At 37.3% G+C, this 288,358-nt stretch overlaps 5 protein-coding genes across 11 annotated transcripts in view; 2 read left to right on the forward strand and 3 right to left on the reverse strand.

The window, feature by feature from the left end:
* The window catches only part of c1qtnf6b (C1q and TNF related 6b), a 15,356-nt gene extending 11,394 nt beyond the window's left edge, over window positions 1–3,962 (forward strand). For all 3 annotated transcript variants that reach the window (XM_028452068.1, XM_028452074.1, XM_028452084.1), the window contains exon 3: window positions 2,242–3,962. In XM_028452068.1, the coding sequence (XP_028307869.1) occupies window positions 2,242–2,789 (548 nt within the window). In that variant the 3' untranslated portion in view covers window positions 2,790–3,962. The remainder of the gene's footprint in view (window positions 1–2,241) is intronic.
* A 41,846-nt stretch (window positions 3,963–45,808) lies between these two features.
* Window positions 45,809–175,083, reverse strand: mgat3b (beta-1,4-mannosyl-glycoprotein 4-beta-N-acetylglucosaminyltransferase b). 3 transcript variants are annotated; one of them, XM_028447054.1, is made up of 6 exons: window positions 174,998–175,083; window positions 126,221–126,297; window positions 68,956–69,403; window positions 57,241–57,881; window positions 53,863–54,145; window positions 45,809–48,689 (listed from the first exon to the last, which is right to left on the reverse strand). In XM_028447054.1, the coding sequence occupies exons 3-6, from the start codon at window positions 69,400–69,402 to the stop codon at window positions 48,192–48,194; spliced, it is 1,869 nt and encodes a 622-aa protein (XP_028302855.1). In that variant the 5' UTR covers window position 69,403; window positions 126,221–126,297; window positions 174,998–175,083; the 3' UTR covers window positions 45,809–48,191. The 3 variants fall into 3 exon arrangements, with proteins under 3 accessions (XP_028302855.1, XP_028302845.1, XP_028302864.1); XM_028447044.1 differs by lacking the exon at window positions 174,998–175,083 and adding an exon at window positions 166,177–166,605; XM_028447063.1 differs by lacking the exons at window positions 126,221–126,297; window positions 174,998–175,083 and adding an exon at window positions 76,656–76,729.
* A 7,141-nt stretch (window positions 175,084–182,224) lies between these two features.
* Window positions 182,225–211,388, reverse strand: tab1 (TGF-beta activated kinase 1/MAP3K7 binding protein 1). The gene is made up of 11 exons (XM_028457273.1): window positions 211,328–211,388; window positions 208,530–208,660; window positions 206,782–206,935; window positions 204,440–204,535; window positions 202,543–202,681; window positions 194,650–194,766; window positions 193,570–193,681; window positions 192,201–192,345; window positions 190,887–191,100; window positions 188,455–188,608; window positions 182,225–182,708 (listed from the first exon to the last, which is right to left on the reverse strand). The coding sequence occupies exons 1-11, from the start codon at window positions 211,358–211,360 to the stop codon at window positions 182,483–182,485; spliced, it is 1,521 nt and encodes a 506-aa protein (XP_028313074.1). The 5' UTR covers window positions 211,361–211,388; the 3' UTR covers window positions 182,225–182,482.
* Window positions 211,389–222,626: 11,238 nt separating this feature from the next.
* On the reverse strand, window positions 222,627–251,456 carry syngr1b (synaptogyrin 1b). 2 transcript variants are annotated; one of them, XM_028460323.1, is made up of 4 exons: window positions 251,355–251,456; window positions 228,154–228,391; window positions 226,805–226,950; window positions 222,627–223,633 (listed from the first exon to the last, which is right to left on the reverse strand). In XM_028460323.1, exons 1-4 carry the CDS (start codon window positions 251,454–251,456, stop codon window positions 223,421–223,423), a joined length of 699 nt encoding a protein of 232 aa, XP_028316124.1. In that variant the 3' UTR covers window positions 222,627–223,420. The 2 variants fall into 2 exon arrangements, with proteins under 2 accessions (XP_028316124.1, XP_028316131.1); XM_028460330.1 differs by lacking the exon at window positions 222,627–223,633 and adding an exon at window positions 224,716–225,827.
* Window positions 251,457–257,853: 6,397 nt separating this feature from the next.
* On the forward strand, window positions 257,854–274,093 carry ift27 (intraflagellar transport 27 homolog (Chlamydomonas)). 2 transcript variants are annotated; one of them, XM_028460345.1, is made up of 7 exons: window positions 257,854–258,056; window positions 258,426–258,505; window positions 268,754–268,813; window positions 270,843–270,902; window positions 272,288–272,405; window positions 273,040–273,149; window positions 273,836–274,093. In XM_028460345.1, exons 2-7 carry the CDS (start codon window positions 258,503–258,505, stop codon window positions 273,932–273,934), a joined length of 450 nt encoding a protein of 149 aa, XP_028316146.1. In that variant the 5' UTR covers window positions 257,854–258,056; window positions 258,426–258,502; the 3' UTR covers window positions 273,935–274,093. The 2 variants fall into 2 exon arrangements, with proteins under 2 accessions (XP_028316146.1, XP_028316142.1); XM_028460341.1 differs by having other exon boundaries at window positions 257,854–258,045.
* Window positions 274,094–288,358: the final 14,265 nt, after the last annotated feature.

Genomic DNA, 288,358 nt, shown 5'->3' on the forward strand with positions numbered 1-288,358 from the left:
TTGTGTGTTTTTGTGTTAACTTTGCATGTTTTTTGGAGTCATGTTGTGTGATGAACTGCATCAAAGAAGTAATGTTTTCACCGACATTTGTCTGTCCGTCCGTCTGTTAATGTGGATGTTTGTAAGCAGAATATCTCAAAAAGTTCTGAACAGTTCTGAAGTAAATTTGGTGAGCTGATAGACAATGCCAAAAGGAAGAACGAGTTCTGCTTTGGAGATATTGTGGTATAAGTTTTTATGACTTGGCACCTCTAAACTTGGCAGTGCTCTTGTTTTTGAAAATATTTGTGTATTTCAGTTAGTGTTTCATATATTATTCTGTTATTTTTTGTGGTTTAGCAGCATTTTTGTGCATTTTTGCTGTTGTTTGGTGTATGTTTGTCATCTTGTACGTCTGTTATAGATGTTTAACTCATACAGTATGTTTTGTCTTGTGGGAGACTAGAGGGGTTCCCTCTGATAGATGGAATTGGCTCCAGCATGACATTTTAATATGGGCCTGATTTCAAAATGAACTGAAACTATGGGTTGAACATTTTCCACACTTTTTAAGCCAAAACTAAAACCAAATGCAGTGGAAAAAAAGTGACAAATATCTACAAAATAGATGAAAACCAAAATGTGCAAAGCAGCATGTTAAGGACTGATTTCGTTTGATAGTGGAACGTTGGAGAGTGAAACGGTATAAAATAAAAAACACTGTCTGTGTGTGTTTAGCTTGTTTAGTTACAGTATGTCCTGCTTTGCTCCCAGTTTAACTCCCATTACTAGGCTTTTTATGTGAGTCTAACATGACTTTACTGGTTGGCTCCCTTTTATTGGGCTGTAAGAATTCATTAAGTGTGAAAGTGTTCGTCTGATTTAAAGAACCTTTTTGTTTCCATCTTGACCTTTAGTTGCATTGATGACTTTGTCTTTGGTACCAGCCTGACTACAGTTTTTCTGCTTCTACTGAAATGTACTCGTGTCTGACAGTTTAGTGAAAACATTTGGTCCAACGGTCTTTATTCAGCTCATTATCTAGATAAAAGCACATGATTACTTTTATACCTCTGGGTTTATTGGAAGGATTGGGGGGGTCAGAACCAAAAGCCATGTTGGAGGTTTCTGCCACTTTTGATTCATGGACGATATTAGTTCATTTAGATAGAACGATTCGATCCAGTACAGGTGAGGTTTCCTAGAGTCCTGTTGTTTCTTTTAAGGGAATCATCCATAAATTTATTATGAACATAAACAAACAACATTTAATGACAAATATATTCACATCTTATTGGAATAAAGTCCAACCAACACTTCAGTTTTAATTAACAGGATGTTAACTTTTCTGCTCTCATTTTAAATACTCAATACGTTTTCAATAACAATACATATTAGGTTTACCCAACCCTTCTGCTTTGTTTTTTCAACATAAAAATAATACGATATAAAATGAAGTGCAACCAACATCTGTCCAGGTTAAATGAGCTGTGGTTAAACCTGATACTTTTCCTTTTAACATGATGGTTATCATGTGGCTTCTGCAGAGCTAATGCTATCGAGCTAACGCTACATGTGCTGCTGCAGTGAACGCTGTCAGAAGGTCGTGGTGGTGGGCGGTGGACACAGTGAGCGACTGCTCTAGAATATCTACATCTGTGTTAAAGTGTTTCCACACACTGGATCACAAAGGTGGTTCCATCCATTTCTCAATCAACGTCTCTAATATTAAAAGAGCTTTTAAAACACAATAATATAAAGTCTGCTGTGCTTAAATCCAATGTGTTATTTCCTTGTATCCATACAATCAATTGATTACCTTTTTAAATGATTTCAGATCGATTAATGTCATCAGGAAGGACAACTTGCAGAGCACAGATCGATGTAGTTGGATCGTAGGAATATGAATCGATTCGTTGATCTAATGCAGGGGTCCCCAATCCTGGTCCTCAAGAGCCACTATCCAGCATGTTATAGATGTTTCCCTCTTCCAACTGATTCAACTGATGACCTCATCATCAAGCTCTGCAGAAGCCTGATAACGATCCTGGTCATTTCAATCAGGTGTGTTGGAAGAGGGAAATATCTAAAACATGCTGGATAGTGGCTCTTGAGGACCAGGATTGGTCACCCCTGATCTAATGGATGAATTGTTACAGCCTTACTGAAGAAACTTTTGCTATTTAAATGGTAAAGTGGGTGTGAAGAATACATTTCTTTTATGACCATTCACCTACTGTACATTGCATATTCTCCCTCCAGGTGATAAAGGCGACAGAGGAGATATGGGGACGCCAGGAAAGCCAGGACTTCTAGGCCCTCCTGGTGACAGAGGTCCTCTGGGTCTTAAAGGCAGCAAAGGCCAGGCCGGCGCCCCCGGAGACCCCTGCAAGATCCCCCAATCCTCCTTCTCGGTCGGACGTCGTAAATCTCTTCACAGTCTGGAATACTACCAGGCTCTGGTGTTCGACACGGTGTTCGTCAACCCCTTTGAACACTTCAACATGTTCAAAGGGAAGTTCTACTGCTACGTACCAGGGATCTACTTCTTTAACATGAACATCCACACCTGGAACTTCAAGGAAACCTACCTCCACCTGATGCACAACGACAAGGAGCAAGTGATCCTGTATGCTCAGCCCAGCGAGAGGTCCATCATGCAGAGCCAGAGCGTCATGCTCAACCTGGCTCTGAACGACGAGGTGTGGGTGCGGCTTTACAAGAGGGAGAGGGAGAACGCCATCTATAGTGACAACGTGGATGTTTACATTACCTTCAATGGATACCTGGTGTCTCCCACTGTCACCTGAAGACGTTTACAAGAGTTGCAGGATTGGACTGAGAGTGGGACAAACTGTGGATCTGGTGCTCGTCAAATATTCTTTTGCTTTGTAATAAAAATCCAGGGTAACATAAATGTTTAGAATAAAGGAACATAAGCATGTCCAACATGGAGAAAAGCTTCCATTGGGTTATTTAGGGGTTTTTTTTTGCACTACAATTATAATCGTCCAACACTTCTGTTAAAGATTCACATACAGTGAGTTTAAATCAAAGTAATTATTAATTTCTTCTGCTTTTTATATCGATTGTATGTCAGAGTGAATTTTATTTCCACAGCTTATTTTAGCTGACGTCATGTTGAAGTGTAAGTACACACCCAGGTTTTTGCTCATCTATCACTGGGGAAAATTTAAAAAAAAGCTGTGATTATGGGAGTGGCTCCTAGAGTAGTTAAGACACACCCAGTCACAGCAGCCCCGCCCCCACAGCGCTGCACAGTTCCACATGGAGCTGTCAATCAATGCTCACTGAGGCCTGTGAGAGGACAAAACCTAGTCCCGTATCCCATCTTTTATAAAAGGGGCGGGGTCAACAGTGATGGTTAGTGACGTTACTGATCTAATATCAGCCAATAACCAAATTAAATTGTAATGACAGCGTTTAACCTATAGAGGGCAGTCGCTGACATTTTACAACTGAAAACACTAAATTTAAATACTTTGACTAAAATGTGAAAAGTGGGATTAGGATCAATGAACTACATTACTTCATACTTAATCATATATGTATTGGGTGTACCATACTTAGATTTTAACAGCAACATTTGAACTAACATGCCCAAAATATATTGATATATTATTAATGTTGAAGATTAAAGACGATCTACAGAGAAGTGTGTCGGTGACAGTGATAGCTCAAACATTACAAGTACTAATACATTCACTTTGAAATCCAATGTTCTATTATTAAATCAGGAGCTTGTGAGTAATTTGGTTGTAAAGTATGATTATTGGTTCTCATGTGATATTTGGACTGGATGTAAAGACTTAGGCTGTGCTGGAAATGTCACACTCTGTACTACACACTACAAACTCAATGAGTATATACTATCTACTATTTACTATGAGTATGATTAGGATGGTAAGCATTCCCACTGAAATATACTTCCAAGTTTCCCCAAGATGCATTTGGAACCAACAAAGACAACACCCTGAATCACACTGAGAAAAAATATATCTGTTGATTTTCCACCTTTGAAAGTGACGAAGTAGAATATCAACATGTGCTCATTTCATCCATAAAACTCATGTAAACACATTTCACGGCGACATTTTGGAGATTTCCGGTGTGCTACTGGCAAAACTTCTGCTTAACTTCAAAACAAGAGCTCTATTTACAAAAGAGTTAAAAACTAATGGAAGAAAGGAAGAGATGCTTTTATTTTGAAAAGGGGATGTTTGATTTTTAGTTTGAAGCCAGTCCCAGGACAATTTGACAGTACGCTCACAATGCATCATGGGGCGGTTGAGTATGACTAGTGTGCCCACCATGCATACTTAAAAATGTCTCCATAAAGTATACATCCAGGTATATTCATTTTAATGTCAGACTTAGTATAAGGTGTACGTTAGTATGACAGCCATAGTTCAGCTTAGTCTCTAAAATTGTTTAACTTTTGATTTTAGAAAACAAGTATATTTGAAATGCTAATGCTAATGCTAAAAGGAAAACAAAAAGTGCAGAAACCTTTTTTTCGAATTTTTATTTTTCAAACGAGACCAAAGAGCCTTTCCCTACAGTTTGGAAGCTCGACTTTAAAGCCCGTGTTTCTGCTGTTGGTGAACGGACTGTATGATTTAACAAGGTGCTTTATTATCCAGTGCAGGGATGCATCAGGGTTTACCAGTTCTTTATTATTTCACACAGACATGGGACTGCAGAGCAGTTCATGTAAAGTGCTGGTTCTCATACGCTTCATCCTGTACTGTAAACTGTGTATAAATGTATGTATGTATCTGTTAATCAGAAAGAACATTTCCTTCACCACTAATCATGTTTTTCATCCTGGGAAATGAAACATGTGAAAAGGAGGAAATTAAAATGTTTTACTGAATGCAAAGTTCTCTGTGTGCCATTAATATGCAAAACATTTTCCAACAGATTCCTGCAGTAAAACCTCACACAATAAACTATCTGGCTCCCTATTATGTCACTGAACCCAGGGAGGGACCGTTTGTATTATTTTGCTCTAAAAACGAGCCAGCTCTCCAAAATAAACCAAGAAGCAAACATAAAGCTGTCCCAAACAGATGAGAGCGCAGCATGCCAGCTCCATCTGCTCTACCATATCCCTCCCATTAGCTGTGAGACCTCAGGCAGGCTTTACTGGAGGAAAAGCAGACTGTAGCACAGCAAATACTTTAAGCCTTCAGTGGAGATCTGAAAAGCTCTGCTGGAAAACCAAACAGGCCAGCGTTCACTCTTCATCAGCCCACAATAATTGATGCATGCAACACACAGAGTCGACAAGCTGTTGGTTAAACTGAGCAATTTAGATGTATTACTAAATCTAATGCGTGTTTGCTAACTTGGTTTTACTCCTAAGGTTACACAAAAATAGATTCTTAGATTTAGTTTTAGAACACTCATGAAATTTAATGTTTACATTACAAAAAGTGAGAAAAAAACAAGAAAAATACCATCAATGTTGCAGAAAAAGAGATCAATAGTAACTATTGGAGAAATGTATCCTTTAAAATGGAGCTTCAATGATAACTACCAGGTAATAAACCTTCAAAAATATCATAGCAACAAATCAACATGTTTTCTTCTGTTTGAATTCTTTAAAGCCTGATAACGTCAAGGAACGTACGTAGTGAAATGCGTATGATCACTTGTGTCTGTGTGTGTTAGCTAGCAGTCTGTGTGTTAGCATGTGGATACATGTAGATACTGTATGTCTCTGTGTCCTTTTGCAATAAATGCATCATTGTGCAGGGACAGATATCAAATGACTTAGTTTTGTAACATTAACCTCACTATGATTTAAGATGATACAACGATCCATATACTGTAGATTAGTATATAGTTACCAAATTATATGCTTCTGACAAACGGATCATACCATAACCGAATGTCATGGCCAAAACTCTAAAGCTGTATTCACACCAAACGCAACTTCAGCAACTACAGATCCTTTCCAAAAAATTTGAATATCATGGAAAAGTTGTTTAATTTCCATAATTCCATTCAAAAAGTTAAACTTTCTTAGATTATAGATTCAGGGCCCACAATGTAAATGATTTCAAGTATTTTAGGTAGGTATAGTTGTTTAAATCGCATGTGATGAGTCGCTTGAACATAGTCGTGCTTTTTGCTCGCTTTATCTACCCCGCTAATTTCAAAGCCATTTCCAGCTCAATTTTCAGTTTCACATTAAACATGGCTGATCCTACCACGATGTGTTTGTACAAAATTAACCAATGCCAGAAGGCTAGGTGCGATATTCTATTTTAGCGGTACCAGTATAAAGGAGCACTGGTGTTGTACGAGACGGAGTCGCCGCATATTGCCATGATGACTCTCTCCTCCATGTTTCTCCAGTGACGTGACGTCCGGGGAAGTGACGTAGGGAGAAACTCATCGCTAAATTGATGTCGCAACACAGCTTCACTCAAAGTCGCTTGAAAAGTTCAACATTTTCAACAAGTTCCAGTGACATAGATTACGCGACTGAGTCCGTGGAATTGCGTGAATCACGTCACTTGAAGGGAGGTTGCTTGACGTTGCGTCATTTACAGTGATTTGTAATGTAGAGTTGCTTTTGTTGTGAATGCACCTTAGCTCTAACCCCAACTAAACAGGATTGGGCTTCTGACAGGCTAGTAAGTAGGCCTTTGAGCACAATAAGCTAACTTCCTGTTTGCAAATGAAGCTAACGTGCTCAACTACTGGTCAGCGTGTTTAGATCTAGTTAAAACAGACAGATTGTAGACTTGAAACTCTTTAACACTTAAAAACACAGCTTCAGCTCCACTCTAAACCATGTAGTTGTTAATAAAAGTGTAATTTCTGACTGGTAAATCATTGCGTTAACATATTTTACAACAGGTCTTAAGTAACAGCCAAAGAACAGATGAATCAGACTTTTTCCACAGACAGATTGCCCCAATAATAGCTGCCTGTAAAGCAGGTGGATGTTTAAAAAATCATTGCATAACCTCTGATCCACTCCAATGACCCCTAACTGACTGGTTCATAAAGTTTACCTGTAAAAGTTATTGAGCAGATTTACAGCTCAGTGGATACAGCCTACTGTAGCAGTTACAGTATGCATTGAGTGGCGGTCAACAATCCACCATGTTTCTTTCTTTTTTTATGTAACATAAAAGGAAAAGTCCTGCGTGTAGCTGAGATGGTGGGGAGAAGCTAGGCTACCATAAATGGCATGAAGGCAGTTTCTCCTGTTGTGATGTTTGGAGGCTAAGAATTAAAGCGTAGAGTAAACTAAAGCCTGTTGTCTGGATGCAAACAGAAAAAAAAGAGTCGAGTACTGCAGCAGTGCTCATTGATTTACAACTACATGAACTTTGACCTCACTCACTCATCTGTCAGAGAGATAGAGTAGTGCAGAAGCAGCAAAGCAAGTTATTTTACTTTAGCTTCTGGAATGAGAAAATACTAAAGGTAGGATGATACATTGTATGACAAGATATCACAGGGTAGTAACGCGTTAAATTTACTTTGTTATTTTTCTGATAAACTGTACTTTTAGAAGGGGTTATTTTTGCAGAATACTTTTACTTACTAAAAAAAAAAATCACTGCTGCAACGGCTGCTTCACACGGTGCAGTGGAGTTCCGCATTGGGGCTGTCAATCTATGCTCATAGAGGGCTGTGATTGGAGGAAACCCTCCTCCCTCCTCTCAGCTTTTATAGGAGAGGCGGGGCTAACAGTGAAAATTGGTGATGCGGGATAATCCGTCTCAGCCAATAGCAAAATTAAATTGTAATAACCACCGTTCAACCCATAGAGGGCAGTGACTCTGACATTTTACAACTAAATACGCAAAATTAAAATACTTTTACTAAAATGTTAAGAGTGGGACTAGGATTAATAAACAGCACTACTTAATACCCAAATACATATGTATTCAGCAGAAAAAAGTGAGTTTGGAGTTTAGTTACTCTTTGAATATGTATTATTCTTTTTCAAAATAAAATGCCACACAATCTCAAACAACTGTATTCTATTTTACATTCTCTAATATGAATATAGTTTAAACAAAAAACAGTATGAAAAATAACTGAGCTGGCACATATTGTCACTTTGTGCACTAATCCTTACTACTCTATATGTGTAACATAGTAAAACAAACATAATCAAAACACTAATTTTAGAGACATTTTCTGGGGACACCAGAAATTTGTGAAATGCCCTGAAAAAGGTTGGAAACCACTGATATACAGACTTTATTATGTTGATTCTGTTTTTTTATGCAGGCTACAGTTTTTTAATGAATGTATCCAAGCCTCTCATTCAGGGAGTGATGTTTGTTACTTAATTTTATAAGAACTTTTATTTCTACTTGAGTAATTATATTGTGGCAGCCATGGGGAGGAAGCCGGCTGCAAGGGATTGTGGGAAGTGCACAGTGGTGTTCGGTTTAGCACTTTAAAGGTACAGTCTGTAACTCTTATAAAAGTTACTTTTTGTCATATTTACTAAAGCTGTCACTATGTAAGGACAGATTTACATCAAACTAGTAGTTTGTGTGAAAAAAACAGGCTCATTGAGCCCCACCCCCTGCTGCTCCTGTAGTCTTTGGCAGATTGTCAGAATGCACCGTGACCGAGCAAAAAGAACCAATCAGAGCCAGGATTGTGTTTGATGAACTATCTGACAGCTGTTGATCACAGGCCCCGCCCCTTTCCCGGAGCTAGAGCGCCATCTTTTTTACAGTGTATGGTCTGGAGGAGTAGAAAATGGAATTACTGCTGCTTGATTTACATTATGTTTGACTTGTAATTGTTACACTAGAACTCTGTAGTGCATGTGTTATTCATGTGAGCGCAGCAGCCTCTGTGTGGGCTGCTGTAAGTGACACTGTGTTGTTGCTGCTGTTGCTAGGATCTGGTGTGTGCACATTGAGAGAGAGAAGCGCTGCAGTAATATGCTTTTAACAGTGCATGTTATATTACTGTGATGTTGCTGTCAGACTAACGTTAGCTTGTTAGCTCCTCTGAGGGAGGGACTTTGAGAGTTTGGAGGCAGGGCAAGAGAGCAGCGGGGAGGGAGGGGGAGAGAGGGATCTAAGAGTTGCGGACTGCACCTTTAAAATGGAATAGTACACTTTGTTAGCCCATGTTCTGAAGTGGCTGTTAAATATAAGTTGTGACTTCATTTTGTGTAATGAAAAAGGTAAAGATAGGTGTGTTATGTTTGCACCGTGAGTCAGGTCTGTGTGCGCAGCAGTGACACATGTGCGCTGTGCATGTGAAGGGCAGTTATTAAAAATAGCACCACCTACAGTCTTGGGTGTGTTTGAAAAGTCTCCAGTCCTCATTGCCTCGTGCTTCCGAATCAATCGCCAAAATATTATGAAGTAACAGTACTTTTACTTGTGTACCGTTGTTTACTCTACCCACCACTGCTAAAACATCACAAGCTCTATCGTACCAATTGGTTTAGCAAAAGTAAGGTACATCTGTCTTCTATAGAGGCTATAGATAAACAGCCTCTCTCGCTGTTTATCTATAGCGAGAGAGGCTTTCCAACTGAAGGAGACATAGTCAATCACTGCCAAAAAATGTGGACGTGCTAATATTGTTGAAAAAGAACATGTTCATATATCTGAAAAACTGGGCTGTGTCAACTTTTCTAGTTTAATGTTTTAAAAAAATACTTTTTTTAGGAATACTTAACATTTAAAATATGCTTTACCTCCGATTTTGAATGATTTTTTTTTTTTTTTTTTTGCAACTTTTTTGTGTCTTACTGCCTTCTTAGGCCATTTTAAGTATGTACATTATATTTGCAGTAGTTTTTAGGGTATAATGATGGTCTTAACTCAATTTTTATGTTTTGAAAATGATGCCTTACCTCTAATTTGGGTGTTTGTCACTTTGTTCTCATTTTTCATGCCTTACTGCATTTTTACCCCAGTTTAAGTGTGCTCATCCTTTTTGCACTAGTTTATAGGGTATTGTGATACAACGCAGCCTGGGGCTGGAGATGACGGTACTGCCCCTTGTCCTGCCCCGGAGACACGACAAACCCAACACTAAATGTTTTTAATTGACAGGAAATAGTGGGATCGAGCAGATCCACATGGTATTCCATCCCACCGTTCCACTTTATCCCCAGATGACGGAAGGCTATGTTTACACTGTGGGCAGGTTCCCACTAGTCTCCAAAAGCTGCTGCTGACTGACAGCTCTACACACGCTGTAAGTGCAGGGTAGTTGTCGCCCCAGGGGCAGAAATGTGCATCGTTTCCTGCTGAACTCACATGACCTGGATGAGATGTTAGAAAGAGCAGGAGGAGAAACCCATGCATCAAAAATGTCTCCTCTCACAATAACAACAAACAACAGATGAACGAATAAACACTCCACAGTCAGCTTTAAACATGGTGCTCGTGACCACTTTTGATTGGACGAAAAGTTCAGCGTTTGTCCAATTAGACATCAACTTTGTAACACTCGGGCGGCTTCAAAAATATTAACTAGAGATACACGATATTGGTCTTTTGGCTGATGTCCAATATGCTGATATTTTTACAACTAATTTGACCAATAACCGATACCAATATTTTCCTTTCAAACCTAATTACAGACATCGTCTACTTGCTGTAGTGGAATTAAATTACATTTTTGCAAAAAAATCTGTTTGTAAATGGGTAAATTAAGTGAATAATTGTACTTTGAGATTGTTAAGTGTCTCTGGTTGTGTTGTAAATGTCCCACTAATGTACTATACACTACAAACTCAATGAGTATACTCTCTACTATATACTATGAATGATTAGAATGATGAGCGCTCCCACTGAAGTATACACTTTAAAGTTTCCCAAGATGCATTTGGAACCTACAATGACAAAAACCTGAATCACACTGAGGCTAAATATCTCTGATTCTCCACCTTTGAAAGTTCTGAAAACATTTGAAGTGAGAAAGTGACATGTGCTCATTTGATCCATAAAACTCACGTAAACACGTTTCATTCACACATTTCGAGATTCCATATTGTCTGCTATTATACTACTGACACAACGTAGTCCTTTTGGCCTCATCTGACCAGATTATATCGTCCCAGTATTTCACAAGCTTGTACAAAAGTTGTGCAGCAAACTTTAACCTTCCTATTATCCTCTAATAATACTCACACATTTCACTGTTGGGGTCAATCTGACCCCAGGGATATTTACCTCCAGAAAATGATTTTCAGAAAATTGTTGACTAAGTTTTAGTGTCAGGCACTTTATTTGTTGAATACATAAATACGTCCTTGATAATGAAACCTTAACCTGTTCTCCAGAGAAACCTTAAAGTTAAAATCAGGGTCCTTAACACAATCCTCTGTCTCACACACATCTTCCTCTATGTTACTTTCACTGTGAAAGAGCTGTTCCAAAACCTCATTGACTGTAAACTAATTACTAAAGGTCTTACTAAAGGACATTTTCAGGAGATAGAGAAAAAACGTGCAGATCGCAATACACACAGAGCACAATGAGGAATGATTTAGGTGCAGGTGTGGGGATGTAAGGCCACACATGGGTCACACAGACAAGTTTGACACTGCAAAAACAGCGGGGGGGTCAATTTGACCGCAGAGGAACACCAATGCGTGCAATATGTGTTCAGCACATTGAAAAAATATGATAATTTTGTGCTAAATCAATTGTACCCATCAAATTAGGAAAATTTGTGAAATATGAAGCAAAAACAAACAAATAAACTATTATTTTTTTAATGATAAACATTGAATGGGGTCAAATTGATCCGAGGGATAATAGGAGGGTTAAATGAGCTTTTTCTTCACCAATGGGGTCTTGCATGGGGTTAAGGAAAGGTGTTCGGAGAGGAGTTAGGAAAAAGCCATCACGTTTGTTTTGACAGACGCACTTCCACCAGGTGATGTAATAATCCAACAGCGGCAAAGGTTAGTGACGTTAAAAAACTACACATTTCCAAAAATTAACAAATAAAAGCTCATTTATAACACTATCCGCTGATGTAATATGAAATATCACATGGTTTGAAAGTAAAACAAAGTAAAAGAGGCTACCAAGCTACGAGCAACAAAAGTGAAACTAAAAGAACGTCACATTGAGAATGTTTGTTCACACTCACCTTCCACTCACTAATGTCTGTTTTATGTTAGTTATAATCTGATTATATGGTTTACATATATTAAAATATGAGTTTTTGTATATTCTATAGTGGTTCATAATAGCATTGGTAATTTACATCATCTCCGTCCCTTGTCAGTCATCGTGAGTTTCCGTAATCGCTCGGGTGTACGTGTCCCTTTAAATGTTGTCGCCGCAAGGAATTGTGGGTCAGCATCATCTCGTCTTCTTTGGTAAAGGATGCATCAGTGTTTCCTAGGTTAAAGGAGGTTATAAAGGAAGCATTCTTTTCCTTAGCTTTTAGAGAATTTGAACACAAATAATGGCCGCCACTTAATCACTTCCGGGGGTTAAGGAACAGTGAATAGGAAAGGAGATAGGAGGGAGTATTCGGACACAGCCCAGGTGTTTCTGATTCTCTCCACAAGTGTTCCTTGGTTCTTGGACAAAAACTCTTCTGATCATTATTTTCACTCTTCTGTCAGAAATCCTGTGAGGAGCACCTGGTCATGACCAGTTTATGGTTTATGGTCCCAACAGTGAACATTCAGAAGTTTAGACATCCTTCTGTAACCAATGCCATCAGTATGATCTGCAACAATAATGTTGTGAAGGTCTTGTGAGCTCTTTTCTGAGTCACCTTCTTATAGACATGAGTTGGGTCTGAACCACCTGATATGAATCTACACTGATTAGGACCAGGATAGCTTCGTATTTACTGGTTGGTTTCAGCTGCTGTCTTGGCTTTTCATGCTTTTTTTCACGTCCCTTTCTTCATGTGTTAAAAACTTTTTCCCTGTTTTATTTTATATTGTTACACAACTTAATTGATGGACATCTATGATTTGGTTTCTTTGCATATGTGGATTACATGGGCTGTTACCAACATCTGGTGAAACTTTTATGTCAATAGAACCTTTAGAAATATATTTACTGAGGAAAAAAAATGGTACTTATTATTATGTAACAGCACTGTTTCAACAAATTAATGTCATTGACATTTAAAAAAAATGATGTATGATGAATTCTTTTTTAGAGATATTGCTTAAAATGTAAAAGCTAAACAATTTAGAATAAAACAAATAATAATATCATACATACGTGTATTTGCAATAACTAACAAAGTATTTTACATTATGGTATTAAGAGGTTTTTTTCTCCCCAATAGTTTGAGTGCAGTAGTTTTAAATAAATGGGTGTGGTTTTCCAACAATGGAAAAAAACAGACAGTCAAGATCTGCGTGGCCCCAAAAGTAAATGCACAAAATGACTCCAAAATTGAAAAAAAATAAATAAATAAATACACAAAAACTATCCACAAAAAAAATGCATTTTAAAAAAGGCAAAAAAAAATACACAATATACACAAAATAACTGATTTTTTCTTTTTTTTTTTAATCCTCAACAAAATTACACAAAATTGGAGAAAAATAAACAAAAGTAAAAAAAAAAAAATGTGTACAAAATGACAAAAAAAATCAGAAAGGAAATAACAGAAAAATACAGAAAAACAGTAAAGAAGTCAGCTTTCAACGAGACAGTTGGATTTTGCCCACGTTGGCAGGTGACGTCACCTAACACGCCTCCTAGAATGTGAGCTCCTCCCTCTCCAACTATCTAACAGCTAAAACAAACACTGCTGTTTAATATAGAATAGACTGTATATTATACTTTATTGCCTTATATATATAAATACAAACTGCACTACTTTTTCTGCTGCAGATCGTGTTGGGAGTCACTGCTTGGAGCCACGCCCATTGTTTACACACATCAGCTGTTAGCGCTCCGTGCTAATGCTACACTTATGCAGCGAGACACGACATCGCTTGTGAACTGAGGAGGAAACGATGAGGATGTTTACGGATTTGTGGCTCACATCGCGAACAACGAACGACGGTAAGTGGTAAGGAGAGAGTCTGGCTGCGGTTGTGTGTGAAAAGGAAGAGCTGCTGCTGCTGGTTCTGCAGCAACGCACACACACTTTTCTGACTCAAAATCACTGCACGTTGTTTGATTGCGTCATTGCGTCACACGCTACTATTTGGTCTTGCTTTTAACCATAATAATAATGCATCGATTTTATATAGCGCTTTCTCATAGACACACAAAGTCGCTTTACAGAATTTAGGAATTATTCTTTCACTCCACACTTAGTGGTGGTAAACTACTACTGTAGCCACAGCAGCCCTTGGGCAGACTGACGGAAGCGAGGCTGCTATAGTGCGCCATCGGCCCCTTTGACCACCACCCTCACACACTACATTCATACTAGGCAATGTGGGTGAAGTGCCTTGCCCAAGGACACAATGACAGATACCACTGAGGTGACTGTGACGCCACTGTGACACCTGGAATTCTCAGTGGTCTCCATCCACCGACTAACCAGGCCCAGACCTGCTTATCTTCACAGATCTAACGGGATCAGGCAATGGTTATGGCCACACTAAACCGAAGGCCAAATGTGGCTTTTTTTTTTTTTTACAATATTTGGCCGAATATATTCGGTTACCGAATAGTTGGTGCATCCCAACCGAAAACCCAAACTGTACTAAATTGAAATGTTTTTATTTCATATTGTGAAACACTAAACGTGGGCTGTCGGTCAGCTGTTCAGGTCACAGCTTTAAAGTAGTTAGTCCAAGCTGTAGCAAAGTGACTAATTACCATTCTGCCCCAATAAATAACTAACTCTGGAGTTTTTATTTTCTATTTTTCTTATTTTTATTTTAGTTTTGCAACATACACAACAAATACGGAGACAATAACAGTACGATGCACTGACAGGGTACTCAAAGCGATATTTATGAACAACAATAGACAGTATGTTGTCTGTGTGTAGAATCTATATGGCTGATCACATTCCACCCACAGTCAGAAGTATGAGTTAAATTCCAAACCATTCCAGGAACAGGTCTCAACAGGTGTTTACCTGTATGTTCACATTACAGCATTTCATTTCATAATGTGTTTCTCCTCATAGCTCAGAGCTACAGCCACAGCAGCACATCTCACCACAACGATGTTTCATCTACATTCTGACATTATAATCCAAAATGATTCTGTATGTGTGTCTTTGTTTGTGGGATATTTGTCCACCAGACAGTTTGACCACTGGACATTTATTCATCACAGAATTTAAATAACCAACAATTACCCAGCGTTAAGAATATACCAAAATATTTACTAGACTTGACTCTAACCCTAAACTAAGTAGGGTTAGGTTTAGTAAAGTCAAATTTGGATTTGACTTTGAAAATTTAAAATATATTGTTTGTTTGTTTTTTCTTTTTGCATGAGTAATACCGTGTTTACAGTTCACTGTTTAAGGTTGTAACAACATAAAGTAGTGTTTTTCAACCTTGGGGTCGTGACCCAATGTGGGGTTGCCTGAAATTTAATTGGGGCTCACCTAGAATGTGCTAAAATATCATTACTGAGTAAAAATTTATTTAAAATTTTTTTTTTAATACAAAATCTGAAACAACTGTATTCTATACTTTCACTTTCTCAAATATAAATCTAGTTTAAATAAAAGGCAGTATAAAAAAATAAATGAAAAACTTAAGAAAGAGAAAAAGTAAGAAAAAAGAAAAAAAAATCAGTGTACAAATATCTGAGCTGGTGATCTGTATTTCTTAAACACTAACAAATATGATCAAATAAAAAAAATATATATTTGTGATTAAAAATGGGGTCACCACCAAACAGGGCTGGACTGGGAACAAAAAATGGCCCTGGCATTTTTGTCCATAGTGGCCCACCACCATATAATATGCAAAAGCACACAACATATGAGAAGATACAGTATATCTGCACATTGTATTGTTTCAAGAATGAAAACAAGTTGTAGCAGCCTATGGAAGAGAGTAACCAATTAAACGTTTCATATGCTGTTTCAATTCTTTAAAGATGCTTATCTTGGTAGAGCTGATCATCTTAAATATAAAGTGGATGTCAAAGGAACACTGCTGGAGATGTCCTTTTAGTGTTTAATAAAATATACTGTTTATTCAAACACACAATTGTGCCCACAGTAAGACATTATACATGTAAAATAATAATGTAATATATAGATATATTTAATTATATCACACACACACACACACACACACGCACAATGGTGACCACCTCCAAACTAGCAAAAAACTCTATAGACTCATTATTATGCATGTACTGAATTTGACTGAATACAATGAGTCTCGTTACAATATAAATCTGAATGTTTAATCTAAATGTTAAATCGAAATGTCACGGGTGAAACTAAATATTTAGCTAATATGCAAATTAACTGGAAGTACCAACATAATAGATTTAAAGCTGCTATCCAGAGTTTCTGAGAGAACTTCTCGATGTCCCGCCCTCAATAGCTCTACTTCCTCCCCTGCCTCTGCTAATCTACCAGAAGCTACATTTCTACGTTTGTGCACGCATATTGCAAAACAAAACAAAGTCGCATAACTACAAATTTTTTTGATTAAAAAATAAAAAATAAAACAAAAAAAAACATGGTTTGTTGCTAAATGTCGCCAAAAGTTGCTGTTTATTTTAGCATGTTTAACTTTACAATCCATCCATCCATCCATCTTCATACCCGCTTATTCCCGTTTAACAGGATCGCCGGGGTCTGCTGGTGCCAATCTCCGGCTCTCATAGGGCGCTGGGCGGGGGTACACCCTGGACAGGGCGACTTTACAATCCCAGTCCCGTAAAACTGGTCTGGATTTGAGACTTTGGAGGAGAAACGATGTGAGGGAAGTGAGTTTCATAAAGCTGATGTTTGCAGCTGGTTTATGAGTTTACATTTTTAAGTTCATGTCAAATATAGAACTGAGGCTTAACCACACACACACACACACACACACACACACACACACACACACACACACACACAATAGAGGAGCGATACAACACCATTCAGCCCAAGGCTTTCTGTTATCAGTGACATTATTAAGCTTTTTATGGGTTATCATTATCATCATCATCATCGTCATCTTTTCGGATGGTTACTGCCAACCTGCCAGACTTAGTGCCCTGCAGAAAGTACTCTGTGTAACTAATAAAAGATCTGAGAGGCACATTTGATGAAGTGTTACCAATGCTGAGACAAAAATCACTGCACAATTTTTGAGCCAATTTTTCACTTGTGCGTCTATTTTGAGGATCGAGCTGAGTCTCAGGTAAATCGTGTGTCGTGCATCATGTAGTACACATGGTGCAGTATACATGGTGTAGTACACATGGTGTAGTACACATGGTGCAGTATACATGGTGTAGTACACATGGTGCAGTACACATGGTGTAGTACACATGGTGCAGTATACATGGTGTAGTATACATGGTGCAGTATACATGGTGTAGTACACATGGTGCAGTATACATGTGTAGTACAAATGGTGTAGTACACATGGTGTAGTATACCCCTATACTTCCGGCAGCTGAGCTGACAGCAGCAAAAGAGCAGAGCGGAGCTCACAGAGGAATTTATTTACTAAACATGAACTTTTTCTTCTTAGAAATGATACAATACCTCAACATCAAACTCTATCATTTGCCATATGACTCTGAGGTAAAAATCTACTGCTTTTTTATTTGCTGGCTCAACTGGAAAGCTAAGTAGCACGCTAGCTAGCTACAAGTAGCAAGCTAGCTAGCAGAAGAATGGCTCTTTCCACAACATAATACAGCATGCTGAACCAGATTACTGAACCAGTTCAGTAATCTTTTGGAGAAGACTGCTGTATTATGTCTAGACTACAGTGCGAGGAATACAAGTAAACATTGAGGTTAATGGACACTGTGGAGATGATAATGATACGACTGTGCCACTGTTTCTAAACAGCATAGTGGATAAAGCTAACTCGCCACCAGCCCGTGCTAACAATGCTATCAGAGCTAGGGAGCATCCTGTTCCCATTGATAAGCCAACAGGTGTGAGTCCTCCCTGGAATACTCTGGGATCTAAGCCTAAGAAAAAGTCATATCCACTTCAAAGGCTAACGGGCCGAGCAAAGCGCCCTGATATCAATAATGAGAAGGACTGGCCTGCACTCCCTTCTCAGACTGCAGCCTCAACATCAACTCCCTTGTCTGCCCAGGCACAAAAGTGGACATCTGCTAAAGGCAGGAGTATCACCAAGTCACAAACCCAGTTTCATGTAGAACTGGGTAATCGATTCGCCCCACTGCTGAATGACCTAGGATCTGCTCTAATGAGGTCAACACACAACCTTCTGGAACTGCAAAGACTGAAAGTGCTTCAGGAAAACAAAAGCGACATGGTAGGCCAAAGCAACAACCTCACACACTGATAGTGGGAGACGTTTCTGTTAAAGATGCTCAGAAGATGTTTAGCAGCAACGTGAAAGTGATCTGTTTACCTAATGACACAGTATCAGACCTGGCTGACAAAATATTGCATATTGTTGCAGATTACCCACATTTGAAAAATGTTGTGATTCATTTTGGATTAAATGATTTAGCCAAGGAGGAGTCTGAGGTGTTAAAGCAGGATTTCACCCATCTGCTAAAAACTGTGAGCTGTATACAGCCTAAAGTGTTCATCAGTGGCCCGATACCTCCAGTCTACAAAGGAGATCTGAAATTCTCAATGATTTACTCACTGAATACGTTTTTTGTCTTAGGCTTGTGCTGCCCTTTCACTAAATTTTATTAAAAAATTCAAATTTTTTGGGAACATCGTCATCTTTTTAGAGCAGATGGACTGTGTCTAAACAAGGCTGGAGTAAAACTCTTCACATCCAACTTATTTTACTTCACCAGTCACACTGCTATCAGTTCTGATAAAGACAAAGGACAACATGTACCATCAGAGAACAAAACAACAAGGAAAGAACATGGAGTCGATGAGGTTCCAGCAAGAAATAAAAATCGCCAAAATGAGGTCAACCCACCCCCCAAATCTCAGGACCCACCTGCTTCACCCCAAAATTCACCTACTTCCACCTCATCCAGGTTCTCTCCTACCCCTGCCTTCTTGGATTTAACTTCATGAAAAGACTCGACAAATTTATAGAAGACAATAATATACTACATGAAGGACAATATGGATTTAGAAAAGGACGTTCAACAGCAATGGCTATAATTGACATCACGGAGAATATAAGAGAAGCATTAGAAAAGAAACTATTTGTATTCGGAATTTTTCTGGACCTAAAAAAAGCCTTTGACACAATTAATCATGATATTCTAGAAGAAAAACTTCAAAATTACGGAATAAAGCAAAACGCCTTAAAATGGATTAAAGCTATATGACAAATAGGAGACAATATGTTGACTTTGAAGAACACACATCAAAATGCCAAACCATACAATGTGGTGTTCCACAGGGTTCAATTTTAGGGCCAAAACTGTTCATTTTATACATAAACGACATTTTCAAAGTCTCAAATTGCCTCAAACTAACGTTGTTTGCAGACGATACAACCATCCTATGCTCAGGCAAAGACATTAAAACTCTAATAGAGTCAACAAATGACAGAACTATCAAAAATTCAGACATGGTTAGATGTAAATAAACTAGCCCTAAACGTCAGTAAAACAAAATTCATCAATTTCGGAAAGAGAAAAATAACAGGAGACATAACACTTAAACTAAACATGGAAATAATAGAACAAGTAAAAGAATATAGGGTACTAGGAGTGTGGATGGACGACAAGCTGACCTGGAAAAAACATATACAAATAGTTAAAAACAAAGTTGCCAAAAGCAGTTACATCCTATGGAAGCTTCAACAAATCCTACATACCAAATCACTTAAAACAATCTATTCCTCACTCATAGCATCGCACTTAAATTACTGCTCCGAAATATGGGGTAATAACTACAAAATGTATCTTGAACCACTATTTAAACTACAAAAAAAGCTATAAGAATTTTACATAAAGCACCACACAACGCACACACAAACGAATTATTCGAGAAGGCAAAATACCTAAAACTGCAAGAAATAATACACTACAACACACAAATACACGCATTTAGGGCTTCATCTAAAAAACTACCACATCAAATACAAAAACGTTTCACATACAATCAAAATTCCTACGACTTCAGACATAATAATGTGTTCAGACCAAACAGGGTCAAATCGAACATTGGCAAACATAGCACTGTGTATAGAGCCATGAACCTCTGGAATAGCCTTGACGCAGAGACACAACAATCCGTAAATCTGAAAGGATTTAAGGAGAAAACACGGAGGATATTTCGACACGCATACAGGTCTCAAGTCAACTCTTCATCGAACTCTACAGTGACGACATGGAACTCATCAACTGGTCATTGAGCGCCATCGACAAAATCTTCACGACGAGGCAATTACTACAGCACGAACCAGCGTGTCCAAAGGACACATACCCAAGTGGATATGTCATGGATGCACGAGGGAGAAGCCAGATGCTCTGTCTCTCCCCGCTGACAGTGGAAGATGTGGAGGACATCTATCTGCTAGGGGTCATGATCTTTGGCCTGCTAATGATGGGGGTATGTGTATGTGCATGTGCCTTTCTGATGCATCGTATGCTGAGGTGACTTTCCGAGGATATGAAGGTACTCCGAAAGAAGAAGAACTTTTCGTTTGGAGAGTTGGAGGAATGTAAACAACGACTGGAAAAGAAAGCCCGAGGAGATACGGAGAAAAAGGACAGTGAGGAGGAGTAACAACAGGAACAATGACTGCAGACGAAAACACATCACATAAAAAAGGACAAAAAAAAAAAAAAAAAAAAAAAAAAGAGACGTTAATGAAAAGATGAAATTATGAAGAAGATGAGAATGTTTGACTAGGGAAGAAACGAGGTTTGATGTAAAATTATCTGTGTTCAAATCAGGGGACAGATCTGGATAAGCAAAATGCTTTTTTCCGTCGCCCTTTCCGGCATGCAAAAGGACAAAAAAAAAAAAAAACAATTATGTGATTTTGCTCTGAATGTCAAAGTGAATTTCTGTGATTGCAACCATGTCGGAAATGAACTGAATAAATAAATAAAAATAAAATAAATAAATAAATAACTGCCCAGATGAACGAGCTGGTTCTGGCTGGCACAAGACTGACACCCCACCCTTTACCCCACCACAGTCCCATCTTATCTCCCCTAAAGAACCAATCTGCACCACCCATCCCTCCTCAACGATACCAGGCCCAGGATCACTCTTCTCCTCAGGCCAGCTGTGTTCAACTTAGAGCGACACAGGTCTGATGTGTGCTGGGTCTGGACTGCAATAGCTCTATTTTTAGGAACAACCAGAAAAAGTCAGGGCCCTATGGAGTTAATGCAGCTTCTTTAATTGCTGTGGTGACAGGTAACACAGGTAAAATTGTGAAATTAAAGAAAAGCAAAAAGCTTAATAGAGATAAAAATGTGACTACTATAACATATCATCAAAAAAGTCCAACAGTGTCTCCAGTAAAGTCTTTAAAATTAGCTCTTCTTAATGTTAGATCTCTTGTTAACAAGTCACTACTAATTAATTATATTATTTTGACACATCACTTGGACTTTTTATTTCTTAATTAAACGTGATTGAATGATGGTATCAGTAATACTATTCTCAATGAAAGTTCACCACAAGACTTCATTTATTTAAATAAGTGTCGTACTTGCAGGAAAGGTGGTGGAGTTGCTGCCATCTTTAAATCAATATTTCAGTGCAAAGAAATAACATTTGGGGATTTTATCTCCTTTGAATATATGTCATTCTTACTGAAGGGTGATTCAAGAGTTCTGTTTTTAGTCATTTATAGACCCCCAAAATATTCTGGAGAATTCATGGATGAGTTTGCTGAACTGCTGTCAGTTGTATGCACTGAATACAACTTTTTAATAATAACACGTGACTTAAATATTCATGTAGACAATAACATGGACAATACTGCTAAAGAACTGTATGCTTTAATGGACACTTTTGGTCTTACACAACATGTGACTGGTCCGACACACACTCAAGGTCACACTTTGGATCTGATTATCTCTAAAGGTGTTGATATCTCTGCTGTTGATGTAAGAGACTTAGCTCTATCTGATCATTTCTGTGTCTTTTTTGACCTAGAGACTGTAACATCTGTTCCCCCTAGTTATGTGTGTTTAAAGAAAAGGTACATAAATGACAACACAAGTGCACAGTTTATGGAAGCCATAGCAATGACACCAACATTGAGTGCTGAGACAGTTGATGATCTTTTGGATGAGTTTAATACAAAAGTCTGTAATGTCATAGATGTGGTGGCTTCAATCAAAACTAAGAGAAAACCAAACACACAGAAAACACCTTGGAGGAGGATTGTGTCATGCCCTCTACCTCTGGCATCTCCTGAATTGGTCCATTGGCACCATCTGGTGGTCTCCATGCCTCACTGTCCGGACTACTCACCTCTAATCTTCAGGATTGCCTCCAGCTGCGGCGGGGAGTGGCCTCCCCACCTGCAAGTATTCACACCACTACTTAAGACACCGGCAGACCACAAACCGACGCCAAACCGTAAACACTGCTTACTCTGACCCTCTCTGTGATTCTTCCTGCCTCCTTCCCACCTGGAACCACCATCACCTCTGGAATCCCTCAGCTTACTCCACCCTTCAGCCGGTTCTTCCCCACTCCTGTGCCAGGCTCCTTCGTTCGTCAGTAGTTTCCTGAACGTTTTTTTTTAATAAATCTTAGTATTAGGTCTCCCTCAGTTTGTTTAGCACTTCCTTAGTTTCTCCACCACCCCACTTAGGGCGCTGGTAGGTTTTCTGTTAAATTCTGTTTTATGGAATAAATCAGTTAATTGTATTTGTGCCTCTTGTTGTGCTGTCTGTGCTTGAGCCTCAGTTCCATCTTGTGACAGACTGAGATAATGCAGAAATTGAAATCTGACTGTAGAAGAGCTGAGCGTAAATGGAGATCAACAAAACTCCAAATTCATCTAGAACTATACAAAATAAGTCTGTGAAAATTCAATGATGGCTTGTTCAAAGCAAGGCAGCAGTACTTTTCTGAAATTATTGCCAAAAATGTCAACAACTCTCGCACATTGTTTTCTGTAATTGAAAAGCTCACAACCCCACCAGATCAGATAGCCCCTGAGTTATGTCAGCTGGAAAATGCAATGAATTTTCTGTATATTTCAATGAAAAAATACAATCAATAAGGTCAAACATCAGAACAAAACAGCAAAATAACAAAAAGCTTGAACAGCTTCAACCACTGAGGGATGAGTCAACTACAATGTTAGTGTTTATTACAGTGAACCCAAAAACAATAGAATCAGCAGCTGAATCCATCAACGTGTTGCCTTGACACAATACCCTCAAACTTCTTTAAAACTGTTGTAAAGTCAATTGTCACTGATTTGTGTCAAATAATTAACTGCTCATTCCAATCAGGCACCGTACCAAAATCCCTGAAAGTAGCTGCTGTGAAACCTCTGTTAAAAAAGAGAACACTGGATGCCTCTATACTGGCTAACTATAGACCAATCAGCAACCTTCCATATTTTATAAATTTCAGTCTGGTTTTGGTTCTCATCACAGCACAGAAACTGATCTGATCAAAGTGATCAATGACATAAGGTTGAACACTGATTCCGGAAAAGTATCTGTTCTCATTCTATTGGATCTAAGTGCTGTATTTGACACTGTAGATCATACAATTTTGTTGCACAGATTGTAAACATGGGTTGGACTAATTGGAAAATTAATGCAATGGTTTAAGTCCTACTTTGAGGATCAAAGTTATTTTGTAAGCATTGGAAACTTTGAATCTGACAGATTACCAATGTCCTGTGGGGTTCCTCAGGGCTCTGTTCTTGGACCTCTTCTGTTTAGCCTGTAAGGTTGATTATCAGAGCTACGCAGATGACACACAACTATATCTATCACTGAACCCAGATGACTATGGTCCCATAGAGGTGTTGTGTGTCTGCTTAGAAAAAGTAAACTGCTGGATGAGTGAAAACGTCCTTCAACTAAACCATGACAAGATGGAGGTGATTGTCTTTGGTAACAAGGAAAAGAGGACTGCTATCAGCAATTATCTGAGTCTGGATCTTTAAAAGCTAAAATTCTAGCTGATTCAGATCTGACATTCAGCATCAGATCAAATCTATCACAAAAACATCTTCTACCACCTAAAGAACATCTCCAGAGTGAAAGGTTTAATGACTCAGAAAGACCAGGAGAAACTGGTCCATGCTTTTATCTCCAGCAGACTGGACTATTGTAATGGTCTTCTGACAGGAATCCCCCAAAAAAGCATCAAACAGCTACAGCTGGTTCAGAACGCTGCAGCTCAGGTCTGAACCAGAACAAAGAGGTCAGAGCACATTACTCCAGTTTTAAAGTCTTTATCCTGGCTCCCAGTCAGCCTCAGAATAGACTGTAAAGTTCTGCTGCTGATTATAAATCTGTGAATGGGTTTGGTCCAGAATACATCAGTGAGATGTTAGTCAGGTATGAACCCAGCAGGTCTCTGGAGCCCAGAGCTCACAGTAAACATGGTGATGCTGCTTTTAGTTGTTATGCTGCAAAGAAGTGGAACAAACTGCAGCAGAGCTGAAGTCAGCATCCAATGTGAACATTTTTAAATCAAAGTTAAAGGAACTTTTTTTCTCTACTGCGTATGATTGAGAGAGAGATTTATGGTGTATGAAATGCGCTTTACAAATAAATTTGCCTTGCCTTGCCTTACATGGTGTAGTACACATGGTGTAGTATACATGGGTGTAGTAAAGTATACATGGTGTAGTGTACATGGGTGTAGTAAAGTATACATGGTGTAGTGTACATGGGTGTAGTAAAGTATACATGGTGTAGTGTACATGGGTGTAGTAAAGTATACATGGTGTAGTGTACATGGGTGTAGTAAAGTATACATGGTGTAGTGTACATGGGTGTAGTAAAGTATACATGGTGTAGTGTACATGGGTGTAGTAAAGTATACATGGTGTAGTGTACATGGGTGTAGTAAAGTATACATGGTGTAGTGTACATGGGTCTAGTAAAGTATACATGGTGTAGTGTACATGGGTGTAGTAAAGTATACATGGTGTAGTGTACATGGGTCTAGTAAAGTATACATGGTGTAGTGTACATGGGTCTAGTAAAGTATACATGGTGTAGTTTACATGGGTCTAGTAAAGTATACATGGTGTAGTTTACATGGGTCTAGTAAAGTATACATGGTGTAGTGTACATGGGTGTAGTAAAGTATACATGGTGTAGTGTACATGGGTGTAGTAAAGTATACATGGTGTAGTGTACATGGGTGTAGTAAAGTATACATGGTGTAGTGTACATGGGTGTAGTAAAGTATACATGGTGTAGTGTACATGGGTGTAGTAAAGTATACATGGTGTAGTGTACATGGGTCTAGTAAAGTATACATGGTGTAGTGTACATGGGTCTAGTAAAGTATACATGGTGTAGTGTACATGGGTGTAGTAAAGTATACATGGTGTAGTGTACATGGGTCTAGTAAAGTATACATGGTGTAGTGTACATGGGTGTAGTAAAGTATACATGGTGTAGTGTACATGGGTCTAGTAAAGTATACATGGTGTAGTGTACATGGGTGTAGTAAAGTATACATCGTGTAGTAAAAGTAACGGAGTTAGTAACTGAATTACTCTATAATAAAAGTAACTATTTGTGTTACAAAAAAAAAGTTGCTATATGTCAAAGAATTCAGATTCTTTAGATGCGTGTGTTGTTGTGAGGTGCTTCATTAAATTTGAGTTGCTTACAACAGATGTCGACAAAGTCTTCACTCCTGGATATAATGAACACTTCACATGTACGTTCTTGTCTTTGACCACAATTAATTTAAAGTAGTGTTTGTATCATCACCTTAAAAATTACAACTTTTCGTCAGACTGCTCCACGCTCACCATCTCTGCTGAGTCATCAAATCTGTAGTGTGTGTGTGTGTGTGTGTGTGTGTGTTGTGTTCAAGACCACACTATCCGAGACCAAGACTTGCCCAAGACTTTCGGGAGCCGAGACCGAGTCAAGACCAAAACCGAGACAAGCCGAGACCGAGACCATAAACATTTTTTTTTAAATTTAAAAAAATATATAAATAAATAAAATTATGACAAGGTTCGACAGTTAAATAACATTCTCTCTTTAGTTTTAGTTTCTTTTAAATACATTTGACGGAGAAAAAAGGTGCCTGCAAAAAATTAACTAAAATATTAAAACTACTACTGATAAATTCACAATTTTTGTACATATTTTTAAACAAGATTTTTATGTCAGCTGAAAGTACATTAATTAGTAACATGGTGAAACTAAATAAAACAAACTCAAACCCTGGAACAGTCATGTGACAAATCAATCAACAGTTCTTGTTGAGAAAGATTATTATTATTCTGGATACAGTGGAAACAGAAACTATAAAAAAATAGTTATATTGTGAACCTGTTTATATTGTGGGGAACATATTATATACAAATATGTAATTAGAGTCTAAAGCCACAAAAAACACCACTTTAAAAAGAAAATAGACTAATATAAGACCTGTTTACAGTTATTTGAGTCATTCTGCGCTTGTGCGACTTGCGGTGATGACGCGCTGATGACGACACAATCCAAGATGGCGGCGGCCCGGACTACAGCTGATACTATGTAATAAGAGCCTTAAAAGACATGGATATAATGAAAAGAGTGGATGGACAGAGGCATAAACATGCAGACTTTCACACGGACACATGTCGCGTGTGCTGGCACACGTGTAAAAACACTGGCTCTGATTGGCTACCATGAAACGTGACCCCGCCTTAGCCAATCATAATCGCTCACCTCGTTTTGAACACACCTCCTCACTACAGCTGTGTAAGAAGCCAGGGATGCTTTTGGATCACAGTTTATTCAATAAATACTGTACATGTAACACACCGCATTTAGAATCAGAATCAGAATCAACTTTATTGACCAAGAGTGTATGAATACACATGAGGAATTTGTTTTGGTGACCTGTGCTCTCTCAGATAGTGTAACATTAAATAATAACAATCAACTAGAATAAAGAAAAATAAATAAAAAATGAAGTATAAACATAAATATAAGAGTAGTTAGACTAATATGTGCAAACTAAATAAAATAACAAGATAATAATAATAATAGTAATAATAACAATAATAATAATAATAATAATAATAATAATAATAATAATAACAAAATAAAATAAAAATACAATAATAATAATAATAAGATAATAGCATTCAGTAATGTAATTTTAAACGCCGTTATTCCAAACACTGGTTTTAAAGGGGTTTATTTGTGGGTGCAAAGTCAAATAGCGTGTGATTTCCCTGGTTTAATTCTATGGGACATGTGCATGATATATAGATAAAGGTTGCACCAATGTTTGCTGGACTTAGGTACTGTAAATGGATCATAAATGTACCAGAGCATCCCATCTTTAGACCCTACCTGGGCAAGGAAAAACACAAATTTAATTACACGTAAACATGTCATGTACGTTCAACATACGACCATGGAGACGAGACACAGAAAAGTGGTGGGTTTTACAGTAAAGGTGCCCCTCTCCATTTATCCAGGCTTGGGACTGGCACACAGGAACACACTGAGTGTGTCCCACCACCACACCATGTTAGAGGTTAGTTTGTTAGTTCTTAGTCGTAATAATACGTAGTATCAGTGGGCGTGTCGCTCAGACGCTCCTCCCTCTCATGTCTCATTTGGTTTAATTTGTGTTGATTTCAAAATCAAAATCAGCGTTTTGAAACGTAATTTCTAAAGAAGTTAAAAATAAGAATCTAGTAACTATAATATGATAAAAAAAAATATAATATTAATAAACAATATTAAATCATGATAAAGTAATATAATGATAATATAGAAATACTAATACAATGAGAATACCATTAACTATAATATGAAATAATAAAAAAGAATATGATAATATAATGGTAATTATAAGAATAGCAATGACATACAGTAATACAGTAGTAGTACAATTAAACAATAATAATGATAATAATATTAGCAATAACAAAACATGACAATCCAGTAACTATAATGCAATAATAAACAACATTGTATTTTTGTGCATTTTTTTGTATAATTATAGTTTTTTGTTGCCATTGTAGTGTGATTCTGGAGTCATTTTGTGTATTTTAGTGTCTTTTAGTGTCGTTTTGTGCATTTCTGATGTCATTTTAGTGTATAAATATTTAGTTTTGTGTATTTTGAGTCATTTTTATATGTGTGTGTGTGTGTGTGTGTGGGCGGGGGGGGGAGGGGTGAATCCATTCTATGCAGCACCGTCTATGTAACATGTAAACACTTCTGATCTGATTCAGAGCGTAACACTGCAGTCACTACCACGCTATGGACAGGTGTCGTGACACAGACTGTAACCGGACTAAATGGTGGTCCGTTATACACACAACACTCACACCTGCTCATATGTCACGTAGACGGTGATCAATAGTGAAGCGCACCTGTTCGACGTGTGTGTGTGTGTGTGTGTGTGTGTGTGTGTGTGTGTGTGTGTGTGTGTGTGTGTGTGTGTGTGTGTGACTCTACCTGGGACTCTAATCTCCTCCGTTGGTTCTCACACACGCGCTGCAGAGAAATGTGTAGCTTTCAACACAGCAGCCATTGTAGTCAATCACTTCCGTGTGAGGTCTGTCCGGTCTAAATAGTGTACGGTCAAACGGGAATAATATTAAATAACCATGAAATATTAACTTAAATGACTTTTAGCGGTACAAAAACATTTTTAATATTTTTTTTTAACCCAAACAAACTGCGACACGGTGACGTCATGGAATCGGAATCGACGTGCTCAATACCGCGCTCTTACCGAGGTAGCCGTAATTATAAAAGTAACATTTTGACTGTTTTGCGACACCAAATCACTCCAAAATAACAGATGCACACACTCGGGGTATTTGGAACCCGTTGACTAAGTTTCAGGTCGAACTCATAACGTGTCGGGGAGATATTTGCTCCACACACACGCACACAGACATTCCTTGCTTTTATAGGTAGATAGCAGGGTTTCAACCTTTTAAATAGTATAAACTGCTGTAAAATAGGTGGACTGGATGTAGACGGGTTTCATGCATGTGTTGGAAGGATCTGAAAGAATCTGAGGGTCACATTATTAACATTCATGTCAGTATTTAAAATAATGACAGGAAACAACAACAGGTGCGTGTGTTTTTGGAGTAATTTAGTATATTTGTTTCCCATTTTATGTGTGATGTGATGTGTAATTTTGTGTATTTTGTTGTCTTGTTAGTTTTTAGAGTCATTTTTATGTGTTTTTGTTGACGTTTCTTAAATGTTTCCATTATTTTGTGTATTTTTCTGTGGAGTTGTACATTTTTGGAGTAGTTTTGTGTATTTTTCCTGTCATTTACTTTGCTTTTACTTTCAGGGGTCACACTAAATTAGATCGGGGTTAATCGTCCTTAGTATGAGAGTTTTTATTTCACCTGAACACAGACTGACATTTCCTTTTCACAGGTTTTTAAATGATAAACACTATATTTTTGAAAGGGTTGTCACACATTGTAACACTGTTTGGAAGTAAAGACAGGAATGATTGATCTTTGTGTTCCTGCTGAGCTTATTCAGCCTCTTCACAGCCATAGTTCCATTAATCATTACACGGCATTTAATCATATTTCTCTGTTTGTCAGGCACACTTTGATTGCTGTAATTTTGTGGAAAAGCGTTTTTATTGAAGAATCATTAGTAGCTGAAACATTAGTGATCAGAGCAAAAACAAAGACTTTGGTTAGATTGATGTTGTCTTTAAGGAGGTATGCTACAAAGCTACATTTCCTCTTATCGCGTTAACTTCCGGGATTTAATCAGTGTGTGCTGGACTACAAAGCTTACGGAGTTAAATCACCATGGTTACTCGTGTCGGCACGTGGGTGGCCTCCGTGGGGAGGGGGGGCTCTGCTGGCGGCACTTGGTGTGGGGTGGGGTCACCCCCTGGACTGCTGGGGAGTGTGGCTGGTGCCGGGCCGCGCCTGGGGGGTGGGGGTGCCTCCGTGCTCCGTTGGGCCGGCATGGTTTGGGTGGGTCTCCGGCCGTGCTGCTCGGCACGTCCCTGGGTTCCGCTGTGCCGCGTTGCTGGGGGCTCTCTTTCGCGGGGTCTCTCCGGGCGGTGTCGGCCCAGCAGGCGTGGGGGTGCCTCTTCCCTATGGATGTGGCTTGGTGCTTGTCTCGTCTCCTGGTTGCCTTGGGGGCTGTCTTCGGTGTGTGCGGGCCCGGGGCCGCCTGCCTCGCCGGTGTGGGGGGGGTGGGCGCGCTGGGGCCGCCGGTCGCTCGCACGCTGGTGGGTGGCATTGCCTTGGGGCTTGCACTGTCCGGTGGGCGGGGGGGCCTGGGCTGCTGTCCTTGCGTCGTCTGGGGCTGTGCGGCCCTGCTGGACTGTGGCCGGTTCGCGGGCTGGGGGGCGCTCCCCGGGGAGCTCACCCTTGGGGGTTCCCGGTCCTGGGGGGGTGCTCTTGGGGACCGGCGAGCTTGGCCGGTCCTGGCGGGGGTCTTCTGGGGCTTCCTCCCACAATCCAAAAACATGACTGTAAGGTTGTTTGGCCATAGGAGTGAATGAGAGTGAATGGTTGTTTGTCTGTGTTGCCCTGCGATGGACTGGCGCCCTGTCCAGGGTGTACCCCCGCCCAGTGCCCAATGAGAGCCAGAGATTGGCACCGGCAGACCCCCGCGACCCTGTTGAACGGGAAATAAGCGGGTAAGAAAATGGATGGATGGATGGATGGATGTTTTAGGATTTCCTTTGGAAAACATAAGAGAAACCAAATATAAGACTTGACGGCGCGACTGTCAGTAGTGACAGGGCAGCACCACATCGTCACGGCATTGGACGTTGAAGTATTCTTTTTATAAATAAATAATAAACCGTTTTGCCTGCGTAACGTAGTTCAGAAAGTTTGGTGTGCTTGGCAAACAGAATGTGTGAAAGCAGATTGGAGCAAATTAAAATGCAACAATGTTGCAGATTCACCAAGTCCACCGGACTATGTTTGTGAAAACACCCTTAGCGAGCGCTAAAGCCCCGCCTCCTAACCAATCAGATCTCTTAGAAAACGACCTGCCCATTGTTAGATCTGACAGCAGTATTTAGGAAAGATGAATTAATCCTTTCATTTACCGATAACATCATTAAGGAAAGATATAGATTTATATCTGATGGACTGATCTACAGTCACTGAGTGTGTGTGTCCATATGCACGGATGGGTAATTGATTCATACGCTACAGTAAGGCTGACAGCATCAGCAGGAACATACTACAGTAAAACAATGTTCTCTCATCCCCGTGTGTGATAAATAAAGGTCTACTTTAATAGAAAAATACGTGTTGTAAAGGAAAGTGATCAGAACGCTGTTCGTTTATCATTACGCACAGGCTGCTGCAATTGCAGAACTTCGTTGTTGTTTTTTCTATGAGCTGTTTTTGATCCAGTACGTTGTTTTAGGTCCGGGATGTGCATGTTTCCTCACCAGTTTTGCTTTTTGTTTATCATCCCATCCAGTGGATTAATATCATAAATAATCTCACGCTTATACACATTCACAGAGTCAACGATTCGCTGCCAGCCTTCCTTCCTGGTGTGCGCTGCACTAACACTGTTGCTTTTCGCTGTCATTATGGATTTAAATCCATTCGTTTAAGATGATTATCTGTTCCTCCTGTGAAGACGTCGCTCTGCCAGGTTTCTCCATTGTAGTGATTGGTCAGACGCTGTAATCTCCACCCCTTTTATGTGTACGTGCACGTACCGAGGCTGAAATCACAAATTAGTGTGTTGTTATCGACCATCATAGGACAGCTTCTCTCTGACAGGGAATGTTTGGTTAGGTGAAGCGGAGATTAATCCAGGACATAATGATCTAGATTAGTAGCAAAGGGCCTAAAGAATGGGAATAATTCCAGCAAGTTAAGAAATAAAAAAAATATATATTTTTTTGTTACTTTAAAATTGCATGTTATTGTTTATTCATTATTGTTTGTTATTTACCAACATGTTGTAAGACTCTATGTAGCACCACAAGAACTTTAGACTAGTTTAAATGCTAAGGTGTTTCTGTGGGACATGTGGTCAGAAGTGACAGATATACATATATATATATATATATATATAAATATATATACATACATATATATATATATATATATTAGGGATGTGACAATTCACTCAACTCCCGATACTATTCGATTCACGATACGATTCTCTCACGATTTATTTTACAAAATGAGACTGTAGACAAATTTTTTTTTGGGGAAAAAAACTAGAAAATACTGTATTATTTTCCTTTTATTTTTCATTGTCAAAGGAATCCCTTGATAAACTATTCAAAACAATGCAATTTAACTAAAAATAAACCTTGAATGAAATAAACAAAGGAATAGTACAAATGAAAATGAAGCCTATTAATTTAAATTCTGGTTCTATAATAAACAATGCAAAAACTGCATAATAGTTATTTTTCTTTTTAAAAGTGCAACTGAAAATGTATTTTGTGCCTTAACAATTGGACTTTTAAAAAAAAAATTACGTCATATTTGTTTGGACCAGCAGAGGGCGCTGGTAACACAGTGGTCGGCTGGCATACAGATATCTTGCAGTGAAGAAGAGAAGCTATGCTAGCAGACAGAGCTAATAGAAAAACTTGACTTTTACAGATATTCAAGTAATATTACAGATATTCTTTCGGTGTTAAAGGGGTAATGAATCATTTATTAACATATTTAAGAGTAGAAGGCGGCCAGAAAGAAAGAATTAGCAGACTCCGCCCGCCGCCTACACTTGTGGATAGCGCCCTCTGCTGGTTAAAAAAAGTACTGCGATTCAATTTTCAGAAAATCGATATCAACCCTGATACATATGAATCGATTTTTAACTGCCTTACGATTAATCGTTACATCCCTAATATATATATATATATATAAAAAAAAAACAAATATCGTAAAAACACAACTCGTATTTTATTTTTTTACATAATTTGAACAAATTTTGGTGATTTTTCTTATTCAAATTGCTGAATTTTGGCATTTTTCATTCAAATCTATTCAATCTGTCTAGTACAGCAAATAAATCCTGGAAGTTAGCGCGATAAGAGGAAATTCAGATTGGTAGTACAGGCCCCAAAATGAGTAAATAATTATTTTTTGTTTTAAAATGATCAACAAACGTTGTGAAACCACAAACAAATGAAATGATCAGAAAACAATCAAATGCATCACATCATAGCCGACCAATCAGATTAAACGTAATGTACGGCACCAAAACAGCTTTAAATGGAGGTTATTTTCTCCGTTTCATTAATGTAGTTATACTTAGAACATGATTAAAAAAATATTTACTTTGAATTGAATCCATTGGTGTTAATAATTATAATTGTACATTTTGACAAACCTTTTATTTTATACAGATGCTTTTGTGGTGGAAAATAAATGAAGTTTCTACATGAGATGTTTACTGGTCACTCTACCATACAGGCCTGATTGATGGAGTGCTGCAGCGATGGTTGTCCTGCTGGAAGGTTCTCCTCTCTCCACAGAGGAACCCTGGAGCTCTGTCAGAGTGACCATCAGGTTGTTCGTCACCTCCCTCACTAAAGCCCTTCTTCAGAGTTACATCCAGCTCTAGGAGGAGTCCTGGTGGTTCCAAACTTCTTCCATTTATGGATGATGGAGGTCACTGTGATCATTGAGACCTTTAAAGTACCAGAAATGTTTCTGTACCCTTCTCCAGACCTGTGCCTTCAGACAATCCTGTCTCAGAGGTTTGTTTTGTGGTCTGACAAACACTGTTAACTATGGGACCTTCTATAGACAGGTGTGTGCCTTGTCCAATCCTCTGAATCTACCACAGGTGGACTTAGAAACATCTCAAGGATGATCAGTGGAAACAGAATGAACCTCAGCTCAATGTTGAGCTTGATCTCAAAGGCTGTGAATACTTACGTACAAGTGATTTCTTTGTTTTTTATTTTTAATACATTTGCCAAAATTCTCAAACAGACGTTTTTAAGTTGTCATTATGGGGAATTATGTGTAGGAAAAAAGTTAATTTAATCCCGTTTGGAAAAAGGCTGTAACATGATGAAATGTGGGTGTGAATACTTTCTGTATGCACTGTACATAAATGACAGAAAAATAAAACATAAAATAACTCAGTAAAGAAAATAAAAATAAAACTGGAAAAAAAACAAAAAGACTCCAAAAACACAAACTCGTTGTTTCTTGTATTTCTGCTCAGATTGTTCATTATTCTCAGTGTGAACATGAATGTGACACACACACACACACACACACACACACACACACACACACACACACACACACACACACACACACACACACACACACACACACACACACACACACACACACACACACACACACACACACACACACACACACACACACACACACACACACACACACACACACACACAAAATACAGATTTCAATATTAATTTATTATAGGTCTTTGTCATAGAAGTCATTTGTTTTTGTTTATGATTAAAATACAGCCGTTCATCAGACATCAAAGGAACCGTTTTCATTCATCATCTTCATTGAACTTATTAATAATGTACATTTCTGTGAGGCCAGATGACACAGCACATCTCATCTTCTCATTAACCTTCATCTTCATCAGCCGTGGACCAAACAAAAACAAACACCTTCCCTTCTCTCAAACATGCACACCTGAAACTACACACACACACCCACACACACACGTCCCATAGTTACCCTTCAGAATAAAAGCACATTATTAAAAAACGAGAAAAATCCCAGAAAAAAACAAAACAAAGATATAAAAAAAATAAAACTATGGAACCATTTACAATCATTTTCAGTGTATGTGGACAGAAGGAAGGAAGGAAGGGGGCGGGGCCTAAGGTTGTGTAACTCATTGTACAATAACAGGTGTGTGAAGAAAATAATAAAAGCTGGGGGGGGTTCTACTATTCCAGGGGCGTCAAACTCATTTTAGTTCAGGGGCCAAATACGGAGCATTGTTTGATCTCACATTTTATGCTGGAAAATTAGTCATTTCAACATTATTGTTCCCTAGTTTATACTTTTACATGTACATATCCAAGCAATAAGTGACAGATATCAGTCTTATCTAAATTTCCTAGATTTCTTGACAAATGTCTATTTCATTAAGGAAAATGTGTCATAATTTGAGGAAAATTCAAGGATTATGTAAGAACTTTGAATTTTTTCAACAATTTAACATTAAAATTTACTGCAATCATGCGATAAAAGCATCAAACTGAGAAAACCCTGAAAATATTATTGAGTTTCTTTTCCACAATAATTCATTTTTTCTCCTGTGGGCTGAATTGGATGCTCCAATGGGCCGGATTTGGCCCCCGAGCCACGAGTTTGACAGGTATACTAGTCTCTCCTCAGCCCATAGGAACACATGATGAAAGAAAGGGTGATGTTGTCATGACGATGCTTCACTCAGCAGCATCAGACACTTTATAAGTCGGATAATGAGCTACAGTTTAACTCTAGGTTTGCATAAAAACAGAAAAAGGATTTGATAAATATATTGAAAATATGTATATATATAATATATGGTTCAGTCCTTGATTTTTACAGCTGTTGTTTATCCTGATATTAACATTTATAGCTGCTGGGCAGCAATGGTCAGGGCCAGGCAATTTTAGGTTAGATTACGTGTAGACAATTCTGAGCAATAAACGAGTATGAAACAGGAGGCATTTTAATGACATTTATTTAGTTTTTGTGCATTGTTTGTTTCTTTTGTGTTAAGTATAGATTATTTAATTTCAACTGTTTCCATTTGTAATTTACTGTGTGGCCGTTCTGAGAGTTTTAGTCCTGTTTGGTGCTTTATTTTATTAGTAATAGTTTGTTAATTTTCATACTTGTTCTTTGTTGTTATGTTGTATTTTCTGTATTTTAATACTTTTTATAGTTAAGGTTGCCTTTTAAAATCTGACCAGATGAAAACTAGCCTCTTTTGGCTCAATGTCTGTTTATGAATGTGCATTGTCCCTTTTTAATAATCAATAAATGAAATAAATAAAAAATAATGTGAGTTTTACATCAGCTGAGGCTTGAACTCACAATTTATGGCAAAAAAGACGACATTTTCTGTCTACGTTAAAGCACATAGAAATATCAATAATTTAACTAATCCAGTCACTTGTGTGAAAGACAGCAGCTGTTAGCGTTTAAAGGCAGATTCCAAACAGCTGGCAAAAATTCAGTTATTAAGACAAAAATCCACAAATGACATCTAGACAGCATGGAGATGTTGGTCATTCAGTTTGTTTTTTAAACAATGATTTTTTTGGCTCCATCAGTGAAAAAGTGATTTTTGCATCAACTCCAATTGTTCTGTAAAAATAGGTAAAAAATTCAGTTTTTGAGATAAAAATTTGATATTTTCCAAACGTCTTCTACAATAACTCCAAAATTTTATATATATTTTTTCATGAACATTAAAGATGTATTTAGCAAGAATTTGCAGGTAAATGTTTACAGTCAAACATGTTGCTGCACTGTAGGATCAGTTATTAATAAATCATAAATGTGTGTGGATGGTTTGTGTAGAACAGTCTGAAGATGAGCTGCAGACAGTTTGGTGTTAATTAAGCAAAAAGCTGTGGGAGGAGCTAGGTTTAATATATTTGACAGTTTTGGTTAAAAACACAGTGATGGACTTGATAAATTACAATAAGTTTAAATGGACAAAAGTTTCTTCAGTTTCGAAGCGACTTTTTGGTGTAAGTTGTAAATCTGTAGCACATCTGGTTGATTTGTTGTGAATTTTCAAAACTCGCTGTAGCGCCACCTTTAGGACGATTGGCCGACGTCAAACCTGGAGCTTTGTGCAAAACACACTGTAAAATATCATGATAAACGTGCACTTTGACCGGTTTCTTGTCATTTATGGTCTTATTCTGATGCAGTTCAGTGAAACAGTCCAACAACAACACACACACACACACACCCTACAGTAATTACATGAACACACACCGACAGTTACATCGTTTTATCAAAATTACAAAAAAAAGCAAATAGTTTACATCCCACATTGATAAACTCATACATTTATTCAAAGCAATGAAAAAAAAACACCACGTTCTGCAATAAGGTGCAATCCAACGTCTACAGGCAAACAAACCCTCAGCGTGTGACGTCATAATAAGGAAGTGATGGCGATAAAAGAAACTATAGCTTCTTTGTTTGTTTGCTGGGCTGCTCTCAGCTTTCAATGGGCTGAGTAATGATTCTAAAAAAAAGAAGAAGAGTTTTGTGTTGGTACAATGGTGAGCCTTCATAGACACACATACCAGAGAGGGATTCAAACAGAGCGTCTACAGTCTGAGTGTTTAAGCAGCAGAAAATCATCAGCCGCAGACGAGGACACTTTCTGTCATTATTCACACACCATCAATGCTTAGAATGTCTTTCAAAATATATAAATATGACAACAGAAATAAAAACAAAGCAGTTTGAGATGATTTAAAGCAGTGGTTCTCAACCTTTTCAGCCAGAGACCCCTAAAATAAATAAATAAAAAGTTCCAGAGAAGGTTAAAAGTGACAAATAGTTCAAAGTTGCAAATTAAATTAGACAAAAACAGACAGAAAAAAGTTTAAAGGGTAAATATTGGCCTAAAAGTGGCAGAAATGGGGGTAAAGTAGGAACAATAAGTTTATATTGGAAAATAATGGCCGTGATAATTCCAGCAAGTTCATTTTGTCTTCTTTTTTTAAATTAATATGTTATGGTTTCATTTATTCAGACAACTTTTTTCATCAAATTTACATTGATTTTTGAAACTTTGAAAAACATGAGGTATAAATGAAATCATAACATTAATAATAAGCATGACAAACCTTGAATTTGGTTAAATTGGCAAAAATGAGCATTAAATTTGTTAAGTGACCAAAAATAACCACATAAATTGGTTAAAATTTGCTAATTAGATTGGGCAAAAACAGACAGAACAAAGGGTAAAAAAAGTTTAAAGGGTCAATATTGGCGTAAAAGTGGCAGAAATGGGGGTAAATGTAATTTAAAAAGCAGGAACAATTAGTTTAAAATGGCAAATAATTGACATGACAATTCCAGCAAGTTCAATTTGTTAAGGCTTAATTTTTTCAGACAACGTTTTTCAGGAAATTTACTTTGATCTTTGAAAATCAGGAGATCAAAGTACATTTCCTGACAAACGTTATATAAATAAAACCATAACATAATAATGGGCATGACAAGTCATGAATGTGGGTAAATTAGCAAAAATAAGCATGAAATATGTTGAAAAAAGTTTGACAATATTGGGTCAACATACAGTATATGACAATAGGTGAAAAAGTGGTGGAAAAGGTTTAGAAGTCCTGAAAATGTGCAGAAAAAAAAAAAAAAACTGATGCAGAAGTGTCAGAAATGGGAGTAATGTAGAAAAATGTACTAAAAGGAGCAAAAATATGGCAAGAAAAGGTGATGAAAATAGGTTAAAATAAGCAAAAATTGGCTCAAATTGTTAAATAAATATTCGTAGTTTCTTGAAGGCATCTGGTGAACCCAAGGTTGAGAACCTCTGCTTTTTAGAAGACATGAAATAATAATAATAAAAAAAAAACCTGTGTGTAATTAAACAACGACACAACCACAGTGCGACATCCCTGTGTGGGAGCGAAGGAGGTAAAAAACTAAAATCACTGAGGTGGAGGAAAAGCTCAATGTTGCAGTAGGTCAAGACAGTTCTGATCAGTTTTAACACACACACACACACGCACGCACACACACACACAGCCTTTAAAGACGTTAAATAACAAGCTGCCAAGTGTAAGAATTAAAAAAAAAAGTACAAAAATAAAGTTAAATAGATCAACAGAACCACAGAATTATTAATATTTTTACCCACAATCAACAACAAAAAACAAAAACAAACTTTCTAAAGCAACGATGGACTTCACATAAAATCATAAGTGCAAACCAAAGCAGTGACGGTAGTAGAGAGGACGATGCAACAGTGTCCATAAAGCAAACAAAACGATAAGAGTTCAACCTTCAACAACTGCGTGGAAGAAGATGCTGCCATCGCTACAGTGCACTATGCTAGCACAATGATGCTGGTGTCAAATTACAAACAACGGAGGGTTGAAAAAGTGGAAAACGCTTCTCAGAACGGGCGCTTAGGACTTCAGCGAACATTAAAGTGGACGGATCTCATAAAAATCATAGAAAATATGAACCGTTTGTGACGAGAAACGATAGAAAAAACCCGCAAAACTCAACACCTGAATGCACTGTGATGTATTAGGAGATTTACGGTAATTTAATAACAGTATTGGATCATTCTGTCATTTCAGGACATTTTTAGGACATCACACACACTTCAAATTGTTCCGTGATTAATCAATATACACACTGTAAATGTTTAGTTTAATTGGATGAACACTCATTGAAATATGGACAATTTAATGAAGGGGGGGGGGGGGGGGGGGGGGGGGCTACAGCTCATAGGACACTAAAGCTCCGCCTACTCTCTCAGAATACAATAATAATAATGATACATTTTATTTATATAGCACTTTTACAAACATGTTACAAAGTGCTTTCCAAAGGCAACGAAACATAGAAATTAAAAGATTTTTGGTCGGAGATTAAAACAGTTTAAAAAGCAGAAACATAAAAACTGATGCAAAGGTTATTAAATGTTTTATGTTACGAGCGAAAAACTAATAAATAAATGATTATTAGACACAAAGGGAAGCTATAATGGCCTCATGTAAAGTGAAATATCCCAAAGTTAAAGATTATAATAAAAATGAAAAAGTCACATCAAGAAAAATGTGTTTTATATCCCAAAAGAAACACTATAAATTAAAACAGATTTATTAAAATGACATAGAATGACTATTATTATATTTCTTTATGAGCTGCTCATTTATCCCTATAATAAAACAATAAAAGCCACCGCAGCATTAAGATCCAATCATTAAAAAAAAAAAACAGTATAGGTCTAACTATGCAGGTCAACTCAGTTTCTAACAGATATTAAAAATGTAGAATATCATTAGAGATGCTGATGATTCTAATGTGTTAAAGAATATTTTGTTGTTGTGACTCTTTAAAAGCTTGTGTGTGAAACTCAAGGCCCGGGGGCCAAATCGGGCCCTTCAGAGCAGGAAAACATTAAAAATGAAAAAAATTAATTATTATACACAAATTCAGTTAAACTGCACAATATTTGCAGGGATCACATTTTCCAAAGGCTTATCTCACATGACGGCTTTAGTTTTAAGTGTTCCCATCATTCAGCTGTTGTTGTAAAGTCTGTGAAATAAAGCTTTGTCCTGAAGTCGATGTATTTCCCAGACGACAAACGAAGCCATGAGGCAGAAAGAAAAGAAAGAACGTGAGCGTAAAGACCCTCCTCTTCCTGGTTCCTGGCCTGTTTCCTGCTAAGGCTTCTAGGAAAACATCAATGAGTGGAAGCCAGAGGACTGGGGGGTGGGTGGGGGGTTCCAGAGCTGTGAAGGCATGCGTGCCCTGCAGGCAGGCAGACTGACAGCCACTATGGAACCAAAACAAGAATTTAAGCCATTCCTCTTTTTTTTCAACCGTAGCAAACAATGCAGTTCTTTAACCCAGTGGTTCTCAACCTTTTCAGCCCGTGACCCCCAAAATAAAGGTTCCAGAGAGCAGGGACCCCCACTGTAGCTGAAGGTGGTTGAACACAGACATGAACATTGAAGAACAGTCATGTGGAGACAGGACCATCTATAAGGGGGAATAAAGGGGAGAGATTTTTGGGGTCCATCCATAAAGTCAGTAAATGATGGTTTATTGTTCTATGAATCTGTGATAACCACATTTATTTATTCATCTGAATAATATCCACTGTTATCCAGGAACGTTTATTATAATTATTATAGTCATCTTAAAGATGGAAATCATGGTTTTAATCAGAAATAAAATGGGTTCAAATTGACCAAAAATGGTGGTAAATGTGGACTTAAAAAAGAACACCACATAAATTGGTTAAAAGTAGCAAATTAGAGTGGTAAAAAAAAAGAGTCAATGTTGGCTTAAAAGTGGTAAAAATAGGGGGGGGGGGGGGGGGGGGGGGGGGGGGGAACGTTGGGGTAATGTAATTAAAAAAGTGACAATTCAGTTTATCTCCTGTCAATGATCAAAGTGAATTTCAAAGTGATTTTCCTGAAAAAAGTTGTTGTCTGAATAAATGAAACCTATTAATAATGGGTGTGACAAATTGTGAATGTGAGTCAGCAAAAAATAATCATGAAATATGGTCAAAATTGGTTAAAAGTGACAATGGGTCAACATATGTGACATTAGGTGGAAAAAGTGGTGGAAAGGGTTTATAAGTGTTGAAAAGTGTCTTAAAAGTTCAAAATATTTGCAGAAAAGTATTGAAATATGATAAAGTGGCAGAAATGGGAGTAATGTAGCAAAAAAGCATTAAAAGGAGCAAAATAATGGCAAGAAAAAGTGATTAAAAAGGGTAAAAATGACCTAAAATGGGCTTAAATTGTTTAAAAATAGAAAATATCTGTCGTTTCTTGAAGGCATCTGGAAACCCCTCCTAGTTTCTCACGACCCCAAGGTTGAGAACCACTGCTGTAACCAAGGGCGACGCCTCCCTCCAATAACTATAATAATAATCAAAAACTGTGTGAAAGGTTCCAGAGTTGGAGTAAAGCTCATACATCTTCCATTAGGGAGTGTGACACCAGAAGACAACAGCCACCCTCAAAGCTTTGAGGAAGATAAATGGAAGTGACGCGCTCCTAAAGAGTGTAATATGCTGATAATTTGCTTTAGCTGGCACAGATCCAATATGAAGCGACGCTGTGAGTGCTTCGTATCTTTAACGCATACAAAAAACACCCTTTGGCGCCACTTTACATCCCCACTCACGCTTCTAAAGGGATTATTCCCTCTAATCGCTAACTGAAGTCAGAAGAAATGAGGAAAACATGCAGCTGCTTGTTTCCATAGCAACAGCAGAACTACTCAGTAGCAGCAGCATCACTCTGACTACTTTACATTTCAGTCCTAATCGACTCCAGCACACGTCTTTGATTATTGCCAGGGTTAAGGTCAATTAGAATTGTGAATAATCACAATTACGACGTAATTGTAATCGCAATTGAAAAAATTGTATTCATAATTTAATTGTAATTGAGTCCATTTAATTTACTGTAATGGTAATTCTCATGAAAATTCTATAAAAACTGTAATTTACAATTTCATTAATGTCAAACCAGGGGAACCACATTAGACAAATACATAGTCAGGGGTGGACTGGCCATCTGGTATACCGGGCATCGTCCCGATGGGCCGTCGCCCCAAAGTGGGCCGATCCGATCTGGTCCGCTACATGTTTTTGCTTTTTTTGACGAACGAGTGGAGGCACACATGATAACAGGTGGACAAACATGGTTCAAAAGTGGCAAAAACGTAGCAAGAAAAGGGTGAAAAGTGACTAAAATGGGCCAAAAGAAGTCGAGAGTGACCAAAAAATTGACAAATAAAGAGAAACCAGATGATATGTAATGGGAAAGGGGAGCTTAAATAGGCAAAATGTGGCAAACAATAGTAAAAAAGGGTAAAAATGTGAAATTTAGTGTTATTTATTGGGGGAAAAGTAACTTATTTGGATGAAAAGTAGCCAAAAAATTGAAGAAAGGGCAAACATTCCAATAAAGTGTCAAAAATGGGAAAAAAAACTGATATTTATGGGCAAACGGAGCTGAAGTCTGAAAAAGGTTTGGAAAAGGGGCAAAAATGGGACAAAGAAGTTAAAAAATGGCCAAAGGAAATAAGTAAAAAGGTTTTAAAGTTTCCCTATTTTAAGGTTTTCTGGGTAAATAATAATTACAGGCATAAAGAACCACATGTTGAGAATCACTGACTTAATAACAGCTTGTACATGCTGTTTAATAGGCTGGTCTGGATAGAAAATGCATATAATATACTGTATATGTACAATATATATAAATCTAGGGCCATACTGACAGAAAAAAGGCTCAGACGCCCACACCAAAAATATGAATACCTATATTATCGTGGATAATGAAGCCTAATAACGTAAACAATAGACGAGAAAACAAATCATATTTTTAGTGCATTTTACAGATGATTTAAGACATTGGTCAAAACTGACCTGTTATCATCAGACATGCTAACAGAAAGCTAACATGAGAGCAAGGTTACTGTGTTCATTAAAGGCTCAGTAATTGTTATTTTAATGCAACTTTAATAATGAAGAACATAATTGTAATTGACTGTCAGCGGGGGGAATTAATAAATGTAATTTTAATTGTAATTGGGAAAAATGCTGGTTAACGTAATCCTAATTGAGTTGTAATTGAACATTGATAGTTGAAGACGTAATTGTAATTTAAAAATGTAATGGACCCCAACCCTCATATTGCAGATTATTGCAACTGATGGGGCAACAATGAGCTACCAGTGAACCAATTAAACAAGCTGCTGGTGCAGATGGAGAGATGCATGCTGGGATGTCGTCTCCACCTCCAGTAAAACCAGTGAATGGGGGATGAGAGAAACTCCTCAATTATAGATGAGCCCAGTAAAATACAGGCACCTCTGTCCTATTTCTCTGTTTTCTCACTCTTATACACACACACACACACACCACACACACACACACCACACACACACACACACCACACACACCACACACACACACACACACACACACACCACACAACACAACACACACACACACACACACACACACACACACACACACACACACACACACACACACACACACACAACACACACACACACACACACACACACACACACACACACACACACACACACACTTCCTGTGAACAAGCTTCATCATCACTGCCTTCAGGTACCAGCGGACGTCATCTTTACGTCTTTGAGATAACGTTCAAATTATCTTCAAAGGATTCCATTACTTTGATGTCGTTGATGTCTTTGTGTCTTTGTTGGTAATTGTGGGACAGACGCACAATGTTTGGTAATGGTTGTGTTCTAAAGAGGAGACGCAGGTATGTGAGAATGTGACGTTAGCTAAAGCTAAAGCTAATGGAGGCTTTCTGCTTCTGTGAGAGGTTTTCATTCCATTTGTAGAAAAACATCTCTAAGTGTACTTACAGTGAAGTGGCTCCTTTAGAGTGTGTGTGTGTGTGTGTGTGTGTGCTGTATTCACAGTAGCTCAAAGTAATGCCGAGGTTAATGCTTCTGCAAAGGGAAAAATCTAGAGTGAAGTTTGACAGTTTTCAGGCATAAATGACCAGCGTTCAGGAGATAAACATAAACGTTCTCTACAGATGTGGGGGATGGATTATTGTTTCTAGTCTGACTCTCCATGTCTACGTCTAAGTAATTAAATGTAGTGTTTTTAGTAGTAGAGTGACTGCCCTCTATGGGTTGAGCGCTGCTATTACAATTTAATTTTGCTATTGGCTGACATTAGATCAGTGATGTCACTAATTGTCACTATTAGCCCCACCCCTCCTATAAAAGATGGGGGGAGGGACTAGTTTTCCTCGGTGAACATTGATTGTGGAACTGTGATCCATTGAGTGTGTGCGTGTCCAAGGCGGGGTATGAAGTGAGTTGTTGGTGCACACACACTTTCAATATGGATCCATCCTACGCTGTGTTTCATAAATGAGGTAAAAACCTTAAATGTTCTGAATGAGAAGATTGAAAATAAAGAAGCGTCTAAAAACTGGAGAAGTCACAATCACAACGAACCAAACACCTCCAGAATCCACTTGGTTTTGAAAGCACCACAGTCTGTTTTCTGATCAGTCGAGCTCTGCACACAAAGCACAGCTGCCAACTCTTCACTTGTTTCCCATCAAACTCTATTTAAAGTGTGTTTCTCTGCAGCCTCTACTGGCTTTGGAGGAAACATCCAACATCTGAACAGCATAGATCAGAACTCATAAATCTAGTGGTCGACTAGCGCCTTGCATGGCAGTCCTGTCCCACTGGTGTGAGAATGTGAGAGTGATTGGGTGAATGAGCTGATGTGTAAAGCGCTTTGAGACTGTTTCAGTGGTGATAAAGCTCTATATAAATCAAGTCCATTTACCATTTAAATACATCACGTTTGGAGGTTGGGTTCAATTACAAATGTAATCATTGAATTTGTTGTAATCATAATTGAATCGTCATTGAGTTCAGAGGTGTTGTTGTGTAATGGTAATTTGCATGAAAATGATATAAAAACTGTTTATCACATTTCAATTAAATGCAAACCTCGGGAACCATAGTTACAGTTCTATGGCTTAAAAATACATAGTTACCAATTATTAAAATATGTTTCATATCTAGTTTACCCATTAGGTCTCTTGAGGATCATACATCTAGGACTATACTGACACAAAAAATATTAATACCAATATTTTTATTAATTAGGAAGCCTAACAAGGTAACCAAGAGATGAAGAACAAATTTGATGATAGGTAATATTTTTTGTGCATTTTACAGCTGATTTAAGACATGGGTCAAAACCAACCCGTTATCATTAACGACGCTAACAGAAAGCTAACAGAACAAAGTTACGTTCTATGGGATTTTTTTTATTAAAGACTCAGTCATTTTGATTAATTTCATTTGAACTTTAGTGATTGAGAATGTAATTGTAATTGACTTTCAGGAAAAAATAAATAAAAATTTGTAATTTTAATAAAAATTAGAAAAAACACCGGTCAACGTAATCGTGACCGAGTTGTAATTGAAGACGTCATTGTAATTTAAAAATGTAATTGACCCCAACCCTGCCATCATGTGATAAAAGCATGGGAAAATGTTGAGTTTGATTAAAAGATCCTGGAGAAGGTAGAGAGAGAAAAAAGCCTTCAGAGTGTCTGTGCAGAGGTCTGACAGATGTGCAGAGGTCTGACAGATGTGCAGAGGTCTGACAGATGTGCAGAGGTCTGACAGATGTGCAGCTAAAGGAAAAATCAATGCGTTTGTTGTTCTTTGATCACTGCTTGTCCTGTCCATTTATAGCTCATCTAACTGCTCTGCAGCGCCGTGAATAGCCCACGTATGATGTCAAGACTGCAGTCTGCCCTCACACACACGGACACACACACGGACACACACACGGACACACACACTAGCTCTCACTACATCTCCTCACAGACAAACAGCTACACTTGCCAAATCGTCTCCTGCTACACGAGCAGCTTCTGCCAAACCATCCACGGATGGAATTCCGGCCTCTCGCCAAAACTGACAGCTGTCAATGGCAGGAGAGGAGACGACGTGAACGTTTAGATGATTGTGATCGGTGGCCAAAAGGGGGAAAGGCGTCTCCATGGCAACCGCAGCGCAGAGAGGGCGAGAAAATGAGGCGAAGAGAAGATGGATAGAGACCGCTTACTGAGAGGGGAATTCTGCTGAGGATTAGCACGAAAAGATACTGTACACGCCAAGAACAAACGTAGAAGAAATAAATAATGAGTTGAGATATGATGAGATAAAAACTCTCAGTGACACTGTGCGACTGGCAGCGTGGATTCAACACTGCAGCAAAACCTCCTCCAATCTAAGATAATCACATCCTATCCATCAATACACAAATAAAAGAAGGTACGGTTAACATTTTAGGATGTCCTCAGGCATCAGACCAAAGGTGATGTACGATATAAATCTTAATATTTTTAGCTCAATAAATTCTGAGCAGAAAGACAATTCTAGGTTAAATTTGCTGATGAAATATGCCACACAAGCACATTTATTAACAAACAGCTGCACAACATGTCCAACTTTTGCCTTTTTCTCCTCTAAGGGACAGCACGTGTGAGTGAGTTCTGTGGTGTGGCTTATTTAGGGGAAGGTTTGGTGCACTGACTCCTAAAGCGAGTATTTTAATACAAAATAAGCTATAAAATAAAAATGTAATTTTCTGTATCGCCAAAATAGAAAACTCAATATATCTCGATGTATTACCTCGGCCTATGATGACGTCACGTGTATTTACAGTTTCTTCAAATTACATCATGTCGTGTTTTTTGTCCTGAGGCCGTTGAGTCTGACAACTTTTATTTTGAAGCCTGAGGCCGTGTCATTTGACAGAGGTTTTGCTGAGTCATGAGTCAGTTTGGTCTGACCAATGGCAGAGGTTTTCCTGATACCTGATACCTCACTCTGATACCTGAGGATGTCCTAAAATCTACACCGTCATTTTAATCTAACCATCACAAACAAATTAGCACTATATGCTGCTAGCATTCTTTCTTCCATACACACACACACTGGCACACACACATCGTTGCAGTAATTGTTACGCGTCATCTTTCCATCGCCGTGTTCTTCCTCCATCGTCATCATCATCCTCCTCTCAGTTTCTGATCATCTTCCTTCCGACAAACAGACGGACTCACACGTAAACGAGTCTAAGGTGCACGTAGATGAGTGTGAGTGAGCGAGTGTACATCCTGATGCAGTCGTTACGTTTGGTGTCGGATGCGCCAGCAAAGAGGGGGCGAGGGGAAGGGAAGGGTGGGGGGAGGGAGTACTAAAATCTACAGACATTTCCACCACTTGTGCGTGGGTGAGTATTGAAGTGAGGTCACAGAGTATGACAGGAAGACGTTTGAAGATGGAGAACGTGGGGACGTCGGCTGGTTTGTAAACGTGGAGCAGAAAGCAGACAGGATCCACACACACACACATAGGACTGGAGGAAGGGGTGAGGAAGGGGGGGGGCAGAGACAATCGACCCCTCCCCCCGACAAGCAGGAAGGAAGAAGTGTAACACGTGGTTGGTCCAGTGGTTCATCTCTCCGTATATTGTATTCCTCATGCTTGTGATAAAGTGTTTCCCTTTTTTCTGGTCAAAATACATTTTTTGAGCCTCTTGGTTTCATGGAGGATGTAAAAACAGTGGAGATTCATGATGTGGTTCATCAGTACCATTTCATCCCCTCACCCACAATGTGGGGGCTCCAGACCCCTCAGAGTTAATTCCATGTTCTGGTCTGTATCCGAAGAAGAAGACCTCCTAGCGGTCGCTCAGTCTGGATGCTTTGTTGTACGGGTTCTCCAGGAGGTAGCGGTAGCGCTCGTAATGCTGCAGCATGTACTTTGGTGCGTACATGTGCTCTTTGGGGTCCGAAGGAGGGTACTCCTGCAGGGAGCCGTCAAACCAGCCCCCGGTCCGGACCAGGTCCCGAATGTAGTTGAGGTCTCGTTTGTCCTCGTAGTCGCCCCAGCGAGGAAAGTCTCCATTCTGCGCCGACACCAGCTTAAAGTAGATCCCCTCGGGCGTAAAGCACCAGGAGCAGTGCCAGCCGGCGAAGTGGAAGGGGCTGCCCACGGACCACTGCACCAGGATGTGGCCCGTGTCGTTCTCGTACTTGCGGAAGCCGGGCATGGTGTAATACTCACGGCGACGCAGTTTGATCCCGTCGCCGTCGTACACGTCTCGTAGCATCCCCAGAGTGCAGCCGGAAACTACCTCCAGAGAACCAAACTGCTTCCAGAAAAATCCGTAGAGAGACTGAAACAAAGACAGAGACACGTCCAGATAACGCACGTTAGATCAGGATTATTAGGATCACAACAAGAACTCAGACTAAAACGATCGTGGAAAACAAAAATCACTTCCTGAAAGGTCAGTGTGTGTTTTAGACATTTGATTTTCCATTCATAAATGCATCCGAAAATGATTATTTTATTTTCATTTTAAAATTTAAGACATTTTTTTTCTTTATCAGAGTCAAGAAAATTTGTATTTTCATTTTCTGCGCTCAGAAATAAGCATACGTTTTTTTTTTTAAATTGAAATTTTTAATGAAATAAGATTTTTTCATGTGTTTTTAAAGAGATACTCCACTGTTTTTACAAATGTGGCCTAAAATCTTTGAAATGTACTGATTAGTAGATCTATGCCTAATAAAACACATCATTATGCACCATATTTGTTTCATTAACTTTTATAAATGGAACTATTTTATAGTTTTAGAACATGTGATCCTCAATCACGTGATTGATGATGTCACACGGCCCCACTGCCTGTAAACATCCCATTGTTTTCTATTGGAGTGAAACATTCTATGGAGGACAAGGAGTGCAACAATTAAATAAATCAATACACAATTCATTAATTAATTAAATGTGTCAATAATTAATTAAATGTGTCAATAATTAATTAAATCCATTTTACATTTCATTTTCATTCTGAAAAGTATGAAATATAAATATTTCAATATTAATTTATTTCATGGTCTGGTGTTGCAGCACTTCATGAATTAATTGGAGGATGTGTATTAACTTTCCAGGGAGTTCATGAGAGAGATTTAGACCTCACAGGGAATGTAGAAGCAGGAACAGTGACGTGCAGTCAGGGTAGGCAAGGTAGGCTGTGCCTACCCAAGGGTGAATTGATATTTTGATTATTTGTTTAAATTATAATATAAATATAAATTATTTTTTTTTTTTTAAATTTCCAATAGCCTACAGTACCTATAAGTTTGAAAGTGTCAGCATTTTGTGCGTTTCATAGCCCAAATGACTAAACAGCGCTATTTCCTGCACAGTCTCACTTCGCTGTAAGGCAGAAGGAGGCCACGCCCCCTCTCAAAAGCACATTGCTGTTCTGCCTCTGTTCCCATAGCGTGGTGTTATGTGTTTGTGCATGTGCAGTCAGTTCCCCAAGATGAAAACCATTTACGTAAAAAGGCAGCTCTCCACACTGCCTTTAGACGTAACTGCGCTATGCTAAATGCTATACGTAAGTTCACAGTACATTAGTGAATTGATATCACGTGACCGCTGCTGCTACGTTTTCTAGCTAGTGGGCGGGATAACGCTACAGTCAGGATGACAGCGCTAGAGACAATAGAGAAACTTTTTTTTGAGGAAAAATGACAGCTTTTAAAAGATGGAGACCAACACCTGAGCTACCAGACCTTCAGCTAAGATAAGGTCAGAACATTGTTGGTACTTTCTACAGTGAATGTAGGATTGGGTTTGTGGATGATCCTCACTGAGGCTGTTCTGAGTTGTTGTTATTTTCTCTGTGTTTCCAACACAAACAACGGATGCTCTGTCGTGTCATGAGATATATCTTGTTGGGAGAGTATGGAGGCTATATTAAATAATTGTTTATGTTTCTTTAATGGTGCTTATGAAGTTGATTTTGTTATATTAACACTTACCTGCAGAAACATATGAAATTATCACTGGTGTCAACATTGGTGGTCTCGATTTGCAACGCCCTGCCTACCCAACCCTAGTGCTCACGGTACGTCACTGAGTAGAAATAGAGAAGAAAACCAACGAACAGATTGTGTAGAACCACCCAGTGTATGAGAATAATGTTCAGGGATCGATTTAGCTTGACTTGATGAGCAGGTAACCAATCAAGTGTTAGGAAACCGCCCCCACAGACTTTGACGAGCGAGTTTGACAGATAAAATTGATTCATGAAGTGTTGCAACATCAGACCATGAAATAAATAAATAGATAAATAGTATAATATCTATACTTCATACTTTTCAGAATGAAAATTACATATAAAATGGATTTAATTAATCATTGACACATTTATTGACACTTTTAATCAATTAATTAATGGTGTATTTATTTATTTAACTCCTCGTCCTGCATAACATTCAGCCTGCTTTTTAGAACATTTACACTAATATTACCAGTGAATGGAGCGTGACGGTTTCCACTTTACCTGTGTTCAACCATCTTAAATGCTCCAGTTTTCCATAAAATTTCCCTAAATAATTAGCCTTTTCAGAGTTCATCTATTTCCATGTCATTTCCATTTTGTTTCCCTTTCCTTGTCTTTCCCCAAGCAGACGTCATTACAGGCTCTTAGACTTTCTGAAATCGTGCCAAGTAGACTTAACCTTACCATACTATCACTAAAATGAGTAACACCATCACTGACACAGTGACACCGTCACTAACGCAGCAGTGACACCGTCACAAAGTAACACCGTCACTAACGCAGTGAAACCGTCACTAATGCAGTGACACCGTCACAAAGTGACGCCGTCACTAACGCAGTGAAACCGTCACTAATGCAGTGACACCGTCACTAAGTAACACCGTCACTAAGTAACACCGTCACTAACGCAGTGAAACCGTCACTAATGCAGTGAAACCGTCACTAACGCAGAAACACCGTCACTAAGGCAGTAACACCGTCACTAAGGCAGTAACACCATCACTAAGTAACACCATCACTTACTTAGTGATGGTGTTACTTAGTGATGGTGTCACTGCCTTAGTGATGGTGTCACTGCCTTAGTGATGGTGTCACTGCGTTAGTAGCACACTAGAACTGTAAATTGTCGTGTTTTGCCAAATTTTGATATATATTATATAATATACTTTTTAATGGGTAAAAATCCCCCTGCGTTAGTGATGGTGTCACTGCCTTAGTGATGGTGTTACTTAGTGATGGTGTCACTGCGTTAGTGATGGTGTTACTTAGTGATGGTGTCACTGCCTTAGTGATGGTGTTACTTAGTGATGGTGTCACTGCCTTAGTGATGGTGTTACTTAGTGATGGTGTCACTGCGTTAGTGATACTTAGTGATGGTGTCACTGCCTTAGTGATGGTGTCACTGCGTTAGTGATGGTGTCACTGCGTTAGTGATACTTAGTGATGGTGTCACTGCCTTAGTGATGGTGTCACTGCCTTAGTGATGGTGTCACTGCCTTAGTGATGGTGTCACTGCCTTAGTGATGGTGTCACTGCCTTAGTGATGGTGTCACTGCGTTAGTGATGGTGTCACTGCGTTAGTGATGGTGTCACTGCGTTAGTGATACTTAGTGATGGTGTCACTGCCTTAGTGATGGTGTCACTGCCTTAGTGATGGTGTCACTGCCTTAGTGATGGTGTCACTGCCTTAGTGATACTTAGTGATGGTGTCACTGCGTTAGTGATGGTGTCACTGCCTTAGTGATACTTAGTGATGGTGTCACTGCATTAGTGATGGTGTCACTGCGTTAGTGATACTTAGTGATGGTGTCACTGCCTTAGTGATGGTGTTACTTAGTGATGGTGTCAGTGCCTTACTGCGTTAGTGACGGTGTTACTGCGTTAGTGACGGTGTTACTGCGTTAGTGACGGTGTTACTGCGTTAGTGACGGTGTTACTGCGTTAGTGACGGTGTTACTGCGTTAGTGACGGTGTTACTGCGTTAGTGACGGTTTCACTGCGTTAGTGACGGTGTCACTGCGTTAGTGACGGTGTCACTGCGTTAGTGACGGTGTCACTGCGTTAGTGTCACTGCTGCGTTAGTGACGGTGTCACTGTGTCAGTGATGGTGTTACTCATTTTAGTGATAGTATGGTAAGGTTAAGTCTGCTTGGCCCAATTTCAGAAAGTCTAAGAGCCTGTAATGATGTCTGCTTGGGGAAAGACAAGGAAAGGGAAACAAAATGGAAATGACATGGAAATAGATGAACTCTGAAAAGGCTAATTATTTAGGGAAATTTTATGGAAAACTGGAGCATTTAACATGGTTGAACACAGGTAAAGTGGAAACCATCACGCGCCATACACTGGTAATATTAGTGCTGAGCCATTCCATATCATTTCAACACATTTTCATGACACCCCTCACACTTCAGTCTAAAAAAAAAAAAAAAATCTAAATTTTTTACCAATTGTTTAATAATTAAATTAGACAGGAAGCTGTTAACCTACATTCTGCTGCGCGTGCGTACGATTCCTCACCAACTGTCCACGTTTCACCGGCATTACTCTGCCTTTTGACTGGAGAAGTGCCGACAACGGACGCTGTGAGCGTGCATTAGTGATGCGCGGGCCAGGATTTTTCCAACCCGTGGGGCCCCGCATGTACGGCAAAATCTTACCCGCACCACCCGCCCCGAGCTGCTGCCTCTACTTTCAGAACACACCCCAACCAAACGGCGTCACGCTTTACATCCAACGTAGAGTTAAAAAAAACATGTATTATGCCAGCTCCTCAAAACTGGAAATAAGTTTGTTGGGGTTTCGGGCTGGAACATGTAAACAGCCTTAAACAACTTTACAAATTGCTCCAAAGTTGGGGTCTGAAATAAAAAAGTTGCATAAAGAATAATTGTTTTACATCCCAATAAATAACAACCTTTATACTCTAAATTAAAACAGATCAGATTTATTTTTTCTTACATTCTCAAATGCAGTTATGAGCCAATGAAAATAGTTAAAAAAAAAAGTTTTGTTTCAGATTTCCAGAGTGTGTCACTCTAGAACTAGTGCATATATGTGACTAATCATCAGTGATGTGAACAGTCTATGTTCATAGCTCTAAGCTGATCTAATTACAGGGAGCATATTAAGACTCAAACATGTTCCAGACCCAAACACACGCACACACTTTTTTACCAATTTGAGGGGCTGTCATGTAAACCAGAAAGGATATATAGCAGATGTTTTTATATATTCTAAGAGAGTAGGTGGAGCTGTATTAATATATCTAATTTCAGTTTCCTATATGAAGTAGTTTCTGAGATATGAGAAGTTGAAGATGGAAAAAAAATGAACCGATACACCGCTCACTAAATTGTAAAATTTTAGTTTGATCAGATGAAGACTTTTTGAGATATGGACAGTGTGCATATTGAATAATCATGGAACAGTTGGTTTTAGACCAAAGTGTGTGGAGCATTTGTGAAATGACATGGACAGACCCCCCTACCTTTCTCATGTGGATGGCGAATGGTTCGGTCCAGCCGTCGAACAGTTTGATGAAGAGGAGTCCTTCGTGCGCTGGGATCTCATCGGCGTCGTTGATGACGAACACGTCGTCCGACCTCGCTCCCACCACCCTCGACATGCCGTTCCGTGTCAGGAAGGTTCGCAGGTAGTCGTCTGCGATCCAGCCGTCCTGGTGACCCCCGTCTGGGAAGTGGTCCAGGAACACGTACAGGATCTTGTGGCGGATGTAGTCGTAGGTTCCATTAAGGAGGAGCCGCAGGAAACTGAGGAGACAAGCAGCTTTTTTATTTTCTTTGTTTCAATAAAGTGACTTAATTATTCATTTACGAATCACGTCATTACGCTTCACAACAGGGAGCTTCATTTCTGAGTGGCTTTAAAGCAACTCATTTTAGTTCAGGGGCCAAACACAGACCAGTTTTATGTGGACCTCAGATTTTAGGTGGGGAGAAAAAAGAGCAATTTTAACATTATTGTGCTCTAGTTTCCAATATCAGTCCCTTCACTTCAAAAATTCTTGATTTTATAACCAATTTTTGAGGAACTGTGTGGAACTTTGTGTGAGAAAGATTTTTTTGGAGAAAAATTGCCATTTCTTTCCATAATTTGTGATAAGAAATGAATGCATTCATGTGATATAAGCGTGGGAAAACTTTGAGCCCCTAAAAATATTGTGGAGCTTTATTGAATTTGTGAATTCGATATTTGTACAACTGATTTATTTGGTAAATTACACAATAATTCATGTTTTCTCTATCATTTTTACTGTCTTCTGTGGGCCAAGCTGGATGCTCTAAGTAGTGATTCTCAATCTCTTTAGGCTCAAATCCCCCTTTCTCCTTCTTTTAAATGCAAGCACCCCGTTATTTCCGGCTACTACATTTTGCTCAGAATTCTGTGATAACACACATCTGAAATAATCTCATTTTGTAAATAAGTGAAATAAAACAGTATTTAGTGCCTCCTGAATAGATTTAATTTTATAGTTTTTATCATTTACAGTCATTCCTTCCTGATATGGTTACTTGTTTTATCAGTTCATGTTCTAATTCCTGTCTGTTCTTTTTATTATATTTTTCTCTTATTTTGTGTTTCTTATATCGTTTTGTATGTTTCTGTTATTTTGGTGCATTTCATAGTGGTGTTGTGTTTTTTTCTCTCATTTAGTGTGTCTTTGTTGTAGCTTTGTGTGTTGCTGGTAATAGTAAGTATTTTGATGACGGATGACAAGGTAAGGAGAGCGTCTGGCTGTGTTTGTGTGTGAAAAGGAGGAGCTGCTGCTGCTGCTACTGGTTCTGCAGCAATGCGCACACACTTTTCTGACTCTAAAAATCTGCACACACTACTATTCGGTCTTGATTTTAACTTACCAAACCGAAGGACGAATGTGGCTTTTTTTGCAATATTTGGCCGAATACATTCGGTGGCCAAATATTCGGTGCATCCCGAGTATTTTGTTGTTGTTTCTGTTCTTTGTATAATCAGTATATTTTTCTCTTATTTTGTGTTTTTGTTGTCGTTTTGTGAGTTGCTGATAATATTCAGTGCTATTTTTCCACTCTGTCTCCCTCTCTTCAGCACCCCCTGTAGTGTCATCACGTACCCCCATTTGAGAAACACCGCTCTAAAGGGCCGGATTTGGCCCCCAAGTCTGACACGTGCTTGAACACAACAAAACTAAGAGTAGCAAAACTGATGCTAATGCTAATAGCTAATGATGACACTAAAGCTGGTCTAGATTACTGATTAATTTACCCTTAATTATTAAAGTAATTCATACTCTGATCATTCTGGCTTTGGGACTTCACGTAACCCCTAAAAACAATATTTTAGCTGCTCTAAATGTATTTTACAAAAATATGTCATTTGTCCATGAAATCATAATAAAATTCATTGTCAGGAAACATTAAAAAGTGCTAGAAGAGTAAATATTATCTTTTAAAATAAATTAGGTATGTTTAAATCTAAAAGTATATTCACACATTACTATCTCCTTTTAGCACAACTTTTTGTTGTGTGTTGACCTCAAGTGAGTTCACCCGTTTCTTTACTCGCTTCACTCCCCACATCCTCACTGTCTCACGTAAACAAGACGACGACAAACATACACCAAAACACAGAAGACAAAAATACACAAAATGACAACATCTAAAATCTACTCCAAATATACAGACAATGACTGCAAAAATCCACAATAGTTACACAAAAAAATTACAAAATGACAACAAACACAAAATGACTTCAAAAACACCCAAAACGACAATAAATATACAAAAATATACACAAAACAACATATAGATTACAAATAAAACATAACAAATATACACAAAATGACCAAATAATATATAAAATACCAACTAAAATACATGGAATTATTGGAAAGATATGCAAGACGGATAAATAAAAATACATAACGCGATAAACACAAAAAATTACTCCAAAAACACACAAAACGACAAACACATATACACAAACCCATTGAGGTTTCCTGTGTTAATGCTCAGATTGGTCTTTATTCTAAATGCTAACATGAATGTTGATCATGTGACCCTCAGATCAGCATTTAACGGCATGTCAGGTTGTTGTCATAGGAGCCCAATAGTTTCAGTAATAAAACACACAAGAGTAACAGGTTTAGTGTAACAGCGAGAAGTGTGCAGACTAATGTGTCCAGTTAAAGTAACACTTTTTTTAAACTTCCTATTTACATTAACTATTATACCATTGTTTGATTTAGTGGCTGTTATTGATAACCTGGGTGAATAAATAGTAGCACAGTCAGGGCTGAGGACATGGGTTAGAAGAAATTATGAAGATTTGTTCATCTAAAGACATACATTGGCAACTGGAGGCCCGGGGGCCACATCCGGCCCTTAGTCTAATTTAGAGGGGACCTAAAAGTAAATGCACAAGATGACCAAAAAAAAAAAAAAAAGACAAAATGACTGCAAAATATATGCAAATTTAATGTTAATGCTAATGCATGCTAGGCTAATGCGAGGCAAATGCAATTGATAGGCTAATGCTAATGCTTGGTTAATGCTAATGCTAGGTTAATGTTATTGATAGGCTAATGCTAGGTTAATGCTAATGTTAAGTTAATGCTATTGCTCGGCTAATGTTAATGCTATGCTAATGCTATGCTAATGCTATGCTAATGCTATGCTAATGCTATGTTATTGACTCCAAAAAGCATACAAGATGACAGAAGAATACACAAAATGAGGATAAGTAAATCCCGCTAACAGACAGATATCCACGGTTTATTTATCCAGCCTCGTAGGACAGGCCCAGGATGTTCTCGGTCTTCACTAAACTAATAAACTTTGGAATCTGTGGAGAGGAAGTGACACCTTACCTTAACGGGCGTTTCTCTCCATAAGCAGTGAAGTTGGATTCACAAACGAGGAACAAATCCACGGCTTGGGCCAGTTCATGGAATCGTGCGTGTAGCAGGTCAAACTCGTGGTTGACGTTGATGGCGTTGATGACCCGTCGAGGCATTTCTCGGGGCGTCAGTCGCTCCTTAGTGGGCAGACTGGAGTGGTACACCATGGTGGGGACCCCACAGTACGGCCCGTGCCACCCCGGTCTACACACACACTTCACCAGCCGCTTCCCACTGCCTCGAGACCTCACTTTGGCTTTGGGGGGTGTGGAGGGCTGCTGATGGAGCGCCAGAAGTGTTCTCTGCTTCCCCGCTCCTATTCGCTCTCCTTCCACTGCTTTTCCCGGAAACTCCTTGGGAATAGCGACCTCCGTCCCCTGCCTGAAGCAAAGGGCCCCGGCTTTGGTTCGAGCAAAGTAAGGTGTCTTATCGTCCTGGAGCTGGTGAGTGCGGGTATGGAGGTCCCCCATTGATTCCACAGAGTCCAGGAGAAGATCTTTGGGTAGGACCACCTGGTGTTGCTTCTCCACCATCGCCTTCGGAGGATGCACCATGAGAGGCTGGTCCACGTGGTTGGCATCCGGCAGAATCAAGCGCTCCTCAGCTTTCCTCTGGAAAAGTTCACAAAAATAAAGAATATGAACTCAGAGTCATGTCTTTACTGAGGGTGTGTGACATCATAACTATTGTTTTACATTTAGTGTGATTGTACCAACCAGGGTTCCCCAGCTACAGATTTATTGTCTGGTGTGTTTTGTACGTTTAACGGTTATTCACTAATTGGAAAAATAAATTCTAAAATTACCCTCTCAAACCTATTGGAACACTGACGTCATACTGGTTCCGAGGGTATACTGTGGCTTATACTGACTTCCAGGGGAAATTCTGACTCCTAGGGTGGAAACAGTGAATCCGAGGGGTTAGAGCAATACTTTTCAACCTGGGGGTTGTGATCCCATGTGGGGTCACCTGAAATGTCTAGTAATTGATAAAAAAAAAAATACTGCAAAAAAAAATTAGTTGAGTTTTTTTTTTTTTTAAATGAATATTATCACCAGTGACGTGCCATCAGGGTAGGCAAGGTATGATTTATTTTTCCCTTTCCAATAGCCTACAGTACCTATAAGTTTGAAAGTGTCCGTATTTTGTGCGTTTCATAGCCCAAATTACTAAACAGCTGCACAATCTTTTTTTTTTTTTCTTCACTCTGCTGTAAGGCAGAGGGAGGCCACGCCCCCTCCCAAAGGCACGTTGCTCTTCAGCCTTCGCTCCCATTGTGTGTTTTTACGTGTTTGCGCATTCACAGTCAGGTCCCCAATATGACAACCATTTACGTCCAAAGGCAGCGTAAAGAGCTACCTTTGGACGTAACCGCGCTATACTAAATGCAGTCAGAATGACAGCGCTCGAGACGATAAAGAAACTTTTTTTTGAGGAAAAACGACAGCTTTTAAAAGATGGAAACCAACACCTGAGTTACCAGACGTTCAGCAAAGGTAAGGTCAGAACATGTTTCATACTTTCTACAGTGAATGGAACAAAAGGAAGGATTGACTTTGTGGATGCTCCTCACTGAGGCTGTTCTGAGTTGTTGTTGTTGTCATTTTCTCCATGTTTCTGTGTTTCCAACACAAACAACAGATGTGCTGCCATGTCATGAGATATTTCTGTTTGGGAGAGTATGGAGGTTATATTAAATAATTTCTTTAATGGTGTTTATGATGTTGATTTCGTTAGATGGCTAAATGCTTGTTCATGTGGATCTTGTTGGGTTTTTTCTTTCTTATTATGAATTTTATATTTTGATAAGCGCATTGAGATGACTGTTGTAAATTGCTTTATACAAATAAAATTGATTTGAATTGAATTAACACTTGCCAGCAGAAACATATGATTTGCAACGTGCCTACCCAACCCTAGTGGTCACGGCACGTCACTGATTATCACACACAATCTGAAACAAATGTATACTTTCACTTTCTCAAATATAAATCTTATTAAAACAAAATGCAGTATATAGAAATAATAACAAACATCATCAAAACCTAATTCTGGAGAAAAAATGTCTCTGGGTCACCAGAAATTTGTTATATAAAAATGGGGTCACGACCCAAAAAAGGTTGCGAACCACTGGGTTATAGTGACTCTGAGGTGAATAAGCCTGTGACATCCAAGGAATCCATCCATCCTCACTTGTATTTTCTTCAGGAAATGCAGTGTGTCTACATTCATTTACAGTCAAATTGAAAAGAAATTAATACACGTTTCAAAGACAAAAAATAAAATAAAAAAAAACTTACCTTTTAAAGAGAAGAAAATTATTTGCACAAAATGTTTACCTTCAATATGAACAAAATGATATAAACACCTTAAATGCACTAAATGTAAACATACATGAATGCAATCAAATGGAGCTCTCAAAACTAAAGAGCAGACATGGGAAACTGGTGGCTCGGGGGCCACATATGGCCCTTGGTCTAATTTTGTGCAGCAGACAAAGTAAATGCACAAAATGACTCCAAAAACACACATTATGACTGAAAAATACACAAAGACAACAAAAATACACAACCATTACTTCAATAACACATTAAATGACAACACACATTGAAAAAAAAAAAAACAACAGAAATACACGAAACAAAAAATACAGTAACAAAATAACAATTGACTATTAACAGTAAACACCAACCACAACACACAAAATGACAGAAAAATATTAAACACACAAAACTACAACAAAATGAAACAGGAAATAAACAACAAACTGTGTAAATGCTCAGATTGGTCATTATTCTAAAGGCTGACATGAATGTTGATAATGTGACCCTCAGATCAGATATAATCACCTTACTGTAATATAAAAAATAAACAAAAGGAGAAAAAAAAACACACAGCGACCACCAAAACACAGGAAAATAACTCCAGAACGACACAAACCTTTGTTCTCTCCTGTATGAATGCTTAGATACGTCATTATTCTAAATGCTGACATGAATGTTGATAGTTTCAGGTTACATTGCGTATTTGTCAGCTTTTTTTTGCAAAGTTATGGTAAAGTGAATTTAACTGTAAACTCCATTAAATATCATATTCTAAAGGTTTAGGTCTAAAGTGTTTTTTTCTGCAGCAGGAGGAGGAAAACGCTGCTCATGGCTGTTATAACGCCTCATGTCCGTCATAGGGGTTGTGACAACATCTGTGAAAGGTGGCATTGTTTGTCAATGTCAGGATGCAACAGTTCAGTGCACAAGAACGTTTGAGTCATGCTGTCCTTTCAAACCTATCCAAACAACTAAACCTGTAGAGTTAAAATGTCAACTGTTACCAGTTTAAATAAACACAACAAATCCCTGTCACATGACGTTAAAAATTACCTTTGAGGCTTTTATCTATCTATAAATACAAGGAATGTCTGTGTGTGTGTGTGTGTGTGTGTGTGTGTGGAGCGCATATCTCCCTGTGGTTATAACCTAACGCGCACTTTGAATGTACATGCCGCACACACACAGAGCCGTTTAGAAAGAGAGTTGCGACAATGGAGGATCGATATAGACTCAAAAAGTTCCCAGAAGTTATTGGCGGGCAATGGCAGCGGCTGTGCTCAAAGCGAATCATGCACATGACATTATAAACGCTGATATTTTCACCACGTGTTAATAATCTAATGCTGCGTATTTGCTTTAGAGGGCAGCAGCATGACTCGGCAGTTACGGTGCTTGACTTTAATGGAAACCTATCAGCTGTGTTGCTGTTTCGCAGAAGTTACGCATTCCAGTGGAAATCCAGGGTGACAGAGAATATTATCGCCCGTACATACCGCGGTCAGAACCCCTTAGCGGCCAAACACAACGGAGAAAAAAAACAATAGCTGCCCGTCTAGATGCCTGAATAAAACCACCGGAACACAAATGAAACATAAGAAATGTATAATAATCGCAAAAAATTCAATAAAAAAAACAAATACATTATGGCTGATTATTGTTTCTGTCAATCCACTCCTTGTATTTTTCAGCGTAACAGGCACAATAAATTGAACAATAGGATCAAATGATACGGCCAGTTTAATTTGCTAGTTACAGATAGCATTTTGGGTTCATTAATTTTGAATGTTGGATCAAAGCATTTCATGTAATTCAAATAAAGTTAGCCTGAATAAAAAGCGTGAAAGTGGATGTTTTTTTTTTTTTTTTTTTTACACATCATTGGGTAGATCTTGTCGTCAACAAGGTGGAGGTCAAGGATCTTAGGCTTGAAAAGGTTGAAGAGTACAGAGTATGTACACCACTTTGTACATCCGACCTTCAAACGCATACTCATTTGCCCATAATTGACAACTCCACTTAAGCTCCTCCCACTATATGACTACATACTTCTGATGGGCACTGTACTAGTTATGTAAAATCAGCAGAGGTGGAAAAAGTACTAGTCTTCAGTAGTCAAGTAAAAGTATAGATATTTGAACAAAAAATAACTCCCGCAAATGTAAAAGTCTTGAAGTTGGTCCCTTACTTGACTAAAAGTAAAAAAGTACATACTACTAGTAAAAACAAATGTTTCTTCATTAATAAGACAGGGTTTTGAAACCAGCAAATTCCACATAATTTCTTTTTTAAGAACTTGTAGAAAACTAGTACATTTGAACACCTAGAGAATTTAGCACTGACAATAAATACAACTCGTAAATAAAGAAAAAAAGTGCATATGTTGAATAAAAGCCAGAGCAGCTTTGAGTTGAACATTTATAAGAACTTGTAAAAAACTGGTACCTGAAAATAAAATAAATCTGTTCCCCTTTATGAACAATTTATGGAGAACTCATTTTAGATCAAATATATTTGTAAATAAAATGTTTTAAGAAAAAAAATGCAAATGTTCAATTAAATGCTTTTATGGTTTTAAAACTTTAAAACCATAAAACTAAAAGACCTGGCAAACCTACCAAAGTTCTGTGGCTTTTTACGCTGTGATGTCATCTTCAAAGGTCTTAAAAGTAACAAGCTAATTTTTTAAATGTGACGAATAGGTTCAGTGTATGTTTTGTCATCACATCTTCTGTTAATTTTCAAATTGGAAAAATTAAATTGGAATTTAAGGCATATTTCTTTATCAGGGTCAAGAAGGGATGAACAAACATTTAAAAATTGATTGATTTTCAATTTTTGTATACCAGAGGACGAAAAAACAAACAAAACAAAAACGCCCATTTTTCATCATCATGACACCACAAGTTGTTCTTTTCAAAATAAAAGCACTTGACCCTGATAAAAAAAAAAAAAAATATGCCTTAAATTTCATTGTTAGTTTTTATCAATTTGAAAACGAAAATCCATAACCACTAGTTTCTAGTTTTTTCAATTTTCTTTTCTGAACTGAAAATTCAATGATCAAAACATTCACTGAGGAAGTACAGATATTTGTTTTGAAAAGTAGGGGGTAAAAGTAAAAAATAATTACTCAAGTAAAGTACAGATACCAGAAAAAACTACGGTACTTAAGTACAGTAACAAAGTATTTGTCACCTCTGAAAATCAGCTGCTACTGTTCCATTTTAAAGAGGACCTTTGTGAATAAGGAGTGTGTGTATGTGCTTAGAAAACAGCTGAAATGTTACCGATTGTTGTCACTCATCATAACACATTGTTACAAGTGGTTAGCTTAGCATGACCTCACATGTACTTCTGAGTCAACGAGTCAAAGCCACTTTAGTCATCACTGTGTGCTTAACACACATGATTTTAAAGGACAACATTACATATGCATTTATTAAATAATGTGAAATATTATTATTATATTAATATTATGAGCCTTAATTGTCAAATACGTACATTTACATACACAAAATTACCTGTAGTGAAACATAAAATGTGTTTAATGTACTACCAATAAATAAAATGTCCACATTTATCAAAAAAATAAAATTGAATTTTTTCAAGTACTGTTAACACAATTTTATACCTGAAAGGGGAAGTGAAATACTTTGAAAAAGGCATATATTATCTTTATAGTTGTTCATAAAAGCATTAATGCTTCATTAGCTGGGTTTTCATTACCCTTAGAAAAGCGTAAAATCTAAATAGCGCAACATGGAAACGCCTGGATTTTGAAAAAACACTCAAATATCGCTAAAAAGTTTTGACATTTTCATGGGGAGGTTTTTCAGATGTTTCGATATTGAAATGTGTCGCAAAAGCTCAATGAAAACACTTTTTCCACAAATACACGTCACAGAACTTGACGTAACTGGTCACATGACCACTGCTCTCCGAAAAAACATGATGCGGTGTGTATAAACAGAATTGGAGACAAAGACATTTCTTAGCATTATACTTACTGCCACATTAGACGTGAAACAACAAAGGAACAGTGTTATAAGGAGGTTTGGAGCGTCCGTCTTGCTGCAGCGACGCCTCCCGGGATGAGATTTCACGGGAGTTACGAGGCTCCAAAACAACGTTCAATAGAAACACGTTCAAAGCGCATTACACTTTGTCGACATTTAGAAATATCGCTTTTATTTTGCAGAAATCTATAATGGAAACCCAGCTGGTGTTAGGTTTGTGTAATACAAGCCTTTTAAAAGTCTCGTTTTTTTCGCTTGTAATTCACATGTTTTGTGTGTGACGTCAAAGGAGACGTGAATACATCACATTCGCCTAATGTCCAATCAGAATCCTTCCCAACCCCCTAACCTAAAGCGGAATTAAAGGCAAGGCAAATTTATTTGTATAGCGCAATTCATACTCAAGGCAACTCAATGTGCTTTACATGATAAAACATTCAATTGTTTAAAATCAATAAGAACATTTAAAATCATCAGTAAAATCATCAACAAACACATGACATCAACAACATGACCATAAATCTCTCTCTCAATCATATGCAGTAGAGAAAAAAAGTGCGTTTAACTTTGATTTAAAAATGTTCACATTGGATGCTGACTTCAGCTCCGCTGGCAGTTTGTTCCACTTCTTTGCAGCATAACAACTAAACACAGCATCACCACGTTTACTGTGAGCTCTGGTCTCCACTATCTGACCTGTGTCCATAGATCTGAGAGACCTGCTGGGTTCATACCTGACTAACATGTCACTGATGTATTCTGGACCAAACCCATTCACAGATTTATACACCAGCAGCAGAACTTTACAGTCTCCTCTGAGGCTGACTGGGAGCCAGTGTAAAGACTTTAAAACTGGAGTAATGTGTTCTGATCTCTATGTTCTGGTTCAGACCTGAGTTGCAGCGTTCTGAACCAGCTGTAGCTGTTTGATGCTTTTTTGGGAGATTCCTGTCAGAATTAAATAAAAGTGAACAAACCTGTTTTCCACGTAAACCTCAATTCAGAATTACTATTTCCCCGTAAAACTTAAGCAGAATACTTTAATTCTGAATTATTTAATTGGAAAAAAAAAAAACATTCAACCTTGACCAACAGTTTAGTCTCTTCAGTTTTTAGCCAAAGAAGTTATTTACAATCATATCAAAAGTAAAGATTATTGTACCATGACATAAATCCTTTATCTTTCACTTTGGGATCCTCTGATCTAAATGTTATCTTTACCTGGTGCAACATCAGACACACTGCGTCATGTGACCAGGTTAATCTTTAAACTCATCCTGTTATTTGAAGGGCATAGGGCACTTAAAGAAAGCTATTGCTCAGCGCTACAAACCAATGTCAACAAAGGTGTTCTCCATCTCTGAAGTTAGATTACAGTGTGGTGTTTCACTCACTCTGTGAAATAATAACCACTGACACACAGAAGAATGTTTAGCAGTAGTTTGGTTTTCACCAGTTAGAAGTTTGTGAGCACACGAGATGTTTAAGGTGTCAGATTAAACATCAATACTGTGCATGTTTTAGGACATCCTCAGGTATCAGGAAAATCTCATTTATCAGACCAAATGGACTCATGTCAAATTAAACGGTGACAGGACGTAAAACACGACATGACATTTTTTTTTGAAGAAACCAGAAATATTTCAGTTTCTGCTGGTCTCAGGTAAATAAACTGGTATTAAAAACACTAAGTGTTTGAGTTAGATTGGTCATTGGTATAAAGACTAATACTGAGCAGAGTTTAGTTCTGTGAATGTAAATGATTAGAAACTGTAGCGTTGGATACAATAACATTTCATTAATCAGAGGCTTTTATCCAAAGCAATGTTCATACAGGAACAGTATGGCTAGGAGGGATTCAAACCACTGACCCTCTGATTACAAGCCAGCTTCCTTAACCACTATTCCTCCACCGCACAGTTGATCAACAGTGGATTATCATATTAATACAGCACTAATATGAAGCTGCACGGACACTAATGACCCAAATAAATAATACATTCTTTAATTCTAAGTAAAAGTTACTTTTTCCAGTAACGCATCACTTTTTGGTGTAAGTAATTAAAATAGTAACTGAGTTACTTTGTGAATGAAGTAACTAGTAATGATAACGAGTTACATTTATTCAGTAACTAGCACAACACTGGTCATGAGTCCGTTTGGTCTGATAAATGACAGAGGTTTTCCTGATACCTGAGGATGTCCTAAAATGTTCACTGTACATTAACAGTAACATATGGCGATCTGTCGCGCTATCACACAATCTGAAATTGGAATCCCCCCCAGCCTTAGGTCTTTCTGAGAAAAGTGTGCATGCTTTCCCTGTGTGTGTGTGTGTGTGTGTGTGTGTGTGTGTGTGTGTGTGTGTGTGTGTGTGTGTGTGTGTGTGTGTGTGTGTGTGTGTGTGTGTGTGTGTGTGTGTGTGTGTGTGTGTGTGTGTGTTCTTTAGGTACTCATGCTTACTCCCACAGCTAAAAACAGGTGGGAGGTGAATTAGAGCTCTTAACCTGACCGTAGGGTTATAAATGTGTCCGTGCTGTGTTTACTATATGATGGAATGGCTTCCTGCCCAGAGTGTTGTGTGCTTTGTGCCAAGTCACCTTTGACCGGCTACAACAATCTGTGACTAAACATATGCAAACGTGGGACATGGGTGGATGTGGATCTATGATGCTCCTGGAGCAGTTAAAACACACCCAGTCTATGCTATGAATCTATGCTATGTTAGCTAGCTACTCAATACACCTAATAATTCTAGCACATTGATTTTGCAATCGGCAGATACATCTGAGGAAGACTGGCAGTTGACATTCAAAACATGTCAGGAGATCAAAATAAATTCCCTGAAAAAAGTTGTCAAAATAAAAGAAAACTTTAAAATATTACTCACTATACCTTTCTATTCATGAATGCTAGTTTTTACAAAAGGGGCGGGGCCAACAGAGTGGTGGTTTGTGATGTAACTAAAATGTTACTAACCACCATGCTCATCTCTACTATGACTCAAAGTTGAAGGACTTGTACTCAATTTTGGTTTACTAGTATCACCAGTACTACTAGTGAAGTAAAGCTTTGAGTTTGTACTAGTAACATATTTCTAAAGTCTAATAGTACTCCTAGTTACACAATTGACTACTCGTGCATTCGTTCCCCAAAAACCTTCACTCATAAAACTACATTTTGGTTTATTGGTACTACTAGTGCACTCAGAATCTCACTAGTACTAGTGAGGCACTTTTTTCTCTACTGCGTATGATTGAGAGGGAGATTTTTGGTCATGTTGTTGATGTAATGTGTTTGTTGATGATTTTCATTGATTTTACTGATGATTTTAAATGTTCTTATTGATTTTAAGCTGTTGAATGTTTTATCATGTAAAGCACATTGAGTTGCCTTGTGTATGAAATGTGCTATACAAATAAATTGGCCTTGCCTAGTAGACTGTCTTTAGACTACTAGTACTACTAGTCCAGCCATAGGTTTCACTAGTACTACTAGTAGACTTAATGTAAATGATGTAGGAGGGATTATAAAGAAATCCAGCTCCCTAATTGGTTGGCAATGGCAATCCTAAGTTATCTTCTCCCCACCTCCTTATTAGCATATATGGGTCACTAGTGGTAGGGATGTTTGATCATAGAAAAAATAATAATCACGATTATTTTAGTCACAATTGAAATCACAGTTATTCACACGATAAATTGTCAACCAAGAAGTTATTTATTTTTGTACAAAACAATGTAAATGTTCACTTGTGTTTTTTGTCATGTGTGCTAAGCTTTATTCTACGTAGATTTCCTAAATCGTGGAAGTTGGTTTTATTTAGCAAATAAAATGTATGTAAAACTAAAAATGTAAAAATGAAATAATCATTTTTTCTTGATGTTATTTTTGTAATTGTTGAGTGTAATAATCCAAATCATAATCAAATTTCAATTATGTGCACAGCCTTAACTAGTAGTACCAGTGACGCCAAAATCCCTGAAAGTAGCTGCTGTGAAACCTCTGTTAAAAAAGAGAACACTGGATGCCTCTATACTGGCTAACTATAGACCAATCAGAACCTTCCATTCATGGCTAAGATCACTGAGAAGGTGGTCTTCAACCAACTGAGTCAATTCTTAACATTCAACAAAATATTATCAAAGTTAAAGGAACTCTTTTTCTCTTTTATGATTGACAGGGAGATTTTTGGTCATGTTGTTGATGTAATGTGTTTGTTAAAGATTTTAAATGTTTTTTTGGGGGGGGGGTATTTTGCCAACTAATGTTTTTATAGATTTTAAGCTGTTGAATGTTTTCTGTTGCACTTTTTGATAAAGTGAAGCACATTGAGTTGCCTTGTGTATGAAATGCGCTATATTTGCCTTGTCTTTTTGTTACATTAGCACATTAATGCACTAGTAAACTAAAACTGAGTACAAATACTCCAAAATGATAGTCAATATCACCAATGGCTTTCCATAGTTACGTAATAAACTAGATATGTAACAATTCACTCAACTCCCGATACGATTCGATTCACGATACTGGATTCACGATACGATTCTCTCACGATTTATTTTACAAAATGGGACTGTAGACAAATTTGTTTTTGGGAAAAAACTAGAAAATACTGTATTATTTTCCTTTTACTTTTCATTGTCAAAAGAAACTATTCAAAACAATGTAATTTAACTAAAAATAAATCTTGAATGAAATAAATAAAGGAATAATAGAAATGAAAATAAAGCCTATTAATTTAAATTCTGGTTCCATAATAAACAATGCAAAACTGCATAATAGTTCTTTTTCTTTTTAAAAGTGCAACTGAAAATGTATTTTGTGCCTTAACAATTGGACTTTAAAAAAAACCGTGATTACACTGATTTACGTCATATTTGTTTGGACCAGCAGAGGGCGCTGGTTACCCAGTGGTCGGTTGGCATGCAGAAATTCTTGCAGTGAAGAAGAGAAGCTATGCTAGCAGACAGAGCTAATAGAAAAACGTGACTTTTACAGATACTCAAGTAATATTACAGATATTCTTTCGGTGCTTAAGGGGCAATGAATCATTTATTAACATATTTAAGAGTAGAAGGCGGCCAGAAAGAAAGTATTAGCAGACTCCGCCCGCCGCCTACACTTGTACACTTGCCCTCTGCTGGTTAAAAAAAGTACTGCGATTCAATTTTCAGAAAATCGATATCAACCGTGATATCTATGCCTTACGATTAATCGTTACATCCCTATAATAAACAGAAGCAGCACATTATGAACCACTGTGTTGTGTCTCAAACAAATGGTATGATTTGTATTATTTTAAATATCTCAGTTTAAAATGGAAAAAGTATCATTTTTACCTCTTTTGAAGGATTTTCCTGTAAGTTCTCATCAGGTTTCTCCCACGGGTGAGGAGGCGCTGGCTCCTCCCTCAGCCTCAGGTCCAACTCTGCGTTCCTGACCATCCCTGGCCCTCCAACCACAACGCCACGAATCTCCACACCCAACCCGGCTCCTTCGGCCCCTCCCCCAGGGCCGGACGCACCTCGAGGTTTGCTGTCCGACTGTCGCAGGAAAGGCAGGGGATGGGCCTCTTCAGGAGAGGCGGGGCTTAGCGGGGTTGAAGCCGCGCCCTTTTCTCTCCAGAAGAAGCCGGTGACCATGATGAAGGACTTGATGTTGGGGTACGGAGCAGAGAGCTCACGGAGCAGAGAGACGTAATGGAGGGCCTTGTAGTAGTGGAGGAAGGAGATAACGCACAGACCCACCGTGCACAGCAAGAACACTCTGTGCCGTCGCATTTTCATCCTGGAAACAAAGAAAAACAACACATTAACACTTAACACCAAGGAATGGGAGGATGTTTGAGAGAGGGCATCACATTGACCAGGACTTCTTATAAGAATCAACCAGTCAAACCAGTCAATTGAAGCACAGCAACAGGAACCAAACATCATTGCATTTTTTTTTTACCTAAATAAAAGATACTGAATGGTTTTAACGAGCTTATTGCAATTAAATGGACTTTAGTTACTTGTTACCACTGCATTACATTGTACATAGTTATGCAGATCAGACAGGGTTGTGGTCAATTAAATGGTAAATGGACTTGATTTTATATAGAGCTTTATCACCACTGAAACAGTCTCAAAGCGCTTTACACATCAGCTCATTCACCCAATCACTCTCACATTCACACACCAGTGGGACAGGACTGCCATGCAAGGCGCTAGTCGACCACTGGGAGCAACTTAGGGTTCAGTGTCTTGCCCAAGGACACTTCGACACATAGTCAGGTACAGGGATCGAACCCCCAACCTCTCGATCAGAAGACGACCCACTACCACCAGAGCCACGGTCGCGTACACTTTTTAGTTACAATTACTGTATCCATGTTCAATTAAAATTCAATTACAATTATAGTTATTAGCATTTCTTCCAATTACAATTAAATTACAAAATAATTTTTTATCCTCAGGAAGTCAATTACAATTACATTCTCAATTACAAAAGTTAAATGACCTAATAAAAGTTAACGTTCCTCTTGTGTTAGCATCTCTAATGATAACTGGTCCTAAATCAGCTGTAAAATACACTATAAACAAATAACTATCATCTATTGGTTACCTTGTTAGGTTTCCTAATCAATGAAAATATACATTTTAACAACTGGTAAAATGTGGGAAAGCTTGATATGAAACATTTTAATAATTTTAACTGCATATGTGTAGAACTGTACATACAACTGTAACATGGTTCCCAGTTTTGCATTAAATTATAATTTTTATAGAATTTTCATGGCAATTACCATTACAAAATCAATTATCTGAACCCAATTCCAATTTAAATACGATTACGATAACACATTTTTAAAATTACAATTACACCATAATTGTAATTAATCATCAACTAGTGCAGTGCCCGTAGGAAATATGTATTGCTATAGAAAATTGGGAAGTTTAATATTTAGCACTGTAATACAGGCAAGCATACATCTGCAGCTTAGGGAAAGAGAGGTGTGTGTGTATGTGTGTGTAGCTAGTCGACTAAATGAACTGTACAGAGCAAAATATTTCGCACTGTAACATATAAAGTGAAAGCCTATTTTTATTTTATTTTTTTTATTACTATTATTTCTCACCAAGTTACAAACGTTGCTCACTGAGGACACCTGCTGGTCAATGTTTACGGGGTGTTTATTTTAGGATATTAGACCCACTTTAGTGGTTTTTAAAACCCCTTGTGCAGTCACTCCTGTAGATTCTACCTGTCAACATTGGGCTGTTCTGCAATTAAGACACATTTATGAAATAATTTATGAACGGAATCATTGCAGTCCAAACAAATCTGACGTTGCAGCAGCCATGACAGGTCAATCTGAGCCTGATTCACAGAGATATTTGAGGAACACGCACGCAGACAGACAGACAGACAACGCAATTACAATTATAATTGACCCCAATTGATCACATCGGGGCCACAAAATGTGATTGATCAAAGGGCCACATTTACAACATTTATGTCAATATTTAGAATAATGACCAACAAAGAGTTTGTGTCGTTTTGGAGTTATTTTGGTGTGTTTTTGTCTTAATTTTGTATATTTTTCTTTTTGTTTAGTTAATTTTTCTTATTACATTGGAGTCACTTTATCAAAAACTCATGTAAGCATTTGTATGTTTTGTTTTTATATTAATTTGGGCATTTTTCTGTCATTTTGAGTGTTTCTGTTATCATTTTGTGTAAATTTTTTGACACTGTATTTTTGTTTTACTTTTGTCTGTTTTTGGAGGCGGTTTTTGTATGTTCCTGCCACTTTGTGCATTTTTGCTATAGTTTTTTTTTTCGTTTTGTATGTTTTTGAAAATTATTTGGGCATTTTTCTGTCATTTTGAGTGTTTCTGTTGTCATTTTGTATATATTTTTGACAATTTGTGTATTTTTGTTTTAGTTTTGTGTGTTTTGCTGTTGTCATTTTGTGTATTTTGTTGTAATTATGTTTTTCTAACAACTGCTGTTATCGTTATGTCTGTTTATGGAGTCAATTTGCATATTGTTGTTATTTTGTGTATTTTTCTGTCTTTTTTAGGTTTTTTTTTTGTGTTCATTACGGTGGCTGAGAAGTGCAAAACACATTTACAAATACAACAACACATTTCACCGTAGTTCATAGAGTTATTTGTTCTGAGAGATGCATAAAATTAGACACAGGACAATCAAATTCTGACTGTAGAATACAATAAAAACCTGCTCTAACTGCACAGGATAAATAATATAAAATGTCTCTTCAGTAAACGTTGTCTTGTCACTACTTGGTTTTGGCATTTGGATTCTTGACATTTTGTATTTCTGAGATTTAATTGTGATGCAGCACAAGAAAACACTGACAAATATAAAATCTACAGAAGCTCCTCAAAGAACTCATGTTAAAAAACGTAATGTGACATAAATCACACTGATCATACACAAATAGAACACAAGAGAGTGGAGGCAGCATTGGTGCATAACTAAAACAATGCATCACTTCATCTCCCACCGCTACTCCCTGTGTTGTCGTCTCTAATTACGCTTCAGCAACCTTCACTCGGCTTTCCAGCGTTACCCACAGGCCTCGCTGGGAAACACACAGAGCGAGGGACACAAACGTAGGCAGAGGCACGGGAAGCAGGAGAAGGTTTCTGCTTTTTAGGAAAGTTCAGCCAAGTGTGTCGACACTTTATACTCGTCAGGTTTGAAGATAACAAACGGAAACAAACATCTCCACAGATGAAAAATAATATTCTACACTGAAGTCCTTCACCACCTCAAGGAGAATAGGGCTCATTGGACACAAACTGAAGTGGAGGTAAAGGTAATTATTAAGTTGCATTGTGACTGTTTTTATTCTCACGAGCTTTACATAGAGACTCAGATTTTCTAAGATCACAGAAAAAATAACGTGGAACTCACGTTTTGAAACGGAAAAAGCAAAATGAACCGTTTTTTCCCCGCTTTATTTAAAATTGGGCAAACAAACATGCAGGTGAGTTATTTTTCTAAGACAATAACACATATTTACATGTTATTTCTCTTGTGAAAGCAGGTGGCTGAGTGCCAAGCAAGTGTAGCAGTGATATGTAATTACAGATTTCTCTCCTGGTCAGTTCTGGTCAGGCTCTGACCATTTCATATATTTTTAGCTCTGAGAGCCAGTGCTCTGTTGGTGGAAACAGAAAGTACTAAGGATGCACCGATCGATCGGAGCTGATTTCCCTGATTTTGGGGGATTGGCGATCGGCCAATTCTTGCATATGAAACCGATCTTTTCTACCTTCGCAAAGGTCTTAAAGTCAGTCAGAGTCAGCCATTGTCCTCTTCTGCTGTGAGATGACCGACAGACCCGCCCACCAGCTCATGTGTGCATGTGCGTGCTGCGCATGCCTCTGCTACACAGAATAACAACAACAGCACGGTTAGCTTAGCATGTTGGCAAAAAAAGAGAGCAAAGGATCGCAATTTGTAATTCCTGTAACGTAGAAATAAGTCCTAGTGGAGCAGCAAACAAAACGTTACCTCATTCATCATTTAAGAAACCACCACACCGCTCAGTATGCAGCATTTGAAGCTAGTAATCAAGCTAATGCTACAGCTAGCGGTAAACAGAGCCAGGGGTTCGCTGAGAGGAAAATGATGGCGTTCATGGCTTTGGATGTGAATAAAAACCTTTCACTAATGAACAAGTGACTGTAATAAGTGTGAGAACAACTCATTCTTTGAAAATGTTACAAATGCTGCACTTTATTATTTTTGTAGAATATTTGACTTTCAGCTTTTGCCCTGTCAGCAGTTGAAAGTTATTTTTAGAATAATATTTTTACATTTAAATATCCACAAAGCTGCTGCATTTGGACATTTTTTAATTTTGCACTACAAGAAAACTTAAAACTCAGGACACTTTATTGTTAGTTTGTTCTGTAGATTATTATTTTATCATCTACCCCAAACCCTGTGATTTTCTTTGTTTGTAAAACCAAAATACTGCCGACTGTGCACTTTATTTTAGTCAAAGAGCTGAAAACAGGTATGCAGTGGAACCTGTTGGACACGTTTATTTAGTTTTGAAAATGTGAAAAATGAAAGACAAAAGGAACTGATATAATTTCATATTTTGAACAGCAATGTTCTAAACTTTGAATTTATATTTGTGATAACTACCTCATGTGCAGTTAAAACAGCACGTTTGTATTGTTTCACAAGTATTGTTCAATGTTTTATAATAAAATAAGATTAGAACATTCAAGGTATAGGTCAGTTATTAAAAAAAAATTGATATCGGCCAAAATCGGTATCGGCCGGTCAGGCTTTTCAAAACAATCAGTGATCAGGGATCGGCCAGAAAATTGCGGTGCGCCCCTAGAAAGTATTGTTGCTAACCTAGGTGTTAGCTCCAGCTCCAGGTTGGTCTAAAAGTGGCGAATCACAATTTCCCACAATGGATTTTGACTGGAGGAGGACGTCACATTTAAAACATTTAATCTTGTTCTCGCAAAGTTGTAATGTGTTTGTTTTGTGTATTTTTGTTACCGACTGGTAGGGATGCACACCAAGAAACTGTATTTTTTGGTACCAGTGCCTAATTGGGTCGTTACAGGAGGACTGCAAAGATTCTGGACAAATGATACCGCTATCTGTATTTTTATCCCGTTAACCATTACGTAATTATGACACAGGCCGTCTGCTAGCATCGTCTCTTGTCAACATGTCCGCGGTGAAAGCTAAACCTTCAAAGTGTGTGTTCACTTTACCAAGAACACATAACTCAGCTCAATGCAATATTTGTTCCAAAGTAGTTGCATCCAAATAATGGAACACCAGCAATCTAATGAAACACTTATAAGGTACGCACGGAATAAAGCTGAGAGAGAGAGCTGTGTTTTGACTGCTGCTGAGCGGCTAACGTTAGCGCTGCGTCTGCAGTGGAACCTCCCAGCTCAGTGTCTGACAATGCTCTGCCAACGGAAAGTCATGGTAGGAGAAATGTCAGTTTACAGAGGTCTACTGACCATGACCCTGTCCACTGGTGGTGGGGTAAGACAGACACACACCCCCTACGCTCACAGCTGTCCCCCAGCTACCTCTGTGTCCAGAGAAAGTAAACATGTTGGTTTTCCTAAACAAAAACTGTTAGGGCCAAATACGAGAGGAGAAGCACCTCCTCTACATTGTTCTGTTTACATATATATTTATTTGCTGCCTGTTGTGTTGAAGCCAAGGGATTTGTTCATATCTCTGTTATTTTTTATTTCTAAAAAGCAATTTAGCTTCTGTCGAAGCACTGCATTCCTGTCGGTACTTTATCAGCATCACTGTATGCATGGTGTGCTGCTACTGTGTTTGTCAGTACTGTGCACTACTAAAATAGTTGACTTACTCAAAGTTGAAAAGGCAGGTGGTGAGAAAAGTCTTCCCTGATGTGAGATAATATGTAAAATTGTTTGTGTTACCCCCTCTTGTGGTAATAAACAAAATCTTTTCACATCTTTTGTTACACCAAATTACATATACTGTAGTCATACCGATAAATATCGGCATCGGTAAGGAGTATCGGTATTAACAAAATCCGAACAATATGCATCCATACTGACTGGTGTGGTTCAACAAAGCTTCACAACACAAAGAGTGCATTCACACCGATGGATCCTAAAACATTTTAAACGCTCTAGGGTTCGTTTGCTCTGACAGTCCGCCATGTTTGGTCGGTGTGAACACGCAAACAAAGTCTAGAGCGGATCAAAAAGGAGAATTCTAGAGCGTTTAGGTGCACTGTGATCACAATGCGTGCTTGAAGTGGACTAAAAACAGGAAGTATCGCAGATGACAGAGCGCAAGGCATTATGGGGGGTTCGGAAGAACCGGCAACGTCACAAAACAGGGCTTTAACCCAAACCACCAAAAGCACGACAACTATTGCTATCTATTACAATTTCATTAAACACAAACCTGGAGAACAACGATACAGTTCTATGTCTTACACATACTGTACGTTATTCACAATTATTAAAATGAGTTTTATATCAACTTTTCCCACTACCTGTCATTTCTTAAAAAATTAAATCGAGGGGTACACTGAAAGAAAAAGGTTCAGGCGCCCACATCAGAAACATAAATATCAATATTGTCATGAATAAGGCAGCCTAACAAGGTAACCAAGAGATGAGAACATTATGTGAACATTTTTAAATCAAAGTTAAAGACACTTTTTCTCTACTGCGTTTGATTGAGAGGGAGATTTTTGGTCATGTTGTTGATGTCATGTGTTTGTTGATGATTTTAAATGATTTTGCTGCCGATTTTAATATTCTTGTCGATTTTAAGCTGTTGAATGTTTTTTGTTCCACTTTTGGATCATGTAAAACACATCGAGTTGCCTTGTGCATGAAATGCACTATACAAATACATTTGCCTTGCCTATTTTACAGCTGATTAATGACATGTGTCCAAAATAACCCATCATAAGAGATGCTAACAGAAAGCTAACACACGCAGAAGTTTATGTTTTATGAGGGTTATTTATTAAAGGTGCAGTAATTATGTTTAATTTAAGTTGAACTTCAGTAATTGAGAACAAAATTATAATTGACTTTCAGGGGAAAAATTATAATTGTATTTTTAATTATAATTGGAAAACATTTCCATCACCGTAATCATAATAGAGTTGTAATTGAACATGGACAATTGAAGATGTAATTGTAATAAAGAAATGTAATTGACCCCAACCCTGGCTCCTGTAATTGCACCAGAAGCTGTTTGGTGCAGTGAGTCAAACCAAGGTGATCAAATAATCACCTGTCCTTGTCCATTCGGACCGTGTCCATGACTAAACCGGTGTGACAGCACACTGAGAAGTTCAACTACAGGTGAATGTACCTGTGCAGGAAGGTCTGTCTATCTCTGTCTGCTTTGCTGTATCACCACCTCTGCAGAACCAAGCCACCTTTCATGAATGACAACCACTTCAAGAGCCACACCAGCCATCACCAAAGCACTACCACCACCGACCCCCAAAAACAAAGTCACTTACAAACAGAGAAACTGAGTACTGTGTTTGAAGGCTGTCAGCAGATTCAGGAGCAACCTCGTTGCCCTGAGCCTCGGCATGACTGCACAATGAGCAGCAGTCGCTCTCAGCCTCTCAGACTAATGCCTCAGCCACTGGACGAGTCCTGCCAGACAAAGGACAGGGAGGGGTGGCGCTCACACACACACACACATTTTTCTGCTCACACACAGGAGGGACACAGATGACAGTCTATTATTTGGCCCAGTTTAACAATATAATGACCGATGCACAACATTTACATCACATGTGAAAGAGTTGAGACTTTAACATAATCAGAACATGATGATGACTGCTTTAGGCTACGAACAGAGGGGAAAGTAATGGATTACAAGTACTCACTTTACTGTAATTGAGCTGCTTTTATGGGTACTTGTACTTTGAGTATATTTGAGTATCAGTCATTTTACTTGTACTTAAGCACGTTTTAAAAGACGTAAAGTAAGTGGTTACATTTCTACACCCAACCGTTAACTGAGTAAATTATAATTTTTTAGTTTTAAAATGATCAGCGGACATAGTGAAACTACAAAAAATGAAATGACCAGAAAACAATGAAATACATCACATCATAGCCGACCAATCAGATTAAACGTAGCACAGCATTGAACGGAGGTTATTTTCTCCATTTTAGAGAGTTGTAAAAAATAAATCAAGTTCTAATTGTGCAAGATTTCATATCTTCCTTTTTAAGTTTATGAGTGCAGTGACCGTAGGAAGTATGTCTTGCTATAGAAAAGTGGGAGGTTAAATAGCTTTTTCATGGATGGTTTACATGGGAGCTTTAATCCCTCTTTAATTCAGAATAAAAGTTAAATCCACTTTAAACTGACTTTGTAAACGCGCGCACGCACGCACGCACGCACACACAAAATAGCAGGAATTAGTGCTGGTCTCAAACGGTCTTGAGGGCAAATCCCGAGTCCGAGACCTTTAAAAAGACCGGTCTCGACTACTACAACACTACAAATAAATAAAATAAATACACAATTAAACACAAATCACTTAAACTTAATAACTAAACACACACATTGCACTTAAACATGAATTTCTTATTATCAATGCCTATGAAATATGCTACCAAGTATGTACAATCATTTATAAACTATTATTTACACATCTCAAATACATCTCAACTATATACACATACATATAATGAAACTTTTACAACTATATTCATAAACTAAATGAAAAATACAACTAACTTGTCCGTCCACCCACTAAACATTTCCCTCTGGAAACGACTGCCGACATACAGTTCCACCCAGGATAACACTGTCTTTGAGGGGTAGGAACTAATAATTAAGGATGTGAAAAAACTAATAATACTACACTGCTAATGTGATGCAGTTACATTCTGGCTCTACAGTGAACTATGCAAAACTGCATAATAGTTCCTTTTCTTTTTAAAAGTGCAACTGAAAATGTATTTTGTGCCTTAACAATTGGACTTTAAAACAAATCCAATATAAAAGAAATAATATAAATAAACAAACTATGGCTTTCATTCTCTCTCTCTTCCCTCTATGAGCCCCTCTTACCTTGGATTTCACACATTCTTTCTTTCTCACCTCTTTCATTTTGTCTTGGGGAAGTCAAAATGCTTCCCCACTTCTGATTTAAAACACGGTGGTACGAACTGAATTTCAAATTCTAAATAGATAGCGCAATCTGCTGTAAAAATAAATAAATATTTTTTTTTTAAAAATTACTGCAATTCAGTTTCAGAGTATTGATGTGAACCGTGATAAATCATTATATCCCTAATTTTGTAGCATGTACTTTTTTTTTTAACTTTTACTCAAGTAAGGGAGCAACTTCAATAATTTTACCAGTCATTTTTATTCAAGTATCTATACTTTACTTGAGTACTGAAAACTAGTACTTCTACCACTTCTGTTCATAAAACAAGTATTTTAAAAGAAAATAAGCGATAAATTAAAATTCCATTGTTATAGGTAATAGTTTTTTTTTGTATCACCTCGATATATTGCCCAGGCCTATATTAAACCAAAAATAAAGTGACCAGATGACTTCTTAAGTCTGTTATAAACAGCTGGTGTTCAGGTTTAAGCCTAAAATGACCAAAGTCATTAATCATTTTATCATAGAACAAAGTTTAAATTTAAAACAAATTGTGAATAAAAAACACTTTTTAGATGACAGCAGTACAGAAAGGACTGTGTTGACGAGCGGGAAAGCTGACACTAAAATAAATGAGTCATTTAGCTTCGGAGGAAGCAGGCAGTGTTAAAGTATGTCAAGGATCAGGAAATAGAATTGTTTTTAAGCTAAAAGCAATAACACCGTGTTGAATCTTTGTAAATAAAACTGCCATTGACTTCTGTTTCTGGACTGATGTTCCTACAGTTGAGGAAAAAGGAAGTTTTCTTTTGAGAAAAAAAAAAAAAAAAAAAAAACAGCTTCATGTGTGTTTTTTTGCCTGGCTCGAGTTCCTGTTTATACAACTGAAAGCTTTTATTTGAGGACAGTCTGATATCAGACAACAAATGGCTGTTCTCCCAAAAGCTGTGTTTCTTAGTCTTCCCTCCCTTCCTCTGCTGGAAGACTAAAAACATTCCGCTGTTGTTCTTCCACAACCTCCTAAACTACTCAGAGCAGAATGTCAAAGAGCACATTTAGCTGGTTACTGTACAAATCAGTGCTTCAAAACACAAAACAATCTGCTCTAAATTTGGGTTTGGTTGACAGGTTCACTTTGATCTACAAACCACTGAATTAACTAAACGGTCTGTAACCCTAACCCCTAACTTAAGCCTCAGCTAGGTTAGAAAAACAGTCTCAGGAGGTTTAGGTGTCGGTTTATGAATTCCTGAGAAGTGATCGTGTTATGTGCTGTGAAGTTAGAGTAAAGTTTATTATTTTAAGGAGGGACAAAGGTAACATGAGTTCACTGGGAGCTTGTACTTGTAAAGAGATCAACAGTATCAACCAAGTGACTGATGAATTACTAGTTACTCGTGGTGTGATTTGAGACTTTGTATATAATTAACATCAATTAACCAAAAAGAATCGCATAATAATATTTGACACAAGAAGAAATGTTTTGTATTTTGGTATCAATAAAAACCATAAATGAGCTTAAACAACTAATAGTGTTTATTATTTCATCACTGAGTGTTCATAAAATGTGTAATATGCTACATGTTTAGCATTGAGGTGCTAGCTGCTACATGTTTAGCATTGAGGTGGTAGGTAATCAACAAACTCCTTCTTGCACAATTTACACACAACTGGGCCTTTGTTTTCTATCTAAACTAAAATTGACGCCCACAAAGCACAGCAACGTCTCCTCTGGTTCTTCTGTTTCTTGTGTTGTGGTCTGTGCATCAGTATTATGGGTATACCAGAAACTAGTGCAATGAGAACAGTTCCTTTTTTTGCAAGTTATTTTTCTGTAATTATTTTTATCACGATAAAAACCCAGCCCCACTAATCACTAATCAGTCCTCCAAAGCTTAAACAGATCTTAAAAAGACTTTTTGTATGGACTGTAAGAATGAATGTGTCTGAATATGTCTGGGATTGTGTTTCCATGTCTCTTAAATTTCTAATCAGTTGTTGATCTATCTAGGATCATAGGCTCCGGTGCACTCTGTAAATTGAAATGAGCACCAGCAAGCTGCCACCCTTATTAAGATAACCATGTATGTACAGGCTACAACTTCCTCAATTCCTTTTCTGGGATGACCTACTTCCGCATCACGTTTCACTTTTCTGTTTTGTTTCATCATCTTTTCCCCATTTAGATGACTCTACTGGTTATTAAACTTCCTGAAACAAACATCCTTAAAAGGTCAATAAAGTCAACATCTGCTATGGGGAATGCACCGAAATGAACATTCTTGGCTGAAAACCCAAACACAGACATAAATGACTCTTCCATGTATGGCTCTGACTGTGAACGAACATCAATAAAATCAAGGCTTTGCAATTGCCTATATTAATATTATTGCTTCAAAGAATAAATCAACAAAACAAAATGAAAATATCTATTTAGCACTGACATGCATGTTTAGCTAGACTCCACTGGTGTACATTAAAATCAATCTGTTACACATAGCGAGAGATTTTGAACGAGACTACGGGCGGAATGGGACATATTTGTTATTCCTAGACACTCCGTCAACTGTTTCCTGGTGAAACATAGTGTGTAAATGTGGGAGATTTTCCCATGAAATGAATACGAGGCATTTCCATGTCATCTTGATTTTAATAAAACCCACTTCAAATTGCTTCTTCCATTTCAGAACACCAAAAAAATCGAAGGCACATGAATGTATGTATATTTTTCAGTTGTTTATGTTTATTTTGGTAGTCGTTTTCTCTATTATTCTGTAATTGTGTTTTTGGAGTCATTTTGTGCATTTTTTATACATTTCTGATTTTCACGCAGTCGTTTTTTTAAAAATATTTTTGTAATTTTGATGTTTTTTTGTATTTTTGCCGTTCTTTTGTGTATTTTTGTCATTTGTACGTTGGATCAAGTGAGATGCGGTCAAGCCTGATGTGTGTTGAAATCCATGTTTATCTTTTTAATTACTTACTTGCTCGTTTGTTTGTCAGTCATGGTATTCCACCTCACACACCAGCCAAACACAATCCATTCAGAAGCCACATCAGTGCCAAAACACCGCAAGCATTTACACGCGCACACACACACACACACACACACACACACACATACCTTTCATCATCAGCACAATTTGTGGTTTGCAGGTAAAACATTTTGCAAGGTTAGCAAAACTTCAAATAGGTGGAGAGAGAAAAATGATTTATGTCTCTCTGAAGTGTTGTTGTTGTTAACTTCTCAAACCACCCTTTGTTTCATCTGTGCACAAAAACACACAAATATTTCTCAACACAAAGGCACAGCTTTGGTTTCGTCTCATGTCACCTACAAACACTCACTCAGCTCATTCCACAGGACTCTCTCATCTGTAGGTCTGACCCAGTCACGGCCAACCTCCAAAGTAAACGCACAAAATAACTCCAGAAACGCACAAAAAGACATGAATACACAAAATTACAACCAAAACATACAAAATTACAGAAAAACGCACAAAATAACTCCAGAAACGCACAAAAAGATATAAATACACAAAATTACAACCAAAACATACAAAATGAAAATAACTAACATAATGATGACCAAAAACACAAAATTGCAACAAAATGACAAAAAAATGCAAACAACTCCAAAAATGACTGTTTTTGTTGCCATTTTGTGTGTTTTCAGAGTTGACTTTGGAGTTGAGCATTTTTCTGTCATTTTCTGTGGTTTTAGAGTCATTTTAGTGTTTTTGTTTTGTGCATTTTTCCTTTGACTTTTGTATTTTCTCCTTGTTGTTTTGTGTGTTTTTGTGGTCATTTTGTGTATTTTGTGTAATGTATAGTATGTTTTTTAGTCATTTTGTGTATTTTTAAAATAAAAAAATGGATGATAGTTAAAGTGATAATTATTGTGTTTTTTAATGATAACAATGATAAGCATTTTTGTCTGTCTGAAAACACACAAATTGGCAACAAAAACAGATGAAAATGCTTATTATTATTAAAAAACACAATAATTAGTGAAAACAAAACCACACAAAATGACAGAAAAATGCAAGACTCCAAAATCAAGCAACAAAAACAGATGAAAATGTATCATTATTCAAATCATTGATTATTTGAAAAAACAACCTGAATAACAATAACTAAAATGACCAAAAAAAACAAGAAGCAAATACAAAAATCAAAGGAAAAACAACCAAATAACAACATGAACACACTATTTATCATTGTTAATGCTCTTATTGGTCATTATTCTAAATGCTGACACGTACCATAAGTTGATCATGTGACCCTTGGATCAGATAGTGACATTTTTGCGGCGCCCCGCTGTGATAAAAGTTGCCCGTCTTTGAAGTACTCCTTAAGTTAAACTCGCAGATAAAACGACATGAACTCGATTCTTAAATATGAACCAGCGTTATGTCACCGTGGACGCGTTGACATTGTGAAAGCTGTATGTTAGTGGTTCAGGGAGCAACAATAGAGTAACAAACCCATTGTTCCCAGTGGAACAGAGAATCCTGTAAGAGGAACAAGGCTAATGCATGAGTTGACACGGAAACAAAAGAAGCCTATACATTACTAATCAGCCTGTAGTCATAGAGAAACTCACACACTGAACACGCTGCTCACTAACTAAAAACTGATGACATGATTGGTGTCAAGTTAAGGCCATAGTTTGTGACTCGACACTTTCTCTTTAATTCTCGTCTCAGAGAACAACATATACTCTGTCTATACAGTGAGTAATAACTACTGTCGCTCACTAAAATCAGCCACTTTACTGAGAAATATATCAATCAATCACATTTATATCTGACTTTTTAATCAGCACCATGGGAAACTGTGCATTATTAATTACAATAACCCTCAATAACCTTTTAAATGACATAATACCAGGGTTGGGGTCAACTATAATTGTAGTCGCACAATTGATAATCAATTACAATTACGGCATAATTATAACTGTAATTTTTTAAATCTGTTGATGTTGTAATCGTAATTGAGTTCAGATAATTGACTTTGTATTTTGTAATTGCCATGAAAATTCTATAAAAAATGTCAATTACAATTTAAAGCAAAACTGGGGAACCATGTTACAGTTCTATGTACAGTTCTACAGTTGATTTATATTAATTATTAAAATGTGTTCCATATTTTAGCATTTAAGAAAATACACAAAAAAGGCTGAGACATCCACAACAGAAATATTAAAACCTATATTTTCATTGATTATGAAGCCTAACAAGGTAATCAATAGATAGGAAATAAATTAAATTATAGATATATGTTTTTAGTGTATTTTACAGCTGATTTAGGACCTATTAGCATTAGAGATGCTAACAGAAAGCTAACACAAGAGGAAGGTTAACGTTTAATAGGTAATTCATTTCAGACTCAGTAATTGTGATTAATTGTAACTGAACTTTGATAATTGAGAACGTTAATGTAATTGACTTTCTGAGAATAAAATCTTTGTAATAGATTTGTAATTTAAATAAATGCTGGTCACTGTAATCGTAATTGAATTGTAGTTGAACATGGGTATTTGAAAACATAATTGTAACTAAAAAATGTAATTGACCCAAACCCTGCATAATACACTAAACGCAAATGTTCACAATAATTAATTAGATGAAGTATTTTATCCTCAAAGTGATAGAAAAACTAAATTATATCAGGTTGATGTAACATTTCCTTCTTTTTTGAGTAAATTTAACTAATAAATTTCGAGTAAATGGAATTATATTTGATAATAAGTATGCAAAACTTAAAAACACAACTTAAGTACAACTTTTAGAATGATGTAATTACATGCTCAGAATGATAGAGTCCTATTGTTTCAAATAGGGATTATTTAAAGAATAAATTTAATTAATATCGCACTTTAATTTAACTACAAGTCGCCAGTCATCCAACCTTTTAAGGCAATCGATTGCCTTCAACTTTATTTAAGTTCTGGTAACTTATTAAGGTTAATAGTGTATGTATTAGAGATGTTGGTAAGTGACTATATTCTTTGATGTTTTTATTTATCGACTGGTCGACGAGACTAATATACGAGATAAAAACAGTTCAATTTAGGCACAAAATATAATGTTTGTCTTTAATGTAATAATGTGAAAACATCCAACAGAGAGCAGCTGAACACCAATGTATCCCCTCAGTGAAAATCACACTGAAAACAAACCAATAAGTGCTGGAACCAACGGACAATATTTACAGTAAATGATGAATCAGTCATCAAAAATACTCTCAAATATAACGTTTTCAGGCCTCAGCATCAACAGGGAGATGGAGCATGAGACAGCAGTAGTGCACATCTACCTGTTATTGAATGCAAAGTCAACTCCAGGTACATATACTGTATTTAAACCAGTGGGCGCTGCCATCTTGCAAATTTGACGTCATTTGGAGTCTGCGCAGTAGGGTCCGGTGGGAGGAGCCCCGGTAACACACCCCGCCCATTTAACGTACTGCCCTGATGAGTTACGCAGCCCAGTGTTATGGCAATTATTATATTAATCATCACGTGTACCCCTAGGGGTATGTGATGGCACTACAGGGGGTACTTGAGAGAGCGAGAGTGGAAAAATAACAAATAAAATGACAGTCTTGGTCCCACTCCAGGTGTGATATGACCAGAAATGATACAAATTATAGCAATAAATCTATTCAGAGCCACTAAATCAGTGTTTTTCAACCTTGGGGTTGGGACCCCATGTGGGGTCGTGTGAAATATTTTTTTTTTACGGTAGCCTGATTGTTATGGTTTGGTATCGAAGAAGACAAACAGAACAGAACAGCGCAAAAACAAACATTGGGATCTGAAAATAAGTAGTAAAATTGGCATGAAAAAAACAAACAAATGTGAAGATATTTCTCGGATGTTGAAAAAAGGAAGGCTACTATCGACACAGGGGGAAATGAAGATAATAGAGGATCTGAAAAGGGGTCGTGAGTGGCTGATATTGCACCATTTGTTCACCTTTAAAATGTGCACTATACAGTTTGTGGGGAGTGGGATTTGTTTTTATTAAGCATGCATGCTAGTAAAATAAAATAAATTATCTCTGGAGTACATGTATTTCTTAGTACTGATTACTTCCAATTTTCATTTGAGTTAAGTTTGTTTATTAAGTTATGAGAATATACTTTATAAAAGGTTCACTTCTCTGACACACCCAAAGTTAGCGGGGGCCACTAAACACACACGAGGCCTTTTCATTGGATTACTGACATTAGCGATATGTATGTAGCCACTACTACATCTACAGTAATGTACAGTGTACATTAGAGGAAGGACATCCTCAGGTATCAGGAAAACCTGTCATTTATCAGACCAAACAGACTATCAACTCAGCAAAACCTCAGTCAGATGAAAAGGAGTCGATGTCAAACCAAAGGGTGTCAAATGACATGGTCTCAGGTTTCAAAATAAAAGTAGTCAGACTCAACGGCATCAGTCCATAAAACATAACATGGCGTTTTGTTTTGAAGGAACCGGAAACACACATGAAGTAGTAAGTTGAAAAGCCTTTCTTTCCTTTTATTTTTTAAAGTTAAGATATATAAACATATTGTTTGATTAATAAATACATAATTAAATGAAACGTTGATATATTTTAACCTTTAAAAATAAATAGAAAATAACAGCTTTCAACTATCCAAAGAAGCACATATTGATGACGTCATGTGTATTTCCACTTCCAGTTTCTTCAAAATACAACGCCATAGATAGATTTATTGGTCCCATAGTGGGGAAATTTACTGTTATTACAGTTAAGGTAAAGTGCAAGAAAAAAAAACACAAAAGACAACACACAGAATAACCAAAAGACACCCGAAAAATAGTATAATGAGTTATATATAAATAGAAAAAACAAATATAAAGAGTATAAAGAATATTACGCCCTGAGGCCATTTTATTTGAAACCGTTAAGTACGATGACTCATTTTGAAGCCTGAGGCCATGTCATTTGACGGCGTTTCATCTGATGGAAGTTTTGCTGAGTCATGAGTCCATTTGGTCTGATAAATGACAGACGTTTTCCTGATACTTCACTCTGAGACCTGAGTATGTCATAAAATGTACGACAGAGGTGATCAGATTTTACTGACGGAGGATGAAGAAAAGCAACATGGCTGAAAGAAGAACATCCTCGTGTCTGTAAAAAAAAATAACAATAATTGCTGGATAACGAGGGAACTCCCTCTTCCTCTTAAAGGGGACATATCATGGTTTTAAATTCTTCCTTTTTAGATATAAATCATACAGTTGTGGTCTATATAAAGCGGAACTGCAATGCTTGGGTCTGAATTCCTCATTATTATAGCTCCACCCCTTTTCTACCCTTTTCTGATGTGCTTCTGAGAGCAACTCGTTTTGGTGCTGTCTCTTTAAATGCAAATGAGACACTCCATACCCCGCCCCCTCTTCAGGTGACACTCGGTTCAACTCCACCCTGCTCGGCCATTTTTGTAGTTTGATAGAAGAGATACGGCTATGTAGCGGTGCATAAACTTTTTATTCAGAGATTATTTACAAAATGTCAACAACGTTAGACTTGTCCATCCAGCTTTACATGTTCCAGCCAGAGTCTGACCCAGCGGAGCGAGATGAAAATGAAGATGATGAACCTGCAGAACCCTAACAAGTGAGCTAACACAAGCACCAAGCTAACGCTAGCGCCAAGCTAACGTCACAAAATGCATTTTAATACAGTCTTTTCAAAAACAAAAACGGCAAAATGAAATGACTAATGAAAGCTTTAGACTTAAATTAAATCACGTAGGCCATATCATCAAGGATCTAAAACGAGCACACAGCGCTAACATATGAAGTCTGAAGACGGTGCAACTGCTAATGCTAACAAAACAATGACAGGGACGTCTTATCATCACACTTTTTGGCGTTATTTACAGCTTCCGAAGTGCTCTGTTCATCGTCTCCAAAGATAGAAGGAATTGAACCCTCAATCAGACAAAGTCTTTCTGTAAATCCTTCTTTATACTGGTGGAGGTTGATGAAGCAGTCATCATTGAAGTGCTTCACGCACACAAAAATGACCTTACCCACAGATGTGGGTACATTTCCGTGAAAAATAAAACTCAACCAGGTACTTTAAAAAGGTCCTGATGCTGGGAGACGGTGTAATGAAGCGTGTCGGTTACTACATCCAACAACTGAACATTTTGACTTATTCTCTCGTAACTTCTGCATCCTTGAGCTTGGACTACAAAATAAAAGCAAGAAATAAAAATGGCGGATTGCTCGAAGTGTTGGACCTGGAGTTGATGTCCTAATTTGGCAGTTCTGCTGCAAATACTGTGATGTAATAGTTCAAAAAACGTAATAGAGAATAGAAAAATCGAAACAGATTGAAAAATATGAGCAAAACAGAATATAAAGATATCTACAGAGCACCTGAAGAGACTAATTTGATTTTTTCTGTACTTCTAAGCACTCTAAATATACAACAAAATGCATTTAAGGGCAAAAAAAGTGGATTTAGCATATGTTCACTTTAAAGCGCACAAATCAGGACTTCTGCTGAGTCACCACGTCAGGAGAAAGCAAGCTCTCTAAGTGAGTTTAAATAATTCAGGCCTTGTGAGGGCCATGGAATGTGTGTGTGTGTGTATGTGTGTGTTTTTTTTTTAAAAAAACATACACAAAAAGAACACAAAGATACACAACAGTAAAAGAGAAATACACAAAATGAAAACATAAACAAAAATAACCAGTTTTATTTAAAAAGAGTCAACATAAATACACAAAATAACTCAAAGAACCAACAAAAATACACAGAATGACCTAAAGACATACGACACAAAGATGAACTACACAACAAATGAAAAAACAAAATACACAATAATTCAAAGACAGTGACACATTTACACATTTACACAAAAACTACAAAATGACAACAAAATACACAAAATGATAACAATTATACTAAAATAATAACTAAAAACACACGACAAAAAAAACCCATAAAACCCTTTGACATTAGTGTCAGCAAAGAACAGACTAAACAACCACATTTTTGTGACTTGAAGTATGAACTCGTGAGCATCTGGATGAGAGGAAACCAACATCGTCTCTAGTAAAGCTGCGTGAACTAAATCTGACACGAGCAACTGAGCTGCCCCCAAAGAAAACACACAAAACCAACTCAAAAGGACACAAAATGACAGAATACGCCAAACAACACACAAATTACAAAAAAGAACACAAAAATACACAAAAGTAAAAAAAAAAAAAGACAAATATACAAAAATAAGAGGAAATTTAAAAAGAAAGTCAACATGAATACACGAAATGACTCCAAAAACAAACAAATGAACAAAAATACACATAATTACTTAAAAAGACAATCAACGATGAAATGTAAACTGAGAGAATGAAAAAGGAAACACAAAAATTAATTTAAAGACAGTGATACATTTACACATTTAATTATGCTAAAAACGTATGACAAAGTAATATATAGAAAGCGTCTAAACCACACAAAAGAACACAAACAAAAAAACACAAGATGACAACAAATACACAAAATAAATGAAAAATTTACAAAACTCCAAAACCAAACTAAACCACAAAAATACACAAAAATAAACAAATAGTAAAAGTAAAGTAAAAGAAAAAATACAAATAAATATACAAAAATTACAGAAAATAAAAAGTCAACATAAATCCACAAAATGACTCCAAAAACAAACAAAACAACAAAATACACACAACAATACACATAAACAAAACATACAATAAAAAATACACAAATAAATTCAAAAACAGTGACACATTTACACCAAATGACAAAATACACAAAATAATAATATACTAAAATAATAACTACAAAAACATACAAAGCATTAACAGAAATATACACAGAATAACTATAATAATATTAGTACACAAAATGGCTGTGTGTGTGTGTGTGTGTGTGTGTATTAAAGTGAGAAAACAGAGAAATAGGACAGAGTGCCTGTATTTTACTGGGCTCATCTATAATTGAGAGTTTCTCTCATCCCCCATTCACTGGTTTTACTGGAGGTGGAGACAACATCCCAGCATGCATCTCTCCATCTGCACCAGCAGCTTGTTTAATTGGTTCACTGGTAGCTCGTTGTTGCCCCATCAGTTGTGTTTCAGAAGGAACCAAAACCCAAAATAATATATATCAATAATCTGAGGTATTTGAAAACATTATTTTATAATAATATTTCACACCCGCCCTAAAACACAGACATGGGCAACTGACGGCCAGGGGCCCCCGATGCAACCCTCGATCAAATTTTCTGCAGTGTCCCCCAAAATAAATCTAAAATGACAGAAAAAAAAACAAGAGATCAGGAGAAAAAAAAACTAAATGATTCCAAAAACACACAAAATAGCAGAAAAATACACAAAATGCCAGGAAAATACCAAAAAATGTACACCAAAAATATACAAAATGACTCAAAAATCCTGGTCCAGACCAGGTTAGTCGTTCAGCCTAAGTTACCATGGTGATTTAGCTCTATAAGACGTTAGCCAGCAAACACTGATTAAATCCCAGAAGTTAGTGTGTAGTACAGGCCCAAAAGGAACAATCTGTGTGTCTATGTCGAGAACACTCACATAGTTAGCAGTCTTATTACAAATGTACAAAATGTCAACATTAACACCACAAAAGTGGCTCCAAAAACAAACAAAACGACAACAAAGACTCAAAAACCTTTTGATGTTTCCTGCGTTAACGCTCAGATTGGTCATTATTTTAAATGCTGACTTGAGTGTTGATCATGTGACCCTCAGATCAAAAATAGGAGGTTGTGGTGTTTCTCTGCACACCGAGATCTCGATGCCAACACAATAAAAGGTTGTTGGTTGACGACTACAGTTCATATCTTTCTGTGCGGGAGCTAAATCGGTCAGTTAAACCCAAGGATGAAACTCTTGGATTCATAAAATGTATCTTCAGACAAACTCCTCAACAGTTGCTTAGAAACAGAACACTTCATCTCACATCCTGCTGATATCAACCGTGCTAAAAATAAAGGCTAGACTTATTCTGATGCTCATATTAAACATATCAGGTCATTAATAATACGTTTACGGGTGATTTAGGTCATTTCAGACCAAAAGCGGACTAGCAGAGATCCACCCACACACCACCGTCAGCAGCACTCAGGAACTCTACATGAGAAGCCTTGCATTTTGAAAGAGGTTTTGATTAAAAGCTCAACAAGGAACATGTGGCACACTAACGTACTGTACGCTACAAACTCAATGAGTATATACTGTCTAGTGCTGTCAAGAGATTAAAAAAAGCGTGTGATTAATTAATTATGCTCTGTAATTAATCAATCTAGTTTTAATCTCACCTAAAAATTGCTGAAAAACTCCCTCAACTTGAGGTATTTTCATTGAAATGACATTATTGTGGCAAATCCAAAGATTGGTTTATAACGTATTTTATTGTTGAACTGATGCAGGCGTAAACATTTACATCCCTCTGTTTTTGAGACTAGTCCCAAGGGCTGCTGCCACCTTTAGTTTAGACCACTGTTTCTCAAATAGGGGTGCGTGTACTGATGGTACGAGAGAGAGAGAGAGAGAGAGAAAATGGAAAATCAGTTTTGGTCCCACCCCAGGTGTGATATCAGCAGAAATAATAAAAACTATATTCAGGAGCCACTAAAGCAGTGTTTTTCAACCTTTAGGGTCAGAACTCGATGTGGAGTTGCCTGAAATTTTGGAATTATTAAAATAGATTTTTTAATTTTTCAAATTGTTGTTCTTTTTTTAATTAAAACAACAACTGTGTTTCTATACTTTCATTTTGTGAAATATAAACCTAGTTCAACTAAAATTTGAGCTAAAACGTGATCAAAAAGGTTGTGAACCACTGCAGTAAATACTTTCTTTCCACAAAATGAGATTCTTTAAAATGTGTGTTTTCACTCATTCATTCCATCATTATGCTCTATAGATGTTTTTAAATAGTTTTCTGAACAAAATGTTGTCGTCGGAAAATAGGGGGTACTACGATTCAGAAAAAAAAAGAAAGGGGAAACTTTAGCCAAAAAAAGTTTGAGAACCACTGGTTTAGAACATCAGGTAAGAAAACTGATTTATTTCATTTGTATGTTCTATTATTTGGAGATCAAACACCAGGTCCATAAGTAATGCTATTAAGTTAGCACATCATAAACAGTAAGAACACTTTTCTGAGCAATACAATTATTGAACACCGAACTTGTTGCCTTTTCTCTCCTTCAGATAATATTTATCTACTGACTGTTCATTTGTCATTCATTTACTTATTCATTTTAGTTCTGAATCCTGTCTGAGTGTCCAGTGTGGATTGGAGACACTGTCTGCTCCACTAGGACCATTGTCCCTGCTAGCTGCTACATGTTTAGCATTGAGGTGCTAGCTGCTGCACGTTTAGCGCCGAGGTGCTAGCTGCTGCACGTTTAGCGCCGAGGTGCTAGCTGCTGCACGTTTAGCGCCGAGGTGCTAGCTGCTGCACGTTTAGCGCCGAGGTGCTAGCTGCTGCACGTTTAGCGCCGAGGTGCTAGCTGCTGCACGTTTAGCGTCGAGGTGCTAGCTGCTGCACGTTTAGCGTCGAGGTGCTAGCTGCTACACGTTTAGCACTGAGGTGCTAGCTGCTACATGTTTAGCATTGAGGTGCTAGCTGAGGCTAGAAGAGCTCCGGGGATCTGCCAACTTTTTCTTGCACAATTTACACACAACTAGGCTTTTGTTTTTAATCCCAGGTTTTCTAAAAGCCAAGATTAATGCAAACAAAGCTGAGAAGCTCAGCAGTCCCCGTACTTGTATTGTAGTCTATGCATCAGTATTATGGGTATTCTGGGAACTCTTGAGATGAGAAAGGTTCCGTGCTGTTTGGAGTGCTAAACAAAATAAGGAAAAAAAAAAAAATCAATTAACGCCATAAACATTTTTTATATTATTAATTATTTTTTTTATTATATTAGTTATTTTTTCCTGTAATCAATTAATCACAATTAATGCGTTAAAGTGACATCCTTACTACTGTCTACTATATACTATAAGGATGATTGCATTATTTTTATGTATGAAACAAGCAGAAGAGTCAGGTAAACCTAATATGTATTTTTTATAGAAAACATATCGCGTTTAGAAAATGAGAGCAGAAAAGTTAACATCCAGTTATTTTAAACTGAAGAGTTGGTTGGAATTTATTTAAAGAAATGTGAATACAATACATTCACCATTAAATGTTGTTTACTTGTTTGTTTATGTCCATAATTAATTTATAGAATATTATTTTACAAGAACAATCTATGAAACCTCGCCTGTACTGTCCAGAATCCAGGAAATTATTTCACTCACACTGATTGAATTAATATTTTGGCTAAAATGTTACTGAATCGATTTAGATCAAATTGTTCTAATTTAACCAATACCATCCATGAATCTAATCGTTGCTTAAATTAATTTTTAAACCTCTAATTATTACCTGTCAAATGAATATATTAGTGACGTTTATACCTTTTTTGATCTCTTCCAACTCCTGTTTATCTATTTTCACTTCCGCTAGTCCCTTATTTAGTCCTTCGGAGGGTATCATTTTCTTTGCGTATCCCACTTACGTCAATAGTTTTGAAGGTAACATCTCCATAAAGGCTCACGCTGGTTTCTTTAAATTCTACAAAGTGAATCACATCAGAGGGTAATGACGATCGTCCTAACGGTAAACAAAGAAGCTTTGCTCACAGTGTTTTCTTTTTCCCAGGGTATGTCATTATTTTCTAGACAGGATGAATAAAAGTATTCTTGTTTATTCCTGGTTTTTTTATTAGCTGCCTCTTCTCTAATTGGTGAAACTCCTTCTTTTGCTCTTGGACTCAGATGCCTCCATAGCTGAGGACCGTTTACTTTGGGGATTTCTGTGAGGCTGCAATCCGTGTATCATTCGTTTTTCATTATGTAACAAAAACATGAAAAAAACAAAATGAAAAAACGTTATTTTTCAAAGTCAAGCTCTTTTGCTTTGGTACAGAAAACGAGAAACGGAAAACGAACACCTTTATTTGTTTTCTCCATTACCGATTTGCCAAAGTATGTGACCCGGAAGTGAAGCGATACACATTCCGAGATATCTTTAGCTTTGCAACACTTAGGAGTCTCTAAATCCTCCTAAATGTCCGTGAGGAGGTTCTGTGCCCAACACCAGCTAAAGCGAAAAGGACACGTTTCGGATGCACAGTTGGAAGCAGCAATCTTGTCATGCCGAACTGCCGTTAGCATAGCCGTTAGCGTCAAATGAGAGTACACTTCCTCACTGTAAAATAATCTATTCTTCCCCACCCTTTCTATTTCCTATCTTGAGTCTCTCCTCCCTGCTCCCTTTCCCCTCCCCCTAGGTGTAACACTGCTCTCCCTTTTTATATCCTCCCTATAATAAAATATTTCTTACCCTTCCTTAGGGAGGGCTGGTGATTAAGCAATAAAATAAATCAATTTATTTCAATCAATAAATCAATTTATTTTATTGCAATAACAAAACATGCATTGTTGTCTCATAATGATTGCACTTCTTGTAGTGTTGACCTTTGACAGCATGTGGAGACAAGTAAAAAAAAAAAAAAGAAAAAAAGACCAATGGAACGTCAGTCCTAGCTCTACAGTGATGATGTCATCACTCCTACAGTGCGACATCACATTTGTTTGGACTACAATGGTACCGTTAACTCATTGACTGCCAAAGACGTCTATAGACATTAATTGTGCTATTTGGCTGGGGTTGCTAGGAGACAGTGTTACCAACTGGTGCCATGTAGGTGGCAGCAGCGCACCTTTGGATGAGAGAGGAAGAGGAAAAGTGTTTACGAGACAGAAAATGGCGCTACGAGAGTTGATGCTGAGGTTCCCAGCAGCTCACACTCGAGTGGTGAGACTCGGCATGTCCGGGAGGCGGTTTCGTGTGGGGAGACTGACTTGGAGGACGGCCAAAATACAGTGAAAAATCCATTGAACTCAAAACAAAACAAAAAAAAAATAAAAATATGTCTAATCTTTCAGAATCTGGTGTCAGAATTCAGACTGTCATGCTAAAAAAAAAAAAAAAAAAAAAAAATCAGTGAAAATAATCTAAAACAATATGGCAATATAGGGTTGGCTGCTCTGAAAATGGCTGGCAGTGAATGAGTTAATAAATTATCTCTATAAAAGCAAATAATTTCATAAATACTTTACAAATTCCGTGTGCATCTAAACTCACCGTTGTGGATTAATGACACTAAACGAGTCCGGACCGAGTCTGTTCCGGTCTGAGGAGATAGGAATCCGCATGGACAACAAACTGGAACTGGAATAGTGTCCTTGCTAAAAGCCAAAATGTATGAAAGCACAATATTTATCACTCTACACATTTCACAACAAACCTAAATGTCCCTGACGTCACCTCATTTGACCATCCATGAAAAACTTACTAAACCTCACACTTTTCTATAGCAATACATACTTCTCACGGGCACTGCAGTCGTAAGTATGATTAGGATGGTGACCGTTTCCACTCAAGGATACTTCCAAGTTTCTCAAGATGCATTTGGAACCTACATGGACAAAAACTTGAATCACACTGAGGCTAAATATGTGTTGATTCTCCATCTTTGAAAGTTCTGAAAACATTTGAAGTGAGAAAGTGACCAAGTAGAATATCAACATGTGCTCATTTCATCCATAAAACTCACATAAACACATTTTATTCACACATATCAGAGATTTTCAGTGACCCACCTACTGACTAAACTTCCTGTTAACTTCAAAACAAGAGCCCTATTTACAAAAGGTTTTAAAAAAAAAATAACGGAAGACAAGAAGAGATGCTTTTATTTTGAATAGTGTGTTTGATTTTTAGCTTGAAGCCAGTCCCAGGACTATTTTACATTTCACTTGTAATGCATCATGGGACAGTTGAGTATGACTAGTGTGCCCACTGTGCATACTTCAAAAATGTCCCCATATAGTATACATCTGGGTATTTCTCATGTACTCAATCTTTCCACACTATCTAATGTGAACATAATACATACTCCTTTTGATATCAAATTTAGTATGAGTAGTACATTAGTATGACATTTCCAACACGGCCAGCGTCTTTATCTGATAAGATTGATTTTGTCTCCTGCAGCTTTAAGTTGTCACGTTGCCTTTTAACCTCTATGGGTTCCTATTGTGCTGTTGGGAGGTGCACCACCTGTGCAACGTCTACTCAGTAAACATTGTGCTGTAACAATTCCTTTGGTTGGACTGTGATAAAGATTCTAATCCTGTAAATTAAACCACACGTAGAACGACTTTGCACAAGCACACAAACACAGGATTAACAAAAGTGGGTCAACACCCAAAAAATACCCAAGAATGGATTGACTAAAACCCTGCCATTGTCCGCCTGCCTACTATTGTTAAAAGACAAACAGGATAATGGAAGCTATTTGAAAGATTCCATTTTGGCTCTGGTTAAGCCATGCGGTGTTCCCATTAGTCCACTCTCTCCAGGCGGTAATTGCTGAACGAACAAAATCAGGCCTGATGGACCGAGAGAATGGTGCCATTGTGTCCAGTATTGTGCTCTATTATGCCAAACAGGATACGTACTGGTAGAACACGGCCACGCTGACTTAAAAAGCAACAATTCACAGACGCGATATCGAAAAATGATACATTTATTTTCTTGTCGATCCACGGTAGCACTTCAACTTGTGATTACAGACCAACCGAGACTCAGGAGAGGAGGAAGGTGGTCATTAGAGGGGGTCAGTGTGTGTAGGGAGCAAAAATAAAATACATAAACAACCAGAGAAAGAACAGGGGCAGTTTGTAACGAAAGCATGTGTCAGGAAAGAGGAAGGTCAGCGCGAATAGCAGCGCAGCAGGAAGTTATGCAGCTTTATATGAGAGTGAGAGAAGGAAGAAGGGACTGAAATAGAGAGAGGGGAGCAATGTGGGGGAGCGATGTGGGGGAGGAATGTGACGACAGAGCTGAAATAAGAAGCAGTAGTGACATGCTGCGTGTCAATGAGAACACAGAGGAGGACGATAACAACCAGCAGTCAGATCTGCTCCAGATCCTTTTAAAGCTAGAAAACATGGAAAAACTCATGCTAGCCATTGATCATCTACAAGCCATGAAGGAGAGGAACTTTGTTTTATCAAACCTGTTGGAACTTGATGCTAGATTTGTGACAATGCTGTATCATCCACAGATTTTATGTTATTTATTTGTAAATTAATCCGTTTTGGTGATTAAGCGCTCTGAATTCAAAGCTCTTCTCACGTACATTACACTTGTTTTCACTGCTTGTAGTTCATCATTGCATTGCACTTTAATCATGACATAATAAAAGTAAAAAGAAAGTTGGAGTTCAACTGAATTTGTGATCATCTGAAAGTAAAAACATACCTATGAACTGGGAATGTAATATAACTAGGAATAAGTGCTTCACGATTATGACCTAAATGATAATCATGATTATATTCACAATTATTTATCATATTAGGGAAAAATCTGTTTTATTGCACTACTTTAAATTAAACAATGTGTACAGTTTACAGTGCAAAATTAAACTTTAAAATGGAATTATAATTAAAAAAGATTTAAATGTGCCAAAGGCAAACTAAATAAATACATTTTTACAGAGCACTTATTTTAAATGTAAATTGAAAATGACTTATAAGTTAGTTGTATCTGGTGAAACAGATACAGCTGAAATAGCGAGCGAGCAAACACCGTGGTTAGCACACGCTTGGAAACAGACCAATGTGTCCGTTGAGCGGCTGTATTTCAACACATCTGCGCATTAAAGCCTCTTCTAAGCAGAGGTTCACAATTTCGATTATTCCACTCGACGATTACAAAAATAACAATCAAGAAAAAACTATTTTTAAAAAAAGCTTTTCTTTGTTTTAATTTGATATATGTTTTATTTGCTAAATAAAACCAACCACCCATGATTTTGGATACCTCCAAAGAATAAAGCTTGGCACACACTGATTATTAATACCCCGCCCCTCTCAACGCTAAAGCTTCTCTTATAATGGAACACTTTGTGTTTGATGATGAAGACTTAGAGCAAAGTGAACATATTTGATTTTAGTGTTTGAAGGATTTTATTCATGCTTAAAGAATATATTTTACAGTGTTTTGTAGACAAAATAAATAACTTTTTGGTGGACAAATACTTGTTTGAATAATCGTGATTTCAATTATGACTAAAATAATGGTGATTATTATTTTTTCTCTTATCGAGCAGCCCTAGTGTCGAAGCAATGTAAAGAACTACTGTATCTACCGGAAATTTCTCATGGCAGCTCTTTAACCTTGGTGCAGACCTAATTATTTGACATGTTTGGCATGAAACTTCTCATTGAGGAAGTGATTTACCAGCTAGCATGAACAGGACAATGAGGTAAGACGCTCGACTGGGTGTGAGAGGGAAATGGAAACGGCTTTGCAGAAGAAGATTTAAAATACCTGTAGTGAAGTAATTTATTGCCTGGCAGTTTGTTTACAGTGTGTGTATGCTAAATGCTAATGGATCCTTCCCAGTTATTTACAAGCTAAAACTAAGAAGAAAGGTCCTCCACACACTCCATCTACATCACAATTAAACAGTGTTTAAATGATTTTACACAAGCATTTAATGTTTATCGCAATACTTAAATATTCTTAGAGTGCTTGATTATGAAAATTTCAGTCTGAATTTGTTGAAACTAAATTAAAATTTGTACATGTCTGATTGTTTGTAGTATGTACTTCCAAATATTTAAGAGCAAAAAAGCTGGTTAAAGCAGCAAAGAAACAAAGGTAGAGTAGAAAGTTTGAACTTTTCGATCTCATGACAAAAATCTTGAATAATTTAGTAAACTGAATCAATGGTAGTATAATTTATATGTACACCTAATTTAATCACAAAACTATTCTTATTTATATCTGTTAACTAATCCAAGTCCATGAACTCTATCTACGACACAAAGACAATCCTATAGTAATGTTTCTGTTTTCATAAACAACAAAAACAGTAGTGAGCAGTGACGTGCAGTCAGGGTAGGCACGGTAGGCAGTGCCTACCCAAGGGCGAATTGATATTTTGATTATTTGTTTTAATTATAATACAATTATAAATTATTTATTTTTCCATTTCCAATAGGTTAGTGTATCTATAAGTTTGAAAGTGTCTGCATTTTGTGTGTTTTATAGCCCAAATTACTAAACAGCGCTATTTCCTGGAACAGCTGCACAGTCTCACTCCGCTGTAAGGCAGAGGGAGGCCACGCCCCCTCCCAAAGGCACGTTGCTCTTCTGTCTCCATTCCCATTGTGTGTTTTTACTTGTTTGCGCATGCACAGTCAGTTCCCCAAGATGACAACCATTTACGTCCAAAGGCAGCGTAGAGAGCTGCCTTTGGACGTAACCGCGCTATGCTAAATGCGATACGCAAGTTCACAGTACATTAGTGAATTGATGCCATGTGACCGCTGTTGCTGCGTTCTCTGGCTAGTGGGCGGGATAACACTACAGGCAAGATGACAGCGCTAGAGATGATAGAGAAACTTTTTTTTGAGGAAAAATGACAGCTTTTAAAAGATGAAAGACCAACACCTGAGTTACCAGACCTTCAGCAAAGGTAAGATCAGAACATGTTTCATAATTTTCATAGTGAATGGAACAAAAGGAAGGATTGGCTTTGTGGATGCTCCTCACTGAGGCTGTTCTGAGTTGTTGCTGTTGTCTTTTTCTTCGTGTTTCTGTGTTTCCAACACAAACAACGGATGCTCTGCCGTGTCATGAGATATATATTTTTGGGAGAGAATGGTGTTTTACGATGTTGATTTTGTTAGATGGCTAAATGCTTGTTCATGTGGATCTTGTTGGGTTTTTTCTTTCTTATTATAAATTTTATATTTTGATAAGCGCATTGAGATGACTGTTGTAAATTGCTTAATACAAATAAAATTGATTTTAATTGAATTAACACTTGCCAGCAGAAACATGAAATTGTCATTGGTGGTCTTGATTTGCAATGTGCCTACCCAACGCTAGTGGTCATGGCACATCACTGGTGGTGAGTACAACAATCTCATGGTGTCATGTGTACACATTAGTTTAAAAACCTCACAAAACTCATGACAAATAGTCATGTTTACCACCTACACATTTTAAACTCAATTTAGGGCCTTCGACTTTCTGTAATCACAGAAAACAGGTCTAAGTAAATAATGGAATTCACGTCCTAAAATGGAAATGGCAATATTGCTATAATTAATATCAATATTTGTATTATTTTTAAACAAAATCAGGCAGAAATTTCCATCTGACACTGAATTAAGCCACACATGCATGATGTGGGACAACATCATGTATTTAAACGCAATTAGTCTTTGGAAATGTGTGATCGAAGGGATTATAATGTCAATTGTTGCTAAAATCAGACGTATTATGGCAGACTTCACACAGACTAAACCCGCCCCTACACATTTTGAGACAATATCATACATTACCACTATGATTTTCACTGTAAAACAGGTGGTTTAATGTTAGCTATAGCAAGTGTAGCAAATGGCTTGATGTCAAATTTGGCGTGATAGTGCATTTTTTCTGTGTATAAAGATGGATTTAATGACAATAGTTATGATATAATAAATAAAAAATATAATAAATGAAGAAAACAGCAAAATAAAATGCAATGGTGCACAAAATGAAATCCAGTAAAAAAAGTTTCAAGAACGCGAAGGGGTGCGATGACATTTGACCATCTTGCTTGCCGTACTAGGCTGCAGTGTTTTCAAGATGGAGGACATGGTGCAGATAGAGTGGATGCTCCGTCAGTGCTTGTTTGGAAACAAACCACGTTGTCCATGGAGCATAGGGGTGTGTATTGCCTGGCATCTGGCGATGCAATTCATATCCCGATACATAGGTCATGATACGATATATCCCGATATTAAAGTATAAAGCAATTATTGCGATTTTTTTAAAATTTTATATATGACTTAAGACAACTAATCTGTAAATGTGTACACCTTCATATATATATACAGAATATTATGTATGAAATACATTTTATTGGGATATTTTACACTCAAAACATTGGCTTTAACATGCCATGTGCCAACAACTTAAAATAAACCTTTAAACCAACTTTGACTTGAAGCAACTTAACTGAGATATATGCCTAGAACAACAATACTTTATTTTGTCTCCTGCAGTGGAAAAAACTTTCAGGGTTAAATAAAGGTAAAAAATAAATAAAAATCAATATGGTTGCATTTGCAATCTGATCCCCGGCTACAGAAGCTAGTGTTAAGGACGTGGAATGTCACCTCTCTGGCGGGGAAGGAGCCTGAGCTTGTGTGCGAGGTGGAGAAGTTCAGACTAGATATAGTCGGTCTCACCTCGACACATAACAAGGGCTCTGGAACCAGCCTTCTCGACAGGGGTTGGACTCTCTTCTACTCTGGAGTCGCCAATGGTGAGAGGCGCCGGGCCGGCTATACTTCTTGCCCCCCGACTTAGTGCCTGTACGTTGGAGTTTACCCCGGTAGACGAGAGGGTAGCCTCCCTCCGTCTTCGGGTGGGGGGGTCGGATTATGACTGTTGTTTGTGCCTATGGGCCAAACAGCAGCTCGGAGTATCCACCCTTCTTGGATTCCTTAGAGGGAGTACTGGAGAGTGCTCCTTCTGGGGATTCCCTCGTTCTGCTGGGGGACTTCAACGCTCACGTTGGCAGCGACAGTGAGACCTGGAGGGGCGTGATTGGGAGGAACGGCCCCCCTGATCGGAACCCGAGCGGTGTTTTGTTGTTGGACTTCTGTGCTCGTCACAGATTGTCCATAACAAACACCATGTTCAAGCATAAGGGTGTCCATATGTGCACTTGGCACCAGGACACCCTAGGCCGCAGTTCGATGATCGACTTCGTAGTCGTGTCATCGGACTTGCGGCCGCATGTCTTGGACACTCGGGTAAAGAGAGGGGCGGAGCTGTCAACTGATCACCACCTGGTGGTGAGTTGGCTCCGATGGCGGGGGAGGATGCCGGTTAGACCTGGTAGACCCAAACGTATAGTGAGGGTCTGCTGGGAACGCCTGGCAGAGTCTCCCGTCAGAAGGAGCTTCAACTCCCACCTCCGGGAAAACTTCAACCATGTCTCGGAGGAGGTGGGGGACATTGAGTCCGAGTGGGCCATGTTCCGTGCCTCTGTTGCTGAGGCAGCTGATCGGTGCTGTGGCCGCAAGGTAATCGGTGCCTGTCGTGGCGGCAATACCCGAACCCGTTGGTGGACACCGGGGGTGAGGGATGCCGTCAAGCTGAAGAAGGAGTCCTACCGGGCCTTTTTGGCCTGTGGGACTCCGGAGGCAGCAGACAGGTACCGACGTGCCAAGCGGAGTGCAGCCACGGCGGTCGCCGAGGCAAAAGCCCGGACATGGGAGGAGTTTGGTGAGGCCATGGAGAACGACTTCCGGACGGCTTCGAAGAGATTCTGGACCACTATCCGGCGTCTCAGGAGGGGGAAGCAGTGCACCGTCAACACTATGTATGGTGCGGATGGTGCGCTGCTGACCTCAACTCGAGACCTTGTGGATCGGTGGGAGGAATACTTCGAAGACCACCTCAATCCCACCGACACGCCTTCCAATCAGGAAGCAGGGCCCAGGGACCCGAGAGTGGGCTCTCCTATCTCTGGGGCTGAGGTTGCCGAGGTGGTTAAAAAGCTCCTCGGTGGCAGGGCTCCGGGGGTGGATGAGATCCGCCCGGAGTTCCTCAAGGCCTTGGATGTTGTGGGTCTGTCATGGCTGACACGACTCTGCAACATCGCGTGGACATCGGGGGCAGCGCCTCTGGATTGGCAGACCGGGGTGGTGGTCCCCCTTTTTAAGAAGGGGGACCGGAGGGTGTGTTCCAATTATAGAGGGATCACACTCCTCAGCCTCCCCGGTAAGGTCTATTCAGGGGTACTGGAGAGGAGGGTCCGCCGGATAGTTGAACCTCGGATTCAGGAGGAGCAATGTGGTTTTCGTCCTGGCCGTGGAACTGTGGACCAGCTCTACACCCTCAGCAGGGTCCTTGAGGGGTCATGGGAATTTGCCCAACCAGTCCACATGTGTTTTGTGGACCTGGAAAAGGGATTTGACCGTGTCCCTCGGGGATTCCTGTGGGGGGTCCTCCGGAAGTATGGGGTATCAAACCTCCTGATAGGAGCTGTTCGTTCCCTGTATGACCGGAGTCAGAGTCTGGTCCGCATTGCCGGCAGTAAGTCGAAATCGTTTCCGGTGAGGGTTGGACTCCGCCAGGGCTGCCCTTTGTCACCGATTCTGTTCATAACTTTTATGGACAGAATTTCTAGGCGCAGTCAGGGCGTTGAGGGGGTCCGGTTCGGGGGCCTCAGTATTGCATCACTGCTTTTTGCAGATGATGTGGTCCTGTTGGCTCCAACATACCATGACCTTCAACTCTCACTGGATCGGTTCGCAGTCGAGTGTGAAGCGGCCGGAATGAGAATCAGCACCTCCAAATCCGAGTCCATGGTTCTCGACCGGAAAAAGGTGGAGTGCCTTCTCCGGGTTGGAGATGAGGTTCTGCCCCAGGTGGAGGAGTTCAAGTACCTCGGGGTCTTGTTCACGAGTGAGGGAAGGATGGAGCGAGAGATCGACAGGCGGATTGGTGCGGCATCTGCAGTGATGCGGAGTCTGCACCAGTCCGTCATTGTAAAAAGGGAGCTGAGCCAAAAAGCGAAGCTCTCAATTTACAGGTCGGTCTACGTTCCAACCCTCACTTATGGTCATGAACTTTGGGTCATGACCGAAAGAACAAGATCACGGGTACAAGCGGCCGAAATGAGTTTCCTCCGTAGGGTGGCTGGGCTCTCCCTTAGAGATAGGGTGAGAAGCTCAGTCATTCGGGAGGGGCTCAAAGTAGAGTCGCTGCTCCTCCACATCGAGAAGAGCCAGATAAGGTGGCTCGGGCACCTAATCAGGATGCCCCCTGAACGCCTCCCTAGTGAGGCGTTCAGGGCACGTCCCTCCGGAAGGAGGCCCCGGGGAAGACCCAGGACACGCTGGAGAGACTATGTCTCTCGGCTGGCCTGGGAACGTCTCGGGGTCCCCCCGGAAGAGCTGGAGGAAGTGGCCGGGGAGAGGGAAGTCTGGGCCTCCCTACTGAGGATGCTGCCCCCGCGACCCGGAAACGGCTAAGCGGGAGAAGATGGATGGATGGATGGTTGCATTTTTAATCGATCTGAGAATCGCGACGTAATAACGCGATATATCGCCGAATCAATTTTTTCCAACACCCCTAGTGGAACAGCCATATTTCAATACATCTGAGCACTAAAGCCTCTTCTAAGCAGAGGTTGAGACGGATCACGATGAAATATTGACTCAGGTGTGATTTACGTTTGTGTCACATCTGCAGCAGATGTTTCACAGAGATCTTATGCATTTCATCAAGACGAAGAAGGCTGAGACAGTAGAGAAAACTACAGATGTGCTACTAAAAAGCTCTATAACAGATAGAGCCCACATCACTGAGACCATGATTGGGAAATGAAAAGCTACGTTCTCCAAACACCAGCCATATTTTAATCACACAGGCCAAAATATTGATGCAGAACTGAAAGAGGAGCTAAAGAATGAAAAGTCTGAATTATAAAAGCCCGAACACAAAAGCTTGAGAAACAATGTGACAGAAATAACAAATAATAACAAAAAAAAAAGTTAGATTGGTACATTTGTTTTCATTCTTTATTTAAAAAGCAAACCGCTCCCAAATTGTTTTTCATCAACAAACATTTGTTACTCTTAATTTGGATTATTTTTGTCTTTTTTTATATAGAATCGTGAGTATTTGGTATTGCGGGCCCTATATCATATTTCCTATTGTATCGTGTGTTGACTATTTCATTACACCCTACCATTTACTACAGTAAGCATGTCTGATAGAATTACAGGAGGTTTGATGGCCAGTAATGACATCCGATTAAGGAAAGATAAAACGGAAATGAAAATGAATAAATTCTCACCAGCTCTACTGTTTTGTATGTTGTGAAAAATGTCTTCTTATTGGCCTCTCATTGGTCACATGATGTTTTTTTTTTATTCTGAATTAGACATTCAGAATTAAAAAAAAGTTCTGCTTCATGTTTACATGGAAATAATTAGTCCAAATTTAAGTTTACATGGAAAACTGGTTTATTCTACTTCATTTATCCAGCTTTACGTCTGGGGGTTTGGAAGAGTTCTGATTGGACAGGGGAAGAACGTGACATATTCAGTCTATCGATAAAAACACACAAACTATTTATTGTCGGCTTAAACTTGAGAACTGTTTTCACTTTTATTTTGATTGTTGTTTTGAAGCAGCAGCTCAACAATAACACACGGTTTCACTTTGGTCAGCTGAGAAGGAACAAATACCCAGTAAATAAAGCCCAGTAAAACAATAAGCAGTAAGGATGTAACGATTCAGTCAACTCCCGATACGATTCGATTCACGATACTGGGTTCACGATACGATTCTCTCACGATTTATTTTACAAAATGGGACTGTAGACAAATTTTTTTTTTGGGAAAAAACTATTTTTCATTGTCAAAAGAATTCCTTGATAAACTATTCAAAACAATGCAATTTAACTAAAAATAAATCTTGAATTAAATAAATAAAGGAATAATACAAATGAAAATGAAGCCTATTAATTTAAATTCTGGTTCTATAATAAACAATGCAAAACTGCATAATAGTTATTTTTCTTTTTAAAAGTGCAACTGAAAATGTATTTTGTGCCTTAACAATTGGACTTTTAAAAAAAAAAAAAAACGTGATTGCAATGATTTACGTCATATTTGTTTGGACCAGCAGAGGGCGCTGGTAATACAGTGGTCGGTTGGCATGCAGATATCTTGCAGTGAAGAAGAGAAGCTATGCTAGCAGACAGAGCTAATAAAAAAACGTGACTTTTACAGATATTCAAGTAATATTACAGATTTTCTTTCGGTGCTAAATGGGTAATGAATCATTTATTAACATATTTAAGAGTAGAAGGCGGCCAGAAAGAAACTATTAGCAGACTCCGCCCGCCCCCTACACTTGTGGATAAAAGAAAGCACTGCGATCCAATTTTCAGAAAATCGATATCAACCGTGATACCTATGAATCGATTTTTAACTGCCTTACGATTAATCGTTACATCCCTAATAAGCAGGAATAAATATTTGCTCCCTGGTAAAGATAGTAGCTCTAACGACAGGTACAATGATAAACTTGGTGATATTACAGCCTGTGAAGTCAGTGTCCCGCCTATAGACACGCCCACTCATCAATTTGCAAAAGTAGGCCAAGAATCAGCCTGTTTGTGTAGAGTTGCTCAGAAAGTGACTTTTCAGAGGCTAAAACTCTGGAAAACAGGCGAGTTTGGGAAAATAAACCTCAAATACTATGTTTTTGAGGTTCTTAGAACAAATGGAGATGGGTGAAAAATAGCACGACTGACCGTGCATTCTCAGAACGACCAGAATTAACTTAAAGCAGAATTGTTTACAATAGGTATGATAGATACGGCGATATATCACGATATTTTTCCGCACGATCCATTAACGATATCGTACGTCTTCACAGAAACTGTGTCACTGTTTGTTGAAGGAACCAATATATTATTTACTGGAATATTGCACTATAATGGTGTCACTGGAAAGAAAGACCCTATTTTTTGTTTACATAAAGCACTATTGGAGATACTTATTTTTTTACATTGGTATGTTGACACTTTACAGAAATGTTGTCTTTCAGACAATAAATTGTAAATCTTTTTTTTCTTATGTCATAGATTAGCGTAGATTGATTTCTGACCAACATATCAATAATCGCAGTATCGTCATATCGTGAGCTTTGTATCGCGTATTGTATCGTGAGGTACCTAGAGGTTCACACTCCTAGTTTACAGGATAGAAGAATTATTTAATTTGGAATTAAAATCAGAATAAACCAGCCACCTAAGTCAGATTTATGTTTAATAATTAAGTGTTTACAAGATCAGTTTAAAGAGGATTTAACTTTTATTCTGAAATAAAGAGGATTTAAAGCTCTCATGTAAACGTGGCCAATAGCATTTATCAAAAATAATAATAATTTTCCATGTTTTTTTTTTTTTAATTTTAGATTTGAGATGATTGACTTATGTATTTTATTAAAAAATTCCAACACAAAGCCAGTCTACAGGTCTGAACATGCTTCACCTCACACAACCTCAAAAAACACACTCACACCAACCCTCAGAAACACTTCCTGTTTCCTGTCAGCAGCTCTTTTCCGCCGCCCAGGGAGACTCTCCAACCAGTGTGTGACAGATTGATCTCGCCTGAGTGTGAGAACGAACTGTGTCCAATCAACTTTGGCCACTTTCTACGCTGCGAAAAAATTGTAACAAGCCTCGCGCTAAGTGTGATCACGGCTCCTGTCCCTGCACTCTGCCGCTCACTTATCTGCTGGAAGCATTGGGCATGCTGGGAATTCAAAACTGTTAGTTTGGAAACTTTGTGTGTGTGTGTGTGTGTGTGTGTGTGTGTGTGTGTGTGTGTGTGTGTACCAGCACAGAGAATAAAGCCTTTTCACATCACAAGTGAATACACGTTTGTTAGCAGACTGTAGCTCTTTGTTTATTACTGATATCTCAGCAACACTGGGAGCTTTCACACCACACCCTGACTCACGTTCAAACTTGACATTTTGGAGGTTCACTTTCGACACAGGCAAGAGAAGCAAAAATAAAATGACAAGAAAAGAAAACCAAGGAAAAAAAGAGAACATTTAACAGCCACAACAACAGAAAAAAGCAGTAAATAGAAAGTTCTTAAACCATAACTTCAGTCCCTGATTAAATTCCTTTAAACTCATTTTTTAGTTCAGGGGTCAAACAAGGAGCATTTCAACATTATTGGGCCTTAGTTTGCACTTCTACATATACATAAAATACAAAATATGTAAGAAACCGACCATATCCAAGCAATAAGTGACAGATACCACTCACAACCAGAACTACACTTTACATTCTTGAGTTTTTGTGACCAATTTCTATTTGATTAAGGGGAATATTATGTAATAATTTGAGAAAAATTTAAAGATTTTGTAAGAATTTTGAGTTTTTTTTAAACATTACCATAAAAATGACTGCAATCATGTGATATAAGCACTGGGAAAACTGAGGCCCTGCAAATATGATTGAGTTACACTTCGTGATTCATGTTTATTTCCTCCTGTGGGCTGAATTGGATACTCCAAAGGGCCGGATTTGGCCCCCGAGCCATCAGTTTGACACAGGTGGCACAGCTGAAGTAAAACTCATCTGAGAGGAAATGATATAACAATACACTGTATATATTTTAAGTGACCATAACAAGACCATGACTACTTTAAATAATACATGAAAACTAAATCACAATATATTGTTATTGTCATTGACTAATAACAAAACTATGAAGTTCACATGGGACGACATCTCACATCACAATGTTTCTGTAACGAATCAAAGCTACTTTTATTACATGGGATGAGGTAAATAAATGGATAAATGGTAATTAAAGCTTAAACTTTTAATCGTTTATATTTTTTACAGATTTAGTCGACTAAAATCTAATTTAGTTGACTAAAACTAGACTGTAACTGTAATAGTCCTGATGACAAAATAAGTGTCATTTTAGTCAAAAAGTAAATGAAAAATTTCTCTCAAATATGCACGATAAATGTGTGATATTTTTCCGAAATATGCATGTGATGAGATGCTATATTCTGTCATAAAACAATTTCTGCTTGACTTGGTTTAAAAAACAATACTGTACAAACAATTGAAACAAAAATGTTTCGCCATTTCTATTTTGAGAAGTGAATTCTTTATTTTCCACGCACTAATTTTCTGCGGCACCCAAAACTAAGTTGTATGAAGCCCAACATGACACACAAAACTCCAGGAACACAGAAAATGCACCAAAATGTCAACTAAAGTACTCAAAATGAGACTCAGCAAATACTGTAACAGAAAAATACAAAAACAACAACATATACAAAAGGACTTCAAAGACATAAAATGTCAACAGAACTGCACAAAATCACAGAAAATAACACAAAAAGACAACAATACACAAAAAAAAACAAAAAACACACAAGGACTCGACGGAAACACAAAAAGGCAACAAAAAGTCACCATATTGACAAGAAAATAGAGAAAATAAATTCATAAACACACAAAATGTATAAAAACTCAAAAAAACATCAAGAAAACCCACACGACATGACTACAAAGACAAAAAAAAAAAAAAAAACATTTCTTCTTTCCTGTATTAATGCTCATATTGGCCTTTATTCTAAATGCTAACGTGAATGTTGAGAATGTGGCCCTTGGATCAGATAATCACATTTTTGTGGCCCCCGCTCTGATAGAAGTTACCCATCTCTGCCATAAAGACTCTTTGTCTCTACCAGGGTTGGGGTCAATCACATTTTTCACTTATAATTACATTTTCATGTTAAATTACAATTCAATTACGATTCCACTGACCAGCATTATTTCCAATTACAAATAATGACAATAATTGTAACCCTCAGAATGTCAATTACAATTACATTCTCAATTACTGAGCCTGAAATAAATAACCTAATAAAAGTTAACCTTCCTTTTGTGTTAGCTTCCTGTTAGCATCTCTAATGATAACTGCCCCTAAATCAGCTGTAAAATACACTAAAACCTAAATTTATATCCTTACCTATTGATTACCTTGTTAGGCTTCCTAATCAATGAAAATCTAAGTTTTAATATATTTGGTGTGTGAATCTGAACCTTTTGTGTGTCAGTAAACCACTAGTTTTTAAATGGTAAAATGTGGGAAAGCTTGATATGAAACATATTTTAATAATAAACTACATATGTGTAGAACTGTACATAGAACTGTAACATGGTTCCTCAGTTTTGCGTTAAATGTATAATTGATAATTTTTCTAGAATTTCCATGGCAATTACAATTATAAAGTCAATTATCTGAACTCAATCACAATTTAATTATGATTGTGACAGCGACAGATTTTTAAAATTACAATTAAGATTATAATTACACCATAATTGTAATTAATTATCAATTATGCAATTGCAATTGTAATTGACCCCAACCCTGGTCTCTACCTTTGCCAACAATAAACGACCTACTGTGAAAGTAGTAAAAATGAACATAGACATACTGTATGTTCACTCTAGATCAGACATGGGTACTGGTGGCCCGGGGGCCACATGTGGCCCTTGGTCTAATATTATGCGGCCCCCAAAACAAATCCCCAAAAATTGTATTTCAAGAAGTTTGAAGGAACATGATATGCAAAATAACCCCAAACACAAATCAACAGCAAAATGCACAAAAACATACAAAAAACTCATAAAAAGGCAAAAGACAGACACAACAACCACTTGAACAAAACCACAAAAACACACATTACAGAATAGCTTCAAAGACACACAAACTGTCAACAAAAATGCACAAAATGACAGAAAAACAGCAACAAAAGAAATACAGAAAGTGACCCCAAAAACCCACAAATCGACAACATAAATCAAAGTGACAGAAAAAAAAAAATAAATAAAAAATTACAACAAGAACACAACAAAAATAACCAAAAACACACATAATGACTCCAATAACACACAAAATGATTAAAACCTGACAAAAACAACTATTTTAAATGCTGACATGAATATTGATCACGTGACCCCTCGGAACAGATACACTTTTGTGGCCCCCGCTGTGATAGAGTCGCCCATCCCTGCTCTAGATTAAAGCTCTGTGCTCTAATATCAGGTGATAATCACAATGCTCATCTCCTCTTGTTCAGTTACATTTTAGTGTTTCATAAACAGCTTTTCACAGCAACAGAAGAAGAGGTCAGAGACAAAGATCTTGTGTAATAATAATTAGCGGCTGGTTTATTTCAAGCACAGCTTAGTACATTGATGTCTACGTTAGCAGCGCCGCCCCAAAAACAGCCAATGATGTACGATCATTTTTCTACTTTCATGTCACTCAATTTTTCACAGTTATAAGGATCAATGGAAGCCCTGCAGCTGGGAAATGAGCTGATTGGGAAACGAAAGGAATAGTAGTGACAATGAACCAGCACTGATGTGTAATAATGACATCAGGTGTGACTTTAATACTTATAAGAAATCATAAATTAAATTAAATTAATCACACCTGACAACTGCTGTCAACTGGGCTCCATTACTAGCAGCACACAGAGAAAAGATGGGAACCAATCAGCAGCAGCGTTAGCATTATGGACACAAACTGAACGTTTGTGTGTTTAGGTTGTCATTTTGTATTTTTTTCTGTATGTTTTTGTTTTGTTTGTATTTGGAGTAATTTCATGTATTTCTGTTAATGTTTTGTACATTATTCTGTTATTTTGTGTATGTTTATTGTCTTTTTTATGATTTTCATTTTGTCTTGTATTTTTTCCCCTTTCATTTTTTCATATTCTGTTCGGTTTTGTCATTTGTGAATTTTTGTAGTTTTGTAGCACACATTTTATGTGACTAATAATTAACATTCACGTTAGCATTTAGAATAATGACCAATCTGAGCATTAACACAAGAAACAACAGTGTGTTTAGGTTGTAGTTATTTTTTTGTCCACACACACAGAACCAGTCGGTTCCACTGATCTTCCTCTAAGAAAACAAAGGTCACATGATTAAACAAGGTCTAACAACATGATCTAATGCGGCGTTCCTTCCGACCTCCAACTTGAAAGTGACTTTGAACGCCACCTGAATTGGGAGCTTCTACTCTGTAAAGTCAAGGGGAAAAAATATTTGAGATATTTCGACATGTTGCTGATAAACTGTGTTAAATATGGAAATCTGAATTATAAACTCAGAAAATTTCCTCACACACGCGAGGAGTTTTAGTCGTAAATTGACCAAGTTTATAATTGTTGGAGCCGATTCTCAGGGCAAATTCACTCTAACAGAGGACGATCTGATTGGATAATCTTATAAAACATCGTCCTTAGGCAGGAATGGAGTAAATCTGGACAAAAAAGCTCAGATATCTGCTTTAACCTTACACTATTCAAGAGGTGTAGTTGAATCATTGATGTGTAGCACAGTTGGTACGACTTATCAGAAGCACTGAGGTGCTTCAACAAACATTCAGCTCAGCTTTCCCTGACAACAGCAGCAGCAGCATCATCCACCCTCAACATCTCCAGTGCTCTTATCTCAGCCCAGCGTTCTTCCCTCAGAGAGACCACAGCGCTGCACAGGGCCAGGCGGAGCAAAACAGAAAAGGTCATTAATGTAGGGATGAACAGAGCTACCTGTCACCAGGATGAGTGCTGTCGTGAAGCTGATGTTGCATTAGCATGTCTGATCCCTCTGAGAGCTCCGTACATAACCCCAGGGCTGTTCGCTAGCTAAGCTCACCCATCGTCACACAGGCAAAGTGACATCTATCCTCACCCTGTTCCACTTTGCAAACAGATCATTCTTTATACAACTACTGTGTCTGATCTGAGGCTGTGAGAAAGGAGAGGAACACGTAACCTATAACCTCCTGTCTCTCTGAGAGCCAAAACAGACTCACATGACACATTTAGCAACACTCAGCATTTAGAAAGCTTTTTCTATACTTTCTACAAAACGTGTGATCAGCTTTAGTGGAGGGGTAACAAACATCAATCCCCACACACAAATGACACATTATTTCTGAAAGTAATCAGTAACTATAGGAATATGAAAAGCAGTTGCAACTAGACAAGACCTGTATTCTCAAGGCAAATAGGTATTGGGCAATTGAAAAAATTGGCATAAATGACAACCAAGTTTGTTCTTTTTACTAAATAAACTGAAAGTAATAATGCAGGAAAAACAGAAGACTGACATTGACCTTAAATATGACCTTGAGTGAGGATCAAAGTCACACATTGAAAGGAAATGTTGTTCAATGGTACCAGTCTGAGCACTGTATCTCAATTTGTGGCCAAGTTGTGGCTGAGCTTCTTTAACATGAGAGCGTAGAGGTCTCACTTTGTTAACTTTTCTGAGGAGTTCTTGACCTTAAATATGACCTTGAGCAAGGTAACACACTGAAAGGAAATGCTGTTCAATGGTACCAGTGGCTGTTATAGAGAAAAAAGTATTTTCCTTTTTTGTGATATAAACTTTGACTCGACCAGTCTTTTTACTGGTAGGTCGTACAGCCTCGGTCCAAATAAATAAAATACTCCACTTGAGATGAGCTTTTCATAAATGTACAATAAATGTACAATAAATAGTGATAGAGATATGGAAAAATTTGGTTTTTGACACTTGACGCCACCTTGACATTTTGGCTCAAAAAAAGGTCGACCACACATCCTTGACATTACCCTTATGAGATGACATACGTATCATTAGTGCTGCATTAATAGCCAAGGAGGCTATTTTTAATTGTCAAATACAATAATGACCAATCTCTGCATTAACACAGGAAACAACAGATTTGTGTCTTCGATGATATTTAGTATGTTTCTGTCATTTTTGTTGTCGCGTTTTAGGTTTTTGGCGTCATTTGGTCAATATTTCTTCTAGTTTGTGTTTTTGGAGTAATTGTGTAGTATATTTCTGACATTTTGTAAAATTTTCAGTTAGTCTGGGTATAATTCTTGTCATTTTGTGCATTTTGTATATTTTGTGTGTAATTGTTGTGATTGTGTATTTTTATTGTCATTTAGTACATTTATGTTGTCATTTTGTGTATTTTGTTGTCCATAAGTGGGTTTTTAACATTTTTGTATATCATTTGCTTTTTTTGTGCATTTTTCCATCATTATGAGTTTTGCCATTTTGTGTATTTTTGATATACTTCTGTGTATGTTTTTGTTTTTTCTGTGTATTTATTCATAATTTTTTGTATTTTGTTGTCCTCAACTGTGTTTTATATATATTTCAGTTAATTTTTGTGTAAATGTTTTTTCTTTTTGTTTATTTTTCAGTTAATGTGTATGTTCATAGGAGTTAATTTGTGTTTTTTGCTGTTTTGTGGTATTTTTCATTTTGTGTCTTTCTGTTGTTTTTTGTATTTTTCAGTCATTGTTGTGTATAGTTTTAGTCACTTTGTGTATTATTTGGCAAATTTGTATTATTTGGGTATTAATTTTGTGTATTTTTTTGCTGTGTTATGTAGTCATTTTGTGTGTTTTATGGGTCATTTTGTGCATTTATTTTTGGGGGCCACCAGTTGCCCATGTCTGATATAAAATGTGGCCAGGTAAAACTCACATGACACAAAGTCAAAGTTGTGTTTCAATAGTGTGATTTACCCGCAGCAGGACACTTATGTACGCAGTGTCAGAAAAGTGAAAGAACTCTTGCTGACATTCAAAGTTTACCTCGATAAAAGTGGTTCTTTTGCTCTCACACACTACATAGAAGGACTAAATTGATCTGAAAGAGAAAAGTAAAGTGAAAAGGATGCTGAATCACACTCTCATCTCCTGTTGCTGATTTTGTTTGTGGAGTGTGCTCAGAATGAAAAAGGAAGCCTATGTGTTGAAGCGCTGCTGATGAGCCTCTCCAGTTTTTCTCCTGCAGCTCAATCGCTTGAAAGCAAACAACATTTGCAATGAGAATAATTTGCTTTCAATGGATGGGTTTGGTTGTTCGTTAGAGCCGTGATTGCAAGGTCAGGAACATCAGGAGAGCACAACATTCAATTACTTTAGAAAATGAATTTTCTCTAAGGCAGCAAAAGAGGAAGTCACTCATCCCAACACATATCTCCTAATTTTATCTAGGGATGTCCACAAGCGTAGGCTGCGGGCGGAATCACTTTCTAATCCCTTTCTGGACACCTTCTACTTTTAAACATGTTCATAAATGATTCCGTACCCCTTTCACACTGAAAGAAACTTTAAAATCCATGAAAGATTGAAGTTTTCCACACTTTAAGCAACTTTTGCCATGCTGTTCTGGTGGCCATTTTCCAAATCTTGCGGAGTCTCGTGAGAATTCATCTCACGCTCCATCAAGCAGCTAGCTTGGCGAAGCCACACCCATTTCCTTACTTGTTGTAATTAAGTGGGTGTGGTGATGCTGCTGTTTCTCGAGCCAAACAGGAAAAAACATCATATCCCGTGTGCCAAGCAGTATCAAAACAAACATGGCGGTCAACACGGAGAAAACGTTTGAAAAAAACCTGGATATATCGTTGAAACCACAATAAGAAGAAGCTCTAATACCTTAAGTCTGTACCGCACCACAAGCTGTCTTCATTTAGGAAAAAATATCTATGCTTGTCACACTGTTGTCGTCAGGTCCGCTTATCATTTCATTGGTTACTCTGACCATGTCTGTCCCGCCCAACTCAGCCACCACAACTCAAACGCCTGTTGAGCGCTTCCAGACTAATCGCCCTTATGAATAATACAAAGATTCGGATGGATTCCAGGCTACCAAGCAGCAGCTTTACACGCCTCTCCCATCAGCCCTCATTAGCATAAACCCGACCCTGCTGCTGAAGCACACCAAACTTCCGCTGCCTCCAATTTGTCCCCTAGCCGAAAACAAACCACATAATCGGACTCGGGGGAATAGAATGCGTTTGCTGGTGCATCATTTTCCATGAAATTCGCACTTTTTTTGCAAAGCGATTGTGTGTTTCGCCTCTAGCAGGCGCAGTTCTGACTCTACCCGGAAGTGATACACATATTCTGACTCGGACGGAGCAGACCTTTTCAACTTTTGAGCTTCATTAAAATCTGCTCAGATATATTAATATGAATATTAATGTGCTTGTGTTAGATATGACTATTAATGTACATTGATACAACTAAATATATTACCAAAACCAACTACAAGCAAACCACACAAAAATGATGTTAATCATGCAGATATGTTTCAGTGTCAGACAGCATTCTACAGAGGACTACTAAGAGATCAAGCACCCATACTACTGCTATACTATAAGTTGGTACATTTTACACTGGAAAGAGGTAAACTGATAATGATGCTCATGTTTACATAAACTAGGTGAGAAAATACATCATGATAAAAACACTAATGTAATGCACCAAAAGCCACCATATAGCATAATTTTTGCTAAATTTTCCAGGGTAAGGGGGGGTAAATAAACACAAATACAGACATTAGCAACTATGCTGTCAAGTGCTAAGATTTGTTGATATAAGATCAAATTGTTTTAAATATCACTAATGGCGATGCAATTGTTCTGTTTTGTTGTAGTGAGAAGAATCTTCAAGTGTTCTACGTGACAAAATGATGAAATGTAAGCAGTTGAATGTGAAGAAGGCCTGACTGAAGAGGAAAATACCCATTGGCTGGCTCAGGAAATTAATTTCCTAATCAGGATTACAAATGTGTCGTATGTGTGACACAAACAGAAAATGCTGCCAGAAACACAACGCTTTTACAACTGATGAAATAGATGATGGATGGGATGCCCTGGAATGACAGTGATGACTCAGCATTTTAAATACTACGCTGTACACCAGAAAGGACGAGCTTAGCTGACTGTCAAAAGTGACAAAACAATAGCTGAATATTTGGTTATTATATATATTATAATATCATTACTGAGCAGCCTAGCTCATAGAAGGTAGACAGGTCAGTGGTTTGTGAGAAAAATCTGAGCCATCTTGACCAAACAATCAGTCCTGGAGATTACAAGTAAACTGCAGGAGGTCACTTCACCCAATAAAGGAAATATCAACAAGCTTGAACTTTGTTCTTCCAAACTCAAGCATGTCGTCTTTAGTCACGTCATGTGCATGGAAAGTAAAAGGAAAGACAAGTTTTCAGAGATAACTGCAAGGTCACTAAGACCTTGACTTCTAACAATCAGTTTAGCCTTGAGGTGAAGTCAACAAATGTTGAAGCTCTTACTCTCAACCACTTCTCACCACTTTTCTTAAAGGGACAGTAATATGAAAAAAAAAAAGACACTTTATAATGGTTTTGCTGCAGTGATATACATTCCTTTAGCTTCATTCAGAGGGGCAAAGTTGAAAAAGTTCTGTTTCCTCCCTCCCTTGCTATTCCACATTTTGTAAAAAAAATAAACTAAAAAAAATCAGCTCCAAACGGGCCAGTCGGATTTCTCGCGTTGTGACGTCATAACGCAAAAACTCCTCCTGACAATCCTGGCTCCTCCTACCTATAAGAATGTGAGCTCCTCCCTCTCAAACCACCTCACAACTAAAACAAAAACTGCAGTTTAATATAGAATATACTTACACAAAATATTTTCTCTGTATTTAATCCCTCCCTGAGGAGGGATTAAATGCGTTTAAATTACGTTTGTTCAGAAGCTATCATGTCAACGTAATCGCTGCTGAAGCGATGGTGCATGGGAAAGCGCTATCTCAGTCTGGATCCAGTAAAAACTGATCATAAAAAGCTGCAAATAGACTGATTTACCCACCCGGGTAAAGTTTATTACGGTGTGTGTGGGCAGCCGTCTTATGTACAGTACCCAAGCCCGTCATCTCAACACCTCAGAGCTGGTAAAATTGGACTCCACATGGATTATTTTCTTAGACAACTTGTCCAAAATGAGTTTGAACATGGCAATGCACCACCAAGACAAAGAGATGAAACACCATCATTAGAAGAAGACAACGTAGACTGGCGCTTCAAATATACCAATTTCGACATACTCCGTCTCACCCACTCTACACTAGAGATGTAACAATTCACTCAACTCCCGATACGATTCACGATACGATTCTCTCACGATTTATTCTACAAAATGGGACTGTAGTCAAATGATGACTGAAAAATATTTCTTTATTTTTTTTTGGGAAAAAAAACTGTATTATTTTCCTTTTATTCATCCTTGTCAAAAGAATCCCTTGATAAACTATTCAAAACAATGCAATTTACCTAAAAATAAGTCTTGAATGAAATAAATAAAGGAATAATACAAATGAAGAAGAAACCTATTAATTTAAATTCTGGTTCTATAGTAAACAATGCAAAACTGCATCATAGTTATTTTTCTTTTTAAAAGTGCAACTGAAAATGTACTGCCTTAACAATTGGACTTAAAAAAAAAAAAAAAGTAATTGGACTGATTTACGTCAGATATTTGTTTGGACCAGCAGAGGGAGCTCATAACCCAGTGAAGAAGAGATGCTATGCTAGCAGACAGAGCTAATAGAAAACGTGACTTTTATAGATATTCACGTAATTGTACAGATATTCTTCGGTGCTAAAGGGGCAAGGAATCATTTATGAACATGTTTAAGAGTAGATGGCGGCCAGACACAAAGTAGTAGCAGAGTCCGCCCGCTGTGTACACTGCTGGACAAGAGAAGGGATAAATACATAACACCCTCTGCTGTTTAAAAAAAGTACTGCGATTCAATTTTCAAAGTTTCAATGTCAATTGTGATACCTATGAATCGATTTTTAACTGCCTTACGATTAATCGTTACATCCCTACTCTACACCGATCCGTAACTTCTGTCTTGTCCAACACCTTAAGCACATTGCTCATATAACGAGAATTCCTAACTCAGCCCTGCAAAAACAAATTCTGTTCTGCGCTAATAAACCGTATACCCGTGACATATGGAAAAACTGCGATAAACTTACGGGCCTTTCTACTATTCAACTGCAGTGGGAAATGGAAGATAAGTCAAGGTTCCTGCCTCTGGTGGAGCGAATCCTTGGCACCCAACCCTCTGAAGCAGTGGAAGGGGAAAATAGATGATGACTCATGAATATGCATGAAAGCCCCAAAATGGCCTGTTTTTAGAAGCGTCATGAAAGGGAATTTTCAGAGGGCTAAAACTCCAGGCGAGTTTGGGAAAATAAACCTTAAATACTATGTTGTTGGAGTTCTTAGAGACAAAAATATCATAATACTGGACCTTTAAACATGTCTCTCTAATCTGGAGTCGTTTGGGTTTGAAGCTGTTTCATGATCTTATAGTTTGTGTTTCAGGTGTCAGGTCATGGAGATGTAATAGAGACTGTAAGACTGTGAAAACATGGAGTTATTGGGGCCCCAGCTTGGTCACAGCGTGAACATCCAATCACATTAGAAAGAAGGAAAAAAATTAATAAGCTGCAGATGAGATGGTTTAGGAGGAGAAACGAGATCATCTCTTCACTGGTACCAGGTTTTCTACATAGTTTCCTAGTGATTAGGCCGACAGCCTCCATTCCACTGCTCATTCCATTTCCTGCTCTTGGTATTGCTTACATTTTTTAAAGCACTGCGGGAGGATAAGCTTCATTTCCTGGATCACTTCAGTTTAAATCAAACAGCTGCATGAAACATAGGAGGGGGGGGGGAGTGAAGCTAAAGACCTGCAGCTAAAGAGGAGAACGAGTTCTGGCACCTTTTAGGAAACATTGGAGAGAAACGACAGAGGTTAGACTTTATTAATGAGGCTAATTAGTGTGGTCGGACAGGAGGTCATTCTTAATGGAATTAGCTTTCAGCTAACATTGTCCTATTGTCATTGGTAATTTGAACAAACCAAGTCCATCTGCATCTGATTCATTCACACTTTCAATCAGCATCATCCTAAACACAAACAACTAATCCAACAATGATACAGCTCCACTGATACTGTACAACTGATGAAGAGTTTATTATTTATTACTCCCTACTTTTACTTAGAATAATGAATTTAAGACATCTCAGATAAAGATGGACAACTGTTAGCACAGCAGGGCCAAAAATGTTGACTATTTAATTCAAGGACCACAATATCAACATCAGTAATTACAATAATACAGGAAAAAAAACTAAGGGTTTGTGTGTTTCTGTTGTCCTTTTTATGTTTTTCTATCTTTTTCCATATATTTCTGTTGTGTTTTTGGAGTCATTTTTGTGTATGTTAGTCAATATTTTGAATACTTTTCAGTTGCTTTGTGTATAAATGTTTTCATTGTGTGCATTTGTTGTCTTTTTGTGCATTAAGATTAATGGCCAACCTAAGCATTAATACAGGAAGCAAAGGGTTATGAGCGTTTTTGTTGTCATGCTGTATGTTTTCGTAGTCATTTTGTATAATCTTCTGCCCGTTTGTGTATTTACGTTGTTTAGTTTACTTTCTTGTATATTGTGCGTTGATGTTATGTAAATGTTTTCATTATTTTGGGTATATTTGATGATGTATTGTAGATTTTTCCTGTTATTTGTGTATGTATTTGCCCTTTTGCAAAATTTTTGATATACAATTGTTTTGTATACAATAATACATATTGTTTTTCATGGGCATCACAAAACGACCTCAGTCGTCAATGACAAAATCACTGCTCCTCACTAAATGTTTCTCATCTTCACAGGATGGTATTCATCCCTGTTGATGGACGTGCACGTCTGCTTCGCCTTTCGTCTTCTTCCATCTGATTGGTGCGTTCTATCTGCACTGGGCTGTGCAGAGAGGGAGCTCGTGTCTCTGATGTGGCACAGCAAACGTGTGTGAAAGTAGATCCAACAGCGTGTGTGTGTGTGTGTGAACCCTCAGTGTGGTGTGTGAGCTCATCTCTGCTATCAGAGCTGCTCTGTCGTCGCTCTTTATAATTTAGCTTTTATTTTTTAGCATTTTTAGCACCACCATTAGTACACATTTGTAAACACTAGTGCAGTGCCCATAGGAAGTATGTATATATTTAGCACTGTAATATAGACTAGCATACATCTGCAACTTGCTGAAAGAGATAGAGCTTTTTTCTGTTGATACTTGTTATTGAAAGAGGCCATTATGTCTCTAAATAACTTCACTAATCGATCTTTATTTGTATAGTGCCAATTCACAACACGTGTCATCACAAGACACTTCACAGAAAGCAGGCAAAAGACTTGTTTGTAATCTAATTACTTCATGACTTTGATGCTTTAGATCCACATTACATAAATCAATTTTGTCCTGTATTGTTAACTATTAGAATATCAAATTTAATTAAAAGACTGTTATGTGGGGTGGAATTGCTAGCTTAAACGTCCAACCCTCCTACTTTGTCCAGGCTTGGGACTCTGAGAAAACTTATGACATCAGCAAAGAAACTTGCTTTATTCAAGAGAACCTGTGACATCAACACATTTCATAACAATGAGCTGTTCTGCAAAGCTGCAAACAAGAAATAATTTATTAACAGTATCATTGCAGTCCAAACAAACCCATTGTTGCACACCCTTGAACCAAGCAGCAGCCGTGTTGAAAGTCTCAGCTCTGTCTGATCCTGATGCGCTGAGATATTTGAGCCACAGATACACAGACAGAGATTCCTTATTTTATAGCTAGATGACACCCAATTCTAGACAATAATTTGCAGACGTGTCTAGAACACTGATATATCCTATTAAAGTAGAAGTACTGTTAAGTAGTAAGTCAAAATACTCAAGTACAAGTAAAAAGTAGCTCAAAGTAAAAGTGGTAACATACGCTGTCATAATGCATGAACAAAGTGTAATGAAGGCTGTCATTAAATGCTGTTCAGTAAGGGCTCTATTCTCCCATGTGCACAAGTCCAAAAAGCCACGCAGCAGCGCTGTTTTTAGCTGTGTGCTATTCTCCCACTGTACTTAAGTCAGTCGCTGCGTGCCTTCATCCCAGTTACGTACTGTGGGTGGAGCAGCCCTGAAATGTGGGTGTTCCCATTCAAATCTGGCTTTAAGCACATTCTCCGGTGTGTGTAAGTCCTTTTCCTCTTACGCGCTTCTAACCCCGGAATAAGTGCAGCACCCCCATAAGGTGAAACATTATATTGCACTAGAAATATGGACAGTTACATTTGAAGCCACACGGACATGTGCGTCGTGCAGCAGCAGCCGTGATCACTCAGCTGCTGCTGTATGATTAATTAAAACTCTGACAGACGCAGACTTCTGTCCACGTTGGTCACAGTGATTCAACTATTTTCATACTATGTCCAACGTAAAGTCACAGTTTGATGCACTACAGAGTGAAACAAGCTGTCATATGCAGATGAGGATGGACCACAAACAGTTCCCACACATATTTTAATGAGGCTCAGCTCGCTTTAAACTATTTATATTTAAAACTGTTTATTATGAAAGCCAATAGTTCTGTTTCACTGCAAACATCCCTCTGTATTAAAGCAGCCACATTATTTCCTCTACAGCTATCTATCTATCTACAGCATCTAACTCTGTCACGCTTTACAGTTATGACGATGATCAAGAAAAGAGATTAACTGTGACTCAGTCACACTGCAATAATCTGATCAAATCAACCTGCCACATTGTTTATAAATGAAGGCGTTTCAAATTAAAAGTGAACTTTATCATTTTCATGGATTTCAATGACATTTACAAGCATTGGGAAAACTCCAGGTTCCGTGATTTCTAGACAACCCCATGACATCACCACCTCCTTTCCTTCAGCCCGCCTTCACACACACACGCGCTTTTGGTCTACCTTACGCGCGATGGGCGTGTCAACAGCCCGGACCAGAGAATACGCACAGGAGAGAAGTGCGTAACTGCAGACGCACAAAAAAAGCACTTAAGTCCAGATGGGAGAATAGACCTCTAAATCATGACACCCTTGGAGCTATGTTGGTATTTTTTTTGGTTAGGTGGAGGGATCTAATGAGGCTAGGTAGGGTTTAGGTAAGAACGACATGTAATGACAGCCTTTATTATGCTTTACTCATGCTAATGACAGGTGTAATGTCATAATAATGTTTGCGTTAAGTCAGCCTAATGTATAAAACTTCAAGTAAAGTGATTCTGTAAAAGTTACTAGTTACTTTCACCCCCCACCGTTCATTGAGGTAATAAATCTTGCCATGGTTCCCTTGCATACAGTAAACATCTCATGTATAAACTTGAAAAGGAAAAAAAAAAATACTGTAAATATATATTGCAGGATTTGGGAAACATTTTGAGTTCTTTTAACAACTTAAGATTAAAGAATAACTGCCATCATGTGATATAAGCAAGTAATAATAAAAGCAACTGAATTACAGTAACGTGAGTACTTGTAATCCATTACTTTCACCTCTGCTTGTTTGCGCTCCACTGAATGCAGAGCATGACTCCTGTAGTTTTCATTATTGCTCTGCATCAACCATCATCCTTGGTGACCTGCTGTGTTGATTGGATGCTAATCTCTTCAAAACAATTATATGTGAGCAACAAACTGCAGAACTGCAACTGTTTACATGTACAACGTGCTTCTTTCACACATATTAGAGGTCGACAATTGTCAAAATACAGTAAATAACAGCAACAACTGAAACAGAGGCGTCTTTTAAAGTGTATTATGTCCCTATTGTACTCAAAATTAATTTGCTACCTGCAAACCTGAGGCTAATAACTAATCATCCAATAACGTGAGCATATTAGCGTGCTTAGCTTTACTAGGTTGGGTCAGAGAAATGGGGTGTTCAAAGCAAAGCAGGTAAGTGCTTTAATTCCCCACATTTTACTGTAATACAGACGGACTTAGGAGAACTTCATTTAATGACTGGATCAAAGAAGTCAAAGCAAAGGGAACAAACATTTTTAAAAGTCAGCAGGACATACAGTAAGTGCTAAAAGAATAAAGCCCAGGCCCAAACCTTTTCTGACCACAAACGTTTAAAGATTTGTTCATTTTTTAAATGCTTTAATGAGATTTTTCCATTTGTTGGTGTATTCAAGGAAAACAGGAACAATCGCAAATCTCTGAAATCAGCAGAACTAAAACAAAGAGAGACTGGTGGCTCGTCGAGCTGTGACGCTAGGTTGGCTAGCAAAGCTTAAGTGATTTAAGGCCCTGCTTACACGACAACGTTTTGCTTCCGTGTCCATTTTTGATTCCAAAAAGTTCCACATTCACATGGCAACATTTTCAAAACGATCTGTATTTACATTAGAGCGCTGGAAGCATAAAAACGATGTAGTAAACATGGCTGGCCAATAGATGGAGGTGTAGTTTTGCAATGAACCAAAATAAGCAAACAAGTGTTAGCATGCGTCACTCTTTGGATTTTAACTGAATTTCTCCAACAAAGTGTTGATTTGTTTCACCATCACTTAGATCAGTGGAGATGTATTTTATGCCTGCACCAGATTCTGACCAATCACAGAGCTTCTCTCCTACTGAGAGCTCTTTGCCTGAACCCGGGGTCGTGCTTCATTTCTATTATTTTAACACAGACTCTGGTTGGACACTGAAGGTGATGTGTTTCAATAAGCGTGAGACAACGCACAAATGTTTGCTGAGAATGTGAATGGATGCTGTCCTCTGTTACATGAATAAATGTTGCTATAAAATGCATAAATGACTAGTTTTTGACCTGTTGTGTCGCTGTGTGTTTCACATACAGGATGTATGCATTAAACCGCTACGTAGCATCATTAGCATCACATGAAGCTGCTTGTCATGTTTACAGTTTAATGCAGAACAAGTGGTCATTAAATAAAGCTGAGTTATTAAAGAAACCCGCTAGGGCTGCAAGGTTTATCGATATCGAATTGCAATCGAGGTTTTGACTACTGCATAGGGATGTAACGATTAATCGTAAGGCAGTTAAAAATCAATTCATAGGTACCACGGTTCACATCAATGCTCTGAAAACTGAATCGCAGTACTTTTTTAAACAGCAGAGGGCGCTACATATTAATCCTTCCAGAAGCGGACGTGACGGGTGGAATCTGCTGCTATTTTCTTTCTGGCCGCCATTTACTGTTAAACATGTTCATAAATGATTCCTTACCCCTTTAGCACCAAAAGAATATCTGTAATATTACGTGAATATCTGTAAAAGTCACATTTTTCTATTAGCTCTGTCTGCTAGCATAGCTTCTCTTCTTCACTGGTGGAATAACTGCATGCCAACCGACCACTGGGTTACCAGCGCCCTCTGCTGGTCTAAACAAATATCTGACGTAAATACAGTAAAATGACTGCTTTTTTTTTTTTTTTTAAAAGTCCAATTGTTAAGGCACAAAATACATTTTCAGTTGCACTTTTAAAAAGAACTATTATGCAGTTTTGAATTGTTTACTATAAAACCAGAATTTAAATTAATAGGTTTCTTCTTCATTTGTATTATTCCTTTATGTATTTCATTCAAGATTTATTTTTAGTTGAATTGCATCATTTTGCATAGTTTATCAAGGGATTCTTTTGACAATGAAAAATAAAAGGAAAATAGTACAGTATTTTCCCCAAAAAAATAAAGGAATATTTTTCAGTCATTTGTCAACATTCCCATTTTGTAAAATAAATTGTGAGAAAATTGTATCGTGAACCCAGTATCGTGAATTGAATCGGGAGTTGAGTGAATCGTTACATCCCTACTACTGCAATAACGTAACCTCAAGAGGCTGAGGTTTGAGCGATGTTGGCCAATCAGAATGGTGGAGCCTTGCGATCTCAGATTCAGCTGGGACAGATAAAAGCTGAGTTTCCATAAAGCAGATCTTAACGTGTTTAGACAGACACTCTGTGATTACTCCAGAGGGCGCTGTCCACACAAAACCACATATTTTTGAAAGTAAATTGTGTTTTGCTCTAATGTGGGGCAATAATATGTTGTTTGACAGTCTACAAGTAACAGGACTTCCTTCACTCATCATTTTAACAGCTTATGCATTTAAATGTATAAAATGTAAAAAGCACAAATCAAATCGCAATATTGGTCTGAAAAATCAATTAGGTTTTTAGTCAAAATCATGCAGCTCTAAAACTCACCTACATGTGCGCCATGCACGGCTGTGAATAGTGTTAACAACAATGGGTTCAGGATTAAAGAGAGATTAGCTTTATTCTGGTTCAGGTGGTATTCTGACGGCTACATCCTACTTGTAGGTCTGATTAAAGCTAACAGCCATTCTGACAAAGTATCATTTCCCCATTTACACGGACATGGAGAGGGTTGCATTTCCAGAAACTTCCACTCTTGAGCCCGTTTTCAAAAAGTTCTGTTTTTAAGCACAAAAACATCATTGCCGTGTAAATGCACCGGCAGAACGCAACAAAACTTTAGCGTTTTCACTCAAAAATGTTCTCGTGTAAACAGGACCTAAGATTAGCAGCATAATCCAAGCTTGCGTTCAAAGGAAACCGTAGAGATGATTATTTTATTTAGGAAATGAATGATACGTCTTCAAAAGTGGAAGAACAAAACAATCAAGATGTTTGTGAAGCTAAAATGTTAACGAGACTAATTTTAAAACTGAACCTTAAGATAAAACAGATATTAAGTTTGAATTTATATTCGGTTATCATTTAATAAAAAATACTTTCAAGTAAATGCTGGACTTTGAGGTTTCACTTGTAAATTAAATGTATTAGCATGTTAACATTTGTCAACAAGTATTTAAGACACTGAAAAGGGGCGGTGTTATAGAACCACAGATATTCTTTAAGTTTTTAGTTAATAAACATCGCTGTTCCCTGTTTTATACATATTTAAGTAGCCTATGGTTAGCTGCTAAGCTAACGTTAACTATCTAGCCATGTTGATTGACTTTCACCACATGTAAAAACCGTTCAAGTCAATTAAACTTTATTTATATAGCGCAAATTACAACAATAGTCATCTCAAAACGCCGATTAGAATATAGCAAAACTTTAAGAAAAAACCCAATGATAGGTTTGTTTTATAATATTGAAAATATGAGATAACACGTAAAAAAAAAAAACAATAATATTACACCATTTCCATTACTGAACTTAAATAATTTAATATAGAATCTCTCTAATATTGACAAGACATCTGACGAGTGAAAATGTTGAGCCGGTGAAGCAAAGGATAAAAAATGTGGACCAATCATGTGACTCACATCTCATTAAGACACAAAAATACAATAATTTACCAAGCAGTAAATGAAAAGCATCATCACTCATCAATATCAGCTGATTAGTCAGTGATCAGATCACAGTGAGGTGGACTGGTCCTACCTGGTGTGTTGTTGTAACAGTAATCCTGCTCGATTGGAGAGCTGCTACCCTGTGGTCAAAGGACTCTCCACCTGCTTCTGCAAACAAACAGAATAATAAAGGTTTTCATTGGCTGCAGGAATCCAACACGTGACAGATAAAACGTGTTTGATCTGGACACACACACGGCTTTGTTTTACTGTGACAACAAAATGACAATAATAAACTGCAAAACAAACATTTTCTACAAAGAATTGTATCATTTATTAATCAGGATATAACTTTTTCACTTGTGATACAACACTATGTAACCGCCTTGAGAATTGACCAGTACCGCTGACATCCACAGGTGAAAGTACTGGATTACAAGTTACTCACATTACTGTTATTGAGTTGCTTTATCAGTCCGATATTAGCCAAAAAAACAAATATTGGAGTTTATCGGACTGCATCTAAAATCTCTGATATATATCAGGAGTGATGATATCTCGATATAATGTGATTTTTATGCACGATCGTTTATCGATATGCTTGTCCAAGGCCATTTTTTTGAAAAAACCTTTTCTGTTTTTTCACTAAAATGTGCAGGTACGTCTTCGCAGAAATGTTGTCACTGTTTGTTGAAGGAACCAATATATTGTTTAGTGGAATATTGCACTATAATGATGTCACTGGTAAGAAAGACCCTATTTATTGTTTACGGAATTCTACATTGCAATGTCTGTATTCTGTAGCAATGCTATTGCTACAGAAAACTTATTCGCTTACAATGGTATGTTGACACTTATTTACAGAAATGTTGCACTAAAATATTGTCACTGTTCATAGGACACTTTTTCAATTTATTGTCTTTCAGAGATAAAATAAAAATTGTATTTTTTCACTTAATCTTTTTTTTCTTGTTATGTCATAGATTATCATAGATTGATTACTGACCAATATATCAATAATCTCAGTATCGTCATATCGTGAGACAATCGTTATTGTGAGCGTTGTATCGTGTATTGTATCATGAAGTACCTAGAGGTTCCCACCTCTAATATATATATTATATTTATTCAATTGTAGAATACTGTAGATATTATGTTTAAGGTGAACATTTATGTAACCAATTGGTTAATGATAAACGGGTCAGTTTTCCTCATACCTACTGTTCCGTACTGTTACGACCCCCTCTAGGATGTTCACCAAAAGGCTTGACATAAATGACACCGAACAGAAATCAAAGGTTTTCAAAAGTATTTTTTAACAAAAATCTTAAAAGTAGCAACACAACGAAGTAAAAGAAAATAAAGGCCCTGGCCAAACTAAACCAAAGTAGGGTGGACACCGAGCCAACCCTATACATGGCCGTCGACCCAGCGTCCACCCTCTAAACTACACACAGTAACACACAAAAACAGGACTCCCAGAAATCTCCAACCCAAACTAAAATAACAAACTTACAAAGATGTCGAGTGGGGAGCTGAAGAACCCTCCCCACATGTCTGCTGCTGGTCTGTCATTGTACCTCCTGCTGGTCCTTTCAGCCCTTTATAAGCTCCTCCTCCCTCTGCACCTGATTACTGATGTGAATCAGGTGTGTTAGGTGAGAGGGAGGAGGAGCTGAGAGGCACCAGCCGCAACACTGACTATTGTTCTCTGTTTGAGTAACATTCCACACTACAAAATAACCAGTGCTGGGAACGTTACTTTAAAAAAGTAATTAGTTATAGTTACTCACTACTTGCTCCAAAAAGTAACTGAGTTAGTAATTGAATTACTCTATAATAAAAGTAACTCATTAACAAGGAAAGTAACTATTTGTGTTACTGTTAAAAACAAAAGTTGCTCTTTGTCAAATAATTCAGATTCTTTAGATGCGTGTGTTGTTGTGAGGTGCTTCATTAAATTTGAGTTGATTACAACGGATGTGGACAAAGTCTTCACTCCTGGATATAATGAACACTTCACATGTACGTTCTTGTCTTTGACCATAATTAATTTAAAGTAGTGTTTGTATCATCACCTTAAAAATGACAACTTTTCATCAGACTGCTCCACGCTCACCATCTCTGCTGATCCATCAAATCTGTAGTGTGTGTGTGTGTGTGGGCACATGTGTAAAAACACTGGCTCTGATTGGCTACCATGACACATGACGCCCCCTTAGCCAATCATAATCGCTCACCTTGTTTTTAACCCACCTCCTCACAACAGAGGGGTATTCCATAAAGGAGGATTAACAAACTCTGAGTTTATCCATAAACTCTGGGTCAACATACCCCGCGATGGGAAACTCCGGGTATCGGATTCCATTACAGCTGGTATGAAGTGGGTTAATCAACCCTGAGTATGTAAACCTTGGGTTACTTACGTGCACGCGCGCGATAAAAAGCCATCACCAATGGATCAGAGATGACTCGAGCTGCCATGGCAACCACCCGGAAAATAGTATTTATTCACCCTAATGGGTGAAATAAGCCGGTGTTTGAGGAATATGAGCCTGTTCTAAAGGTGCGTTCAGTCTTCAGTGACTATAGTAGCTTAAATCACCCATAATTAGTCACACTTTTTGGTCGCTTCATCACTTTATCTCTTCAGTGACGTGACGAGCGGTGAATAATATGACTAAAATGTATCTGAAGAGACGTGTCAGCAGCATAGGATGGCTGCATAGAGAGTCCTCCTGTTACACTGGACATGAAGACAGTAAATGCCGCTTGATATCACATCATTTATATTGATTTTTAATGTAATATTGTCGCCAGAGTCATTCAACGTCCTAAAAAATGTCATAAAAAAAATCTGAAGCGGGACGCGAACCCACGACCCACCGCTTCCACGCGCAGCATCACAACTTACTGCACCATCATATCTTCATAGAGCCGTGATCTACAGATTTAACTGTATAACAATATAAAACAACAATCGAACCTTAAAAGTGGATTCATTTAAATGATCATCTCCTCCTTTATATTATCCACAGGTTTGTATTCAGTGAACTTTACTACAGACGTCAGTAGATGTTTTAATGCAGATCAACCTCAACCTACATCCACAATGTTATAAAGAAAATTATCGTTTGCACACAAAAAAAAAACGTAAAGCAACACAACATTAGTAATGATGTGAACACGTCTGTGGTGTGTGATGTTACTTATGTGTTTCAGAGAAAAGTGTTAAGGTTTATTAAAGTGTTCAGAAACGGTGTTCATGTGGGCGGAGCCAGGTAGAACCCAGGGTTTCTTTGATAAAACCTGCCAGTGACCAGGTTTAGTTCACGGACAATGTTGCCATGGTAACACACTCAGAGAAGAACAAACCTCGTGTTTAGGAATGAGATACTCAGAGTTATTTGAGCCTGAACATACTCAGAGTTTGAACATAACCTGCTTTATGGAATAAACCTCTGGTGAGTAAGAAGCCAGGAGTGTTTTCAGGTAACAATTTATTCAATCAATACATGTAACGCACCGTATTTAACGTTCAGTAGGGATGGGCGATATTGACAAAAAAAATTATCCCGATAATTTCTGGTATTCATCGCAATAAAGATAGCAATCACGATAAATAAAAACTATTAAAAAAAAATTCACAACTTAGGGTAAACAAGTTCCTTACAAACAAATAAATGTGAATACATCAACACATTAAAAAAAGCTACAATAACTGCTGACTCAAAGAGTTCATGAGCTGATATTTTATGGAATATATTAGTGCATGTGGATCACTATTAGTGTTATCGTATGTAATTCATTTATTTCCTCACTTGAAATAAAATTATTTTAAAAAAAAAAAAAAAAAAAAGCACATTAAAAGCACAAATAACTCCTATGACAATTTTTGGTCATGTTGTTGATGTCATGTGTTTGTTGATGATTTTACTGATGATTTTAATTGATTTTACTGATGATTTTAATTGATTTTACTGATGATTTTAAATGTTCTTATTGATTTTAAACAATTGAATGTTTTATCATGTAAAGCACATTGAGTTGCCTTGAGTATGAAATGCGCTATACAAATAAATTTGCCTGGCCTTGCCTAGTGTTTTTACTGCTGATGAAACTTGTTTATTTCATATTTGATAATGAGTTACATAAAGTTATGATTGATAAATATGTCTTTCTGATTTCCAATAATTAAACCAGATCAAACTGATGATTTAATCATTCAGTATATTTATGTGTAATAATCTCAATAGTTACATTAGTCTAATGGGACCAGCTTTGTCTGTGAACACGTGAAATATAATTAAAAAATATTGCGTTTCACAAATTGGGATGAATGAATAATGATAGCTTCCATAAACAACGTTCCACTCCAGAGAATAAGTTGTTGACAACAAACAGGGGCAGTTTTGGCCTGTGGAACGTGTTTTTTTTTGGGGCATTCTTGGCTAAATTGAGAGACAAATGGCACTCGCTAATTTCCGACATGGGAATTTATGGTTTATATCGTGGGATGACATATTCTTACCGGTGAGAATGTTTTTGACGATAAATCATAAACTATAAAATATTGCACATTTCTAACGTTCAGTAACGTTAACGGCGTTGTAGCGGTATAAAAAGTAATTAGTTAGATTACCCCGTTACTGAAAAAAAAAAAACGCTGTTATTTTAAACGCCGTTATTCCAAACACTGAAAATAAGTTATAAAAGTATGTACGATTCGTGTTGATATTGTATTGGTTCGATATTGGTATCGACCAATACCCAAGGCTGCAATAACGGTATCGTATCGGAAGTGAAAAAGTTGTATCGGAACCGCGGTGAGACTTATGACCAAAAATAAACAAAAATAACTTGTAACTTTTACTTTGAGTACTATTTAATTGAGCTACTTTTAGTTGTATTTGAGAATTTTCGAGTACAATTTCAATCAAGTAACAGTACTTTTACTTTAGTAGGATTTATCAGTATTCTAATGATATTGATCAGCACGGATCAAACATACTTGTATGACTTATTATGTAGTGTGTAATGTTAGAAAGGTTTGATCAAGTGATAATAGTCAAACAGAAATCAATAGGTTTGAGAAAAACATACCCATTTATTATTTACCAATGGGTTACATAAACATACAAATATTCTGCAATTGAATACAAAAACCAACAACAATAAAAACAAACGCTGTGTCTGTGATTATATCAGAGAATTTAAATACAGCCCAATATAACGGAGAATTTCAACCTCTGACAACTTTTTTTAATCAAATTGTATTTAATTTATTGATTGATGAGTCGGGGTGAGTAATGGCAAGGATGTTGCAATACGATACGTACTGCGATATTATCATGATATCACAATATATTGTGATATTCTACCCAGTTAATGTCAAAATTAAACGTAGAGATAAAAAATCAAGTTGATTTTTTTATATGTCCATCAGAAGATATTGATCATTCAGAGGACACATTTAGTCAAAACTATTTGCTTCAAAACATCCTATTTATTATTTATTATTAGAGTTTTTTTGCACATTTTTACTGAAAAAAAGAAAATGCAGTTTCACACACTACTGTCATAAAATAAAGTGCAACAAGTAACCATTGCAAAACATTGAAAGCATTGTAATAACTGTAAGTGAGAACATAAAGGATAAAGTACTCGGCGTTACTGACAAATGCACAAAAATAAGTAAAAATGTATCTTATTTTGTCAGTTTGAACACTGATCATATGAAAATAAAATGCCTGTGCATACACACTGCATATGTGTTCTGTCACTGAACACAATGAACTGAAAAGTATGCGGAAAATAAAGTGCAAAAAAAAAATCTGATATATATATACATATTTTAATCGATTAAAAAAAAATCCATTTAAAATTGGCTCCCAAAAATCGTGATATATGGTGAAATAGATTTATTCACACCCCTATTGATGAGGCCTACACTATGTCTTTATGTGATACAAAAACAACTTTATGTAATATATAAATGGGATTTTCTATTATTATTTTTTTTTCTGAAAAAAGGAAACAAATTATTATTATTAAGTTTTCTTTTCTGTCTATCTTCTAAATTCTAGCTTTAATTAAACATAAGTATATTTGTGTCGATTACTCAAGAAGCAATCAATACATTATTCAATTACCAGAGATATTGGATAGCTGCAGTCTTACTTTATGTTCATGGAAAATCTTTGATTAATGTAAATAATATTTCTATCATAACTTTTTCTGAGTTGGTTACAGTAGATGTTTTATAAACTTGGTTTCTTTCCAGAACGATCAAAGAGTGTGTAAAGCTCTAGTTTAGTCCCAGCACATCTCAACCTTTTCACAGTTTGTCAGCTTTGTCTCCTGCTGATTATCTGTGCTCCATCTCATAAACCAGAATTACTACATTGTGTTCAAAGTAGCAACAAATCTGCTCACACAACCTTTGCACAACAATAAGCCTGTGGCAAAAAGAAACACGATATTCAGACTGCGGGGCAGTATGTTGTCCTGCTCTTTATGGTACGCTCAACTCCACACGTTTACTGAAGGAGGACCTGTTGGAATATTACATTATTTTAACTCTTTATTTCAAGCTCGATGGACGTTCACATCATTCAGATGATCCAAAACCTCAAAATCAGTTGATCTTTCAATGAATATGAACATGTCTGCTGTCTAGTGATATTTTAGGGCCTGGGGGCCAATAATTCTGTGTGGCCCCAAAAGTAAATGCACAAAATGGCTCCAAAAAACATAAATAAAGACAGAAAAATACACAAGACAACTGTTCAAATACACAGAAAAAAAATACAAAACAACAATAAAAATATGCAAAATGAGTCCAAGCACACAAAATGGCAAAAGAATACACAAAATGACTAAACATACATAAGATGACAACAACAAAAAAAACACAGAAAAGTACAATGGAAACAAAAATACATAAAATCATAGTAAATTACACAAAATGATTCCAAAAATACACTAAGGGCCTGTACTACAAAGCTGGATTAGTATATCCTGATTTCTCTCTGTTAGCTTCACCAAACCAAACATTCTCTGTCAAAGAGCAGCTGTACTATGAAGCAGGATATCAACAAGTTCACTTAAGACAGGTGATTTCAACCCGGCTACGTGTGCGCTCCTGTGACAGGTGGAGATTACAGCGTCAGACCAATCACAACCACAGAGAAACTGTGTAGAACAACTTACGTCACAAATGAGGAACAATTCTTTAAAAATATGAAGAATTAAAATGTTCAGACCAAAAACAACAGTGTTGCAGCAGAAAACGCAAGATGAAAAGAACACAGACAGGAAGCTGCCGACACTGTTAATGTGTAAAAGCGTGAGATGATCAATAATAATCCATAATAGGGCTGGGCGATTTTGCCAAAAAAATTTCAATTTTTTATTTTTTTTTAAATGCACTTAAAAATGACTTCAGACATCAGATATATTGTCAAAAGTGCAACTTTATTACTGTGATTGTCCTCAAGAGTTAAAATGCATAGAACAATCCCAAAATAAAAAATAAATGAAGCTCTGACATTCAACAATTTCAAGGTTTAAAGGGGACACATCATGCTAAATCCACTTTTTCTGTGTTTAGAAGCACAGAAAAGTTCAAATTAGTCTCTTCAGGTGCTCCGTTGATATCTTTATATTCTGTTTTGGTCATATTTTTCAATCTGTTTTGATTTTTCGATTCTCTATTACGTTTTTTGAACAATAACGTCACAGTATTTGCAGCGGAACTGCCAAATTAGGACATCGACTCCAGGTCCAACACCTCGAGCAATCCGCCATTTTTATTTCTGGCTTTTATTTTGTAGTCCAAGCTCAAGGATGCTGAAGTTACGAGAGGATAAGTCAAAATGTTTGGTTGTTGGATGTAGTAACCCACACGCTTCATTACACCGTCTCCCAGCATCAGAACCTTTTCAAAGTGTCTGGTTGAGTTTTATTTTTCACGGAAATGTACCCACATCTGTGGGTAAGGTCCTTTTTGTGTGTGTGAAGCACTTCAAGGATGACTGCTTCATCAACCTCCACCAGTATAAAGAAGGATTTACAGAAAGACTTTGTCTGATTGAGGGTTCAATTCCTTCTATCTTTGGAGACGACGAACAGAGCACTTTGGTAAGCTGTAAATAACGCTAAAAAGTGTGATGATAAGACGTCCCTGTCATTGTTTTGTTAGCATTAGCAGTTGCACCGTCTTCAGACTTCATATGTTAGCGCTGTGTGCTCGTTTTAGATCCTTGATTTAATTTAAGTCTAAAGTTTTCATTAGTCATTTCATTTTGCCGTTTTTGTCTCCGAAAAGACTTAAAATGCATTTTGTGACGTTAGCTTGGCGCTAGCGTTAGCTCGGTGCTTGTGTTAGCTCACTTGTTAGGGTTCTGCAGGTTCATCATCTTCATTTCGTCTTTCGTTGTTGACATTTTGTAAATAACGTGTGAATAAACATTTTCTGCTGCTACATAATCGCATCTCTTCTATCAAACTACAAAAATGGCCGAACAGGGTGGAGTTGAACCGAGTGTCACCTCTGCAACCTGAAGAGGGGGCGGGGTATGAAGTGTCTCATTTGCATTTAAAGAGGCCGCACCAAAACGAGTTGCTCTCAGAAGCACATCAGAAGAGGGGTAGAAAAGGGGTGGAGCTATAATAATGAGGAATTCAGACCCAAGCATTGCAGTTCCACTTTATATAGACCACAACTGTATGCTTTATATGTAAAAAAGAAGGATTTAAAGGCATGATATGTCTCCTTTAACTCAGGTTTAAGCAAAAGTGCAACAGTAACTTCACTGAAGCTTCAATTTTCTGATTAGGAAATCAGATAACTCCATATTCTACAACAAATTACATTACAATTAAAAAAAAAATAATAAACTCTTTCCTTAGCATCTCAGCATAGTGCAAATAAATCTATTTTATTATTTATTTATTTAATCTATTTATTTTATCTACAAATTCAATTAACTGATGAAATTTATTTTTTTTGCCCAGCCCTAATCTATGGGATGATAAACAGACACAGCGCTCTGATCGGTTTCACTTTATTACAGCACACACGTGTTTCTCTTCAGGTAGTCCTCCTCAATTTATCACACACACACTGGGATGAGAGCATATTGTTGTACAGGACACAACAAATAAATCCTGTTAGCGCGATAAGAGGACATCCTGCTTCATAGTACAGGCCCTAAAGAAAACAAAGAGACAGAAAAATTCACAAAATGACAAAAAAATACAAAAACAAATCTACATACCCATAAACTATAAAGCTGGATGTTCTTTTATCACGCTAACTTCCGGGATTTAATCAGTGTGTGCTGGACTATGAAGCTGGCTAACGTGTTACGGAGCTAAATCACCATGGTAACAGGCTGAACAACTAGCTTGGTCTGGACCAGGTTTTGTTCTGGCTAGTATCTGAGCGAGTATTAAAGCCCCGCCTCCTGACCAATCAGTTCTCTTAAAAAACAACCTGTCCAATAAAAGGAGGATCATTGTGTAAGTAAGTAGTTTCTTTATAAAGCACTTTTTGCAGATAAAATCACAAAGTGCTGTACAGAGTTGTGTTAAAAATACAAGTACAACATCATAATAGAATAATAAAACATGGGTGCATATACATCATAACAGCAGCAACATAAAATAATAAAAAAAAACATTTAAAATCCAGTTAACTAAAAGCTTTTCTGAAAAGTAAAGTCTTCAACAGTTTTTTAAAAGTGACCACACAGTTGAGCTCCCTGAGAGACTGGTGTGTGAACACGTCTCTGTGTGGATCTGATGTGACGCTGATAGAAGAGAGAATATTTATCCTTTATTTACCGATGACGTCCTATAGGAAACATATAGATTTATATCTGATGGACTGACCTACATTAGTCAGTGCGTCAGACATTTTCAGACCAATAACTTAACTAATTCATTAATTCATGTGTTCTGTGGCGTCCACCTTAGGATGTAGACTGATCTGTATGTACACAGCATCAGAGCCCCAGACAATGTAAAAGTAAAAGTGAAACTGATCAGTGTCTGTTTATTCTCCATTTATAATCTCACGAGATTAAGCATCGACACTCATCAATTCCTGCATTAATTACTTGCTGCTTTTACTGCAGCAACAGTGTTGTTTTTGGTCTGAATTATGGATTTTTAAAGAATTATTCCTCAATTGTGACATAAATTGCTCTCCAGTTCCTCTGTGATTGTGATTGGTCTGACGCTGGAGTCTCCTCCTTTGTCACAATAGCGCACACGTAGCCAGGCTGGAATTACCTGGTTAACTTAGTGAGTTGTAATCTAGATTCATAGGACAGCTTCTGCTAATGGAGGTAAATCCAGGATATAATTATCTAGCTTTGTAGTATAGGCCCAAGATAACAACAAAAGGACAACAAAAACACATAAAATTACAATAAATTACACAAAATGACTACACACACATAATATGACAACAAAAACAAACAAAACCACTTGATCTGTAGTAATACATAGTTATCAACATAGTAATCGATAAATCGGCAAATCTGTTGCTCAATTGATTGATTTGTTGTGAATTTTCTAAATTGTGAAATTTAGAGGCCTCCTGTAGCTCCACCTTTAGGACGATTGAAGAAATCTGACATTGGATTGGACCTTTGTGCAAAATGTGGAGATCGTTCGCACATGGGAAGTAGTTTTTCCTCAGAAGAAGAAGAAGATGTAGAACAACAACAGATTTTCAGCAGCTTAGGCTGGTCCTTAACTCACTCAGTGCCGTTGACGAGAAAACTCGTGAATTGCGTTTTATCACTGAGATAACTACAAAACACCCTGGCGGAGGTCCCTCATCAATATCTAAGCTGCAGTGTGATGTAGTGACCAACTGTGCCCTGAAGGTGGCAGCAGAGCACCTTTAGATGAGACATTAGCCACTGATGCTACCATTAGCTAAGAACGAAGAAGCAGGGACAAGTGAGAGTATGGCGCTATTGTGATATTGTGACGTATTCAGCAGCTCACAGCATCACATACTAACACAGAACATGTGTGGACCTGAGTGGATTATTGATAATGTTGCCATCGTGAGATAAAATCATCAACTAACCGGGCTAAACGGGTCATCAAAGTATGTCAGGAGGAAGAGGAAGTTACGTCTGTGTGATTGACAGAAGGAGCAGATACAAAATACTGTAAGTAAAACACAAAATTCTGAACCAGATAGCATAACACTAGGTGACAAGTAGGTGGCAGCAGTGCACCTTTGGATGAGAAATCACCCGTGATGGGCAGAGCTCAGACGGAGAGGAAAGGGGTTTACGAGACAGAAAATGGCACTACGAGAGCTGATGCTGAAGTTCACAGCAGCTCACAGTAGCTCACACTCGACCAGAGCACGTGTAGAACTAAGTGAACTATTGAGAGTGTGGCGATGGTGAGAGAAAACGATCAGCTAACCGAGCTAAACGGGTTATCTGTGCGTATCGGGAGGAAGAGTAAGTTACGTCTGTGATTGACGGGGGGAGGAGATACAAAATACAGTAAGTAAAACATTCAACTGTGAGCCAGATAGTAAATTATTAATAATTTTTCCATCCAAAGCCTTGTCTCAGTGTTGTCATTTATTTTAGAAGGAAACCAATGTTCAGATGTTGAAGTTTTCAATAAAGCAAAAAAAAAAATGCTTCAAAGTCACTAACAGATTTTTTTTAGAAAAAGCCTGTTTTTCTCAACTTTTTGCTCTGAAACTGGCAATTTGTGTAAAGCTCTATGCAAGAACTAAACAAGCTACAAACATTTTTTGATGAAAGTAGAGACTTTAATCTTTCAGAATCTGGTGTCAGATTTCAGATCGTCATAGTACAAAATATTCTGTGGGTCTTTAAAAATCAGTCAAAATGCTCTAAAACGACTGGCACTGGGGGTAGAAATACTGAAAATGGCTGGCACTGAATGAGTTGAATATAAATATCATCCTTTAACACTGCGTTTCCAAATCATCCAACAACTAGGGGTGTGATTTCACGATATATCGCGATTTTTTGGGTGCCAATATTAAATAGATTTTTTTTATTTTATTTATTTAATCAATATTTTTGTGTATTTGTGCAATATTTCAGATCAGTGTTTAATAGGGATATAACGATTAATCGTAAGGCAGTTAAAAATCGATTCATAGGTATCACTGTTCACATCGATTCTCTAAAAATTGAATCGCAGTACTTTTTTAAACAGCATATATTTATCTTTCTCTTGTCCAAATGCTGAGGCGGCGGGCAGAATCTGCTACTACTTTCTTTCTGGCCGCCTTCTACTCTTAAACATGTTCATAAATGATTCCTCACCCCTTTAGCACCGAAAGAATATCTGTATCACGTGAATATCTGTAAAAGTCACGTTTTTCTATTAGCTCTGTCTGCTAGCGCATAGCATCTCTCCTTCACTGCACAGAATACCTGCATCCCAACCGACCACTGGGTTACCAGCGCCCTCTGCTGGTCCAAACAAATATCTGACGTAAATCACTCCAATTACTTTTTTTTTTTTTTTTTTAAAGTCCAATTGTTAAGGCACAAAATAAATTTTCAGTTGCACTTTTAAAAAAAATAATTAATAAGCTTCTTCTTCATTTGTATTATTCCTTTATTTATTTCATTCAAGATTTATTTTTAGTTAAATTGCATTGTTTTGAATAGTTTATCAAGGGATTCTTTTGACAATGAAAAATAAAAGGAAAATAGTACAGTATTTTTTTAAAGGAATATTTTTAAATTATTTGTCTACAGTCACATTTTGTAAAATAAATCGTGAGAGAATCGTATCGTGAACTCAGTATCGTGAATCGAATCGTATCGGGAGTGTATCGTTACATCCCTAGTGTTTAAACTGATACTATAATAGGACAGATTATTTTTTCTTATTTTTGTGACTCAGGGTGATTTATCCTTAATGTTCTCACTTACAGTTGTTACAATGCCGTCATTATGGTGTCATGGTTACTTTGAGACTTCTACACAGTAGTTTCAGTGAAAAGAAACTTGTTGCACTTTATTTTATGATGGCAGTGTGTAAAAATGTGCAAAAACACTAATAATAAGTAATAAATAGGATGTTTTGAAGCAAATAGTTTTGACTCAATTTGTCCTCTGAATGATCAATATCATCTGATGAACACATACAGTTACTTGAGTTTTCATCTCTACTTTTAATTATGATATTAAGTAGGTAGAATATTGGGATATATCACGATAATATCATATCGTGACCCACGTATCGTGATATGTATCGTATTGCGACATTCTTGCCAATACTCACCCCTACCAACACTACAAAGATTAGTGATGACGGAGCAGAGAACCAGGACAGGGTTGTGTCTGAGAGCAGTCAGTAGAAGATGAGGTTGAGTAGATGGTGAGACAGACAGACGGTGTGAGGAGGATCATAAACAATGATGGACCATAAAAGACAAGTGAATTAAGCCCTTAGAGGAGATATATCTAATATCTGAACCTGACCGACACCCAGAGGAGAGGAGAGGACAAAGTCACGTCAGGAGAAAAGCCTCCAGACTTTTTATAACGATCGAAATCACAAGGACAATCGTCTGAGTGCACACACACACACACACACACACTTTTTAGTTTCTTGTAAAAACAACCTGCTGGCATCGTTGCACGTTGTGAGACAGTTTTCTTTTCTAAAATGAAACTCCAATCGTCAGTTTTTCTCCTTCTACACTTAGATACCTCAACTTTCAGCACACAACACACTATAGTTCCACTACACACACGGGACACAATTATCAGCAACAGTCTGAAGTAGAAGTGTGACGATATCTCGATATATCACAATATTCTTTCGCACGATCGCGCCAAGTATCGATTTTTTAAAATTTTTTTTGAGGAATTGAATTTAAATTGCAGCCTTTGCGATAAAAAAAAAAAAAAATCACATTTTATGATACCGTGATAATATTGCAAATGTAATTAATCATTTAGCCTTAATATCCACAACTACATTATTTAGTAATTTACACAATGATTCATGTTTTCATGGAAAAGAAACTCAAAAAAATATCCCCAAAACTCACAAAATGACTGAAAACCCAAAAAAATACATACAATGACTCCAAAAAACATACACATCAATAGAAAGATACACAAATGGGCAACAAAAATACAGAAAAGGATGACATTAAAACACGAAATAAAAACAGCTATACACAAAAATAACAGAACAATGTACAAAACATCAACAAAAATACACAAAATGACAACAAATATACGCACAATAAACTTCAACAAAAATGAACAACATGACTCCAAAAACCATACAAATTTACAAACAATAAACAAATATACACAAAAATAACTGAAAAATATGCAAAAAGCGCAGGAAAAATACACAAAATGAAAACAAATATGGGCAAAAGAATGAAAATACAGAAAAATGTTCCAAAACAAAAAACATTTTTCTGTTTCTATCCACCCATTTATCAAGATACATAGTGTGTAAATGTGTGATACTTTCCCAAAACATGCATGTGAGGATATATTCAGTGTCAAATAACAACTTCTACTTGATATTGTATATAAGAAACATATATTTACTTTTGTATTTATTAATACAAATATTGCAATTTCTGTTTCAGGAAGTGAATTCCATATTTTCCATCCACAAAAAATATGAAGGTTTGTATTCCATCCCCATCAAAGACGCTTGGGTTTTCCACCTGTGGTCTGAAGTATTCCTGTGTGTGAGCAACGCAGCAAACAATCAAGACTCTGCTCTCAGCCTGCCGTGCATGGTGCATCAACGGGCCAATCAGGTGGGAGGACAACAACTGAACACACACACACACACACATTTACAGGTTATAAATAAATGTTAAGGTTGAACCTTGGTTTGATTTAAAGCTTTTATTTTTCTCTCTGTAAGTCAACAATTGGCTACTCACACCTTCAATGTCACAAATACGAGTGATTCACCATATTTTAATTTACATGGTGCCGATAAAGACATCTAGAGGTACATTTAAATGTGATAAAGATCATTTGCAGAATGAGGTCTGAGAGCGTTTCCCACGGTAAAGTTCAACTAACATGAAAACCTAAAGCACATCTGTTTGGATTCTTTTCTAATCAAATGTAGTGGTGTTCAAAAGACACGGGCCACGTGCAGCCCAGGGGCCACATGTGGCTCTTGGACTGCTGTTGTTTGGCCCTCAAAGTAAATACAAAAAAATGACTCAAATGTATCAAAAAATACACAAAAGAACAATAGAAATACACAAATGACAACAATTTTACATAAAAATAACTGGAAATATATGAATAACATCAACAAAAACACACAAACCAGTCATTATTCCAAATAATAACAATAAATGAAACTCAAATAAGCACGAAATGACAAAACAATTCACAAATGTATCAAAAAATGCACAAAACAACAGAAATACACAAATGACACAAAATACACAACTGAAAAATAGTAAAAAAACATCAAAGGACTTAAAAAATATACAAAAAACTGAACAAAGTGACTTGACTTGAAAACAAATAAACAAGAGAATACACAAAAAATACCCACAAGTGAACAGAAAAATACACAATATGACTCATTAAAGAAATTATAAACAGAAAAATACATAAAATGGCAAAAACACACAAACCAGTGATTATTCCAAATAAGAACAATGAACAAAACAACATTTTTGAAAAAATGGAAAAAAAAAAAAAAAAACACACAATTGTACCAAAAGAAATACACAAAATGAACAAAAAAAAACATACAAATTCACAAATAAATACACAAAAAGACTCAATAAATGCATATATGTACAGAAAAATACATGAAATGACAACAATTATGCAAAAAAAACCCAACTGGAAATACTGTATATGCAAAACATCAACAAAAACACACAAACTGGTTATATTCCAAATAATATTATATATTCAAAATTCAAACAACAAAAGTACAAATATAGCAACAAAAAAATAAACAAAACCGCAACAAAAAAGCCCAAACAGTCCTTTTTCTTATTGCTGACATGAATGTTGATCATGTGACCGTCGGATTAGACCATTTTCTCTATTGTTTCTTCTTCATCATTTCTTATCGTCTTATTTATAAATCACTGCTTTGATGAATAACTAGTGCAGTGCCCGTTAAGTAGCTTCTCCATTTGCATTGGAGCTTAAATTCCTCTTTCATTCAGAATAAAATTAAATCCTCTTTAAACTGACCTTGTAAACACTGAGGTGTGGATTCACTAAAGGTTTACTTGTATTAAAACATGTGCAAACATCACTTTACACACTAATAAGGAGTATAAAGCCCAGGGAATCAAGACTGCACGTCCTCAGCGCATCAGAATGTGCCCCTCATTTTATTAAGTGTGTTTCCCTCTAATGAATATGCATAGTAGGCGGATCTCACAGGGGGAGCAATAATAATTTAATGCAGGGGATTAAAGCAATGCGATTCATGAAATCTGGAATCGTTTGCAATGATTGTTTTTGTACGTAAAATAAGTACAACTTAGAACCAGACACACGCGTGCACACCTTGCTTTATAGACAGATAAAGCTGACTTACATTGTATATATTGAATTGTGTGTCAGAAACAACAACAGGTAGAGATCATTTGCTCAATTAATTATTAATTAATTATTTTTATCATTAAATTACTGAATAATTGTGTAATATTAACACTTTAATTTGGATTGAACTTAATGCACTTTTACAATTTAGATTTTTGGGTAAAAATCATAAAAATAGAGTGAAAGCAAATATATTCGCACTATTCTGAGATTTTTTTTTAGGCAAAATTGTCCAGCAGCGTTTTTTAAACTGGAAACACCATATGTACAGTATGTATTACCCAAACAGCATTGCAACACAAAACACTTCCTGGAATCAAGAATGTAAAGGAATCTCGATTCAGTCCTAACTATTGGTGTTTTTACATATATTTAGATTAATAAATGTCTCTTTATTGGTTAAGGCGTAGTGCAGCTACAGCTGAGGTTAATATCACATTATGGGACCCCGATGTCATTTGATCATTTCAGCTTTAATCCTTTTAATGTCTAAAGGATTAAAAGCTCTATATTAGTAGATTAATAGAAAAAAAGAAACGCGAAGCGACTGAAACAAGCCAACATCAGCATGATGAGATTATATAGAAGCTGCAGATGCAATAACGAATACTTTAAATGCAGTTATGGAAGTCGACATGTTTGACGTACCGTTATGTAGTGATTACTCAAACAAGTGCTACATTCACAGCAGGGCCACAAACGTGATTTATCTGATCTAAGGGTCACATGATCAATCTAAGCATTAAAGCAGAACTAAGTAACTTTTTCACCTTAATACCTGTATATCCTTCTCATAGTCCCTGTGTGGCTAATATAAGTGTTTATGGTTGTCTCTGGCCAGAAAACCACACTTGTAACCTTCCTGACCAGCCCTGTGGCTGCACACCGTTGTCTACAAATTCACTTTTCTCAAACCTATGTCATGGCGGAGCCAGCAAAAAAAGGCAGAGAAGACCTTTGTCTGAGGAACGGAGCAACTCCATTCAGTGACAGCTCAGCAGCAGCACACAGCAATCACACACACGGTCGTCACAGCAACAGGCACGTACACACTCGCAACCCAGCGCTCCATCAGGCAGCACACACAAAAATATCCATCTATCATCCATCCATTTTAAGAGCCGCTGTATCAGCACACAAACAAGCAAACACACACATTTCCACACACCCTTCCGTATTACTCCCTCATCATTCATTTATTTTACTTGTCTCTCTTCCTCATACTGTTCACATGGTCACATGGGACTATATGTGTGAAAGCACCCTTAGTGTCACTGATGGATTAGGATTTTTCAGTGATCCAGTGGGCGTGTGCTGTAGCTGTTCCCACTCAACGTTCTTGAAGCCAAAATACGGCGCTTAGGGGCGCTTCCATCTTGCAAATTTGACATCATTTGGAACCAGAGTATGAGCAGTAGGGTCTGGCTGGAGGAGCCCTGGTAAGATGCTACACCAACAACATAAGTATCTTTCCTGCTGGAAATTCTACCAACGACTTTATTTTCAGATTATAGATTAATCATTGTCATATATGATGTAAAATCCCATTTTTTAACCTCAAATAACTTATTTAAAACAAAAACAGAAAAATTAGCTCTTGAAAACAATGTAGGGTGATAACTAATAATCACAGCAGAGTTTAGGTTTGGAAAAAATTATGTGACGAGTATTTTAACTTCAGAGTTTGACCAACATTCTATCTGTTATCATTGAGGAGGCGGGGTTTATGACCTGTACTACAGCCAGTCAGCAGGAAGAGCTCTAAAAATAAAAGGGGAGGTTGTCCCGTCCATTTTTTTACAGTCAACTCTGAGCTGGGTTTGATGAAATACACCTCTGTTCTTATGTCGTTTTGAGTCGACTTGTGTATTTTTGGAGTTGTTTAATTGTATTTCTTTTTTAATTTTGTATATTTCTTTTTCATTTTGTGTGTTTTTTGTTGGTTTCAGTTTTTTCTAAGTCGGTTCATGTATTTTTGTTGTCATTTTATGTATTTTTGAAGTTTTTTTATTTTTGTTGCAGTTTGTGTTTTTGGAGTCATTTTGTGCATTTAAATTAGACCGAGGGTTGCCTGTTTGATGAAATTAAAGGACTCAATTCTTCAATGATTTTGTTGTTTTTTTTTCCATTTTGGTAAAAAAAATACAGGTAGAAATATCTGTATTCAGCCAGGCCACTTCCAATAGTGAAACAGCAAACAATAAACTGGGATTATTTGTTAGGAAAGGCAGATTTCAGAAAGTATTTGTGATCAAAAACAACTGCCATCATGTTTTAAAAACACAGAAAAAGTATGTAGGGTACAGATGAGTTTCATTGACTTTGTTAAGTTGGAGGGACTGAGGTATCTGGCCCTGATTTATTGTGTTGTTTACATCATGATTCATGATTAAAAACTGCAGTCAGCTTCACTGGCCGCAGCCAAAATAGAAACGACATCCGAGTCGAGTCAAAGAGGTTTTAGATTCAGCAAAAGTTTGGACAGGGATCAGGTTACAGTGGATAAAAATATACACTGAAGAAGAGACGGGAACTTATATCACAGCAGAGCCACAAACATATCATATTAGTATCCAGAATAATGAGCAATCTGATCATTAACACAGTACAGTTGTATAAGTTTTTGTTGTTGTTTTGTGTGTTTTTGGATTCATATTGTATTATTTTGTGTATTGTATTTCTTTTAGTTTTCAATGTGTGTGTTGTTTTGTTATTTTTGCAGCCGTCATGTGTGTTTTTATTTTATCATCATTTTGTGTATTTCCATTGTCATTTTGTATATATTTCTCTCATTTTGAACATTTTTTGTCATAGATAGATAGATAGATAGATAGATAGATAGATAGATAGATAGATAGATGAGCAATCTGAGCATTAACACAGGAAAGTACATAGTTTTATAAGTTTTTGTTGTTGTTTTTTGTTCATTTACTTGTTAGTTATGGCTATTTAATCGTCATTTTGTATATTTATGTTGTCATTTTGTGTATCCTCGCTGTCATTTTGTGTTTTTTTCTCTCATTTTGACAGTCAATTTGGGCATTTCTGTTGTCATTTTGTGTCTTTAAGTTTTTAATGCATCTGTTTTTTTGTTATTCTTGCAGCCGTCTTGTGTATTTGAGTAAATTTGTGTATTCATGGTGTCATTGTGTACTTTCATTCCATTATTTTTGTGTGTTTTTGTTGTAATTTTGGATATTTCCTTGTTAGTAATGTGTATTTTTATCATTGTTTTATATATTTTTCTCTCATTTGGCGCATGTTGTGTTTTTTCTGAGTCATTTTTGTTGTAATTTTGTATTTTTTCTTATTAGTAATGTGTATTTTTATTGTCATTTTGTGTATTGTTGTTCTTTTGTGTATTTTTGCCATCACTTTGTATATTTGTCTCTTATTTTGTGTGTTGTCTTGTTTTTTGGAGTCAGTTTGTGTATTTTTGTAGTATTGTGTTTTTAAGGTTGTGTTCTGGAATTTTGTGTGATAATTGTTGTTTTTTTGAGAGTTGATTTGTGCGTTTACTTTTGAGGGCCACAGACTTATTTTCTATAACTACTTTATTGTTATTTTGGTAAATCTGCAACAACTTTGTTACTGACATACTGAGGAGGCAGGATTTAAAAAGTTTATGACACTAAAAGTACTAATCGTGGAAGTTGTTTAATTATTGACTTTTATATTTTAAATACATATTCTACGATTAATGTTAGAGAGAGATAATAAAATAGGTTTTATCCTTTAACTTATTTGTGTTTGATGTGGATTTTATAAGCAGCATTTTGGTCATTTTACAACATTTTTACTGTTTGCAAGATGAAATGTTGAAGAATCGATAAAAATAAACACACTTCGGGGCTCAAACAAAGCTTTTATGCACAACACGCACATATTTAACGTCACAGATGTCTTTTAATCTGCAAACTATAACAGAATCGTGCTTCACAATTACGACTTTCTTTACTTAAGCGTATCTGTTCAGGCAAACACACACCATCTGGTGCAGCGCGCACACACACACACACGCACACACAATCATCTGCATCTCTAACCCAGGCGTGACTCTTATTACATTTCAGACTGGCACCAGACACAATCCCTCCCCCCATACGTTGCACAGCAGTGGTACATTCCAGAAGTGCGGCCTTGATACATGCACACACACACACACACACACACACACACAGAGAGTTGAGCTTAGGTCACCATTGGTTTTTGGTTTTGTTGTTGTTTTTTTCTAACGAGGCGTCTGCAGTCGGACAAACAGTGAAGAGACCAAAGCAAACGAGGTCAGAGAGAAAGTTGGAGTCGAGCACCTTCTATTTCGGCCTGGTGGTGAATGCAGGCCGCGGTGGGCGTGGGGTGTGTGTGTGTGTGTGTGTGTGTGTGTGTGTGTGTGTGTGTGTGTGTGTGTGTGTGTGTGTGTGTGTGTGTGTGTGTGAGTGGGAGGGGGGGTCGTCCTGATTTAGACTGCACCATTCTAAGAAGCAGGAGTGGAGGAGTGGGAGAAAAGGTGAAGGAGGGACGCCTGATGGTGTTGCAAATGTCATATTAACGTTCTACTCAAACTAAGTCTGACGTCAAAATGAGTATGTAGTGCGTTTGCATTATAGTATGGAAAGATTGAACACCCGGATGGATTCTAGGGCTGTGCAATCAAAGGAACCTCACAATTCAATTTGATTATAATTTAGGGTGTGTAGGAGCGATCAGTAAATCAATACCAGGGATGTCCAGAAGCGTAGGTGGTGGGCGGAATCACCTACTACTCTCTTTCTGGCCGCCTTCTACACATGTTCATAAATGATTCCTTACCCCTTTAGCACCGAAAGAATATCTGTAATATTACGTGAATATCTGTAATATTACGTGAATATCTGTAAAAATCACGTTTCTCTATTAGCTCTGTCTGCTAGCATAGCATTTCTTCACTGTGCAGAATAGCTGCATCCCAACCAAACACTGGGTTACCAGCGCCCTCTTCTGGTCCAAACAAATATCTGGCGGCTGTAACTGAAGGAAAATAAACTAATCATTTCCCCAATAATATAATACATCTTAACATTCACAACATTACTTAATTCAACTAAATAAAATAAACATTATCTTTAAGAAAGATTGAACAAAGAAAAGAGTCACTGGTAAGAATAATTCACAGACCAAATTTGAAAAAAGTAGATTTTGAAGGAGTTTTTAATTCTTCTCTATGGAATTGAAAATGTTTTTTTTTTTTAAAACATTCATGATCAATATCATCATGAATCATGAATTAAAAGTCCTTACACTTAGGACTGAATCATAGCATAACCTACCCGCAAGAACAGACATGGGCTCGTCCGTAAACGGTCACATTTACAGTCGCCCCCTTTACCTGGTCCGTTCCTTCAGGTGTCCGGGCGGCATCCGCGACTTGAACTTTCATTCTGCAAGCAGCAGGAACGGGTCGTGTTCCTTTAGTTATGATGAAAAACAATACATTTTGGGTTCTTGCCAGCGCGGTTGAGCGTAAGTGCCACCGATGTTGTAATTTTGCTCCAATACAGAGCCAATACATCGTAACGTAGGGGAGATTTGTCTCCTCGGATGCCCTTGTCTTTACCCGAGTACCCGGAGGACCCCTGTTGCCACTTAGCTGCCCCTGATGCTGCCTGTGTACTTACTTCCCTTGGTAACCGTAATTGCCGTCCAATATAAACCGTGCGCTTGAACCAAACGTAGCGTGTAGCGGCACATGAAGCTTCAAAATAAAAGCATTCCATTCTTTTTTAACTGTTTCGTAAATAGGGTAGGCTTTACACCCATTTGATCGGCTATATTGGATCGGCCGACATTTACCATTTTACGTAATCAGGTGTAATGTCTTAATTCACTGATCCAAACAATGACGTTATTGTCGCGATTAAACTTTCTGTAGATGCTTTTATTGCATTGTTTTCTCATCTCATTTACACCAAAGAGTTGTTTGCTTTACGTGACACAGCTTTATTTCACTCGTATTTGTGCACAAAGGTTAAAACCTAACCTAAAATGTCTTTTGCTTTCATAGTGGACACTTCTGTCCGTTTCAGGGCGGTGGTGGATACAGAAGTGTGTGTGTGTGTGTGTGTGTGCGCCCCACCCCCCGTGAATATGGACAATAAGCAACAGCGGGTTTTGTGATATAAATATGTATTTGCTCCTAATGCTAATGCTAATGCTGATGGAGGCTTCACATAGTTCCAGTGTGGTCTGCCTCCACAGCTTCATCTCCAACTCTCTGTAGTTGCTTCACAGCAGTCATTGAGTATGACATGGGACTCCGGTTTAATTCAACACCTGCAACGTTTTTTTTGCCAATCACTAAAAACAGCATACAGCTTATAATCGATCTGCTCCGGTCTCAGACGCTCCCTCACTCCGCACACTGGTCATTCACAGTTACTTAAAATGTTTGCATAACTTTCAAAGTAAAGGTAGAGAATCAACAGAGATATTTAGCCTCAGTGTGATTCAGGTTTTTGTCCTTGTAGGTTCCAAATGCATCTTGGCAAACTTGGAAGTATATTTCAATGGGAACGCTCATCATCCTAATCATACTAATAGTATATAGAAGACAGTATATACTCATTGAGTTTGTTGTGTATAGTACGTTAGTGGGACATTTACAACACAGCCTCTGTTTATGTGTGTGTAGGAATCTTCAATGCAATCACTTCAATCCATATTTAATCATCACAACCAGCAGCACCTTGATACTGAGCATGTGCTAGTGCATCAGTGCACGTGAAGCAGCTATAGCTCATCATTCATTCACTCAGTCTAATCTTAGACCTTTCATAAGGAGAAAAAACATAATAAAAACACTGGCCCTCATTTATCAACCTTTTGTGAAAACGGGTGGAAATCTGAGTGCACAATGTGAAACACTGGTATCTGATCAATCCCAGCGTACGGGGTGTTGATAAATGCTGCGGCTGATTTTGATCGTCATGAACATGTTACGCCCTCAAATTACCCTGGTTCGGAGGCCCCGCCCACTGTGGTCAAATAAACATCGGCTAGAAATTTCCAAGATGAAAATCATCATCCTCACAGCTGAGGTGAAGAAAAACAAAGATGTGCTGAAAACTGGAATTAAAGCTGGCTTTTTGGATGTATTGTGTTTTCAGAGTCATTTGTTGGTAATTTTCAGTGTCATTTTGCATGATCATGTATTTTTTTGTGTCAATTTCTGCAGTTTTGTGATATTTTGTGCGTTTCTACTGGGGCCACACATAATGAGTTGTTTCCGTCTGCCCTGGAGTCATATTTTCTATTTTTATATTATTTTGGTAAATCTGAAACAACTTTCAATTTGTCGTAACATTAGAACAATCAAAGAGTGTCTGTTTAACGATGAGCGTAATTAACGACTAAATGAGCTTAGAAAACATGTTGGTTTTTCACTGCTTCAGAATGCTGTGCTTGTTATTATCTTTACTGCAGCGCCTCAAGGAATAAGAAGGATTACAACCAATGTACATTTTAAACTTAGTGATTAATAATTGACTTTTTAGGACTACAGCCAAGAGTGCAGGTGTTTGTGGCCTAATCTGCCCATGTAATGCCTTGCTCAAAGGCAGAATCAAACTGAGCACGGTTTACTGACTTCAGTCAGATTTAAGATGTAAACCTTCAGAGTCAAAGTGAAGCCTTTCATCTGCCGTGTTATGGGATGATATTTTTAACCACGCAGCTTGTCAGGTGACAGCGGGTTAGCGACGCAAACACTCAGAGAGGCTCGGGCGCCGCTGAGACATCCAACTGCCATCCAACCGCATAAAGATGAGCAGAAACACTCAGGGTGGAGACTAGGAAATCCATGAGGTGTGTTTCTCCCCCACACACACGCACACACAACACAGGATCTGCAGTGTGTGTGTGGGCAGAGGGAGGTCACGTGATGCTTGATTCAGGAAATAAACACTATCATCACATCAAACCCAACGCAGTCACACAGTGTGGAACAGAAATGTGTCGGAGGCATTCTCTCAAGGAACAGAGCGAGGACAGCCCAGGGTTAAGCCGTGCCCGTGTGTCTCTGTGTGTGTGTGTGTGTGTGTGTCTTTTTCTGCAGAGCATGATAAACCCTGCAGCAGCAGAACAACAGCAGGCTGTGCATGGTCGTATGCTCTACGCTTAGAGTTTCTGCAGCCTAGAACGACCTTACACACACACGCACAGACACTCACACGCACACACACTCTGCACTAATGATGCACGTTAGACTATATGATACAGGTCAGTGGAGAATCAGCAGGCACTGAGTGGCTCGGACTAAAGAAGAAGCAGAAGAAGAAGAAGAAGTGAGAAGTCTTGTGGGAAAAGTCAGGCTGTGTTGTAAATGTCATCCCAGATAGCAAAAGTCTTCTGGTGCATTTCTAGTCCAGTGGGGCCACACCGAGCATGTTCATCCAGCCCACATACCACATGGAATGATGGCACTTGGGCCCTCCGCTCCTGTTTTAGGGCCCTATAAAATCCACGTTAACAGAATTGTGGAATCGACCAATGAAAACGAAATCTACTGTTGAATGCGGAAATGGACAAAAGCGGAATGAAACGCCGTCACCGTGAGGCAAAGGTTCATTTTTTTTGATGAGGAAATCTTTCCGGGGACTGCTCATAAGTAGCACCGTCCTCCCCCTGCCCGTCATGGCCACTTCAAAAACAGTCTAAACTGCCGAAAAAACTATGCAAATCATCACTGATTCCTAAATACAGAGCCGACCAGTGCCCGCTTAACTTTGCTGTGCCTGTGAGGTACAAATAGGTTAATTTAAATCAAGTTGATCAGAACTTAATCAATAAACCTGCTTAGATTCAGTAAACCAATGACCCCTGAGGGGAAATTAGGAGACAATGCTGTTCTCATAGATCTTTATGTGATATAAATAATTAAAAAGAAGCAGTCAGAATAATCCATGTCAGTACAACTTATATCTACCTTTTAATTGTATCTTACTTTATTTTTGACATTGTTTAATTATGGGAGGGAGGAAACAGAACTTTTTTTGGCCCTCTGAATGAGGTTAAAGGAATGAATATCACTGTAGCAAAACCATTATAAAGTGATTCTTTCATAATACTACCCCTTTAAGTCACATTTTGTTGTTATTGGTCAATCTGCAGAGCTATACTGTTCCATTCAATGGCTCCTACAGATTAGATGTGTGCAGTTATGTTAGGACACCAATGTCTTGACCCCTTGGTCCATCTCGTCTTGACTAAAAATAGATGAACTACACACACCCCCCTCAGTGAGGACACAAGTAGAAATGGAGAAATGATTTGTTGAACTGATTCACCTTCAAACAATTCTGTATCAATTACGGCCCATCTGTGATTAGAGGCTCCTGTCTTTGTGTGACATTGAGGAACCACTGAGTCGACCTCGACAGTTTTACAGACACAGTAAACGTCTTACAAGAACACCAAGTAAGCTGTTATAATGCTAAGAAGCTAATGCTAGCATCCCCTGCTCATGCTTATTTACTGGTTCAATCAAGGCTGCAGCCACCAGAAAGATGCCACTAGGAAAGAGGGAAGCGAAGGTTAGAAACCTTTACAAAACTCTTGGTTCCGCATTGAGAGGTAAAACCAAAGAACAAATATCCATTTTTAAATTTCAGACATAACTCAAGGACTCCAAGTCCTACTGACAGCAGCAAAGCAAGCACATTGACTTGTTCTCTAGCACTCTATGATCTATGTTTGCCTGTGAGACACGGTGTGCTGACAGATTTATAGACCCATTACCTGCTAGATTAATCATGAAAAAACATGAGCACAATAGGCTGATGACTGAAATCTGAAAACAGAGAAGGACACCAGACTTTCTGAACTGAAGTAACACCATCAACAAAGAAGAGAGGAGACTTAAAAATCAGTCTTTCAGAATAAAACCCAGTCATTCCGTGTCATTTCAGCAAATTCACAGAACATCCCACGCACTTTGGTCTAAAATAAGTACCAATTATTCCATAATTATCCAATAAGCACACTGTACATTTTTATTTTGATGATTGGTTGTGAAAAAACCCAAAGTTGGGGTCCAAATTAAAAATTAATAAGTTGCATTTAGAAAAAAATGTTTCATATCTGAAGAAAATGTAACCTTTATACTATAAATTAAATCATATTTCTTTCTTACATTCTCACATCCAGCCATGAGCCAATGAAAATAGTTTAAATAAAGAGGATTTTTTTCAAATTTCAAGAGGGTGTGACCCAAGAACCAATGCATATCTGCCACTAATCATTAATGATGTGAACAGTCTATGTTCATAGCTCAAAGCTGATCCATTTACAGGGAGCTGAGACATATGCTAAGTAGTTTACTGAAGGACCAAACATGTTCCAGACCCAAACACACGCTCACTTTTTTCCAAATTTGAGGAGCTGTCATGTCCACCAAATAAGATGTATAGCAGATATGTTTATATATTCTGAGATAATAAGAGGAGCTGTATTACTATACCAAGTTTCCTATGTGAGGTAGTTCCTGAGATATTTGAACCAGCAAATGAAAGAAAAATAAGGATGCACAAAAATCTACACATATTCCCCCTCATTAAATTGTCTGAAAAAGCATTCATATGATCAAACTTAAAATTTACAGTGTGTTAATTTAATAATTAGCTCATTCAGAGCCAGCCATTTTTAAAATTTCTACCCCTACAGTGCCAGCCGTTTCAGAGCATTTTGACTAATTTTTAAAGACCTACAGAATATTTTGTACTATGACAATCTGACATCTGAAACGAAGACTCTATACTTTCATCAGAAAAAATAATTTAGTTTCTAGCTTGTTTCGTTCTTCTGTAATCAGCAGTTGAATAGAGGCAAGTTTCACACAAATCGCCAAGAAGTGCAATCTTTTTAAGACAGCAATGCATTTTAAGACAGCAATGCCAGTTTGTGACAAAAAGCTGAGAAAAACAGCTTTTTCTGAAAAAATCTATTAGTGACTTTGAAGCAATTTTTATTTATTTTTTTGCTTTAGTGACACCTCAACATTAGTTTCCTTCTATAAAACTATAAAAACAACACTGAGACCAGGCTTTTGATGGCAACATTATTATTATTATTTTGCTATCTATGTCAGCGTTGTATGGATTTCTTACTGTATTTTGGCATTCCTCCAAGTCTCTCCCCCTGTTAGCTCCCACACACGCAACTTCCTCCTCCTTCAGGACATGTCGAGTGTCAGGGCCTGCCCCATTTTTTTTTTATCGTTTTCTCTCACCATCGGCACACTCTCAATAGTCCACTTAGTTCCACACATGCTCTTGTGGAGTGTGTGCTGCTGTGAGCTGCTGGGAACTTCAGCATCAACTCTTATAGCGCCATTTTCTGTCTTGTAAACTCCTTTCCCCTCCCTCTGAGCTCTGCCCATCATGGTGATCTCTCATCCAAAGGTACGCTGCTGCCACCTACATGGCACCAGTTGGTCACTACATCATTGTACAAGATAGATATTCAGCAGAGAGCTTCGTCACACTGTCTCCTAGCAACCCCAACTGAAAAACACGTCAATAGACGTGAATGGCACTCACTGAGTTAAGGAACAAATGGTAAAAATGAAAACAAAGCTGCTCACACCGATGTTTTTTCTGGTAAACGTGTGCATCATTCCAGTGGAAGTCGACTGAAAGCAAATCAAGGACTGCATGAGATAGTGTTGGAGAAATCAAATGAATTCATTCATAATCAAATCTGGCAACAAAGAGCGTGAGCTGTGGGGCTCAGGTGGACGTGCTGAGTGCAGTGTGGATGACAGGATAACATCTCACTATCTGCTCCACCACCCCCCAGCCCCAGTGCATTGTTGTCATTCTCTGCTCTTCATCAAATGCCAAGTGTTGTCCACACCTTCAGCTTCTCTTTGTTTCCCCACTAACACCAATCTAACGCTCCATCAGCAGCACTGTGGAGTGAAAAGATTTGATCTCACCACCTGAGCTCTGGGCTCCACAGTAGGATAACCAGAGTAGCTGTTTGAGAGTCACACACTAAAAAGTGTTGTAAATCTTAACATTATGACCAAACTGTCGCCAAACCCTGAAGTGATGAAAGAAGGTGGAATTCAGTTAGCCATAAAGAGGAAATAAAATGACTGTGTTGCAGTGTACTCTCGCATAGTTGATCATATACCAGAGCAGACACTCCCTGCTCAAAGAAACTCTACTCTCTCCACAAGATCAAACTTGTCATAAAAATGCTCTGGAATCAAACTTAAAGGACAATTTAATCCACACATTAAAGGCAAACCCTTGAGTATTTTAATGAACGTTGTCTCACAACCCTAATAAATGCTGAACGATTAACCTTAATCACATCAATATTGAAGTTTTCACTAGTGCGATAATGTAACCTCAGATGTCGGAGGTTTTTTAACTTCCGTCTCCATCATTTGAGTGATATATATGTTCACCAATCAGAATCGCCGAGAACCACCTTCCTGGGCTGCTGGCCAATGAGAGATGGTTACAAGACACAAGCTTGTATGCGCTGCGGTGAGTCTCAGTTATCCCTCAGTAGTGAGTGCGTTAACAACTACACTAGGGCCCGATAAAAAAAACACGTTAACGGAATCGACCAATGAAAACGGAATCAACCACTGAATGCGGAAATGGACAGAATTGGGTTGAAACGGGATATTTTTTAATGGGGAAATGTTTTGGGAACCGCTTATTAGGTGCACCGCCCACCCCACTCCCATCCTAGACACATTCTAAACAGTGTCTAAACTTCTAAGAAACTACGCAAATCATCACTGACTCCTAAATCAGAGCTGACCAGTGCCTGCTTAACTTTAACGTGTCTGTAAAACTTCGTCCATGCAGCAGCGCTACATGAAAACATGAGTCAGCTTTAATCATCTTCATCTGTTCAGAGTGTTTGATCAACATCTCATCAGAGCTACAGAAGATCTGTGGATAAAGTTGTTCTGTTGTTGTGGACGAGACCATCGATACCAATGATTGTAGAGTCTGAAACATCGTAGATTATTAATAACCACTGATACTGTAAAATATTGTCACCCCTAGTGGTGAAATAACTGATGCATCCTTGTGTTCATTTGTTTTTGTTTAATTACTACTGTCTGGAATGATGTCATCAGGATCATTTCAATTAGGTTAATTTAAAATAAGTTGATCAAAACTTAATCAATAAACCTGATCAGATTCAGTAAATCATTAATCCGTGAGGGGAAATATGGTGACAATAATGCTGTTCTCATATATCTTTATATGACATATAAATAATTAAAGAGGAGCAGTCAGAATAATCCATGTTAGTACAACTTATATCTACCTTTTAAATGTATCTTACTCATTATTTTAAATTACATTTTTATATTTGACATACATTTTTTTTTGCTTAATTATAGTTTTCTATTTTATTAGTATTTTTTTATTTCCTCACAGTCCAACTTATATCTTAGTTTTAATTGTATCTTACTTGATATTTGACATCATACATTTTAGTTTAACTATTATTTATTTAGTATTTATTTTGTTTCCTCACAGGAGTTAAAAAGTAATATTTTCTGAAAAAAATTATTAACATTTCTAAAAAAAACGAAATTTTAAAAAGTAATGTGAAAAACAAGGAATTTGAAGAAAAAAATAAAATGCCTATGCATTTAAATGTATAAAATATTTTTAAAAAATCGGAAATCGAATTGAAATATCAGTCAAAAAAATTGCAATTAGGTTTTTCGGTCTAAATATTGCAGCATTAACCCCAAGTACAGAAAAAGCTGGACTTTGCTCAGCACGACGAGTGTGTTCTCATTAGGGGTGTAACGATTCACTCAACTCCCGATACGATTCGATTCACGATACTGAGTTCACGATACGATTCTCTCACGATTTATTTTACAAAATGGGACTGTTGAAAAATGACTGAAAAATTTGAAAATACTGTACTATTTTCCTTTTATTTTTCATTGTCAAAAAAATCCCTTGATAAACTATTCAAAACAATGCAATTTAACTAAAAATAAATCTTGAATGAAATAAATAAAGGAATAATACAAATGAAGAAGAAGCCTATTAATTTAAATTCTGGTTCTATAGTAAACAATGCAAAACTGCAAAATAGTTCTGTTTCTTTTTAAAAGTGCAACTAAAAATGTATTTTGTGCCTTAATAATTGGACTTAAAAAAAAAAAAAAGTAATTTCACTGTATTTACGTCAGATATTTGTTTGGACCAGCAGAGGGTGCTGGTAACCCAGTGGTCGGTTGACATGCAGAAATTCTTGCAGTGAAGAAGAGATGCTATGCTAGCAGACAGAGCTAATAGAAAAACGTGACTTTTACATATATTCACGTAATATTACAGATATTCTTCCGGCGCTCAAGGGGTAAGGAATCATTTATGAACCTTGTTTAAGAGTAGAAGGCGGCCAGAAAGAAAGTAGTATCAGATTCCGCCCACCGCCAACACTTCTGGACAAGAGAAGGATAAATAGATAGCGCCTCTGCTGTTTAAAAAAAGTACTGCGATTCATTTTTCACAGTATCGATGTGAACCGTGATACCTATGAATCCATTTTTAACTGCCTTACGATTAATCATTACATCCCGAGTCCTCATTGACTGTGCATTGCAGACAGAGGTGGCAAAAGTACGAGTCTTCAGAACTCAAGTAAAAGCAGAGATATTTCAACAAAATTACTTTATAGAATGAGATGCTAAAATCATGTGAGATCACGTTGCAAGGGCGATGTCAGCCACAGTGCTAAACCCTTAGCCACCCGTTTAATGAGGAAAAAAAGCTCTGTATGCATTTTCAGTCACAGGACTAAAATATCTCTACCCTAACCATAACACATAGTGCGAAATTTTGAACACCTTTTTAGGCGGAATTGGTCAGTCACATTTTTTAGACATTCAGTCACTGATTTTCCAGTAAAAAATAGAAGTAAATGTGTGATATTGTTCCAAAACATGCATGTGAGATATTTTTGTATGTATAATAGGTTTTTCCATTTCAGAACGTGAATTCTGTTTTTCCCGTCAGTTTCCTAAATCACAGAACAGGATCGTTTTTCAATCACCTACTATCCACAATGTTCAGGTTTTCATGTGTGCAAAGATTAGCAAAGTAAACATTTATATTGTACTGTATATGTTTGACAAGCTTAACACTAACTCAGTTAAGAGACAGTTAAATACAGCATTACTAAGCTCGACTGTTTTTTACATTAAAACAAGGGGTTTTCAACCTTGGGCCCAGGACCCCATTTGGGCTCACGAGACACTAAAAGGAGGCCAGATGCCTTCAAGAAACTATTTTTTATTCATTTTTTTTTAACAATTTGAGCCCATTTTGCTTATTTTTACAGTTTTTCTGCAACTACACCAAACTTGCCATATTGTAATCTATTTTCATCACTTTTTCTTGCCATATTTTGGCTCTTTTTAATGTATTTTTGCTACATTACTCTCATTTCTGACACTTCTCCATCACATTTCAATGCCTTTTCTGCACATTTTTTAAACATGCTGACCTATTATTGTCACTTTTAACTTCTTTTCACCATATTTCATGCTTATTTTGGCCAATTTAACCAAATTCATGATTTGTCTGTCAGTTTTTGTCCACTCTAATTTGCTACTTTTAACCAATTTCTGTAGTTTTTAAAATCCCATTTCACCATTTTATTTCTAATTAAAACAATGATTTTCATCTTTAAGATGACTATATTCTATGGCCCAAATAATAATAAACGTTCCTGGATAACAGTGGATTTTATACAGATGAATAAATAAATGTGGTTATCACAGATTCATAGAACAATAAACCATCATTTTACTGACTTTATGGATGGACCCTAAAAATCTCTCCCCTTTATTCCCCCTTATAGATGGTCCTGTCTCCACATGACTGTTCTTCAATGTTCATGTTTGTGTTCAACCACCTTCAGGTACAGTGGGGGTCCCGCTCTCTGGAATCTTTATTTTGGGGGTCGGGGGGCTGCAAAGGTTGAGAACCACTGTGTTAAACTGTGGTGGAGCCCAATTTTGTTTTACAATCCAACACAGATTTGTCTGCATTCATGCACAAAGAACATGGTACGCATGCTCATCAGGGACGTCCTGCTTCACACGTGGGAACTGTCAGGTATTACAGTCTGTTTCTGTTGCACCGCTGAGCAGCGCTAATGCACTTACAGCTGATTAATTGCACCGCCCAAGGGCATTAAGTAAAGAGAGAAAAAAAAGGCTTCTGTGTTCATTGTGCGCATTTATTCACCTGCTACAAAGTAAATTTACAGGCCACGAGCATTGCCGTCCTCAGCCCTTCATCTGCACAGATTGGCCCTATCAGCTGATCATGGATCAGTGAAGTTTCCTGAGCTGTGGATGGAGGCGTGGCCATGGAAATGTTTGTGCTTTTTCATCTTGGGTCAGTTTGATGAGACTCAGAGACAGAAATAGATTCTTGTCGGGGGACCAGAGGACAGGAGCTGGAAGAAGCTAATTCAGAGATGCTGAAGTGATGTGTGGCGAGGCCTGAGAACGAGCACGAGCACGTGCACGGTTCAAAATGAGGTCCAACAGGGTCACACTGTCAGCCCAGTGAACAACATTTGAACCAAAGCATAACTCCACCAAACCAGGAAGCTCTAAAGACACTTTGGGTTGCAATAATAGACCAAAAATAAATAAATATCCAGTCTAGTCACAATCCTGGAGAGGATTTTTATTCCAATAAAGATTATATACATTAAATGTGGCTGGTATGAACAGTTCAATTTTATACAACCACAGCTACGATTCCCATTTCAAATGAAATGCATGCATACTGGCAAATAATGGGCATGACAAATCATGAGTGTGGTTAAATTGGCCAAAAAATAAGCATGAAATATGGTGCAAAGAGGTTAAAAGTGACAATAATGGGTCAACATATGTGACATTAGGTGGAAAAGTAGTGGAAAGGGTTTATAAGTGCTGAAAATGTGTTGACAGTGGAATAAAATGTGCAGGAAAAAATGCATTGAAATTTAGTGGCAGAACTAGGAGTAATGAAGCAAAAATAAATTAAAAAGAGCAAAAATATGGCAAGAAAAAGTGATGAAAATAAGGTGTGTGTAGTTGCAGAAAAAGGGTTAAAAAAAATGTAAATATGCAAAAATGAGCTCAAATTGTCCAGGAAGTTTATTATTTTGGCAATATTATATAGTCATCTTAAAGATGTAAAAGTGGCATAAATGGGTGGGGTTGGGGTAATGTAATTTAAAAAGTAGGAACAATTAGTTAAAATTGGCAAATAATGGGCATGACGAATCATGAATGTGGTTAAAATGGCCAAAAAATAAGCATGAAATATGGTGAACAAAGATTAAAAGTGACAATAATGGGTCAACATAAGTGACAATAGGTGGAAAAGTGATTTATAAGTTTTATAAATGACAAATATGTCTAGAAAGTGGAAAAAAGTGCAGAAAAGGCATCTAAATTTGACGGAAAAGTGTCAGAAATAGATTAAAAGTATCAAAAATATGGCAAGAAAATGCTATAAAAATATGTTCAAATATGGCAGAGTTTGGTGAAGTTGTAAAAAAAAAGGGTAAAAATTGGCTCAAATTGTTCAAAAAATATTCAGCTCACATACAGCTTTGTTCCAGCCACAGCTGTTCTTTTGAATAACTTATAGCTTTGGATACAGTATTTATTTATTTATGGTAGTTTTATCCCTTTATTGTCTTTTACTCTGATGCTGTAATGATCTTTTAATTGCTCAGTTGGGTCCTGTTTCCTTTGGTACGGGTCAACCAGCGAGTACGATGTTGTGTTGTGGATCGTCTGTTTTTGTCAATGCTTCTCCAGCGCCTTCAACACCATCAGACCGGCGCTGCGGCGGGGGAAGCTGGAGGACGTGGGAGTGGATGAACATCTCACTGCATGGACCATCGACTACCTCACAGATCGACCACAGTACGTGCGGCTGCGCAGCTGTGAGTCTGAGGTGGTCGTCTGCAGCACTGGGGCCCCTCAGGGGACCGTCCTTTCACCGTTTCTCTTCACCATCTACACATCGGACTTCACATACAACACGGACAGCTGTCATCTGCAGAAGTTCTCCGACGACTCCGCCATTGTGGGCTGTGTGTCTGAGGGGAACGACCTGGAGTGCCGGTCAGTGATCATACACTTTGTGGACTGGTGTGAGCGCAACCACCTGTGCTTGAACACCAGTAAGACAAAGGAGATGGTGATCGGAGGAAGTCACTACCACACTCACCACTGAACATCCAGGGGGAGGACATCAAGATGGTGGACAGCTTCAAGTACCTGGGTGTTCACCTCAACAATAAACTGGACTGGTCCCACAACACCAATGCCCTGTACAAGAAGGGCCAAAGGCGCCTCCACCTTCTGAGGAGACTGAGGTCCTTCGGAGTGAACAGGCCTCTGCTCAGGACTTTTTATGACTCTGTGGTAGCCTCTGCTATCCACTAGGCTGCCATGTGCTGGGCCCCGGGCAGCACAGAGCGGGACAAGAACAGACTGAACAAGCTGGTCGGGGGGCCAGCTCCATCCTGGGCTGCCCCCTGGACTCTGTGGAGGAGGTGAGGGACAGGAGGGTATCAGCCAAGCTCACCTCCATCATGGACAACACCTCCCACCCACTGCACAGGACTGTGGAGGAGCTGAGCAGCTCTATCAGTGGCAGACTGAGACACCCTCAGTGCAAGAAGGAGCGCTACCGCAAGGTCTTCATCTCCACTGCTGGCAGACTGTACAACAAGACTCTAAAGTAACATGTGCAATAATCTCTGTACCAGCGTCACTTACTGACAACCTGCACTAGAACTGTAAACTTTGCACCTAGATATTCTAGGTTTTATAGTCTGTTCTAACTTTTATTCTATTTGAATTCATTCTTATTTCCTAATCGTTATAACTCCATCCCCTTAAGATGTTTGCTTTTACTTATTGTACATAAGATACCTCTTTTTACTATTTAACTGTCTGCACATTTCTTGTCTATTCTGAACACCCTGAGTGATCTTACTGAATGCCAAATGTAACAAGTGAATTTCTCCATTGTGAGATCAATAAAGGATTATCTTATCTTATCTTATGATCTGTTGTTTTAATGTCAATGCAGATGCCATCCTCTGTTTTTCACTGCAAAACAAATCTACCTACGTGTACTAATAAAGTCACCTGAACCTTGAAGGCATCTGGCGTCCCCCTCCCAGTGTCTGGTGACCCCAAATGAGGCCCTGACCCCAAGGTTGAGAACCCCTGCTGTAGACGGATGCACTGATATGTTTTTACTTCATTCTTACGGTGATTTCTTGTGTTTAGCTCCAAAAAGTCTGACAACGTGACTTCCCAACACATTTCTGGTGTTTTCACAAAAACAATGGCAGATATTTATTTTTGGGTTTACACGGAAAGATGTGAATCATACTAGGGGTGTCCCGATCCGATATTGATATTGGTCCGATATCAGCCAGAAAAGGAATATCGGATTTTATCGGACTGCATCTAAAATCTCTGATATATATTATATTTATTCAATAGTAGAATAGATATTATTAAATTTAAAATCTAAAATTGAAAATTTTAATTTTAATTTTAAAATAAAATTAAATGAAGGTTAAAATGTATGTAATAATGTATAATAAATGGGTCATTTTTTCTCATACCTACTGTTGATGACTATTGTTCTCTAAGTAACATCACTTCATCAAGTCTTTTCTAACATTGCACACGACAAAATAAGTAGGGTTGGGCATCATTTGGATTTTAACGATTCTGATTCCGATTCCTGTTCCAAACAATTCTTGATTTCGATTCGAGTTGTGCAAATAAACAGGTCACAGATTTCACAGGATCATTTTTTTCATTTGAAAAAGCCTTTAAACAGGCCACTTTTATTAATTCACTTAGTTTGATACAGTTTAATTTGGTTGCTATAATGTAACTAGGGTATTCAATTACAAAGGTTTATAACTGTAACTGTAAAAGTGAAACTTGTTGAAATAAAACTACAAACAAGTTGGCAGCAGTCTAAAAAACATAGATCTACAGGTAGATGTGAAACTAAATAAAACAAACTCAAACCCTGGAGCAGTCATGTGACAAATCAATCAACAGTTCTTATTATTATTCTGGATACAGTGGAAACAGAAACTATAAAAAAAAAAGAGTTATATTTTGAACCTGTTTATAATGTAGGCAAGCTATTAGTCTAAAGCCACAAAAATTTCACCACTTTAAAAATAAAATAAACTAATCTAAGAACTCTTTACATGGAATATGAGAGAAGAGAGCAGTGGAAACTTGTCATTTTTGAATCCTTAAATCTGTTGATTAAAGTAAAATTAGCCCAATTATTTTTTTCCTTATGTAATATGTACACATGTAAATTGTATACGACTGTAAATAATATATATGTTGTATATAAATGGGTAAATGTGTGAATTGTTTATATTGTAATAGTTGTATGGAGTGCACGTCAATAAAAAGTTAATTCTTGTCGTTCTTGCGGCGATGACGCGCTGGTGACGACATAATCCAAGATGGCGGCGGCCCGGACTACAGACCAGACTATTTAATAAGAGCCTTAAAAGACATGAATATAATTAAAATAGTGGATGGACGAAAACATAAACAAGCAGACTTTCACACGGACACATTAAACACACACGGACCTCGGTAAACGCAGTAAACGGAACAGGCTTCACCAGACGGCTGGCACTAGGACCCGGAGGCGGAGCATTCACAGGCTGTAATATCACCAAGTTTATCATTTTACCAGTTGTTACAGCTACTGTCTGTACCAGGGAGCAACTATTTATTCCTGGTGATTGTTTTCCAGAGTTTTACTGGACTTTATTTACCGGTGATTAGTTCTTATCTCCCTTCCGCTCCGCGGTCCAAACTGAAACCGTAGCCAGACACACACTCACGCCCAGACTGCAGTTGCTACAGTCACGTTCTGAACGCACTTTATACAAACCCCGCGTAAAACAAACAGAGCAAGCCACGGAAACAAACTTGTGCGGGCATTTAGGAATCAAAACAATAATCAAAATTCAAACTCTTCGTAATGGTTCCGAAACCGGACTTAAGGAACCGGTTCCTATTTGGAATATATATATATATATACGTCCTCCACTAATAAATACTCACACACACTGTAGAGACTAAAAAAAATTCAAAAATACAAAAGACTAATTCCAAGACGTGCTTTTTGAGTTTAAATGAGGCATTATGTAGGACCCACAGTAATATTGGGACTGTTATGGACACGCCCCCCTCAACTCATTATATTTTATATTTTTGTATTGTTTGATTTCGTTGATTGTTTTTGTTTGGATTAAGAAACACGCTACTTATATTGGACAGTGATTATGAGTTACAAATCGGAGGATGCACAGTACAGAGACCTTTAATCGGACCGAAAAATTACTTAAGTGAGAAAGCTAAGTGGCTACAGGGGTCCTTAGGTAAAGACGGGGACATCTGAGAAAATCGCATTTATTAAATTGACGGTGCAGCTGATGTATGTGTTTCTGGGTTATTCAGATTTTAAAAAAATGTATAGCACGGGCACGCCTGGAAGTCCCTTTTATGTCCAAGTGTGCAACAATTATTATGACGGTACCGATTAAAAAAGGAAAAAAAATAAAAGAAAATCCCCCTACGCTGGTGAAAACGCATCAAAGGGGGCGACATCCCTCCGTAGGGGATCAAAATTACAACACCGGGGCCCCTACGCTCCACAACGCGAGTGAGAACCCTGAGATCGTTTCCGTCACCACTAAAGAGTAGTTTTACAGGTCTCTCAGATCTATGGACACAGGTCAGATAGTGGAGCCCAGAGTCCTCAGATCTATGGACACAGGTCAGAGAGTGGAGCCCAGAGTTCTCAGATCTATGGACACAGGTCAGATAGTGGAGCCCAGAGTTCTCAGATCTATCGACACAGGTCAGAGAGTGGAGCCCAGAGTTCTCAGATCTATGGACACAGGTCAGATAGTGGAGCCCAGAGTTCTCAGATCTATCGACACAGGTCAGAGAGTGGAGCCCAGAGTTCTCAGATCTATGGACACAGGTCAGATACTGGAGCCCAGAGTTCTCAGATCTATGGACACAGGTCAGAGAGTGGAGCCCAGAGTCCTCAGATCTATGGACACAGGTCAGATAGTGGAGCCCAGAGTTCTCAGATCTATGGACACAGGTCAGATAGTGGAGCCCAGAGTTCTCAGATCTATCGACACAGGTCAGAGAGTGGAGCCCAGAGTCCTCAGATCTATGGACACAGGTCAGATAGTGGAGCCCAGAGTTCTCAGATCTATGGACACAGGTCAGATAGTGGAGCCCAGAGTTCTCAGATCTATGGACACAGGTCAGAGAGTGGAGCCCAGAGTTCTCAGATCTATGGACACAGGTCAGAGAGTGGAGCCCAGAGTTCTCAGATCTATGGACACAGGTCAGAGAGTGGAGCCCAGAGTTCTCAGATCTATGGACACAGGTCAGATAGTGGAGCCCAGAGTTCTCAGATCTATGGACACAGGTCAGAGAGTGGAGCCCAGAGTTCTCAGATCTATGGACACAGGTCAGATAGTGGAGCCCAGAGTTCTCAGATCTATGGACACAGGTCAGATAGTGGAGCCCAGAGTTCTCAGATCTATCGACACAGGTCAGAGAGTGGAGCCCAGAGTCCACAATAAACATGGTGACTCTGCTTTTAGTTGTTATGCTGCAAAGAAGTGGAACAAACTGAAGCAGAGCTAAAGTCAACATTATATGTGAACATTTTTAAATCAAATTTAAAGGATCTGTTTCTCTACTGACATTACTGAGAGGGAGATTTGTGGTGGTGTTATTGTTCATGTAATGTTGTTGTTGATGTTTTTGTTTTGTTTTTTTTACTGATGATTTTAAAAGTTCTTATTGATTTTTAAGCTGTTGCCATTTTTGTTGCACTTTTTGATCATGTAAAGCACGTTGAGTTGCCTTGTGTATGAAATGTGCTATACAAATAAATTAGCTTTATCTCACAGAGGCCAATGCATGGAGGCTCCTGCTCTATTTATATTCTAGTTTCCAGTGTTTGTCAATCTGCTTTTCATTTTTGTTTACATAGCCCCTCCCCATGACAAATTGTGTACCCCTGGGGGTACCCGTACCCCACTTTGGGAACCTAATACCAGAACATGGATTAGCATCTCCCATCATCTGGCCTATTTATGTAGAATGGTGTCGATGGCAACAATCCATCCAGGGTTGGAAATTACTCAGAGAAACACCATCATCATCATCATCATCATCATCATCATCATCACCACCACCACCACCACAATCCTCATCCTCACTGTGAGCAGGTGGAGCTTCTCCTGGTCGTGTATCCACACAATGGAATCATCTGGTAGCTCTTACCCATCTGGTCCGGTGTGTGAAGCCTCTCAGAGCTTCATGGTGGACCGGTGGTGCTGCACGAGCCGCTCCTCCACCATCGCTCCGGTCGGTGATGCTGGACGGTCGGTGACCAGCTCCTCCCCGGTCCCTGGTGTCACTGGTCCCTGGTGTCACTGGTCCTACTGGTCCGGTGTAGAGAATGAGATGCTGGCTCAGTGTTTGGACTGCGCAGCGGGAAGGAGGAGATGGAGGTTGCTCTATCGTCCTTCACCGTCGGTTCTTTCCGTGTTTACGACCCTCCTCTACCGCCACTGATACCGTTACTACAGCTACTACCTCCTTCGGCTCTTCTTCTTTCCTCGTCTCGAGCCTCCGTGACGCCTTTTCCGCTCTTCTGACGGTCACTGCCCCCCCTCCGCTCACCGGCTGCTGCTCACGCCTTTTTCATCATCTTCGATTGCAAGACAAGACATGACGGGGGGCGGGGCCATCGTGCGGGGAAACAACACTAGGGGGTGGAGCTTCCTGCCCGCGAGGCTCCTCCCCCTCCGTTCTGCTGCTGTGAAGCTGCACACGAGAGACTGATGGTGTGTGTGTGTGTGTGTGTGTGTGTGTGTGTGTGTGTGTGTGTGTGTGTGTGTGTGTGTGTGTGTGTGTGTGTGTGTGTGTGTGTGTGTGTGTGTGTGTGTGTGTTGTCACACTACGACCTGAGGGGGCACCAAAACGCAGAAAGTGTTTTTGACGTTATCTTGAGTATTTTGGTCATCATTTTGTATGTTTTGGAACCATTTTGTGTGTTTTCGTCATTTTGTATGCTTTGGAATAATTTGTGTGGTTTTTGTGTGTTTTTAATGTTATCTTTGTGTTTTTGTCATCATTTTGTGTGTTTTTGGAGTCATTTTGCGTGCTTTTGTGTACTTGTGGAGGGTATGTTACGAAGCTAACTTCAAGAATTTAATCAGTGTGTGCTGTGCTAAGAAGCTCACTAATGTCTTACGGAGCTAAACCACCATGGTATCTTAGACTGAACGACTAACCTGGTTGGCTCCAGCTTTTTTTGCTCTGGCGAGGATTTTAGCGAGTACTGGCCTCCTGACCAATCAGATTTCTTAGAAAACGACCTGCCCAATGTTAGAAGATCTGACAGCTGCATTTAGGAAAGAAAGATTATTAATAGATAAATTAATCCTTTCATTTACCGATGACATCTTTTAGGAAAAATATAGATTTATATCTGGTGGACTGATCTAATGTCAGATGATGAAGCCTGTGTGTCCATATGCACAGAGGGGTGAAGTCATTCATTCATTCATTCATTCATTCATTCATCTGCTATAGTAAGGCTGACAGCATCAGCAGGAACGTACTACAGTGAAACAATGTTCTTTCATCCCAGTGTGTGTGATAAGTACAGGTCAACCTGAATAGAAACACGTGTGTGCTGTAATAAAGTTTAACTGATCACAACGCTGTTCGTTTTTTCATCTAATGGATTAATATCTTAAATAATCTCATGCTTTTATTCATTAACAGTGTCATGGTTGGAAACAAGTTCTGAAGTGGATCAAATTTGAGCGAGCATAAAAGCTCTGTCTCCTGGTGTGCGTAGCACTAACACTTGCTCTTCACGATCATCATGGATTTAAATTCATTATATTTGATGATAAGCGGTTCCTCCATTGTAAAAAGGGTCACTCTGCCAGTTTTCTCCATTGTAGTGATTGGTCAGATGCTGCAAACTCCACCGCTTTTATGGGAGCGAGCACGTAACAAGGCTGAAAACGCTTTGCTAAAATTAGTGTGTTGTTATAAACCTTCGTAGGACAGCTTCTCTCTGATAGGGAATGTTTGGCTAGGTGAAGCCCGCTAACAGAGATCAATCCAGGATATAATTATGTAGCTTCGTAACATAGGGCCTTGATGTTACCTTTAGTATTTTTGTCTTCATTTTGTATGTTTTGTCCTCATTTTGTGTAATTTTTGAGTCATTTTGTATGCTTTGGAATAATTTTGTTGTTTTTGCCACGCTAACATTTTCCACACTAACATTTTCCACGCTAACATTTTGTTAGCGTATTGATATCCAGCACGCTAACATTTTCCATGCTAATATTTTCCACGCTAACATTTTTTACGCTAACATTTACCACGCTAATGTTTTCTATGCTAATATTTGCCACGCTAACATTTTCCACATTAATATTTGCCACGCTAGCATTTTGTTTGCGTATTGCTATCCAGCACGTTAACATTTTCCATGCTAATATTTTGCACGCTAACATTTTCCACTGTAACATTTTCTATGCTAACATTTTCCACTTTACCGTTTGCCTCGTTAACATTTTCCACGCTAATATTTGTAAGGCTAACATTTTCCATGCTAGCATTTTCCACGCTAACATTTTGTTAGCGTATTGATATCCAGCATGCTAACATTTTCCATGCTAATGTTTTCCACGCTAACATTTTTCATGGTAACATTTGTTACGCTAACATTTGCTATGCTAACAATTGCCACACTAACATGGGATCATGTGGCATTAAAAGGTGTTGATGGAACCCTACACCATCTGGGTGTTCAAAGCTCAGAGAAACAGGGGAACAGATTGGTGGTGAAGTTCTTTTCCACAGGATAAACCATTTATCAGGGCGCTGATCTTATCACTCCTTAATTAAAGTGATACACTCGAGGCATTAAATGCTAATTTAGGTCAGCGTAAGCAGAAAACGTGCATGACTGGAGATCTGAAGAAGTTTCTTCAGTTAAAAAAAGCTCTCGGATAAAATGAACGCATGATATCATTGATGTTAATTATCAATTTATGTCCAAGGCAACACATGCACTTTACACTGACTTTTATCACAAAACTGTAATTGGTTATAATCTGAGGGTCACATGATCAACATTCATGTTAGCATTAGAATAATAACCAATCTCAGCATTAACACATGAAACTACAAAGGGTTTGTGTGTTTTTGTTATTGATTTGTGTGGAATTTTCGTTGTGTATTCCTGTCATTTGTCTCTCTTTTTCGTGTATTTTTGTTGTCCTTTAGCTTTTTTGTCTGTCATTTAGTGTGTTTTGGAGTCATTTTGTGTGTGTGTGTGTTTGTACTGTATAATTTTGTGTATAATGGTTTTTGTTTGGAAGTAATTTGATTTGTGTTTCTGTTTTTCTTAAGTTTATTTTTCTGTAATTTTGTAATAATTTTGTGTGGGTTTTTTTTTGTTTTGTTGTATATTTTAGCTTTTTTTGTGCATTTTTATTGCTGTTTTGCACATATTTTTCTCTCATTTTGTGTGTTTTGGTTGTCATTTGGTGCACTTTTATTGTTGTTTGGGATTTTTTTAATCATTTTCATGTATTTTTGTTGTCCTATGCTACGAAGCTAGATTACCTCTTATCGAGCTAACTTCCAGGATTTAATCAGTGTGTGCTGGACTATGAAGCTCGATAGAGCTTTATCACTATGGCAATTAATGCTGAACGACTAACTTGCTCGCGAGCCAGCTTTTCTCTGGCTTGGATCTTATCTGACCTGTGTCCATAGATCTGAGAGACCTACTGGGTTCATACCTGACTAACATCTCACTGATGTATTCTGGACCAAACCCATTCACACATTTATACACCAGCAGCAGAACTTGAAGCTTTTTGTTTTTCTTTAATTTAACATTTTTACCTGTGTTACCTGTCACCACAGCAATTAAAGAAGCTGCATTAACTCCATAAGGCCCTGACTTTTTCTGGTTGTTCCTAAAAATAGAGCTATTGCAGTCCAGACCCAGCACACATCACACCTGTGTCGCTCTAAGATGAACACAACTGGTCTGAGGAGAAGAGTGATCCTGGGCCTGGTATCGTCGAGGAGGGATGGGTGGTGCTGATTGGTTCTTTAGGGTTCATCTGGGCAGTTCAATCCAGAAGGCAGGGGTAGGAGAGAAGCTGGATGAGGTGGAAGTATGTACATTTTTGGGTGAAGCAGGTGGGTCCTGAGATATGGGGGGTGGGTTGCCCTCTTCATTTTGGAAATTTTGATTTTTATTTCTTGCTGGAAGCTCATCGACTCCATGTTCTTTCCTTGTTGTTTTGTTCTCCGATGGTACATGTTGTCCTTTGTCTTTATCAGAACTGATAGCAGTGTGACTGGTGAAGTAAAATAAGTTGGATGTGAAGAGTTTTACTCCAGCCTTGTTTAGACACAGTCCATCTGCTCTAAAAAGATGACGATGATCCCCAAAAATTTGAATTTTTTAATAAAATTTAGTGAAAGGGCAGCACAAGCCTTAGAAAAAAAACGTATTCAGTGAGTAAATCATTGAGAATTTCAGATCTCCTTTGTAGACTGGAGGTATCTGGCCACTGATGAACACTTTAGGCTGTAAACAGCTCACAGTTTTTAGCAGATGGGTGAAATCCTGCTTTAACACCTCAGACTCCTCCTTGGCTAAATCATTTAACCCAAAATGAATCACAACATTTTTCAAATGTGGGTAATCTGCAACGATATGCAATATTTTGTCAGCCAGGTCTGATACTGTGTCATTAGGTAAGCAGATCACTTTCACGTTGCTGCTAAACATCTTCTGAGCATCTTTAACAGAAACGTCTCCCACTATCAGTGTGTGAGGTTGTTGCTTTGGCCTACCATGTCGCTTTTGTTTTCCTGAAACACTTTCAGTCTTTGCAGTTCCAGAAGGTTGTGTGTTGACCTCATTAGAGCAGATCCTTGGTCATTCAGCAGTGGGGCGAATCGATTACCCAGTTCTACATGAAACTGGGTTTGTGACTTGATGATACTCCTGCCTTTAGCAGATGTCCACTTTTGTGCCTGGGCAGACAAGGGAGTTGATGATGAGGCTGCAGTCTGAGAAGGCAGTGCAGGCCAGTCCTTCTCATTATTGATATCAGGGCGCTTTGCTCGGCCCGTTAGCCTTTGAAGTGGATATGACTTTTTCTTAGGCTTAGATCCCAGAGTATTCCAGGGAGGACTCGCACCTGTTGGCTTATCAATGGGAACAGGATCCTCCCTAGGCCTGATAGCATTGTTAGTAAAGGCTAGTAGCGAGTTAGCTTTATCCACTATGCTGTTTAGAAACAGTGGCACAGTCGTATCATTATCATCTCCACAGTGTCCATTAACCTCAATGTTTACTTGCATTCCTCGCACTGTAGTCTCCAGTTCAGTAATGTTTTGGAGAAGACTGCTGTATTATGTTGTGGAAAGAGCCATTCTTCTGCTAGCTAGCTTGCTACTTAGCTAGCTTGCTACTTAGCTTTCCAGTTGAGCTAGCGAATAAAAAAGGAGTAAATGATTACCTCAGAGTCAGATGGTAAATGATAGAGTTTGTTGTTGAAGTATTGTGTCCTTTCTTAGAAGAAAAAGTTAATGTTTAATAAATATTTTCCTCTGTGAGCTCCGCTCTGCTGTTTTCCTGCTGTCAGCTCAGCGGCCATAAGCTCTCACTTAAATTAGCATCTTTTGATCGACGGTCGTAAGACAGCACCTGTCTGACGGGGAATGTTTGGTTAGTTGAAGCCAGCTAACGGAGATTAATCCAATCTAGATTCCTAACATAGGCCCTTAGTGTATTTTTCTGTCATTGTGTGTGTGTTTTTTTGTTTTGTTGTTGTACATTTTTAGATTTTTGTGCATTTTTGTAGTTATTTTGTTTTTTTCAGTCATTTTTGTGTATTTTTTTATTGTTGGTTTATGCATGTTTATGTAATTTTGTATTTTTTGTGCATTTATTCATGGGGCTGAATGTGGCCATGTGTTTTAAATCTAAGAAACATAAAAAACCCATAATATAGTCTGACTTACATATTTCATATTTTAAAGGAACTTTAATTGTAGACTTTATTTGCGGTGAGGCAGCATTATTGTGCATGCAGCCATATACAGTATGTTCACTATCATTGTTTCTGAGGGAAATATCATCCCCACAGCACAAAGTGGTCTAATGGCTCTATTAGCAGAATGTGTGAATGATTATATATGGGAGTGTGTGAATCATTCAATGAGCTGGTGACCAGTGAGAATGATGTGATGGGACAATTAGCACAAAGTGATCGACTATAGAAATAACGGAGGAAGGAGATTTGCTCACAAACACAAGGCCAATAAAAACAAACCTTGTGACAATAACCAGTTTTAATCCAACACACTCTAAATCTATTAAAGCATTTTTTTTTCTTCTTTAGTGCGTTTGTTTTCTGTAATTAATTAATCACAATTGATGTGATAACGTCCCAGCCCTAATAAATACATAAATACATGTTTTCTATCTAATTACTTTGTTACCTGATGGGAGTCCTTTGATTCTTTTGTAGTTTTCAAAACAGCAGTGACTTTCTATAATAAGTAACTTTAATAAGTGACTCAGTGTGTGTGTGTGTGTGTGTGTGTGTTTCCAGTCACATTTACACTAAAAAATGAACTCTAATAGTTCAACTAAATGAATGTAAAATGTTTTCTATCCTCCTTTAGGATGGATATTATTTTTCTGTTCATTGTTGTACAGATTATATTGTAAAATGCAAGATGTTTATGTCCCATTCTGAGCTTTTGTCGGTATATTTTGTAAAGGTGTCCTGATCAGAGATTGATATCAGATATTGGTTCAATATCAGAAAAAAAAAAAAAAAAAACTGCATCTAAAATGTCCAATATAATACATACTGTATATTGTTTTTATTGAATTTTTCTAACATTCCACACTACAAAATAAATCATAAAAGTATGTTTGATCAGTGCTGATATTGGATCTGAAGTGAAAAACACTTCTAGTATTTTGGTTTATATTTAATGTCTACAGTGAATCGGTCGTTGATCTTGATTTTATTTAGTTTAGTTTTTTCCAGTTTCCTCAGGATTCTGTTGGTTTTGGTCCCTTTAGTAGTTTTTAAAGTCTTGTAATTTTTCATATGTTGGTTGTTTCGCTTCACATTTTGTGTTTAATAGAATAAGTCTCTTACATCACACTCCTACACATTCATTAACTCATACAGATGCTTTATTATCTGTGTTCAAATCAATTAGTCAATTATTCTGAAATTTTACCTAAGCTGGAACAAGAATTATACACAAAAACTACCAAAAAAATATAGAATAGACCTCAAAAGTCAAAAAATGACAATAAAAATACAGAACAATGTAAAAAAAAAAAAAAAAAAAAAACTGAAACAGAAATACACAAAATGACAATGAAATAAAAATATACAAATATATATAAAATACAGAAAATAATGCTCAGATTGGTCATTATTCTAAATACACAAAAGGACAACAAAAATATAAAAGAATACAACAATTATACACAGAAATAACTGAAAAATAAACACAACCTCAACAAAAATACACAAAATAATAACATATATACAAAAAATATCTGGAAAATGTACAAAATGACTCCAAAAACGCACAACAGCAAAAATATAAAAAATATAGAAAATCTCAACAGAAATGCAAAAAAAGGAAAACAATTATACAGAAAAACAACTGAAAATATTGAAGACCTCAACAAAAATACAAAAAATGACAACAATTATACAGAAAATAACTGAAAAAATATATAATACTTCAACCAAAATACACAGAACAAAAATGCAAAAAAGGGAATTATACACAAACCCCCCCCTAAAGACAATATAAAAAATTACAATAAAAATACACAAAAAGACAGAAAATTTTAAAAAATGTGAACAGAAAAACACAAAATTACTCCAAATATAAACTAAATGGGATAAAAAAAATAAAAAAAATACAAAATGACAATGATTATACAGAAAATAACACAAAAATATATCAAACTTTAACCAAAATACACACGACAACAAAAATACAAAAAAAGGCAACAATTATACATGAAAACCCCTCAGAAAATCATAAAAGGACAACGAAAATGCCAAAATTTACAAATTTCTCCAAATGCAAATAAAATGGGATTCAAAATATATACACAACGATAATTATTATACAGAAAAAACACTGAAAATACTGAAGACTTCAACAAACGTTATAAATGATGTAAAAAATGGACAAAATGACAAAAACGATACACCAACTAACTGGAAAATGTACAAAATGTGAACAGAAATAACAAAATGATTCCAAATATAAAGAAAATCGGATTAAGAAAATATACAAAATGACAATGATTATACAGAAAACTGAAAATACAAAAATGACATGAAAAATGGACAAACTGACAAAATCATTACACATAATAACTACAAAACGTGAACAGAAATTGCAAAATGACTCTAAATATAAACAAAATGGTTAAAAAATATACCAGAAACACACAAAATTACAATAGAAATACATAAAATAACAAAAAAAGGACAAAATGACAATAAAATACTCAAAATAACTGAAAAAATGTGAACAGAAATAAACAAAATGAACTCCAAATACAGAGAAAATAGATGAAAAACATACCAAATGACTCCAAAAACACACAAAAAATCTATCATTAACAGTTCCATATAATAAGGAAGTTCTGATGAAAAAACATGTTCAAAGAAGCGATTTTGTAATAATTAAGGGAAAGATCTTGAGTGTAAAGTTAAACAGTCTCATTGTGTCTGGATGTCATTTTCTGTATAACTATTATGAGCCCTGCTGTGAACCTGGAGATTAAAATACTTTACATACATACACACATCTGTAAACGTTCTCTCTCTGACTAAACTACAGCGTGATGCGTAGAAATGTGATCATGAAAAAGAGCCAAGGAAAAAGTGCAGTGTCATCATTTTACAGCCCAAACAATAAGCAAACAGAGAGAAAAGCTGATTTTCACCTCAATCACAAACACACACTGAGGTGGGTTTACCTGTCACACACTGTGTGTAGATCTGTGCACGTTTCCCTCTCCCAGTCCACAGTGAGCTCTGCTAATAAAGGTGAGACATATCAGGTGAGTGCACACGCCCACGAGGCAGATAACTCATAAAACTACTAACTATGGACTACTAACCAGTAGGGCTGGGCAATATATCGTGATTCAAGATATAGCAAGTTTTTATTTTGGTGATACAGAAAATGACAACATTGCCTATGTTAAGATATATCTATATTTTTGAACTTGTTTTTATTCATACAATCACATAGAACACATCACATCATACAAGTATTTATTCATAGAGTTTAGTTAAACAGTGTCCATCTTTATAATGTTCCCATATCTCTAAGATATATATTATTACAGCTTATTTTGTATTAAAACACTCATTTTAGGAGCACAGTTACATTTCTGAGTGTGTTCTAACCCAGACCTTCCCCAAAACAAGCCACACTCACATGTGCTGTCCCTTAGAGGAGAAAAAGCCTAAAGTATCACATATTGATTAGCTTTTTGTTAATAAATGTGTCTGTGTGACATTTTGCATCAACAGAATTGTCTTTATGGTCAGACTTTACTGAGTTAAAAATATTTAGATTTTTATTGCATATGGCCATTTTGAGAAAAAAAAAAATAGAGTTTTGGTCGATATCGTCCAGCCCTAGTAACCAGTGACAACCTCCACCTGTAGATCAGGATCAGGATCAGACGTGGTCCTGGTCCAGTATCTCCACATGTTGTCCTACTGTGGATGCTTCAGGTTGGACTCAGTGGAGACTGAAACATGAAACTTGGCTCCACGTCGCCATCTGATGGACTGATTTACACAAATCTACCAAAAAGTGAGTTTAACCAGTTCAGATTTACCACAACAGGAGAACGATCCATGCTCCAAACTCACTATGATACTTTAGGTCAGAGATGGAGAAACTTTGATCACAGAAGGGCCACAAAAAGGTGATTTTATCTGAGGGTCACATGTTCAATGTCAACATGTAAAATAACGACTAATCACACATTAACACAAGAGTTTTTTGTATTTTTGGAGTCATTTTGTCTATTTCTTTGTGGTTTCTCTGTTGTCGTGTTTTTGAAGTATGTTTTTCTCCCATTTTGTGTGTTTTGGAGTCATTTTGTGTATTTTTGTGGACATTAAGTATTTTTCTGTAAATTTGTATTTTTTTTGTCATTTTTTTGTTCATCTGTCATTTTGTGTGTTTTTGGTGTCACTGTTTAATTTGGGGGTAATTTTTGTGTATTTCTGTTGACGTTTTGTAAACTTACATCTTGTTTTGTGTATCTTTTTTTGTCATTTGGTGTATTTTTGTTGATTTTTTTTGTATATTTTTCAGTTTTTCGTCTATAAATAATGTCATTTCATGTACTTTTGTTTTATTTTGTGTATTTTTCTATACATTTTTGTGGTTTTAGAATCAGAATTAGTTTTAATTCACCAAGTATGTTCACAGACAAGGAATTAGTGTCTAGTTGCTCTTTATAAAAGAAGAAAAAAAGAACTATGAATAACGAATATATATGGATTCTTGTGTATTATGTTTTTTTTTTTGTCAAAATTTTTGTTTTCATTTTGTGCATTTTTGCTTTTTTGTGTATTTTTTGCAGTTTGTGGGCCACATTTGGCCCCCGGGCCACCAGTTGCCCATATCTGCTTTAAGTCGTGCACACCCTGACATAAAATTGTTGTAATCTAATATGCAGGAACAAAAGAAAAACATACACACACACACACACACACACAAATGAGATGAAGAGCAAAGTTGAGCCATCTTTATTTTCACAATCTATTCAGTCTTGACTGGGAGGGTCCCTCCAACCAGTATAAAACCTTATCGTATGTTATCAGTGTTTACTTTTAGTCTAGTTTTAGTCATTTAAAGAAGGAAAGTCGAAGAAACCAAGATGAAAACTAATAGTGGAGATTCTAGTTTGTGCAGGTAAATAAAAAATAAACTGTTTACTGTAAGTATATAGTAAAGCATGGCGGAGGTTCAATCACATTTGAATGTTTCTTTGATTTGTTTTGGAAATGATGTAGCAGCGAGTGAAAACGATCGTTAGTGTGTGTTAGGAAGCTAAAAAATAAGAAAGTAACAATGTTTTCAGGTAGAACTTCTGCTTCATGGCTAGAGGGGCCTTGGTTTGCTTCCTGTTTGAATAAAGACTGCCACTGTCACTTCCTGTTTGAAGAAAGACTGCCACTGTCACTTCCTGTTTGAATAAAGACTGCCACTGTCACTTCCTATTTGAATAAAGACTGCCACCGACCCTTCCTGTTTGAATAAAGACTGCCACTGTCACTTCCTGTTTGAAGAAAGACTGCCACTGTCACTTCCTGTTTGAATAAAGACTGCCACTGTCACTTCCTATTTGAATAAAGACTGCCACCGACCCTTCCTGTTTGAATAAAGACTGCCACTGTCACTTCCTGTTTGAATAAAGACTTCTACTGTCACTTCCTGTTTGAAATAAAGACTGCCACTGTCACTTCCTGTTTGAATAAAGACTCTTACTGTCACTTCCTGTTTGAATAAAGACTGCCGCTGTCACTTCCTGTTTGAATAAAGACTGCCACTGTCACTTCCTGTTTGAATAAAGACTGTCGCTGTCACTTCCTGTTTGTATAAAGACTGCCACTGTCACTTCCTGTTTGAATAAAGACTGCCACTGTCACTTCCTGTTTGAATAAAGACTGCCACTGTCACTTGAACCCAAGGTAAAAAGGTATAGAACAAACGTGTGAAACCCAAATGTGGCCCTTAGGAGCTTCCAAATCGGTCCACAGAAAATAGAAAAAATGACAAATTAACAGGAATCATTGTGAAAATTACCGAATAATTAAATTTTCGATATCTCAGACCCTCCAAATACACAAAGTCAATGACAGTCTACAATATTTACAGTTACTTTTAATCTCAAAGTGTTGAAAGAACTCTTAATTAAAAAAACAAAAAAAAAAAAACTAAATTTCCCCAAATTAAATAACAATTGGTCACAAATTTAAATGTTGTCAGTGTTTTACACTTTATGTATTATTCAGCGTTGGGGTCAATTATAATTGTAATCACGTACTTAATTAATTAATTGAAATTATGTTGTAATTATAATTGAAAAACATACTAATGCTGTTGTAATTATAATTTAATTGTAATCAAGTTCAGATAATTGACTTTGTAAGTGTAATTGGCATAAAACATTCTATAAAAAACTACCGTTTACTGTTTTATTTTGAACAAATTGCAAATGCAATAATACAAGAAACAATATTACAATAAATAAAAGATTTGATTCATATGGCATCCCTACAAAAAAAAATTTATGACATATATTATTGCATAAATGTATTAGTCCCTCCCCTTTTCCTACATTACAGTAAATGATCTAATTTTCAGCATCCTGTTTTCTAACCATTGCTGCTGTTAATAAATTAATTTTGTCTCATCTTTATACAGTTTAATAAAACTGAAGAATCATGTTACAGTTCTATGGCTTACACATACGTAGTTAATTATTAAAATATGAAATATCAAGAGCTATACTGACACAAAAAAGGCTCCGACACACACACCAAAAACATGGATAATATTTTCATAGATAAAGAATCCTAACAGGGAAAACAAAAAAGTTAAAAACAAATAAAATAATTTTTTTTGTGTATTTTATGATGATTTAAGACATGGGTCAAAACTGACCCGTTAGCATAAGAGATGCTAACAGAAAGCTAACACAAGAGGAAGGTCATGTTTTATGGGGTTATTTATTAAAGGCTCAGTAATTGTGATTAATTGTAATTGAACGTTAGCAATTGAGAACGTAAAAAGTGGGGTACGGGTACCCCCAGGGGTACGCAAATTGTCATGGGGGTACGTGAATAAAAATTTAAAACACTATGACAACATTCGAAACTGGAATATAAAGAGACGAGCTAATGCTAGGTTAAAGCTAATAAATAGGTTAAAGCTAATACATGGGTTAAAGCTAATATTAGGCTATTGCTAGGTAAAAGCTAAAGCTAGGTTAATGCTATTTCTAGGTTCATGCTATTGCTAGGTAAAAGTTAATGCTAGGTTAATGCTAATGCAAGGTTAATGCTATTGCTAGGCTAATGTTAATGCTTGGTTAAAGCTAATGCTCTGTCAATGTGAATTTTAGGCCAATGCTAATGATAGATAATGCTAATTAATGCTAGATAATGCTAATGCTAGCTAATGCTAAGCTAATGCCAGCACCTACATCCTCACTTGCATTTTCTTCAGGAAATACAAATCTTCTAGTTATTAATATTATTATTATTATTATTATTATTATTATATATAATTCCTCAACAGGAAAGGTAAAATTTAGGGACAAATTTCACTGTAGAGGTACATTGTATATTTATTTATATAAATATATATATTTTTTGCTTTTTTGTGTATTTTTTTTGTGGTCATTCTATTTAGTTTTGGGGTTTGTGGACCTTAGGGGTTCAGGGTAAATGTCTGTAGGGGTACGGGATTGTGAAAACTTTGGGAACCACTGCTTTAAAGCATATTATTCTTTGGAGGGTTTATAGTTTAGACTGGGCGTGTCTTACTACTCCAGGAACCACGCCCACAATCAAGGCTTTTTTTTTTTTTTAGATTTCCAGCCTAGACGCACGTCAGCCAAAACCTTTTTTAAACATTGTTGGTGGAGTAGAAAACACAAGACTTACTGGACTCTAACCATTAACATTTCAACAGGATTTACAAAAAAAACACTGTCCAATGAGCTTCATCCTCCCAGGTCCTAATGCCTCCATGTTAGGTTCTACAGTCCCATCCGCTTTAACCTAAAGAAAACCAGCAGTAAATAATGTTTACACTCACTAATCAGCATGGACGAAGAGAGAATTATGTTAATGTGGAACAAAAGCAAAATTATTTCCAGAATGAGTAATTGGCAGCATTAGCTGTGGAGCTTTCATTCACCACTTCGTTGTCCGTCCTAATTACTGTTTCACAAGATTAAACCCAACGAGCTTTTAGAACAGCAGGAAGTTAATTTGAGGAAGATGATTTCTTTGTGACTTGGAGGCAAATGAATATTAAAAAGAACAACGTTTTTCCCACAGATACACACAGGGTGTGTTCATTCTACACTATTATATGGTCTAGTCACAGCAGGGACTTCTTTATTAATTATGAAAGGAAATATTGTTATAATCGACCTTGTAGATAACAGAGCTTTGAGATTTCTACAAGACAAAGATACAAAAAGATGCCAAAGACTCAACAAAGGAAGGTTACTAATGTTTTATGATGTGGGATAAACGGGCAGCTTTTATCACAGCAACTGTGACTGACTCATTATCAACATTCACGTCAGCATTATTTAAAATAAAGACGCATCTGAGAATTAACACAGGAAACAACAGAGTTTGGGTTTTTATTAGCATTCTGTAGAGCTTTGTCATTTTGTAAAATGTCAAATTTTGTGTATTTTTTTTGCATGATTTTGTTTATATTGTTTTGCCCTTTTGTTTATTTTTGGTAGTGATCTTGTGTGTTTTAGTTGAGTTTTGTGTGTTTTTGAAGTCATTTAGTATATTTTGTCATTTTGTGTATTTTTGTTGTCGTTTTGGATATCTTTTATTTTTGTAGCCATCTTGCATGTTTCTGGAGTAATTGTGTATGTTAGTTATAATACATATATAATTTGTCATTTTTTTTATATTCTGTCATGTGTATTTTAATTGTGGTTTTTAACTACTTGTATTTATCAGTAATTTTTTGTGTTTTCTTAAATATCTTTTGTTATTTAGTTTATGTTTGAAGGCATCTTGACGGTTTGTGGGGTAATGTGCTTTTCTGTAGTTTTTTGTGTATTTTAATTATTATTTTGTCAATTTTTTTTAGGTACCTTGTGTGTTTTGGTTGTCATTTTGTGTCTTTCTGCACTTTCTGTCATGAACTGTATTGTTGTTGTGTTTTGTCATTTGTTTATTTTTGTAGGCATCTTCTCTATCCAAAACCAAAATTATGGAATTGATCAGTTGGCTTCTCAAAGCAATCGACCAAATTTTTTCGAAAAAAGAACGGGCAGAGGTGAGCCCGCCTGTCCGAACGGAATGTTTGCTGCTGGTGGACGGTCTTGTGTCTGTCCATTCTTTCTGTTATGGACGTGGAACACATGTACATGATAGGAATTGTGGTAGCTGGCATGCTGCTGATTGGAGCCGGCAGCTTTCTGACTAATCGCAAACTCCGTATTACGTTGGCAGCTGTTTTGGGAAGGCTGCCAGTCATTTCTGATGGCTGGAGCAGGGCTCTCGACACTTAGACTCATGTGATGAACAAACTTGGAACGTTTACGCAGAATTAAAACCAACTTGGAGAAGTTGAATGCTCGGCTTGCAAGTTAAAGGCTGGAGACCTGGGCTCAAGGCTATAGAAATTGTGCTAGCCTGAATCAAAAACAAACATTATTAGCTCCACACAGCCAGCCGTTCAAGGCCGTCTCATTTATCCACCAGGATGTTTATGCAGAAAGATGCTCCATCCCCCCTTCTCCTCCTCCCCACCTCTCCCCCCGAGCCACCTGGAACTTTGTTTTCTGAGCCACATCTGCTCAAGATCGTCACACATCATCTGACTGTATCAGAATGAAGCAATGAGATTATATTTCAATGCCTTCGTTGGCCCTCCATCCAACCTCCCTCCCCTCCCTGCAAACTTCCTTTTCTCCACACCAAACCCTCAACCCCCCACACCCCTTCCCCACTCTGTGGGACCTGCCTTTTTCTCCTCTTCTTACCTCGTGTTTTTTTCCCACTCTCGTCTAAGTAAAGGGGCGCTACCTTAGTGGTGACCCACAGTCCTCTGCGCTCCTGTCCTCCCATGTCATATGTGATTGTTTTCATGTTTCTTGGACGGGGATGTAACTGATAAGCAAATTTCCCCTTGTGGGACGAATAAAGGATATCTCATCATCTTGTGTGTTTGTTGAGTAAAGATGTGGTTTTTTTGTTGTCTTTTGTGTATTTTTGTTATCATTTAATCTATTTTTTTAGGCATCTTTTGTGTTTTAGTTGTTGTTTTGTGTATCTTTCTGTAATTCTGTGTTTGTGCAGTCATTTTGTACTTTTTCTTTAGGGGGGGGTATTAAAATTAAGCGAAGAAGAATAACAGGTTTTAATGGGTTCCTGGACATTAAATGAAAGAAAGTTCCAAGCGTCTGCATATATATACATATTTTATTACAAATAAAAAGATAGTTTCATTGATTCCACTTTAAGGCCGTACAGTTTATAATCATTCATGGTCCTGGTTTAGATACATTGGACAATAGCTTCTAATGTCTGGGTAACATATGGACTCATGACACCGGTGTATAAAACAAACATAGTTTCACATTAAACAGTGACGGTACCTGCTGGTCCATGCAGCTTTATCTCTTTCATATAGTAGTAGTATATTACATGTTGATGTATCAGAGTCACTGTGGCCCCAGGCCCGTCTGTGAGCTCAGGCCGTCGCTGTGGTCGCCCCCCCACAGCTGGTAAAACTGAGTGAAGTCCACATAGGGGGGCACCCGGCCCGTTTCATCGGGCTGGGCCGCTTGGCTCCCCCTCTGACGGAACAAACTCCCGTCCCCTGAGCTGGAGCTGGAGCTCTGGGTCTGGGTGTTGGTGGACTGGAGGGTGGCCGTGGGGCTCTGAGTTCTGGGAGAGCATGAGGAGGAAAAGGAGGAGGAAGAGGAGGAAACAGGTAGGTGGGAGGAGAGGGAAAACAGGGAGGAGGAGAGGGGGAGAGGAGGAGTAGGGGGAGGAGAGGTGGAGAGGGAAAAGAGAGAGGTGGAGACAGGCAAGGAAGGAGGAAGAGGAGGGAGAGGAAGTTCAATTATGGGCTGCAGGATGTTGACTGAAGCTTGGCAGGAAGTGGAGAGGAATCTGCTAACGGAGGTAACGACGGAGGACGGCGAAGGAGGCGGAGCGATCAGTGAAAAAGAGAGAGATGGAAATGTTAGTCAGACCGTGAGAGGAAGAGGAGGAGGACATGCACTGATCTGCATGCTACGCTACGCTATGCTATCCCTCCTATCTCCTTTCCTATCCACTTGGTGAAAGGTGTTAGTAGACTTCCTTAAGGTGTTAGGGAAAGGCAATCACGTTTGTTTTGATAATCAGATACACTTCCACTAGGTGACGTAATAATATGATGGCCGCGAAGGTTAGTGACGTCTGCTGTGGTGAAAAAACTACACATTTCCTAAAAGGTTTGGATGTAAACAAAGGAAAAGAGGCTACCAGGCTGCGAGGAACAAAAGTGAAACTAAAAGAACGGTTGCTCACACTCACCTTTCACTCACAAATCAACCTTAATGATTTCATTAAATAGTTACATTTATGCAAGACATAGCCCTAAAACACACAAAGCAATCCTAGGTGAATTAAATATGTTGAATAAAACATAATGAGGCTAAATATGTCTCTGATTCGTTTTTCTTGAACGACTGAGTGTCTGTTTTCAGTTATCATGAGTTTCCGTGAACACTCGAATGAGCGGGTCCCTTTAAATGTCATCGCCACAAGGAATTGTGGGTCAGCATTATGTGGTCTCCTTTGGTAAAGGATGGATCAGTGTTTCCTAGGCTAAAGGAGGTTATAAAGGAAGCATTGAGCCTCCTTTCCTTAGCTTTTAGAGAATTGGAACACTCTTAAGGAAAAGTGGATAGGAAAGGAGATAGGAGGGATTATTCAGACGTAGCCTACATTTCATTACCGTACACAGAATCCATTCAATGCACCCTGCAGAACATCCAACCATTCATCCAACCCAGAAATCCAATTAAAAAATGAAGGCAAACCTCCTAGAGCAGTGGTTCTCAACCATTTCTCTGTTTTTGGCCACTGTAATCTGAAACTTTTAACGAACTGTGGTTGGATAATTTAGATCAGGGGTTTCAACCTTTTGGTCAGGACCCCATTTGGGATCACAGGACACTTGGTAGGGGATACCAGATGTTTTTAACGAACTAAAAATATTTTTTAAAACAATTTCAGCCAATTTTTCCCCTTTTTCTGCAACTACACGAACCATGCCATATTTGAAATCCTTTTAATGCATTTTTGCTACATTACTCCCATTTCTACCACTCCACCATCAAATTTCAATGCTGTCAAGACATTTTCAGCACTTAAACCCTTTCCACCACTTTTCCACCTAATGTCACATATGTTGACCCATTATTTTCACATTAACATATTGACTTTGAACACTTTTTAACCCGTTTGACCAATGTCTGTGGTTTTTAAAATCCCATTTCACCACCTTTTCCACCATTTTTAGTCACTTTTAACCTATTTTATTTCTGATTAAAACAAGGATTTACATCTTTAAGATGACTATATACTATGGCACAAATAATACTAAACTTCCTGGATAACAGTGGATATTATTCAGATAAAGCCCAACAGGAAACTATGAACATATTTCACTGTTAGCTCACAAAGCCTCAAACAGTGGAGTTAGTGAAAGATATGTATTCATGCATCAGTCACAGGTAACAACAAATATTCACTACAACACAAGGCCAGCATGACTCAGCACTATAGAGCCGTCTCATAGACACAGCTGTGGTTGTTGTCACATTTACGACACTTCTGCACATCTGTCCATATTAAACAGGATAAAAGACACACTGGCTTTTCTCAAGGCTACTAAACAAATCAACTAGATGATAAGTACGTGTATCTAACAGCAATCTGAGCAAAGTACCATTTATTTTAGACCGACTACAGTAAGACCTTGATTTTCTGTGATCGCTTCCTGAAATGGACATAATGGTATTATTATGTTGCGTACTGACACACATTTTCTGATGTTAACAGGTGGAAAGAGAGATAGAAATGTAAATTCTCGCGCAAAAAACAAAAAATCCCCAATTAATCACACAACTTCCTGTAATTAATTATGGAATAATGTAGAATTAATAAACAGAAAGTATATTTAAATTCAAAGACCATTTTAATGACTTTCTTTGAGATTTGAATGGAGAAACCTGCATGTACTGTGCAACACTGTGAAATATAAGAGAAATACTGGTACAATTTTGTAATTATTAAAAACAATAATGAGAGCTGCTCTTTCCTGCATTAATGTGGACTAACTGCTCTGCCTCAGCAGCTGAATGTAAAAGAGCAATAGTTTCCATGGAAATGCAGGCTATTACTAGTTTGTTAAAGTTTCTTTGTCTTTTTATTGTACATTTTATGAATTGATATAAGGCCACTTAAAGGAAAATTGATTCAAATAGATTTATTTTTTTGCAGAAGTAATTATGGCAGTACTTTTACTTTTTTACCATTTACATTTACATTTGAATAATTTTGCCAAATTTAGTGCCAAACGACTTAAAGGGATCCTCCACTGTTTTTACACATGTGGCCTAAAATCTTTGAAATGTACTTATTAAAAAATCTATGCCTAACAAAACACATTATTATGCACCATATTAATTTAATTAATAGAGGAGGAAAGGCGTTTATGAGACAGAAAATGGCACTACGTACAGAGCTGACGTTCCCAGCAGTGCGCAACAGCGCACACTCGACCAGAGCATGTGTGGAACTCATAGTAAATGTGGCGATTGTGAGACAAAACCATAAAAAAACGGGGCAAGCAGTGACACTCTGTATGTCTGGGAGGAAGAGGAAGTTGCTTATGTGCAGAAAGTTGGAGGAACGCCAAAATACAGTAAGAAATACATTCAACTCTGACCCAGATAGATAAATAATAATAATTTTGCCATCAAAAGTCCGGTCTCAGTGTTTTTTTTTTGTTTTTTTTTTATATAAGGAAACAATGTAAAGATGTTAAAGTTGTCACTAAAGCCAAAAAAATAGCTTTAAAGTCACTGACGGTTTTTTTTTTTTTTTTTTTTGAAAAAGTCTGTTTTCTCAGCTTTTTGCTCTATTCAACGGCTGATGAAACGAGCCAGAAACAAATTTTTTTTTTTTTTTTTTGGTGAAAGTAGAGGCTTCAATCTTTCAGAATCTGGTGTCAGATTTCAGATAGTCATAGGAAAAAATATTCTGTGGGAATTTAAAATCAGTCAAAATGCTCAAAAACGGCTGGCACTGAGGGGGGTAGAAAATCTGAAAATGGCTGGCACTGAATGAGTTAAAATGACAACTTGTGCTTCTTTTGGTTGCTCTAAATAATAATGAGTTAAAAAAATGTTGATGTAAACCTCTTGTTTACCGAAAAAGGATAAAAACTGTTGTGACCGCTGGGGGGCGACAGTTCCAACTCTGAGGTTTGGTAGTAGACAACAAAGCAGAGAAGAAGTACTCTCCTAAGGGCCTTTTACTCTCCCTTAAACAGTGTGCTGACACGCTTTGGTGGCTGAAGTTAGACAGTAAATGAAGGACTGTTGAAAGACTCCCACCCAACAGGACTTCTGTCCTCAGGGTTGTGTGGAGAGTAAAGGCTCTTTAGGAGAGCTCTTCTTCTCTGCTTCATTGGGTGCTTTCACACATATAGTCCAGGCTCGATTCAGGCAGTGAATCTGCAACACAGTTGCATTTTAATTTGGTCCGGTCCGCTTTCACACATGCTCTTTATCAAGTGTACCAAACTTTCTGAACAACATGACGCAGGCAAAATGGTCGGTCGTCTATTGGACCGAATACGTCAGCCTCCATAGACAAAAACAACACTTCTGTCAGAAAAATGCATTTTCCAAAGGAAATTCTCACCAGAAACGTAATTAATAATGATTAAAAATAACCCATAAACACAATGAGTGTGGAAATGTTTATGTATGACAGAGAAGCGCTAGGTGTATTCGTGTGCTTGTTGCCATGACGACAGTGTGTGTGATTACTAACAGTTGCGCTGTCGCGTCCTATATCTGGTCCTTCTGCCTATGTTTTCCAAAGGAAATCCTAAAACAAACCTCCAGAAACGTAATTAATAATAATAAAAATAACCCATAATCACACGATTATACAACCTTCGCTAATGTGCTACATAAACACAGCTGATGCCACTCTGTCTCACACCTGTCAGTGCTCAGAGGTGTCATGCCACCAGTAACTTACAGGTAAGGTTGTATCATGTGTGAATATGTGAATGTATGAGCAGGTGAAACATAGAGCAGCTAGATGTGTAGCCATCGCTGACCATGTGAACAGTTTGAGGAAGAGAGAGAAGTGAAATAAATGAATGATGGAGTAATACGGAAGGGAGTGAGGAAATGTATGTGACGTGATTGTGTGCTGACAACGTGGGTCTGAAAATGGATGGATGGATGTTTGTGGGTGTGCTGCCTGCTGAAACACTGGGTTGTGAGTGTGTGCACGTGCCTGTTGCCACGGTGACAGTGTGTGTGATTGCTGTGTGCCGCCGCTGTCCTATCACTAATGGAGTCACTCCATCATTATTGCACTTCAACATAAAGTCCTCCAGTATATTTGGTCCTGTTTGCTTTCTCACATGATTAAAAACCACACTATGATTTGCTTTGCGAGACCCACATTTTTCAGAGGACCAGAGTTCGCTTTTTTGCTCCGCACCAAAGTTCTAGTGAGCTTTCACATTTCGAAAAAAGACCAGAGAATCCGAGGAAGCAAAGCATGGTGTGGATCAAAGAGGTATGTGTGACAGCAGCCATTGTCTATTACCAAACCACAGACTTGGAACTGTCGCCCTCTGTGGTCACAGATTTATTTTGGGTCACAACTGTTCTTATCCTCTTTCTGTGAGGTTTACATCTTTAATTTTTCCTGATTTTTTTAGAGCAACCAAAGGTGCAGAAAAAGCTACTAAATGATTTAAAAAGCTACTGAATGATCTAAAAATCAGGCTGAATGTTTCACTCCAATAGAAAACAATGGGATGTTTACAGACAGTGGGGCCGTGTGACATCATCAATCACCTGATTTAAAAATGGCAGAACACTGGCTCTAAAACTGTAAAGTAGTCCCATTCTATAAAAGTTACTAAAACAAATATAATGCATGGTAATGCGTTTTGTGAGGCATAGATCTACTAATAATTACATTTCAAAAATTTGAGGCCACATTTGTAAAAACAGAGCTTAGATCGTAGCTTTAGATGCAAAAATAAAGTCAGGGTAGATAAAACCTGAAAGTACATCTCAGCAGATCTATGGGGGAGTTGGAATGTGCTTGTACGTAAATAACCAAGGCAGCGGGAGGACCTGAGGGAGGAGAACTTCAAGGTCGCCCAAAGTAAACCATTGGCAGGGCTCGAGGATTGTTAAAACAGCCAAAAAATACTGAACAGCAGGGAGGATTGAAGCAGCCACAACAAAGCGACTACACAGTGAGGAGAAACCACTTTAGTTTAGTTTAAAAAGCAAACACCAGTGAGTCCACAAGCAAAGCAACGGCGGCGGATGAAGCACGGAGGGAGAGGAAGAAGAGAAACCAGTGAGCTCACCCGGGTGTGGGGGTGCCTTCCTCCAGGGTGGAGGCCGTGTTGGTGCCGTTGGTCAGCGTGCCTTGGGAGGGCATGACCAGTGACAGCGTCACACTGGTTTTACTGGTGCTCTGGCTGTTGGAGTAGGGCACAGACACTGGGTAGATGCGACCACCTGGAGGAGGAGCAAGGAACAGACGGAGAGATCAGAGATGGAGAAACAGCTCGTAAAGACTCAGCGTTTTGAGGCACGGCTGGGACACAAATGGACTTTTTACAAGAGGGATTATTCATTAAAACAAGAAAGAAAAAGTAAATGGATGAGTGCAGTAAACAGAATAAACTCTCTATCACTACACTATCACTGGTTCTTCTTGTTCAAGCAAGGGTGATACTAAAACCTGGAAAAATCCAGAAACATTTCAGAGACAGATCGGAGACAGAGTAAATTCTGCCCCGTAATGCATGCATAGGCTGTAATATCACCAAGTTTATCATTGTACCAGTTGTTAGACCCATATCTATAACAGGGAGCACATATTTATTCCTGGTTATTGTTTTTCTGAGTTTTACTGGCCTTTATTTACCGAGTAGTTTATAAATATAATTTCATTATTGTATAGATCCAAAAGTGGCAAAAGTACTAGTCCTCAGTACTCAAGTAAAAGTATAAATATTTGAATAAAAAAAAGACTTTGGTAAAAGTAAAAGTATTAAAGTTACTCCCTTACTTGAGTAAAAGTAAAAAAGTACATGCTACTAAAAGTACTTAAGTAAAAAAGTAAAAAACAAATGTAAGATAGGATTTTTTAAACCAGCAAATTCTATATCTTTTATTTTTTTAAGAACATGTAGAAATTATAAATAAAATGTGTCAAGAAAATAAAAAGTGCAAATGCTCAATTAATCCCAGAGCAGCTTTGAGTTTAACATTCAAAACATTTAAAACTTTAAAATGTTAACTATAAAACTAGAAAAAAGCTCAAACAACCAAAATGTTGTGTCTGTTTATGTTGTGACATCATCATTGAAGGTCTTAAAAGTAACGAGCTAATTTTAAAGAGTAGAAAGTACAGATATTTGTTTAAAAAAAAAAAAAAAAAGTAAGTAGTAAAAGTAAAAAATCACCAAAAAATTAAGACTCAAATTAAAAAACTAGAAAAACTACTTACGTACAGTAAAAAAGTATTTTTATTTTATTACTTGTCACCTCTGTTTAGCTCCTGTTATGAACATATACAGTACGTACACCTGAATGAGGTAACCTTTTAAAAAAGACAATAATAATGGAAAAAATTAAAATACTAGTTTTTCTAATAATAAAAACAATGTTATAAAAAAAATCTTTAAAACATCATCAGCTGATCTAACTGTCAGCTGGTTATATCGTGTAAATGAATAAAAATTCAATTAAATTGAATTTATATAGCGCAAAATACAACAAAGTCATCTCAAAGCGCTTAACAAAATATAAAGTCCATAGTAAGAAAGAAAAAACCCAACAAGATCCACATGAACAAGCATTTAGCGACAGTGGGAAGAAAAAACTCCCTCTTTTTTATAGGAAGAAATCTCCAGTGGAGATTAATATAATATAATAATAATAATACATAAGTTTTATATAGCGCTTTAAAAAAAAAAAACCTCAAAGACGCTTTACAAAATTAGAAACAGACAGAATGGGAGTGCTATTATAAGTTGTAGATGAGCTGAAACAGGTGAGTTTTAAGCAGTTTTTTGCAAAAAAAAAAAAAAAAGGGTTTTCAAGTGTTTCCGAGCAGTAGGAACTAATTGCCGGCAAATAAAGCCCAATAAAACTAACCAGGAATAAATAAACGGTACAATGATGAACTTGTTGATATTACGGGGCAGAATTTACTCCGTTTCCAGTATGTTTACAGATGTTTCTGGGTTTTAGTATCTCCCTTCAAACAAATATGACTACAATAACTTTAACCCAGTGATTCTCAAAATGTGTGCCAGGTATGACAGGTGGTCAGAAACTTTTCAATTTCATGCCAAATGCCTATCTGAGTTCAATAACACTAAACAAAACACCTACACACAAATAAACTAATATTACGAAGCTTTAAATTTGAATTTTTTTTTTCCATATTGCCCACCTCTACATGGAAATAGATGAACTAAAACAAAATTTTAGAAATTTTGAAACAGAAAATTAGAGCCTCTAGGTTAGTTTTCTTCCAGCAGGATGATACGTCTTGCATTTAAATGAAATGTAACAAATAAATGGAAATGAATTCAGCTCTTATAGAAATAAAAAAACAAACAACTGGCTCTTTAGAATATTAATAAAAAAAGTTCAGCACAAACTTTAGAATAATTGAAAGTTCTTTTTTGGGATTCAGAAAGCAGACCAAGTGTAACTGATTCTATTGATGATCTAACAGCATGTTTCTAATGAGACACTCATACAATGCCATGCTGCCTACCCTGTGTGGGCGTAAGTGCTGAGTCATTCTGGGGATAGTTGAGCGTGCGGATGAGCAGGGTCATGTCTTCGTGCCTGGAACAGTACGGAGCCCTTTGGCGGCCGGACACAAAGACGTCGTGGTGGAGACGCTTGACCCGCTCCACCACCGACTGGGCCACCGCCTCCAGGCTGCTCTGCTGGGCCAGCTCAGCTGCTACCATGGCAACAATTTCCTACAAAGGACAGCAGACGAGGCTGCACAATTACAGACAGGAGAGCACTGACCAATCACAGCGCAGAAGTCCTGATTTTTGGGGTCAACATTAGTGTCTAATGTTGACAGGTAAACATAACTATAAATAAAACTCTACACTGAACTGAAGAACAAATAAATATATTCATATTATTTACATTTTTATTGAAGATAAAGACAAAGGAAAACTGTGGAGAAAAACATTAAAGTCAGCATTTAGAATAAATTACCAAATGAAGGGTTTGTGTGTTTTTTATACACACAAACTTTTTTGTAGTTGTTATGTTATGTGTGATTTTCTGCTGTTTCATTACTTTAAGGGCAGCAAAAAATTAGACCGAGGGCCACATTTTTCAGTTATTTTGTGGATGTTTGCTGTTGTTTTATGCATATTTGTTGTCCTTTTGCAAATTTCTTGTCCTTTTGCACAAATTTCTTGTCCTTTTGCATATTTCTTGTTGTTCTTTTGAAATTTTTTTGCGTGTATTTGTTTTTCTTTTGCATATATTTCTTGTCCTTTTGCGTATGTTTGTTGTCCTGTTGTGTATTTTGTTTGTCCTTTTGCAGACTTTCTTTGTCCTGTACGTTTTTCAGATATTCTGTGCATATTTGCTGTCGACTTATGTGTATTTGTTGCCTTTTGTGTATTTTTGTTGTCCTTTTGCATATTTAAGATGCCCTTTTGCATTTTTTGTCCTATTGCATATTTATTTGTCCTATTGCATATTTATTTGTCCATCTATGTATTTTTATTGTCCTTTCGCATATTTTTGATGTTCTTTTATATATATTTGCTGTCCTTTTATGTTTTTAGTTTCTTTGTGTTTTTTATTTTATTTCAACCAGAAATGAAACCCTACCCAGAATAAGAATGCGTGTCCCTGGAGGTCACAGAGGTGCAGCCGTACTGCACATGTTTCTTGTTCAGGAACAAATGATTTGGAAAATGTCTCAGAAAAGACACATCCTAGCGTTATGTGGACAGGGAGCAGGAAGTGTCATCTCTGATTTTGTGATGGAGAAACATTCATCATTGTAAAAACCAATCGTTGTCAGTTGAGGTGGGAGGAGCTTACTGACCTGATTGGCCTGTTCGGGGCCGTGAGCAGATTCCAGTGCGTTCATCAGACCTTCTGACATCAGCAGCAGGAAGCCAGTGATGTTGTCCAACGAATGGCCGCCGTGAATCTCTGGCTCAGCGATGATTGGCCTGGATTTAGCAGCACTGATGGAGGACAGACCATAGTAACATTTTATTAGTGAATTAGCATCAGCATGCAACAGACACACAGAGAGAGAGAAAGAGAGAGAACATTTATAACTTCATTGTAAATTGTGTTCTAGACATATATATAGTGAAAGCCTATTTTATTATTTTATTTTAATCTTATTGTTTTGCACAAATTTTATAACATTTAATCTTTTCGTGTGTACATGGTTCTCACACTTGCTTTGGCAATGTAAACCTGCTTTCTCGACGAGTGAGTAGATATTATATTAAAGGTATTTACCAGTAAAACAATCCAATTCACCTACTTAAAACCATTGCCCTAAGTGAAAAAATGGCTAAAAGATCATTTAAATCAGGGTACTATTCAAACATTTAAAAAAATATATGTAAACATTTTATCAAACTGGTACAAGTACAATTAACATCAAATAAAAAGGCTGACAAGTTATTTTAGTCACAGTCTTTTTACTTTGTTTAACTAAAGTGGTGTAGCATTAGCATTAGGCCTGGGTGATATGGACCAATATTCATATCACTATATCTTCCCTCAAATTGGCGTTTTTTTTCAATAGTTTTACAAGAAAACAATAATGGGTCAAAGTCAGTGGAGAAAAATACCACAAAGACCCATTTATTAATCACTAGCAGCACAATTACAACATTTTGTGCCACTTTTGACTTTTTCTTTCATTAAGGCAGAAATGTGTGATTAAATTCTGTGGTGTTGCTAAACCACATTCAGGAGGCTGTCCCATTAAGAAGTGTGTAAACAGCCCCACGCTGCGCAGAGCCTTAACGCTCTGCTGCTGCTGCTGTAGAGCAACAGAGTTAATTACAGAAAAGAAACACATGTAATGATTCTTCAAACATCTCTCAGAGGACAGATGGACATCTGTACTGGCACTAGGAGGAGTGTTAGCGGAGCATACCTCTGCTCTGTTTGAACGCTTAATAATTATTTGGTGTGTCTGTAGTGCTGACTTGAGTATGACTAGCAAATGGTGTGATATGGCAGAGAAAAACCCCATTGGATGTGCTGTGTAAGTTATACAGACATATGGCACACACAAGGCACCGCGAGGGTAAAATTGTGCGCTAGAGATGATTCTACCATCTCCGTGATTTGGCAGATCGTCGTCATGTTTAAATCCTTCACGATCTAATATCATCAGATTGCACACCCTTAATAAATACGTGTATATATAGCTGGGGCTTCACCTGAGGAGGTCGATTTCGCTGTAGTTAAACTTGACGCGGTAGTCTCCGAGCCTCCTGGTGCTGCTTTGTCCAGCTATTTGTCCTGCTTGTCTTATACGTGCTGAATCCAGTCCTGTACAAGAGAAAAGAGAGGCAGAGGAGTGGGAAGTCAGAAGCATCCATATCACACTTAAAACAACACGTTACATCACGTATCTCATTAGGTTTGTATTGATATTAATCAGTTTCTTTGGTTCCCAATCATCAAAACGCAACACTAGTTAATTGCACTTAAATAATTATAGGAAAAATTAACGCATAAAAAGAAATAACGCCGTTAATCACGTTTTTTTAAGCACCTTTCTTATTTCAAGAGTTCCCGGTATACCCATAATACTGATGCACAGACTACAATAACAAGACGGGAAACTGCCGAGCTGCTCAGCTTTGTTTGCCTCCATTTTGGCTTATAAAAACACCGGATGGAAAACTAAAGCCTAGTTGTGTGCAAATTGTGCATGAAAGAGTTTGATGATCACCAGAGCTTTGTAGCCTTCGCTAGCACCTCAATGCTAAACATGTAGCAGCGCGGACACTCGAACAGTGCTAACTGTTACATGCTGCAAGCACGCCGTGATTCACTGGATACATATTATTATCTGAAGAAGAAAAAAAGCAACAAGTTCGGCATCAGAAAAGTATTCTTACTGTTTATGATGTGCTAACTTATAGCACTACATATGATGTTTTATTTCATTTGTATTTTCTATTATTTGGAGATTGACAAAAGTACACAGTAATATGACACGTAGCCCACGGGACTAGTCTCAAACACAGCGGAATATAAATGTTACGCCTGCATCTGTTAATAACAAACAATAAATGACTTTATAAAGCCACTTTGTTATACAGTACGTCAATATTTTGATCTGCCACAATAATGTAATTTAAATGAAAATACCTCAAGTTGAGGGAATTTTTCAGCAATTTTGAGGTGAGATTAAAAAAGATAATAATTAGATTAATTAATTAGACATTTTTTTTAATCTCCTGACAGCACTAGTTACTCCTAACGTGTTCAGGGTTTACTTTATAGCTCACCGAGTGCAGCCAGTCTCTGCAGTTCCTCCTCGTTGTCTGTGTTCTGGGGTCGACCGATCTGCAGAACCTGGTTCTGGCCATCACTGGTGGACTTGCACAGGAGGACCCGGTTTGAACCTGAAACCATAAAGAGCTGATGAAGATGCTCAGGCTTTGCCCAGAGTTACAAGAACATCTCAAAGGGAAAGAACATCTAAAGCGCTGATGGGACCTACTTTAAACAGCTGTGATGAGGGGGAAACTTTGAAAATGAATCCCCTGATTAATGAACTACAAATTCTAATCAAACTTTGCACATGACGCTATAAAACGTGTAATAAACAGTGAATAAATCCTCAGATTTGTGGTCATTTGATATTAAAAAGTAACGGTAATATCAAGTGCTAACATTTCTCAGTAAAACATACATTGTTTAAAGCTTTAACATAGTTAACCAAACAAAAGCAGGAGTGTGAAGATTTGCAGAAAATTCTGAATTCGACAATTAAAAGGCCCTTATCCAGCCCTCGGTCTATATTTGTGCAGCCCTAAAAAAGAAATGCTGAAATTGACTTAGATAACAAAAAATATACACAAGAATACCAAAAAATTCACACAATTAGCTGAAAAATATATAAAAATGACAACAAAAATACACAAAATGACTCCACAAACAAAATCCAACAATGAACATACAGAAAATGACCCAAAACATTTGCAACAAAAATACTAAAAATGACAAAAAAAAATCAAAAAAGTACAAGAAAAATATACAAAAATGACTGCAAAAATACAAAATGACAACATGCAGTAGATATAAAAAAGAGCAAAAATCCAACAACAAACATACAGAAAATGATACAAATATAGAGCAAAATACTGAAAATAACTCCAGAAACAGACAACAACAAAAGCAGAAGAAAAATACACAAAAATGAAATAAAATTATACAACAAAAATACTTAAAGAAGAAAAACACAAAAAAATGACTACAATGACAACAACAAAAACACCAAACATCAACATAGATATACAAAATGAACAATAAAACCAACAAATCCCTTTGTTCTTTCCTGTATTAATGCTCAGGTTAGTCATTATTCTAAATATTCATATTGAGGACGTAGACATTCTGTCAGCTTGGTTCCATTTTCAGTTCTGCTACATATTCCTGAAGAATCCCAGGTAAAATGTCTGTAGCGTAGGCTCCGCCCCCCTGTTTACTCAAACTATGGCTGGTGACCTTAGCTGTCCAATATATTTCCCATCATCACACAGCTGGAAACACTCGGCCTCATGTTGAAACATGCTTGGAAGCCATGGGATGTTCTGTTAGCTCTGAACTCTCGACCCACACACGCAGAGCGGGGGGAGAACCAGCAAACCCCCATAACTCCCTCTTTCTGGGTGCTCATGTTTCATCAAAATTACCCAGAGCAACTTTGATGAAATGAAACAAAAGCAACTGCGTAAAAACAGTTCTTATATTATTATTATATTATAATAAGTATTAAATGTGTAAAAATAACAGTGAATGAACTGAATTGGAAGTGATCCACATGCAGTCAGAACTGATCCATCATCCTAGAGAACCTGCAGGTCCCAGAGGTTAAGGTCTACAGTATAGTTTTACAAGACTTTAGTTAACAAGTTCCGGGCCGAATAGCACGTACCACGTTCCCGAGAATTCAGTCAAATGACTCAGTTCCACCGAGTAAAACAAGCATTATCGGAGGAGTAGTCATTTGAAAAATGAGGCCCCCATGGCACATATAGAGTAATGGGCACCATGTACTGAATGTGTCAATGATTCGGTACCACCAACTGTCGCAATATTTGACTAACAAATAAATGAGAAAACGACTAATGAAAATTGCTGAAAAAAGGTGGGTGGACCCCTAATCGAATTGTGCGATGCATTATTAAAAACTAGGTTGAATTACCTTTGAAATGATATGTCACACGACTATGTTCCTATAAATTTAGATATAACCGGAATTGGGGTGTGTGTGTATTCATACCAAACTGCATTCCGATCTAACGGGAACTAACAAAGGAGTTGTATTTTGAAAAATGTGACATGTACGGGGTAATGGGGCCCATTTATTTATTGGTATGTGCTAATGATTCAGTACCCCCAAATGTCGTAATATTTGACTTGCAAATAATTGAGAAATGAACTTTGTTATTTTTTTTTCTTTTGGCACCCTGGGCCCCAAATCAAAAATCAGGCTCAGAGTGTCAATGCATACAGATCCATAAATCATAGCTACCAAATTTCAGCCCGATCTATTCACGAATAACAGAGTAGCAGCAATTTTAACGAGTGTACACAACAACAACAACTAAGTGTGTGGCGTTGTGAGTCCGGTGGCCCGGCCTAAAAACTGCCAAGTGATTAACCATCATAAAGGTAAAATAAACTTTTGGGGCTAAAAACTCCCACTAGCATCAACTTTGGGATGATCAAAACTCTGACATGACTATGAATCCTTCATATTATTTAAAGGGTACTTGTAGTAGAAATGTACACTGCCAGTCAAAAGTGTAGAACAATCTTTCCAGTTATTTATTGCAATTCAAGTTGTGCAAGTCCAATGAATAGCTTGAAATGGTACGAAGGTAAGAACTGAACAGCCAGGGCTTAAAAAAAAGGTTTGGTTACCCAAAAGTACATTTCAGAATGATACAAATAGGCCTCTTTCAGGGAACACAAAGTGGATTCACGATTTAAAGCTGTTCTGCAGCAATGAAGGTAGAATCAGCCTTGAAAGCTGGTGCTACTGATTCCTACAGGTGTTCACACTTTTCTTGGTTACTTCTAACCCCCTCTGTCTGCATTACGCAGTGATGGAACACATTGTGGTACCAGACCCTATTGAGCATCAAGTGAACATTATTGTTCATAGATTCCATGATTTATTTTTCAACTCAAATTGCTTATTAATTCTATGCTTTCATTTCAGAGTACAATGACACAATAAACTGAATAATCATCAGTAAAAAACTGGAAAGAGTGTGGTGTTCTAAAACTTTTGAAACCTGATTGAAATGGCCAGCATCGTTATCAGGCTTCTGCAGAGTTGATCATTTGAATCAGGTGTGTTGGAAGAGGGAAACATCTAAAACATGCTGAATAGGGGCTCTTGAGGACCAGGACTGGCCACCCCTGGTGTAGGGGATCAAAATCACAGCGTTGATTTTGATCGCTCAACAGTGCCAGTGCTACCTAGAAAGTGTTTGTTCTCGTCCCATCCCGCCTTCATCGTTTATGATCTCTGAATGTTTGCAAATTCCTGTTTATTTACCTTGAGTCAGTGCCAACGGCTCATGTTGTGTCTGTTTAACTGGAAAGTAACTCAAAACTGAAATGTGAGAACTCTCCAAAGAGCTTGCATTACTAGTTTATTCTTCAAGTGTTGATGAATATGCAGATGAACGGATGAGTGACTCAACCTATGACCCCATTAAGGTTGCAAAGGGGGGGAACATTTCTGGTGAATTTCCACGGCAAATTAAGCTCTGGAAATTCCTGGGAATTATTTATAGGAAATAACCAGAATTTGGGAGTAACTACCATATTTACCAAGGTAGAGAGCAGGAATGGCCACATATCTTCAGCTCGAAAGCTCCTTCTACCATGGACAGCTTTTCACGATCTACTGTGTTGGGGGTTATAACTGTAAATAATCTGATTTTGTTATTGTCTTATTATTCAATATTTGTATAATATTAAATTACAACTAGAATATTTGCATTTCCTCAAGAAAATGCAAGTGGCGATGCAGGTGCTGGCCCGTGTCACACTGCATTAGTTTAGCATCGGCCTAGCGTTAGCATTAGCCGTACTTTAGCAATAGCGTTACCCTAACATTAGCATTAGCCTAGTGTAAACAATAGCCTCGCATTTGCATTAGCCTAGCATTAGCATTCACCGAGCAATAGCAATAACCTCGCAATAGCAATAACCTCGCAATAGCAATAACCTCGCAATAGCTTAAGATTGAAATTGGTTGAAAAAAATTGAAATTGGTTGAAAAAGATTGAAATCGGTTGAAAAAAGATTGAAAAAGTTTGAAATGTGTTGAAGGTAGGGATGTAACGATTAATCGTAAGGCAGTTAAAAATCGATTCATAGGTATCACAGTTGATATTGATTTTCTGAAAATTGAATCGCAGTACTACCACAAGTGTAGGCGGCGGGCGGAGTCTGCTAATACTTTCTTTCTGGCTGCCTTCTACTCTTAAATATGTTAATAAATGATTCATTACCCCTTTAGCACAGAAAGAATATCTGTAATATTACTTGAGTATCTGTAAAAGTCACGTTTTTCTATTAGCTCTGTCTGCTAGCATAGCTTCTCTTCTTCACTGCAAGATATCGGCATGCCAACCGACCACTGTGTTACCAGCGCCCTCTGCTGGTCCAAACAAATATGACGTAAATCAGTGCAATCCCGTTTTTTTTTGTTTTTTTTTTTAAAGTCCAATTGTTAAGGCACAAAATACATTTTCAGTTGCACTTTAAAAAGAAAAATAACTATTATGCAGTTTTGCATTGTTTATTATAGAACCAGAATTTAAATTAATAGGCTTCATTTTCATTTGTATTATTCCTTTATTTATTTCATTCAAGATTTATTTTTAGTTAAATTGCATTGTTTTTAATAGTTTATCAAGGAATTCTTTTGACAATGAAAAATAAAAGGAAAATAGTACCGTATTCTTTTTTTCCAAAAAAAATTTGTCTACAGTCCCATTTTGTAAAATAAATCGTGAGAGAATTGTATCGTGAACCCAGTATCGTGAATCGAATCGTATCAGGAGTTGAGTGAATCGTTACACCCCTAGTTGAAGGTCTTAGTTGAAAGTGAACAGACAGCTGGACATTGAATGGCTGAAATCAGTTGAAGAATGGCTGAACAGCTGAAGTTTAACAGTGATGAAGTCAGGATTCTACAGAGTGGGTGTAGAGTGCAACAGCAAATCGATAAAAATTGATGATTAAAAGCGTTGGCAACGGATTTCATCATCGATTTGTTGCGTCGTGCGATTAATGTCACTGACCTTGACACGCAGCCATTTGCTTCACCTGCAGAGCTTTGTCAATAAAGTTATTGTTTGAGGAAAAAAAACCTCACCCTGCTAAAGATAAATTTTAAAATCTTTGAGCTAAAGTGTTGGTTGATGACGCTGGTCTGTAATGAAGTGAGGCTGGATTAATTACATTTCGATGGGTTAAAGTAACTTATCACATCTACTCAAACTTGTTTGATGAACTATTTTTAAGGTACTTGTACACATATATATATATATATATATATATATACACACACACAGTGGTGTGAAAAAGTGTTTGCCCCCTTCCTGATTTCTTACTTTTTTGCATGTTTTCCACACTTAAATGTTTCAGATCATTAAACATTTTTAAACATTAGTCAAATATAACACAAGTAAACACAAAATGCAGTTTTTAAAAGAAGGCTTTTATTAATGAAGAAGAAAAAAATCCAAAGCTACATGGCCCTGTGTGAAAAAGTGTCCCTAATGGAATTGTGCGAGATATAATCGTAATCTACGTTGAATTACCTTTGAAATGATACATCACACGACTATGTTCCGATACATTTGGAAATTACAGGAAATGGAGGTTGGGCCCCTGAGTCCCATTTCAAATAAAGGGCCCTGAGCATCTCATCATATTAATTCATAGAGTATTCATACCAACCGGCATTCTCATCTAGTAGTCATCTGAAAAATGAGACCCCCGTGGCATGTACGGGGTAATGGGCCCCATTTCTATATTGTATGTGCCAATGATTTGGTACCACCAAACGTCGTAGTATTTGACTCGCCAATAAATGAGAAATTGGGCTCTGAGCATCAATGCGTAAACATCTATAGATTATATCTACCAAATAACAGAGGAGTAGTGATTTTAACTGGTGTACACAACAACAACAACAACAACAACAACAACAAGAAAAAGAAGAACAAAGTGAGGGCGTTTTGAGTCCTGTAGCTCGGCTTAAAAAGTGAAATAATACCCAAAGGAAGGCTTTTTTTACTTACTTGGAACACAATCTCCAACACTTTTAACCTCATTATATCCATGTTTTATTGCACTAGATTTTTTCAACAGTTTGTTAGTAGGTGTCCGGAATTCCACTTTATCTATTATTCTTAATTCGATTAATGGCTCTATATATGTTTTGCATGTATTGTCCCAGCTTTCTGAGTAATAGGCCACGTAAGGCAATATAAGATGCTACAATCTATTATTATTTATATTAGAGAAATGTTAAATTATTGAAACTGCACTTGGTTTACAAGACTGCCACAGATTAAAAAAAATCCAATATTAATGTAACTTGTTTGCCCATCTCAAACTGATTATCATGAACAGGAACTATTATTATTCTAGTACAAGTATACATTTAAAAAAAATTAATTATGTTGCTCTGATTTTACAGAATTCAAAGCATATATTACTAGATAATTTATTTTATCTATCTTAAGGCAGGCATACACTGTGTGATTTTTGGCCCATTTTGAGCCGATTTTCGACTCGTGCGACTATTTTGTGGGATCGTGTAAGTCTCTGCTAGATCGTGTGTCGTGCATCGTGTAGTATACATGGGGTCACGAGAAGCGATTAACACCTTACGACCAGCTCTCGATCAGCAATCGTAGGTCGTAAGGATTTCAAACTTGTTTTATTTTACACATTTTTATTATAAATACTGTGTGTGTGTGTGTGTGTGTGTGTGTGTGTGTGTGTGTGTGTGTGTGTGTGTGTGTGTGTGTGTGTGTGTGTATACATTCATCTCCTTCTTGCACCCGCATTGTATTTTTCTGTAATGTCATGTATTTTGTATTCTTTCAGTTGTCTTTTTGTGCATTTTGTTGTGTTTCATTTTACTCATTTAGTATATTTTTATTATAAATAAATAAATACCGTGTGTGTGTGTTCCATGAAATGTTTGAGACGCTGATAACCAAACTCCATAGTGATGGTAGCGCCAATCAGAAAAACAACCAAACTGCGCAAAACAAAACATAGAGCTCCAAACTACATGAGTGAGTAGGTAAATTAAAGTATTATCTACAATTCGGCCATCTTTTTCAAAAAAAACAAAACTCATTTTTTGCCTTCGAACCGAGTGATCAAAGCTTAGCTTCCATGCACGACACCACAGAGAATCCGCAGTTTTCCAGATGGAGTATTGAACAGGTTGCGGTCAAAACCGACTCTCGTGAAACAGCGCGTTATTGAGCAACAGTTATATGGTTTAAACAATGGGAAACGTGTCTGTTAAAGACTCACCAGTGGCTGACGGTTTCAAATGATCTAGTCAGAGAGCTCCCGTGTTTGAGAAGCTAACGATAGCATGGCACAGGGAGTGACTCTTGCTCGCTTGAGGAGCTGTGTAGTGAAATGGATATAGATGGTGCGCTAGCGCCCCCTCACACCCTGAGGTCAAAAGCTGAACAGGTTTCATTTCGGGGCCGTCCAGAAGTGAAATAAAATTAAAATAAACATTTTGAAATGACCAACTTACTCCAAAATAACAGATACACACACTCGGGGTATTTGGAACCCATTGACCGAGTTTCAGGTCGAACTCGCACCGCCTCGGGGAGATATTTGCTCCACACACACACATCCACCTCCCTTGCTTTTATAGGGATAGATATACATATATAAATATAATTTTTTTTTTTTCTCACTTAGATATAATTTAATGCACAAGAGTTTTTTGGGGGAAATATTACAGCAAAGTAAGTAATTTTGAGTGTACACGTGTACTCTTTACTAAACCAAGGTGTGTGGGTGTGTGTGTGTGTGTGTGTGTGTGTGTGTGTGTGTGTGTGTGTGTGTGTGTGTGTGTGTGTGTGTGTGTGTGTTCGTACCAACATTGGCGACGTAGAGCTTATTGCTAAAGATCAGAGCTACGACGGCAGTGGCTCCTCCCGACACTTCCTGTTCCAGCTCCTTGAGACGCTCCTGCACCTTCTGACTCTGAGAAGAGAGCTGGTGGAACGACAGGTTCTGACCGGCCCACAAAAACGTGAAGGTGATTCACATTTGGCGGTAATTAAAGGTTCCAAATATAATGCTTAGGGACCATATCACACTTTTCTATGAGATTGTTCCTGTTAAACCAGAGTCTGATGAGCTAGCAGACATTTCAAGATCTCACCATGTAATCTCACATGATTTCAGCTCAACTACTCCCTTTTTTTAAAGTCTCTGAAGCATATAAAAAAAAATTGTAAAGAATATTTGCTAGGGGTGTCCCGATCTGATATCGGCCTGAAAACAAATATCGGATTCAAATTTCCAATTTTTTTTTTTTTTTTAATTCAAATTCATTTTTTATTTATTTTATTCAATTGTAGAATACTGTAGATATTATGTTAAAATGTATGTAACCAATTGGTTAAAAATAAATGGGTCAGTTTTTCTCATACCTACTGTTGGTGACTATTGTTCTTTGTTTGAGTGACATCACTTGATCAAACCTTTTCTAACATTTCACACTACAAAATAAGTCATTATTACAAGTAATTATTAGCCATATTGCAGCTGCCTGGGGAGAAGTTAGGGGTTAAGGCTCAACATCCTACATGGCCCGGGTGAGATTCAAACCGGCAACCCTCCAATTACAAGCTGAGCGTCCTTAACCACTAGGCCACCACTCCCCTAAATACTCAGCCATGTTAAAGGTGTGTGACTATGAGGTGTGAACGCATCTTTAGAGCGTACTAGTAAACCAAAATTATGTTTTAATCACTCACCTACTACTAACCCATGTAAAATGTTTCACCTCTTCAACGCTGACACATTATAACATGAAAGACTCAGAGTTTTTGATTCAAATCTAGATTCTACTAAATGGTTTGTCACTAGGGATGTAACGATTAATCGTAAGGCAGTTAAAAATCGATTCATAGGTATCACGGTTCACATCGATACTGTGAAAATTTAATCACAATACTTTATTTTAACAGCAGAGGGCGCTATATATTTATCCTTCTCTTGTCCAGAAATATAGGCAGCGGGCGGAATCTCCTACTACTCTCTTTCTGGCCGCCTTCTACTCTTAAACATGTTCATAAACGATTCCTTACCCCTTTAGCACCGAAAGAATATCTAATATTACGTGAATATCTGTAAAAGTCACGTTTTTCTATTAGCTCTGTCTACTAACGCATAGCATCTCTTCTTCGCTGCAAGAAGAACTGCATGGCAACCGACCACTGGGTTACCAGTGCCCTCTGCTGGTCCAAACAAATATCTGACGTAAATACAGTGCAATGACTGTTTTTTTTTTTTTTTAAAGTCCAATTGTTAAGGCACAAAATCCATTTTTAGTTGCACTTTTAAAAAGAAAAAGAACTATTATGGAGTTTTGCATTGTTTACTATAGAACCAGAATTTAAATGAATAGGCTTCTTCTTCATTTGTATTATTCCTTTATTTATTTCATTCAAGATGTATTTTTAGTTAAATTGCATTGTTTTGAATAGTTTATCAAGGGATTCTCTTGACAATTAAAAATAAAAGGAATATAATACAGTATTTTCCCCCCCAAAAAATAAAAGAATATTTTTCAGTCATCATTTGTCTACAGTCCCATTTTGTAAAATAAATCGTGAGAGAATCGTATCCAGTATCGTGAATCGAATCGTATCGGGAGTTGAGTGAATCGTTACATCCTATTTGTCACTGTATTCTAGCCTCAACAAAAGCTTTAAAATACACTGATGTTTTACAGTGTGTGTGTGTGTGTGCGTGTGTGTGTACCTCATTGTGTGGCGAGAGGTAATTGGACAGGTGAGTCTTCTCAGCCAGAGCGTCGCCTATTGTTTCGAAGTAGCTTTTCTCCACCGCATCAAACGCCTGAAAACAACAATAAGAGGGAGTCAGAAAGAATCCTTTCATCTGGAAAAGATAAACTTCAAAATAATCTCAACATTTTTTAAATTTGCATTAAACTGGAGCTGCGTTTAATAAATGATTGTTACACAACATACTGTAAATATTGTTCACTGCAGATTTAATCATGGATATGAAGCCAATGTCAGAAGAAATAATTATTTATCATCTCTGATGCAACAAAAAATCCCACAATCACACTTCTTCTTTACTTCACTTCACTTTAACAACTTCTTCTAAAGTGCATGACACAGGATGTCATGTGACATCTTGTCAAATATATGAGTGTGAGGAGTGAATGCAATTACTAACAGTTGTTCAACTAAAAAAGAGTGACAGTGTAATTTCATGCTTGGTTTCTCACTGTTTATCATCTCCACGTTTACACGGGATATTTAACATTTACAGCATCTAAACCTATTGCTTTAGATGAGATAACGCTGAAACTAATAATGGACTCTCTCTCTCTCTCTCTCTCTCTCTATACATATATATATAGTGCAGACATGGGACACTGGTAGCCCTGAAAGTAAATACACAAAAAGACAAATAAAATACACAGAACTATATCAATAAAACACAAAGAGCCTATACTACGAAGCTAGATTACCTCTTATCGCGCTCACATCCGGGATTGAATCAGTGTGTGCTGTGCTACGAAGCTCGCTAACATCTTACGGACCTAAATCACCATGGTAACTTAGGCTGAACGACTAACCTGGTTGGGACCAGGTTTTGTTCTGGCTAGGATTATAGCGAGTACTAAAGCCCCGCCTCCTGACCAATCAGTTCTCTTAGAAACGACCTGCCCATTGTTAGAAGATCCTGGTTGGTGCAGATCTGACAGCTGCGTTTAGGAAATAAAGATTATTAATGGATAAATTAATCCTTTCATTTACTGATAACAGTGTCAGCAGCTTTCTGCCTGTGTTCTTTCGTTCCTGCCTTTTCTGTAACAACAGTGTTGTTTTTGGTCAGAATTATAGATTTTAATTCTTCATAATTTTAAAGATAAAGCTGATATCTGGAGTTTCTGAGAAATCTATGTTTATGTAAGATTCTTTTGAAATGTCTTTTACTATGGTCTACTGCCGGTGGTCATTCATATACATTAATATATATAAGCCCCTCCTTCATCCTATAAACCTCTATACAAATGGAAACGATCGCTGAGAGCACCCAGCCAATAGGCTTCAACTTCCTGTTTTTGAGACTGTCAATCAAAGTTAAAGCAGAACTGTGCACGGAAACAAAGCCGTGCGTCACAACAGCAAACAGGTAAATATGATTTTGGTTCTTACCTGACCCATAGACATATCAATGTGACCCGATGCAACCTTGTTATGTTCCGCGATGCACGTGCAGAAAAGTAGAGGCGTGGCTTCTGGTAGATTGACAGAGGTAGTGGAAGAAAGTGAGGCTGTTTAAGGCGGGACATCGAGACGCTTCTCAAAAACTCTGGATTGCAGCTTTAAGCAACACCTAAACTGGCCGGGAACAGGTTATAAAGTGGATCAGACCTGAGCGAGTATAAAAGCTCCCTCTCCTGGTGCGCTGCACTAACACTGTGGCTCTTCGGTGTCATCATGGATTTAAATTCATTATATTTGTTCAAGATCAAAAGCTGTTCCTCCATTGTAAAAAAAAGGTTGTTCTGCCAAGTTTCTCCATTGATTGATCAGACGCTGCAATCTCCACCCCTTTTATGGAATCGCGCATGTACAGAGGCTGAAAACACATGGCTTAAATTAGCAGGTTTTTATCAACCTTCGTAGGACAGCTTCTCTCTGACAGGGAAGGTTTGATTAGGTGAAATCTGCTAACAGAGATAAATCCAGAAAATAATTATCTAGATTCGTAGCATAATCCCAAAATGACTCCAAAAAATAAACAAAACAACACAAAAGGACACCAAGCACACAAAATGGCAACAAAAATACACAAAATGAAACCAATAAAACACATGACTACAAAAACATGCCTCCAAAAATCAACAAAAACACACAAAATTCCCAAAAAAAAAAAAATCACACAAAATTACAATAAAAAATGACTCCCAAAACACTGAATACAAAAGTCAAATACACGACACAGCAATAATACACAAAATGTACAAAAATATACAGAAATTAACACAAAATAAGTGAAAACTTTACAAAACATCATGACGTGTGTGTGTGTGTGTGTGTGTGTGTGTGTTGCACAGAGACCTGTATGAGGATCCTGCGTACGTCAGCGTCCGTGTGACTGGACTTGATTTGTTCCAGCAGAAGCTCGGCTGTCAGACACTGGGAGGCAAAGTTGGCCACTCTGCTGCCGTCGTAACCGTTAAAAACCCCGTAGAGGAAGCAGCCATCCTCACCTCTGACAACACCGACACACACACAAAACATAGAATCAAACACATACACACACAAAAAAAACATGCAACAACAAGAAAGTCGACAGAGCTAATAAAACACAAACACTTAAGGCTGAAGAACAGGAGAGATTCATTCACACAGTGAGAAAGAAGCTTTGCAATAAAATAAAAGCTTTGAAAGACCTTTTAACAGCTGTAGTAACAAGGTTTATCATCATGGATTATAAAAAAAACAAAATATATATATATATACACCTGTTTAACATTGTTAAAGACAACTTTTAATGCCTGTTTTAATCAATAAAACATAAGACTTCACTCTGTTGCAATGTGAAAACCTGACCAACAGTGCCACCTAGTGGGGAATAGGAATAACTGCACAGCAAAAAAACAAAACATGAAAAAGTACTAAATGACTTGTTCCAAATGTAAACATTAGGAACACAATAATATGAACATATAGATGAAACAAAAGTACCTTCAGACAGTTACTTTACAGCCTAAAGAACTACAGAATAACAGCGTATATTCTGTTAAAGTCACACTTCTATCACACAATAACAATGATCCTTTATTGTGAACTTACTGTCAAATCATTAAATTAGCCTTTGTTTTCTTTATTGAATTTTTCCAAATAAAAATGTACAAACAACCAAGTTTTGCTTCAAAGATACAATTATTCCTTAAAAGTCTTCCCACTTCCATCAGTCTTCTGTGTTTCTCTCTGTTCTACATCGTCTAACTGCAGCACTTAGCTTTTCAAATGTTTCCTAAAAATATTCACAAAAATCTATTTTAAAAAAAAATTAACTGACTTTTATGAAAAGATTAAATAATAACATTTTAATTTGAATTCATTAATTGAAGTTATAGGCACGCTGCTGCTCTCACCATAAACACTCTATGGTATTATATAAATGCAAGCAATACATTATTAATATTGTTAATATTGTTATTAATAATAATAATAATAATAAAAGTTACTGCCCATTTAATGAAAGGATGTCTTTCTGCTTCGAATTAAATATGCATTAAGACTCAATATTATCGCAGTATCAAAGGTATGACATGCGCCATGTGCCAAACTCAAAGTTCGGGGGCCAAATCCGTCCCTTTAAAGAATTAAATTTGCCCCACAGAAGAAAGTTAATCTTATAAACTGTGAATTATTGTGTACATTACTAAATAATTAAACTGTAAGTATCTCAGCACCTCCATATCAACTAAATCTACAAATTATTTGCAGTTTTCCTGTATTTATGTCACATGATGGCAGTCATTTTTAATTAAAAAAAACTGTGGATTTTCAAAATCCTGCAATTTTCCTCAAAGTATTCAGCACAATTTTGCTAAATTAAAATAAAAAATTGGGGAAGAAAAAAAACAAGGACATTTACAGTGGAGCTCTAGCAGGGACTGGTACCTGTCACTTATTGCTTAGATAATGTATATACAGTATCATTAGTAGGTGGAAGTGTAAACTAGGGCACAATGATGTTGAAAGTGCTTGTTATCCATCCTAAAATCTGTGCTCCACTTCAGATCTAAGTGGTCTGGATTTGGACCCTGAACTAAAATGAGTTTTTGAGGCCGTACCTGAACCTGAGGTGTCCGTCCTCGTTGGGGTGGCTCTGGGTTCCTTTTCCGTCCGGTCCGTACACACAGTTGGGGGCCGTTCCCACCCCACACATCTGACACAGAGGCAGGTCATCGGTCCAGCTCTGGTGCTGCTCAGACACATTGTGTTTTTTAGTCCTTATAACCATATTCTATAACTACAAACTATATAGTTATACTGTGTGTGTTAAAGTGTAGAAGGAAACGGAAACACATTGCGTGCAATACATTAGAATAGATCATTATTCTCAACTAAAGTCAATAACCCAATACAACAGTAATCAAATCTATGTATGATTGGTGTTTTTATTACAAAATATTACCACTTTAATCACAAAATATTATGACTTTAATCTCATAAAATTACGATTTTATAAAGAAATAACCTTATTGTCATAAAATTACAACTTTATTCTCAAAATATTACGACTTTAATCTTGAAATATTAAGACTTTAATCTCATAAAATTATGATTTTATTAAGATATGATTTTATTCTCATTAAAATATAACTTTTTAATCAAAATATTTTATTTATTTATTTATTCAGTTCATTTCTGACATGGTTGCATTCACAGAAATTCATTTGACATTCAGAACAAAATCACATCATTGGTTTTTTTTTTTTGGTTTTTTTTTGGGTTTTTTGTCCTTTTGCATGCCGGAAAGGGCGACGGAAAAAAGCATTATGCTCATCCAGATCCGTCCCCTGATTTGAACACAGATAATTTTACATCCAACCTCGTTTCTTCCCTTTTTTTTTTTTTTTTGTCCTTTTTTATGTGATGTGTTCTCGTCTGCAGTCATTGTTCCTGTTGTTACTCCTCTTCACTGTCCTTTTTCTCCGTGTCTCCTCGGGCTTTCTTTTCCAGTCGTTGTTTACGTTCCTCCAACTCTCCAAACGAAAAGTTCTTCTTCTTTCGGAGTACCTTCATATCCTCTGAAAGTCACCTCAGCATACGATGCATCAGAAAGGCACATGCACATACACATACCCCCATCATTAGCAGGCCAAAGATCATGACCCCTAGCAGATAGATGTCCTCCACATCTTCCACTGTCAGCCAGGAGAGACAGAGCATCTGGCTTCTCCCTCGTGCATCCATGACATATCCACTTGGGTATGTGTCCTTTGGACACGGTATTTCGTGCTGAAGCAATTGCCTCGTTGAGAAAATTTTGTCAATGGCGCTCAATGACCAGTTAATGAGTTCCATGTCGTCGCTCAGGAAGAAGTTATGAATTTAATTTAAAAAAAACTTACAACTTTAATCTCATAACATAATAGGATATTAAGATACAACTTTGTTCTCAAAAAATTACGATTTTATTAAGATATGACTTTATTCCCATTAAATTATAACTTTATTCTCTAAATATTACAACATTAATGTTAAATATTATGACTTAAATCTCACAATATTACAACTTTATTCTTGAAATATTATGACTTTATTCTCATAAAATTTCATTTTTATTAAGATATGAATATTGTCATAAAATTACAACTTTATTCTCAAAATACTATGACTTTAACCTTGAAATATTATGACTTTAATCTCATAAAATTATGATTTTATTAAGATATGATTTTAGTCTTCATAAAATATAACTTTTTTATCAAAATACTATGACTAATCTAAAATATTTTGTATATATATTAAAACTTTAACATAATAGGATAATAAGATACAACTTTATTGTCATTAAATTAACTTTATTTTCAAAATATTAAAACTTTAATCTTGAAATATCGTGACTTTAATCTCATAAAACTGCAATTGTATTAAAATATGATTTTATTCTCATTAAAATACAACTAAATATTATCTCATGAAATTATGATTTTATAAAGAAACAACTTTATTGTCATAAAATTACAACTTTATTCTCAAAATATTACGACTTTATTCTCAAAATATTACGACTTTAATATTGAAATATTATGACTTAAATCTTGAAATACTACGATATTAATATTCAACTTCATTCTCATAAAATGACGACTTTATTCTTGAAATATTACGACTTTAATCTCATAAAATTACGATTTTATTAAGATGTGACTTTATTCTGATTAAATTATAACTTTATTCTCGAAATATTACGAGTTTAATCTTGTAGTGTCCAGATTTTTTAAATGTATTTCATTGTGGCCCTAAATAATATTTCACAATGACTTAGACAGCGTTGTTCTAAGTCATTGTGAAATATTATTTTCTGTCAAGTAAAAATGTTTCAGGTGTTTTTTTGACAAGTGCAAGAGACCAAAAAATGCCTAACTTTTATCATTGTCTGGCTTCTAGTGTCAGATACCACAGCACACTTCCAGAGAGTCTGTTATATCAGTGTGGCCTATTAAGTATTAAGTCGGTAGTTATTGTTATTAAGGCTAATGATCAATATATTAATTGCAGCCGAGCAAATGCACCTTGTTTTTGCGAAAGCTACAAAGTTATCATTATTGCTTAAATGCCTGACATTCACTATTTGGTGTCATCGCCTAGTTTTAAATGACAGTTTGTTTGTTTGTTTTTTAAGCTAACAGCAGCAGATTTGTGATGCTAAGTAGGAAACAAATGCTTTACAGTCACAACCAAAACAGCTAGTGAGCTAACGATGCTAGCATCAATAAACACAGCAGACAGACTTAAGTAAAATTAAAATAAAGCCCAAAACCAAACGGTGAGACGAAAGAGATAAAGGCAACAATGAGCAGAAGTACAGTGGAGATGTAAAAGTGAAAGTTAGGGATGAAAAAGAACAGCTTCCACTCACACTTTGTATCAAATTCCTCCGCTGCGCCGCCATGTTGGACGGGATGCGTTCAGGAGCCTCTGGGAACTGTCGGATTCTAAACACTTTCACTTAACAACTGAGATATATATATATATATATATATATATCATATTTTTGTGGCCCTCACTGTGAAAAATCTGTCTTTATTAATATAAGAAAGTTACATTTTCCAACATTTTCCAACATGAAGATAAAGTCTGGATTTGATTAGAATATCGATGTGTTTTATTAAACTAGAAGATTTAACTAATCTAGTAATAAAATAAATGAGGTAAAAACTAGTGATAGTGTTTGCCAAGATTTTTTTAAACGCATGTTTTTATATCAAATATCCTCTAAACTTTAACCTATTTTCATCACTTTTTATGACACATTTTTGCTACATTACTCCCATTTCTGCCACTTCTCCATCAAATTTCCTTGGCCTTTCTGCACAATTTTACACTTTTTAAACATGTTTGGCATTTATTTCCACTACTTTTCACACCTAATGTCACATGTTGACCCATTATTGTCACTTTTAACTTATTTTCACCATATTTAATGCTTATTTTGGCCAATTTCACCACATTCACAATTTGTCATGCCCATTATTTTCCAGTTTAAACTAAATGTTCCTATATTTTAAATGACATTATCCCAACCACCTTTTCTGCAATTTTTAGGCCAATATTGACACTCCAAGCCCTTTTTTCCACTTTTTCTGTCCATTTTAAACCCACTCTAATTTGCAACTTTTAACCAATTTTGGTGGTTTTTAAAATCCCATTTCACCATATTTTCCATCATTTTTTGTCACTTTTAACCCATTTGATCTCTGATTAAAACAATGATTTACATCTTAAAGATAACTATATACTATGGTGCAAATAATAATAGTACTTTTTCTCGGACACTGAAATCATGTTTTTGCTGGGAAGGCCAACCCTCTGATATCTGTCCAGATAGAAACATGTAAGCATTTTTCTTCTTCACTTTTTCAGACACTTCTTTGTCTCTGTAAATTATGTTCCTTAAGGATCCTGAATAAATCCACATGAAGACATATTATTGTCATACACTCAATTTTATTTCATCAGACATAGAATTTTTCCTCAATTGTACTAAAACCTAAGAAACATAACTATGAAGATTTTAAACATGTTTACCTCCGAAATTTTGGCTTTTTTCACATTTTCCTCATTTTTCATGCCTTACTGCATTTTTGCCACATTTTAAATATGCTCATAACGAGTTTTTAGGGTCTCATGATAGCCTTATCTCAGAAACAAAATAATTTTTTTTAATTTTAATACCTTACAGTCCTTATAGTCTTACCTCAGAAATGTGGGTGTTTTTCACATTTTTCATGCCTTACTGCATTTTTCGCCCCAGTTGAAGTGTGCTCACCTTTTTAAACTAGTTTTTAGGGTCTTATGATAGCCTTATCTAAGAAAAAGAAAATCCAAAATTTTTTGAATTTTGATGCCTTACTGCATTTTCGCCCTAATTTGAGTTTGATCATATTTTTTGAACTTTTTAGGGTCTTATGATAGCATTATCTGCAAAAAAAAAAAAAAATTCTAAATTTTGGAATTTGAATGCTTTAGTATAGTCTTACCTTTGAAATTTGGGTGTTTTTCATTGTTCTCATTATTCATGCCTTACTGCAATTTTTCCCCAGTTTAAATGTGTTCATCATATTTGAACTAGTTTTTAGGGTTTAATGATAGCCTTATCTCTGAAAAAATGAATCCAAAATGTTTGAATTTGTATGTCTAATTACCCTAGTTTTTAGGGTCTTATGAACTATGATAAAAAAAATAAAATAATTGTAAAATGTTTAAATTAATAACCCTTAATATAGCCTCACTAGGTGACTGCTAACCCTCTGTGGTAACTGGAACTCTCAGTGGTCAAACATGTAAGCTCTCTTTTTATCTTCTTCACTTTTGCAGACACTTCTTTGTCTCTGTAAATTATGTTCCTTCAGGATCCTGAATAAATCCACACTAAGACATATTATTGTCGTACACTCATTTTTATTTCATCAGACAGAATTTTTCCACAACATTACTAAAACCTAAAAAGCATGAATATGAAGATTTTAAAACAGATTAGATAACACCTCACAATTTGAATGCTGAATATTTGATTTAACAAAAGGGATATGATGATTATATACATTATATACAGTATTTCCTCTGCAAGTGTTCACCAGTCGAACACTCTCTGAGCTGGAACTTGCCCTAAAAACACATGAAAGGTTTTGTTGAGGGTTAAACATTCTATTCCTCAGCTTCAGTAACAGTTTGTCGCTGCAAAGGGAAGCCGTCAGCCACACATCCAGACATGTCAGAGATAGGACTGTAGAGGTATAAGTGATCTCCACCAATGTCAGAGACATGAGCTGCGTTGGGACCAGTGGAACCAAAGCTGAGCTGGTTTGGAGAGCATCTGCTTTCTGTGACCTCAGGAGGTTGGCTCATACTGGGAGGCGTGATGGGTTGATCCATCAGAAGGCCTTCTTCCTCCCAGGTGTGGGTACCACCACAAACTGGTTGAGAGTAGAAAGGTCCATACATTGAAAACACAGGCCGAGGTGGTCTGCAGGAGGGCCAGTCCATTGTAAAGTCAGTGCAGGCCTGGGCGTAAAGGTACGGCTGGTGTCGCATCTGACTCGCATTCCTTAAGAAATTGAGAACGATGACAGTCCTCATTGAAGCTGAAAAACACAAGATACAGGGAGTTCATTATAGTCACTAAACTTCTAAAGCAGTGGTTCCTGACCTTTTTTTCTCTTTGTTTTTTTTGTTGTGACCCCATTTTTATTTGACACATTTCTAACTTTTTTTTTCTAAAGTTCGTATTTGATCATGTTTGTTATATTGTGTTACAATTACAAATACAGAATATCTAGGATTAGTGCAGAAAGTGACAGCTCAGATATTGTTATATTGCATTTTATTTTAACGACATCTATATTTGAGAAAGTGAAAATATAGAAAGCAGTTGTTGGAGATTGTATGTGGGGATTTTTAAAAAAACAAAAGTAATTAATTAAAAACATCAGATCATGATTTAAATCAGTATTTTTTTTATTTTATCATTAATAGACATTTCAGGTCACTTCACTTTATTTCCAGGCGACCCCACATGGGGTCATGACCCAAGGTTGAAAAACCCTGTTCTAAACGGTAGGATTATGGATCAGTGCTGCATCATGCTCTACAGTTTTAAAAACAAACACCAAGGTGAAATAATAAACACAACTGCAGTTAAATGGGTTACATTAGGGTAATTGTCAACTTTAAAGTTATAAAAATACAACAAATGAGCCCTATTTAAGCCTCTACACATTGATATTTCTATTGATGAGGTTAATACAGGCGACATGTAGAAAAAGGTCAAAGAAAACAAAAAAGACAAAACGTAAATTGGTGCTGAGGAAGTAGGATACCTAAAAAAAAACATCTAACAGTAGCTTCAAAAGTTTGAATCAAAGTGAAGTTTTAACCCAAGCTTAGAATCTGAAAAAGTGATGAAATAAAAGTGAGTGATAAATTAGAGCTGAAAGCAACAATCAGTCACCAATTTATCGAAAACACCAAGTAAACATGTTTATAAATCGAGGCTATTTACGTGATTGGAATAGTTTGTCCATCGTTGGCTTTGCAGATGTAGAAATGTTGTTATTTGTGTCCAAAGCGCAGGTAAAAGTGCTGATATTCACAGGAATATTAGAGACTGAAGAAGTTTCAGCTTCAAGTTGAAAGCACACTTTTTAACGCTCGAGCGTTACTGCGTCTCAGTGCGGTCACGTTTAGGACACGCCCACTAAGGCGATCTCCTTCATGATTGGTCCTCCGATGATGCGTGTCAGACAACCCGGAAATCAACCTTTTTTGTGATTAAAACTATGATTTTTCACGACATAAAATAATGTATTAGACAAATAAGACAAAACATCATCATGTAGCACATTTTAGTAGCAAGACATTTAAAGTGATTCATATGAGGAATTTAAATAACGACACAAACTATTTTTATAAGCAAACAATCATTTTAAATGCATTTTGCAATAATGAAAAGACAAAATTACAATCAATATCAACACGTTTTGTGGAGGAAAAATAAGACTTTACTATCTTTAATAGTTGTATAAATCTTAAGGCTTGGATCATGACTATTTGGTGTGTTTTAAAGAAACAAGACTCATGTAAACCACACAAATCTATTAAGAAAAACATAGAGGATATTGTTTATCATTTTCCAATGTGTTTTAATAATATAAATTCTAAACACATTTACAGGCAGCTTAGAAATGCCAAAAGTAAAAGTGGAAACCTACACCACTGTGGTTTTGATGGTTGAATTCAGGTTCATTAACAATGGTTTTATTTGTAATACAGAAACAAATAAAATAATCTAGCTGTTGTTGAACTGAAGGATTAATTGATCAATTATTTGTAATGTTAATGAACTGTCAAGAATAAATCTCTTATCATAAGTGTCCAGATTTGACAGACGCATTTTGAGAAACATCCACTAGAGGAAGCTCTTTATTTGTTCCTCTGTAATAATAAATCCAAATGTAAACACAAGATCTTTTTCCTAACTTTTCCTGTTTTATAAATGCCTCGACCCACCAGTTGAGAAACCCTGAACTGGTGAGAAACATGTTGCTGAGTCATATCTTAGACCAGACATGGTCAGCTGGTGGCCCCAGGGCCACAAAATTCGACCCTTTGTCTAATTTTCTGCGGCCCCTAAAGTAACTGCACAAAGTGACGCCATAAACAAGTCAAATGAGAGAAAATACACAAAAGGACAATAAAAATACACAAAAATGACTCGGGAAACATGAAATTACATGAAAGAAAAATTCTCTAAATGAGAAAAAATATTACAAAATGACTCTAAAAATACACCAAAGTCCTTTGTTCTTTCCTGTATTAATGCTTGGATTGGTCGTTATTCTAAATGCTGACATGAATGTAGATAATATGGGCCTTAGATAAAATCATATTTTTGTGGCCCTCACTGTGAAAAATCTGTCTTTATTAATATAAGAAAGTTACATTTTCCAACATGAAGATAAAGTCTGGATTTGATTAGAATATCGATGTGTTTTATTAAACTAGAAGATTTAACTAATCTAGTAATAAAATAAATGAGGTAAAAACTAGTGATAGTGTTTGCCAAGATTTTTTTTAAACGCATATATTTATATCAAATATCCTCTAATCTTATTATTCTTTAAAAAATTTTAATAATATTATTATTATTATTATTAGGGGGCCAAGCCCGCGGGGCCAGGGAACCGCATATGTAAGCATACGCGCTTCCTATTGTAATTGTAAGGATTATAATTGTTACCTTTTATAGTTCTGTTGGTAAAAGTGGTGCTGCAGAATAAACCGTGCACGGTAGGGCGGTGCCCTTTGGTGGTTGGGTCCAAAACCCCCAGGGGACCTTGGACGCAAAAATTCACAAATATCCGCCAGCAGGTGGCGCTATAACAAAGTTCAACGCGTTTTGGCCAATAACTCCCACACCGTTTGTTGCAAATTTAAAACCTTCATATCCACAGATTCCTTGAATAGCACTGAATCACCTGGGCTAGGCTCGGCCACGCCTGGAGCAAAATTGCAAAAACTGGAAAACCTACGTTTTCAAAATCCTGCTTGGGGTTTGTTCAATCAGCGTGAAACTTGGCATGTAGAGTCTTCAGTTAGACGTTATATACAGTTAACAAAATGAGGTTGTTCGGGTAAATTATGCACAAATTATTACCGAGTAAAGTTTTCTAGCTAGCAATAAAAATGCAAACTGGCGCATATCTCGGTCAAAATAAATGCTAACAAACCAAATTTCAGATCCTTAGTTGGCATGTGACTGTGAGGAAATGCGCCAAATTTAAATGATGTAGACCACTAGGGGGCGCTACAAATAACGAATATTTATATGTCTTAAATGGCAGGACCAATTTTTACCAAATTTGGAGGGTATGATCTTGGGTCCCTCCTGAGGCAATATCTCAAAATTATTTGCGATTGGTCAAAGTGGGTGTGGCTTATTACACCATAACACATAAATAAATAAACATTCATTTCTGCTGAATTGTTATGTTGAGGGCAGTGAATTTTACAGTGTAGATATAGAAGACCACACAGACCACCCATACCAGAAATTGCTATAATTGCAAAAACATTTTGGCCTTTAACTTTCACAATTTAATTCACATCTTTAAAAACTTCATATCCACATGTTCCCTACATAGAGTCGCATCTTCTGACATAGGCCACGCCCACTCCCACAGCACATTGCTCTTTGTAAGTCACGACATATCAAAATCTACTTTTTCAAATTCCTCTTTGGGGTTTTGTCCAATCAGCGTGAAACTTGGCACGTAGAGTCTTCAATTGGACCTGATCTGAAGTTCAGCAAAAAAAAATGTTCGGGCAAAATATGCGCAAAATATTAACGAGTAAAGTTTTCTAGCTCGCTATTAAAACGCAAACTGTTGCATATCTTGGTCAAAATAATTGCTAACACCACCAATTCAGAGATCCTTGGTTGGCATGTGGCTTTGGGCGTATGAGCCAAATTTGAATAAATTAGGCCTCTAGGGGGCACTGCAATTATGAGAAATTTATATCTCCTAAATGGCAAAACCGATTTTTACCAAATTTGGTGGGTATGACCTTGGGTCGCTCCTGGGACTGTATCTCAAAGTTAATCGCGATTGGTCAAAGTGGGCGTGGCTTATTACTACATAACATATAAATAAACAAACCTTTATTTCAGCTGAAGAAATATGTTGAGGTTTGTGAAATTTACAGGGTAACTATAGAAGAGCACACAGATCACCCATACCAAAACGTGCACCACTAGGTGGCGCTATAATGGATGCAAATGCATTTTGGCCTGTAACTTTCACACTTTAAATCATATCTTCCAAAACTTCATATCCACCTGTTCACAGCGAATGACACGTTGGCTTGTGTCCTGACGCTCGCCACCAGCCCGTCATCCTCGTGACGTACTTCCACGGGCTCCACGAAACCTGGGGTCAGAGTCGCGCGGGAAGGCTTGGCCCCCTTTCATAACTGCTTGCAGTTCTAGTTCTAGTTATTATTATTATTATTTGCATTACCAGTTCCAAAAAAGTGGAGCTCCCATTTAAAGTCACAAATAATTTTATATCAAACTCAAAGTAATCACACTTGGTTTGAAGGAAGTTCAGAACCATATTTTTTTAAACATCCTCTTATAAACCACTAGAGGGCACTGACTGATTATTACAATAATAATAATTCCTAATTAATACAATTTATTTCATCGTTCACTTGCATCCTAATATATTACTTATACATTCCATATTTTAACGCAGACATTATGAACTATATTTATTTCAGTATGTAACGGACATTTCCCTGAGCATGAAATAAGAGAAAAAGAGCTTGACTTTTATTTTGAAAGGGGTTCATATCCAGTAAAGCAAACATTGGTTAATTTTTATTACAGCGTTGCCACAAAAATGCGTTTGTCTGATCCTCGGGTGAGGGTCACATGATCAACGTTCATGTCAGCATTTAAAACAATGACCAATCTTTTATCTTTCTGTATTTTTTATTGTTTTTTTTTAATTTTATTGTTTGCATTTCTCCGTTTTAAAATGTTTATACATATTTTTCACTTGTTTCTGTGTAATATTCACTTATTTTTGTGTACAATTGTTTGTCATTTTGTATATTTTCGTTTTTAATTTTGTGTATTTGTGTTGATGTTTTGTATATTTCTCCGTTGTATAATTGTTGCCATTTTCTACATTCTTGTGTATTTTTATTGTCTACTTGTGGTTTTTTCCGTTAATTTGTTTATGCTTTTTGGGGTCATTTTGTGTGTTTTTGTCGATAATTGTTGTCATTTGGTGTATTTGTATTGGCTTCCCGTAGGTTTTTCTGTTAATTTGTGATGATTTTATAGTCATTTTGTTGATCTTTGGTATATTTTTGTTTTCAGTTTTGTATATTTCTCAGTTGTATAATTGTTGTCATTTTGTGTATTTTCGTCTTTAATTTTGTGTATTTGTGTTGATGTTTTGTATATTTCTCCGTTGTATAATTGTTGCCATTTTCTACATTCTTGTGTATTTTTATTGTCTACTTGTGGTTTTTTCCGTTAATTTGTTTATGCTTTTTGGGGTCATTTTGTGTGTTTTTGTCGATAATTGTTGTCATTTGGTGTATTTGTATTGGCTTCCCGTAGGTTTTTCTGTTAATTTGTGATGATTTTATAGTCATTTTGTTGATCTTTGGTATATTTTTGTTTTCAGTTTTGTATATTTCTCAGTTGTATAATTGTTGTCATTTTGTGTACCTGTGTTGACCTTTTGTGCATTTTTTATCCCGTTCTTGAGCTTTTTTCTATTAATTTTTTGGAGTCATTTTGTGTATTTTTGTTGTTCTTTTGTATATTTCTCAGTTGTATAATTATTGTCATTTTGTGTTTATAGGGTCAAAATCAAACCAAAAGCCCACATATGGCCCCCGAGCCACCAGTTGCCCATATCTGTAATAAAGTCTAATAAATAAACTCCTCCAACAATAAGTGGTGATCATTTGTTGGTTCACGCTACTTTTTCATTGTTGACCATGTGGAAACGTGTTGTTTTTACACTATTTATATAAAAACGTGTGATTTTTTTCCTTTTCTTCTGCTCATTCTAATCTATTCATTTATGTTATAATAATAAAAAGTTTGCCAAAATCTGTGTCTTCAGCATTTCTTTCATTATTTTATTGGTTAAAATCAGACACATCAAAAACATACATTTGTACATGTCAATATTTTCATTTTGTCTTACATGGATTTCACAGAGAGCATCACACAGTTCTACGTCTACATGGATCTCAAGGATAAAGTATACATGAGCATATACACTTTGATCATTTTTTTAAGTTGCTATACTTTTAGAGCTAGTATAGTTATCCCAAAAATAAATCTCTCCTTTTATAGTGAAAAGAACACAGAGTGGGGAGTGAAAGCTTCTATCCATCAATACGACACTCAACAGACCAGAAATGTACCTTTGCTTTTTTTTTTTTTTTTTGCTTAACGCCCTAAAATAAAACATAATTTCTTCTTTTAAATACTGAAATATACTGAACTATTGATTTACATGTTTTTATAACAACAACATACAATATATCTCATTCTTTGAAAGAAATTCAGCTATTTATCAGATTTAAATACCCGATTTTAATAATAAAAAGAAAAGAAATATGATGCATGGATGACATAACAATCAGGATGATTAATATATAATATTGTGGAGCAGCTGATTTAATACCATGATGTTTGTTTTAGTCTGGAATGATTAAAAGTGATGGGGTACAAAAATGACATAATGCTTCCTATGATGTAATGTGTTAGTCTTAAATAGTGGCGATTATTAGAATCAATAATTTAGAGTTATCTTGAATTCAGGAAGTCGATTAGCAATTCAATTCAATTTTCGGTTCAGAATATCTCAGTCACAATATCAGATTTACTTGAATATGGAGGAGATTCTCAGAGATCTATTGCTGCAAATAGTAGAAAGTAACTCTAACTTGGTGCATTATTCATAAAAATATTCACGTTTACATTAAAGGGATCCTCCACTGTTTTTTACAAATGTGGTTGAAAATCTTTGAAATTTTATTCATAGATCTATGTCTAACGAAACACGTTATTATGCACCATATGTGCTTCATTAACTTTTAAAAATTGGACTATTTTACAGTTTTAGAGCCTGTGTTCCTCCATCCATCTTGAAGTCATGTGATTGATGATGTCACAAGGCACCACTGCCTGTAAACATCCCATTGTTTTTTATTGGAGTGAAGCATTCAGCCTGATTTCTAGATCATTTAGCAGCTTTTTAGATCATTTAACAGCTTTTTATATCATTTAACAGCTTTTTAGATCATTTAACAGCTTTTTATATCATTTAACAGCTTTTTAGATCATTTAGCAGCTTTTTAGATCATTTAGCAGCTTTTTCAGTCCAAATAACAACTTGTGCTGTTTTTGGTTGCTCTAGAAAAAAACAAGAAAAGTTAAAGATGTAAATGTTAAACCTCTTTAGCTTTACCAAAAGAGAGAAGAAAAAAGTTGTTCCTGGAGGAAATCTGTTTTATTTATTAAAAGCTAATTGTGATGTAATTGTAAGTGGAGTGGATCTGAGTGACATCACTACAAGTGATGGATTTAACGCAGGACTGAGAGCCTTTAACATAACATAACATAACATAACATAACATAACATAACATAACATAACATAACATAACATAACATAACTCTGTGCAACGGCACCAAAAAGAAGCCAAAAGATGCTGAAAACAAGATGAAGCTGAATGTTAAAGTGGGTTGAAGTTAAACACAAGTTGAATTTGTATCAAGACAGTAGCCTAGATCAGCGGCTCTCAACCTTAGGGTCAGGAACCCATTTGGGGTCGTAAAACACTGGGAGGGGGTCACCAGATGCTTTCAAGAAACCAATAATATTTCCTGAACAATTTGAGCCCATTTTTGCTTATTTTTACCCTATTTTCATCACTTTTTCTTGCCATATTTTTGTGACATTACTCCCATTTCTGACACTTCTCCATCAAATTTTTTACACTTTCAAGACATTTTCAGCACTTATAAACCCTTTCCACCACTTTTCCACCTAATGTCACATATGTTGACCCATGACTGTCACTGTAAACCTCTTTTCACCATATTTCATGCTTATTTTTGCCAATTTAACCACATTCACAATTTGCAATGCCCATTATTTGCCAGTTTAAACTAATTGTTCCAATATTGACACTTTAAACCATGTCATACAACAATGAACCATCATTTTGCTGACGATGCATGATAGGCCCCAAAAAGCTCTCCCATTTATAGATGCAATATTGACACTTTGAACTTTTTTTATTTATCACTTTTTCCTGTACATTTTTGAACACTCTAATTTGCAACTTTTAACCAATTTCTGTGTGTTTTTTTTCTTAAATCGCATTTCACCACCGTTTCCACCATTTTTAGTCACTTTTAACCTATTTCATTTCTGATTAAAACAATGATTTCCATCTTTAAGATGACTTTATAATAATAATAAACGTTCCTGGATAACAGTGGATATTATTCAGATGAATAAATAAATGTGGTTATCACAGATTCATAGAACAATAAACCATCATCTTACTGACTTTATGGATGGACCCCAAAAATCTCTCCCCTTTATTCCCCCTTATAGATGGTCCTGTCTCCACATGACTGTTCTTCAATGTTCATGTCTGTGTTCAACCACCTTCAGCTACAGTGGGGGTCCTCGCTCTCTGAGACCTTTATTTTGGGGGTTACGGGCTGAAAAGGTTGAGACCACTGGTCTAGAGTGACTGCTTTTCCCAAACTAATGCTAATGATCAGAGCCGTACAGAAAGAGTGATATTGCGACAACGGAAGTTCGAAATGCTTTACCGTCACGTGATTCAGGTAACCTCAATTTGTTCACGGAAGTTATTAGATACGCTGATGATAATAATATCCAACATGATTATTTAAAGGTCTTACCGTTCAAAAGTGCATCACAGACTGTCTAATCCGCAGTAGTTTCATTGTGCTGCAACAGTCAACTGCTCATTTACGGGAACTATTGTGAGGCTCCATGAGCTGCCATTGCTGTTAAAAAAACAAAAAAAGAACCATTGGAGTGAACGGAGCTGTCGCAACTCTCTCTCTCTCTCTATACGGCTCTGCTAATAATGTATTGGAACGAAACCATGTGATTCCTCTCAGCCAATCACAAGTAATCAAAGTCTCAGTGTCGTTAGCACTGGTTTGATGGTCACAAACCACACAAAAAACAAGGGAAAGAAAGGAAGAACTTAAATTGGAGACACTTTACTGAGCTTGGTGTTGTTATGTCTGTGAGTCACAACAACCGACTGGTGTTGGGCACGTTTAACCCAAGACTGACCGCGCACCGTGGGAATCTGTGGCTAAAACATTACTTAAAATCAACCTCATTCACATCCTTCCTGTTGCTCTCAGTAGTCTTGACGTTGATATCCTCCACTTCCATCAAAGGCTCCATCACTGTTGGTCTGACCTCCTCCTCCTGGACTCTCCAAATCATCCCCCCCAAACGAGGTGTACGGCGCCCCGGCCGCGTCCTGGCTGGGGTCTGTGTAGTCCTGCGAGAAGAGGGCGGAGTCGGCCCCGAGCTTGTACTTTTGGAAGGCCAGGAAGGACTGGCCAGCCTTTGATGTGGTGTGGTGAAGATGGATGAAAGAGAGAGAGAGAGAGGGGGGATGTGATGGGGGACGGTGTTAAAACAGAGGTGATGTTAGAGCAGAAAGAAGAGGAAACAGTGGTTAGTTTGCCAGAAAGCTCGTGAGTTTGAAAAAGTCATTTAGTTTGTAACAGGTGATGAGCTGGGAAAACCAAACCCTGAAAAAAACATCACTTCTTAGGGTTTTAAGCAGATGGGCAACGAGCAACCGGAGGGTAATTTAGCACGACCCCCAAAATAGATGCACAAAAACATACAAAATGAAAAAAAAATACACAAGACTGAAAAAAAACATACAAATGTACAGATAAATACACAAAAGGACAACAAAAATACATAAAACATCAACAGAAATACACAAAATGACCCCGAAAACACTAAACGACAGAGAAAATCACAAATTGACTGCTAAATACACAAAAAGACAACAAAAATATACAATAGGACAAAAATTACTCAAAACATAAACATTACAAAAAAACGACCCCCAAAACAGACAAAACGACAGAAAAAAGACACAAAATACACAAAAAATACACACCAAACATCAACAAAAATATGAAAAAACAACCCCTAAAATACACAAAATGACTAAAAAAAACATACAAATGTACAGATAAATACACAAAACAACAACAAAAATACACAAAACAACAACAAAAATACACAAAACATCAACAGAAATACATAAAATGACGCCCAAAAACACAAAATGACTGCTAAATACACAAAAGGACAGCAAAAATACACAATAGGACAAAAAATACACAAAATATAAACATTACAAAAAAATAACCCATCAAAACAGACAAAATGGCAGAAAAAAAGTGACTGAAAAAAGGCCCAAACAATTACTGGCAAATACACAAAAGGACAAAAAATACACCAAACATCAACAAAAAAAATGAAAAAATAACCCCCAAAATGAAAAACAAGTACACAAAATGTCAGAGAAAACACAAAACGACACAAAATATAAAACATCAATAAAAAAGGAATATAACAAACCAACAAAAATACACATAACGACTCCAAAAAACTGGGGGGAAAAACAAAACGAAATGACTCCAAAAACACAACACAACAAAAAAAAAACTCAGTTTGGATGAAATGTTGTGAGTCAGATCAGAAACAATCATATTTTTGTGACCCTGCTGTGATAAAAGTTGCCCATCTGTGCTTTAAAGGTTGAGAGTGAGGGAGAAACCAAAAGCACGTGAAAAATGGAGAGTTTTTCCTGTTGGTTGTTGTCAGATGTTACAGACACATTTTGTTCTGTTTCTGTGTCACATTGTGGAAGAAATGGTCCTTCCACCTAAAGCACCTCAAACTGGTGGGCTAATGTTAGCTTTAGCATGTGTAGCAAACGGTTGGACGTCAAATCATCTCAGTGCTGTGTATACATTAGTGAGTAAGTTTAGCACAACTTAAAATAATTTAGCCTGTAATTACATATGATTAGAGAAAGACGAGGGAACAAATACGAAAAGGAAAAGTGTGAACTGATGGGGAAACTTTAAAACGAGAGTGGAAAGAAAGTGGATTTTGAAAAACAACTGCCAAAAATGGACTAGATCAGTGCAGGAGGAGGGCGGCATGACAGCTGAACAAATGACGTTAAGTTTAAATGATGTGTGAGTTGAATAGGATATTTATTATTTTAGCACTGGAGGCTAAACGTGCACTAATAATAATTATGAATAAAGATGCACTTCAGTTTCCATCAATCACAACAAAAACACAGTGAACTTCATGTTTAACACACAAATGCAAAACATAACATGAGCATTCAAAGGGTTGTCATGGCAACATGTAGAACAAAGGGTGAACTGCTGCTCACAACAAACATTCTACGTAAAGAAACACCAAAGAGGAAGAGGGTGCTTTGTTCAGATCGAGAAATAAAAGTCTTCAAAAGTAAAGAAAAATATCAAGTTCTGCTTTTTTTTAAACTGGTAGTTCATTATTTGACATAAAGTAGTGTCTGTGTTCCAACATTGAGCCCCTGATCAGTGATTTCCATCAGTGAATAAATGCCCTGACACAGAAAACGTGTGTCAGACTAAAGGCGGGTGAGGCTGAGGGGGGGGGAACAGTTTAGTGTATTCCTCTTCAAAGGACACGTTCTTTAACTTCTCCAGAGAGATCAAAGTCAGGGCGCCCTGTTGGAGGAACATTTGTCAATCACACGCACAACGTGAAGCAAAGGTGTCACAGGTGGATTTACACACTAGAGTGTTCAGGACCCCCTGTCCCGTGCGTGTGTGTGTGTGTGTGTGTGTGTATATATATGGCATTTATGAATTATTTTAAATATCTGGAAAACAATTGTGACATGTTACAAGTATATTTTCACGTGTGATCATTACATTTTGACTAGTAAAAAACTGATTTACAGATATCAGTAAATAATTTTTCACATGTTAAAAATAATGTGTGTAACTAGTGAAAAAGTATTTTCCATTTCAGATATCAAAAATTGCATTCTGGGTGTGTTATTTTAACTTGTGTAAAGTCTCTTTTTTGATATATTTAATTCAATTCTGACTAGTTGGAATTGTAGATATCTAAAATTACATTCTTACTAGTTACAATTCCAAGCTGACATATTTGTAATTTAATTGAGAGTACCGGTAAAATTAATTTAATTTAATATTTTATTTTATTTATTTATTATTGTATTAATAATCTGAGTTCTTTCAATTTTAAATTTTATTTTCATTATTTTAAAGATAAAACAAAAAATATTGAATTTCAGCTGTCAACAAATTAGTTTATGATATCTGAAAAGTAAGAACAATTATAGATATCGAGTATTATATGATTATATAATATATAGAATTGAAATATGTCAAAATTGAATTGTAGATATCTGAAATAAAATTTGAATGGGACAACTAGTCAAAATTACATGATGGATTTGTGTAATTGGAATGACATGTCAAAATTGAATTATAGATATGTACAATTACAATTACTGCTACTTATTAAATGTTAAAACGGCTTGCCGTGGCGTGCATGTGTGTGCGTGTGTGTGTGTGTGTGTGTGTGTGTGTGTGCGTGTGCGTGTGCGTGTGTGTGCGTGCGTGCACGTGCGCGTGTGTGTGTGTGTGTGTGCGTGTGTGCGTGTGTGTCTTACCCAGGTAAAGATGGAGAAGAAAGCAAAGGTGATGGCTGCCCGAGCAGCATCTCCTCCCTCTCTCAGAGGGTTGTCCTCTGACTTGGTCACTTGCCACTGATTGGCCAGGAAACAAAAACCCACAAACCACATGAAGGACCAGAACGCTGCATGAACCAAAAGACACAAACATAAAGAATAAACACAGTATAAAGCATATTAGGGAAAAACACTGATTAGTCAAAATGTTCCCAAATGTTCACCTAATACAGTATATTTTGACTGATGAGGGATGTTGATCAGTTCCTTATATTAACGCTAACTGCTCCCCGTGTTTTCTTTTTTTGACCTGATTAATGCTCTTCTCCTGCTGCTGCCCTTGGTTTAGTCGAGTGTGACGTCAAAACAAGTGTCACTAAAACAGTCACAGCACCCCCTATTGTTAAAGCAGAGTATCAAAGCACATGCTGTGCTGTACCCATTTGAATTCCCTCATATTTGCATTTATTTTTAGCTGATTTAGGATATATCCTAACTTCCCTAGTCACTGTATTAGGCTTGTTTGTCCTGTAAGTTTAGGAAAAGACAATGAAATGGAAATGTGTTAACTGCAGACATGACAAGTAATAAAGTACAAATACTTATTTGTATTTGTACTTTACATGAGTATTTTTTTTTGTTGTTTTTTTTTACTTTTACTTTTTACTTTTTTGAAACAAATATCTATACATTCGAGCTTGTTACTATTAAGATCTATGAAGATGACATCATGACGTAAAAAGACGCTATATACAGTAGTCCTTCGCTATATCGCGGTTCACCTTTTGCGGCCTCAGTGTTTTACGGATATTTTTTAGAGAGCAATTTTGGATGCATTTTTTTTTTACAGCGTAAGAACGCGCATTGTGTTCTGCGTCCTGATTGGCTAATGCTGCGTTCACTCACCAGCGACACATCCAACTCGGTGAGTTTCACTGCCTGCTGAAGCCAGGAGCTGCTCTCCTTTTTCTCCGCTCATAAACATAAACCACCGGTGAAAAAAGCCGGTGTAATTAAAAGCGGCTAATGCTATGCTAGCTCAGCGCTACAGAGAGAACTTTTACCTGCTACTACCACCTCCTCACTGATTCTCCTCCACGCCAAATCCTTCCTAGTCCTGTCCCGGTTATAAAGGGCGTGTCATACAGCTCCAGGTGGTCACACACAGCTTCCACTTCTACAATACTTTTACCAGAGTAATTTTTTATTCAAGTATCTATACTTTAACTTGACTAGTACTTTTGCCACCTCTGGTAATATGATGATATGATATGATATGATATGGAATGACGTGAAAATGAGTGAAGTGATGAATAAACGCTGAGTTGTACCTGAAACTCCAACGTCTGCCAGCACTACTTTCTTGCGGTCTTTGACGCTGCTGATCTGAGGGAAGTAGACGTCGAGGGCCAGGAAAGCCACGCAGCAGAGGAAGGCCATGGAGCCCATGAACACACCGTAGTTACAGGCGTTCTGGTTGCTGTTGAAGATGCAGAACTCCTCCACCTGTTGGGGGCGGTTGATGTAACCCTCGTTAGCGATGCAGCCAAAGATCACGATGCTGAAGAGCTGGAGAAAAGAGAGAGAGTTTGTAGGGAAAGTAATCTATTAGGAGAGTTACTGGAGGAACAAATTAGAATATTTCATATCATACAGTTAGTTAGTCTTCTGTGAAATGTGATGATGAATAATAATATTTAAAAAAACCAGCTATTGCATCAGTTGTGCCTTGTTTTGGAAACATTAGAAATAATTTGTGACAACACTGATTTCTTTTCAAATTTCATTCCAAGGTTTATACCAGTGACAATAACATTATACCAACGCTTTATGCTAACACGGTGACAGAGATGTACGCTGCTAGCAACCATTATGATCTGGAAACTGGACTAAAGCATGCTAAGTTAAGCTAACCCACCAAAACATAAGGCTGGGCTAAGAGCTAATGCTAACGACTTCATAAAAGGAAGAGACCAAGTAAAAAGTACAGAGCTTACAGTCATCAAATCACAAAGGTTTAGTTATGGTAAGATTTAACACTTTTATGGAAGGATAAACATGTCACAGGTTGTTTGAAATAAATGTTTAGCATAAAACTAACGTCACCAGGGTTCTCAACAAGAATTTTTCACGGCATGGGGGGTCACGTGCCTCGTGAGCGAGTGCTACCGGTGCGGAAATCTTTGAAATGCATAACTCTCAGAGGGGCTAAATTTAAATTTAAGCTAAAGTTGGGTTTGGTTTTGTTGTTTTTTTTAATCTCTATTCCAGCCTTACTTTAAAGCTAAACGCTATTCAGTTTCTGGTATTTATCACGATAACAATAAACATCACAATAAATAAATAATAGAAATAAAATAGGTTCCTTACAAATACAAATAAATTTGAATACATCAACACTAGACACAATAAAAAAGGCTACAATAGCTGCTGACTCAAAGAGTTGATGAGCTGATATTCTATTGAATGTATTAGTGCATGTGGGCCCTGTGATGGACTGGCGCCCGGTCCAGGGTGTACCCCCGCCCAGCGCCCAATGAGAGCTGGAAATTGGCACCGGCAGACCCCCGCGACCCTGATAAATGGGAATTAGAGGGTTTGAAGATGGATGGATGGATAGTGCATGTGGGTAATTCTATTAGTGTTATTGTATGTAATTCATTTATTTTCTTAGTTAAAATTAAAAAAAAAAGCACAAGAAAAGCAAAAATAACTTCATTAGTGTTTTTACTGTTGCTGAGTCTCGTTTCATTTATCTGATAATGAGTTACATAAAGTTATGATTGATAAATAACTCTGATTTCCTATAATTAAACCAGATCAAGCTGATGATTTAATCATTCAGTATATTTATGTGTAATAATCTCAATAGTTACATTAGGCTAATGGGACCAGCTTTGTCTGTGAACACGTGAAATATAATTAAAAAATATTGCATTTCACAAATTGGGACGAATGAATAGAGACATTAATATTTATTTCACACAACGTGTGACATGTTTGGCTTTTATCCTCCATACAGGTGTTAAATCTGACCATAAACAAATCAGTGGCTTTATGACAGCAAGACGTGTTCTTTTAATATTTTTACTTGGTATTCCTTATATGGAGTGGTTAGCATTAGCTCTTAGCCCAGTTTGTGTGTCAGTGTGTTAGCTTAGCATAGTTAGCTTTAGTTTAGTTTGTGGAACTTTGGGTGGATCTGACGGAGGAACTTGAATCGGTTCCCTTTGTTGGATGAATGTCTGGTTTTAACCAAGTAGCGGTCCATGATGTATCGCAGCTCGGCAGCTTCAGGTAGCCGTAACGAGCACCGCCGTCTGTGGGTGTGAGAGAGCTGGGGGCAGGAGCGGCGGTGGTGCACACCGTGGAGGCTCCCCTGTGAAGCTGCCGTGAACAGCGCTCCTCTTCAGAGAATAATAAGTTGTTGACAACAAACTTGTGGGCAATTTTGGCCCCTGGAACAAGGTTTTTATGGGCATTCTTGGCTAAATTGAGGGACAAATGGCCCGCGGCCCTCGCTAATTTCCGACATGGGAATTTACCATTTCTATCGTGGGATGATACTGGGTTCACGATACAATTTATTTCACAAAATGGGACTGTAAATGAATGATGATTGAAAAATATTCCTTTCATTGTCAAAAGAATCCCTTGATATACTATTCAAAACAATGCAATTTAACTAAAAATAAATCTTGAATGAAATAAATAAAAGATCAATACAAATGAAGAAGAAGCCTATTAATTTAAATTCTGGTTCGATAGTTAACAATGCAAAACTGCATAATAGTTCTTTTTCTTTTTAAAAGTGCAACTGAAAATGTATTTTGTGCCTTAACAATTGGACTTTAAAAAAAAAAAAAAAAACAGTCATTGCACAGTATTTAGGTCAGAAATTTGTTTGGACCAGCAGAGGGCGCTGGTAACCCAGTGGTCAGTTGGCATGCAGATATTCTTGCAGTGAAGAAGAGATGCTATGCACTAGCAGACAGTTAATAGAAAAACGTGACTTTTACAGATATTCTTTCGGTGCTAAAGGGGTAAGGAATCATTTATGAACATGTTTAAGAGTAGAAGGCGGCCATAAAGAAAGTAGTAGCAGATTCCGCCCACCACCAAACACTTCTGGACAAAAGAAGGATAAATATATATATAGCGCCCTCTGCTGTTTAAAAAAAGTACTGCGATTCAATTTTCACAGTATCGATGTGAACCGTGATACCTAGGAATCGATTTTTAACTGCCTTACGATTAACCGTTACATCCCTAATGTACAATAAGGAAAATAATCAGTTGTTTAAGAACACTCTTCAAATGAGTTTATTAATGTGGAAAGAGAACAAAAATATCAACAATAACCCAGAAGTGCTTTTATCAGATTCGTCACCATGTAATACCATTTGTGGTGCTTTGATCTAAAATTAGGCCTTCTAAGAAAATGTAAATAACTATACTGGGGTTTTAACCCACTTGTCATTAAATCATTTATTGATCTTTGGGTGTCCTCCACCACTAGTCCTGGATTTATCATTTAGGTGATCTCGCAAGTTTAAAAAAGAAAAAAAAATTGTAGTTGTGAAAGAGAAATCTGTAATTTTTTATAACGCGATATCATATAATTTAGTTTAACGCAAATCGTTAATCGCAACGTCACATTTATGGCAATGCACACTAAGGGTGTAAGAAAAAATCAATGTGGCGATATATCGCAATTATCACATTGATCCAAAAAACTGTCCAAATCAATTTTTTAAATCATGTTTTCTTAAGGAAAAAAACAATTTAATTGTGCTAACATATGTATAGCATCTAAACTCCCGGTCACTCGGTGTATCCAGCCACAATCGTTGCGTCCGGACACGCGGGCTCACCCGGTCTTTTTGTTGAAAAATTTGATCGATTGCATTGAGAGACGAGCTGACCAACTCCATAATTTAGGTTTTTGTATAAATGCACAGAGAGTCTCCTATTAGAGCCACAATTGGCTAAACAAGCAGCAGATTGGGGCAGATAGGGAGCAAAGAAGGATGTGACCGCCTTCACCGAGTAGCAGAATAGGATTACCTCACTCCTCAATGCATTTGAGCTCACATTTTCAAAAAACATACTGGACACTTTTATAGAAGTGGTTACTTTTTAATTTTTTTTAAGAATTTAAGAACTTAACAGAAGCAAAAGAAGCAAAAGTTAAACTTTTTTGAAAAACTTTAATTTGACAATTCGATAAACATACCACTTGTTTTTGATATTGGTACTTGAATTACAGTGAATTATTATTAACTTTTTTCTATTGTATTTCATACCATTTTGTACTTGTAAAGGTGAAATTTTTAATTATTGATATTGCAATGTACATTGTATGGTTGAGCATCAGGATATATCGTATCATGACATGCAAATCGTATCGTCAGACTCATGGCAACGTACAGCCCTAGTGGACATCCCTTCACAAGGAAGCCCTGGATCTTCTCCTGCTTCTACCAGTAGGAGAAGATGGTGAGAGGATGGAAAGATCTCAGAGAGGAAGAGCAGAGGAGAGTGATGGGGCAGAAAGGGTTTGGAGGCGGTGCTATTTTTAGAGTGGCTGCATCATTGTTCCCTCCCTCCCTCCCTCCATCACTCGTCTTTCTCCTCTCTCCATCGTTACTGGCCCTGCCTCTGTTCATAAGCAGTCTTCAGAAAAAAAAACAAGTGTGTGTGTGTGTGTGTGTGTGCTCACAGAGAGAGAAAGAGTTAGAATGAGAAAGAAGACCTCATATACAGCTCTGACTCAAGCACATTCTGTCCACTGCTCACCATGGATGGCTTACTTTTAGAAATCAGGTCAAGAAAAACAACGTTACACACACGCTCGTGCACACGCACACAATATAAAAACACATACACACGTATTAAAGAACAGTCATGAAACACTCATTCAAAATGAAGTTTATGGGTAAAATAAGTCACTTTTTTTAGTTAGGATTCATCCTTTTCATACACAGATTCCATGTTTCCTAAAATAATGGCATTGATAAATATAAAACAAAGTCAACCTATCAAGCATTAACATCCAAAACAACAACATTACTTGATGTTAAGTGTGTAAGACAAAAATCGATTCGGCAATATATTGCGATATTTCACTGCACGGCTATCGTATCGATCCAAAAAATATCCAATTTTTAATCATTTCCCTTTTTCGGTAATTTCCAAATTCATGGGAACGTCGTTGTGTGATATATTGTTTCAAAGGTATTTCAACTTAGATTACGATTATGCCTTGCACAATTCGATTAGGGGCCCGAGGGGCCCACCCCCCTTTTTTTGGCAATTTCCATTAAAGTCGTTTTCTCATTCATCAAAACTTGTTTTACAAGCAATTGCAATTTATTTATTTTTTATTGTGTTCACAATTTTTCATGTTGAAAATACAACTTTTATAAATGCATTATTTTTTCCTGTCATTGTTTTATTTCCTTTCTGTAAAACACTGTCAGATTACAACAGGGTCAGCTTCACAGGCGTGAGGATTTAAGCAGATAAGTTAAATTAGCGATTGAAAAAAATGTGCTTCAAAACAAAATAAATAATCGTGATCAGTCAACTAATGGAAAAAATAATTAATAGATTAGTCGACTACAAAAATAATCGTTAGTTGCAGCGCTACAGTGAACCACATCAGACCTAGTTAAACTACCTCACTGATCAATGCATTTTAGTTTGAAGTTGATTGCACTTTATTTTCATAAAACATACTGAGCACTTTTATAGATGTTAATTTTTGTTTTTAAATAATTTAAAAACTTAACAGAATCAGAATCTGTTGTAAAAGCAAAAATTTAACTTTTTTGAAAAATGTAATTTGACAGTTTGATATACATATCACTTGTTTTGATAGTAGTACTTGAATTACAGTTAGTTACCATTTACTTGTTCTCGCAAGTTTAAAAAAAAAAATTATAAACTGTATTTCATACCTTTTTGTACTTGTAAAGGTGGAATTTGACATTATTGATATTGCGATATATCACATTGTACATCGTATTGTTTCGTACCAGGATATGGTATCATGACATGCAAAGAATGAATTGTATCGTATCGTCAGATTCATGGCAATGCACAGCCCTACTGGCTATGGTACGTTAATGACTCGGCCAAATGCCTTGGGTTCTAAAGTTAAACTAAGTCCAGAATGCATCATGGAAAATGCAGAATCCTGTATAGGTTCCACCCTTTGTCAGCACCACATTTATTTGACTTTATCAACAAAAGGTTTACAGGGTTCTAAAACCATGCTAAGCTAAGCTAGCAAACAGCATGGCACAGTTAGAGGTGGCCAATCAGCTACGAGGCTTAACAAACACAGATAGACACGCAAAGGCACGCACAAATGAATTCCTTAGAACAACTACAATAGTGGAGTTGCTTATTGTAAATCAGACATGTGAAAGTGGTGGCCCAGGGGGCCCAGGGGGCAACACGTGGCCCTCAGTCAAATTTCAATGGCCCGCAAAAGAAATGCACAAAATTACTCTAAAAGACGTGCAAAATTTCTGTAAAATACACAAAAAGACTCAAAGAACACACAAGACGACTACAAATATACACAAAATGACTCATGACACACAAAAAGACAACAAAAACTACAAAGAATTACTCCAAAGCACACAAAACAACAACAAAAACACAGGAAATAAAAGAATAACAGGAGTAAGGGGGAAGGCAAGTCCATTAACAAAATAAAAAAATAAAAAAATAACCCAAATGGATTTCAACCAAGAGCCAAACATGTCAAAAAAGGACAGGTCAACAAACAAAATCCAAAATACGAACTAAGAATTGAAAAGGTTCTGATTGCAAACAAAAGAACTGATGTGGGAAAAATACATGAACACAAAGCAACATTGTAGAGAAAAGACAGTGAAACGCAGCCTGAACCACGAGTGGTTGATAATCAAAGATAATGGACCAAAACTTTCTCAGTGTTCAGACAAATACTCCTTCAGAGTGCAGGACACTATCAGTTTTTAATCAGATAAAGACAATCAATAAATCAAAGTTCATTTGCTCTCAAACAAATGTAGCAACTTAAAAGGTTTACGTTATTCTTGTGTTTGCCCCAAAAACTCTGACAAAGTGAATTCCCAACACATTTCTGCTGTTTACACAGAAAGTTGCAGTTAATCAATGGCGGATGTTTATTTTGGGGTTTACACGGAAAGATCTGAATCCAGCAGAGTCTGAAAGTCTGGCAGAGTGATGTGATATTACAGGGAATACTGGGAACAAACTAGAACAAAAATGGAGTCAAAACAATGACTGTCCAACTTGTTTGGTGAAGTAAGAAGAAGAAGAATGAAGAAGAAATCATTAAAAACTATGAAGTAGAACAGTCCTGCGATAGCTAAAAACTCATACCATCTCACTTGTTAAAACTTTTTGAAACCCTGACTTTGCACAAACACAATAGCACATGTTCATTTTAATCATTTCACAGTCAGTGGCAGAAAATTATCTCAAAATATTTCAATCAAAATAATTCTAAACCGACACAGAGTTCAATATTTACACTATGATCTGAGACTGTTTCAAAACACTAATCCTGCCAACTATCAACCTTTGCTTCTACCTTGCCTAAAGGTCCTATGAACCAATGAAATGTAATCTTAAACTTAGTAATCGTGACATGATATTTAGGCTTTACACAATCAGGATTTTTGGGCTGATCACCGATCAAGTGAGTTTAAAAAAACAATCAGCGATGCGATCGTATGAATTCAGGTTATTTTTTTTAGGTAAAGACTGAATTCCTTTGGTACCTGATACAGTCTCATGGAAAATCAAACGGTACCATGTTTCAGGACCTAAACACAGCCTTGTGACTGTGAGGGAGTGGAAGAGTTGAATAATTTCCATGCAGGACATGAACATAACATTTGTTGTCAGTGTGTGTGTGTGTGTGTGTGTGTCTGTGTGTGGCCCTTTTAACTGCGAATGAACGCCCTGGTCGCTCGACCATGTGTGGAGTGAGGAAGCGTGTGACGGGAGCAGATCGATTATAGGCTGTACGCTGTTTTTAGTGATTGGCAAAATAAACATAGCAGCTGCTGAATGAAACCCATGTCATACTCAAGACTGCTGTGAAGCAGGGGAGTCAACCCTGAAGCTGTGGATAGCTTCAGCCTACGGCGCAAAGTTAGACTCCCAGTGTACAGCAGAGATGGGGCGCAAATACAGACGCACGCTTCTGTGTCCACCACCGCCATGAAACGGACAGAAGTTAGATTTTAACAAATAAATGAAGAAATATTAAATGCTCTGAAGAGTACAATGAGGCAAAATACACTATTTTCTTCAAGCAAAAAAAAACATGTATTCACACCACTCAAGTTGCGGTTTGTGAAAAACAATAAAAATATATATGATGTTAAAGTAGAACATTTGTACAGTTATTCACTTTATTACTTAACACCACTGCGGCTGAGCTACTGGTTTTATGGTCCTTTTAATAGTTCCCATCAACTTCAGTGCTCTACACTAACTTTCTCAGTTGGTCACACCTTTTTTTTCTGAGCGGGGGTGGGGAGAGTGTACAGTATAGCCATGCATGCTGATGAATAGTTGACTTAACTGGTGTACTGTAGTTTTGTATGAAGTAAAGATTGACAATGACTTGAGATATATTTGCTAAATGTTTCAATGTTTTAGTGTCAATATTAAGTTTTTCTGCAACAAGCAGTGGATGAAATAACAGGTCATTTATTTTATATCATTTAAAAAGAAGACGTAGCAATTTTTTTTTTTTTAAATAACAGCAAATCACAACAACAGGTTACATGTATTCTGTTTTTTTTATTTTGCAGAAATGCTGTACTTGAATTAACTTAACAGTAGCATAACTAACTTAGCATCTGCATTGTTTCACCCCATGGAATTAAGTAAGTAAGTTAGTTTTATTTATAAAGCGCTTTTTGCAGATAAAATCACAAAGTACTGTACAGAGTTGTGATAAAAGTACAAGTGCAACACAATAGAATAATAAAACAAGAGTGCATAAACATCATAAGAACAGCAACATTAAAGGATAAATAAAAATTAAAATCCAGTTGACTAAAAGCTTTTCTGTAAAGTGTAGTCTTCAGCAGTTTTTTTAAATTCAGAGGGTCCAGCTCTTATAGTGGGGTCTCCTAACCCTCTTCCCCTGGTCGGGGGTCTACAATTCACTACGAGGGGCCAGAATATTAGAAGTTATCAAGTTATCATAAACCTATGATGTTTCAGATTCTACAATCCACAGCATCGATGGTCTCGTCCACAACAACACGCAACTTGTTCCCACAGATCTTCTGTAGCTCTGATGAGATGTTGTTCATATTAAACACTGAGCAGGTAATGCCGACAGAGGCTGCTCAGCCCCTCCCACCAGAAACAGGTGTGTTTAGCTCTGGAGCGGGAGGGGTGAATGAACAGCCCCTTCATGATGATCGCATTTCATTCACATTACAGTATGTCACTTTCAGTGGATTCAATTTGTATTGGTCGATTAAATGATTCCTTAACGTGAAATATATAGGGCCCTACAAACCTGATGAGTGTTTTTCCGGTCAAAATGAACCGGTTTAAACCACTCCTGTGACCTGTTCCAAGCAGGTCCGTACGGAGCACAAGCGCTGTGGGCTATGCGCTAACAGCTCATATATTAGTCCGCTGCAGAGTAGAAATTACATCTGTTTGTGTATGGTAGATATGTGTGCAAGGAGTGGGAAACAGCCTATGATGATGACAACGCCCCCATATATATATATATATATATATATATTTGTTCTTGGCACAAGGAACAGCTCGGTGAATAGAGAAGAGGATGTAATCAACACCCTTGTTTTGTCCCAGCTTCTCCTTTGATGCTCTATTTTGCTGGAAAACGATGCAAATTAGCCATGTGGTACACACGACTCGCATGACGCTCATTGGCCAACAGCTCGGTGGGCCGAGCGCAGGAGTTTTAAAACCGAAGCTTGCCTCCGAATCAGTGTTTTGAATAAAATATTATTTCGTGTCTTTACAGAGTCTGAGAGTATTTTATTAGTGGAGGACCTTTACCAAGCATGAGTAACTGTAACTACATTCATCATCACCTTCACCAATTCAACAAATAACATTTAACTTATGTACTGTATTGGGGTGTAGCAGGTCGCTCAGTAGCTCTGCTCTAAGGACTTCTGGGAACCGGTTCTGAACCGTGTAATGAAGTGCTGCAGCCTTCTTACACAAAATATTTTCTCTGAATATGATGCACACTTTGTCCTGTTCTCCTGGGAATCACTACCCTTCCCTATTCCTTTTCCATCAGACACATTTCTCTGTCGTCTTAAACACATAGACCCATTTCCTGTGACGTATGCATACTAAATTAGGTGCATGCGCACGCAGGCTCGGTGCAAAACAACCAGAGAACTGCATTGTACTAGCATCAGCACACAATGGAAACACTTTTGTTTGTGTATAAAAACAACACAATGCCATCATGTTAGGTTGTTCATCGCACAAATAGGAGTACCAACAATCCAGGACTTACACTTTACAACATACCAGCTGGTGGGCACCCTTTTCAGAAGAATAGGCAATACTTAGTAATTAGTGATCGACCGATTCATCGGCCGGCCAATTTTTGCATGTTTTACGTGTATCTGCATCAGCTGATGCGCGCTGCTGCATTTGCCGATCCACTTTATTAACAGAGCGGCTGCTGCAGGGCTCCGTGTTGCTGCAGACAGAGTGCAGAGCCCCTCCCTCCACTAGCAGAGTGTGAAGGAAGCTCTTCAATCCCAACGGCAAGTTTTAAATTTTCAAAGCATCTTTTAACTGTTTAATTTAGCGGTTGTTCTGTGGGTCCAAGTGTCGTAGTAAACAAGCAGCTGGCTGGAGGTTTGGCGTGTGTGTGTGTGTGTGTTTTCCTCTCTTTCTGCTTCTCACTCAGCGCTTCGCTGAGAAGGAGAGTTTTTAAAACTTTGAGAAGCAGTTTATTCTTGTTGATGCAATTTAAAACAGAAACTTCAACAGTTTGTTGCTTCATTCGCATCTGACATCACGTTATTTTCCTCTGCTAATTTATATTCTGGGATTGTGTTGGAATGGACTATTATTCATGGTTTCTTTTTGTGTTTAATACTATAATTACAGTATATATCTTTATACTCAATAATCCTGTTAATAAATATATCTTCAGTCAACTTTTGTCAAAGCTTTTTTCAGGATAAGGACGAAAAGTTCTCTTTCATAATATTTCATGAGCTGTCTCACTCTATTTTTTTTTTTTACTTGTTCTTGTTCTACATTCTGTTTTTATTATTTGTTAAATATTTTTTACTTGGTGTTGTTCTACCTCACCTTTGCTAATTTCAATAAATGTTCCTTTTTTTCTAATTGAGACTTGTACCATTTGTTATAATTTTTGTGTATTTTTTATGATGTAAATTGAGGGAGCAAAAGTAGTATCGGCTCCAAATATCGGCTTAAAGAAAACTGGCAGTCCGTATCGGTCATTGGCTAAGGCTAATATCGGTCAATCCCTAGTTGAGATCAAGAATGCATGCATTTGTGGTGCTCATTTTATATGTGGTAAGAATGTTTCTATTTACAAAGAAACAGTGTTTGACATGATATAAAATAATTTTGTATTTCCTTAACGTTATCGTGAGCCAATCTGTACAGAGCGCTACATTAATATTGGGATATTCCTGTTAGCGTTACATTGCTAACCAGTGACGTGCCGTGAGCACTAGGGTTGGGTAGGCACGTTGCAAATCGAGACCATCAATGACAATTTCATATGTTTCTGCTGGCAAGTGTTAATTCAATTCAAATCAATTTTATTTGTATAAAGCAATTTACAACAAAGTCATCTCAATGCGCTTATCAAAATATAAAATTAATAATAAGAAAGAAAAAAACCCAACAAGATCCACATGAACAAGCATTTAGCCATCTAATAAAATCAACATCGTAAAACACCATTAAAGAAACATAAACAATTATTCAATATAGCCTCCATACTCTTCCAACAAGATATATCTCATGACACGGCAGCACATGTGTTGGAAACACAGAAACACAGAGAAAAAAACAACAACAACTCAGAACAGCCTCAGTGATGCACATCCACAAAGCCATTTGTTCCATTCACTGTAGAAAGTACCAACAATGTTCTGACCTTACCTTTGCTGAAGCTCTGGTAACTCAGGTGTTGGTCTCCCATCTTTTAAAAGCTGTCGTTTTTCCTCAAAAAAAAGTTTCTCTATCATCTCTAACGCTGTCATCCTGACTGTAGCGTTATCCCGCCCACTAGCTAGAGAACGTAGCAGCAGCGGTCACATGGCATCTATTCACTAATGTACTGTGAACTTTGGACGTAACGCAGTTAAGTCCAAAGGCAGCTCTCTACGCTGGAGCAACGTGCCTTTGGGAGGGGGCGTGGCCTCCCTCTGCCTTATAGCAGAATGAGACTGTGCAGCTGTTCCAGGAAATAGCGCTGTTCAGTAAGTTGGGCTATGAAAAGCACAAAATGCGGACACTTTCAAACTTATAGGTACTGTAGGCTATTGGAAAAATAAATAATTTTTAATAATATTAAAATTGAAACAAAAATCAAAATATCAATTCACCCTTGAGTAGGCACTGCCTACCTTGCCTACCCTGACGGCACGTCACTGTTGCTAACGTTACTTGTTACAGGCCAAAAACAATGCCTTACATTGTGGTGCAGGTCCTACATGACTCTGCACCCCACAAAACTAACGTTAATTCCAGTATTTAAGAAGTAGTTAACGTTGCAGTTATAGCTAACGTTGGCCTGCAAAATTGTAGACCCAAATGTAGGCCTACATATGCACCAATCCCCTTAATTAATGACAAGATTAAGCTTAAAATATTACCTGTATGTAAATATTGTCAATTTCATTGTCAATTTTAGGGATAATGGGCTTACTTGTATTATATTACTAAATGGCAGAATTGTATTCTTTCTAGGAAAAACATCTATGGACTTTGATAGCCCAGACTTTCAAGACAAAAGAAGAGAGAAGAAAAAAATAGAGAGGTAAGGCTCTATTACAACGTACAGACTTCTGATTAGACATAATTTTACATAAAACATTTGTATTGTGTGTATAAATTATGCATACAGAAGCGTTTTGGTAATGCTGCATGGGTCTCGCAATCATTCACCCGCACTTAAATTGAGTTTCCTTAAATAAGTGGCCACGCCCACAAGTGACAAGCTTTCTACATACTTCAAACTATATATAACAGCGGTTCAATCATTCATTGCCATTTTACCAGCGTCACATATGTAAACAACTGATAGCGAATATTAATAACTGATATGTGACAATGGAAGCGCAGTCAGCCACAGTGATGTTTTTTAATTCAAAATTAATTATTCTGAATGAAATCAATCAATCAATCAATCGGCTTTAGTTAATTACACTTTAGGTTTGGGGGTTGGGAAGGCTCTGATTGGACAGAGGGCGAACATGACGTATCGAGACGTCTATCGGGAAAAACACACAACAAACCTTTTATTGTCGGCTGTAACACAGAACACCACACACGAGAACTGTTTTGACCTTTATTTTGATTGTAGTTTTGAAGCAACAGCTGGACAATAACACACTTTGGTCCATGGAGCGGAAAGGAGATAATGTATGACTTAATCACCAGTAAATAAAGTCCAGAAAAACAATAACCTAACAATAACATAACATGTTTATCCCTCCGTCCGTCCCCTTTTTTCATTATATCCATGTCTTTTAAGGCTCTTATTAAATAGTGTCTCAAGTCGCACGTGTGCAGAACAACCGGAATTAACTTAAAGCGCAATTAAGTGTTGTTAAAGAGGAATTATTAAATTCAGAATTAAGTTTAATTCGTATATAAATTAGCATTAGGAATTAAGTGTTTAAGGTCAGGTTAAAGAGAAATTAACTTTTATTCCACTTTAAAGAGGAATTAAAGCTCCCAAGTAAACATTGCCATTGAAATTTGACAATTGTTTAGATGCAGGCTTTGGTTTTGGTCTGACCAAGTTCATCTGCACAGCTTCTTCATGGTTACAATCACATTAGCTCCTAATAGAAAAGAAGCCGTGATTAAATTATGGAGCTTTGGCTTCAGCTGCCAGTAGAAACTCTGGAGTTTATGACGGTTGGAGCTGGAAAATGACAGGATACACACCTATCGACTGTACTTTATATTAGACTGTGAGGGCATCTTAATGTTAAGAATAACAAACACAGAAGCTAAACATTGTGATGAACTTGGAACATCTCCACATTCTTTCCACGCTGAGAATCCATGAAAATTAGAGCATGTGATGTGGCTCCATGAATGAGTCTCCCTCAGACCCTCCCCCACGGCTCCCCTTGTGATTCTGTTGACTTCTTTTTGTGTGTGTGTGTTAGAGGTTATCCAGCGACACACATTCATAGACGAATCACCAGGCCCTGAAGGTGATGAAAGGCCCCGTGAACGAGACCACGTGGGATTCACATCTTGTGACCGTCCGAGGGTCCGAAGCTAATTGCACATTAACAACGGTGACGGCTTCAAGTGTGTGTGTGTTTAAGGTATTTATAGAAATATGAGTTAGAGTAGATAAACTCACCAGCCAAACAGACCCAGGATAAACATGGGACACTTATCACAGCGGGGGCCAAAAAGTGTAATTGTCTGATCCAAGGGCCACATTATTAGCAAGGATGTCCCGATACAACTTTTTCACTTCTGATATGATACCGATATTGCAGCGTTGCGTATCGGCCGATGCCGATATTTATCCAATACGAATATCTGCACAAATCATTAGGGATGTAACGATTCACTCAACTCCCGATACGATTCGATTCAAGATACTGGGTTCACAATACGATTCTCTCATGATTTATTTTACAAAATGAGACTGTAGAAAAATGACTGAAAAACATTCTTTTATTTTTTGTTCTCCTTTTATTTTTCATTGTCAAAAGAACCCCTTGATAAACCATTCAAAACAATGATATTTAACTAAAAATAAAGCTTGAATGAAATAAATAAAGGAATAATACAAATGAAGAAAAGGATATTAATTTAAATTATGATTCTATATTAAACAATGCAAAACTGCATAATAGTTCTTTTTAAAAGTGCAACTGAAAATGTATTTTGTGCCTTAACAATTGGACTTTCAAAAAAAACCAATAAGTCATTTCACTGTATTTAGGTCAGATATTTGTTTGGACCAGCAGAGGGCGCCGGTAACCCAGTGGTCGGTTGGCATGCAGATATCTTGCAGTGAAGAAGAGATGCTATGCTAGCAGACAGAGCTAATAGAAAAACGTGACTTTTACAGATATTCAAGTAATATTACAGATATTTTTCGGTGCTAAAGGGGTAATGAATCATTTATGAATATATTTAAAAGTAGAAGGCGGCCAGAAAGAAAGTATGAGCAGATTCCGCCCGCCGCCGACACTTCTGGATACCCTCTACTGGTTAAAAAAAAGTACTGCGATTCAATTTTCACAGTATCGATGTGAATCGTGATACCTATGAATCGATTTTTAACTGCCTCACGATTAATCGTTACATCCCTACGAATCATACATACTGTACTTTCATTACTTATTTACTGTGAAATGTTAGAAAAGTCTTGATCAAGTGAGTCAAGTACTCAAACAGAGAACAATAGTCAGCAACAGTAGGTACTGTATGAGAAAAATTGACCCATTTATTATGAACTAATTGGTTACATAAATGTTTTACCTTCAACATAATATCTGCTGTATTCTATATGGGCTCTATTCTCCCATGTGCTCAAGTCCAAAAAGCAGCTGCGCTATTTTTGGCTGCGTGCTATGAAACCCCTTTTCTTAAGTCAGTTGCTGCACGCCTTCATCATGGGTGTTCCCATTCAAATCTGGCTTTACGCGCATTCTCCGGTGTGCGTAAGTCTTTTTCCTCCTACGCGCTTCTAACCCTGCAACAAGTGCAGTGCCCCGATAAGGTGAAACATTATATTGCACTAGAAATATGGACTTCGTTACATTTGAAGCCACACGGACTCGTGCGTCATGCAGCAGCAGCTGCTGCTGTGTGATTAATTAAAACTGACAGATGCAGACTTCTGTCCACGTTGGTCACAGTGATTCAAATACTTTCATACTATGTCCAACGTAAAGTCACAGTTTGATTCACTACAGACTGTCATCGTCTGCTTTCTAAGTTGTGTGTCCTGTCCTACTCTTCTTTCATTCTGTCACCGTGTTGCGTCACACACTAACATTACACCTCTACTCTAATTCAATAGATTTATGACTTGGAAATTAGGCAATGGATTTACTTTCAAAGGTTGTTACAGCCAAAGCAGCGTCTTTGTAAAAATACAGATCAAAGTTCACGTCTTAACACAAAAGCAACACAAAGTAGAAGGAGAAAACTAAAAGTGAACAAAAGGTTTAAGCAGCTTTGATTTCAACAGTTTTAAACTTTGTCTTGGATCAGGGTCGACTTCCTATAAATACTTTGATAAATGATGCTTTTAGACGTCCAAGGGTAAAGTTAGAGAGATCCTCTTTCATTTAAAGTCTTTATTTTAAGCAGGCTGTGTTCATAACTAAGCTTTTCCCTAATATTAACGTTTAACAAAGTTTGGAATGTAGGTCCAAGTTTTAATCATCACTGTGCTCGTGACCAGCATTTCAGAGGTCAAAGATTGTGTCCTTGGTGACTCACGATGTGATGTAAGCAGCACAAACACACAAACTCTCATGGTGCACATTCTGTCAGCTCCGTGTTAAACAGGAAACACTCACCGTATGTGTGTGTGGGGCCACAAGGTAGGAGCTTTATTATCACGTGGTTTCAGAGATCAACTATAAGAATAATGTGAAACACATATGAGCAACTGGCGGCCCCAAAAACATACAAAACAACAAAAAAAATACACAAAATTATTTTTTAAAAATACACAAAATTATTCAACAAAAACACAACAAAATTATTCAACAGAAACAGAAATAATTATTCAACAAAAATACACAAAATTATTCAACATAAATACACAAAATTATTCAACAAAAACACACAAAATTATTCAACAAAAATACACAAAATTATTCCACACAAACACAGAACGACAACATCACACAAATTGACTCATAACAAAAAAAAATTACTCAAGGTTAGTCATTCAGCCTAAGTTACCATGGTGATTTAGCCTTGTGAGAAGTCAGCCAGCTTCATAGTAAGCACAGCACACACTGATTAAATCCTGGAAGCTAGCGTGATAAGAGGAAATCCAGCTTCGTAGTACAGGCCCAAAAGATTGAAAACAGGCACTTGAGTGAAGTGGTTGTAAAAGCAACATAATCCGACATGTCTTTATAATAAACTACTCATCTTTTTTCATTTATGTTTTTTTCAGAATCTCTCCCTGATTATGTTTTGAATGACGACAAAAAGAAGGAAAATGATGTGAAAGCCGCTGACTGTGCTTTTTTTAACCTGTGATTATTAGCCTCCTCACTGCACCACTGCCTCTCCTTCAATTGTACTTTGACGTCTACCATCTCCTCTCTTTCTCTTCTCATCTCATAAGCAGCTGCTGCCATGGCGACAGCAACAATCAGGTATCCTCAGTCCAGGCCAGAGCTCTGCAGCGCGCGCGCACACACACAGAGTAGAACATCCTCTGGCTGTGATTTGCTTTTATGCAGTATGGAGCCACCAATACTCTCCAGATTACTATTGTCATCAAAATTATTTATTTAGTTGCTTTTCCCCCCAAAAAAACTCATTAATTAAATGACACTTAGTAAATTAAAATAACTGCTTTCTAAGATAGAATGAATTATCTAGAACTATAAGCTTTGAATTCTGAAAAAACAGATGCAACATAATTATTTTTTGTTCCTGTTTCCAGGACAATATTAGTTCGTGTTCATGACACTCAATTCCAGAGTGGGCAAACAAGGTACATTAATATTGGATTTTCTCATTTGTGGCATTCTTGTAAACAAAGTGCATTTTTAAAAATAATTTAACATTTCGAAATTAAAAAAAAGTTCTTACAGCTGCAGTATGTACGTTTTTTTTTGCTCCATTTGGTCAAAAATCAATCCTAACCTTTGAGCATATTGTAATCCAAAGTGTTGACCTCTGCACCTTCTCTGGGCTCTGTATATGAGGTTTAGAAAACAAGGAGAGGACACAACTTTTCAGCCAATCAGGTTGGCTGATGTATGTGTTTCTGGGTTATTTAGATTAAAAAGAGAGTTTAAACAACATGGGGATGCCTGGAAGTCCCTTTTGTCTGCAAGTGTGCAATAAATATTATGACTGTAGCAATTAAAAAAGGGCCCCATACAGGTCGAAACACACCATAGGGGGCGACATCACACCGTAGGTCAGCGTTTCCCCATGTACCCCTTAGCCTTTATTTCTTATCGCAAGTACCCCTTAGCTCATGTTATATATTATTTATTTGTGTCTGCAGGCTTATCTAAACTCTTTCCTGTGTCTCGTCCAACATTAACCTCAAGTTTAAGCCTTTCTATTCATTTATTTCTGATGTTTTGCTCGTTTTAGAATTTGAACTTCACCTTTTGGTTTATTTTAGAGAATTGTGCCAAAAATTATTATTAATGGATGAGAAAAAAAATCTGTATGCATGTAAAAAAAATCTATAATGTTAAAAAATAAACTGACAAATGTTTTTGTGTACCTCCTAAGAGCTGTTCAAGTACCTCTAGGACAGGGGTGTCCAATTCCGGTCCTCGAGGGCCACTATCCAGCATGTTTTAGATGTTTCCCTCTTCCAACACACCTGATTCAAATGATCAACTCCTCATCCAGCTCTGCAGAAGCCTGATAACGATCCTAATCATTTGAATCAGGTGTGTTGGAAGAGGGAAACATCTAAAACATGCTGGATAGTGGCCCTCGAGGACCGGAATTGGACACCCCTGCTCTAGGACTACACGTACCCCAGTTTGGGAACCAACGTGCCATTTGCAGTGAACAGGTGGATATAAAGTTGTGCACCCATTATATGGCACACTTTTGGTATAGGTGGTCTGTGTGCTCTTCTATATCTACCCTGTAAATTTCACAGCCCTCAACATAATAAGTGAGCTGAAATAAATTTTTGTTGTTTATGTTGTAATAAGTCACGCCCACTTTGACCAATCACAATTAACTTTAAAATATGGCCTCAGGAGCAACCCAGGGTCATACCCACCAAATTTAGTAAAAATCGGTCTTGACATTTAAGAGATATAAATGTCCCATGTCTGCAGCTCCCCCTAGTGGCCTACATTATTCAAATTTGGCTCATACCCCCACAGTCACATGCCAACCAAGGATCTCAGATTTGGTGCCGTTAGCATTTATTTTGACCGAGATATGCAACAGTTTGCGTTTTTATAGCCAGCTCGAAAATTTTACTCGTTCATAATTTGCGCATATTTTGACCAAACAAAATTCTTTCCTCAACTTTAGATCAGGTCCAACTGAAGACTCAGCGTGCCAAGTTTCACGCTGACTAGACAAAATCCCAAGGAAAAGTTAGAAAAAGTAGGTTTTGCAGTTTTTGCGCCAACAAAACTCTAGGCGGAAAAGGGGACGTGGCCTAGCTCAGCTGCTTCAGTGCTATTCAGGGAATCAGTGGATATGAGATTGACCTTAGTTATAGCGCCACCTGCTGGTGAACATATGTGAGTTTCGAACTCCATCAGGGTATTGATACCCTGAAGCCCCACACACCGAATTTGGTTATCGTATCTTAAACAGTTTCTGAGAAAAGCTGTCCACTTTAACATCTGGATGAACGGACGGAGCTCAAACCTATATCCCCCATCCACTTCGTGGCAGGGGATAATAAATCTATTCAGGAGTCACTAAATCAGTGTTTTTCAACCTTGGGGATCAAGACCAATGTGGGGACGCCTGAAATCTCTGAAAATAAAAAATGTTAATAGATTTTTGAATTTTTATTCCTTTTTTTTAATTAAAACACCCAATGTTAAACAACTGTATTTCTATACTTTCACTTTGTGAATCTAGTTCAACTAAATTGTATTAAAATACATATATAAATATATATATATGAGCTCAAACATGAACAAAAACTAATTCAAGAAAAACCAGAAATTCTTGATATCAAAATGGGGTCATGATCATAAAAAAGGTTGGAAACCACTGCACTAAATACTGTTTCATTCCACTTATTTACAAAATGAAATTCTTTAAAATGTGTGTTATAACTCCTTAATTATATCATAATGCTCTATTGATGCTTTTAAAATAAATAGTTTTCTAAGCAAAACGTTGTAGTAGGACAAAAGGGGGATTTGAGCCAAAAGAGTTTGGGAACCACTGGTTGCTGAATGGCTCGCTGTGTAATAGTAATTGATACTTTTTTTTTTTTAATGTCTGCACTATGTTGCGTTATTTAAAAATAAACAAAGTAAATATTGTCGCGTCTTACAATAGCATGCTAGATGCTATCCAATGTTTGCAATTCGCTTTTCAAGTTATGCTGAGAAGACACTCAGACTTCAGTACACAAACTTAAACAAAAACAAAGAAATTCAACCATGTTGATGTGATCAGACTCATCGCTAAAAGCACTCCTACATATATTACAGTAGAGAAAATTTGTTTTTTTTCCCCACCACTAATATCACCATACTAGCTTTCTTTGACTGCAAAGGATGTGTTCAGGTATTCAGCTCGTAAATGTTAAATTAAAGGTCAGTTGCAATGTACCGGTAATGTAATTTAATAGTTTATTTATAATATTGTTTATTTGCCCAAAGCAAAAGCCATTAAAAAGTAGAAAAAAGCAATAACCAGGGGTGTCCACCTTCTAGTCTTAAACATGTTCATAAATGATTCTTTACCGCTTTAGCACTGAAAGAATATCTGTAATATTACGTGAATATTTGTTTTTCTATTAGCTCTGTCTGCTAGAATAGCATCTCTTCTTCACTATGCAGAATAGCTGCATCCCAACTGAACAATGGGTTACCAGCGCCCTCCGCTGGTCGAAACAAATATCTGGTGGCTGTAACTGAAGGAAAACATCATTCTCTCTAAATTTCCCCAATAATATAATAAATCTTAACATTCACAACATTAATGAATTCAAATGAATTAAATAAACATTATCTTTAAGAAAGATTCAACAAAGAAAAAAGTTGTTGGTAAGAATAATTCACAGACCAAATTTGGAAAAAAGTAGATTTTGAAGGGGTTTTTAGTTATTCTCTATGGAATTGAATACATATTTTTTTAAACATTCATGATCAATATCATCATTAATTAAAAGTCCCAGGTCCAGGGTACTGGGTTACAAAAAAATCACAAATGTAAGGGTATATGTAAGATATATTATATAAATATTAATGTGCATTGATACAACTAAATATATTACCAAAACCAGACAGCATTCTACAGAGGACTACTGAGAGACAAAGCACCCATACTACTGCTATACTATAAGTTGGTACATTTTCAACTGGAAAGAGGTAAACTGATAATGATGCTCAATTCTTTGTCATCATTATCACAGATACCAGATTTCAACTTGTAAATGCATCATGTTTACAAAAACTAGGAGAGAAAATACATCATGATAAGAAAAATAAAATAGACAGATGAAAAGCCACAATTACACTAATGAAATGCACCAAATGCCACCATAGCATGCCCCCTGACCCCCCCATGTGTTGCACATCATTGGCTTGCAGCAGCGGCAACTTGCTGCAAGTTTTTTTTTCTTAAGCCAAGCCTACTACTTTTTTTTCTGGACATCTCTGAATAACTCTTTAATGGGCACCAACTAAACAATTCCAGGGCAAATATATTCAGGCTTTACTTACTCTTCTGACTTTAGTGATGATTGACAAACTGAGCAAAGATTGTGCATCACTTCACCAAGTATTACTGAAAAAACTACATCCCTTAATTTCTCACCCACAGGCTGATTAGCAAATAAACAGTCCAAAGGGCTTACTGCTAAAACAATGGGCTCTGAAAACACACAACATCATGACAGATATACACAAAATGACACAAAACTGCACAAATACACAGAAAAACTTCAAAAGATGACACCAAAACACACAAAATAAGAGAAAAATGTACAAAATAAAAAGAAAAGTATGCAAAATGACTTGTTACACACACAACAGTAGCAGAAATACACAGAATGACTCCCAAAACACACAAAATACCAGAAAAATGCCAAAATGACAACAAAAAACACACAAAATGACCCATCATATCACACAAAACAACAGCAAATAACACAGAATTACTTCAAAAACACACAAAATGACAACAAAAGCCCACACAATCACAAATATATAAATAGACAAAAAGTACACAAAAGGACTCAACCCATAACAGCAGCAGAAATACACAGATTTATTCCAAAAACACACAAAATGACGATAAAAATGCATAAAATCAGCACAAAACAGAAACACAAAATGACACACAGAAATGAATCCAAAGTCAGACACAAAACAAAACAGCAAAAAATACACAGAACGACCCCAGAAAACACACACAATGAGATGTAAAACACAAAACAACCAAAATGACACATAACACACAAAACAAAAAACACAAGATATGACTCCAAAAAACACACAAAATGACAACAAAAATGAATATAATCAGCCCAAAACACAAAATGAAACAACTATTACAAAAGTGGAAGAAAACATAGAATGACAACAAAAGGACTCATAAGTCACAGAATCCAAAATGAAACCAAAAATAAACACAAACTAACATAAAAATGCACAAATTGACAACAAAAATACACAAAATTACTTTACAAAGTAAGCAACAGCAAAAATTACACAGAATGACTCCAAAAACACACAAAACTGCAACAAAAAACACACAAAATAAGAGAAAAATATACAAAATGACAACAGACATACAGGATTTGTAACACACAAAACAGCAAAAATACACTGAATGATCCAAAAACACACACAAAAAAAACAAAAACAAAAAAAACAAAACAAACGAATACTCACAACAGCAGAACAAAATGTACGAAGAAATACATAAAATTACTCAATAAGACAAGAAGGATGTAGAATTAACAATACACAAAACGACTCATAACAAACAAAACAGCAAAAATACAAGAAATGACTCAAAAGAACACATAAAATGACAACAAAAACACAGGATCCAAAATTAATCCAAAACTAAACTCAAACTAACGGAAAATGCCAAAATGACAACACAAATACACACAATCCTTTGATGTTTCCTGCGTTAATACGCTGATTGAACGTTGACCACGTGACCCTCAGATCAGGTGATCACATTACTGTGGCCCCCACTGTGATAACATTTGTGTATGATAACATCTGCTCTGGAGGCTCCACTGGGCCCCAATCAATTCAAACACATGGGAATCAAAGCGCGTTGCTATGGCGATAATCAAAGTTATTTACTATTATCCTCTCAGGTGTTCCGGACTCACCCAGGACACGATGCGCAGGATGGTCTGAGGCTGCTGGAGGAAAGTGACGGGGTCGAAGGCTCCTCCGGCTTTCCCGGCTCCGTACGCCTGCATCCCCTCCATGGTCCTCCCGCTTAGGACTCTCTGCACCTGCCCTCACCGACGGACAGCCTCGCTTCACCGGCTTCCACTGCCTCGAGCCTCCGCTGGTTCTCTGGGTGTCGGTGCCGGGTAGAGCAAAGCCTCGTCCCGGTGACCGTGATGCTGCTCGCGCTGCTCGTTCACAAACGCACGGTCACGGGAACGGGAGCGCGCCTCCGTTGGCACGCCTCTAAAGGAGCGCGCGCCTCTGCTCACAGGACCATCACACGCACAGTCACGCGCTCCAGACTTTAGACAGAAAAGATCACTGACCATTACTGAGCATTACTGGATGGAAGATATTATGATTAAGAGATGGAAGATATTATGGAAAAGACAGAAATACACTACATAGAAATGATAAAGTGTAAAAAGAATATAATAAAAACAAAGGTACAGGGGACAAAGGATAAAGAAAGACAATCAAATAAGTCCATAGAGACTTAAATACCAAAAATAGCAAAAGCAAACCAAGAGAAGAGAGACAAATAGTAATCAAATAAAATACTAAAAAATAAATAGGTTGCACATAAAAACAACACTAAGCCTTTCAAAACAAAAGAGCAGATTAATTGAGAACCTGAATGTTAAACTTTTATCACACAAAACTGTGATTGTCTGATCATAACATTATCAGAGTTAATATCAACATTTAGAATATTTGTGAGGAATCTGAGGAACAAGGGTTAATGTATTTTCATTGTTGTTTTGTATATGTTTCTGTTATTTTTTATTGTCATGTTTTGGAGTCTTTTTGTAAATATGAATTCCCCCATTTTGTCTGCTTTTGTAATTTTGTGTATATATGCTGTCAGGGTTAAGCAGACCTTTATGGGCCTTTACTAAGTTGGATCAGTATATCCTGATATCTCTACGTTAGCTTCATCTAATCAAACATTCTCCGTCACAGAGCCCCTGTACTACGATGCAGGATATCAACACATTCACTTAAGATGGGATTTCAGCCTGAGGAATAATTCTTTAAAAAATGAAGTTTTAAAATCCATAATTCAGACCAAAAACAACATTGTTACTGCAGAAAAAAGCAGGAAGAAAAGAACACAGGCAGGGAGCTGCGAACATTGAACTGATTGGCTGCCAGCCATTTTCAGAACAGCTACCCCCCTCACTGCCAACCATTTCAGAGCGTTTTGACTGATCTTTGAAGACCCACAGAATAATTTGTACTAAGACAATGTAAAATCTGAAACCAGATTCTGAAAAAATAGAATCTCTACTTCCATTAGAATTGTATTTATTTATTTTTGTTTCTAGCTTCTTTTGTTTTTCCGTAATCAGCCTGTAATAATATAGGTAAGTTTCACACAAAACGCCTGTTTCTGACAAAAAGCTGAGGAAAAAGGCTTTTTCTGAAAAAACCTGTCAGTGACTTTGAGGCTTTTTTTTTTTTTGCTTTAGTGACACCTCACCCTTGTTTCTACGGTGGCTGGGAAGTATCAAGTGAATGCATTTACAGAAACGAACACAAATGCAAAAAGGTCACAACGAATGCAAAATGGCCACAACGGAAGTGTATCCGCAACGGAAGTGTATCTGAAACGGAAGTGTTTCCGACGGACCGATATTATAATATGATAGCCTGATATGAAAAATATAAGAGTATCCTAATCAACTTTCACTTACTTTCATACATATTTCGATGTCTTTTTCTTGTTCTTCTCTGTTGTGGTGAGTTAAAAACATCCGCCAGAAACGTGTCCGTCTGTAATAAAAGTCCGTCGGAAACACTTCTGTTGCGGAAACCCGGTGGCTGGGAAGTGTCAGGTGAATGCATTTACAAAAACAAACACAAATGCTAAAAAGGTCACAACACAAAGGCAAAATGGCCACAACGGAAGTGTTTCCGACGGACCGGTATCTAGCTAAATGTCAAGGCGATGACATGATTTGGTTTGAAGTTTAGACTGGCATGGCATGGATAGTGTTCTGTTTCTGTGTTCTATTTGTAAAGTGGCACAGCAAATTTAGTCTTAGTCATAGTCTTTGGACTAAAAGGCAAGTTTTAGTGAACATTTAGTCATCAGGACTATTTCAGTTAGTCTAGTTTTAGTCAGCTATGCTTTTATGTCAGACTCAGTCAAAGAAAAGCTTGATTATTTTACAAACTGCTTTTTTTTTGGTCTTTTTTCCTTTACCAAAAACATAGTATTGTATCGTTATCGTGAGCTTAGTATCATATATCGTCTTATGAACTTTGTATATCGTCCGACCCATAATAGATAGATGTAATGTAGAGTTAAATTGTGTTGCTATGGGTTACATCAATAAATCTGATTGGTCGGCTATGATGTGATGCATTTGATTGTTGTCTGTTCATTATATTTTTTGGTCCATTGATCATTTTAAAACCAAAAAATATAATTTACCCAGTAATGGTTGGGTGTAGATATGTAATTAATTACTTTATTTCTTTTAAAACGTACTTAAGTACAAGTCAAATGACTGATTTAGAAATATACTCATAAAAGTACGAGTACCCATAAAAGCAACTCATTTACGGTAACGTGAGTACTTGTAATCCCTTCCAGTCAGAAAGTCCAACATCCAGTTCTGCAGGAGTGTGTTAGATTAAGATTAAGATTAAATCGGGCTTTCGCCTTTAATTGGCCATTAGTACATTATTGGAATTTGTCTTCTGCACTTAACCCATCCCTGAGGAGCAGTCGGCAGCCATTTTGCGGCGCCTGGGGAGCAGTTCGGGGTTAAGGGACTTGCTCAACATCCCACAGTGACAGCCCCGGTGAGGCTTGAACCGGCAACCCTCCGATTACAAGCCCAGCGTCCTTAACCACTAGGCCACCACTCCCCTGTTCTGTGTTCTGTCACAGTTTGTTGACGATGTTGTTTGTTGATAGAGTTAAAGACTGAACTAAAAACACAAACACCATCTGGACCAATGCGTTATTATTTTCCAGGTGCTCCAGGGTGCTCCAGGGAGTGCGGCTGATATTTCATCCTTCGTGGAGCGATTATGACGTTCGGTAAATTGAAGTGAGTCAAGTAAAATGGGGGAATGGAGGTTATGTGACCTTTGACCCCCCCTTGATTATTATGGAACCAGAATGGTGGCTGAGGCCTTGTTGGAGGATGGAACCAAAGCCTGACATTCGTCAGGACAAGCGTCACAGTTGTTCTCAGTGGGCTCAACATTCTTGAAGCCAAAATACGGCTCTTAGGGGCGCTTCCATCTTGTAAATTTGACACATAAATTTGACATTTGGAACCTGAGTTTGCGCAGTAGGGTCCGGTGGGAGGAGCCCTGGTAACACGCCCCACTCAGTTAGCGTAATACCCTGATGACCTACGCAGCCCAGCTACACCATAGAGGTTAGCACAAAACCACCATATATTTACACTCAAATATCTAAACGTACTCTATTTAAATATGCTGGTTCAAGAACTCTATGCTGGTGTATGGCCAATACGGTGGTTGTGTTGTAAATGTCATACTAACTAATGAGTATGTAGTGCGTTCACATTAGAATTAGATAGTATGAAAAGATTTAGTAGGTGAGAAATACCTAGATGTAAACTATTTGGGGACATTTTTGAAGTATGCACAGTGGGCACAGTAGTCATACTCAACCGCCCCATGATGCATTGCGAGCGGAATGTAAAATAGTCCTGGGTGCAGCTTCAAGCTAAAAAATTAAACATCCCCTTTTCAAAATAAAAGCATCTCTTGTTGTCTTCCATTAATTTTTTAGATGTTGCTCTTGTTTTGAAGTTAACCGGAAGTTTAGTCAGTAGCACAATGGAGGGTCTCTGAAAATCTCTAAAATGTTGGAATAAAATGTGTTTACGTGAGTTTTATGGATCAAATGAGCACATATTGATATTCTACTTGGTCACTTTCTCAAATAAAATGTTTTCATAACTTTCAAAGGTGGAGAATCAACAGAGATATTTAGCCTCAGTGTGAACAAGGTTTTTGTCATTGTAGGTTGCAAATGCATCTTGGGAAACTTGGAAGTATACTTTAGTGGGAATGCTCATCATTTTAATCAATGTATAGTACGGAGTGTGACATATACAACACGGCCTATATATATATATATATATATATATATATATATATATATATATATATATATTTTTTTTTTTTTTTTTTTAAATGATCAGTTTTTAATTAAAGATCAATACAAACATTGGCTGTTTACTAAAGGTGTGATGATATATTGTGATATTTGTGTAGTTTTGTGTCTTCAGTGGGAATGCTCATCATCGGTCATCATACTTATAGTATATAGTAGACAGTATATATACTCATTGAGTTTGTACTGTAGAGTGCGGAGTGTGACATTAAGAACACAGCCAGTGTCTGCGTACTCCTCAAAGTCCACTTCCTGGTTCTTGGTGGCAGCCTCTCTGAACACTGACCAGTCAGTGCGTTCTAAACAGTATCCATGGTCCAGTGCATTGGCACCTCTGGTCTCAAAGGCCACATATTGATCGATTTGAGGGAGAACCTTAGTAGGCAACAGTAATTCCTTCCTCAGAGGTGCAGGAAAAATAATAAAGAAAAGGAAAGAAGGAGAAGGAGAAAATCCCAAATATAAAGACATAAAAAGCTGAAAACAGTGGAGGCAGTGACTCAGTTGAGTGTGTTGTCATGTGATCAGAAGGTTGAGAGTTCAATCCCTGGCGAACCCTGTCCAAGTGCCTGTTTTCCTAGAGTAGCGGTCTGCAATCTTTACTCTCAAAGGAACCATTTTGCCTCATCTCACCTGGATTAAAGTCCTTCCGGTGCTGAAAAATACCTTCTCAATGAGGACAATACAGTGTACTAAATTCTTTGCAGTTAAAATTATATAGAATATTGTTTGATTTAATTTGATTTATAGTGATCATGTAAATGGCAACTTAAAAGCAGTTTGAATTAAAATCAAATAAAATAACATCAAGAAATAACAAAACAGTATCTTTCATCTTCAAATTCTTATGCATCTCAGTTTACATGAATGAAATGTTATATAAAGAAGATTTTTATAAGTTAATGTATTTGAAAGGCAACAAAAGTAACTTGAATTTGATAACACATGATCACTTGCTAATTTCTCATTTCTTGCCAAACATAAAACATGCATATTTAACCTGCACATTGGCAGTTAAATGAATCTGTTTCCACACAATTAAAATCTCTATTTTCTTCCAGAATAGTGTTTATGTTGGTTTAGTTATTTTACCAGGGATTTAAAACTTAAGGTTAGCCACAGGTGCAGGAAAGTTGATGGTCTGTAGATGTTGTAGGAGGTGAAGTAGGAAGGTGCTGAGTCATTGCACAATGTGATTTAGTTTTAGGTTAATAAATTGTTATATCATGGTTTTATTTTTCATTAATCATTAATAGTTTCTGTAAGAAAATAACTCTTTATTTCAATATTAGCTATAGGGAGCCATTGCAAAACAGTCAAAGAGCCACATGAGGCTCCAGAGCATTGTTGTTGTTGTTGTTGTTGTTGTTGTTGTTGTTGTTGTTTGTGAGAAACTGCAGGACTTTAGAATAACTAACAAGTTGTTTAAAAAACAATTTCCTGTTAAAAAATGAATGCCACCATGTTATACATGCATTAGAACACTGTGCAAACTGCAAAAATCAATAATAATAATAATAATAATAATAATAATAATAATAATAATAATAATAATAATTCTTTTTAATTTATTTTTTTTAACGAAATAATTCATGTTATTTGTGTAGTATTTCGGATTTACATGAACATTTATTTATTTTTAAAATATGATTGTTATGAACTCAGATATTTGGTCGTTTTCAAAACATGTCTTTATTTCTCTAAAACAATAATATTTCTAAAAATAAAAAAAATGATGAATTAATTAAATTAAAATGAATAAGTTCTGACTTAAATCCAACGGTATGGAAAACAAACATATTTTTGTTCATTTTAAATTCAGGAAATAAATGTTCCATCATTTAGTTGTAATTTTTACTTTGGTGTGTATTCTGTAATACAGGCATTAAGTATGTCACACAAATATGTGTATCCAAGTTTTAAAGTTAAATATAAGTAATGCAAAGTGTATTTCTAAGCTGGTACAAAGAGCAAGAAAAAAACGCCATCTTGTGGTCATAATAAATAGTTTGTTTATGTGTAAATTGTATGTTTTACAGCAAAATTATCTTGAGATCTGTTGAAATGGCATTTATTAATAATTTAGTTTGATCATCATATTAAATTAACTATGTGAGCAACTCAGGGTGAAGGAATCAGGCCTTGTTTTGGCCTGGAAGTCAAGAAAAAGGGAAAAAACTTTTCCATAACGTCACCACTATCAGCCAATCATAGAGTAGTTGAGCTGTAAACGCACACCTCCGCTTGACCAATGAAACGCCACTTCAACGCGTTGCTAGGAGACGCGTCTTGTCCGTGTTACCGGGGCACAAAGAAGAGCATTAGTTACCATACATTTAGCCACTATAGCACAGAAAACAGCTCATTAAACCGTTTTAATGAAACAGAGCTCGATTAAAGAGTCACGGACGTCTTGGTTAAGATGGTGAAGTTAAGGTCCAAGTGTTTGCTCGTCGGTAAGAACTTTGTACGTGTAGTTTGAGTTGAAACCATAAAGCTAAAGATGCTAACACAAACATCCTAGTCTGTCTTTTCTCAGATCTAAGGGTTACATTAATAGTTATAATTACCAACAAAGTGTGGACCTAGTTATGTATGATATCAATTGTCACAGTATTAAATTAGCTAAATGTTATAATGTTATTATGGTCATTCGTTTATCTTTTCTTCCCTTTTTTATTTTTACACAGGGTTTTTGTGACTCATGATCAGTTCTCTTTCTCTCTCTCTGTCTGTGTGTGTGTGTGTGTGTGTGTGTGTGTGTGTGTGTGTGTGTGTGTGTGTGTGTGTGTGTGTGCGTGCGTGCGTGCGTGCGTGTGCGTGTGTGTGTGTGTAGGGGATGCAGCTGTAGGAAAAAGTGCACTTGCCTCTACATTTTGCGGTGATGGTTGTCCTTTCCAGAAGAACTACAGCATGGTAAGAAGTAGGGCTGGGCAATATGGACCCAAACCCATATCTCGATATTTTTAACTCAAAGTCTGACCAGAAAAATAACACACACACACACACACACACACACACACACACACACACACACACACACACACACACACTTATTAACAGCTGCACAATATGTGCCATTTCAGTCTTTCTCTACTCTCAGGGACAGCACGTGTGAGTGAGTTCTGTTGTGTAGCTTGTTTAGGGGAAGTTCTGGGTTAGGACGCACTCAGAAATCCATCGAACTGTGCTTTTTATGCTGTTTTGAGAAGTAACGAAAGTAGCGACTCCTAAAACAAGTATTTTGATCCAAAATAAGATAAACAAATATATATCTCAGAAATATGATGAAATAGTAAGTAAGGACACTGTTTGACTGCACTCTATGAATAATATTAAATACTAGGCAAGACCTGTTTTCACAAGGTGAACCTTAAAGATGCAGTCCGCAACTCTCGGATTCCTCTCTCCCCGTCCCGCCCGGCTGCCCTGCCTCCAAACTTTCCGAAGTCCCTCCCTCAGAGGAGCTAACACGCTAACGTTAGCCCGACAGCAACAACACAGTAATATAACATGCATTGTTAAAAGAATATTACCGCAGCGCTTCTCTCTCTCAATGTGCACACACCTCGGCAGCAGCAACAACACAGTATCATTTACAGCAGTCCAAACGGAGGCTGCTGCGCACACACAAACAACACATGCACTACAGAGTTCTAGTGTAACAATAATTACGAGTCAAACATAATGTAAATCAAGCAGCAGTAATTACAGACCATACACTGTAAAAAAGACAGTGCTCCAGCTCGGGAAAGGGGCGGGGCCTGTGAGCAACAGCTGTCAGATAGTCCATCAAACACAATCCTGGTTCTGATTGGTTCTTTTTGCTCGGTCACAGTGCATTCTGGCAATCTGCCAAAGGCTGCAGGAGCAGCAGGGGGCAATTCTCAATGAGTCTGTTTTTTTTCACACAAACTACTAATTTGATGGAAATCTGTCCTTACATAGTGACAGCTTTAGCAAATATGACAAAAAGTTACTTTTACAAGAGTTACAGGCTGCACCTTTAAATATGACCTTAAGCGTAAGTCAAGGTCACACATTGAATGGAAATGTTGTTCAATGGTACCAGTCTGAGCACTGTATCTCAATTTATGGCCAAGTTATAGGGAAAAAAGTATTTTTTTGTTTGTTTTGGCTGAGCTTCGTCATCCTGAGAGCAATGAGGTCTCACTTTTTCCAAGGAGTTCTTGACCTTAAATATGAAATTAAATATGAAAGGTCAAGGTCACACATTGAAAGGAAATGTTGTTCAATGGTACCAGTGGCCAAGTTATAGGGTTTTTTTTTTTTGTGAGGTTATGAACTTTGACCCCCCCGATCTTTTTACTCGTAAAATAATATAATAAAATACTTCACGTGGGATGAGCTTTTCATAAATGTAAGCATAAAACTTATACAATACATATTCGTAGACACATGGAAAATTTTGATTTTTGACATTTGACGCGACCTTGAAATTATGCAATTTTTACCATTGCATAATTGCAATGGAGAAATGGTTTTTGAGATATGGAGAATTATTTTTCTTCTATTTTCAACTTTCAATATCTCAGGAACTCCAGCACATAGGAAAGGTAAATGTGGTATAGTAATACAGCCACCTACTCTCTCAGAATATATAAAACTATCTGCTATACATCCTATCTGGTGGACATGCCAGCTCCTCAAAATTGTAAAAAAAAAAAATAGTGTCTGTTTGGGTCTAGAACATGTTTGGGCCTTCAGTAAACTACTTAGCATATGTCTCAGCTCCCTGTAATTTGATCAGCTTAGAGCTATGAACATAGACTGTTCACATCACTAATGATTAGTCACATATATGCATTGGTCCTTGGGTCACACCCTCTGGAAATCTGAAAAAAAAAAAAAAAGTACAGTTTTTGTACTATTTTCATTGGCCCATAACTGCATGTGGGAATGTAAGAAAAACATCTGATCTCTGTTTTAATTTATAGTATAAAAGTTACTCTTCTTTGGGATATAAAACCATTTTTCTTTAATAGATTTGTTCATTTTCATTTTAGACCCCAACTATGGGTTATTTCACCACTCATGAATATTGAAAATCATTTACATAAAGCCATTGTAGCTTGGCTCTGTGTCTTATAATCATTTATATTTTATTAGTTTTTCCACCAGTAAAATATAAAAACCATTGCATCAGAAAAACATTTATTTTTGAAAACAAAGTATTTGTTTCTCATGTTCTACATTTTCTCTTTTTTTTTTGGAGCTGTTTCTCCTTCAAAATATATATCCATCATCCATATCATAACAGTGATTAAATGATTATAAAATAATTTTTTAAACTCCTTTTTGTGCCAAATTTGAGGCTGTCTGTCTCACAACAAGTGTCTGTGCAGTTCTCAGTTTTCAAAGCATTTTAATAACAGGAATACTGATTTTGTTGCAGTACAATAATGTAATTTAGCTTATAATACATTTGGTAGCACTGTCTAGACCAGTGGTTCTCACCCTTTTCAGTCCGCGACCCTCAAAATAATAATAATATCCACTGTTATGAGTGTTATCCAGGAAGTTTACTATTATTTGTGCCATAGTATATAGCAAGGCTCTGCAACCTGCAGCTCTGGAGCCTCATAAAATATTAAAATAATGAATTATTTCTTACAGAGGGTATTGATGATTAATGACGTTAACTTCAAATAAAATTATTATAAAACAATTTATTAACCACCTTCCTACTTCAACTCCTGCAACATCTACAGACCAGAAACTTTCCTGCACCTGTGGCTAACCTTAAGTTTTACATCCCTGGTAAGATAACTAAACTAACAAAAAAAGAAGGAAAATAGAGATTTTATTTGTGTGAGGAAAGAATTATTTATTTATTAATATGCATGCTTGATATGTGGCAAAAAATTTGCAATTAACTTGGGTTGACCGACATGATCATGTGTTACCAAATTCAAGTTATTTTATTTAGCCCTTCAAATCCAATTACTCATAAAATTATTCAATATTATATTAACTGTAGATAATTGTGTGCACCGTATTGTCTTCATTGAAAAAGTATTTTTTTCAGTTGTGGAAGGACTTTAAACCAGGCGAGATTAGGTAAAATGGCTCCTTTGAGAGTAAAGGTTTCTTGAAGGCATATGGCAGGGATCTGCAACCTTTACTCTCAAAGGAGCTATTTTGCCTCATCTCGCCTGGATTAAAGTCCTCCTGGAGCCAGAAAAAAAACCTTCTCAATGAAGACAATACAGTGAATTAAATTCTATACAGTTAAAATGACATAGAATAATGTTTGATTTCATGATTTGATTTATATTGATCATGTAAATGGCAACTTGAAAACAGATTAAAATAAAATGAAATAAATTAACATCAAGAAATAACAACTTAACAGTATCTTGCATCTCAATTTACATAACACAATGTTATATAAAGAAGATTATTTTTAGTTCATGTATTTAAAGGGCTACAAAAAGTAACTTGAAGTTTGATCACACATGATCATGTGATCAACACATGCTAATTGCTCATTTCTTGCCACACATAAAACATACATATTTAACCTGTACATTGGTGGTTAAATGAATCTGTTCCCACACAATTAAAATCTCTATTTTCTTTCAGAATAGTGTTTTTGTTGGTTTAATTATCTTATCAGGGATATAAAACGTAAGGTTAGTCACAGATGAAAGGAAAGTTGATGGTCTGTAGACGTTGTAGGAGGTGAAGTAGGAATGTGCTGAGTCATTGCACAACGTGATTTATTTTTAGGTTAATAAATTGTTATATCATGATTTTATTTGTCATTAATCAATAATAGCCTCTGTAGGAAAATAACAACTCTTTATTTCAATAGGTAATAATTTTAAAGCTATAGGGAGCCATTGCAAAAGAGTCAAAGAGCCACATGAGGCTCCAGAGCCGCAGGTTGCAGACCCCTGGCATATGGTGACCCCCTCTGAGTGTCTCGCAAGCCCAAATGGGATCCTGACCCCAAGATTGAGAACAACTGTGTTGCAGGAACAACAAACAAATCTTCTTGGTGAGCCTCCAAGGTAAAATGATCAAATAGTGACACGTATACATGTGTTATATATACTGTAGTTATCACTGGTGTATAGCTTGGTTTTCTGACCATGTGGCAGTAGATTGTTGCCCTACTTCCCCTACATGACAAGTGACCTTTAAAAGTTAATGTTGCGCCCTGAGCTGTGTATGTTAAACTCTGATATAACGGCTACTTTAAAGTATTAATACAAAATGTACTTTTAAAGAAAATCTACAACTTTAAAACTGACTTTATTTTAAAACACAATACATACAGAAAAAAGATATCCTCTTGTCATTTGTTGACATTCAAAATGTTACTTTTAAAACAATAAAAAGTTTAAAAAATAATAATAACTGTGTGCATCTCTTGATTTTAAGAGTCAGGTTGTCATGTTGCTTATTAGCACCAGTAGAATGAAGTCCTTATGAAAGAGAAAATCTGGTTATAGTAAAGCTTTATATAAATCCATGATTTTAGTGCAAAACTGCTCTCCTAACACAGCTGACTTGACTGAGTCATGTGCTCTATACCAGGGGTTCTCAACCTTGGGGTCATATCTTTTAGCTGAATGTTAATTTCATTTTCTGATTGTTTTTTTATATATAATTTTATTATTTTACTTTAAAAACCACATCCAAAACATTCAAAGTCTAACACGACTGCAACATTTTTCTTTTGTGGTGAAACAAAACATGTCATTGTTGAGACGTTGAGAGTGGGTGTGTAGACGTGTGCGTTGTGTTGTGTAGACGTTGTATATAGTGTGTGTTTGTGTGGGAGTTTGCTGGTTCAGTACCTGTACTGGTGGCCTTCCAGAATGCTGCAGTATTAATTATCGACATTCCCGTCACCTCAGAACACCTGCAAACTGCTGACAAAGCACGTGTTTAACACACACACACACACACACACACACACACACACACACACACACACACACACACACACACACACACACACACACACACACACACACACACACACACACACACACACACACACACACACACACACTTAAACCACCTGCGTGGTTAGGATAAGTAGGTGTATGGATCAAAATACAGTAAATGTGCGTTCACTCCCGACTGCGTCCAGTCCTGAAAGTCCTGACTGAGGGAATTGGTGATCTGACATGACCCCATACATCAGAGAGTTAAGTTAATGACACGGTTCCCTCCCTGGTGTGGATTAGCATAAATAATGTAGATTAGCCTCGTCTGCATCAGCATTAATTGCTACAATATGCTGTTGTGCACTTCAGTGATTCCACTAGTAAATTGAAAGGAAAAGACCTCTGCAAGTCCTTGGAACGCCTGCCAAGTATTTTATCCACACCAAACTAAACAAAAAGAAGAAGAAAAAGAAAAGAAAAACAAGTTTAGGAAAATGACATTATCTAATGAAACGACTGAAGTGATTTCAATAATAAAGTAAAGCTTACAAGAAATTAATCAGAGCTGCACAATGGATATAAAAATCTAAGATTACCTTCACACTCTTTATCATGGGAAAAAAATGACCTGTTCTATATCAGACTCAACGTTTTTGAAAGTCAGTAAAATGATGGTTCATTGTTCTATGAATCTATAATAACCACATTTATTTATTTATTTATCTGAATAATATCCACTGTTATCCAGGAAGTTTAGTATTATTTAGGCTATATTATATAGACATCTTAGAGACGTAATCCTTGTTTTAATCAGAAATAAAATGGGTTAAAAGTGAACAAAATGGTGGTAAAGGTGGTGAAATGGGATTTTAAAAACCACAGGAATTGGTTAAAAAAATGCAAAAACGGACAGAAAAAGTGGTAAAAAGCGTTCAAAGTGTAAATCTTCATACCTTCTTACCAAACTCCTGTTAGGCGGTTGCCTGTCAGCCAGGACCATTCGGCTCTGTCTTCATACAATCTCTGACTTACTGCTTCGGCGAGGCTTGTTCCCTTTTCCATCAGGTATTCATTAACATACTGGAACCATCTTTTCAGTCCAAGTATATCAATATTACGTTCCTTCATCACCTCCACTACCTGTTCTGCTTTCTGAAGGAAAGTTCCAACTTTAAGAATTCCAAGCCATAGTCCGTTAGTTTGTTCCTGTTTCGTTTTCCGTCTGATTCATCCGGTTTTCGAGTACTTGTTGCAATTGGCATAGCTCCAGCTGCTTGCTAGGCCTATCCTGGTGCTACCAGAGCCTGTGTAAATATTGGCTTAAAAGTGGCAGAGATGAGTGTGGGTTGGGGCAATGTAATTCAAAAAAGTAGGAACAATTAGTTTAAACTGGCAAATAACGGGCATGACAAATCGGGAATGTGGTTAAATTGGCAAAAATTTGCATGAAATATGTATATTGGAAAGAAGTTAAAAGTGACAATAATGGGATAAAATATGGCAAGGTTGGTTTAGTTTCAGAAAATGGAATTGAGCTAAATTTTTTCAAAAAATATTCTTAGTTTCTTGAAGGAATCTGACAACCCCCCCGAGTGTCTCCTGACCCCAAATGGAGTCTCGATCCCAAGGTTGAGAACCCCTGCTATACGTACATTACTGCAGCTTGTGTATCTATGAAGCTAAAGGCAGTAGTTCCTATTGGGCGCTAAGCTAACTGTAGAAGATGAATGTTTGTATATATCCTCATGCATCAGGCTTTGTTTTATTTTTATTAGCTTAATTCTAATAGGAGTGTACTGGTGGGAAAGGTGCTCGTAACTGTTGCTATGCAACATATACAACACTAATTAGGAACCACAAGACTTTTAGGTTCACACTTTCTTTATTCCCCCCATGCTCACTCAGGCGGGGGTGTCCAAATGTGGCCCCTGAGGGCCACCTGTCCACCAGATGTTTACCTTATTTTCCTGTTCTAAAGGTCGTGGCCTCCTGAAGCCTCTGAACAGAACGTTTGAGTTAGAACAACACATGGACTACAGGACACACATACATGCATCCAACATACATCCATCAGACATCCATTCATACATCCTCACATCCATCTGTCTATCCATCGATCCATTTATACATCCATCCTTACATTCATCCATCATCCAACATCTATCTATCCTTACATCCATAAATCCATTGATCCATCCAACATCCGTCCAATGTCCATCCATTCATCCATCATCCATCCATCCATCCATCATCCATCCATCCATCATCCATCCATACATCCATCTTGACCAGTGTTGGTTCTATCAGTTTCTTATTGATTAAAAACATTTGTAAAATAATATTTGACATTATTGTTTCTACAATTAGAATAACTTTGAAAAACAACAAATACTTTCCCAATTGTTGTGCCTTTCTCATGTATCCCATGATGCTTTGCTCCAAACTCATTGAAAAAAGGAGAATGATCTTTTACCTACATTTCCTTCGTCCTGTTCTTTAACGTTAGATGTTGAAGGGTAGCTGAGGCTGTTGTCCATTCCACTCACGTCCTCCTTTGAAAATGTCAGACGGCCTGTTAGCAATATTCTGAGCTTATTTGTTTCTAACAGGCTCTCATTGACATTCCAGCGAGAGTCTTCCTGTGCATCACAGCAGCTCATTACTGCACTGAAGAGGGACTGCAGCACGTTCTGTGTGTGTGTGTGGGTGTGTGTATAAAGGGAGTAAATGTTAGTGCGATGTGTGTTTGTTTATTACACAGAAATCCGACATGGTTAGTTAGGTGTGAGCCCAGGAGATCCGATCAATGTTGAATCAGATTTTCAGCCTCACTTTGCTTCTTGAAGGTTGCTGCTGATTTGAGACACAGGTGAATACTTAGAGGGAGAAGGCAGCTTGCATGTGTCCGGCCCACTTATCCTTCATTTAGATCTTCATTGCTGTTTTTTTTTTCTCTCTCTTCACACAGCTTGTATTTGATCTTCCTGCTGAGCTACATCTGTATGCCTTTCTCAGAAGCTGCTGTTTTTATATCAGCCTCTTTTAACTGCTTCACCCTCATTGTCCACTTTTAGTCCAGATTAAATACAGCTTTATGCCATTTATTTAGAACATTATAAATTGGTGGCAGATTAACATGTCTTCTTTCATTACAATTATTTTTCTTCAAACTATGGATCTCTGCCGCTCCTTCACTTTGTAGCTAACTATAGGTTTCTATAGCTCTCTATAGCTCTTTTTAAATCTCTATAGGCCTTTATAGCTATCTGTTGGCCTATATAGGCCTTTATAGACCTCTATAGGTCTCTATAGCTATCTGTTGGCCACTATAGCTCTCTATAGGCCTCTATAGACCTATATACTGTAGCTCTCTATAGCTACCTATAGGCCTCTATAGGTCTCTATAGCTATCTGTTGGACTATATAGGCCTCTATAGGTCTTTATAGCTCCCTCTAGGCCTCTATAGACCTTTATAGGCCTCTATAGGCCTATATACTGTAGCTCTCTATAGACCTCTATAGGCCTCTATAGGCCTATATAGACCTCTATAGGCCTCTATAGGCCTATATAGACCTCTATAGGCCTACATACTGTAGCTCTCTATAGACCTCTATAGACCTCTATAGGCCTCTATAGGCCTATATAGACCTCTATAGACCTCTATAGGCCTCTATAGGCCTATATAGACCTCTATAGGCCTATATACTGTAGCTCTCTATAGCTACCTATCGGCCTCTATAGCTCTCTAGGCAAGGTAAAATTATTTGTACAGTACATTTCATACATAAGGCAACTCTATGTGCTTCACATGATCAAAAAGCAACAGAAAACATTCAACAGCTTAAAAATCAATAAGAACATTAAAATCAGCAGCAAAAACATTTGAAATGATTAACAAACATATATCAGCAATATCATGACCAAAAATCAATCAATCTAGCCATACATACATACATACATACATACATACATGATGTATGTATGTGCCCTTTCAACTGTGCCCTATAAAGGGGTTTGTACAATATGTCCCTTTATACATCCATCCATCTATCCATCCATCCACACTGTACTTCCATCAAACACATATCTATCCATCTTTACATCCATCTGTCTGTCTGTCTATCTGTCCATCCATCTGTATCAGTTTCTTATTGATTAAAAAAATGTTGAATAATGTTTACCTTTGTGTTTCTGCTATTAGTATAAAATTAACACATCTTCATTCTTTCGACCCATTTTTCTTCCAACCTGAGCTGTGGATCCTCTAGGCTGCTCCTCTGATCTGTTATACTTGTGTTGTTGGATGCAGTGGGTGGTGGGCAATGATCTGCTGGAGAACATTTTATTTTAGTCCATTCATTAGTGGAGGAAGACAAACGCGTGACTCCATCTGAAGGTTACTGTGTCATAAGGTGGCTTTCAACAAATCTAATTAGGAATCATTGGAGCAGTTTGGTTCTGACCTTCAAAGTGTGAAAAGTCACACGTTAAAGATCAAATTAAAATGTTTGAAACTCAGAAATGTTGTAAAAGTTTCTTGAATCAATTTTGTAAGAAAGAAGTCGGAACATGGCTTTAGTTTACAGCAAATATACAGTATTTCTCAAATTCAAAATTCTCAAATGCAATTATAGGAAAGATGTTGCAGTTAAAACTCGTTTATGAAAAAAAATCAGCTTTTGTCCAAAACTTCAAAAGGAACATCAATATTTTCTTCCCCCAATTTATCTAAACACTGAACGTAATATGGGTAACTTTTATCACTCCAAAATGTGATTATCTGATGTGAGAGTCACATTATAAATCATTTAGAAACATTAACACGGGAAAGAACAGAGTTTGCTCTAAAACCTTGTTTTATTAAAAAGAAAGTTTATAATTCATTGTTGCTTTATGTGGTTTTGGATTCATTTTGTGCTTTTCTTTTGTCATTTTGTAGGTTTGTAGAATCATATTGAAGTTTTTGTCCTTGTTTTGTATATTTGTAGTCATTTTTTGTGTACATTTTTAGTCATTTTGACTTTTAATAAGCAACCGAATATGAACATAAACAATTATATAAAAGATAAAGATTTTTTTTTTAACCCTTCATATTTATTTAAGATTTTGTGGTTCATAAAGTAAAAGAGTGTGAAAAACACATGGTTAGCGAATAGTGGGGTCATGTTTGCTTAGAGGCACTGAGCGTCACCTACTTTACATCACACAATCGCTCTGTAATCAGGCTTTGCTTTGCAGACGACAGGAGTGGAGCTGCAGCTGAAGTGCGTCAACATCCCCGGGACCAATGACAGTGTGGTGAGTCTGGACTTCAGCTCCTTTAACCCTAGAACACCATCACTAACGGCGGGTGATTTCTACCCAATATAATATACCCAACAAAAGGTAATTATCATCAAAATATATAAAATATGACATTACATGACAATTTAGTGTTGAGTTTTTTATTTTCAACTGTGCCCTAGGTTACCAAAGTGGGGCACGGGTACCCCCAGGTGTACTCAAATTGTCATAGGGGTACATAAATTAACTTGATTTATTTAGTGCTTTTAGGCCTACACTGAAATAGTCCCAAAGCTCATTCACCCATTCAGTCACCAATGGGACTGATTAAGAGTTAAAAATAGCCTAATAACATTGGAAACTAGAATTGAAATAGACAAGCAGTCAGGAGACTTCAAGCTTTGCCACAAATGACATGTTGGCCTCTGTAGGACTCTTGACCCTCTAGTGGTGACAGTGACACAATCTTGTAAAAAAAGCGCAAATATGACGAGAACAACGTTGTTTTGTTCTTGCCAGACGTGTTGCCAAGACTTTGATGTCATTTGCCACCACGTACTTAAGTGGATTTTCAGCTTTGACAAACATGAAAACAAAAAATAGAAAAACACTTTGCGTAGAGAACGATTAAAGACAGGGTTGGTAGATTTCAGAGAGAATTTTCACAGTAGGGCTACATTGCATACGATATTTTAAATGTGCAGGAGTAAGGGGTACGTGGCTTCAGGTTAAATGTCTGAAGGGGTACAGCAGTGTGAAACGTTTGGGAACTACTGAACTATGCCATGCCTAACAAAAGGGGAAAACAAAAAACTACCCTGGATGGACTTGGTCTTTGGTTCTCCCCTTACTGGGGCATCTGAGGCTTCCCTGGTGAAGACATAGTGACACATGAACAGCTGCAGGAGAGTGAAACAAAAAAATGGCATTTTTTGATTGGGTAAAAATGATCACCCTGACTAAATATTTTTATCACCATATGAATTTCCTTGGAATTTAACACTTTGTGATATTTATTTACAACTACTGGACTAAATAAAGATAGCATGGAAATACCAGGACCACTTTTACTTACTTTATTCCTTAGATGCAGTCAATACATAGAGCAGTGATTCTCAACTGGTGGGTCGGGACCCAAAAGTGGGTCGTAGACTTGTACTGGGTGGGTCGCAGACAGCTGGTCAAAATTAAATAAATGCTTAATGTCTCTCATGTTGTATTTTAATTTGAAAGAAACTTTTCTTTTGATAGGCATTCTGTGAAATGCATGTTACACAGGAACATATGTAGATTTATGTTTGGAAAAAATATTATATATGTGTTTTCAACAGCTGTTTTTGAAAAACAACATTTTGTTGGTTGAATTCTAAAAAAATTCGGTCTCGATTTAATGTCCGTGGCAAAATGTGGGTCCCAGGGTGGGACCAGTTGAGAGCCACTGACATAGAGGGTATTAATAATGGGTCACTAACACTATTGCTGGGTGAAAAACACCTGCATGTGTGCCTGGAGGAAAAAGCAGGCTTTGGAGCAGGAGAACATCCACACCTTCTAAAACACGTGTCAAACTCGAGGCTCGGGGGCCAAATCCAGCCCTTCAGAGCATCTGATTCGGCCCAGCGCAATTTTCTCAAATGATTAACCTACATTTGCCCCAATTCAGTAAAAAAATAAGTATCTGTCATTGCTAAGATATTGTTGATGCCTTCCATACTTTGTCGAATTTATAAATGCAAGTGCAGAAATGGGGACATTAATGTTGAACATGTTTGATGAAACCCACGGCCCACTTGCGATCTAACTGGTCTGTATTTGGCCCTAAACTAAAATGAGTTTGACACCCCTGTTCTAAAACATCAGAGAAGATGCTGAAGTTACTCCAGAACGCATGACAAACACAACTTCATGAAAATAATGTAAATACGTTTGCCATTGCTGAGATGTTAAAATGCCATGGAAGGTGAGCGTGTTCTCATCTGTATTCAGTGTGAGGACGAGCTTTAATGTCCGTGTGTGACAGACTGCTTTACTCTTCCTCCTCCAGGAACTCTACATCATGGACTCTGCAGGGAAGGAGACTTTTATTGAAGTCTGTGAGAAAATGGTGAATAAGCTTACAGTTTTTTACTCTTACCTGCATTCACTGCTCAGCATCTTCATATGAGTGAGATATAAAAATGATTTAATGATGAAATGTCTTTAATATGCCTCTGCCTGCTTGCCTCTTCAACCCCAACGGATACACCGGCATGGGCAGTGCCAGCTTCTCACGGGTCTTAATGTTGTAAAGAATGAATGAAATCACACATTCTATACCACTTTGTAATGCTAAGAAACTAGAGAAGCTAAAACTGTAGCCAACCCACATTCAGAACAAAAGACCGCAGCACACATACAAGGCCATTATGTTCAAAGAGGGAAAAGTCGATAACTCCACAAACTCTGACTTTTTCAGTCCTATGCTTCACAAAATAAACACAGAGCTCTATAATAAGAGCCTATGTGAAACTACAGGCCAAAGGGAACCCACTGATATACATGTCGGGTATGTTACGTACCAAAACAATGCGACAAACTCAGAAAATACACAGCGGAAAAAGTCAGCATTGATGACAAATTGTGTCTTATTGTTGTATCTTATCAAAAGTTGCCCCAATGTGCATAATACTCCACATTTTGATAAATCCAATTTGTGTCGTCAGATAAACAACGCCATTACAGATAACTAGCCATTTCATAGTTGAGAATTCCGTCCAATGATTGCATAGCGCTCGTGTGTAAATTGGTCGGTCCCTCCTTTATCCAGCTCTGATTGGCCAGGGCTAAAGCCACTCCCATAGTGTTTGATATGACCAATTTCTACAGACTCTGAGCTTTAAAACACTATGTCAATATATATATATATATATATATATCTCAATAACATCCATGCGTAACGGCTGGAACCAAAATTTACGCATGTCACCACAGAAACCTGGATAAAAATGGGTATTTGTTTATTTCAAGCCAAACACCTTGTGGTCAAACATAAGATTATGGATGATTGGAATCGATTTGACTGACATATTTACAGCTCCAAACTTGTTTACAAACTTGTAGAAAACTTTGGAACAGTTGTGGCAAAGTGGACTTGATTTTTTTTGTACAAAAACATGTGTATCATTGGCCTCATGTTTATTATTATCACCAAACTTGCTGCAGTTGATGTCAATACAGTAGTTTAATCATTTCTGCTTTTATAGCCTTCGTTAATGAGAATTGGCTTTATATTTGATGTAAATCTCTAGGTTTTTTTGGCCGTACTATAGATTTCTGTATTTAAAACATGATTTATTGTCACTCAGTATCATATAGTTTCAAAATTTCACATAATCTGTAACCACTATGGGTCCTACTTCAATCCTAACAAAAATTAGCCATGTAGGTCATGTAGAAAAACTTGTATTTATTATGTGATTTTCAGAAAAAAACCATTATTCTATCTCACAGTGGGGTGAACCCTCATCAGTTTGCTTGGTGTTTGATTTGACCAATGAGGAGTCGTTCGCCAACTGCAGCCGTTGGATGGAGCGAGTACGAGCTCACTGCCACGGCCTCCACATCCCAGGTAACACGTTTCCTTTTAAAAAGACCAATGTCCCAAACTGCCTTATTGCTTATCAATAAATAATCACTAGACTTCTTAGAAGCATGGCAATAAGTGATCATTTCATTGGTCGAAAAATATTTATGCCGAAATAAAGTTCACATCAAACAGGAGAACCAATAGGAACATGTTCAGACCGATTTTTCTGCCATTTTGTGTGTTATAGAGACATTTTTGTTGTTTGTGTAATTTGTTTGTCCTCATACAGTATGTATTTGTTTTCTCGTTCTGTGTATTTTTGTGTATATTTTTTGTCCTTTCGTGAATCTTTTTTTTCGCGATTTTATGTGTATTTTGAGTCAGTTTGTGCGTTCTTGTTATCATTTTCTGTTTTTGTAGTTTTTTTGTGTCATTTTGTTGTCCTTTGTTTTTTTCTGTCATTTTGTGCACTTTTGTACTCATTTTGTGCGTTTACTTTAGGGGCAGCACAAAACTAGACCGAGGGCCCCAGGCCACCAGTTGCCCATGTCTGCTACAGATATTATTTTACATGTTGTCTGATAACAAAATATATTCAAAGGCAAGACAACAATGCTGCGTTTCCGCTCCTGTTTCTCTGATGTGTGTAATATTGTGTATTTGTGTGTATTTCCAGGTGTCCTGGTGGGCAACAAGTCTGACCTGTCTGCTCGAAGGCAGGTGAAGGCGTCTGTAGCCACGGAATGGGCCGAAAGCCTTGGGTTGGATTACCATGAGACGTCTGCTGTGAGTGTTAATCTCTTCCTGTGATCATGTTCCTACCTGAGACACACGGCTTTACATTGTGTTACTGTGGGATTTCAGTTTAGTTTCTGTAGCATCTAATCCAGAGGCGAAAATGTGATTGTTTGATCTGAGGGTCATTTTTGTGTAGTTTTGTTGTCGTAATGTGTGTTTTTGGACTTCTTTTATGCATTTTTATATTGTTTAGTATAATTTTCTCTTATTTTGAAAAATGTGTTTTGTATATTTCTTCTCTCATTGTATGTGTTTGTTGTTGTTTTCCGTTTTTGAGTTATTTTGTGTATTGTTGTTGTGTATTTTCTGATTTTCTGATTTTGTGTGTTTTTGTAGTCGCCTTGTGTGTTTTGTAGTAATTCTATATGTATTTTTGTTGTCCTTTTGTATGTTTTTCTTCATTTTATGTATTTCTGTTGTCATAATGTGAGTTTTTGGGGTCCTTTTTTTGCACTTATTATTGGTAGCTGTACAAAACTTGACTGAGGGCCCAATGTGGCCCCCAGTTCCCTGTATCTGGTCTAACCTTAGCTATCCAGTGATCCACCGTGATCATATCTTACAAACATAGATGCATTTGAAAGTAGAACAGTTGATTCCCTTCATTTCTGAAGGATGTTTTCTTTGGAAAAATAAAAGGATGGTGTTTTTTAATCTTAATGTGTGTTCTACAGAAAGAGATGGAAAACTGCGACGCACCGTTCCTCAGTTTGGCTCGAGCGTTCTTTGCTCTCTATCAGGAGCGCAGGGAGGTGATGGAGAACCTCGGCTAGGACACACACACACACACACACACACACACACACACACACACACACACACACACACACACACACACCCACACACACACCCACACCCACACTCACCCACACACACGCACACACACGCACACACACACACAGAGAACATTTAACAGGTAACATCAGAAAACATGGGTCAAGCATTTGTAAATAAAGTTTTGTGATGTTTTTTTCATTATTATATATATATATATATATATATATATATATATATATATATATATATATATATATAGTGAATCTTTGTTGTTTAGTTGTTCTTAAATAAAGTTGGTCAGTAATGAGTTTGTTTCTTTCTCTAAAGATTGTGAGAGTTTTAGAAATTGAGATGAAGGTGATTACCTGCTCTGCTTTCGGTTTAGATTTTATTTCTCTTCTTTAAAAAATAGTTTTCATGTCCATCCCACATTTTATTTCTTCACACAAATAGTCCAACCTAAAGGGTCACACAGCATTGCTCAAATAATGTCTCATTCACCATCGAGCAGTTCTTTGCATCATCTCCAAAATTTAGCAAAAAGTAGTTGAGGTATCATATGCAAGATGAAACCCTCCATTTGACCCTCCTGGACCATTTTTCCACTGCCTTGTTAAAATCAAATCTCTCTGCTATCAGTCCCCTGATCACTAGTAGTATTAACCTGTCCAGTCTAACCTAGCCCCCCTAAAGGGGCTATGGGATGTGGCTAAGGGGTATTATGAAAATTTCACTAATGGTTTTGCTACAGTAACATACATTCCTTTTGCTTCATTCAGAGGGTCAAAGTTGAAAAAGTTCTGAACGCGGAAACTCCTCTTCCTGACAACCCTGGCTCCTCCTACCCTATAAGAATGTTAGCTCCTCCTTCTAAAACTACCTCACAGCTAAAACAAACATAGCAGATTGATATCACAGTTAATATCTTAACGTTCAGTATATAAATTATCTAGTACATAGATAAACCAAAGAGTGCTCACAATCAGTTTCACTTTTAGTAGCCGTTATACCACCTCGTAACGCTTTTATGGGATGATTTGACGTGTTTGTGACCCAATGCAAACAATGAACTATCGTCTTAAATGGACTATTCCTGTGAACGGTAGAGGTGTTGATTAAAATAAAGTAGCGTAGCAGCTCATATGAGTATTTGAAACAGCTGACTCAGCTGATAGTTGAGAGTTTACTTTCCTGTGGCGCAGCGTGAGCGGTTACCATCAGTTCCATTTTTGGTCGCCGTTATACTGCGTCGTATCACTTTCATGAAATGATCTGACATGTTTGTGACCCAATGCGATGCAGCGGTTGGACAATACAATGGACTCATCTTAAATGGACTAGTTCTGTGGTCAGTCGAGGTGAGAAGACTGTTAATGATTTATTGCTGCTGCTGTGATAAACACACAAACTGGAGCAGCACCTGAAGCAGCGTGTATGTTTACAGCCACTCATGCATATGCATGAAGGCCCAAAAAATGGCCTATTTCGCAGTTTGTTTGGGTTTAAAAAATCAGTATTAAAAATATTTTTGTACTGCTAAAAGTTAAGTTTATATTTCATGGTTATTTAAAATTAGAAAGTGTCTGGAGGTACTTTAAACGTAGTCATAGCCCCGAGGACTATAGCTACATTTCCAGACCTTTTCTACGTAAGCACAATGTGCCTGTGTGATCGCTGTGCAGTCACCGCTAACGTGGGTTTGAATCTCACATTTGACAAATATTTTTTTCATTTTAACATATTTAGCACGGAAAATTCCACCTTTAAAAATTCATATCTGACAAAAATAAACATTTTAGGGTTAGGGATAGAGTTAGGGTTGCTGACACGCCCACCACGTAAGGTAGACCAAAAGTGCGTATCTGTGAATGAAGGTGGGTTGATGAAAAGGAGGCGGTTTTTTGGGCTGTCTAGAAATCATGAAACATGGAGGTTTCCCAGCGTTGTAAATGTCACTGATATCCATGAAAATGATAAAGTTCACTTTTAATTTGAAACGCCTTCATTGATAAACAATATAACAGGTTGATTTGATCAGATCATTCATCAGATTAATGTAGTGTGACTGAGTCACAGCTAATCTCTTTCCTTGATCATCATCATCATCGCTGTAAAGCGTGACAGAGTTAGATGCTGGAGATATGAGGAAATAACGTGGCCACAGAACATCCTGCTTTAATACAGAGGGATGTTTGCAGTGAAACAGAACTATTGGCTTCCATAATACACAGGTTTAAAAATAAATAGTTAAAAGTGACCTGAGCCTCATTAAAATATGTGTGGGAACAGTTTCTGGTCCATCCTCATCTGCATATGACAGCTTGTTTCACTCTGTAGTGAATCAAACTGTGACTTTACGTTGGACATAGTATGAAAATAGTTGAATCACTGTGACCAACGTGGACAGAAGTCTGCGTCTGTCAGAGTTTTAATTAATCATACAGCAGCAGCTGAGTGATCACGGCTGCTGCTGTGCGACGCATGAGTCCGTGTGGCTTCAAATTTAACTAATTCCATATTTCTAGTGCAATATAATGTTTCACCTTATGGGGGCGCTGCACTTATTCCAGAGTTAGAAGCGCGTAAGAGGAAAAGGACTTACGCACACCGGAGAATGCGCGTAAAGCCAGATTTGAATGGGAACACCCACATTTCAGGGCTGACAACTGACTTAAGTACAGTGGGAGAATAGCACACGGCCAAAAACAGTGCCGCTGCACGGCTTTTTGATGTACATGCTGAATGCACACAGAGCCATTTAGAGAGGGAGTTGTGACTTTGGTGTTACACGTTTATTTTTCGTGCTACTTACGGGTCCCTTTAACTCTTAACAGCTGTGACAGATTATGTGCGCGGCTGATGCACGTGCATGCGTGTGTGAGAGATAACTCACGGAGGAGATGGAGGTAGCCACACACAGTGTTTGATAAAAATATACTCAATTAGTAAAATGAAACAAAAAACAAAACAATATTTATACAAAAACGACACAAAGCGACAACAGAAATGCACAAAAATAAACAAAAAGTCTCCACAAACACAAAATGACTAAAAAACATATTTTTCAGAAAAATACACCAAACAACGACAAAAATGACTCAAAATACACAAAACTGAATAGTTATTTAAAAAAAATACACCATGACAACAGAAACGCACAAAACTACACCAAAAAAGATACAAAAATTCACAAAATGACTCCAGAAATCACACTACCATGGCAACAAAAAACAATAATTATACAAAAAAAAAAAAAAAAAATGCACAAAAAAACAGAAACAAAAACAAAAATGCACATGACAAAAAAAAAAAAAAAAAAAAAATTACATAAAAATACAAAAAAAATCTAAAAAGGAGTTAAAAAAAACCAAAAAAAAAAAAAACACATTCGTCATGCACATGTCCCATAGAATTGAACCAGGGAAATTGCACACACTATTTTACTTTGCACCCACAAATAAACTGATGTACACACTTTGTACATCCAATCTTCAAACACATACTCATTTGGCCATAATTGACAACTCTACTTAAACCCCCACTATATGAATACATACTTCCGACGGGCACTGTACTAGTTTTTGTAATTCATAGTCATTCACAAGAGCCACAAAACCTTCCAACGGACACAAACATTCAATGCATCACAATTTATGTGGTAAAGATATAGCTGCTTGTGATTATAAACCAGGCCAGTAGGTGGTTTCGTGTGCACATGAAGCTTCGAGTAGTGAACCCTTTCTTGAGCTATTTGGGTTAAGTAGTACGATGCCTGACGAGGCTTCATCTCACCATCACTATCAAAAACCAGCAAACAAACAAAAAGAACACAAAACAACAAAGTCCATAAAAGTGTCTGAAGCAGAGCTGAGGAGGACCCTTTTGTGACTGCTCTTAAATAGTCTCTGGTAGAAGCTCCAAATAATCCAGGCCCCAGGTGTAGGCAATCAGCCACTCAGTCAGTCCCACACAGAAGCTCAGTTAAGGGGAGGAAATGACAGTAGAGATATAACACCCCCGCCCACAAAACATGAATATATGTACATATTTAATGAAAAACAAAACAAAAAAACTGGCCTTTAAGCCCCCCTTGGGAACCGGGGGAGGACCAACAGGACAGTGCTCTTCTATCCGGGTCTTGGGACAAAACACAGAAGCACCTCCTGAGGCCTCATTTATAAACTCTGCGTATCGTACGTACATATAAGCAAAGTTTGGGATTTATAAAAAAAAAACCTGGCGAGATAATGTTTCCACTCCCACGGCAGCTCTGACCCTGCCGTACGCACAAAATCATGAGAAACAGGAAACTCCAACGTCAGCAGGAGAAGGAGGAAATTAAAGACTGTTCTGTGAAAAAATACAACACATTGAACATTTAACAACACACATTATTTGAATTATGAATTTGCAAAAACGGAGGAGAAAACAATTATTCTGACGCCCGCAGGGAGTGAGTGACGTGCGCACACCTACAATACAGTTTTATATAATTATTATTATTATTATAGACGATAATTTAGGAATTAGGGCTGGGCAATATATCAAGATTCAAGATGTATCGAGTTTCCTATTTTGGCAATATAGAAAACTATATATATACAGTATATTATAGCTTATTATGTATCAAAATACTAATTTTAGGAGTCGCTGCTTTTACTTCTCAGAACAACATGTAAAGCTCAGTAAGATGATTAATGAGTGACACATAATGATCAGCTGTTTGTTAATAAATGAGCCTGTGTAGCATTTTGCATCAGCAAATTTAACCCAGAAATGTTTTTCTGGTCAGACTTTATTTTGATAGTAGGAATGTTCACAGCATTTTAATGTTAATAAAGGTCGACCTACCAGATTCTGGCTATTTTAGATTTATTGTACAGCTATCTTAAAATATAAGGGATACTTGAGCTTGGTTGGGGTGGTGGGACGGCTCATAGTGGGCGCCAGAAAATTTCCCTTATTTCAAATCCAAAACTTGACAGGTATGCTTTAATCCCGTTTTTGGCGCATATATAAAGTCCATCTGTGTGTGTCCCACCTCCGTTACACAGATCGTTCATCTTTTTGTGAGGCTGAGCTCCGCCCCTTTCCTCCACCTGTTGAACAGATGTTTTTTCTATGGAGAGTGATCCACATTTCCTCCACTTTTATGTGTGATCGTTTATTTTTCACCTGTCACAGTCTGATGAGGCAACGCAACGCGTTCTGCCTTTCTATCATTTGTAAAGTGCACCGTGTCACCAAATTACACTCTCCTGCGTGTGTTCACCTCAACAATAATACCTCCACCTCTCATTGAGTGAAATTGGTTTTATTTGCTTGTTTTCCCCCTTCAACAACAAGCTAGATTCCATATCCACTATCCCACCTGGGGAGTCCCCCAAGCATCAGTCCTCGGCCCAACCCTGTTCACACTCTACATGCTCCCCCTCGGCCATGTCATCATCAGCAGGCATAGACTTCCTTCCACTGCTATGAGGACGATACACAATTATACCTGAAAAGTGTCCAAAACAGTGCAGCTAGGTTCTTGATGAGAGTGTAATTCTGTAATCCCTACACATACGCTTCAATACAACACAAATCTCCCTTCCCACCCACCAGTGATAACGCTCGACATGCAACAATTCTCAATAATACATCGAAGCGTTCGGTATGGCAGCCACGGTTCAATACTGACATGTATATCGCATTTTTTACAGCTCGGCGTTAAGGCTCCGCGCTTGTCTATCTCTCTAAATTGGTTTTTGCCTGCATGCCTGTTTGTGCCTGTGAGTCAGCGCTCAGGGATTATTATTAAACTGTCAGCCTAAGAATTTCTTAACCTTAAACATATTTCATATTTTGATCATCACATCCCAGTACACTAACAGTTACTGAGTTGGGGCTCAGATCGTGCCCCGCCTCCATCCTCTGACTGTGCTGTATCTGATCTACAGGGAGCAGCGTTTATTAAAGTCACATAAAGCCATGAGGCAGGTTGCTTTTTATTGCTTTGGGAGCAGCTTCTTCATTTCCTGCTCTATTGAAACATTGTGTCTTTGTTTCTTCTGTGTGTGTGTGTCTCTGTGTGTGTGTGTGTGTGTGTGTGTCGTATACCTTTAGTCATCGGATATTGAAAATACACAATATTTCCCATTCCATCCTGATCGACAGTAGCTGGGTTTCCATTACAGATTTTTGCAAAATAAAAGCAACATTTCTAAATGTTGACTAAGTATAATTGCTCATTGAATGTGTTTTTTATTGAAGTGGTCATGTGACCAGGTACTTCACGTCATGTGATGTTCTGTGTTGTGCATATATCTCAATATCAAAACGTCTGAAAAACCTCCTCATGAAAGCGTAAAAACCTTTGAGCGATATTTAAGTATTTAAGTAAATTCAGGTGTTTCTTCACCAGTTTTTGTTGCACTATTTAGATTTTGCAAATTTCCAAAAGTAATGGAAACGCAGTAATTGTTTCTCAGTTGATGTGCTGTTGACAGTCTGTCATCATGTGCTTCTATAGACGGATCCTTAAGCCACAGCTCAAGCTGCTCCAATGAAAAGCCTCCCATGTGCTTCATTCAGTAAACACTTCAAGCACTAATTGCTATGTTTGGAGCAGCTGTAATTGATTTACACAGGGACTAATGGAGGAGCCAGTGGGACGTATGAAATGTGCAGGCTTTACATGTTATCTGATAGGAACAAAGCATGATGGATGTTTGGTGATCATCATCATCATCATCATCATCATCATCATCATCATCATCATCATCATCGTGTGTAGTTTAGGACCTGAGGAGTGTTTCTGTTTTGTTCACCTGAATAAACTCACACAGCTTGAGCCTGAAAGAGATTCAGCTCCTTTATTTTTAAGGACAGACTTTCTTTCTTTCTTTCTTTCTTTCTTTCTTTCTTTCTTTCTTTCTTTCTTTCTTTCTTTCTTTCTTTCTTTCTTTCTTTCTTTCTTTTTCTTCCTTTCTTTTTTTTTCTTTCTTCATTTCCATCTTTGATCACTTTTGTTTTATTGTTATAATTGCTTGTTTTTTTTTTGCATCTTTTTCACTTTTATAATCCAGTTTTCTGCTCCTCAGTCTAAAATACAACAACAATTAAACAAACTACAGCACTAAAGCAGAGATGGGCAATGTCACAAAACTGTGATTGTATCCAGAGGTGGACTGGGCATCTGGTATACCACCGTTGTCTCAGTGGGGCTGTCAACCTGATCCATATTGAGGTCAGATTACTGGATTCAAAAACACCCCTCACTTTGTTGTTGTTATTGTTGTTGTTCTTCTTCTTCCTCTTCTTCTTGTACACTAGTTAAAATAGCTACTCCTTTGTTATTCGTGAACAGATTGGGGCTAAAATTTGGAATCTTATAATCTATAGATGTTGTACCCATCAACGCTCAGCCAGCCCGATTTTTGATTTGGTGCCCCAAAAGAAAAAGAAAACAAAAGTCCATTTCTCATTTATTTGCAAGTCAAATATTACGACGGTTGGTAGTACCGTATCATTGGAACGCCCCAGAGTGACATGCACGAGCCTACAAATACAGTTTTATATTAATAATAATAATAATAATAATAATATAATAATAATAATTGTAATTGTAATTAAAATCACATTATCATTGCGCAAAACTGCTGATCATTTGGCTACAACACCTGTAGCTTTTGTAAAAAGAAACGCACACACAATGCGTAAAGATGCACAGTGGCTTATCAGCACGCTCCGCTCTGAGTCGCACACAACCTAATGCTAACGCTAAGCTAACATACCTCTGACCAAGTGGTCGCTACAGACACAGGCATCAGCATACTCCTGCTCCTCCTGACCGCAGACGTAGGTTTAAAACCCACTTTTACGACGTTGTTCTGTGAGCTTTTACATTTCTCACCTTTGTGAACGACAATCTTTGGTACTTTATAAAATCTATTTTCCTTTTCCTCGATTAGAAAGATTGGAGCAGGCCGTAAACTACACAAACCGTGAGCATTTCAATGATTTCAGATGGTAGATTCTCTGTTTCTCCTACAACAATGTGAGTGACATCACGTGAATCAACAGAGCAAGGCCATAGACAATATACACATTCTATTGACGATCCCAACAACAGCTCTGGGGTACGTTCAATAGCACAAAGTGTAGCAGACTACCGTCCGCGTACGGGATTTATTTTACTCTGTAACGGAATCTATTTCAAATGTAGAAAAGACTGTTACTTTAAAACAAAAATTTACTTAAGTAAAAGTAAAATTACCAGATTTTGAAAAGTACTCAAAAAAGTAAGAAGTACACAAAAAAGCTACTTATTACAGTAACGAGAGTAAATGTAATTCGTTACTTCCACCACTGTTTAAATGAAGACATTAAGAGCCACATGTTGAGGATCACTGACTTAATAACGGCTTCTATGTGTCCTCTGATATGTAGTGGATGGTCTGGACACAAATTGAATTTTTGTCCTAATCGACCCCTGATTGTCCTCTGATCTGAAGGTCACATGATCAACATTTAGAATAATGACCAATCTGAGCGTTAACACAGGAAACAACAAGTGTTTAATGTGTTTATGTTGTAGTTTATATGGTATAAAAGTTGAGTCATTTCATGTAGTAATGTTGTCATATTGTGTGTTTTTTTTCTGTCGTTTGGTCTGTTTTTTGGAATCATTCTCTGTTTGTGATGTTTTGTGCTATGATTGATTTTTGTGTAACTTTCGCTGTCATTTTTGTATATTTTTCTTCATTCATATTTTTGTTTTGTGTTTTAATGATTTATTATGCTTTCGAAAGTCATTTTCCATATTTTTATTGCCATTTTCTATATATATACAGTATATATATATATATCAGTCTATTAATTCTCATTTTGTGTGTTTGTTGTTGTTTCATGTGAGTTTGGTTTCATTTTGCAATCATTTATTGTAATTTTGTGTATTTCTGGTCTCATTTTTTGGATTTTTGCATATTTTCTGTAGTTGTACATAATTTTTCGAGCCACTTTGTCTGTTTTTGAAATTATTTTGTCTATTTTTGTTGTCATTTTGTATATTATTCTCTCAGTTTGTGTGGCTTTAGTTGTTTAAATGATTTTTGATGTCATTTGAGATTTTTGTTCTCGTTTTATATATTTTTGTTGTCTTTGTATATATTTTTTTCTCAATTTTGTGTACTTCAGGTTGTTGTGGGATTTTCATCACAGCCATTTTTGTACATTTTTGTTCTTGTTTTTGGTGTATTTTTGTTGTTTTAGGATATTTTTGTTGTTGTTGGAGTAATTTTTGTTGTCTTTTTGCATAGTTTTCTCTCATTTTGTGTCACTTAAAAAAAAAAAAATTTAATCCTTTTTTGTGTGGTTGTTGCCATTTTGCATCCTTTATTGTAATTTTGTGTATTTCTGTTCTCATTTTGTGTTATTTGTAAAAAAATTTTCTCGCCATGTTGTCTGTTTTTGAAATGATTTTGTGTATTTTTGTTGTTTTAAGGATTTTTTTTTGTCATTTTACTATTTTGTTCTCGTGTTATATATTTTGTTGTCTTTGTATATATTTTTCTCTTTACTTTACTTGTTGTGGGATTTGGAGCCATTTTTGTACATATTTGTTCTTGTTTTGTGTATTTTTGTTGTTTTAATAATTTTTGTTGTAGATCTATATAATTTTGTTCAAGTTTTATATATTTTTCTCTCATTTGTGTGCTTTGGTTGTTTGTTACTTTGGGAAACCTTTTTGTATTCATTTGTTGTCATTTATGATTTTTTGTTGTAATTTTTCGATATTTAACCCTCTTTTTGTGTGTTTTTGGAGTCATTTTGAGCGTTCATATGATCTGGGGGCTGCACAGAATTCAACTGAGAGCCGTGTTTGGCCCCCGGGCCTCCCGTGGCCCATGTCTGCACCAAATCAACACGTGAATGAAGCAGGTGTGTGAGTGTTTACTGAGGCATGAGTCGCCTCAAACTGAACGTGACCTAAAAAGATTTGCTAATTGCAGTGAGGAAGCAGCATCAGCAGCATCTGTTCCTTTAGATCTAGAGACAAATGATCATCAACATCAGTGCACCGCACCTCACAGATGTGCTTTTTATTTCCCCAAAGATCATGATGCACGTCCTGCTACGTATGATTGATCAAACATAGATCCTACAGTGCATCAAAATGTTTGACTGTAAACAGTAATGTAAACATATACTTGCAAATATCAGGATTTTAACTTTCCCTCTCTTATTAACAATTAAAGTTGAGGCAAAACAAATATCATTTTTAAACATCAGTTTTTCACTTATGGAGCCAATAAATCATTGTTAAAAACAAATTACCAACGTCTCCATTCTGTCTAGATGTAATTTGTGGATTTTTAGATTTTTGTCTTAAATCTGCCTTTGAACGCTAACAGCTGCTGTTTTCTTTGGTCCCCGACCATTCTTTCTCCTCCCACAGTGAACAAGTTATAGATGTTTTCATTTGTCAGTCAGTGTTTGCTGACGCTGAGATGATTGCCCTCTAGTCACGTACAGTAATATAAATCTTATTTAGGTTGGTGTCGACTTTCCACTTTGGTTCATGTCCAGCCTTAACGTGAATTTATGAGCTGCGATACGCAACCACCACACAGGCTGGTATCAACGTCTAGTGCAGTGCTTCTACAGATTCTCAGCCCGAGACCTCCAAAATAAAGGTCTCAGAGAGCGAGGACCCCCACTGTAGATGAAGGTGGTTGAACACAGACATGAACATTGAAGAACAGTCATGTGGAGACAGGACCATCTATAAGGGGGAATAAAGGGGAGAGATTTTTGGGGTCCATCCATAAAGTCAGTAAAATGATGGTCCATTGTTCTATGAATCTGTGATAACCACATTTATTTATTCATCTGAATAATATCCACTGTTATCCAGGAACATTTGTTATTATATATAAGTGATCTTAAAGATGGAAATCCTTTTTTTTTTTTTTTTTTTTAATCAGAAATAAAATGGGTAACAAGTGACTAAAAATGGTGGAAAAGGTGGTGGAATGGAGTTAAAAAAAACAAAAAAACAAAAAACCCCCACATAAATTAGTTAAAAGTTGCAAATTAGAGTGGACAAAAACAGACAGAAAAAGTGGTAAAAATGGTTCAATGTTTCAATATTGTAACAATTATTTTAAACTGGCAAAAATTGGGCATGACAAAAGGTGAATGTGGTTAAAAAAAATAAAAAAATAAGTCTGAAAAGAGGTTAAAAGTGACAAAAATGGGACATTTGTGACATATTATATCAGAAATAAAAATGGGTTAAAAGTGACCAAAAATGTGGGAAAGTGGTTTAAAGGATTTATAAATGTTTTAAAAGTGGAAAAAATGTGCATAAAATTTGATGTCGAAGTGTCAGAATGGGAGCAAAAAATATGGCAAGAAAAAGTGATGAAAATAGGTTAAAATATGGCAAGTTTGGTGTAGTTGCAGAAAAAAGGCAAAAATAAGTACAAATTGGCTCAATATTTTCTGAAGGCATTTGGCGACCCCCTCCCAGTGTCTCGCGTCCTGAGCCCAAGGTTGAGAACCGCTAGTGATATGGGAAGCTCTTTTAGAAACCCAAATGAGTCTAATTACTTGAATTTTCGTTCTGTTTGGAAGCTGAAAGGTTATTGTTTAACGCGTCATATCTTAAATCTCACACAAACTCCGTCTGTTGTGGAGGAGTGCAGATTGTGTTCCATAAATAATGCCGAATGTTCATATTCACAAGGCTTTTACTCCCTCTGTCATCAAGTTGGAACTTTAAAGGGATCTTCTACTGTTTTTTATAAATGTGGCCTAAAACCTTTGAAATGTCCTTATTAGTAGATCTATGTCTAACAAACACATGATTTTTGTACCACACTGGTTTTATTAACTTTTAAAAATGGGACTACTTTACAGTTTCAGACCCTGTGCGCCGCCATGTTGAAATGACATCATTGATGACGCCAATCACCCTTTCAGTCCATCTTGTTCTATAGGAGGTGAAGAATTCAGGATCATTTAGCAGCTTTTCAGTCAAAATAACAACTTGTGCTGCTTTGGGTTGCTCCAAAAATCAGTAAAAGTTAAAAAAACGTCGATGTAAAACCTCTTTTGTTTACCAAAATTTGATAAACAAATTCCGTGACCAGAAAAAATCTGTGACCGCATTTAGATTTGTACCATTAAAGCAAACCTTCAACCATTTTTTGACAAGACACATGTTTCTTCTTGCAGCAGACAGATTCTACTTGGGTCAGCGTTAATGAGCAGCAGTGTCATAGATGTGGTGGCTCAATCAAAACTAAGAGAAAACCAAACACACAGAAAACACCTTGGAGGAGGACTGAGATAATGCAGAATTTGAAATCTGACTGTAGAAGAGCTGAGGCGTAAATGGAGATCAACAAATCTCCAAATTCATCTAGAACTGTACAAAATAAGTCTGCGAAAATTCAATGATGGCTTGTTCAAAGCAAGGCAGCAATACTTTTCTGAAATTATTGCCAAAAATGTCAACAACTCTCGCACGTTGTTTTCTGTAATTGAAAAGCTCACAACCCCCCCAGATCAGATAGCCCCTGAATTACTGTCAGCTGGAAATGCAATGAATTTGCTGTATATTTCAATGAAAAAATACAATCAATAAGGTCAAACATCAGAACAAACCAGCAAAATCACAAAAAGCTTGAACAGCTTCAACCACTGAGGGAGGAGTCAACTACAATGTTAGAGTTTATTACAGTGAACCCAAAAACAATAGAATCAGCAGCTGAATCCATCAACGTGTTGCCTTGACACAATACCCTCAAACTTCTTTAAAACTGTTGTAAAGTCAATTGTCACTGATTTGTGTCAGATAATTAACTGCTCATTCCAATCAGGCACCGTACCAAAATCCCTGAAAGTAGCTGCTGTGAAACCGCTGTTAAAAAAGAGAACACTGGATACCTCTATACTGGCTAACTATAGACCAATCAGCAACCTTCCATTCATGGCCAAGATCATGGAGAAGGTGATCTTCAACCAACTGAGTCAATTCTTAACATTCAACAAAATATTTGATAAATTTCAGTCAGGTTTGGTTCTCATCACAGCACTGAAACTATCTGATCAAAGTGATCAATGACATAAGGTTGAACACTGATTCAGGAAAAAGTATCTGTTCTCATTCTGTTGGATCTAAGTGCTGCATTTGACACTGTAGATCATACAATTTTGTTGCACAGATTGTAAACATGGGTTGGGACTAAATGGAAAAGTAAATGCAATGGTTTAAGTCATACTTGGAGGAGCGAAGCTATTTTGTAAGCATTGGAAACTTTGAATCTGACAGATGAACAATGTCCTGTGGGGTTCCTCAGGGCTCTGTTCTTGGACCTCTTCTGTTTAGCCTTATATGCTTCCTTTGGGACAAATTTTACAGAACTGTAAGGTTGATTATCAGAGCTATGCAGATGACACACAACTATATCTATCACTGAACCCAGATGACCATGGTCCCATTGAGGTGTTGTGTGACTGTTTAGAAAAAATAAACTGCTGGATGAGTGAAAACTTCCTTCAACTAAACCATGACAAGACGGAGGTGATTGTCTTTGGTAACAAGGAAAAGAGGACTGCTGTCAGCAATTATCCTTGAGTCTGGATCTTTAAAAGCTAAAGACCAAGTCAAAAACCTTGGTGTTCTGATTGACTCAGATCTACATTCAGCAGTCAGATCAAATCTATCACAAAAACAGCCTTCTACCACCTAAAGAACATCTCCAGAGTGAAAGGGTTTAATGACTCAGAAAGATCAGGAGAAACTGGTCCATGCTTTTATCTCCAGCAGACTGGACTATTGTAATGGTCTTCTGACAGGAATCCCCCAAAAGAGCATCAAACATCTACAGCTGGTTCAGAACGCTGCAGCTCGGGTCTTAACCAGAACAAAAAGGTCAGAGCACATTACTCCAGTTTTAAAGTCTTTACACTGGCTCCCAGTCAGCCTCAGAATAGACTTTAAAGTTCTGCTGCTGGTGTATAAATCTGTGAATGGGTTTGGTCCAGAATACATCAGTGACATGTTAGTCAGGTATGAACCCAGCAGGTCTCTCAGATCTATGGACACAGATCAGATAGTGGAGCCCAGAGTTCACAGTAAACATGGTGATGCTGCTTTTAGTTGTTATGCTGCAAAGAAGTGGAACAAACTGCCAGCGGAGCTGAAGTCAGCATCCAATGTGAACATTTTTAAATCAAAGTTAAAGGCACTTTTTTTCTCTACTGCATATGATTGAGAGAGAGATTTTTTGTCATGTTGTTGATGTAATGATGATTTTACTGATGATTTTAATTGATTTTACTGATGATTTTAATTGATTTTACTGATTTTACTGATTTTACTGATGATTTTAAATGTTCTTATTGATTTTAAACAATTGAATGTG

Source organism: Gouania willdenowi, chromosome 1 (genome assembly GCF_900634775.1).
Source record: "Gouania willdenowi chromosome 1, fGouWil2.1, whole genome shotgun sequence".
NCBI classification, from domain to species: domain Eukaryota; kingdom Metazoa; phylum Chordata; class Actinopteri; order Blenniiformes; family Gobiesocidae; genus Gouania; species Gouania willdenowi.

Bases quoted from the DNA above. Each gene is read 5' to 3' on its own strand.
- syngr1b (XM_028460323.1), bottom strand. From the start codon at position 251,456: ATGGAGGGGATGCAGGCGTACGGAGCCGGGAAAGCCGGAGGAGCCTTC. The intron at 226,951-228,153 runs GTACAACTCAGC...TGGTTCATGCAG, and splicing joins GGCAGACGTTGGAGTTTCAG to CGTTCTGGTCCTTCATGTGG. The intron at 223,634-226,804 runs GTAAGACACACA...ACCACATCAAAG, and splicing joins TCTTCTCCATCTTTACCTGG to GCTGGCCAGTCCTTCCTGGC.
- ift27 (XM_028460341.1), top strand. From the start codon at position 258,012: ATGGTGAAGTTAAGGTCCAAGTGTTTGCTCGTCG. The intron at 258,506-268,753 runs GTAAGAAGTAGG...TTTGCTTTGCAG, and splicing joins TCCAGAAGAACTACAGCATG to ACGACAGGAGTGGAGCTGCA. The intron at 270,903-272,287 runs GTGAATAAGCTT...TCTATCTCACAG, and splicing joins TTGAAGTCTGTGAGAAAATG to TGGGGTGAACCCTCATCAGT.
- mgat3b (XM_028447054.1), bottom strand. From the start codon at position 69,402: ATGAAAATGCGACGGCACAGAGTGTTCTTGCTGTGCACGGTGGGTCTG. The intron at 54,146-57,240 runs GTAAGGTGTCAC...TTGTCTCCTCAG, and splicing joins GGAGAGAAACGCCCGTTAAG to TTTCCTGCGGCTCCTCCTTA. The intron at 48,690-53,862 runs GTAGGGGGGTCT...TCTTTGTTTCAG, and splicing joins TCGCCATCCACATGAGAAAG to TCTCTCTACGGATTTTTCTG.
- tab1 (XM_028457273.1), bottom strand. From the start codon at position 211,360: ATGGCGGCGCAGCGGAGGAATTTGATACAAAGT. The intron at 204,536-206,781 runs GTCTCTGTGCAA...TGTTGTTTTCAG, and splicing joins TACGCAGGATCCTCATACAG to GCGTTTGATGCGGTGGAGAA. The intron at 188,609-190,886 runs GTAGGCAGCATG...CTCCTCCTCCAG, and splicing joins AGCACTTACGCCCACACAGG to GTGGTCGCATCTACCCAGTG.